The sequence below is a fragment of the Stegodyphus dumicola genome, chromosome 6, assembly GCF_044657685.1.
Source record: "Stegodyphus dumicola isolate Sdum_Otavi_A_Nest chromosome 6, ASM4465768v1".
Lineage (NCBI taxonomy): Eukaryota > Metazoa > Arthropoda > Arachnida > Araneae > Eresidae > Stegodyphus > Stegodyphus dumicola.
The window spans coordinates 27489379-27777736 of NC_140773.1; the positions used below are offsets into that span (position 1 = coordinate 27489379).

A 288358-nucleotide genomic window follows, 5' to 3' on the forward strand; every position below is an offset into this window, starting at 1 on the left:
TAGGGGGCACTTGTAGGACAAGTTAAGGCTGTTAATGGTAAATTACATTAATTTTATGTTAAAATATTTTAATAAAAATACAGTACTTTTGTCGACAAAGTTTGAAGATCATTGTTTCAGGCTAATATTCCATTTTTAATATATTTATGTTTTTTTATATTGAATAACAGAGATAGATTATATATAATAAACACAGATAGATTATTCATTCATAAATAATTTAGAAAATTTGTTTATCACCGAAAATGTGATAAAGCAATGTAAATAAATGCTTTTCAGGCTGCCTAGTGCAGCCTCATAGTTAAATTCAATTACTAAAATTATGAGATTCACTTAAGGGGACGGTGGACATTAAAATAGCTAAAAATCAACCAAAATATTAAATGTGTTTTTTTTTACTCTCGTAATATTCCACATACGTAACTATATCGTATGCAAGAAAACCGAGTTCAAATATTCTTATTTTTAAAGAAGTTACAAGCATTTAAAATGTGAAAACAGCGTAAACTTTGCCCTTTAAATTTTGTAGAAAATGTAAAAAAATGTATTTCAACAGTTATTTACTGATGTTATAATTTATATATTTCACCAAAAGAAGTGTTTATTTCTTAAAAAAAAGGCTAGAAATGTCAGTATTTACAACTATTAATGAATTTAACTTTGGTTATATACATGCTATAGGCGTAGAACAGGAGGAAGCCAACTTGTTTTCCCTACTCGTTGCAAAAAAGCGTGATCAACTTCGCTTGAAGTAAAAACAGAAGTTTACCTGCTTGGGAAAAAAATAAATAAATAAATAAAAATCAACAAAATCTGAAATGTTTCAGATTTTAAATTACGTCCAAAGGGGCGTTTTTTAACATTTTGTGTGTTACCTTTCTTTATTAAATATCATGGTTCCTCGCACTTAAACCATAAGATCCAGTGAAACAGCAATATCGCAAAATAGTTTTAAAACGAGCATATCTTTAGAATTTCCGATACAGAGATTCACGCGCTGGAGATTTAAAAGTTTTTTCTGCACAACGTTGCCATTGCTCGCTTTGAAATCCTTGAGTTTGTTAATCAAAAATTCGTCAAAGTTTTAAAAAATAGGAAATCGATCATAAAACAAATTTCAAATTTCAAATTTGGTCTTCCACATGCTCATATTCGTTGGAGGATTACGTTATTCAAAATTCGATGACTCTATGTACCGTTGTTTTATCACAATACGAGAAATATACATACATTTATGCAGATTTTTCATTATTTAATTTCTTCAAATATAATGCAGGACTCTAACATTTTGTGGCAACAGTTTGAAAAGTGAACCGACATTTATGAGTCCGACGCAAAATGCCAAAACGAAACTAATAGTCCTTCGGGATTCAAATCCCTTTGGACTAAAAAAAAAAAGCAGAAATAGTAAAAAATATTGTAAAGCATTAAAAAATAATGTAAATGTAACAAATGAAGGTAAAACATATGATGCGGGTGAATTTTAAAAGTTTCATTGGATATAATGCATAAACTGTTTCTACCTCAAACAAGGTAAGCTTGAAGAAAAACTTTAAATTCGGTTTTCTCAAACCACATTTTTCTTAGTTCGCATGTCTTGAAAATGCTCCATTCGTCTCATTTTAGTTAAAAATGAATGATATTTGGAAGAAACTATCTTGTTATATGTTACAGTAGATCTGTGTATGCATTTTTGGATACGAGGTTGTTAAGAAATTTAAACTTTTGATAATGTTTAACAAAAGGCGATTTTTTCCCGAAAACTGGGTTTAAGTTCACAAAAATCCTTTTTAAAAATTTCTGATCCATCATATTCAATAACGGATGCACAAAAATTTTTTTCAAGTTTTTATAACTAACTTAAAGGAAAAATTAGGAAAAAATATTGAAAATTAGCTCGCAAGGAGCATTTAAATCTTTAATTAAAATAATTAATTATTTGTTTTAATATTTTTTTAATTTAAATTAAATTGAAATTTTGAACATATATTTTATAAACTGATGTTATAATTTGTATAAAATGTCTTGTTGAAAACACAAAAACTTAAAATCTAATCTTTAAAGTCCACCGTCCCCCTAAATATTACCCCTAGAAAGCAAATGCTTTTGTAAGTATTCATGGTAAATCAGACTGTTTAAGTAAAAAAATAAATACTCGAATCTACTGGAGAAGAATACTTACTGCATTTCTTCTTGATGCGAAAGAAACTGAGGATGAACAATAGTGACACAGAAGCGTCTCTTCACAGCAAAACGAGTGAAGTTCTAATGTTGCCAGAAGCAATAAAGCGTAGTCATTCTCTGGAGACATACTCTATTTAATAACGCATCATTAAATTTACTAATTAAAATTTAATAGCAAAATATCAACATGCCCATGGCGTATTCAAGTATGGGGCTTCTCTCTGTTGGAATTCTGCCTAATTTGTTTTCTTATGGTTTGTCACTCTTTTTCGGTGATGAAGGAATGTAAGTCACACTTCCTGAAAACAAATTTCAGATGATGAACGCAGTACAGTTTGCTTTTCCGCTAGTCGTTCTAATTTATTTGCAAAAGAGTGTTTTGTTAAATGCATGATTTTACAATATACCTTGGTGCAAACGAATTACATTAATTTTGTTGGCGAGTAAGAGGCATCTGCACGATAATCAACGAAATTATAATGCTACAACAGCTGAGCGAGTTAGGGGATATTTACGAAGGAAAAATAAGTTTTAATCAAAACTAATGAAATGTAAAATATAGTTGATATTGTAGCGGCTAGGAATAGTCTTTATTCAAATAATGTATAAACTTGTATAAATAAGTCAGCGAATTCTAATTAACACTTATTTTACTAAAACATGATGCAAATGCAAAATAATCTTACTTCTATGACTGTAAAATGTCAACCCAATTAATAAGGAATCAGAGCAGTTATTTGAAAAGTTTGTAAGGATTATGTTAATTTTATTAACAGTTAAATTTTAAGTTCCTTTCCTGTCAAATTCTTAACTTTAACTTACTACTTCCGGCCAGAATGTAGTTTTGGAATCTTGCTGAAACTTTAATGATGAGAAGCTCTATTTAAACCACGAAGTTACTTATAGAGTCAAAGAGAATCAGAGTTTCTGATTTACGCTCGTCTGCCTTTTTGGTCACTCTCTCTCTCAAAGCCGTTATTACGCTCGGCCGTACTCTGGCCCTTGCTAAGCTTCGTAGTCAAATAAGTTAAGGGGCCAACTCGATTTGAATCTTCATAGCTTCGGCTATATTTCTTTAGTTAATCTTAGCTTTGCTTTAATTCTTAGTCTCTTAAGTTCAAGCCCAAGTGTCGGCTTTGTTTGTACACTCCCAGGCGGAGTTTTGTTAAATCTTATTGGAATAATAAAGGGTTAGTTACCCTTCTATCTTGTTGTTTCTTGTCACACGAACTTATGCGATTATTCGCTATCTAATTCTTAAGATTCGTCACTTTCTACAGTAACTGAGATTTATACAGTGAAAGTCTTACAAGTTGAATTTAATTATTGAACTTCATCCTGTTTAACATGTATGTCATTTAGATGACTTCTTGTTTTCTGTCTTTATCAGAAGTAAAGATCTACTTCTTGCAAATCTGAACATTAACATAAATTATTCAATACTACTTTAGGGGTCTTAAGAACGAAAGGCTTAAAATACATCGAAAATACAGATATGCAATCTTAATGCAACTACTCCCGACTTCTAAGCATAAAAGCTATCAAATACAAAGAAAAAATAGCTTTAATAACGAAAACCAGATCGACTAACGAAATGGAGAATTCCTGGTGCGTTACCGAAGCTCTTTTCCTAAATTACACAATAGCTCGTTATTTAAAGCCTGAATTCTGAAGAAGGTTGACGGAAGAGAAAAAGTTACAGGAAAGAATAAAAAAGTAAAGTATAGTTAAACTGCACATTTGTTTCCTGGGACCATTGACTCCTTGGCATTGTAACATCAATCAAACCTTTCTTCAGCAATGGAGAATAAGGAATAATGATCGTAAGACCTCTTATGAACAGTGAAACATCTTAAATATTACAGTAAAACCTCTTAAATTGTACAGTAAAACCTCTTATGAATAAATTTAGTGAAATTGCATGCGACTACGTCTTACAGACATTATCATTCTCTGTTCGTTCAGTAGACATATTAACAACAAAATCACAGCCACAATGTTTTTATGTGATTGTTGTCTCCTTGTATCAAGCTCGTGGTGCGTTGATATTGTGGTTCGTTTATTCATGTTTATAGATTGCACATGCATCGGCTCGATAATATGTTTGGTAGTATATTGGTATCCTCAGTGTTATTGCATCTTCTCTGACAGGCAGTATGCAAATATGTGTTCATGCTTATGCGTATGAGTATATATATATATATATGTGTGTGTGTGTAATAACTGACGTAGTATATATGTTACTGTGAAACACCGAAATCTCGAGAATGTCGACTTTCACCGGTGAATGTCAACATTCACATAGTCGCTTGGTGTATGTCCGAAATATTTTCCAAGTACTCTTATTTCTGACTTACACCAGTAAATGTCGACATTCACCATGTACAAATGGGGAATGTTGAACACATAAGAATATTACATTTTGTTCTCCGTAATTCGGTCGCGAAAAAACGCACTTGAGACTTAAAACAAGAACTTAAGAATATAAGAACTTAAAAGGAAAATAATAGAAGTTAAAAACTTACTAAATTACGTGATTCAAATCTTTATTTATTGCAACAACTTAAACTATTATGACACTTTGAATTGCACAAGAGGCCCTTGCTTTTACAACTGCATTTATTTGTGGAACACTTCCTTTTGGAATGGCAGCGTGTACATATACTCCTGTCTTTTCAACATACACCAGAGCATATCTGTGATTGTCGACATACACCGGTGAGGATCCGAATGTACAAGAATGTAATGCAATATTCGATCTTTCATCGACGTATTTGGCGAATGTTGATATTCTCCGGTGAAAGTCGACATTCTCAAATTTCTGTCTTTCACGGTAACATATATATATGTGGAAATCGTAGTTCCTCACATGTATATAGTATCTGTGGAAACAATAAGATCGATCTTGGCTTTAATTGTCCCCGAGATGCGCATGCAATAAAAAATATAATTATTAAAAATAGGTTGGTTATTAAAGTATTAAAATGGTAGCTTAATAGCTTGGTAATTAAAATGATCATCAAACATAATTAAAATTTGTCAAGATGATAATTTAATAATTAATTATGTTCAGCTAAAATCGAAAATGTGAGGCCGCAATGTTCAGGGAGGTCAACCGGAATAAGAAATGAATCTTGCAGCTTTCGTCTCTGCTGAGTATCCTATATCCCTTTTCTTAAATTGTAGAAGCAGGCTTTATTTAAGTCAATAAATTACTATGGAAAACAAGAAATGGAATTAATATTTTTGACCGCGATGATTTGAGAATTACTTTAAAAAATTTTATGATAAATATTAGAAAATTTTGTATCGGTGCATTAAGCTCAGCCATAACATTATCTAAAATCAAACTTTTCTGCAATTAGAATTTGTAATTTTTGTTCCTGAAAACTCGTTTATGTTTCTAAAATGAAAAAATACGAAATAGAACATAAATATAATAAACCATTTATTCAAAACTTTTGTTCACATTTTTAGGCTAATTGTTGTCTTTATTTATACACAGTTATTTGTTTTATGGCTATGTTGTATAGATGATCTTTATTTATACACAGTTATTTGTTTTATGGCTAATTGTTGTCTTTATGGCTAATTGTTGGCTAATTGTTGTCTTTATTTATACACAGTTATTTGTTTTATGGCTATGTTCTATTATATAGAGGAAAATGTAAGAGGGTCGAAGAAGAAGGCCATTCTTTTTAAAAGGCTTGCATGCAAGAAAGGGGTTCAAAATCGCTGTTGTAAACAGTTAAAAGCTCACTAAACCCTAAGATACTAAAGTACAACTAAATATTTTGTTGACCAATTATGTACTTCTATGTCGAAGACTGCTCAGACTTTCATTAATAAGAATATAAGAAGTTGACAAGCAACTACAAGAATGGTTAAAACAGGAAAATATCAGGGAAAATTGTTCAGAATCTGCATTACCAATAGATTGAACTCGGACTGTGGTAAACGAAAAATCGTTGATTACCGTAAGTAAAATACCTAAACTATAAAAGGTCGATTCCTATAAAACGTGATGGATAAAATTTTAGAAAATTTCAGGCAGCAAAGCTTTTTCACAATGTTAGATATTAAAAACGAATATGATCGATAACTTTCATGTGGATTTGGCGGAGAAAAGTTCTGAGTTTTTAGCATTCGCCACAGATGACAGAGAATATAAATTTTCAAAAGTGCCTTCCGGTTTGTATAGTAGGCCAAAGATAGTTCAAACATATCTGAGATAGATGTTGTTATATACATGGGTGGCATCGTAATCCCATCTCTAAACAAGGAAGAAGGTATAAAGAAACTACGGCGCGTATTAAACAGCACTTCCAAATTTGGGCTTGAATTAAAGATTAAAGAAAATCTATGTTCCTAAAGCGTAAAATAGAATTCCATAGTCAAGTAATCGAATTAGTCATGAATCGCTAAGTAAAATAGAATTTTAGTCACGTAATCGACTTATTTGGGCGTCATAATAGATAACTAACCCTAAGCAACTATCAGAATTTCACGTCTGCTAGCAACTGGGGGATGTTGCCAAATTTACAAAAACTATGGTACCATAGAGTGAGAGAAAAAATTCTACTGCATGGCGTTTCAGCTTGGGGCAGAAACCTCAGTACGCATGCCCAAAGACATAACATTCTGTACAGACCTTTTCTCTTGGCAATCACAAAGGCATATAAAACGGCCTCCACAAGCGCTTTAAATGTCATAGCAGGTACGCCACCAATGACCATTAAAACAGAACACAGAACAAGAGGCAACAAAAGTAAAAGTAGCACGACTGCGCCAAACCAGCGCATTCAATAATACGATGTACCACCCAACAGATTACGAAGAACATAAGCACAGTTTTAATCTACATCCAAATCATCTGTGCTCAGAAAAGATGTCATAATAGATGAGATTCCATTCCACAGGGCAGACGCGCGTACGAGTTCTTCCACAGGGTCAGTACACACAGGTTAATTTCAAACCTGCATGTAATGCGCTTCGTAACTGGACACGGGCCATTGCCCAGTTACTTCTATGATAGGCACCTAACAACTACCAACGTCTGTGTATGTGAAAATGTGAAATGTGGGCAAACCTGATCATTATCTGACATCATGCCCACGTACACGAGACTTCCACCACGCTTTGCCAACTACAAATACAGCCGCTTGCAAAAGATTCATGGTCAAGCAACATTTAATATACAGAGGAAAATACGACTAATGATGCAGAAACTAAGTGCGTTATGATGCAAAAACTAAGCGCTAGGCATTAACTAAACTAGCGCTTAGTTAATGATGCAAAAACTAAGCGCTAGGCACTGAACTCTGCAGTGGTCCCATCTACCCGTAGGAGTCCTAACTCTTACATAGATATTTATATCTTTATTCCAGTTAATGCAATGTCATTGCATAACTTTAATGCTCAATCTAATCGAATAGGAAAATGCACATTTTATCTTATGTATGTATTAATATAATATATGCATGCATGTACTATTATTGTATAATGTATAATGATGTATATAGTTATAAGTTGTACAATTTGCACTGGTATATGTCTGTAGAGTTTAGAAAATTTTTATTATTGTAAGTACTAATATATCCAGTGCACCTATTAATGTATCGAATGCACCTTTTATGTAATGCATGTGTTAATGTAATGTATGTGTGACTGTATTAGTTATGTATATAATTATAAGCTGCATACTATGCACTGGTACAGCTTTGCAATATGTCTGTAGAGTTTAGCAAATTTTATTATTGTATGTATTAATATATCGAGTGCACTATTAATGTATAATGTATTATGTAATTATATTGATATATCGAATTCACCTTTCATGTTATGTATGTATCAATGCAATGGACGTGTGTATGTGTTATTAATGTATAATGCGTCAAAACTATCAAGTATATTGGTCTAATTATAGATAAAAAATTTACCTGGATACCTCATCTCCAAGATAAAATTTAACAATCGTCAAAATGGCACACGCACTAAGGTCAATGAGAGGTTACTCCTCGGGCCTCCACACCCATATTGTGGAAATGCTGTTGACAACAGTCGTAAATAAGTTCATCACGTATGGGGCTGCCATCTGGGCCCTGCCAATGACGGCCAAAGTTCGCTCTCTCAATGCCATCCAGCGTCCTGATTTTTCTCCGGCAGGAAAGTGCTTATTTCTCCAGCAAGCTCTTATGTATGCCATTACAATTGCTGGATGTGTACAATACGTAACTTTAATTATATTGTTACCAATCACATCTGGCCCTCTTTCTTTATTGTAATTTATTTTTATGATAGTTTTGAGCTCTCTTGTTGGCATCGGTTCTATGTGCTCAAGAATAGGTGTTGCTTCACACTAGTTCTGATATCCTGTTGCAGCTCTGTGTCCATTTTTGGGTCACCGTTCTTGAAAATATTGATGAGAATGTTCTGAACCACTTGCAGCATAGAGCTAGCGCCTGTGCAGATATCAATACTCAGATTTAGTGGATGGTACACCTTATCGTGGGCTGAACCATACTTGTCGCTGCAGAATTTCTTCCATGAAATCAGCTTAGCTCTATTAATTGCTCTCTTGTATTCTGCTCTGTATTCTTTAAAAATGATTGCTTAGTATTGTCGCTCTCGGGAAACGTGACAGCTCTGCATCCTGTTTCTAATGGCTTTGGCAGCAGTGGCTGACTAAACATAAGTTATCTCTGGGCCGGTTGATGTAAGCTGCGACACGGTTAGGTAAATGATGCTTCATCCTTGTTATACGGATGCAGCAAAAATAACTGCCTAATTTCAAGCATAAATAATAAAGCAATCATAGCTATTATTCAAAATTTTATTTCAGAGTTTGAAAGAACTATATTTACCACTTTGGTGTTTTAAATTCATCTTCACGTCGTTTGGAAAATTATATCGCTCAAATGTCGACCTTCATTATGTATTCCTAGAAACTCATCATTATTTTTTGGCGGACAGCATCTTTTACTCCTCAGTTGTTCATGGCTTATTTTTGTAGACTTCAGAATCCTACAGAGGAAACAGTCACAAGCTGATAGATCTGGGGAACGTGCTACCCATGAAATATCACCTCGTAGTATGATCAGACTCTTCGGAAACATTTATTTCAGAAAGTCTATCGATATTCTGGCTGTGTGAGCTGTAGCACATGTTGTTGGGACTACATAGCCAAATTCGTATGCTCGTATTGTTTCGGCTGCAAGAAACTACGTAATATGTTCACATAACAAGCGGAAGTTATTGTAACTGCTTTGCCGTTCTCCTCAAAAAGAGTATGGGTTTATGACCTCAAAATCTGTAATAACATACCAGGCAGTAACTCGTTCACTATGGAGGGATAGCCCTAATGGATTCCTTTTCCATTGAAATATGGTAACCGAAATTTTTCGCGATCATAATACTTCATTTATTTCGCACAAGAAAGTGAAAATGAAATACAACTAATAAATTTCTGATTACCTGATCCAATTACATGATACGGTTTCGACACTTCCAGTTCGAATAGTCAGAGTTGTCATCTCTCAGTGAGTGTAACTCCATATATTGTCGTGGTTTTCCCCATGTGTAACGTGTATACGAGCCAGTTTCCCTTAGAACGTCCTCCACGAAAGGCATCCCTCCTCTTAGGCAGATAGCCCTAGTGTGCTTTGCCATAATTAAATACACCACACACCATATATTGTCGACAAATGTAATATAAAGCAATACAGAAATAGAAAATAGTGCATACAAATTATATTACATAATAATCATATATTCGCATATGTAATTTTTTTTTTTTTTTTTCAATTGGGTTACTAAGTAACATTGTACGGACGGAGTAAAAGACTCTTTTGTTTCAAAACTGATTGTAAAATGGATTTAAAATGAATCCAAAAGGGATTGTTTCAGGACGTCTGTACGTATATACGTAGGTATTATGTACTATATATATATATATATGTGTGTGTGTGTGTGTGTTTAAGATAAAAATATGAAAGCAAACTTCTAATTTTATTTGGCTATAACCTCTTTTGTTTCTTTATTTAATTTGGGAAATCCTCTCTCTGTCTTAAAAATAGCGCTATATGTCTAAACTGCGATATTCAAATTAATCATGCGGTCTTACGTAACGCTTAATGCATATGCCTCTTGACCAATCGCCAAACTGTAAACCAAAATTTAAAACTGAAACTTTTGACTCCCTTCCTTTTTTCTCTGAACTGATGCGTCACTTTTCACTTCAGCTTTTCTTTGTGCACTGCTTGGACGTAATTATGCTGTGCTCGCTTCCTATCGCAGAAGTTATCAAATATGTAAATGCTCTTTAATAGGCATAATTGGAGTGCCAAGTGAATTATGACCACAGATGTGAATTTAAATACATATGGAATTTAATCCGGCTAGACTGCATTTTCTTCAAAATGGATGCACTCTCTAAGCATCAAGTATCTTCGAAATCAGCGTTTCTGCGCGTCTGCGTTTCAGTGTTCTTATATCAGTGCTTCCAAAATTGTGCTTTCATTATATATATACTATATGACATTTTCCAAACATGAATATTTTCGAAGGAAAATATTCATGTTTGGGAAATGTCAAACTAAAAATAATCTTTTTCGACAAATAACGAAATTTTAATATGTTCTCCAGGATCCTATGCTTTTATCTAGGAAAGTTTTATATTCGTTACAAAAAAATAAAAATTATAAGAAGTTTGAATTCAGAACGACGAGAATTTAATTTCAAAATTTGCAATTTTCCATTTCATTTTGAACTTGTCTTGAGAGATGGTTAATTAAGTTAGAATAATTGAAGGATATGTTTAAATGAAAAGCAGAAAAAAATGTGTATAATTTATTAGGCCGTAAAAGAGAATAATATGGTACCCACATTCGATTTTTTTCTCATAGAACGTACTTTAGGATCAAAAATAAAAAAAAATCCTTTCGAATTAATTTATTTATTAATTTCTGCATAATTTTATCCTGTTATATAACAGTCATTGAATATTTTTCAAGAATTATTTTAATAATGTTTCCATGGTCAATTCTATGCCTGTTGTAACGATGATCCTGATCACCAAATTAAACCCGGGAAACAGCTATGGCAGACGTGTTCTCATTGCTGAAGAAAATATGTTTTTATGGCTGGTCAGAAATACAAATTTTTGGAATGTTGCAGTTTTAAACTAATGGGAAAAAATCTAAGCTAGATGGGTCATTAATCGATAAAATATAAATATAAAATAGGAATTATAACAGCTGCATAGTTTAGGTAAAAATCTTAAAAGTAAATCTCCTAATTATAAATAATCATATATAGAAGTTTTTCTCCAAGCAACTTTATTTGAAGTTTCCCTTGCATATCAATTTAATAAAATTCATGGTATGATTATATTATGTAACAGAGTACTAAATACTTACTTTTATTAACTATTTTCTTTTCTAAAGGTTTCTCTTAAGAAATAAAATTAATAAAAAATATTGATCAAATAATTTTATTTTTACAGAATGTATATACAGGTCTGTTGATAAAATATTAAAACAAAAGTTGAGTCATTTATATTCCCAACCTAAACAACAAATGTAAATAATAACAGGATACAATCAAATGAATGTGCAGCTTGAAAAACATCTGTTAGTGATAGTTTCAAATCAAATTTGCAGCAAGAATGGAACTGCATTAAAATTAAAAATTAAAATAACAAAGTCAACAACTGAAGTCTCGCTTTACAATTTTTCATAATAAAGAACGTAATCGGAAAAAAATGTTGAAAATTCATATACTAATTGTTAGAGAACTAAGAATCAATCTTGAAATTTTTCCATTTCCAAGAGGGAAAAAAATGGCAGTTATTTTTGTAGAGTTAATGTCTTTCTCAGTACATGTGCATTTTAAAAATATGCATTTAGACCTATTCTTTTGCATATTTTTTCCTACATATATATGTAAATATGCGGCACAGGGATTCAAGAAGATCTACGACTTGCACGAGCGATACTCCCAGCCAGACGCCAATGAAGCCACCGATGACACTAAACAATTCAACATCCTGGAAATACAACATATGTTAATAACTATAAGTTCGTAATATAATCATTAGCTTCTAGTGTTCGCATCGACATATATACGAATAAAAAAATTATGGTTTTACAAAGTTAAAAACAATCTCTTGTTAATAGAGTTGTAATCGTGGAGCAATGATAAAAAGACTTTTATTATTTTTGCAGTCTGAAAATACAAATATTTGAAACTCTTGGTAGAATTTCTTATAGTCATATTATGAAATGACTGATGATTTGTCAATTTAAAGTCTTACGTACAAATTAGTTATTTCTCATGTATCATGTACAGAACAGTTATCATCATCTCATGTATAGATTAGTTATCATCATCTTATGTATAGATTAGTTTATTTTAGTTAGTAGCTAATTTAATATCTCATGACAATATTATCAATTTAGCATCTTACATCTAGTATAAAATATATAGATTCTTGATCTTTAATAATTTAATTTTGAAAAGATGCATAATACTTGAATTTGACAGCTGGACGTGAAAACATATTAAAAAAGCATTTCCATATTTCAATTTCTTCAGAATTCAAACTTTTAGTAAGGAAAACAGTCGTATTAAACAACAACAGAAGCTTCAATATAAGAATTTTATTTCTTATAATGTGAGATCATAGAAAGAGATTCAAATGAGCATTCAAATTAAAAGAGATTAAAATGAGGGAACAAATATTTCAAAATATAATAAAATATATAAATTTTGCTAGTTTTCTTTAAGTTTGCAATAGAGATTTAGAATTATCTTTTTCATCTAAATTGTTTGAATTTAGTGTATTACAAAAGATAAACACTGCGCTTAAAAAATAAAAGTTTTTTCATTGATAAATCCATATTCTAATACGGGTACTTTAGGTTTGGATTGTAAATATCTTACTTAGAATGAAATTGCATACATTAATAGCTTTTTATATTTCCATGTTTCATGCGATTAATTTTTCCAAGAAAGCGCATCTGCAAATTTCAGTTCTGTTAAATCCGAGACATTTAAACTAATAAAAAATTAACATGCATTTTTCTTAACCAGTAGACTGATCAAAGTGATAGAGACAAGATTAGCGCGATAAAGGATTTGCTTCCTATGCACTATTTCACGAAATATCTTTAAGTAACAATTTTTAAATTTAAACAATTGTTACTTTTTGTTTCATAATGAATATATAATGAAGTAAAAATAGAAATGAAAGAATACAGACAAATTCCGTTTTAACGAAACTGGCTTATAAAGAAATCCCGGGTTAAAAAAGCATCCAATTTCGCGTACATTTAATGTCGTTTTGTATTTAGTATATAGAGAAACTCCAAATGTATGAAATTCGGATGTAACGAATTTAATCAGATACCTTCTTCTTATATGTTTTATAAATTTCTGCAGAATTCTTGTAAATTTTAACTAAAATATTCATAACTCTTACATTCATACATGTTGAACCTAATAGAATAGATAAAAATATCTTTCATTACCTAATCTTTTAACCATATCCTTTTCTGTGTTATAAAGGATGATTACAACTGCAATACTTAATTCTCGAAAAAACAAGATAAATAATGAGCATAATTTAGCATATTTTGGTACGCAATAATCATCGAGCCAAAGAACTTGAATGGATTTTCTGATTACTTTGAAATTCTTTAAATGAGCTTTAATACAGAGCTCTGTTCAAGGTGCAATGATGGAAATTGTGAAGATTTTGCTGTGCAGGGAAATAAGATGTTGTGAAAGATTCTTATGATTTATGCAGATGATTCGTCTACAAATGAATTAAAGTTTTTTATCATTATCAGTTTGTTTTGCTCTAGTGTTTAAAATGCGCCCCGATTTCCTTCTTCTTCTGAAGAAGGGATGTTTGGATTCCTTAAGTCTTTCTAAATATTAAGATATGTTTATAAGGGCAAGTGCAGCTTTGTTTTGTAGCCATATATATATATATATAATGTGGAAAATGGGTACGTTTTTACTGGACATAGAAAAAGGACAGATAAATGAATCAATTAATTTCCTTTTAATTGTTTCAAGATTGACAAAATTGCACATGATCTTTGACCTAATTGTATTCATTCTCGCTGCTGTAACATTTTTGTGTCAAAATCTCGTCCACAAGTAGAGCTGTGTTGAAGACGAGGAAGTTAAAATTTTCTTCACTGAAGATAAGATGGGATTTATTTGAAAAATGCAAAATGGATGTAGACTGGATTGTAGTTTGTACGAATCTCCAGTTTTTACCATGTTGCAAATCCAAACTCAACAATTCCTTCCTGGTGAAAAAAAATTTGGATACCAGTTAAAAGCTGAGAAAATCCGAGTATAAGGATGCTGAACAAATATTGATGAGTTGGTTCGCTAAAGAGAGGAACCTCAATATGTCAATATCTAGTTAAATACCTCAAACAAAGGCGAGTAAGTTTGGTAACATTTTGACGAAATAGCCTTTTAATGCTGTAATGTCTAGTCGGATAAATTAAAGAACTGGAACGATATTTCTTCAGAAAAATTTGTTGGCTAATCAAGGGAAATTTTGAAATTTGATGTAAAGAAATGAAAAAAAATTAATATGATGTGTCTCGCCACCGCGAAGAAACTTATATTTATAACGGTAATAAAATTAAATGTTCTTCAAGGTGATACCAAAACAAATATTAATTTTAAAGAGATAAAATGAGTTCGAGGAAAATTCATAAAATTGCAATTCAAGCGTTGTAGGATTTTGATGATTGCAAAATTTCGAAAACCAAGTTATTTAAAAATGTGAAGCTGCTGCCTATTTCCTATAAAGCTAATCAAAAGGTATGGATGACGTCGGGATAGTTTGAAGAAGATGTAGAATGGGGGTGAATTTTTCTGCCAAAAAGCGATAGATTCTACTCTTGAGTCTTCTTGATACTTGCATATTTATATCGAATATTTAGAATGGGATAAAACTGTTTTCTTTCCCAGGAATGATTGTTAAATCTCTTGACGAAAGAGTTATCAGGAATTTGAAATATCATTACAGATAGCAATTCGTTTAATGAATTTTAGAAAAGACAAGCATGTACATTACAACATTTCACCTCTTGATGCAATTTTTCGGTTAAATGCGTGGCAACATATTACAAAGCAAATCAACCGAAAGAGTTTTCGGGACTTTAGTCTAACAAAGAATGTTGAAGGTGATGGAAACGAGGAATTGTCTAGACAGAAGTGGCTAGGAAAAAAAGGTATTTTATTGTTTTCAAAAAATGAAGGGTAGCTTTTTTCAAACGCCTGATGGCAATGTTACTATATGTGAATGTTCGATTAATGAAAATATTCTGACAGACCTAAATATGAAAAATGCTGACATCGATGATTCAGGTTTCGATGTTCATAAAAATGTTGGGAAAATGCAACGCATGGAATGGAATACAAACTTCTACAACCGTAGATAACAAAGCCGCAATACGTGTCACTTAAAAGATTCGGTTCACATAAACTGTGAAACCGAAAGAGATGAAGTCTTATTAATTTTGGAACAAAGCTATGGATAACATTTTTCTGCAGTCTGCATTCCGCTAGCAAAGAAATTGCAGAATTCTTTTGCATTTTAACATTAAGTGAAAGTCGAAAGCAAAATCATCAATACCTTTAATTACTCATTTTTTGTTTGAAATTTATAGATAAAAGAATATTCATAATTACAGATGTTTATTTCAGAAGGAAAGGTCTGAAGCATGGCTTTATCATAAGTAATTTATAATGGAAAATTTGCAAGATGTAATGAAATTGAAAGAGAATGAAAAACGAATTTTATAATTTCAGATATTTGCAATTAGCTTTTAATATTATTTTTAAGAGATAATTAGTCATTATTCATTTCATTTGATAGATATAATAATTGCACATTAGACATTTTCAATTAAACTTCAAATACAATTTAAAACAGTAGTTATTGTTCAGTTGTTTTGGAAAATGCAATAAAGCTAATGAGGCATTTTTAATTAATCAATTAATTTTTATAGTTTTGTGCGAAATAATCTACTTTTGTCACCGGATTAAATATAGCAAACTACCAGATATAACAAAATATTCTAGTCTTTAAAGTTAATTATAACAACGTTTGACCATCTAGATTGACTGTATATTTGCTTAGAAATGTACCAAAATAAAAAAGGCGCCATCATTTTAAGTATTACGGTGAAAATGCATTTCCTTCTAATTATATAGATGATTCATTTGGTCATCGCTAGATGCTTCACCGAGAATTTTTAATTATACATTGAAATAACAATTAAGTATGCTGAGAATTTTGAAATTGTATAATTATTTTTTATTATTTTCAATAACGTATAAGCGTCTAGATTTGTATCTCTTTAGAAATTATAATTCTGTGAATCTTACTGTGAACAACATGAAGGGAAAAATTAATTCATATTTTAGATTGAGAGACCGAAGTTTGAAAATTTATTTTGGGGAACGAACATAGTCTATGATATTTTTTCTTTCACATACTATATGCCCCTGCATTTTAATCGAGAAAGTTTCCACAAAATTAATATGTATACAGAAATAAATCAGCTTGCAGTATCGTCAAATATTTTGAATTTGTTTCTAGAGCATTATAAATTTTAACTTCCAATTTCTCAACGTTGAAAAATATTTTAGCTAACCTGAAATAAAATACCTTGTGCAATCATTTTTTCTTTCCACCAAGAAATGTAACTGCTTATTTAATGATAAAAAGGGATTTTAAATACGTTACCCTGTATTGCGGCCTGTGTTGAAAGCGTACTACTTCATACATATCTAGATAAATTTCTACTGAGATCAGTCCTCTGAAAAATAAAGAGACGTTATTCATAAAGAATAAATAACATAGATATATGAAAAGTAAGTAAGCCTTCAGCACATTTCATTTTGAAACATAACATAGAAAAAAAGGAAAATCGATAATTCAACTTAAATGAAATCCCCAAAAGTCATCCAGTCCCCCAGAATGTTACCATGAAATTTCTTTTGAAAAAAGTGAAAAATCTGTCAAAACTAAATGTGGAACCTGCTAATCACAAGTAATGGACTCCTTGAGCAATAGTCTCGATCATACTTTCAGCATGGGGTATTTCCTAATTAGGAAAACTGCTACTCTTGCTGCATACAACTCTCAAGATTATAGTATTTCACCCAGTAATGGCGTATATAGTGTACGTTACAGAAAGTTTCAAAAGCAAACTTAATACAGTTAAGAATAGTAACAATACAGACCGAATTGGCAAGAACCTATATCTCTTTTTAGAGAAAATTAAAGGTTTAGGTATAGAACAACAAAGAAGCTTAATTAATTAACTAAATTATTATTCACCATAACCTCTTTGTTAATTAATCTTATTAATATAGGATAGTAATACCAGCGCTTCATTCCAAGATAGGAAAACTATTCATTCCATTAGCCTATACAAATTTACTTGTGTCTTTAACTTTTATTTTCCCCCCGTCTCCAATGCTTCGGCTTCTGTATCAAAGTTGAGTCCTCCTACCCTCTGAAAATTCTAACCAATACTTGTAAATTAATTTGCACTGTTCGATCAATTTTCTATTTTTCTGCTTTAGCTTTTTAGCATAACACCAGCAGTCACGTGATTACACTCATTTTAATCCAACTCAAATTTGCCCTGAACGTGATATTGCTCTGGGCCGACATATTGCTTTAGTCAGAAGCATGATCCGCAATAGTAATGCTGTGATTCATTTATGATCTGCAGTAATCCCAACGAGCATATATTGAGCTTTGCATTCTCCTTACCAACTTGTGCATATTTGACTCATCACCAAAAGAAAAATTCCAGTGTCACTTGCTTTGGGATAACGTAAAGGCATGGCTTTGCTGTTTTCACCTGAACTGTCTGTAAGTTCTGAATACATAAATTCCTGAAACGTGTAGAATTAAGCTTGAAATTAATTAACCGCATAGATTCAAAATTTATGATAAAAGACGCATAGCATTATTTGCACATCTTCAATTTTGGTGGTAAGCACTTCGGGGAACGGATACGATGGTTCCCACCCGTCTTTCCCTGCCACCAAACCATTCGAGAGGACTTCTGGATCATCGTTATTTTAAATGCCTCAGTGCGCTAGAGACACTATACCCTATACCAGACATTATACATTACATCCTATTAGTTGTATAGAGACTCTGTACCACTACATCAGGGTTCGAGCCCGGTCTCAGTAGTACTATAGTCAGCGTCATAAACACCTATACTGATCAGGGTGGCATATTAAAAGGCAGCAGGAAATGCAAACACAAACGGAAATTTATTTAAAGAAAAAATTTGCTGAGAATCACTATCAGCGTTTAAAAAAAAGCGGGCGGGTGTAGAAAATGCTAAGTAATTTAATACAAACATTTTCTTCTTCAGTTACATTTCATCATACATACAGTGTATTATGATATTGACTAATAAGACCATATTTTACTTTGTCTGTTAATTTTATGTTCTCCTTCTTTACACGAAATCGCTTTTATTTCTTGAAGAAGTTGATCCTATTTACTTAGCTCTTTTGGAATCAACTAGTTTTTTGTAAACTCGGCCTTAATTTAAAGTAGGAATTTTATATAATGTTAATCATGATTCATGTTTGATTCGAAACAATAGCCCTTATAGTCTGGGATTTTAAGCTTTCAAAGACTACAGAGACAAAAGCTAGAAACACACCAAAAAAAAAAATGGATATGTCCTGCTCCTCAATACGAAGCAGGCCGTACACCAAGATTCATCCCCTCCGAGCAAGTAGTCAGTATAGCTATTTATTGGAATGCAACATTCCAATAGCCACACTGACTACTTGATCGGAAGACACTTGATGATTACGTATTTAGATGGCTAAATCTCTCGGTCATTTAACCATCTCATTGTCGAAATGTAGTCTACGACAGACCACAATAAAATTCGTTAGAAAGAGAAACAGACAATCACAGTTATCCATGATCTCTCCAGGTTTCGAATCAACACTATGGCAGTCAGCTGTAACCACCATACCGATCAGGGAGGCTTACTAAAACAAGCCGCAGAAGCTTAATGCTTCAAGAATTTATAAAATAAATGAAATTAATAATGATTTGTGATCATTTCTAATTTCTAGATTTAACACTCTGCTGTATGTTTTATTTTCTAGGCTGAAATGGAGATTGAAACTTCGATGGTTTCAATCCTGAAAGATGTTCACGATGAATCACGAAAAGGGATAAATGCACATCAGTTTTAAATAAATACGTATATATTTTTTTCTAAGAAAGACAATGTGAATTTTAGAAAGTACTTCAGTGATGATTTAAGTGCTGAGCTTATCAGGACTTGTATTCCTCTTTACTTGCTTTGGAAACATAAACTGTCCTGACTCGGAACAGGGAGCTTACTCAAGCTATGTTCAATAAATTGTGAAGTAGACAATACACACAGGAAGAGTATACAAAACCCTTTATTTTTCTATCTTTACAGCGATTTCCGGAACTTCGGAATACAGAGACCAACCACTTGTGGTCTGAACGTAAGAATATAAAAATACTAACTAAAACTAACTTTGGATTAATATACAAGTGCCTAACTTTAAGATTGGCCGTTATTTAACAAAACTCCGTATGTAGTACAGAGAGCTGCTAAAACTACGATACGTTTGAACTTATCAAGAGGACTAAACCTCTGCCCTTGAAGGCAACCAGCAACCGAGTAAAAAAACTATGGCAAGCGGCCTGCTTCTAATAACTCCTTCCTCTCTCTTGCTTGGCAAAAAGCCACAACTTAAGTACTTGGCGTTAGCAAGACAAATTTGCATAAATAAGTTAAAGCTTTTAATTCTAGCCGGAAGTAGAAAATAAGAAGTGATAGTAGAGATTTAAAATAAAATACACGTTAGTAAAACTTAGGATCCTTACAAGCTCTGTGTCTGAAATCAATATGGAGACTGCTTTAAAAGAGATATATTTGAATAAATGTTACCGTTTGAATAAAAGGTACCAAGTAAAAGTTTTCAAAATTTCTTAGATCCTTATAGGTGTTCTCTTTAATCCACGTAGCCTACTTTATAAATACACTGCTTAAAATATTATAAATATCTACTACATCTACTTACGATGCTTTAAAACATCGGTTTTAGTAAAGGGAGATTTTAACATCGAATATAAAATAGTTTATAACTTACTGAAAAATCCGAAATTCTAGATTAATTTTTGGAGTATGAAATCTTGCAAATAAAGAGGAAAGATTTTTAACTGTTCTGAAGCTTTTTAATTTATACCAAATGCATTTCATCAAATCAATACTGTACAGTGGCATATAACAAACTTAAACTATTAATATAAGAAATCTTCAGATTTCTATTTTATAATTAAATATAATTAAATTATTTTACAACTAAATAATATTAACGTAACTACAAATCCCGAAGCGCTTATTTAAGAAAACATGAGGGAGTGTGCAAAAGTAAAATTTAAACATTTGCAACCACGTAAACATCACTTTTTTAAATATTTCTGTTATTCCAAGTCAAATTAATTTTAATTAATCCTTTCTTATTTATTATTTGGACAGTAAAATTGCTCGATAGTTTACTTTCAGTATAAACAAAACTCATACAATAGTTGCTGAAAATTCAAAAACAATTTCTATACTCACGATTCTTCCATCGTTTCGTTTGGAGTGCCCTGAAAAATAAAAAAAATACATTTGAACAAGCATCTATTTCTTGCAAAATCGCTTAGCGAAAGGTAGTTATTGTAATATAAGAGTGTGCTGCAACCCTCCTGGCCTATAATAATCAGCCTCATGGTTAACGCAGCGCACCCAATACCAATTAAAAATTGGTAACAACAAAAATACTGTTAAAAATCAAATCAAAATTCCTGATATTGTTCTATTGCCAATTATAACGTTAACGAAATCCTTTGCAAATTTAAACTCTTTTGTGAGGCAGTAGGATTCCTTTATGTTGACATATTTTTCTGTAACATAAAGTAAAAATAAGTAGTCTTCAAAGAAATGTGATACAAAGCCTTCAGCACTACAAAAATTAAAAAGGCTATTATTTTGCAAATTAAAGCGTCCGTGCTCAATAATTATTTGATTGCAATCAAATCACATATCATTCTCATATTTTTAGAAACTTCCAAAGTTCAACAAATAATCTTTCTTTTTTTCCCGGAATATTCCATGTCTCATTCCAACAATCATAATAGAAAGCTTGGATTTTACCAATAACATTTCTTTTTATGCCTGAAAAAAAATTGCTAGAATATACATCGCTAAAAATCCTCATAATTTCTTTCACGAATTGAAATGGAAATTTTGCAGTTTTTTTGCATGCAAATCATATTTAGAAGTAATATTGTAGAGACATTACGTATTTTTTGGAAGCAGAAGAAGTGAAAAATGAGCAACGCTTTCCCCGGGAATTGAGCCATGGACCTCTCGAATACGCGCCCAGCATGCAGACCACTACACCACGAAAGCACGCCAAGAAGATGGGAGAAATACCTTATAATATTATTGCCGAAAATTCTCTGCATTAAAATGAGAGCTACTGCTTTTATAAAACAGATAATACCATGAGATATCAGAAGAGTAGATTTGATGAGTTAGGTAAAATAGTTTTTCCTCAGTTTATTTCGAATAAGGAAGGAAGCACCTTACACTGAATTCTATTAGTAGAAGAAATTATTATGTTTCACTCAGTTTGAGAGATACTAAAAATACCTCGTGATATTAATATGGTTCGTGCATGTGTTTAATATAAATTGTCTGCAACTGTCATGAGCATCTAAAGGCAACCGTTTGCCAGTAAAAGGAAAATGTGACTATATAAGACTGTTTGACCCCGTTTGCGGAGTAATTTTGGACTGCCCAAGTAGTAATAGTATCGTATATAAGAACAGATTTCACTAATGCTATATAATCATTGTAACTTGCAGCTGTTCCTGATTTTAATATGGCACCCGTACTTGTAGATTGTAGACAATGAAACATATTGATCATGTTTGAGACTTCTAAGGCTCAGTTTGTGTCTAGAAGAATTGTAATATGAGTTCACCCTTAACACCGAAACTGTATTATATAGTATTACAGAGAAATTCTAACTTTTCAATGGAATGCTCTAAAAACATCATGATTTCAATTTCAAGTACTTGGAACGGTTTAAACAGTTGTCGAAACACTCCTGATTGTTGATATAGAATGATTGTTGGCTTTTTCGAAATGCTCCAGTGTGACTTAAATGTTTTTTAATGCCTGTGTGTTTTTGAAGGAAGACTATGCCATTTAATGATGCCATGTGATATCACTGTTCACACAAGTAGAAAACCTTATAACATGGAAATTCTTTAACACAATAGAATGATATTATGGCATCATTCTCAAGAAAAGATATCTGGATTTTACCCTACCAGGATGGGAAAGTGCAAATTGATAATTTTATTGATACTAACATGGTCTAGCACTGCTTAATAAGGCATGCTTTGTAGATTTTTGATCTCTGAGCCAGTACTGCTGGTCGCTGAAATGACCTTTATGTTGAAAGTCCTGGTTCAATCTTCCAAATATACAGAGTTCCAGAACTTTACTCAGAGCCAGAAAGCAAATTTGTGGGGCAATGTTAATTTGGACTATAGGGCGATTTATTTTTCTTTAAGAAAAGGACGATTTAACCAGTTTTAAGGAAGGTGTTAAATTCGAGGCATTTGTTGTAAAACTAGAATTATAACGAGATTGGTATGGCGGATAAGTTTAATGATTTGGTTGCAGAATCCTGGGTGAATGGTGGGTCTTTTTTGAGTCTGGAGGATGTTTATTTGTGGTAGGTATTCTCCGGTTCATCCGTGTCTTCATTTTCATTATCGTTTAGGAGTACCGCGCACAGAATTGGCTTCAGGGTGTTGTAGGTGGCATCAGTGTTACTGTTTTTGTTGGAGTTACTATTGTGTGAGAAAGTGCGAGGACAGTAATGCTGTGAGGCAAATTTTATCGCAGTAAGGTCAGCAGTCCTCTTCTGCAGCGTAAAAGCAAAAGCGTGCTGGAAATGAAGCTGAGTAGGTTTGAAGATTTTATTCATTACCATCTTGTGTAAAGGACCGTAGATATCTTTATATTCTTATAGTACGTATATCAGCTTAGGTTTCGCTTCTATAATTTGGCATTTATAAACAGCCTTTTGTTTTATGAGTTTTTGAAGGATGGTATTCCTTTCTTCGTCTGATTATGTGGATTTAAGTTTTTTGCGCAAGGTTTTGATTTTGTGTTTTTCTTTCTGTAGATCTTTTATCCACCAGTTTATATTGCTCACTACAGTCAGTGTTCTCTTCTTGAATGTTTGATCGCAGAGGATTTGTGTTCTTTCTAGTTTTATTTTGAATTCGGAGATTATGGTGTCTGTTGTCTATTGGTTCATGTCGAAAACAACATATTTATAATCATATTCGGTGTTATCGTCTCGAATTTGTTTGCTGTGGATTTTATTTGCTAGTTGGGGTGAGGTGATGAGGAGATCTGTCCAGTACTGGCTTCGTATGCTATTGAATGTTGGAGGGTCGGTTCGTTAATTATGAAGGATTAGATTTTTGGTGTTGATGAATTCTTCCAGTTACAAAACTCTTGGGTTTGTGTGCGAATAACCTCAAAGTTTACTGTGACAGTTAAAATCCCCATTGGTGCCTTAGAGCGATATTTAAGCTCTGAACCTGATGGTTGAGTAAATTGAGAGTCGAGGTGGGTTGAGGAGATGTATATGCTGGTGATCATTAGTTGTGATATTTCGGTTTTTATCGAAAGGGTGAATATTATCTCGTTTGACTTGTAGTAATAGGTGGGTTCCATCACGTGTCCAGCAAAGCAGCATGGCTCTTGTATACAGACGAAGTCTGCTATATTGTTCACTAGATGTTGAATTAATTGATCGGCTGTGGTTTTAGGTTTGTGGAAATTGATCTGTAGGCAGCTGATCGCAGTGCTGTCGCTGTTAGTGATTACTTATACTGTTGAGGGAATATTTACTTGTTTCTTGTTGTACCCTATTTTGGTTTAGAACATATATGCTGTTCTTGCTTTTATTTTCTGGATTTTTGCTTGGTAAGTGGAGAAAAAGATGAACGAGGCAGGGTGTGCGCAATTGAAGTTGGTTCTATATTTTTTGTTGTCTATTCAGCAAGTGATGCAATATGGAATGCATGCTGGGCAGCTAGAGACATCGTAGGTTCCTCCACAGAACTAGTAGGAGCTAAATTTACAGTTTACAGTCTTATGCGCAAAACCTTGACATTTGTAACATTTTCAGGCCCCTGTGAATTCTACGACGTTGTTTAGCCTTCAGTTTAGGGAAATATGTTTCTTGGTTATGCAGTTTTTAGAGGAGCCTAGATATTTAACGGCCCACTTTTTAGTATTGTTTGGAACGTTTAACTTGAAAAGCGGTTTCGTTTCTTCTGCTTTAGATTTCATTTGTTGTCTTGACTAATTCTTCTAATGGAGTGTTTTTGGTACATCATGGACTGTGCATTTTGGTATATAGGCTTGTGGGATTCGGATGTTGATAATATGTTGTTACTGCCTCTTTACTGTTGATTGAGTTGTTAATTTTGTAACAATCTTTCTGTCTGAAACATTGGATTGCTAAACCACCCTGTAATTTTGATATTCATTTCGATTTGTTGAAGAGAAATTAGCTCCTGGAAAACTCATCAATTTATCTTGAAATCCTTTTATTAGTCTGGCGTCTGGGTATAATGTAATCCCGTTATTTTCTTGGGATGTTGGCTACTTCTGTCTAAGTTTTGCAGGTTTTGAATTGGTTGATTAATTAATTAGTTGATGTTAGCATAAACTTCTTGTGTTCTTATTAACTGAAATCGTGCTACCTCTTGGTAAGTGGATGCAGCATCCGTCATTGCCATTATGGGAGTTTATGTTATTGATGTTGGCGAGGATTTGTACTTCATATTTGTCGGAGGGAAGTTATTCGTTGCTGGTGGTAAGGTTGTTAACAACGATGGTAGACGTCATCTAGTTTTCCGTAGAATCGCCATCCCTTGGGTGGTTATGGCGTAGTATGATGCATCTACTTTTGTAACTAATTCTTTGGAAAATAGCTTGATTTTTTGAAGGGAGCAAGTTGGCGTTATAGTGTTTATTTCCATTTGCAAATTAATCCTGGTACCTCGTGTTGTTGAGTAAGGGGATAGATCAGTTGATCGCAGAGTGTATGCTGCATAAATTGCTAATTTTCTCATTTCACTTGTGGTGTTTGCAGGAGTTTTTATTCTGTTAGTGAAAAAGGATATCTTCCTCCGCGTTTCATTATTGTTACATCTATACCTATATATTTCTTATGCATTTCTAAAATTCTTCTTTCTTTTCTTGTGTTACACTGAAAGTATGGTTCTTTCTTTCTATAAAGGCTAAACTTTCTTTTGATTGCGACGAAATTATAATTTGTGGAGAGTCTTCAGTAACCGAATATATGTTGCTTGTGATAGTATCAACAAGATTGGTTAGAGACATCATTTTGGCTTGAAGACGGTGGGCTGAGCAATACTAGTTGGTAGAGTGCATTTACAAAGCAGTGAATGGTATATTGAGTTAACACTGGACTTGGAATTATGAAGTGTAGGTACGGAAGCAGAATGAAGCTGAACAGGTGAAGGTTTACATACATACAAAGAAACTAAGCAGAAGGTTTGCAAGAATAAAAAATACATCTCGAATAGTCAAAACGCAGATTTTAAGCAAGGCATTATATACACTCACACATGATATTAAATATTAGCATAATGAAGGCATAAAAACTGCTTTGCTAAAAGAAAACTGAGCAAATACTGGCATGAAAAAATGAACTGTTTAAATGTAACGCTAATTGATGCTGTTTATTATGTTAACAAAGATAAAACAATTAAAAAGAAAAGCCGTTTAAAATACTAAAAAATTAGGACTTTAAGTGAGAACAATGGAAAGCAAGATTGCTAATTTAATGTTACAGAAATTCAAAAAAGTCCAGAAATTAGACTAATTTGTATACTAATTAATTAATTAATGGGGTATTGTGTAATAGATACAAAAGGTGTTAAACATGTGAGAAGAATAATAGGGGTGGAAAAGGGACGCTGCAACTTAAGGAGGCTGAGAAAACTGAGAAATTAAAATTGATTAATTAATTAATTAACTAATTAGAGGAGTAAATATTACATGTGAAAAGTTACATGTGAATGAGTGGAGGGAATGTTCATTAATTTAAAGTTGGTTTGAGAACGTTACTTTAATCAGAGAAGGAGAAAACTGAGACATAAAATGCAATAAAACGCGGTGAAAAGTTTATGGAAATTGTAGAAGGAGGACACTTGTCAAATAATAGGTATCAAGGTAAGAAGTGTCATGCAAAACAAATTAAGAAACTGGTGTCCGCCGATAACATCGCGGCAAAAACATCGCGGACGATAACGTCGCGGAGAAAACAACGCAAGGCAAAAACTTCGTGCTACAAAACATCGTGGGAGAAATCATCGCAAAGAGAAAACATCGCAGTCCTAAAACATCGTGGTACAAAACATCGTCGTCGAAAATAAAGCGGTTCAAAAACTTCGCAGTTTAAAAACATCGTCGTCGAAAATATCGTAGTAAAAAATAAAGTATCTACAAATCATCGCATGACGATAACATCGCAGACATGCTTTTTCCATACATGCTTTAATAACTGTAAATGAATATTCCCATAAAGATTTGCGAGCGCAAAATGTAAAGAAGGATAATTTTTACTTTCACATTTTTTATTAACTAATAAATTTTTTCTGAAAACGTAAGAAGGAAACTTAAGCATAGAAAATTAAAGGCAACTTATAGATTATACTTTTCACAAAAAATTACCAGTAAAAACTTTAAAAAAAATTATTTATTAATGGCCTTTGTTAGTTAACTATGTCGGTTTAAAATTCTATTAATTGCTATAAGTTGCATTAATTTGCTATGCTTAAGTTTCCTTCTTACTTTTTCAGAAAAATTTATTAGTTAATAAAAAAATGTGAAAGTAAAAATTATCCTTCTTTCCATTTTGCGCTCACAAATCATTATGGGAATATCCATTTACAGTTATTAACGCATGTTTGCGAAAAGCATGTATGAAAAAAGCATGTCTGCGATGTTATCGTCAAGCGATGATTTGTAGATACTTTATTTTTTACCACGATATTTTCGACGACGATGTTTTTAAATTGCGAAGTTTTTGAACCGCTTTATTTTCGACGACGATGTTTTGTACCACGATGTTTTAGAACTGCGATGTTTTCTCTTTGCGATGATTTCTTCCATGATGTTTTGTAGCACGACGTTTTCGCCTTGCGTTGTTTTCTCCGCGACGTTATCGTCCGCTATGTTTTTGCCGCGATGTTTTCGGCTGTAACCGAGAAACTATGTTAGGAGAAGCGGAATGGGGAGATAAAAAAGGAGGTTAATTAAAACAATCAAAAGATTAGTAGTTGAACAGGGCCTAAACTGGCTGAAATATGTAGAGATAAGATTTTTATTCCGTCAAATTTTTTAGAGGTACAATCGGTAATAATTCCTCTTTATTTCTATTGAAATGTCTATGAAAAGAGAAGAATCTAAGGTAGACATATGCGGAAATATAGCAGTGCTTATACCCATAGCATAGTCACACAATGAGAATATGCCTTGATTCTTTTGTAAGCCTTTTAAATATGTCAGAAACTTATATTTTATATAATTTAACAACTTTACTTCGAAACTAACATGGTATATAATCGAAACGAAATCAGTTTCTGAAAACAACTGCATCGAAATTTATTATAAAAATGCTTAAAATGAATATTAACCAAACACTTGTTTTTAAACATCCTTTCACTTGCAGATAAAAATATTAATGCAGTAAATATGAAGCTTTGCATCCTTTGCTACAAATTTTTTATAAATTAAAAAAAAACTTAATATCAGTAAATATGCTTACAAATTCTCTCTCATATCTTTCTTGAACTTCCAAATAGCGTTTCGTTTTTCTGAAATAAAGTAACATATGAACAAAATAATATAAAATATTTTCAGTCCATTTTTTCTCATAAAATATAGCTATAATCTGCATTTAAAATGTAGTACGTAAGAGCTCGAGTCATGCCACATTCTAGGATGTCGAATTATATGGATTGGAGCTTTCTAGGATATGTAAAATTAAATTTGTTTTACTTCATTTAGGTGTTTCAAAATTTTTATCAGTTTAATTTATATAAAAATTGAGTAATGTACAGATAATTTTTCTAAAAAGATTTTAATTTAAACCAATATATGAACAATGAAAAATTAGTTTACATAATTCAGCAGATATTTAGGCTGTAAATATTAATTTTCATTACTGATTTATAGAGATCTCTTTTATATGTATTCCACTTTACTAATGAAAATCACAGTTTGGAATTCCAGCTTTACCAAAAAAAGTAAACATTTGTAAATAGCTCAAAGAGAAACATTTAAGTTAAGAAAATTATCCTTTATACGCTAAGGTTACCGCAGATTACCAGAATTCACAAAATTACCTATCTATAAGGTAAAGTCTAAAATAGTAACACAATTCGTAACTGAAATATTCAGCTAACCGAATACACAGACTGCTCAAGTATAGTCATATTTTTAATATTTTAATAGTGTAATAATCCGAAGTGTTTAAAAATTTCCGGAAACTTTGAGAAAAAATCGTTTGAAATTAAAACATTCGTTTTCAAGGAATATCTAAAATATCACCAATTTGGTGAAAAATTATAAACAGTCGACAACCTGGAGCAAACCATTTCACAAAGACCGTGAAAATGTTTCGACGGGAGCTAACGAGAGTGTATTTCGACAAGACAAGAGATTTTCTTTCCTTATCTGAGGTTCTGAATTAACTTTTAATTCAAACTTCGGTCAATTCAGAATTCTAAGACATTTAAAATAGTGCCCGAAATAAATACTTGCAATCATAATAGCTGACCACAAGTTCAATTAAACGACAATATATAATAAAATTATTACACAAAAATACATGAAACATCAAATAAATAAATGAATAAAAACAATACAAAGCACCAAAAAAGGCATAAAATTAAAAAAAAAATAACATAATTATTTATGAAAATTTGCAGCAAGTAAAAAAATAACCCTACATACATCTTTTGTTGTTCGGTTACTCCAAGAGTCATTGCTTATCCATAGCTGACACTTGTACTGACAAATGTACGACTATGTACCTTAGTTAACTGCTTTTAATTGCGTGATAAGTTAAAAGAGCTATTGAAAGTGTATTTCCGTAACCCTAGTAGCGCATGTCTTAACAAAGCGCCGCAGAGAAGTTGCAGTGCTGTTGCGATAAATTTGATAGTTTTTGACCGCGCAGCGAACTCCCGAAATATTCTCATCGCATCTTGTTAGTTATAGACTTTGATGCAACTTCGTGATACGTCCGTCCGTTTTTACACATGATCATCCTTACTCATAACTTTTCACCGTTACTTTTGGAATGAGAACGGAATGTTAACAATTCGGAGTGTGCACAAGATTAATTTTATAGCTTTTTATTATTTTATTTCATCTGAATATATCAATTTAAATATCGTGAACGCATCTAATAAAAATAAAAATTTTGAAATATTAAATTTAATTAGTATTTAAAAATACATTATAAATAAGAATTTAAAACTTTGCTAGAATTATTCAATATTCAATTTTTATGAATAGCAAAGCGAAATGTTTAAAAATCGAAGTAATATACTGTATATAGAAAATACGATAACTTTTTCTAAAAACGTTGTCATATTTGTGTTGCAATTAAAGAAAAAGCCGGAATAAATTAACTACGCTTTAACAGAATCAAGAATTAGTAGAATGAGATTCATCCTGCATTTCAAAATGCACATTTCTAAAGAAAAGTAAAGTTTAAATTTAAAGGTTTTTGAAAAAATCCATAGAAAAAAACTTAGCTCAGTTTTTCATATATATTTTTATACAAAAGCATATACAATTAAAGAGAGGACAAAATGTAATACATACAAACAATTATCTTTACACTTCTCAATACATTTATAAAGTTTATCAAGCTCTTCCGGATCGAAATCAGCACTCATCATTTCCTCTGAAATAAGCAAAAATAATGTAACAATTTAATTCCAAAGGGCACGAAAATTAATACAAATAATTAACATAAATTCTAGCTGATGATTTTCAGACCCTTTTTAACTTCATTTCATTAGTGTGTTCATTCCTGATAAATAAATATTAGGTAATTGTAAGGATCACAATAAATGCTAATGAAAACCATCATAGTAAGATATCGTTACTTAAAGAGAAATGGAAATGAATAGATTTTCTGATAAGTAGGTAAGGTTTTCTGAATGATTTTCGCAAAATTAAAAATTTATTGGCACTCGCTATGCTTTAAAGGTAAGCGATCCTAAATAAAATTCAGCGCAAAATTCTGTAAATATGTGGATTAATGTAAGATGAGTGCTGGCAAAAGTGGCTAGAAAATATATTTTGTTTACCCCAGAGTTTCTTAAACTGTGGATCGCGACCCCAATTAAGGTCACGGGACCTGCAGTAGGGGGTCGCCAAAAATTTTAGCAGTACTTCTTACACTTATTACAATAATTTTACACTTACTTATTACAATAATTTTACACTTACTTATTACAATAATTTTACATTTACGGAATACTTTTACATAATGTATCTGAAAATAGATAAAGATAAGGCAATACAGACAAAGTAAAAACGGAAACATTTCGACGCATTTTTTTTATAATAGAAACGTTCATTTTACTTTAAAAATTAAAGTCAATGACCTAAAACTGCAATAGTATATTACAGTACGGAGTAAAGGAACTGATAGTTTCACTCACGTGTGTGTCCGATTTGCTCAATGCTAATGGGGTCCCCCAAAAGTTCCGTAAGTATTAGAGGGTCCCCACACCAAAACGTGTAAGGAACCCTAGTTTAGCTAATATCTTAAATACATTATGAAGTAATAAATACGTTCACCCTCATTAAATTCCTTAACAATCATCTGTGCAAAAGTCGGCAGTTAACAAGAGTGTATTAAATCTCTTTTCTTTATAGCGGCCCACCAGCGGAACACTGGTAGTTCGGTCCGAGGCTCGAATCCCACGAACGGGTTGGTTGCATGGGCGTTTTCGTAGTTTTCGCCATGTGTAACGTGTATATGAGCCAGTTTTCCTTAGAAAGTCCTCCACGAAGGCATCCCTCCCCATAGGCAGATAGCCCTAGTGTACTTTGCCATAATTAAATAAACCAAACCAAACCTTTATAGCGATCACCATTATAACGTCCGTTTTCTTAAGGATGCGAGGGTCCATTATAGCGATGGTCAAAACTAGCCTTTTTAAACTGTCTTGCAACAGATAAATAGCAAATGTGTCTTATGTAAGATTTTACTTACAAGAAATTCAAAATGATATTCTGAAAGCATATTTCTATAAAATGTTTATATCTTGGACTTTCAGTGTCACACCAGGCAATGAATTTCAGCGTTAAACAATCAATTCTTACTGTGATATAACGTAATGAAAATTAAAACTGAATACTTGTTAACAGAAGTATTGTACAGATACAATAATTTCATTGAAAAAAAATTTCAAATTACATACAATTGGAAACAGGCACACGCGCAATGATTTTTGTGCTTTTTACTTCCTTGTACGAAGTAAAAAAACTATTGTAATCGCGAAAAATTTAGAGTATCATATTTCGACGGAAATATCCCTTTTAATCATTCCCAAATCTATTTGGAAGATTTTTTTGCATAACATCTGTACGTATGGAATACCTTTTTTCTCCAAAAATGGAATTGTAAATTGGATTCGAAAGGGAATATTGCCATGATGTCTGTACTTACGTACGTACGTATTTTTCTCGCATAAATCAAAAGCGATTAGCCATAGAACGTTGAAATTGTATTCATGGGACTGTTATAATATCTAGTTGTTCAGTAGTATTAAAAGTTTGTCGGCCTTTATTTTTGTAATCGTTGGTGGTAGTCATATACCTCCAACTGCAGAAGTATTTTAAATGATGAATATATTCATGTGCTTGAAATGTGAAATTAAAAAATAATTTTCGGCAAATAGCAAAATCTAGCTTTTAATGCCTCTCCCGGTTCCTATAGTTACTTTTGGTAAAATTCTACAAAATAAAATTATAAGAAGTTTGAATCTCGTGTGACAAAAATTAACCATGATATTTAATTTAAAAATTTGCAATTTTTGATGTCACTTTCAACTTGCTTTGAGGGATACGTTTATTAAGTTAGAATATTTCGAGGAAATAAATTTAAATGAAGTGCAGCAAAAATGTGTATAACTTAATAAGCCGTATAAGAATGCCATTTCTTGGCCACATCAATTTTTTTATTATAAAGAAGATCTATAAATACGTTGCATTCACATATCAAGAAAAATGTGATCAGTGATAGTAATGGATTTTGTTAATCTTGCCTATTGTCTACAGTTACCGTAAAGGTTTTAAATTTAATTCTTTGCTAGAATTAAGACAGAAATTTTTTTTCTAAATACTTATATTTAATTATATTGTTATTTATATCTGTTTAATATTATGATAATTAATTTTAATATTAGATTTCGATAAATCTATATTCTGAATTTTATGAATGTAACGTTTCGCAAACACATGTAACGCAAGGGTTGATTTTTCATTTTCCTGGTTCTCATTTTCCTCATATTATGCATAACTATTCAACAATAAAAGTTTCGGCACTCTTTACTGTTGTAAATTGCTTAGAAGGTTTCAGAAAAAGCTGTTCAAGCGTTTTATTTCATCAAATATTAACTCTGGATTTGTGCTTCCGGTTATTTGTATTTAAAATCCAAGCAAAGAATTTTATGAAAGCAATTACAATAAAAAAGGATTAAAGTTCATTTAGTCAGCTAATTAGAGAAAGTTTTTTAAGATATTAATTTTTATGCTGTCTACTTAAATCAATATGTGTTAATAAGGCAAATATAAAATAATTTCATACCTTTACCTATACATGTCATATCTTTTAATGCATATGTTGTGAAGGTATTCGAGAATCAAATTTACTTATTTAGATAACTTTTTATTTATTTTTACTAAGCGAATTTTATGAGAGTTTACTCAGATTGATTGTAAAAGTCTAAACAAAGTTATTCATTTTGATATTTAAAGATTCTGCACAGTTTGGTACCTGGTGGACTGAGCCCTTGTGTGACATCAGTACAAATTAATTTCCTTAGAAAGTTTTTCTCGAAAGCATTCCTCTTCACACAAATATATCTCACATGATTTATAATTAATTTATAAGGTATTTTCTCCCTCCTTCCAGCATGCCTTCGTGGTGTAACGGTAGCACACTCGGCACGTATTCGAGAGGTCTAAGTTCGAGTAGTACCGGTGAGGGCACTGCTCATTTTTTCACTACTCCAGTATAAAAAAAAAAACTCTAATGACTCTACAAATAGCGCTCGAACTAAAATGTGGTGGACAATAATTCGTCACTACCAGGATTTGGCAATGGACACCCAATCCCCAGGTACCCTTTAAAAGAGGGAGTATATAAGGTATTTTCTTCCCCTTTCCATCATGCCTTCGTGGTAAAACGGTAGTACATTCGGTGTGTATTCGAGAGGTCCAGGTTCGAGTCTTCACGAGAGTATTGATCATTTTTTCTCTACTCCTGCATCGAAAAACTTAATGAGTCTACAAATTAACCAGTCTGTTTTTTAGTATTTGTATCTTGAAATTTAAATTTTTATGATTAATATTCCTGCAACATATTGACGTGAAAATCCTTAAAATGATTACCTTCTCTTAATTTTAGTTAAAAATATTTTTCTGCTGACAGTATATTTTTACATTAAAGAACATCATATTTACATAAAAAGTGTTCTTATGTTATGGAATTTAGGAGCCACAGTATGTTTCAGAAGATGCAAGTCAAAATCTATTGCAATTATAGTTTAATGTTATTTAATTTCATTTAATACTGTTTAAATTGAACATTCGAAAATTTGAAATATTGTTCATTTATTCCAAATATAGTATTTTATTTATTTTTGAAACTTATGATAAGCCTTCTCCTAGCAAAAATCATGTGTATTAATTCTATAGCATAAGCATAACTAGTCTGCTAAAATATGTTGTCACTAGAATTGTATTTTAAAACTATTTTATTCATTTTGACTTCTCTGTTTGTTTGTTTAATCAACCCTTGAAATTAATTTTTGACCACCTTCTATGGTTCCTATTTCCTTGAAATGTTTCACATAGGTAGAATGATAGTACAATATTCATCAAGAGTTATTTTTAAGATCTGCAAATGTATTCATTTATTTAGCTTTGAATTATTTTCCTGTAGGTTTGTTTAGCAGTTCCATTTGCGAGCAGATCAAGAAACAATTTTCAAATGAAAAATTTTCTTAATTCCCTAAATAGTTTGTCAAACGTCACTGGATTTTAAAAAAATCAATTTTCAGTATAGTAGCTAGTTTTTTGTCTTTCGATGACCTCTGCTACACTGATTGAATGAAATAAATTTTCTACATTCAATGGCAATGATTTTCTCTATCATTTACAGGCTATAAAATATAAAACAAATGCTTAAAAACACTTCTTAATTTACATTGTTTTAGTTAAATGCAGTAAACGAGTAAAGATGAAATTTTAGTAATAATAATATTCTCTGTCATATGGGAAAAGTTCTTTTTTATAACTCAAATTTTTTACATATTTTATTACTAACAACTGAAGAATGTTAATAACATTACATTAAAATATACTGTTATTTAATAATTAAGGTTTGAAAATTACATATGGAAAAGAGCAGAAAACAATCAGCATTCATAGCGACTTAATTCATAGCTTTCTCCACAAATTATTGTAGCCCATCAGCGGAGGAGCTGTAAAGGCATCGATCAGTCGTAGTTCGCTGGCTAGTTCGATTCGATTCCAGGCAAGTTCTGTTCGATTCGATTCCAGGCGAGCGGGCTGGTCGCATTGACGTTTCTCGCATGCAGATGATAACGAGGATATATGACAGGTTCCCTCAGAAAGCCCTCCAAGAAAGCATTCCTACCTTTAAGCTTATAGATCTATTATACTTTGCCATATTTAAAAAATCTGATGTGGTATACGTGACTTCCTTGTACGATCTGTTAAATTGCACACATTTATTTATTTATTTATTTATTTAGTTTTTTTTTTTTTCTGCATTTCATTTAAACTTATTTCCTCGAATTTCACTAGAGATATACTTCTCCAATGAAACACCAAATATAGTCAAAAGCAATTGAAAAAGATAATTTTTTCAATTAAAATCAGAGTTTCTAGTCAGAAAAATGCAATTCGGCCAAAGGGAAGAAAGACAAAGCAGTTGGTGCTCGAAGTTCTAAAGTTCACTTTTGGCCCCATTAGTAAAGACACTGAATTTGGTGCACCAACTGACTTAACTCACTTTACTCTAAAAGTTTCAAATGCAAACAAATAACCGTCACGTTAAGCTTACAGTCACACACACGTTTAAAGTTTTGGTAAGTCTATGCATATTAACTAAAGGCATAAAACCTTAACCAGGATATAGGCAGAGCTCACCGAACCGAGTGAGAGGGTGGGTATATATATATATATATATATATAGACAGATAGATAGATAGATATACACTGAATAGCAATATGCAAATATACAGATGGCAGTAGTATCGCGTAGAAAATATACAAATGCGAAGTGCTTTGGCAGGGCTTTTATTTCTGTTCAAGTTATTCATGTGAAGAGGCTTTGACGTGATTATGGCCGCACGACGAGAATTAACAGACTTTGAACGCGGAATGGTAGTTGGAGCTAGACGCATGGGTCATTCCATTTCGGATAATGAAGGAATTCAACATTCCGAGATCCACAGTGTCAAGAGTGTGCCGAGAGTATCTAATTTCAGGTATAACATCCCACCATGGACAGCGCAGTGGCCGACCACCTGCACTTAACGACCGAGACCAGCGACGTCTGCGTAGAGTTGTTAATGTTCACAGACAAGCAACACTGCGTCAAATAACTGCAGAAATCAGTGTGGGACGTACTAGCGACGTGTCCGATAGGACAGTGCGGCGAAATTTGTCTTCCTTGGGCTATGCCAGCAGAAGACCGATTCGAGTCCCTTTACTGACAGCAAGACATCGCCTGCAGCGACTCTCGTGGGCTCGTGAGCATATCGGTTTGTCCCTAAACGAATGGAAAACCGTAGCTTGGTCAGATGAGTCACGATTTCAGTTGGTAAGAGCTGATGGTAGGGTTCGAGTGTGGCGCAGGCCCCACGAAGCCATGGCCCCAAGTTGTCAACAAGGCACTGTTCAAGCTGGTGGTGGTTCCATAATGGTCTGGGCTGTTTTTACATGGCATGGACTCGGTCCTCTGGTGCAACTGAACCGATATCATTGACTGGAAATGGATACCTTCAGCTACTTGGAGATCATACAGCCATTCATGGACTTCAGGTACTCAAACAACGATGGGATTTTTATGGATGACAATGCGCTATGTCACCGGGCCACTATTGTTCGCGATTGATTAGAAGAACATTCTGGACAATTCCAGCGAATGATCTGTCCACCTAGATCGCCCCACATGAATCCCATCGAACATGTATGGGACATCATCGAGAGGTCAGTTCGTGCCCAAAACCCTGCACGGTCAACACTTTCACAATTATGGACGTCTATAGAGGCAGCACGGCTCAATATTCCTGCAGGGGACTTCCAACGACTTGTTGAGTCCATGCCACGTCGAGTTGCTGCACTTCGCCGGGCAAAAGGAGGACCGACAAAATATTAGGAGGTATCCCATGACTTTTGTCACTTCAGTGTAGATATACATTCTTTTAAGCATTTGACGCATTTTGCTTGAATGGAGGCATAAGGAAAGTTATGTTTTTCATATTTTTCATTAAATGTTTTCATCATTAATTAAACCTCTCAAGCAGTAGATTTTATTGATTCTCTTTTGGCATAAATTAAAGTTCACAAAAAGATAAATTATGGAGTAATTGAGCCAGTCCTTGCATTAGGTTATATATAATTCGACTAAACAATTTATTTTTCAAGTATGAATAACAAATTGATTCATTAATTTTTGTTTTAGAATTTTCCTATTTGTTTTAATTTGTGTGTAATTAGATTGCTTTTGCCTATATTTAGGTAGGTTTTTGTACTATTTTTAAACATTCGTATATAATTTCTATTTTTGTTTACTTTGAGTACGAATGCATGTAGGGAAAAGATCTGAATATTTGAGACCGATTAGAAATTTGTTTTAAAATGAAGGTTTAGTATGAAAACAGGTTTTAAGTCTCAAATGATTCAGAGGAATGAAACATGTATTCAGAACTCATTAATCAACTTGGTTTAAGTCTTAAAAATACTTTTCCCTTGAAAAGTTCTGTTTAAAGCGTTAAACAGAACAGAAGATTAATAAAAATTATTTTGGTATTTTTATTATGTATCATGTTTTGTAATTCTTTAAAAAAAATTCATTTTTCATTTTAAATTTCATTTAATGATTCCGTTTTTGAAAGTTTTCTTCATTTTCGTTTATTCAGTTTAGTAACTTTTACCCGGCGAGAAAATGTTAGACTTTCATATTTCTGGAACATAATTTTATTAATTTTCGTTCCGAACTTTACTTTTGATTATACATATATATGTTTTGTGTGGCCCATTTCAGTAAAAAAATGGAAATGTACAACTAGATATTATAGCAGTCCCATAGTATACAAAATTTCAAGGTTCTACGGCTACTCATTTTTGAGTGAGATACATACATACATATGTACGTACAAACGTCACAAAAATGTCCCTTCTGAATCCATTTTAAATCCATCCTATTGGGAAAAAAGTGTCCTTTATTTTGTCCATATGTAGAGATGTCACTCAAACACATCGTTCAAATGGATTCGAGAGCCGTCAAAATGCCTATTTTTTGCTGAAACATGATATACAAAATTTTTCACGATTATAGTACTTTCTTTACTCCGTTCAATGAAATAAAAATAAACCAAACCAAATGTTACAAATTATTATTTCAGAAACCATAAAGGCCATGCTCAGAAATGTAAAGGTAATTTTTCCACATATCATTCAAAATGTCACTCATATTATTTAGCATCCAAATGTCGTTTGAATATAAATTCTAATTTGATCTTAGGTTTTCGGAGTGGTGCTGTTTTCTGAAATGTGTACGGATGATGCAGTAATTACTAGTTAAGCAAGTTATATCGAAACGTCTCTGAGAGTTGATTTTGTCTGAGAGCAGGCAGCATAAAATCATTTGTAGCCAATTTTCTTATTTGTTATTAGAGACGCTGTTCATTATTCGAGATCTTTCTTGTTCACAAAATGTGTTTCGTAATCCAGAAGCACTCGTAACTGAACGTTTCAAAGTAATTGCTAACTTCTTTACAAATTTTGGGTATAATGGTTTAGAACTTTTTTTATTCAATTTATTAAAACGTAAAGCATATTTTATAAATTTGGAAATCTGATCTACAAGAACTTGATAAAATGTGAAATTTGAAATTGGCAGGAAAGAGTTTTCATAAAGTTGTGTACTTTATTTTGAGAAACCTCAAAGTTGAAAATACATGTTCAGTAACAGTTTGAAAAAATGTAGAGACATTAGGTTAATTGGAAAAGCCGGAGAGATGAACCACCGAACCACGGACCTCTGGAATACCGGCCCAGCATGCAGACCACTACACCACGAAGGCACGCTAGGGAATACCTTATATACTCCCCCTTTTTAAAGAGCGATTGGGATTTTAGAGCGACTGGGAAGCTAAAATGTTCAAGTACAGTCTGTATTTTAACATAAAGTGTACGCATAATTTTAAAGAATTCAATTTTTTTCATTTAATGCAGATTTTAAATTAATTTCAATTAAAAGCTTTTTATCTTAAAAAAAGTTTTCTCGATATTGTTCTGATTCTCATGCAAAGGATTCTAAATTTTCGAAATTCGAAAAATTCGAGATATTAAACAAAGTTTTATTATTGAAATTCGAGAAAAACTAAGGATTTTTTTACCTTTAATACCAACGATATTGTCAGAAAATTAGACTGTACATTTGATGAAATTTTAAAATGTAACTTTCTGGCAATTTTTATGCAAATAAAAATAGAAAACATATTTTCAGTAATGCCATCACATTTACTTACCATCAGAACATATTCTTGTTTCTGTCGGGTAAAGAATGAAGCTCATCGTGCAGTTTAATTCCTTCAAGGAAAATTCAAAAAAACATTTCTGCACGCACATCTAAAAAACGGAATACATAAGTTTTCTGAACAGGAAATTTTACTTTAAAAACAGAAAAATTTCCTTTAAAAATTTATGGAAAATAGCCCTGTTTTGCTGAATTACACAGAGGGCTATCATAGAAGACTGGAAAAGGAATCATTAAACAAATTTATTACAAATTTTAAAATAATATTCTATCACGCCCCCATTCTACTTTCTTTAAAAATTACATGTGAAAAATAATTGTATAAAGAAAAACCACAACTTGGGATCACAGACAACTCGGTTATATTCCGTTTTGCCAAACCATAAGAAATTCTTCCCCGCAGGAAGTTAATTTGCAACTAAAACAAAATAATAGGGGGACCGGAAAGTAATGTCGTTTCGGCGCATGTCGACAACAACATGCTAAGGGCAGAAGTGGAAGCAAATCCATGTCAAACACTCTTAACCAACCTTGGTCGACCATCCAAGAACATTTAAAGCAGAATGGAAAAATAAGCAAAGCAGGGGTTTGAGTCCCCCATAATCTGTCCGAAAAGAACAAAGCCAACCTATCCATCACATGCAACGTATTGCTTCAACGGCACCATACAGAACTGTTTTTTGATCGTTTGATTAGTGAAGACAAAAACATAAGTCCTATATGATAATCCAAAACTCAAAAGGCGGTTTTAATAGGGGGTTACAAAGGGCTTACATCTCGAAAAGGCGCTTCTGGGTGTTTGATGGAGTATTGGCAGAATTGTTCATTTTGAATTGCTGAAACCTGGAAAAACTGTTAATGTAGACCTTTATTGTAAACAATTGGATCTAGTGAACCAATCTTTAATCGAAAACTATCTGGCGATTGTCAGCGGAAAAGGCATCATTCTGCAACACGACAATGCAAGACCGCATTGTGCAAGACGAACAATGAAAAAATATAAGGAATTGGGATGGAAGGTACTGAATCGCCCACCATATTCGCCCGATATCGCACCCTCGGAATTCCATTTATTCCGATTCCTACAACATTTTCTTAGTAACAAAAAATTTGAAAATTTGGATGATGTCCAAAATGCCATCTCGAGATATTTTACTCAAAAACCAATTGATTTCTATCGGTCTGGGATTGAAATCGGCATACTAGATGGCGAAAGGTTGCTGATAACGAAGGTGATTATACTATTGACTAAAAAAACTTGTTACAAATTTATTCGTTTGAATTTAATGTAAGAAAGCGGCATCACTTTCCGGTACCCCTATTAATAGTTAATATTCTGTTAAGGGAACACGGTATCTTTTAAAAAATGTTTTAAGAACTTTGATCTACTTTTTATGAATATTATTAAATGGTTTTGTAAGAGAAAATGAATTTAAGCTGAAAAAACATTTTGGTCAGTATTGTTTATTTATTTAAAATTTTCTGAAGAAAAATTTAACAATTAAAATGATTTTCTTCTCCTACAATTTTCAATGTTTTTCCCTCAAATTTTTATTGTATTTATTAGAGTGTTTTTAATAACTCGATTTTGCAATTGAATTAGTGTCTGAGAAGAAAATAAAAGTATATTTTTGTGTAAAATTTTGAAAAAATATGATCTCACTCACATTTTCACTTCCAATAATTTTTCTTTTCGGTGTTTTGCAAAACCCATCTTTTTTCGATTAAGTATATAATTTTAAACAAGCAGTAAAAATATTAAATAATTTAGTTCAAATCTACATAAGTTTTAAGACTTATACAGATATGATCTAACAATACAGAATTTATGAATGAACTTATACAGGATTATCGAGAAAATACAAACTGAGAAAACGCAGATTAAAGAATTCATTACGGCTATTAAATCATTTTAAATTTCTTAAAAATTTTATTGCTGAATTTCAATATATATATATATGTGTGTGATAAAAACAAATTTGGAAGTAATGACGAGCAGAATTTTGATGGCGTAGAAGAGTTGATCCATAATGAATAGGAAAATGAAGGCGAAGGCAGACTAAATCTTTCTTTTTTATTTCACCAAATATGTTGTGGCCACAAACAAGTTGGCACATTTATTGTGCCTATTCCAAAAAGTTTTACATTTCAAATAAATTTGTAGCAAGAAAGAAGCAGCAGACAAACGGCAGTCCAGCTAGGCCAAAGAGTTGAAGGCAAGTGCGTAATGTTCAGGGAAAAATCTTAAATCAGACTTAGTTAGTTTTGGTTCTCAATGCATTTTGATTGGATAGTTAATATTCCTGTACAATTACTATTGGCTGCTTAAGTTTTAGTTCCATTTACATCACCAGAATTATGTATAGTCATATGACGTGTGTTGTGACCACCGTTAGGTAGCGCTGAAGCGCATAACTAGACTTTGTACTTTTTGGCAACCTTATAGTTGCGCTCTATTCTAAAGAATTGTAGCAAGAACCGACTGAGTCGGTAACAATGATTTGAAATCTCGTTTGAGAGTAATTTAGAACTTAAAATTTTGTAAATAAATTTTGTATATCGTTTTAGTTTGTGTGCTGATGATGTTCACATATTGAAGTGACTTTATTGAACCGTATTTTGCACGGTAAAATTATGACTAACCTGCATTTGAAGCGGATTATTATGGGTCCTACGCGACAGGACTGAAAAAATTTAGCAAGTAAGCGCATGCTTATTTATAACTTGATTTATTTTGATATAGTTTAAAGTAATGAAAAATCTTGAAAAATTGAAGCGGAAATTCGCAGTTTTGCGTACCGCTACTGCAAAACTGTTAACAAAAATTGAAGAAATTTTAATGAAAATGTCGGAATGAACAAAACATTGATCAGTTAAATGTTCTCAAAGACCAGCTAATTGAAAAGTATTATGGTCTTAAGCAACTTAAATCTGAAATCGAAAATCGTTTAACCCTTGAAGATATTGAATCCGAAATTGAAGTTGTTGAGGATTGCAATGGAAAAATTATTGAATGGAAAAATAGAATTACTCGGTATTTAGATAAAAATTTGAACTCTAACCCTCAAATTAATTCTCATGATTCTAGTGTTTGAAGTACTAAAATTAGTGTTCCTAGTAATAATACTGGACCTAATTTTATGAAGCTTCCAAAGCTTACAATAGAAAAATATTATAGTGATTCTTGCTTATGGCTTGAGTTTTGGAGCCAGTTTTCAAATGCTATAGATAGTAATGAGCATTTGACCCCAGTTGATAAATTTTGCTATTTAAAATAACTGCTAGGAGGAAGTGCAGCTAATGCTGTATCTGGGTTTTCATTAACTAATGAAAATTATAGCTCTGCTATCGTCCTTTTGAAAGAACGGTTTGGTAGAGCCGATATCGTTATTAACGCCCATATGAATAAGCTTTTAAATTTGAATCCGGTAAAACATTCTTCTAACTTAAGAGCTTGAGGGATCTCTATGACAACTGTGAGATTCAGATTCGTAATTTAAACTCTTTAAGGGTTGCATCTAGAAGTTATGGTCATTTATTGCGCCCAATTTTACTTAAACTGATTCCGTCAGATACTGCTTTGGAATTTAATAGAAAACGCGCCAAAAGTTCGGACTGGGACATTAATGAACTAATATCCTTTATTAAAGAAGTAGAATCACGTGAAGTTACGATGCATTTGAATAGTTCCGTAAAGATATCTCATGAAAAACCAGAAAAATATAGAAACCAAAATTTTAAGCGTAATATTCCTTCAGCATCTGCTTTGTCAACTAGTGTTAAGAATAACTGTTTCTTTTGCAGCAGTTCAGAACATAATACTAATATATGTGAATCACTTTCGATTCCTGAGAAGCGTAAAAAACTAAAGAACGAAGGGAGGTGTTTTGTATGTTTTAGAAAATTCCATATTGCTGCAAAGTGTAAATTTCTAAATGAGCATTGTAAAATATGTGGTAGTAAGTTTCATAATGTTTCGATATGCATGAAACCAAAAGAAAGACCCCCCTGAAGTTCCTAAAAACGAAAGTGATGGCATAGTAATTTTCGTTTCTCAATGTGAGATTAAAAACTCAGATTCATTTAATGAAGTGGTATTGCAAACATGTTGCGTAAAAATATCATCCGATTTAAAGTCAAAAATTGCTTTATGTCTTTTTGACAGTGGTAGTCAACGGACATTTATTACAAAAGAATTAATATCGTATTAAAAAAAACCCCAGTTGTAAGAAAGGAAAAATTGCTAGTATACTCTTTCGGCGCGCTTGAAGCTAAGCAAAAAATTTATGACATCGTCAAGGTTGCATTACATTACAGAACGTGAAAATTCCCGAGCGAAATATATGCATTGAGGCGTTGGTTACAGATACAATTTCTCCTGCGATGATTTATCCACCTAAACAAAACATAGATGTCGAAAGCAAATTAAAGAAATACGAGCTGTCTAATTAGAATACGTTATGTGGCTCTCCTATACATTTATTGATAGGCGACGATTATCTCTGCCAAAAAAAACATTCCAGGCGCAGTAGAAAAAATAACAAAGTCGCTTTTCGTATGTGAAAGCTTATTTGGATGATCGCTTTGTAGTTCCGTTACTAATGATGAAAAGCGAAAAAATAAAAATGCGTCCGTTTTCAAGTTAGCTGTTGCGAATGGAGAAGAGGAAGATTTAAAGAAATTATGGGACCTTGAAGCAATTGGTATTAGTGATGAGGAATTTTCGAAAATAGATAAAGAAATTATTAATAAATTTGAAAACGATTTAAAATTCGTTAATAACAGATATGAAACGAAATTATTGTAGAAGGACAGTAAGGAAGGGTTAGGGACTAATTTCAAAATAGCAAAGAATCGTTTTTTCGAATTAAATCGTAAGCTCGCCAAAAATGACGATCTTCTCCAACAATATGTTGTTACTGAATAAAAGGGAAATAAGGTAGTTGAAGAATGGTCAGATAATGACGTTTAGAACGGTTATTTTATGTCGCATAGACCCGTTAGGAGGGATAACTCAGTGCCATAAGTTGCACGTTGTACGGGAGCACTGGGAAAAGTGTTTAACTTAGACAGGTATCTCAAACGCGCACTTCCTCGTGAAACGTATACCTGTAAAAGGAATAAATCTGAATTACTAGCTGTCTGCGTGCTATGTGGACTAAACGACGTTTCTCCTTATAAACGGTGCATCCGAAGAAGCACAAAAAACATAATTTCGAAGATGCCACTAAGCAAAAAGAAAAAAAATCCTGTTTTGAAAGATAATGACAATGATTTCCCCTCTCTCCCGAGATCAAAGAATAAAGAAACTCCTCAGAATATTGCCTGGTGGAAAGCTGAAAGAAAGGGTGATGATCTTTCTTTTTTCGAATGGTTTAAAAACATCTTATTCAAAACGAAAGAACTCCTACGGAAATTTAATGATTCTAAATCATTAATGCAGAAGATAGAAGTCGGCATGAATGCACTTGATTATTTTGTCTTACTAAACTTTGATTTTAAATACAATCTGCATTTGAAGCAATTTTGAATTTGCTTATGTACAGTCTACATTTAATTTTACTATTTCACAGATGCTTAACTTACATTTCCTCGTTTCACTCTTCGAAGTCCCGACAGCCTAGAGGATAAGTAACTGAATTACGATTTCTTATTTCACAGAATCGGGTTCCGAACACGTTACTTAATTTAATCAAGACTTTATTCAGTTTCAATTTGTTACTTCTTCATCTTATATTATTTCTTTATTTTTTCCTTCATGTATAGTACTTGTATTTTCTAGCACGGTATCATAAACTTTCCTGATAACTGCTGCAATTCTGAACATTCCATCGTCCCATAGTTGATGACACTTTTGCTGAATTTTGAACTGCTTATAATTGCTTTTCCTTATGTGATTTCTTCATTGTATAAACACATGTCCTTGTCTTTGACGAATAGTGCGATTCAATTTCACCTTTCACACTAAAAACGGCCTAGAGGCATACATTGATTTACTAATCAAAACTTCCAAGAAGCTGATGATAGCAACAAGAACATTCCAAGTTACCAGGTTGAACCAACAGTCGCTACACTCTGCTACTTAGAGAATCCAGAATTTCGTTAGACTTCCAGTGGACACAAGTGAATAAAGAGATGCCTGAACGAAGGCACCGTAGACAGCTCTGGCAAACGGAAAGCTTTACGAAGTGTCAAATTCCAGGCTTACGTACAGTTGGTTGGTCTTCGCGTCGTTTCACTGCTGAAGCGCATATAAATATTTGCATAAAATTCGGTGTATATGGATCGACGAAGAAAATGTACATAGACTCAAAAGGCCAAGTCCATTTAGATATACTACAGAACCCACAAATGAACGCATACGAAGAAAAGCGGTAACAGCCCTACAGTCGATTACTGTGGACATTTAGCCTAATGTATAGGGAATTTTGAATGCTCTAATATCTGGAAGAACAGTTTCTCGACGTTTGGCTGGAAGCTCCTTGCACACAAGCCACACTTTGCTAAGACTGCCATTAACGCCCAACCATCGACATGAAAGACTGCGATGATTTTGTTAGCGAGATACTTGGACATCATAATGGCTCAACTGTTCATTCAGCAATGAGCCTCAGTTTTGCTTGTCTAATAATAGTCGCTAGGTGAGTCTAGAGGCGTCGAGGACACAAAGCCAGTCCGACTACTATTGCGGAACGTCACCGTGCTCGTCACCATGGCATAATATTTTGGGGTGCCATCAGTCATAATAGCAGATCATTAGAGGCACATGCACGGCACGACGATACGTTTATGAAGAACTGCAGTCGGATGTGCTATCTTACCGTCAGTGGTTGCAAAATAGTTTCTTCCAGTAGAATCAGCGCACATGGCATTCGTTAGCCGACAAGCCTTGCAGCATGTTCTATTGTTTTCTTGGCCTACGATGTTCTCTGATCTTTCGACGTACGAGCATATCTGAGAGGTGATTGGTCAGTGTTTATCTGCTCTGCTGTAGCCGTTATCGAAGGACGAACTTTGGAAGAGGGTTCAGAGTATATAGGCTTCCATCCCTCTGGACACTGTGCGCATACATATTCAATCTGTACTTCTTAGGGTTTCAGCTTTTGTCTTCTCGAGAGGTGATCATATATCTTACTGATTCCCTGTGTATTTCAGCACATTATAAATTTATCTTTTTTATAAATAATATCACTTATTTAAGTATGCATACTCTGCCTGTGTATTAACTGACATCATATTCCGCCCAATCGTTTTTGGTTCTGTATTTTCTATGTCGGGCAGTGTATATATCTGAAAATTTACGAAAAGGTAGTAAAGTTAAATTTGGAACTATGAATTTTAGGAAGTTTTAATATACTAATGGCCAGTCGTAGGAAAAATATAAGAATTAATTTTGTTCCACACTTTATAAAATTAGTCAAATATGTTGACGAATTGACAAACATACAAATTATTTATCATAAACCAATTAACCAAATGGTAAAGGCGTGGTGCCCGTCTTCCCCGTTCCTAAATCCTAAATCTTAAGTTATTTATCAAGAGAAATTGTATAAGATTCTGATATTAATCCTATTGAACATGCTTGGAGTACTCCTAGGAGAACTATTTCAATACGCCAACTTCCAGCCAGAACCATTCAGGAGTTAAAAACTGTTTTGGTGGAGAAGTGGAAGCGACTTCCGCTGGCACTCTTGAACTATTTTGTTAATAGCATGGTTACAGTTTGTGCATGCTGTCTGTCTGAGGCGACTACACATCCTACTAGCCATAATTTCACTGCCATCTTTCAACCTCAAGTTTGGAGAACATTGGACTCTTGGCCATAACTCATGCTAATGAGTGGCATTTTCATTGTTGTTTGTACACATTATTGTCCCACAATAAGCTATATCCATACGTAATTTCATTTATTTCTATCCAGTATTTCTCGAAATATTTAGGAAAAAGTGTTCCATCTCTTAATTTTGTCCACCAGTGTGTTTATCAAGAAAAATTTTAAAGGGCATTTTATTTCCAAACACAGTGATAAAAACAGTTTAGACAGTTAAAACTATCCCAGTGTTATCTGTACAATTAGATAACTAAACTGAGGAAGAAAATATGCAGTCTGAATGAAATAATGCATGATATTTTGTGCAGAACACTATAGTCTGCATTGATCTACAGTAAAATCAACAACTGTATAATTCGTTCATCAGTCGTCATCAGTCTATAAGAGGGTTTCTTTCTTTCTACAGATTTATTATACATATTAAGTCAGTAAGACAATGAAAAGAAAGAGGGTGTTTGAAGATTTTAGAGAAAATGAAGCAACATTTTTTCGGGATTTCTGCTTTACGAAAGGACAGTGAGAGGAAACCGAAATATAAACCATGAACCAAATAATTCAGAAAAACGTACCCAGCTGTTGTACTTACTAATACTTAGACATATTAATATAGTATATTAGATTAGTTTCAGCTAATCTGATGAAGAGAAATTCAAAAATATAGCTTTGATAAAAGTTCTAGAAAAATTCTGATAAGCAGTTTTGAATAATACATTGCAGTAAATAGCGGAGATGAAGCGTAAAGTTATTCTGGTGACTTAAGTCTTTAAAATAACAAGAATAAACGTTTGAGACTTTTATTTTTGAGTTGTGATTTAAAACCATTCGATAATAATCTTCCGGGTGAACAAACCAGACATCCACACTTTTTAAGTCATGAAATGCCCTGGAATTTTTTTCCGAAATAATTTTTATAGTCTAAGGATTATGAATAAAAAACGTTAGTTTTCTGTAATAAATTGTTAAACAGAACTCATTATGTGTTCAATCCATGTTCAAGCACATGCTTTATAGCAATTTTACCGCACTTAAAAAATATCAATCAAAATCTAATTCTGATAATGAAGTAGAATTATTTCATCTTCTTCTAAGCACCTAGAGATGTGTTTTCCAAGGAAAAGAATCAAGGTCTGCCTTACCTAAAGAACGTATGCTGTCAATTATAATTAAAAAACAGTAATTTCGCAGAGCTGTTAAAACAACTAAACTACTCTAAAACAATGTTAATTGTTTTAGCTAGATAAATCTACTGATTCACATTTAAAATTATTTTCTTTTACTTTCCATGTTTATAAATTAAAGATTTGTTATTTTAGCTATTTAGCTATGCTATGCTTCTTCTCAAACAATCTTAAACAGCAAGCAAATTTTGGAACATGAACTGTTAATTGTAAATTCTCCACCTTATTACTCCAGCTTTGATCATTAGAATTTTTAGCCCAAAGAGGCAGTAGTCCAAAAGAACTATGAGTGTCAAAATGACATTTTGCTGCGTTTCACTAAAAACGGCGAATCACTTTTTAAATTGTTGCCTTAAATATTATCGCCCTGTATTATGTTTAAAGAAATTAAATAATGAAAAATCTTCATGAATCTATCGTATGTTTCTCGCATTGTGATAACACGATGGTACACGATGGAGCCATTATTTTGAATAACGTAATCCTCAACCCCAACATGGGCACCTGATAGCCCGAATTTTTAATTTGAGATTTGTTTTAATATCTAGTTAAAATTTTGTAAAACTTTAACGAATTTTTGATTAACAAACTCAACGATTTCAAAGTGAGCAATGACAACATTGTATAGAAAAAACTTTTGCATCTTCAATGCGAGACACTGTCTGTCGGAAATTCTAAAGATATGCTGTTTTTAAATATTTTGTGATATTGCTGTTGAATTGAATTTTATGTGGTTGGAGTGCGAAGAAAACTTTCTTAAAAAGCACACTATAGAAAGTTAAAAAATAATTGTTACCGCTAAGAATTAAAGGATAATTAAAAATCAGAATTTTCTTCAAGATTTATTACACAAAAGGAATGCAAGAGACAGAAAAGAACATAGGTTAAAAAACAATTTATTACGCTATTTTTCACTTCTCTGTAAATAAAACTTATCATTGTCGGCTAGATACATTAGAAGTAATAAATATATTCTACTAAAATTCTTTAATTATATCCTACCTTCTTCGACCTTGGACCAATCCTGTTGTTTTCAAGCCAGTCTTCAGTGTAATTTGTGCAGTTCGTTTTATATGGTAATGGCAATAAGATTTCTCGTTCCTGAGAAAAATGACAAAAATTAATTACTAACAGTGAATTTTTTATTCAGAAAAAAATGATAAGCATATAAGTATGCAATATATTTTACAAATATTCCTATTGAAACATATTCCGGAAAGAAGCAGTACGCTATGTTTTAGGGTGATAAGATTTCGTTATGTTAATGAACGTCACTCTTCAAGCAACAAAGACGACTCATTTTTCGTTTGTGAAACACCAAAAGCAACTGTTAAATGCAGTACAAAAACAAAAAAACACAGAACGACGAAGATTTACTTTCTTTTCCGAACGTCAACACACACATACACACTCTCTCTCTTTCAAACTAGAATTCCTCTCACAGTTTAAATTCCTCCCATTCTGCTTTGTAGACTTGAAGCCTCGCCTTATTTGATGGAGGAGAACAAATGAATTATCATGATACCAGTCTGGCTTGAAGCCATGTCCTGGCCTGTCAAAGCTTTAACGACTACAATGACTTAAAAGCTACAGCACTTGCAGTCAAATGATTTTTATAAATATACCGTTATACCTAAAACTTCCACCTTGTTACAGATACCAGAATGAATTTTGGTTTACCAAAATCAAAACGTCAAATGCCGGAGATGTTAATTTTTATACTTATAGCAGAAATAACCAAACTTCATATCAGTACGAGTCACATTTTTAATTTTTGTTATTTTATAAGGATTTTGAACTTTAAACTATTGTGATTGCTTAAAAATAAAAACAAGTAAGTCTTGCTACTGTTGCTCTATATTCAGGAAAGTATATTATTAAACTTTTAAGTAGTAAGCTAAGCATTTTTTGCATTTTTTATGGTTTTTAGCGCTCTTTCTATTTAAATTGTGAATGGATGTTAACAGAAATAAATTGAAACGGAAGAAGCTGTAGTAGCATTTTTTTAAAAAAAGGTAAAAGCCATTTTGCCAGAATAAAGAAGACTATAGTAATTTAAAAAACTAAAACTGCGATTTCTGCTCTCAGTTCTCATTCACTCTGCTCGCATTCGTTCGCTCTCAATTCCTATGAATGCAAATGCCCATTCGCGTTCATTTGGAAAGCATAAGATGGAACAGAATGCTGCAAAATTTGCACTTCCAGAATCAAACATAAAATAAGCAGCCTTCTTACCAGAGATATTTACGCAAGGATAAACACAAGTCTACCAAAATGCATTACAGGATACGTTTCCTTTTAATTTTATTCATTTATGGATTTCATTTATTCCACATGCAAGTTTCAAATATATACATAATATGACAGAATTGGTGGTCTCAAAATTTAAGGGGATATAGAATATGCCGAAAGTAACGAATTTGTATCATAATATGTTGTAGAATATGAAACATTAACGCGGAAAACAGTGCATAAAACATAGAGAAAGGAAGACTCTTTAATCATGGATATTTAAAAGAAAATTTGCTTGATATTGTAAAAGAATTTTATGAAATCACCAACCTCAGTATGTGCCAACCGCATCATCAAGCTCAATATATATTGGATTGGCGTTTTAAGTCAAAATTTTGTGAGCAAAATAAAATATTTTGACAGTGCGTTTTACAATATTCGATAGCGAATCATGTTCTCTACAAAATAGTGTGTTTAGTTTACAGGAAGCATGCACTATAGTTCTTCTAAGTCTATAGTGTATGCTTACTTAGGGAGCATACACTATAGACTTAAAAGGACTATTGAAGAATTATCTTCCAGACTTGTGAAACAAAACAAAAGCCAGAAGTAGGATGTATAAAACCCTTTTTATTAGAATACAAACTTAACAATTTACACAGCTTGGCTTCACACAAGCCAAGCACTTCTGGCTTAACAGAAATACGTAAAGATGAACAAATTCAAACTTTGGTAGATTATCCTACCGGCTCACGGGATAATTTAACGCGCAATCAAGCTCTGGTTTGTAGAAAACCAGTGATTCAACACCACTAAATCAAGTCGTTCAGAGTCACACGGCACAACATGGCCTAGAATAGGCAGACACGCTCTAAACCTAACTTCCAAAACTCATGCTTAAATAGCACATCTTTCTACCTTAATCTGAATAAACGCTCGCTGTCTCATTTAAGCATCATTGAAAAGCGTGGATGAAAAGAGAGTATTAGGAAAGTGCTAACTTAAAATTAACTATTAGTTAAAAATAAATAGATAAACCTCACAAGTGCTGAGATAGTTTCTATTTTTTCATGTCATTAAAATGTAGTGTTAAATAGACAAAAAAGAGCATTATCGACACCTTCTGCTTTTTGCGTTTAATCGAAATGTCAGAAGCCACAGAATTTGCTCGACAGATTTATGAAGTATATGGCAAAGAAGTGATGCCTCTTAGAACGGTTCAGATTTAGTTTAAACTGTTCAAAGACAGGGATTTCTGCCATCGAAACATTGAACAGCTTGTTGAACGTTGGGAAGAACTACCAACAAGTATATATTATTCATTGATTTGCTATTTATTTTTGTGGAAAGCCAAATTAAAAAGAGTCAGAACTTATCGGCCAACCTAGTACATCAAAATAACGTGAGTGATTGGGGTGCACTTTGGAAAATGCCCGGCATGACACCTACAAGGTACGCCAGAAAAATTTATACACACTTTGAACTGTCACATAAAATTTATTATCATACCTACAAGGTTAAGTTTATAAAAGAAAGTAATGTTATGTTTCCTCAATATCTGACAGCAGCCTCAACGATCATGCTGCGCAACCAGTTAATGCCAAGAGGATAACATTAACATAGCGGGTTTGTTATGACATATCTTATGGCATATGTTTGAACTTCCAAGAGCGGAACCAGGTTATCATATGGTACTATGGTGTAATGCTGTTATCACATCTATAGACGCGCGCGCTTACCCGGGACAATTCCGAGAAACGAGATTCTAGTAGCACGGCTTTAAGCGGCAGGCTTCCGAGAAATGTTTCGTCTAGCTAGGAGGAACGTGTCCCGGCTCCGAGCAACATTTTAAAACTTTTCCCAAAATGTTCCGGCTGGAGACGTGTTCCTCGAACGTTCAGCCAATCAGACGAAAGGTCAGCTTCTGAAGGATCATGGGTAACTTTCAATATGGCGATGGGTCTCACTGTGAAGTGATGGATGGTGGAAATAGAGGCCGATTTAATTATTGCTGTTTTGTTGTAATACAACTGCCTGAGTCATTTTTTAAATGTGTATATATTCATTAAATATATAATCGTGGAGATTTCAGAGTTGACATTATTTTACGACGTTCTTGCATTTCGGATTTGTTTACAAATTGTTCGTAGCCAAAAGTTCGCCAAATTTGTCGCATTTCGTGCTGATCGTGTATTATAACACTGTTATGTAATAGAATTTTATTTCTTAAATTTAAGTTGAATAATTTTTTAAAATCCGTTTGTATATGCGTGGCTTTTCTCCTAATTACTTATCTTTTAAATTGTTAACTGCATAATCAGTGACACATTTTAAACAGCATAAAAGATTCATAAAAAAGAAAAGCATAGCTTATGTAATAATGAGAATACTCATTAAATTTGTCTATTATTTTCATGTTATTAATGAAATACTTTTTGAATTATAAATACATTAGAAACTATACTTTTATTGTAAATGCTGCATATTGAAACATTGAAAATTTATGGATTTATTATTATGCATGAGGAAAAACATTTGTATATACATTCATTAATATAAATCTTATTCATTACATTAATACTAATAAATATATATTAACAACTTCTAAAACATCGCATCTCTCTATCTGTATGTAAATATATGACTTATTAGATGTGTATATATATATGTATGTATGAATACAAAAATGAACATTGCCAAGAAGTTTATTTGAAGTTACTTTTAATTCAGATAACGATTATGTAATTGGCAGCAACTATAGTTATCAGTTCTTTGCAAATTATTATGGGTATGTAATAATCAGTTGAAAAATAATTGATGAGTATTTGAGTACTAAAGAGTGTACACATTTTGTTATTGGGTTAATTCATAATTATATCATACGTATGATCTACGTAATAAAAACATGACTAATAAATAATAAGAAATGTAACAGCTGTGCATTTATAACATTTGATTACTTAAAACAGCGCACAACTGATTATCACCTTCATGTCTGTTTACATAATGAATTGCACTTTCCAATTAAGTGCACGGGCCTACTAATGGCCGAAGCGTCGTTGAACACTGGTAGTTCTGTCTCAGGTTAGAATGCCGCGAACGGGCTGGCTACATGACGTTTCCTTGGTTTGCCCCATTTGTAACTGGTATACGAGCCAGTTTTAAAAAATCTTCTACAAAGGGATCCCTCTTGTTGTTATCCCTCGAGGCTTTGCGGTAATCACATAAAACCAACTGAGCCACCAGCGGCCGAGCGGTAAAGTCGCAGAACACAGGTAGTTCGGTCCGAGGTTCGAATCCCGCGAACGGGCTGGCTGCATGGACGCTTTCGTGGTTTCCCCATGTGTAACGTGTATACGAGCCAGTTTCCCTTAGAAAGTCCTCCCCGAAGGCATCCCTTCCCTTAAGCAGATAGCCCTAGTGTGCTTTGCTGTAATCTCAATAAATCAAACCATAAAACAAACTCATGATGTGAACACCTAATTTCTAGAGTTGGTATAATTAATGTGTTTTAGGTATATTACCGAGTGTTCTATGGGACAGTAAACAACTCGCATATGTTTGATTGCTCATGTATTCATATGCTTTATTTGATCTTCATTTTGCTGAATAGTATCTGCTGGCTGTGAGGAGGTAAATATCAGCCATATAGATTTTTGTCATTTGAATGGACAGAACAGTAATTATGAGCCATAAAGTTAGTCAGAAAATGCTTTCACCAGGTCACAAATTTTCCAGTGAGCCATCAAATTTTCATTGAAATGCAGACAACAGAAAATACACATAAGCGATGTGTGATAAATAAACTTATCCAGCACATGTTTTTAAACTATTCTTAGAGTGTATACATAATTTGGCTATTACTGGTGTAATTGATTGCTATAACCAGAAGTGTGTTTATCTGTTACATGAAGTGCCAGAGTGGAGATCAAAGTGATTAACTTGATAGCAATCACCTTTCTATTATCTTCCATTACTAACAATAAAGTTTAAAACGGAAAGCGTGTGAGCGATACAAAACAACACGAAGAAGCGAATGTCACTTGAAAGGAAACGTCACTTTCGCCAATCTGAGCGATAACTGATTCTTGTTTGACTTTCAGCCTGTTTGCCAAGTGAAGATGGTAACCCTATTTCGCCAAAGGCCGTTTCTCAGAACTGTTGCTACAAACGTTTTGTCCCGGCAACAAACAGCTAATGTGATAACGGCTTAAGTGCTAGTGGTGAATGATAAAGTAACAGGCCAGTGAATAGGACTCAAGGCACCAATCGAGTTTTCTGCACACTCTCCACTTACGCCCTTCGATTGTTTCTTATGGGCCACAGTAAAAGATGAGGTGTACTGTCGTAAACCACGTCACCTTCTTACGGTTTATGATCAGATTCAAGCGGTGAGCTAATCTCATTTTTGGTACGAGGTACGGAATCAGTCGTAATTCGTACTTAGAAATGTACAGATGAAGACCACCATTTAGAACATTTACTTTAAACACCATTTGGAACATTCTGTTTCAGAAAGTACACTCATATTGCAAATTGGACTACAGCCTTACGTTTTCTAGAAATTTAACATTTTAGGTTGAAAAATAAATTTTCTATGACAGTTTAAAGTTTGTGTACATTTTTCAAACGTACCCTGTACTTTTACAACCGAGACCAATTATGGCGACAAAGACTTCAAGATTGACAAGGAGTCAACCTGCGTCTCATGAACGAGATACGTGTCATTGTAATAGGGGCAATTGCCAAACATGCATACATGTTTGGTAGTTGCTGCTGTTTCATTTAAGCAATTCTTATAAATACCAGAAACTGTTTCTTATAAATATTCGTGGTTAAAACGGTTCTTTGTTTTCCATATTCTTCGCGTGTTTCTTCGGGAGAAACGAACACATAAAGGAAGTGGGGAAGAAGCTGCTTTTGAACAGATAAGGAATCAATGATATCGTACAAGAGCAAACCTTGTACTTAAGGTAGTAGTCCCTTTACTACACATACAATATATATACTTCATAAAGTAAACAATAATATTGCCTTGAATATGAAGACTTGAATATGCGAACAGAGAAATATAAAAATGAGTGTAAAGCATAAGGAAGTAAATAAGAAACATAAAATAAAAGAATAGTAAAATAATTTAGGAAAAAGTATCATCTGCTCAGACGGGAGATAACGTCACAGCGGGAAAAGCAGAATTTTGGTTACGTTTTAGAAATGTACTCTTTTAATTTTTATTAAAAAAACAGAAGGAAAGCAGAATAAAAATCATAAAAATTTAAATAAAATTAAATAAATAGATCACATTTCAAAATTAAAGATCGAAAAGATACATTTCGTCAGTTGTAGTGGGCGAGAAATAGCTAAATTTTAGCTTATAAAATAGGCGGACAAATGCTTTGCGTGGAAACTCTCATAATCGACATCAAAGAGTTAAATCTGATTAAGGTTTCTCAATTTATATACATATATATAAAAGGTTTTATACGGACAATTTAGGCAGAAAAAATATTTTTTTTCCCGAACTTCAGCGCGAAATTTACTTAACAATGGCTTTAAACCGCTTAATAAGTTGAGTATTTCTGAGCAAAATAAAAGAGGAAAGACATACCATGTTAACATAAATCTTGTAGGATCTCCCTGCTTTCATGAATATACCTCTTTCGAAAGGATTCACAGCTTCGTATTGTGAATGAACGGAAAACAGGATTCCTGGTCGATCACCGGGAACCAAGATCTCATCCGGTTGCACGTTGAATTTAAATGTGCTTACGGGTGTTGGAACTGAAATCGAGTGTTCAAATTTTAGTATTTTCCAAATTAATTTCTATTTTAGTTTTGATGACTTTATTTATAACATTTTTATACCATTAGCTATATATATATACATTCATATACTCTATGGAAAATGCCACAAAAAACACTCATGCAATTAGCCATTTTCCTGGATCCATTTTCCGAGTAGAACTACCAGCATTCAGCATCTTAGCCACTAGGCCGATGGAGAAATGCTGGGAATAAAAATTTAATCGTATGTCCAAAATTATTCAAATTAGCGTGAATATACTGTATACAGTAAGATTTCAGATAGAATAAGGAGATTTTACGTTATCGACGTGTATTAGAATACATTAGCATCATGTTTTCTATAATGAATCTCGGCAACTTCAAAATAAATAAATAAATAAATAAAATAAACGTACACCAAACGGCCTATATTGGCAATAAATTATTCTATTTATGTTCAGATGTTTATAACTCTTAAAAATTTTTCTGCTAATATTGTATCCGTACTTCATTCTTTTTAAACTTATTACCTTCTTTTATGGAATATACTCCCGATAATATTGCCTAACAGTTAAGCCTGATGCTATTTAAAACTTATAAATGAATCTCTTGTAATTTCTATATTTCAACACCTCAATTTAATTATTTATAAAGACTATTAATTTTAATATTGTTACGTTTTTCCTTTTCTGACACCACTTGTTGCGTTATTTTCTTCGTTCACGTTCGTACGAGGTTCGTAGATTTGGAGTGAATAACGATGACACTTGATGAAGTATCGAAACACACTTTATTAGCCAGTATTGTCAGGACAGCTCCAAAACACGTTTTACAGTCGTCGATGAACTACTATAAACACGCTGACACGATCAGCGACACAGCCTTCAGGTTATCAGGCTATCACGGTGGAGACAGCTTCCTGCAAAGCACCCGACTCTGCTTTCCGGAGTACAGCTCCCGATTCTGCTTGGTCATTCTTGGAAATCCACGTACTCTCGAGACCCTCCACGCTACAACTCGCGATGCCCTCGATGACACACGAGAACAGCTCCCGACTCTTCGGTTCAGTCGCTCCCGGAGCTCAACACGCTCTCTCGACGATGCACTAACCGCGTTATACTAACAGACTCCTTCGGTGCACTCGACGATCCACTCGGCACTCGCTGCCCGGCTGTCAACTCGATCGACTCCGCAGGGATTGACTGGCTAGATGAGACACCAACTCGATAGTCACTTTTTCGCACTCTATGCGAGGCGCACACACTCGTAACTAACTCTCCGTGTACCAGCAGGGTTTATATAGCTTTTGACTGGTGTTCGAGAACAATCTGGGCTAAACCGGTAAGAATTCGTTCCAGAAGGTTCTCCAACCGTCCATGGTGTTAAATGAGCGATTTCTCGCCAAATGTGGCAACCCTGCCTTCCCTAGCCATTTTATGGCAACCCTGAAACTGCTTTGCGGGGAAGCTATCTTACAGCGCCTTTACATTTCATAACAATATGTATTCTATTTGTGTTCTATTAGAGCTAAGCAAACTCTGTAACTCTTGGAATAAAGATTTTGTAATTATTCTAACTTATGATTCTTTAATAAAACTGTACTAAATAGAGGATAGTGTACTCAAACGCCTTAACTGTGTTAAATACACGACACATCAATGATTATGAGACTGAGTAAATTAATAAGTTTAAGAAGCTGCCGTTTTGAAAATGTTTCTGGAAGTTGAAATAATAAATTTGAAATGTTACATTGATGTAGCATTCCAGGGGCATAAAATATTAAACCTTTTTTACTTCCTTGTACGAAGTAAAAAGGAAGTATTGTAATCGCGAAAAGTTTCAGGTAGCGCAATTTAAAGATGTTTTTGCGTGATATCTGTACGTAAGGACAGAATAAAAGACTCGTTTCCTCCAAAAAAAATTATAAAACTGCTTTAAAATTAATTCTGAAGAGAATTTTTCGTGGCATCTGTATGAATGTATGTACATACCTACGTACGTATCTCGTACGACTCAAAAACGAGTAGCCTCAGACGTAGAAATTTTGTATATAGGACTGCTATAACATGTTGATGTGCACCTCGTATTTTGGTTGCAATCGGCCGCACCAAACGTATATAAATATATTTATATATATATCCACTCTGTTACCCGGCTCAGTGATCTCAGTTTCTTTACTCTTATATGTTTGTAAATTGTACATTTTTTGCTTTAAAAATGATTGAATTATGTTGTTTTTGTCTTCCGGTTAAGGTTTTTATGTCTTTAGTAAATCTGTATGCAATAGTTTTAGAATTATCAACAATTTTAAAGTTGTTAAAGTGCCGCTAAGCCTAATAATTTTTTTGATGGCGGCCATAGCTTCTTTACATTTGAAGCAGCAGACTAGTGGATTTGTTGCCAATCTAGAGAAACTTAGCTTCGCAACAACAAAGATAACGCCTTTATTTATTATTGGCATTTAAATCCTGCTTAATCCTTTCTGGAATTTTTTCGAGGAAATAAGTGTTTAAGATTTAATTCGTAATGTTAATATAGATATTTTGAGTTTTTATTATTTTTGCCTTCTCGAGAAATGAGAAATACTGAATCGTCTGTGAAAAACTGTTTCTTTTCTTTTCTTTTTTTTTTTTTTTTTTTTTTTTTTTTTTTTTTGCTTAATTTCTTTTAGACATCATTCTAGCTTTATTATAGTATTTGAATAGAACATGTCGCAACGATTATAGATAATTTTATTCTTTAAATGATATAAAATTTGTGCATTCTGAGTTATAATATGAAAGAAATATAATACTTTTAAGTGAATTTAGTGCCAGAGTGTCGCTATTTTAAACCAATATTAGAGTGAATTTTAAAGAATGCATTTATTCTATCGTGGTTTATGTGCTGTCGGCGAAGTAGATTTAATTTAATCCAATAAGTTTAAATGAAATGCAAGAAAAAAGGCGTATAATTTATTATTCCGTACAAGGAAGTTATGTGGTGTACACATCAGATTTTATAAAATTAAAATAATAGTTACAAAGTTTAAAATTATAATTGCAACGAATAGTAAAGTCTAGTCTTAAATAATCAGCTTACATAGAAATGTTAACAATCGATAATTATTGAGTTTAGAAATTTAGAATGGAACAACTTCTAATAAAAGAAGGCTTAGATAATGTTGTGTTCAAAGAAAAACAGAAACTGATTGTGATATATGGTTGAAAAACGACCTTAAATGCCAAAGCTTTAATATGCTTTAACATTTCGGATTCACAAATTATCTACGTTTTGCACAGTAAATGTCCTAAAGAAGTATGAGGGAGGTTAAAATCTATCTACGAATGTGTAAAATTAACAAATAAATTGCTTCGGCTCAGAAAATTATATTCTATTAAGTATAATGAAAGTTATAAAGCGCACGAACACATCAAGGGAGTATTAGAATTCACTGAGAAGCTACATAGTATAGGCAAAGAAACAGAGCTTAAATTGCGCCGGAGCCCACCGGACCTAGGCTCCGATACTTCTTAGTTTGGGGGATAAATCATTATTATACCAGAGCGTGCCAGAGTAGAAATTTGATCTCAAAAATTTTATTTCTAATAATAAAATCATATTAAAAATTGCATATTAAATTTTTATTTTTCTCTTGATATTTTATTAAATTTTAATTTAAACTATTTAGTTACTTTAAGCATTAATTATTTAATTATTTTAATAATTAATTATTTTATGATTTTAATAATTCATTATTTAATTTTTTAATTAGTGATAATTTTATTAGTCATTTTTATTAGTCCAAAGGGATTTGAATCCCGAAGGACTATTAGTTTCGTTTTGGCATTTTGCGTCGGACTCATAAATGTCGGTTCACTTTTCAAACTGTTGCCACAAAATGTTAGAGTCCTGCATTATATTTGAAGAAATTAAATAATGAAAAATCTGCATAAATGTATGTATATTTCTCGTATTGTGATAAAACAACGGTACATAGAGTCATCGAATTTTGAATAACGTAATCCTCCAACGAATATGAGCATGTGGAAGACCAAATTTGAAATTTGAAATTTGTTTTATGATCGATTTCCTATTTTTTAAAACTTTGACGAATTTTTGATTAACAAACTCAAGGATTTCAAAGCGAGAAATGTCAACGTTGTGCAGAAAAAAACATTTTTATCTCCAGCGCGTGAGTCTCTGTATCGGAAATTCTAAAGATATGCTCGTTTTAAAACTATTTTGCGATATTGCTGTTGCACTGGATCTTATGGTTTAAGTGCGAGGAACATGATATTTAATAAAGAAAGGTAACACACAAAATGTTAAAAAACGCCCCTTTGGACGTAAATTAAAATCTAAAACATTTCAGATTTTTTATTATTATTATTATTTATTTTTGTTCCTCTTTCCTGACGGTCTTTCATAGGGCTCCGGCACTTCCAATTTTAGGAATTAAGCCCTGCGAAGAAATAAAAAGAAATAACCTATTAGCAATTTTACTATGCTCTTTACTAAATTCTTACAACTCGTTAATAATCTTAATAGAGTGTAAATCAGAAACTGAACTGCCGCTAGATTTTGTTAAAAATGAATTAATAGATCATTACTGTAGACGTGTGGAAACTAAGCAAACTCAAAAATGCGATTCATTTGCTTTAAAAGATAAAAGCAAAGAGAAATAAAAATAATATATTGCACGATATTGTGCTTATTGTAAAAGAAATAATCATGCAAGAAATGAATATTTCCATTTAAAACGCAACGCGAGGACTTTCCCCAAAGCAGATGTAAACAGCAGAGTAAGAAAATATTCTAAAAATTATAAAAGTAATGCACATCAAATAACAAACACTCCAAAGTTATAAAACACTCAAATAACAAACAGTCAAAGTTATTTAAAATTCAAAATTTAAATGGTCAGATAACACAAATAAAATTAGAAAATGTATTATATATACCTTATTTAGATATTAACTTACTTTTTGTTCAATCGTTGTACGAACAAAGGTTGTATTGTTACATTTGATAGTAATAAGTGTACTATTAAACGAAATAATATACTTATAGTCCACGGCAATGCACAACAAGGTTTACATAAATTGATCGCATGCTCAGTTGATGAAAAAACTTATTTAGCTAATAGTATTTCATATTTTAATACAAACTGCATACTAAAATGACATCAAAGTTTAGGCCACAGAAATATAGATGCGATAAAAACACTTGAGAAAAATAATCTAGCAGACGGCATTAAACTTAGCAAATGCACTCACAATGTTGAATGGTCGATATGTATAAAAGCAAAACTAACAGAAAAACCTTATCCAAAAATTAATTTCAGATATGAGATCAAGATCTAGTGCATACAGATTCGTGTGGGCCGATCGAAGTTAACAGCTTAGGAGGGAAAAGATATTTTCCTAACTTTCATTGATGACTATTCGTGATATACTCAAATTTATTCTATTGTTTCAAAAGATGAAATAATAGGTAAACTTAAACAGTTTGCTGCATAAAAAGCAAATAAATTTAGAATGAAAATTAAGGTTCTCAAATCTGGCAATGGTCCGAATATTGTAATGAAACTATTGAAAATTATTTAAAGAAACTTCGTATTTTTCATCAAAATTCAGTTCCTTATTGCCCAGCACAGAATGGCTTCGCTGAAAGAAAAATCATTCTTTATTAGAAACAACAAAACCTATGCTATTAAATTCAAAATTACCGAAAGGCTTCTGGGCTGAAGCCATTTACGTGTATTTGGATGTAAAGCATACCATTTTGTGAACAAACAAAAGCGGTGAAAATTAGACAACAAAGAGTAAGAAGGAATATTCGCAGGATACAATTTACGATGCAAAAGGTACAGGATGTATGCAGGTGAAAGACAAATAATAGTTAGTAGAACTGTTAAATTTTCAGAAAACACGCCAATATCCGACAAACATGTACAAAATAATACTAAAGATTTATAATTAATTCACTTTGATATCTTGGAAAGGGCTGAAGAAAATAATGAAGAAACACGTCTTGATGGTAGCTGTATAGAAAATTCAAAAGTATCTGAAAAATTAATTAAAAGTGAAGAAGAAAACGTAGAAAGAAGGATTTCTAGTAGAACAACTAAAGGTATTCCACCAGATTGATTCTCCTATAAAGCAGAAGACGGAGGATCAACATTATCTCGAAATAAAAATCCAGAAAGCTTATAAAGTATTTCTCCCGCCTTCCTAACATGCCTTCGTGGCGTGATGGTCTGCAAGCTGGGCGCGTATTCCAAAGGTCCGTGGTTCGATTCCCTGCGAAGGCGTTGCTCATAGGCAGTAAATGGGTGTTCAAAACCAAATACGATGAAACTGGTAATATGATAAAACACAAAATAAAGCATGAGTAGCATATAATAATGCAAAAGTTCATCAACTAGGTGTTAAAACAGCATTTCTGCATGCCAAGTTAAATAAAGAAATATACATGGAACAACCAGAAGGAATTCGAAGTTCCGGAAGATAGAAATAAAATTTGTTAACTAAAGGCAATTTATGATCTCAAACAGAAACTTACTGGAATGCAGAAATTGAAAAGACACTGAAGAATATTGGGTTCAATCAAAGCAAAGCAGATTCGTGCCTTTTCACAAAAAAGGACTGTGATAAAAGAATCAATGTAATTGTGTATGTCCATGATATTCTAATAAGTTTTAAAAAAGAAGGACGAGTTCTTCAAGTAATACGATTTAAAGAAACGTTATCAAATAACACATCCAGGTAAAGCAAAACATTTTTAGGCATGAAAATAAATCGAAATGAAGATGGGAGTTATCTCTTATCTCAGAAAAATAAAATTAATCAGCCTGTCAAGCAATTTAAACTTGAAGAAGCAAAACCTACTAGCTCGCCAATGGAAACACATTATTATAGTCTAAATCAGGAAAAAAATCTACCTTCAAAATGATAAATTTCGACAAGCCATCAGAAGTCTTTTATATACATAGAGTCTCTCGCAAGACCAGATATCACAGCTTCAACTCACATACTTAGAAGATGATGTAATAATCAGCGTCAAAAAGACTGTAATGCTGCAAAAAGAATCATTAGATATTTGAATACAACAAAACATTTATCTATACATATTTCATCGAGAGAAAAACCATCAGTTTGTTCAAATGGTGATTGGGACAAGATATTGAACATAGAAAATCCATGTCAGAAAGTGTAATTTTATTAGGCAGAATTTTCATTTCGTGGTTTTCAAGAAAAAACAAAAACACGCTTCTCTTTATCCTCAACAGAAACTGAATATGTTTCTCTCTCACAAGCTACACAAGAACAAGTGGCTGTTAAATTTAGCAGAAGATTTACATCTACCCCAGACTTTACCGATAAAAGTTTTTTGAAGATAATCAGTCAACAATAAACTTGTAGAATTTGAAAAGTATAGATCGCCTACAAAACATATTGACACAAAATTTCATCATGTACGCGACTTGCATAAGAAAAGAATTATAAAACTCTGTTACCTTTCAACACAGCAAATGGTTTTGATATTATGACTATATCTATTCCTAAAGCTGAACTTCAGTTTTTCAGGAATGAATTATAACTGGTATTAGTATCATTAGCAAAACAGGGGCAATGTTAGAATAAATTAGTGTCACTTTTTGCGTAGCAAAACTCGGCAAAGGCAAAAAAGGCAAAAAATAACGAAGAGTGCGAAAACGATGTATAATGGCTACAGAGGATTCTATTTATGCTCAGATACCAGAAGTCTTAAAAAAATTTTGTGCTTATGTTGTATTTTGTGCTTCATTCTTTTTGGCATGTTACCTTCTTTTGTGGAACATACTCCCGATAATATTGCCTAACAGGTAAGACTGATACTATATAAACTTATGAATAAATCTCTTATAATTTCCATATTTAGACACCTCGATTTAAATGTAGGCAAAGTATTATAAGTCAGTTCCATTTGGCATTATTTTTTGATTTGTGTCCAGATCTAATGTATAAAGAAATTATCCTTTTACATCTTATTTCATGCATTATTTTTATAGTTTTTAACCTCTTTTTTATTCGCTTCCTTCGCCTTAATTTTCCTGAGTTTTTAGATTTATTTGATTAATTAAATTGATGTACTAGTTTATATCGTTTTATAATATATGTGATCTATATAAGAAAAAGGGCCGGACATCGTTTATTGTGCAAAGGCTGGTTCTAATGTGAACTTATGGCTAAACATTGATTTGGGTAAGTAGGTTGACCTCGCCTTTTAATCAAATCAGCTTTACATTTTAAATTATCTTCTGCCTTACTTTGCGACTTTTAGCTAGTTGATATCTTTAACTAAAAATGATGTTAAACTAAATTTACGAAACTACTTATTAATTGACAAATGTGATTAAAACTTAATTATAATCAGCTTGCGGTCACGCAAATTTAAATCTATAAAATGAAAAATTACATCAGTTCTTGAAGAGTTTAACATAATATTACAGCAGTAACTAATTATTTCTGCAAAAATATTGTTCTAATCTGGAAGCATACCTATATGGCTTCACTTTCCTGAAAACATCCGATAAATAAAGCCCACATATTGTTGATCTATAATACCATATTAGAGGGGTTATTTATAAGTTTCAGTTCTCACACGGGCTGGTAGGAGATTTTCCATTTTATATGAATCATAACATACATAAGCATCCAATTCGCATATGAGAAACCCGATTGATTGATTTGATTTTGATGCATATGCTGAACTGGCCCAAACTTGACCTTCGTAAGCTTTATGAAATCTGTTACTTAGAGTGCACTGAATGAATGAAACAAGAATTAGAAATTCCATTTAGAAAAAACAGTAAGCAAGGTAGAAAAAGAGGAGATCAACTTTTGTAAGTATTTAAGTATTCTGTTGTATCTTAAATTAACATTCAGTATCTAAAATTTGAGAGTTAAATTTTTTTTTTAAATCTACTAGTGCGGTTTTTACCAAAACTTGGAATTTTGACATAATTTAAAACGTAGAATCGAAACATGGAGATATATTGGTATGACGTTTCAGAAAAGTTCGATTTTACGTCAAAATACCTGTATTAGAATAATGCTATATTTAAATCTAACATATATCCTAAGCCGCGTTTTCGAGATATGAGAATTGCAAGTTAAATTTCGTCAATCGTCTCAGTAGAATTAGAGATATAGAACTGTGTCATTTCTTTTGGGTAGATTGACATTTTGCTAGGTTACTTTAGATTATTTTAATACGAAAACACACGAAGTCATTTGCGTGAAGGGAGAATCACCTTCGTGGTGTCTTTCTAAAGGAAACTGGTTGGTATGCACGCAAGCACCTATGCAGCAATCCGTCTGCAAGAATTTGTGTCTGCTTCGAACTATCAGTGTTCAGTTCACATTTGTGCCTGGGTGGAACTATCAGTGTTCAGAACAACCTTCATGGTGTCTTTCTAAAAGAAACTGACTGGTATGCACGCAATCATCTATGCAGCAAATCCATCTGAAAGAATTTGTGCCTCAGTTGTCTTAACACTTCTTCATTGGCAAACGCTTCTAGGAAAATCTTGCGAATTTTTTTACTTACTGTGTGCTCCTCCCTTAGACACTAAACGGAAAGGGAGAAATGCCTCGCGAGGTCTTTCTAAGGGAAACTGACTCGTATCCACATTACACATGGGGAAAAGCACGAAAACGCCCATTCAGGCAGCTCGTTCCCTGGGACTCAAACCCCGGACCGAACTATTAGTGTTCAGCTGCCTTTTTACCGATTGGCTGCTGGTGGGCAAAACTCATCATTGACAAAGATTTTCTAAGGATAATTGTGTTTTAATTACTTTAAACAGAGGAAAGACTATAAAATTATCAATACGATAATCTTTTCTTGGTAGATGAATGAAAGATTTATTAGTGGAATGGCAATATCCATTGATCATTAATGGACTCATGGTAACAGGAAGCTTAATTACAAAATACTGCAACATTTAGAAGTAAGTTCTCAAACTAAGAGTGGCAAACATAATTCCATTACATTAATCTTGTGTAATCGGTTTCTTTGAGGTAAAATTAAAATGATAATTTTCGTGTGCTTCAGTCGAAGAATTTGTATAGTTGTTTCGTAACTTTACAAATATATTCGTATTTGTACAGTTGATTCATTGATTAGACTATTCATATTAATGTACAGAAAACAACAATGTATACACTATCTAAAATTCATCACTCAGGAATCGTATATATACGTACATAGAGAATTTTGTTTATATTGTTTTGCTTCTTGTGGACTGTCAACTAAAGAGTTTATACTGTAACATCCTAGGCGACTTCCAGAAATCATCCCTTTTGTCCTCAAGAAAGGTCCTTCAACGTTTTCTTCTTGAATATCTTGGTATCTGAAATACCAAATTCATAATTTTATATGCACAAATAATACAAATATGAACCTTGCTATTTTAGTTCGATTTGGAATAAATTTAAAACTCTTTTCATTTTATTTTTGGTCTTATTTTACGAAATTGCCTAAAATACAAAAATTTGTGACTATCAAGAACTTTGAAATAAAATATTTGCGACATAAGCGTATTTTGCTGCAGAAGAATAATTATTTTTACTTTTTTTGGCGGTGCCGATTTTGATTATGAAATCAGAGTTCTTTTGCGAAGTTCCATCATCACAACCTCAGTACTATAACGTGTAATGTCTTTCCGAACTCTAATAATAATAAATTGATTGAGTTGCTCCTTGATTTTATAAAACAATATTCCTTATACTGTCCGTCGCATCCCCAAATGAGATCGCAAAGCAAAATTTTTGGATCGCGAAAATTTCAATTTGATACATTAATTTAAAGATATATTAGTCGTAATCCCTTCGTTACCTTTAATTTAATATATGTTACAGAGTTTGTTCAGCGCAATTATAAAATCGTAATATTCGCGAAGTTGAGATCAAGATTATATTTATATATTGCAAAATATCACTAAGGGCATCATAATAGCGGTATCTCATTGCAATTTCAGCAATTATATGTTGTTTCAGAATCAAAATATGCTACAAATACAGTAACGTGTTGTGCCGCTTAGACGTGTTAGGAATAAGAGACCACTGCGACTAGTCTAGTGGTAACTCTTTTCTGGGACGTTATTTATTTATTTATTTTGCAAATGCCAAACATTAGCGCTTAAGCCATTAGTTCACAGGCTCTCCAGTACATTTTAACAATGTCCTTACATCGGGAAAGTGCAGTACAATTATTTAAATGCTCAAGAATCATAGGCTGATTGGAGTCACACAAAATACAGTTTGGGGAATCCACCACTTTTATTCTATAGAATTGGTCTCGCAAACAGTCATGTCTGGTCAGACGCCTAAATAGAGCTACCGCTGTCTTTCTTGGAAAACTGGGAATGAAGTTATCTCTTTCCCCAGAATCCTCCAACTCTTATCCATAGCACGTTTCTTACCTTGCTTAAGAATTTTCTTAAGAGTCAGTTTAGCAAACAATTTAGTCGTATGGAATGAAAGCGGTCGATTAATGCGCTGCATTATAAAAGTTCGTTGTAACCAATGTATCAACTTTTTCCATAATTCCACAGTGGGCTGGAATCCATTGGAAAGAAATTCTGTATGCCATTGCCTTAAGCAAAGGCGTACAGTCTAAGATTCTTTGAGAACTATATTGATTATTCATTTAAACTAGGGGTCTTCAACCTTTCACGCCCGAGAGCCACATCAATAAATTCATAAGCATCCGCGGGCCGCACATAAGCCAAAAAATAGTGTAGTCAGAAAATTTATATAAAAAAGAGAAGTTTTTTTTGCAAGAATACCATTGATTCTAAGAGAATAGGTAGTTAAGACACAATAACACGCCGAATAAATACTAATTCAGATGCCAAACAACAAAAATCAGCGTTAATTTACAAAATTTTCACAGGACTAGTTTCGATGGTTTTACCGAACCATCATCTTCAGCTGCAAAACCGCAAAATAAATTTTCTCCAAAAGTGTGTTTCTTAGCCGTGTTCTTGTTTTTGATTTTAGGATTTTCATTTTACTAAAAAGCTGTTGACATGCGTAAGTGCTGCCAAAGACAGAAGACATGAAAAGTGCATGTTTATAAATTTCTGGATACTTGTCTTCGGTCACGCACTTTGAATAAAAATCAATTAATGTGTGGATTTTCAAAAAAAAATTCATTGCATTTTCACTGCAGAATAACATTGTAAATCTATAAATTCCATTTGAAATTCAGTTGGAACGCATATTACATAAAATAAATTACATAAAAGATAAAGCGAAATTTTTGAAAAATTCGTCTTTTTCAGCTAATTTTATCTCAAATAATATCAGGCATGTCAATAAAATGTTTTAAATCAAGAATAAGAGACAAAAGTTTTCATAAAACAAAAAATTAACAAGGCAATTTTTCTTGAAATCCAAATTTTTTAAAATTCTTCAATTCTTCTTCAAATTCAAATGTAGGGCCACTAAAATGCCTTCAGCGAGTCATCCATGGCTCGCGGGCTATGAGTTGAAGACCCCTAATTTAAACTATTCTGCTTCTTTTTAGAAGCACTACTCCAAATACAAAAATGGTCGGCAAGAAGGGCAGGTGCCAGGGCAACCATCCACGATGCCAGAGTCTCCCTGCAATTAATCTATGAATTAGCCCTTTGTTAATATTTGAGTTTCACCAATGCTTCCGGTTAGTAAACTCGAAGACATATGGGCTCTAAATTTGTATATGATCACTGCTTTCGTAGTGGAGGCTCTGTATTATTATTAAATATTTGAACACAACTATCCCGAGGACGCTTTGCTCTTGTTGATGTTATAGTATCATGTTTTCAAAGGGTATTACTGAGTTGAATTTTTTTAATAAATTATGATAAGCAATAAACTTTACTTAATGCTTACTTTACATGTGTTCAATGAATTTATTATTGACGTAAAACTGGAAGAGAAACACACAAACGAAGAATTTAAAATTCAACAAAAAGGCACTTTTACACTAGGGGTATATTTTGAATTTCAAAATATGCTTTGCTATATCCTTAAATGTGAATATACCCTTTTGGGGAAAGGGGGAAGCATCCTTAAAATAATAACGATCATCTCAAAAATTTTAGGCTAGTTCGTTCACACCAAGTATGCAAATAATTAAATTTTGAACGCCAGTAAGTATCCATACCACAAGTTTTTTTACTGCGCAAATACCATCGTATAAAACAGGAACAACTGCGGATGGATTTATCTTTTCTCATCATGGGTGATGCAACTCCATGGAGATATAACCAATAATGCCGTTCCGAAGTTGTTCAAGACTTTACAGACAACTGGATGACTTTGAAATACTTTTCTCATACAGAGAAATGGGCCATTACCTGCACCGTTCAGACACGGTTCTGTAAACGCGTCAGTAACAATAGTTGCTGCAAGATTCTCATTGACGGAATCAAGGCTCAGGAGGGCAAAGGTGCACGAATGTGAAGCAAGATCGGATGGCTGTGCAACAGCCAATAGCATTATTGTTTGCTATTCAACGTGATACAGTCTTTTTCATATCACCTGTGACACCTTCTACCATCTCACTGCGCTAGGAGTTGTGCTCACAGAGACCTTTAAAACGGCTGTCTCTCACCCCACAACATAGACAGTGTCGTCAAGAGTAGTGTCGTAGCCGATCATCGTGGCTGCCAGCAGAATGGCTTCGCATCGTCTTCAACAATGAATCTTTCTTGGAGCAGATGACCACCGGATCCATGTTTGGAGATGCCCCAATCAGCTTTTATTTGCAGACGCACATAGCCATTACACCTGGTGTTATGTTATCGCGTGCTATCTCTTACTACAGTATGTCAAAAATAGTCATCCTGCAAACAACTTTAACAGCTCAACCATTTGTTAATAACATCCTGAGGGTGTTTGTGTTGCCCTTCACGGCACGCCATGCTCGAGCCATTTTCCATCAATGTAATGTTAGACCCCTTAAAAGATTCGCATGCTTCTGGACTGCCTCCGAGCTGTTGACTCTCTTCCTTGTCCAGCAAGGTCACCAGACGTTTCACCAATCTAAGATGTATGGGAAACTGCAGGCCGTCGGATTCGGGCACCCGAAAATGACCCAGATCTAGAGCAAAAATTGCAGAAAGCCTGGCATAATACATCACATGATGAGACTGTGGAACAACCACCACTGAAAACGAAAGCGATAAAGCTGTTTCGTCCGACGTTATTTCTCCTCACCCCCTATAACTGGAATTGGACTCAATCGAAAAAAAAAGAAAACTAAACTTCTCTTCCTGTATGAATCATTCTTATGCATTCTGCTATGTAGAGCTGATAACGCTTGTACCGTTGCTAAATATTTGTTTTTTTCTCATAAGTGAAAAATATGTTTTTTGTATGCTAATAATAATAATTGTGCTTCTTACATACAGCAAGATGGATTACCTATTAATAAGGTAAGATACTTTGACTCTGTTTTATTTATCTGCTTGTCCCAACCTGCGTTTAGATAGTAAATAAATGAACTGCTCGAACCATCAACAGAGATTAGAAATCTTTACTTTCTTCGTGTTTTCTTTTTTTTTTTTTTTTTTTTTTTTTTTTTTTGGAGGGGGCAAAAGAGTGTATTATTCAAATATCAATTAAATATCCCCAACAAATTACACAATTTTACTTTAACCTGCACAATAGGCTAATAAGCTGAAATTTCTGTTGCTTCTTCGAAACTTTTCCTTTATATAGAATATAAAACATTTTCTGTGTACTTACCCACCAATGCCATTAAAAAAATCAGTTAAGTTCTGGCCTAACTCTACAAATTCTTCTAACGTCATATTGTGATCCCAAAGATAATATTCCTTTTTAGGAATCTGAAAGAAATACAAGGTGAACAAACAAGCATCAAAATGCACTATGTATATTTGCATTAGAATTTCAACCTACTACTTAGTTTTTCTAAAACCACGTAAAAACTCAAAACGTCTTTATTAAAAATTGTAAAATACAAAAAAGCATAGAACATCAAACACAGATGAAAACGGTTTAAAAAATTACAATTAGAATTAAAGTTTCTAGGCAAAAACAAACAATTCGGCCGGTGCTGAGGAAGGCAGATTTTTCCGTGCGCAAACTGCAAGGTTACATTTAATCGTACTTTGCAAAACGACAATGAAGTTGGTACGAAAACTGACTTAATTCACTAATCTAGTAACAGTTTCAATTGTTAATAAAGGGTTATTCGTTAGGCTTGGCAGCGTCATTTTTAAATTGTTGATAATTCTACAACTATTGCATGCTGATTAACTAAAGGCTTAAAATCTTAACCGTAATATAAGGACAACAATCAATCATTTTTAGAGCAAGAAAAGCACAGTTTATCAACGTATAAAAATAAAAAAAATCTGATACCATCAAGCCAGGTAACACAGTATATATATATATATATATATATATACTATATATATATATATACTGCTCGACATTGAAAATACAACACCAAGAAGGACGGGTTAGAAATTTATGCAAATTTTAGAGTAGACGCACGTCACTGAGTTATGCGAATTATGTGAAATCCGCGGCTCTCCGACGCACGTGAAGTAAGATATAAGGGAAGGAACGTGCCAGAATAGGCAATATTCGTGTCGTTATTTCTGCCAGCCGAATTATCGAACAAAGTTGGTTTTTGTCCCGGAGGATACGTCTAATTGGAGAGAACGCCAGGCCGCCGTCAACGAAGGCATTTCCAGCCCAGATAGGCTGGAAACGAAAGCATATGATTTTATGAGGGGTATGGTGATCGGACTGAGAAGGGCGGTTTGACCCACATGGATGCGAGCACGGTGCATCGACTATGACGAACATGGTTGGAACAAGAAAACGTGGGAAGTAGGAGACTTTCAGGTGCAGCCAAAGTGACTTCACCAGGCGTGGATCGACGCATCCGCCGAGAAGCTGTGTCGGTCCCGCAAGTCACTTGCACCACGATTCTGCAGCACATGCGAGATACCCTGGATGTTCCCGTATCGTCCAGAACCATTTCCCGTCGATTGGTTGAACGTGGCCTGCACTCACGGCGTCCCTTAAGAAGACTGCCATTGACCCCACAGCATAGAAGCCAACGTTTAGAATGGTGCCGGACTGGAGCGATGTGTATGAGAGAATGGCGAAACGTCGTGTTCTCAGATAAGTCACGCTTCTGTTTATCCAGTGACAGTCGCCGCATACGTGTGTGGCGTCGGCGTGGAGACAAATCTAATCCGGCAGTAAGTGTGGAACGCCCCACCGCGCGACAACGTGGCATAATGGTTTGGAGCGCTGTTGCCTACGATTCCAAGTCACCTCTAGTTTGTATTCAGGGCACTATGACGGCCCAACGATACTTGGCTTGGATAATGTACTGAGGCCGGCGACAATCCCCTACCTTCAGGGGCTGCCTAATGCAATTTTTCATCAGGATAACGCCTGACCACACAGTGCTCGCATCTCCCAACATGCTCTGCAATGTATACAAATGCTTCCCTGGCCAGTCACCAATCGAACATGTGTGGGATGTGACCGGACGCCGTTTGCAGACTCTGCCCCTGCCCGGTTCAGAAGACGAACTGTGGCAAATGGTTGAAAGAGAATGGAGAGCGATCCTTCAGGACACCATCCGCAATCTTATTGACTCTATGTTTAGACGTGTTTGTTCGTGCATCGCTGTCCGGGGTGGTCCTACATCCTACTGAGCCGACGCCGTTCTCGCTTTGTATTCTGACTATCATTTTGAAATAAAAATCACTTATTGCTGCTGGCTGTCTCTGTCTTTTTTTTTTCAAATTTCATCACTTTCTGATCGCTCCTTCTTGGCGTTGCATTTTCAATGTCGAGCAGTGTATATTAAGTTTTTCTTTCAATTTTGAAAAAAAAATTCCTTATTCTTAGTGTTTTCCTCTTGATGTAAATTATTTTAATAATTAGTTTATTTGGCCTTTTTAAGTTTTTTTCCCAATGGCAGATTGTAAACAGTTACAATTTTTTAACACAGTCCATTAATCTATACTAAGGACAGATGCGGTAGTCTCTTATGGAGGCACCTAATAGGTGGGCCACCATTGTCTCCTATGAAGGGACGGACAGTTACAACCACGCCTTCTCCGGGCTTCGAACCCAGGGTCGCCTGACCCAGGTCTTCGATATCGCAGTCAGGCGACCCTAACTACTATACCGTCTGGGCGGTTTTACGTTTTTTTTGCAATTTTCATTTTTTTATTTTTCATTTTCAGCTTTTTTTTTAATATTAATTTTTGTTTTTTATGTTTTTATGTTTGGTTTTTTTAACATTTTTATATTATTTTTGGCCTTTTGTTGGTGCGAATATTTGCAGGGAAAAGATGTCAACATTCGAGGACCACCAAAATGTTGTTCTAAAGTGAATATTTGATTCTAATAAAGTGGTTTTGAGTCTCAAATGATTCAGAAGAATGAAACATGTTCTCGCAACTCATTAATCAACTTGGTTTAAGGCTTCAAAAGATTTTCCTTTGACAAGTTCTGTTTGAAGCGTTAAACAGAGGGAGATAAATTTTTTTTTCTTTTTTGTTTTGTTTTATTTTGTACTATTTTCAGTTGTTTACGTAAAGTTTCATAAAACTTAAATACACTCCATTTGGTAACGAAATCTCTTCACAATGAATTTTAAATCCACTTTACAATCCGTTTTGGAAAAAAGAGTCTTTATTCTGTGCGTACGTACAGATATCACGCAAAAACATTGTTCAAATAGATTCGAGAGCCATCAAAATCGCTATTTTCGTTGTAATATGATATCCGAAATTTTTCGCGATTACAATACTTCCTTCACTTCGTACAAGAAAGTAAAAATGGAATAAAACGTTATGCCGAAAATGTTATTAAGAGATTCTTTTATTGAAATCATAGAAATCTTTCATTCTTTTATACTGAAGCGTGTGCTTGTATTAAACATGATAAATTCCCATATAGTATTCTCATATGGTAGATTCTCTATAAATTTCATTTTAAATAGTAATACGTATATAGAAATTTCAATTTTTTTGTCATTTCATTAGTTATTAGATACTAAGTGAGATAATAATTTTTTCGTTAACTTTTGAATTAATGGTATGAACTCAGGCATATGTAAATTGCATTTTAAACATGTATGTGAAGTTCAAGGGCAATTAGAAATCACTGAAAAAAGCTGTTAGTTTTTTTTTACAAGCTTTAAAGAATTAACGAAACCTGTGATTTAATCTTGGGATCAGGTAGACCACGGTAGCTTTCTGTTACTAGAAAAATCAAATTGTAATTCCGTTGAATTCAAAACTTTATAAATTACAATTAATTACAGCTAAAATAAAGCATTGTATTTACTCTTGTATTCCCCTTTTTTTCTGGAAAATTTAGTGCTTGAAAATCAGGAGGGAGAAATTATGCAATGTATAAGGATGAAGTGTATACCATTTTTGAAGTATAAGGAAGTGAAAGACTAGCACATTAAAATATTCAGTAATATTATCATATTATGCTTTTCAAAACCCTTATTCCAGTAATATTCTTCTCATTACAGGATATACTTTCTTATTTGCACAAACATTTCACATCATTACTTAATTACTCAAACATTTCACATCATTACAGTAATATTATCATATTATGCTTTTCAAAAGACTTATTCCAGTAATATTCTTCTCATTACAGGATATACTTTCTTATTTGCACAAACATTTCACATCATTACTATAAGAGTGATCAAAGCCATTCTGGTAGTTGTATCTTTATCAGAGCTTCTACTTCTAATTTTAGATTTAAAAACAGAAATTCAAATTATTGCTATGTATTCAGATCTGAGCTCATTGCTATCGAAAGAAGTTCGAGGTATGTTTAGAATATTGTTGAATCTTTATTTGTAGATATATGGATACTAACTCACAGTTAATCCTCAATTCAACATCTAAGCGGTTGGAGAAAGGTTGCGGACAGGGCTGGACTCTCTATCCTAAACTTATTTTCTATGCTTTCAGTTAATTCCGAGAGGCATATCCAATGGATTCTCTCCTATATGGGCATTAGTGGCAACGATATTGCAGATTCTTTGGCAAAACCTACTGCTTTATCTGCACCAGGCAGATATGTTTTGAACTTATAGTGAGGTGTTCTCCCGAATATAAGGAAATCAATGATCTCTGAAGCATACTTTGAATACAAGACTGGTACTCGAATGTTCGCCCTGGTGGTGCGCTACGTTTTGGCAGCCATAGAAGCCAGCAGACTTGCATAGCACGTTTCGACTATGGGCACTGGAGTACACTCTCCTATGAACAACGGCAAACAGATTTTAAGACCTGCACCAGGTACAGAACTGCTCAAGCGTCACCTGATTATATTTTTTGTTTGTTTTTTGTTTCCCCAATTTAGCAAGATAGCCATTTGCCTCAATTTTAAATAGACGTGTCCCTGTAATCTTAGTTTTCTGGCAGATCTTCGTCTGGTCAGATTTTTTTTATGCTACAAGTACAGATTTTTTATGTTACAAGTTGGTCCATTTTTCATGCTTTATGTTTCGGCTCTTCAGATTATTCATGTTCAGTTTTCATTTTGTTCACACAAAAGATACGAAAATTTCACTAACATTATTTACACATATACAAAACTCGTAACAATAATTTTGTTTTACAAAGTAAGTCATGCGCTATAAAATGTCTCTGAGGTCTCTGAGAGTATTTCCTGTAATGTTTTTGTTAATATTTATTTATTTATCACAAATGATTACTCATGAAATACGATTTTATTAGGAATTGAATTTTTTTTATTTTAATTTAGTAGCACCTATTTTATTTGTGAGAATGTGGTCAATTCATTCCACAACTTACATCGCAATTGTAGTTTATCGGATTTATTTGAAATTCCGTAAATTTTGCAGTTTCAGGTTTTGATATCGGGATGAAGACGAATATTGCAGAATATCAGAATAAATAGTCCGCCGCTGTTTTATACGATGCTTTGAACCATTCTTAATTTTGTCACTTAAAATTTTATTTTGATTTATTAGTTTCTCAAACAAGAATTCCTATAATGTCAGCACTGTATAAAGTTTACGTAACGAAATATTCCAATATTACGTTTTATCAAATGCAATACCAATGATTAAGTTTTATTAATTGTAACACTAATGGTTGCCTATAAAATTTAAGCTAGATATGAAATTTACGAGAGTTCTTCTAACGCACTGGTTAGTGGAAGTAAAAAAAAACAGTATATATTATATTAATATATGTCATTTACTGAATAACATACAAAATAATATCGATTTACTAGCAAATCCAGTACCTAGTGTTGACTTATCAACTGATGCATTAGAAGTGTACACGGGGCTTAAAAACCTAATTCCGTGTATGGCCTCATTCACATAGCAGAAGAATGGAAGAGGTTAATCGAATGGAAGAGAAACTTCTAATTTTAATACAGCAATATTCACATAAAAGCAACTGATGAAATCTAGAACATCAGTTGAAATGCGACGCTGATTTATTTTGGGGGAGATAAGTTTGCTGGAACAATAAGAATTTTCGAAGACAGAAATCTTTGAAAATAAATCATGATACAGGATCTGTATTCTTGGTTAATGTTTCAGCCCAAGAAAGCACAGAGAAATGCTTTTATTCTTTAGTAAGTATTCGAGCGAATACATGTTAGACTAATAGATAAAACCGTTCGACATAAATAAGGATTTTATCTAATTATCCATCTATAACGGATAGTATGAAACAGGTGCAACATTTAGAGCATAATAATCATGTACTATTATCAAAAGATTTTGGTCAAGAGATAGCTATCTGCTTCTATCAGAGATTTTGGAACGCAGCCATTACATAAGATTGATGAGCGTGCTGCTACTGTTTGTTTATTTATGTTTGTCTTTTAACAGCAATGCTCAGAAGAAAAAAAATTAATTGTGTTTGGAAACTCGAATTTTGTGAAAATGTTAGTAAGCCGTTCAAATCGCAGTTTTTAGATATGTTTTTATTTGTATTTAATTCAAGCGACGTAGAATCTAGATACATTCGTACTCCTAATGCTAGGAATTTAGTAATTCAATTAATTACAAAAATAGTTACCTACAGTACTGTTCGAAGATAATAAATTTTCAGTTTAATTTGGGATGCTCCTTCTTAGACTTCCCTAAGGGGTGGAAGACTTATTTGTGCCATTCCTACCTGCACATTCCTATCTACATTTGGTTTTTTAGGGATATATGTAGGTTTCATGAAATTCCTTAAAGTTTCACTTTCCTCTTCAAGTAGTTCATGGCATGGTAGGAGTAAAAGTCTGCTATTTGTTCAATTTAGGATGATTGCTATACCATTTCTGTGGAATGGACCTCTTCTCACTTCGTCAGAAGATTCTTCGTGGTTGACTAAGAATGGAGAATTTTGTTGTACTACTCATCAAAAAAACGTTGTTCTGAATTTAAATGTTCATATTTGAATAGTGTTGGGGTTTTCCAGCGCTTGCCTGATGTTAAGACATCTGTTTACCCCTCCTCTTCTCTGCTCATTGTCTTTTTTATGTACAGACACATTTTCTGCATTTAATGTCATCAAACAGAAGGTGAAACGTATCTTCACATTTAATGAGAGTTAATATGTGATAATATTTGGGCGTTTTCGTTATGCGAGACAGAGTTCGTTTTATGGAACATTTTCCGATCCATGTGCGCATTCATAATGCAGGATGTTCTTGCGCAAGGAACCATTGCATCTGGACGATTGAATGATGCCATAACCCGTCCAGGCAACTTTTCTTTTCCACTTATCCACCTTCGCTGGTGAAATACAAATGCAAAGGAAGGCAATTTTTATTTCTGTTTATACCATTGCATTTCAAGAATATTAGGCTATTAAGAAATTAATCTTTTTAGGAAAATATAATGCGAAACACGACAGCTTTTAACAATGCTAAATGAGCTAATTGTTTTTTATTTGCTTAAGTGTACAGCATACTTATTTCTCTTGCAATTAAAAGAAGATAATGCAAATAAATTTTATTTATTCAAACTTTAGAACTCGGCACATATCCCATTTTTGTTTTTCAGGACTTAAATTTAGTACATGAATCATTTTTTTAATTGCATAAACAAAACGTAAAATTTATTGCATAATAACCGAAATGAAACTAAATTCTACATTATATTGACTTCAAACAATAAAATTTGTAACAAAATTCTCATTACTAAATTTTTTTCTTATGCACTTCCTAACACATTTATGATTTCAGCAAAAAACATGTTACTTTTGTTGAAAACATCATCAATTTTCCGTGGTGAATAAAGAAGCTGCGGATTATTGAAATTCCTGATACCTGCAAAAGTCCGACTGTCTAGCGATATTTCGCTGCAGTTTCATATATTGTCATTCTTATTTCGAAACTGTCTGTATGTAAGCATGTAATACTTTGATCTAAGCATAGAGAATTCTTTTCCTACGAACTTCCCGAGGCAGTTTTCTTTTACTTGTTGGATCATCTGAACGCATGTAGCAAGTATTTGCACTTATACTCGAAATTACTTCCAAGACATGGCCATTTGAAGAATGTCAATGGATGAGAATATGAAAAAATTTCGAAAATTGCTGGTGAAAAGCTGTTGTCTGTATCTTTGAATGACACAATGAATGAAATGACAAACCAAGAGAAGAGGTATGTACAGTTCTGAAACAGCTTCCATAAATGATAATGTGGTTAGGACAGCTATTTGCCTCTTATAAATGGCTTCATTCACCATTATTTCTTTTAGCTTCAGAATAAAATTACTGAGTAACACAGTGAGGTTTTAGATATTTTGCAACTAAATATAAAATTATTAAATATATTTCACTTAATATAAGCAGTATTAATCTTTTGAAAACTTTCTACTCAGCGGCAGAAGTAAAGAAAAATATACGAAATCGAAATGAATTTCTTACCCAAATTTCTTCTGTTTCTACTGCTCTGCAATAATGTGGATATCTCTTGCAAATAGTTTTATCAGCTAAAGTACAGTGATCGGGATATTTTGCACAAAACTTGGTTCTCATAATTCTAGAAAAGAAAATTAAAAAAAAATAAAGGCAACTTGATAATGACGTCTGAAATATTTAATTAACTTATTTATTGCTTACATCGAAAGGGCGATATAAATTAAATTCACATTGTTATCCTCGATAAAGTAATAAATATTAAATCATAAAATAACACTGTATAGTGTGTAGTAATATTTGCCATAAATACATATATTACATGCATGCATACATTTATTGATGTACCTATATTTAATTCTATATATTGTTTACCTTTTTCTTATATAAAAACCAATAACTGTAACATTATAAAAAATAAATTAGTACAATAACTCTGAATTGTAAAAATATAAGATAAAATTTTGCTCATTGCTTTTCCAATAATAAACAGTCAGTTACACAAGGACTGAATGCTGTATAAAAACGAATTTAAAAAAAACGGTGAATTAAATTAAGTATTTTATAATCTGACGTAAATCTTTTTACTTCCTTGTCCGAAGTAAAAAGGAAGTATTGTCAATCATAATTTTATTGACGTCATGAAGAAATTTTACGCCTGCGGTGGACCTTCTCCAATCCAAGCACATAAATTAAGTGCCAGTTTTTCATCTTCAGTCATAATTTCATTGAACCATTTCAAGTAGAATTACGATCTTCTTCCGCTTCTGCAGTCAATAGATAAAAGACAAAAAAAGAGCATATTTAGCTTTCTCTCCGAGATCTTTGACGATAGTTTTTGAGCAGTGTCTTTGTAACGAACTGAACATTGAGCTATCATTTGTAGAGAAAGGATATGATGTTTTATAACTTTTCGGATATTCTGATCCGTTCAGGGCTAAGAACAGTGATTTCTTCTGGGAATGTCATTAACATCTTCGCAACCATTACGAAGAAGAAAATGGAGTGGATACGAGTGATTTCTCACTAAACCTACTGGTTAAAATCTCTCCGTTGATATGCTTTCCTGGCGCATTCGTTTTCCACTGTTTTAAACATGCTAGTAAAAAAACGCTTTGTAAGTAAAATAAAAGTTTTTTTCGGTCACATTATTAAAATGCTTTTCAAAATTATCACAAATTACAGCAGCATTAGCAGTTTGCAATGAGCATAAAATTAGTTATTATTAAATGCACTTAACAGCATGATAGGCCAGGCATGGAATTACTTCTGTGTTGCTAAAATATCGATGGAGAATTTAAGTGACAGGAGTGCAATAAAATTGTATCCAGTAATTATTACATTAATCAATAATAATTTAATGTTAGTAAACGCAATATAGTTTTTTCGGGAATCCTCCATCTATTAAAGAACCAAAGGTGGAGGAATATGAAGAAGATAAAGACTAAATAATGACTTCTAGACTGTAAACTTCTAAAATTATTTTACATACTTAAAATATGAAACATGGTGAATAATACTGTTTCGTAATGTAAATATGAATTTCTTCAAAGGTTAAAAAATTAGATTCCATTGAAAACTGTTTAAATTACACATTCTGATAGTCCCTGCATTTAAATGTTTACTTCGTAGTACTTCATCCATGTTTTCGAAAGCTTAGTAAAAATTTTGAAATACATGAAGCAAAAACTGTAAACTAAATTTTTTACATTAGTGAGCAGCATTTTTAAAGTTACATACTAAAATTCTAAAAGGGGAGAGATACTGCTATGAATGGAGAATGGGATTATTTGCCGCTGCGTTTTCGCAGCCGTCGTTTCGAAGTGGCCAATTCGGCGTCAAAACATACTTTTCTTTACCTGACTATATTATATCTTGCCGGATTATATTAAGATTACTTACTGTAGTCAAAACATATTTTCTTTACATGCCTCTACTACACTTTGCCATACTATTTTATTTATGTTAGTAGTAAGTTATTTAGCTAAGTAAATTTAGTTTAATAATTTTGTGTACCTATTGTATCCCTGTGGTTGTCTTAAATTTTCAAAAGGAGAAAGCTTTTGCAATTAAACATACCTTCTAGAATTGCTAAAATATTATCTAGAGCTAATGATTTTTCTAGGTAAAGAGTTTATTTAGAGGGGTTTTCTCGGTGTGATAATTAGGTGTATTGTATGCATATATTATTAGGTAATTTTTTAGTCTTTTATTCCCTAAAACTGTTGGGTCATTTTAAGATTTTTTATTAAGACTCGATTGCTTTCAAGTATTTTAAAACAATTCGCATGCAGGAATTTGCTCTACAACCAAAGTTAAGGTAAAACATATTTCTAAACTTTTGTTAAAAAAAACCAAATGGTTTGTTAGGATTTAAATTTCAAATTCCTCGCATTAAAATGTTTTGGATATTATATTAAAATTTTTATATGCAATTTTGCATAAATATATTTTTACTTATAATATAAAAGTAATTTATTATTAATTTTAAAACAGAAATGTACGAACAGGATTCCAGGTAATTCCGTTTTGAACTGAGATTTCAAAAAATGTGAATTTCCTGCTTGCATGAGTGATTTTTTTGAACTAGCTGATTAAAATTTTAAGCAATTTTGACGAATCATGTGAATGTTGTATCTGCATGATTTTAGAAAAGATAATATAGCTTCTGTTATATGAGGTTTAGCCCATAATTATGAAATGTAATAAATTTGTTCTACTCGATACTAGCATAATTTTATGTATAAACTATGTGGAATTTACTACTAACTATGTATAATTTTTATATCCCATATTTGTAAACAATTACATAGGTATGTATACTATAAGCAACCTTGCACAGAAATTTTGCCCGTAAGCAAATGATATTTAATTAAAAGCTATTTTCAAGAGGCTAATAAATATTGTCAATTAACGTCGTTCACGTTAGCTGTTTTCTACTTCCTTGTACGAAGTAAAAAGGAAGTATTGTAATCGCGAAAAGTTTCAGGTAACATATTTCAACGAAAATATCCATTTTGACCGCTATCGAATGCAATTTAACGATGTTTTTGCGTGATATCTGTACGTAAGGAAAGAATAAAAGACTCTTTTCCTCCAAAAAAATTATAAAACTGCTTTAAAATTAATTCTGAAGAGAATTTTTCGTAGCATCTGTATGAATGTATGTACATACCTACGTACGTATCTCGTACGACTCAAAAACGAGTAGCCTCAGACGTAGAAATTTTGTATATAGGACTGCTATAACATGTTGATGTGCACCTCGTATTTTGGTTGCAATCGGCCGCACCAAACGTATATAAATATATTTATATATATATCCACTCTGTTACCCGGCTCAGTGATCTCAGTTTCTTTACTCTTATATGTTTATAAATTGTACATTTTTTGCTTTAAAAATGATTGAATTATGTTGTTTTTATCTTCCGGTTAAGGTTTTTATGTCTTTAGTAAATCTGTATGCAATAGTTTTAGAATTATCAACAATTTAAAAGCTGTTTAAGTGCGGTTAAGTTTTAAATAACATGGCGGACATATTTGTTTACATTTGGAACTCATGCTTAATCCTTTCTTGAATTTTTTCGAGGAAATAAGTGTTTAAGATTTACTTCATAATTTTTAATGCAGATATTTCGAGTTTTTATGTATTTTTGCCTTGCCGCGAAGTGAGAACTGAATTAATTGAATGAGAAATACTAAATCGTCTGTGAAAAACTGTTTCTTTTCTGTTTTGTTGGCTTAATTTCTTTCATACAACATTTTAGCTTTATTATAGTATTTGAATAGAACATGTGGCAACGATAATTCTTCAAATGATATAAATTTTGTGCATTCAGAGTGTCGTTATAGTAAACAAATATAGTTAATTTTAAAGAGTGCATTTGTTCTATTGTGGTTTATGCGCTATCGACGAAGTAGATTTAATTCAATCCAATCAGTTTAAATGAAATTCAAGAAAAAATGCGTATAATTTAATATTCCGTACAAGGAAGTTGTGTGGTGTACACATCAGATTTTTTTAATCTAGTCCTAGAACTTTATGAATGCACCTTATATTAGATTATTTTAAGAGTAATGTAATGTTTAAGACATTTTCAGGGAACATACTTACGGATTATCGTTACAGAAAGTGTAAGCTGGAACTTCTATACTGGTTGGTTTATCTATGGCAATCTCCAGATCCGTAGGATACTGAAAAGCATATTGTAGAAAGGTGACACATTGGTACAGGAAACCAGTAAGACAAAACAAAAGCACTAAAGTTCGGAATATTTTCCGACGAATATCGGCAGTACATAAGATGCTTGACACAACACTCACAGTTGAGTCCATAAAGACTTTAATGACATATTTTTTCAAGGAAATTTTTTTCACATTCGCTGTTTCAATACCTTTATCCTCATTACTGGAAGATGGCATCTTTTATCGTATTCTTTAGTTAATTTTCAATTAAGTTGCTCAAATTTCTGCAAAAAAAATGCTGATTTCAATCACTTGGATTACAGTTAGTTTATGAATAATATGAAGAATATTATATACAGCAATATAAGAAAAATGGGTATTTAGTTTTATATTTTTTAAACAGAATAATACAAATTCAGAAGTCAAACAACAAAAATCAGCGTTATGCCTACAAAATTTTCACAGGACTAGTTTCGATGGTTTTACTGAACCATCATCTTCAGCTGCAAAACCGCAAATGAACAAGATAGGAAATAATGATTAGATGAGATAAGAAAGCCTGGACAAGAATAAGCAAGTGGCGCCATCTGTTGGCGAACCCAGAACTAAAACATAATTTCGCTAAAAGCCGAAGGCAAATTTGGATTGGAATTAAGATCGTTAACTAGAACAGAAAGATTTTTATGAATGTGAAATGCCTCTAGAAAATCCAGTTCTCCAATGGAAGATGTTTTTTAAATAATTTTGGCAGCAGAAAAATTGAAAGTTTGATTTTCGGACCAACAATGTTGAGCAACAGAAGACTTCCGTGTTTCCTTTTTTCTAACATATGCCTCATGTTCTTTGACGCGAAATTTTAAGGCTCTCTTAGTTTGGCCAATGTAAATTAAACCACACTGGCAAGGAATCCTATAAATACCCCAGGAATTCATATCCGGAATGGGGTCCTTGAGTATAGAAGTTGGAATTTTATTGATGGGAGAATAAACAACCCGAAAGTTAAATTTCTGCAAAATATGTGCAACTTTATAGCTAATTGATGGAAAGAAGGGAATGACAACAGAATTTTTATAATCTCCTAAAATAAGAGTGTGGCTTTTAGTGTGTTCAGATGAGAATTTTTTAACTGCTTGATTAATAATGTTGGGTGAAAAGCCCCTGTCAATAGCTATTGCTTTTAAATAATTTAGTTCTTCATCAAGGGCTAATTTGGAGGAGCAAACTTGAAGAGCACGGAAAACGTAGGAATAAAATGAAGCTAACTTTTGTTTAGTCGGATGACATGATTTAAAGTGTGGTGGAAGGCAAACCGATGAAGGTTTACGGTAAACTGTAGTACTGAAGTTGGATGTGTTACGTGTGACCAGAATGTCGAGAAACGGAAGAGAATTGCAAGTCTCAAGTTCAAAAGTGAACTGAATAGCATAATCAATAGAATTCATTGTTGAAAGAACTTTATTTAAATTTAAATTGTGTCTTAAGAATAATACAACTCTTAAAATGACATTATTTTGTTCTGTAACACAATATAAACTATGTAATTTAAGAGTACTTGGTTGAGTTAAAGACTAAATGGAAAGAAGTTTCTGATAATTCCTAAAATAATACTAAGAACTTAGTAAATGATTCGGTAATAAACAAAGGCAATATATCAAAAGTACTTGTTTTCCATTTTTCAAACCATTTTTACCTTCCTACTTTTTAAAACACCATTTCTACTAAATAAATAACTACTAACTAATTATTCTGAAAATTAACTTTTTAAAAATAATTAAAATTTTTATAGTCCTGTTAAGTTTCAACACTCAGTTCAATTAAAAACTTTCTTGTTTTTGCAAAATCTAAATAGCGATTTTAATTCTTCAGGCAAGGTTTTCCTCTCTTTTCTTGCAAAATTTCAGAACCCAAAAACTTTTACATACTCATCACTCGGACTGAAACAGTCTAACAAATTACAGAATTTACAGTATTCCAATTTTCCATTCATAATCTACCTTTTCACAACAAAAGAATTGAAATATTTTATTAAATTTACATTTTTATTTCATTTTTTACTTTTAATTTCAAGGAATAATTGATTTTAAGTATTTTCTGCCCCAAAATAAGTTTATAATTCCACAATTTTAAAGTCGTAGGACAGGAATTAAAAGGACAGAAAGATTTATTATAAGTATGTTAATTTTTTTAGAAATAAAAGAGAAATAACGAAATTAAAAAGGAGACTTAGAAGAAGACCTGAAAGCTAAAAGCTGAAAAACGTTCTTGTAAGATTCGAATACAACTGAAAACTTAATAGAAATTCATTACCGGGATAAAGCGATTTTTGATATTCTAAAGGAGACGATTCTGCCTAAGAAGAAAGTACAGTATTGAGTGAAACCCATTTCGGCTGTCTTGGAAAATAAAGAAAACAGGGGGAAATAGCAACAGAGTGCCAGAGACAATGAAGAAGTGTGGAGTTTACCGAAACAAGTCATGTTGGTTAAAGTGATTCAGATAGCAGAAAAGTGCTAAGTGTAAAGGTGAGCCAAAGATTATGTGGTAAAACTATTGCACTAAAAACCTGGTAAAACTTATTAAACTAATTAAATTTGAAATTAAATAACGCTAAAACTTTATCAGTCTTTTCTGTAGTTATAAACGAGGAAATAACTGCAACCTTAATTTGGCAAATAGTTTGAATTAAACTCTATCTCTTTCAATGGCGAAGAGACATAAGTCCTCCTTCTTTAAGAGCTAAATAGTCTTGAAAAAAATGGGTACTTACGTATTATCGCAACCAGGTTGGCGCTATTTGTAAGTTTGAATAAAAAAGTATGAATAGAAAGAAAATGTACATTTATTAATTACAGATAATTTTTAATACAGTTTTTTATATTATTTTGTTTTAAAATATAAAATAGCAATTAAACCCTTCCGGTTTCGAATTTGAATAAGTTCCAGAATTATTTTTTCAGCGGAAATCTTTTGGCTATTGCTTTTAGCACTGATTGAAAACCGTATTCGCCATAACCATGTACACGTCGACTTACTTTTACTTAAAAAAACATCCCAGAATTGCACAAAAATAGCATTGCGCACACTCTTGACTATCCATGTACACTGCTATTTTCTCATAAATTACAAAAATTTGCACGAAAATGGAGGAAAATTTTGTGAATCTGCGCATGCTCTTTTTACAAAACTACGTATAACACGTAGGGTTGCCGTAAGTAGGGTCGCCAAATTTCGCAATTTATGCGAATTTTGGCCTGGTTGCGTTAATACGTAAGTACCAAAAAATGTTGATGTATTTGCAAGGATATATCACATTTTCTAGAAAAATATGGAAATTTATGTAAGATTTCTTATTACTCTAATTAAATCTTAGTTTAAAGAGTATAAATAGTATGCTGCATATCCATCAAAACGTTTTACTCAATAGAAACCAACAGAGACATTAGTTATATATTTTCACAATAGAGGCAGACTGGGAGACTATGCGTATTCATTCCAATTATAGTTAAATTATTTAAAAAAATTTGCATTTAATTTAAAAATGATTTACATTTAACATTTATTACATAACAATGATTTAATGTTCAAAATTTCTTTTACAAGTTATAATTACACTTATTATAAATATTACAGATTCACAGAATTCTATAAATATGTTTAATGCTAACAGTATACACTTTTTTTTTTTTTTTTTTTTTTTTTTTTTTTTTGCAAGAAAAGTATTTAAAAGTTATATATTTCCTATATTCCTTTCACAGGAAATTTGAAAAATACCGAAGCATTTGAACTACATTATCAATAGTTTCCAAGATGACAACTTTGAAATTTATAACATTTTAAAAATATCGTAAATTTCATATAATTTTTCTCTATTTCGCATAATTTGTGCCTAAAAATAAATAAAACGTAAGAAATAAAGTATTAAATAAAAGAAAATCGTATAAAATATGATTAAAAATGTATAATGCAAACTAAAGAATAGACTATCCTCAGTAATGGCAAGGAGATCTTAGTAGCTGAGGAAGTGAAAGCCACGAAATATCTCTTTACCCTTGAATTCACTTATTTCCCTCCACCAAAAATGTATAATTTTCGTAAAATGCACATACGGACACATTTCGGTATCAGATCTTAAACGCGAACACTTTTTTGTCAAAATTTCTCAATACAGCCATCCTTTCTCTTAGCCAGTTATTCCTCGTGTTATCTGAGTTCGAAATAATTATTTATTATATTCCTGATGCTAATAAGTAGTGGGCCAAGGAATCAATACTATACAAAAAAAATCTCATACATTTAGTTTTCTTACATTTTGAATTTGAGTCATAATTTCAAAACGTATTAATCCTAATAACTAAAGTTCTAATTTGAATAAAAAAATTAGCATCTTCTGTTGGAAAATAATAAATTTTATACTTTCCTATTATTTGTTACATTGTATCAAAGTAAATTATAAGATCAATTCCTCACCTGAGGCATAACACCAACAGACCGACAGAAGACGAACCCCTTTAAGACAAACAGAATACGAAGATCTGGAAACAATAGCTTGCAGACAAGATACACTTTCGCCTAGTTTCAAATATTTGGCGACCGGCTACCAGGCGCCTTTTTTTCCAGGGAAGGGGAAAGTAGTGCTTTGCTAGGCGAAACGTTCCAACGAGTGAAAATAGAGCAAAAGTAGCTTACTAATTAAGGAATTGTTTTCTTCTTTTTCAACTTGACATAATTTTAAAAATAGTGCTTTTTTGATTTCACTATTTTGAAGGCTAAAATATCAAGAATACGTTAGCACTTATAAGTCATGGTATGAGAGAAATTTGAATAAATAGCAATCAGGCGATAAGTTATAGAATTAAATTAAGATATAAAATGGCAGACCGAAAAAATATTTTACTCTTTAAAGCAGCATGGAAAATATTTTTCATATTAACTAATATTTATCTTTCAGAACATGTAATCAGTTGTTCTAAATACGCTAAAATTAAAAACCATACTTTAAGAATACTCTAATATCCAGTTAGAGAAGAAACGAATACAGAAATGTATGCATGCTGATATTAAAAATCTGAAACATTATTGAAGTAAGATTATAACAGATATTTCCGACTTGCTTTTATAAAATTAAATTGTCAGCATTTTCATAAGAATTAAGGGAATAGAACATAAATCAAATAAAATTATTCGTGAAATTTCCCCTAGTTAATTTTAATAATGGGGGTAAACTCTAGTTAATTTTTAATAAAGTATAAAATTTCGTGTAAATCTTATAAGATTATTTTCTTCCTCCTTCAAGCATGCCTTTGTGGTGTAATAACAGTACACTAAACGCGTATTGCAGAGGTTCAAGCTCGAGTTCCGGCGAGGGCACTGTTGACCTTTCATGGCTCTAAAATTCACCTTTCATGGTTGACCTTTCATGGCTGACCTTTCATGGCCTTTCATTGCATCAAAGAAATCTAATGGCTCTACAATCTTTTAAGTACGTACGATTATTCTTAATTGGCTACAATCTTTTACGTTTAATGTTAATTCTTATGTTAACTACGTTGTTTTTTCATGCTTTGGAAACCTTTATTTTATTATTGTATAACTAGTTACAGGTATGGTTATGAGCATTCGTACGTAAAAAAATATTTTCTTTGTTTGGTATCATCAGTAAAACGTATCATTCACTGTAATGGAAATGTAATGGAACATGTAATGGAAAATTACCTTTTTTTCGGTATTTAGAAAAACTAATAAAATTTGATTCACATACCTATAGCTGCATACGGCTTTTCATGAATGAGTAATTTTAATTAAAGATGTTTTAGTTCTTAGATGCAAAAGTATTATCTAGTTTACATTTATATTACAAAATAATCCCGAAAAGAAATAAAACTTGATTTTGGAGCTTTAAGCAGAATGCCTATTTTGATATTTTTATGGAACTTCTTTCTTTAATTCGTGTTTGCCAGCTATGGTCAGATTAAATAATTTTGCAAAATATATTCATCATCTACATTTTTACAATTTTTACAAAATAGGATGAGTAACTAACTGCCAATTTTATTCATGTAGTGCTCTGTCAGAACTGAATTCAATCACTAATATGATTTATAAGCATAATTTTTATCTTTACAAAAGAAAATATCATAAAGTTATCTATTCTAAATCAAAATCTTTAAATTATAAAATACAGCATAAATAATATAAAACTAACACTTACTGTTCGACTGCTGAATGACGAAAGAACCTAAATGCAAAACAAGAGAGCGGAATAGCGAAGAGTGTTTTGAAAGCAGTCTGCAAAGTTAGATATACCCAAACGCACATATTCTCTCGAGGCATACCCTATAATAATAACCATGTGCGCAAAACTTCCTAATTGAAAGCTAATGACAAGATGAAACCCGCCTGTTGTGCCTTTATTCTTTTGGCTCTCTATTCGTTGGAATTCTGCCCAATTTGTTTTTCTGGAGCTCTGTCACTCCTTTCGGGGAGTATAACTGGAAAGCAAGCCACACCTTCTGGAAACATGTTATGCACTACACACACTGTACATCTGGTTTCTTCTAGCTGTTCTAATTTACGTCTCCAAAAAATTATAATATGTTAATTATTTATCTTTGCCTTTCTAGAACCGAATTACGCTAATTTTGCTGCTAAAGAAACTGTTCGTAAATATAGGAAATTTCAAATGTAGCCAGGCACATAAACTTATTAAAAAAGAAAAAAATTACATTAATGTCTTCTCCGGGATTCGAGCCTGAGCCCTTTAGTACCGCAATCTGAGTCGCTAATCACTCCCGCTTGGGCGGCAAGGAAAAGACTACTAGAAAAAGAAAAACTCTTCTCTCTTAAACTCTCGTAAACTTCATATTAAAAGAAAAGAACAAAGACAATTGTGTTTCAAGAGTTTCTTTAAGCGAAAAATGTTTCCGTTTTTCTAGAAGCCAGTGTTTAATTTGTAGAATTAGAAGAGTCAGAACCTCTACAACCCATTAGGAATACCGAATAAAAATATATAAATAAATAAGGACAATAATAAATAAAATATAAACAAATACAAACGTAAAGTTAAATTTATGATAAATAAATGAATAATAAATTGAATTATTAGAAACATTGAATGAAAATGAGTAATTTATTAATTGACTAAAATTAGATTATAAATATTAAAACTAAAACAAACAAAATGTAACAAAACTTGTAGCAAAAGGTACCGAAGCTCGTCTCATTTGAGCCTTATCATAAATAAAATTAAATTGTCATTACTGATAAAAGCATCAATCATTCGCAAAAAAATGTAATTCAAAAATTTAGTTTTAAATCGTACTCAGCAATGTCACTACAAGTACACTTCGCTTTCGAACTGGACGGATTTGATAAAGTGCATATTGTAATGGTTTGAAGACTCGGAACCCCGAAACTGCACGACTGGTAGGTTGTTCACGATCTGCCGTTTTATTATTTATGCAAAGTGGATAAATGACGATGAAACCAGCAGTAGACGCCAAAGTGTTGGACGTCCACGAGTCATCAAAGAATAAGAACTTCGGGAACTGTCTCGCTTGGTGCAGCAGTGATAGGTGGTAGTGAGACAGTGGCTCAGGGGACAGCCAATATAGTACAGGTCCAAGTGCAAGTGTTTCGGAATACACACTTCAGCGGACATTGTCGGATATGGGACTGCGCAGCAGATGTTCTACTCGTGTGCCTCTGTTGACCAAGTACTGTTGTCAACAAGGCCTACAGAGAGCCCGCGAATATCAAGAGTGGACCATTCATAAGTGGAAGACAGCTGCTTGGTCGGATAAATCATGATTTCTCATTCATCACAGTGGTCGCATCAGGGTACGTCGTCTTCGAGGCGAACAGTTGCTTCCCCCTATGTAGCAGGTCATACACAGGCTTGTGGTGGCGGTATTATTCCTTGGGAGACGTTCTCATGGAGGATATGAGACCGTTAGTTGTGGTAGAACAGACCATGAAAGATGCGGACTAGCTGAACATAATTGCGGATCCGTTACACCCTTAAATGGCGTCTCTCTTCCCAACTGGAAAAGGAATCTTCGAGCAGGGCAACGCCCTATGTCACAAGGCTCGAACTGCGTTGGAGTAGTTAGAGGGGTATGATCATGAATTCCAATTAATGTCCTGGCCACCTAACTCGCCGGCTTTAAGAGCTCAAACACCACCATGTTGGAATATCTCGACTTCGAGTGCGACTGCTTAGATAATTAGTACAGCCTGTCTCCATTCATCTAACAATAACTTTTGGCATCCATGCCAAGGCAAGTTTCAGCTGGATAGCCATATAACAGGTGGTACAGTAACTCAGCTGGTGATAAGTTAAATAAGGCCAAAGCAACGTGTTATTATTATTACGTTTCGCAACGTGTTAGTAAAGTAAATGATCGTATGTTTTGCTCTTCACTGTAATTATAAGCAGTTTAAAATGCTGTACATTTTTATATTTGTGAGCGTAATATAAATTTAGCCAGAGACTTAGAAATGCTACGGAATCAGTAAAGTGCTAAACGGAGATATTTTTCTTCAGTAATAGACAATGATGGACATTTAAAGCATTTATTTCAGGCACAATATACTTAAATTGTAACTGTATCTGCAGCTGAACTGAACTGGCGCAAGAAATGAGCCTGTTTTTAAGTTTTGCAGTATTAGTTAACCTCATGAGATATTATGACTAACATAAAAAAGGGAAAGCTTGCATGCTATATGTTTCCAGGTGAGAGAAGCAGAAAGCTTGTGCGACTGTGATAAATTAAAATGTGGTGAATTTGTTTTATTTCTCGACACAAGGATTTAGTATAGCTTTATTATTACTGATTCTTAAAACTTTCGGTCTATGCAATAACTGATTTTACATTCCCATTTTTTATTATGCAAGTGAATTCGTAATTTGTGTTGCGTGCAAATCATGCAAAACCATTCATTCTAGAATTTCAGAATTTTCGAAATTGCATTTCAGAAATTCGTAAGAAATGCCCTTGTATTTTAGGAAATTAAGCAAATTATAAGGGCTCTTCCAAATTAAAATTAACATTTCATATTTTATGTACATATTTATATCAAGAAAAATACTTTCAAATATATGCGTATGAATATATGCACATAACTGTATAATAAATATCCTTGTTCTGCAGCATAATTTAGTATGAAATTCCATTAAAAATATACGAGAAAATGTAATATGTTAGAAAAATTGCAAACTCATTGACCAGAAGAAAAAAGCAGCTCGAGTAATTTTTGAATATATATCTAGAGTTCCAGAAACAAAGAATCTGTACTGATCCTTTCATTGCCCAATTAGTAAAAATTTATTGAAAGTTTCCAGCATATTAAAGAGCTGCTTTAAAACCCTCTGAGCGGCATGAGCGGCGTTATCGGGTCATGAGATTTTTTGTTACTTGATACATATTAGCTTATGACGTAAGATATTTTGCTTTCTTACTTTGTTTAATAATGTAAATGTAATCTTAATGAACATAAATTTATGAAAATAGAGGCTAAAATAAATAATTACATAAATTTAGCTACTAAATGCTGCATAAATATAGGTTTTCATGATAGATCCAAAACCCCGTGCCGCTCAAAGCCAGCGAATGTGTGACACAACATCCAAAACTATGTACTATCCAAAACCAGGACAACGTTTCTGGTACTTACGTATTACCCCGGAGGCCATTGGTGAAAATTTTGGCAATGTTCACCAATCGTCAGTCGTTTCTGTGGAAATCTAAAGGACACGGTCATCCTTATCTGGCGCTAAATTACGCAACCTTGCCGGTTGACGGTCTAATACGTAAATACCGATTTTCTTCCGAGAAATTTCTCTCAGCTTTCGATTAGGACGTTTCTTCGTGATTTTAACAATGTCAAAAGCGACTGATTAAAATAATAAAATTTCCTCAGAAATGGTGTCACCAGTATCTATTTGCATATAGTGTAAATAGTTTATCTTTGAGAATCTCCTGTATTTCTGTGCATTTAGATTTTACATAAATTTCTTTGAAGTGTTTAAGAGATCAGGGATCTTTTCTTTTCATCTTCTAATGCAAACCTCAATAGTCAAATTCTATTTTGACTTTAGTCTAATAGCTACATGTAAGTAATTATTTTTTAATAGAAATATTAGATTTGATGCAAAATATCCCCGTAGTGATTTGATTTTTTCTGAGTACGGTTATCAAAATGATTAATTACATTTTGCTCTTGAAGTTCTTTTCGTATGCTCAAGCTTGCACAATACAGCTACGGTTTAAAGAGGGTTAGTCACCTTCTAGTGACATTAAACATACTTATATACCATACGCATATTTCTGTAGTTTTATGAGCAATAGAAAGCATGGGTTTAAGAAGCAGATATATTTCTTACTTCCATGCTAAATACTCGTGACAGACTGCAGTTCGTATATACAGCAGCGCTCCTTGCTTTTATTTCCTCAATCACGTTAAGGTGAAACACCGAAATTTGGAGAATGTCGGCTTTCACCGGTGAATGTCAACATTCACATAGTCTCCTGGTGTATGTCCGAAATATTTTCCAAATACTCTTATTTCTGACTTACACCGGTAAATGTCGACATTCACCATGATGAATGTTGAACATATAAGAATATTATATTTTCTTCTCCGTCAATAAGTCGCGAAAAAACGCACTTGAGGAGATAAGAACTTAAAACACACAATACATTCAAAATGAGAAAGGAAAATAATAGAGGTTAAAAACTTACTAAATTATGTGATTCAAATCTTATTTATTGCGACAACTTAAATTATTATGACACTTTTAATTGCACAAGAGGCCCTTGCTTTTTTACAACTGCATTTATTTGTTGAACATGACAAGCATGTACATATAGTCCTCTCTTTTTGACCTACACCAGAGCATATCCGTGATTGTCGACATACACCGGTGAGGGTCCGAATGTACAAGAATGTAATGCAATATTCGATCTTTCACCGACGTATTTGGTGAATGTTGACATTCTTCGGTGAAAGTCGACATTCTGCAATTTCGGTCTTTCACGGTAACATATGTTATATAAAAGTTCCAAAATTTTAATTATGAAAAACTGGCATGCATGTATTTTTCACCAAGGAGTATTTAAAAACTATGAACATGCTAAGCTTAGGCTCTTATAAAAATAATTCCTTAGGGAAATCTTAGAAGGAATAATAGCAGAAAAGTAACGATTTATTAACTCCGTCATATACACGGCAAAAATGCCCAATAAAAGAATTATAAGATGCGTATCAAATTTTAAAACATGCCAGTGGTTATATATCTCACACAAATCTAATCTTTCCCAATGCAATTTTAGTTGCTTCTAAAGCATCTTATTGATTGCCGGTTGTTTACAAAAGTTTTTCTACAAAAGTTTTTACCTCAGTTTCTCTACTCATAATGCTAGATTTATATTTATTTTCGTAAGACTGTTAATGAAACAGTCTTCAAAGCCATTCGTTTGTATGATTAAACTGAAAATTTTAAAGACTAGGCCGAACCTATCGGTTTTTTCGATTTCGATTTAGTTGATTAAAGCAAAGCACACTATGACTATCGGCCTAAGGGGAAGGATGTCTTCGTGAAAGACTAAGGGGAAACGGCTCGTATGCACGTTTACACATGGGCACACCATGCAGCCAGCCCCTTCGCCTAGAATCAAACCCATGTCAGAACTACCAGTATTCAGCGATTTTACCGCTCAGCCGCTGCTAGATCTCTATCGCTGTTTTTTAGCTGTGTTGTCAGAGAAGATTTCTCAGAGTGCACCAAAGAGATCTTGATATAAAGAGACCGATATTACTCTTGAGAACAGGGAAAGGACACAAAAAATCAAGCTGTACGCATAAGTCTAACTCAAAGCTTTGGATCGGAGCCAGTATTCGAGCTTCCTTACCATATATCCTTCAGCGCATTTCTACTGAAAATAATATGTACTTGCAAACAAACGACAACCTTATAAAAAATAACGTCATATTGCCCACAAGTAAACGGTAGCTGATTTTATTAGCTTTACTGGTCTATCAACGTCACCAGTGGCCGAGAGGCAAAGCCTCATAATCCTAGCAATTCGACCCTGTTCAAGGCGAAAGGGGTCGCTGCAGGGTTGCTTTCATGATTTTCTTCCTGTGTAAATCCATGCCAATTTTCCTTAGGAAGTCCTCCACGATAACATCCCTGTTCTTAAGCAGATAGTCCTAGTGTACTTTGCTGCAATTAAAATAAAGTAACTTTGTCATTTTACGCGCACAGATATTTCTAATAAAATCGAAAGCTTTGGTGTTGATTATTTAATTATGGCAAAGGACACTAGGGCTATCTGCCTAAGGGAAGGGATGCCTTCGTGGAGGAATTTCGAAGGGAAACTGGCTCGTATACATCTTACACATGGGGAAAACAACGAAAACACCCATGCAGCCAGCCCGTTCGCGGGATTCGAACCTCGGACCCATGGAGGTAAGAAAGGGAGGAGGGGCCATTCCGCGCTAGAAGTGAAGCACTGCTTTGAAGCTTGGGTCACCAGACGGGGTGTTCTTTGTTTACATTCAGAAGCTCACTTGACAAGATTCTGATAGTATTTCGACACACGACAGTTCCATAGAAATCGAAAAAGGGACACTCTCGCATGAAAGAAACATTCATAGTGTGATGGATAATAGCAATTTGTATAGTTTACTGACATTTACGCAAAAATCACATCTTGGTTATTTTCGATAACTAACAAAAGCGATTTTGATTATGAATTTGTTTTATAAAATTCTAAGCTGTTGCACTACAAAAATATAGATTTTAAGAAAATTGCTAAAAGAGATCTGCCAAAATTTATTTTCTAGAAGATTTGAAAAGTTTGAAACTTGATGGCTAAATGTAAATATAAAATTATGTATGTTAAAATATTTGTAATTAGGCACATAGGTCAGATAAAGTTTTTATTAAATAGATTAACGCATGCAAGGGCTATCTGCCTAAAGAGAGAGATGCCATCGTGGAGGAATTTTGAAGAAAACTGACCTTTGAGTGGGTATTAAAAATAATACTTATAATTTTCATTCAGATTATATTCATATATAATTTTTATGTAAAACTTTCGGGTGTATGCTAAATTAGTGTAAATTACTTTACACGAAAAATATAGTGAATGCACAGAAATTAAAGATTTGCACATGCCGGAAATGAAAAATAGGAAATATGTATGGGTATTTATGCATGTGCTTGCAAAAAGCATGTACCTGCCTTTGGCAAAATACTTAAATATTCACTAAATTATTTATAAATGTATTTGAAATGAAGAATTTATTCACTTATAAACAACTGTGAAAGTACTGTGAAGAAATCTAATGATTAAATGTATCTAATTTATAATGATTATAAATGTTATCTAAATATATAATAACCTTAATATTGAATTGTAAACATAAATTGAAATCCTGTTGACAAATACGTTATAAAACTATTTAAGCAAGAATTGTTCGTATTGGAAGGCAATCTGTTAAAAGGTATTGTAAAGCAAATGCTATGAGATGCGCACTTAAGAACGTAATGAAGAGTTTTGGAATATGTATTGTTGAAATGAAGGCTAAAAAAAAAATCTGATAAGTATAATTAAAAGAATTATTACCTTTACATTTTATAATAACTCAGTTACAAGTTTTAAATAATACTTAAAAAAAACTTGTTTTATTCCCTTTCAGAAATGTTCAGAGAAAGTCAAATACTATTTAATACCTATTTAATTATTAGGAATTAGCGAAATACTTATTTAAAGTATTTCGCTAATTCCTAATAATTCTCTAATTTAAAATGAACCGAATAGAGCATTAATTATAAATCGACTTACATTTTTCGATTTAAAAGAAGCCAAAAAATCATGTCATATTTAAGAAAGTATTTTAGGAAGAAGCTCTATAAATAGAAAAGAAATAATGCATAATTTTAATATTAATAATACAATAAACTTTGATCTTAATTTTTGTACCTTAACCGAATAAAATCGAATTACCTTAATTTTTTTTCTAATGTAATTAACGAAAACTTGTGAAAATATTTCATTCAAATTAAACCATTCTGAGAAAACTGTCCTGCGAAAAGTATAGCATTTAATTCCGTTCAGAATGAAATGTTGTTTAAAAATATGTTGTTTTCACATACTAAGGACTCTGAAGTGTTGTAGAAAAAGAAAATATATACATTTATATGTATATTTGCGACGTAATTACAAAATATTTACACTCGAACGCGCCAAATCCCATAGAACTCAATGGTAAATGACCCAATGTTTTGGTCACCACGTAGGGATCGCCGGTGCTTCAGAGCTGGGTACGGAGAAACTTTTTTAGGGCGACTCTATCTTACTTCCTACCTCCATGCTCAGACCGAACTACCGGTGTTCAAAGACTTTTCCGCTCGGCCGCTGGTGGGGCGGAAGCTTTGGATTTTGTAACATGACAACCTTTTGGTAAGAAAATTTGGAATCAATAATAAAAAATAACAGAAATTATGCGAAAACGTAGGGAGAATATATATACTGAAAAACGGGGATGTGAAAATTCATGTGTTTCTATCTGCTGTTCAATTTAAATTTAGTTACATTCAGAGATGATTTTCATCTCTCTTTGTTGGATTGAATGTGCGATTCCTGAGAGAAAAGGAAAGCGGTATTTTTAGAAACTTTCTGAGTGTCTCTGTTGGGTTTAATTTTCTGTGAAGGATTTCTTAATTTATAGAAGCGTGGTGTACTTTAAAACAAACAGCAAAGAAATTGCTCCTCTTTCTAGAAGATTTACTGGTGCTATCGTAAATGGTGTTTAAGCTATTCATCTTTTTCAATTTGTTTTTAAGATTTAAAAAATGTCACTTTTAAATCTATTAAGACGCCAATGCTTAGTAAACTTGTTGGACTAGTTTTTAAAAGGGCTGCATTAAAATCTAGAGTTAAATAAATTGACGGGTCTCAACTAAAAGTTTTATTTTGTGATTATCGTCTTTGTCAAAAAAACTAGAAGTAATTGTACCTGGTGTTTGCACGTTTAGGATTAAAAATTATATTAGTGTCTCAAACACTAATATAATTTTTAATCCTTCCGATGCTACTAATTTGAAGAGCTTTTAAAGGGATAACCCATTTTTCATTTAATGACAATATCTACTTTAATTGCTAAAGTTAGTTTATTCTTCTGCATTCGAGTCCCTCTAACTCGTTTAGATGATTTCACCCAGAATCTAATTGTCTAACAGTTAATTTATGCTCTAAGTTTGAACTGTAAATTTTTGTTGATAATGCTAATTTCATTTTTTTCTTTTGGCTATAAAATAAATATTTCTGCAGAAATAAAAATGTTATTACAATATACTATGCAACAACAGAACTCCGTAAAAGATAATTTTTAGCAACTGTGGCATTTCTTTCCGATGTTAATTATGATATAACAGGTTAGTATGTCTAGCTAACACATGGAAGGTCTATGATGCGAATTCGGCTGGTTTCACTGTTAATTGTTTACGTTTCCTGCTTCAAAAAATGCCTAATGGTTTCTAGAGAGACGCACGAATGAAATGTGGTGAGAGATACACTGCTCGACATTGAAAATGCAACACCAAGAAGGAATGGTCAGAAAGTGATGAAATTTGAAAAAAAAAAAAAAAAATACAGAGACAGCAAGAAGCAATAAGTGATCTTTATTTCAAAATGATAGTCAGAATACAGAGCGAGAACGGCGTCGGTTCAGTAGGATGTAGGACCACCGCGGACAGCGATGCACGAAGAAACACGCCTAGGCATAGAGAATAAGAGTGCGGATGGTGTTCTGAGAGATGGCTCTCCATTCCCTTTCAACAATTTGCCACAGTTCGTCTTCTGAACGAGGCAGGGGCAGAGTCTGCAAACGGCGTCCAATCACATCCCATATATGTTCAATTGGTGACAGATCAGGAGAGTACGGTGGCCATGGAAGCACTGGTATACCTTGCGGAGCATGTTGGCAGATGCGAGCACTGTGTGGTCGGGCGTTATCCTGCTGAAAAATTGCATTAGGCAGCCCCTGAAGGTAGGGGATTGCCGCCGGCCGCAGTACATTATCCAAGCCAAGTATCGTTGGGCCGTCATAGTGCCCTGAATACAAACTAGAGATGACTTGGATTCGTAGGCAATAGCGCTTCAAACCATTATGCCACGTTGTCGCGCGGTGGGGCGTTCCACACTTACTGCCGGATTAGATTTGTCTCCACGTCGACGCCACACACGTATGCAACGACTGTCACTGGATAAACAGAAGCGTGACTCATCTGAGAACACGACGTTTCGCCATTCTCTCATCCACATCGCTCCAGTTCGGCACCATTCTAAACGTTGGCGTCTATGCTGTGGGGTCAATGGCAGTCTTCTTAACGGACGCCGTGAGTGCAGGCCACGTTCAACTAATCGGCGGGAAATAGTTCTGGTCGACACGGGAACATCCAGGGTATCTTGCACATGCTGCAGAACCGCGGTACAAGTGACTTGCGGGACCGCCACAGCTTCTCGGCGGATGCGTCGATCCACGCGTGGTGACGTCACTCTGACCGCACCTGCACCCTTCCTTCTTCCCACATTTCCTTGTTCCAACCATGTTCGCCATAGCTGATGCACTGTGCTCACATCCATGTGGATATCAGCTGCGATTTGACGTAAGGACCAACCCGTCCTTCTCAGTCCGATCACCATACTCCTCGTAAAATCGTCTATCTGCTGGAAGTGCCTTCGTTGACGGCGGCCTAGCCATTCTCTCCTATTACAAGTATCCTCCGGGACTAAAACCAACTTTTTTCGATAATTCGTCTGACAGAAATAACGACTATAATATTGTCCATTCTTTACGTTCCTTCCCTTATATCTTACTTCACGTGCGGCCGGAGAGCTACGCATGTAACATCATTCGCATAACTCAGTGACGGGCGCCTACTCTAAAATTTCCGACCACTTCTTCTTGGTATTGCATTTTCAATGTCGAGCAGTGTAATTGATGGTCACCAAGATTTTGTCTACTTGGTCTCATGCCTCTCCCCAGCCGCCCTTAATAGGATAAAATATAAGGCTTTGTTTCATTATCCCACATGCACTGTTATAGTGTAAGTGATTAGCACGTCCAGCTAACAACCGAAGTTCCGTGATTTATATCCTGCCAAGGTCACATTTACTATTTTAATCTTTCTAATACTTTCTTCAAATCTCTAATTCATTTTAGAAATTTAAAGAGAAAATCTACGTTGCATGACAATTTATAAAAGTATAACTATCAATTAAATGCATTTTAAATGATTTTAAACGCATTCCTTTCTACTATTGCATAATAAAATTGACTTTCTATTCTTGCATCTAGTCAAAAGTCTCGTAGATCTCTGTCTTTTTTCGTCAATTCTTACCATTCTTAACTTTTATGCACAATTTGCCTGTAACTACCTGCCCCACACTTTATAACATGATTATTTCTCTGCATGTCTCAGTGAATGCATTTTAGTTCACTTTATAACTAGAACATTATTCTGTATTTTACGCAATGACAGATAACTCTGATTTAATTGTGAAAATAGATAAGAATCGGATGTTGCACTAGAAAAGCGACATGGAAAAGCCCTATTTAGTTGTTGAGAATGCTAGATAGAATATTTATATATACGACTGAACTTAATTTGAAAACTTCATTGATATTAAGGCTAACTGATTGTAGAAATTTACAGATATTTAAATATAACATTAAAAGAAAAGAGATAATCATGGCTTCAGTAAACATTCATAACTCTTGCTTCTGATTTTCGTATTTGCGTTTACATCTTTCATAGCTTAATAATAATTGACATTCATGCAAATATAACTCCCTGCATGTTAACATACGCACGCAGTTATTAAATGCATTTTAAATAAAGTATGGTCAATATTCTGAACTTCTGAAAATATTACATACATCGGGTAATAGTTTTCTGTTTAAATAAATTTTATACCGGTTTCTGAGTGTTTATTAATAAATAAATAAATAATATATTCAGTTTCATAAAATTGTTTATTTTAGCTCTCAGTAATAATTTTTTTTCTAAATTATATTTTAAGGCAAATTTTGCCGTCTTCTTGAAAAAGTAATATTTGCCTTGAATCTGTAGTGTATATAATAAAATTGAAATTTAATAATGACTATGTAGGGTCTGACTATGTAGAAATTTTCGAAGTCATGAAACTGAAAAAACCGCAGTGCCGTCATCGGGATTCGAACCAAGGTCCTCCCGAATACGCGTCAAGCGTACTTCCAGTTATACCATGAAAGCATGTGGAACATTATAAACATTTTCTCTTATTACCGTTTATAGTAAAAGTTATTAAGAAGTACTGATGGGTCCACCAGGGCCAAGCGGCCGTAAAGTCGCTTAAGTTTGTACCTGGGTTCGATTGCAGGCGAACGGGCTGACTGCAAGGACGATTTCGTGGTTTTCTCCATATGTAACGCATATACGAGCTAGTTTCCCTTATAAAGCTCTCCACCAAAGCATCCCTTAGCAGACAACCCCCACCTACTTTTCCATACTTCAATAAACCAAACTTAAGAAATGCTATAAAATATATTTAATGCTTCGCAATAACATCCTTTACAAGTGGAGTAAAATCATAATCTGACCCACCAGCGGCCGAGCGGTAAAGACGCTGAACACTGGTAGTTCGGTCTGAGGTTCGAATCCCGCGAACGGGCTGGCTGCATGGGCGTTTTCGTGGTTTTCATCATGTGTAACGTATATACGAGCCAGTTTTCCTTAGAAAGTCCTCCACGAAAGGCATCCCTCCCTTTAGGCAGATAGCCCTCGTGTGCTTTGCCATAATTAAATACACCACCACACCAAAATCATAATCTGACCCACCAGCGGCTGAGTGGTAACGTTGAACACTCGTAGTTCGGTCCGAGGTTCGAATCCCTTCGTGGTTTTCCCCATGTGTAACGTGTAACAGTTTCCCTTAAAAAGTCCTCCACGAAGGCATCCTTCCGTTAAGGCAGAAAGCCCTCGAGTGCTTTACCGTAATCTAATAAACCAAACCAAACCAAAATCATAATGTTTAGAAACGAAGTGGTTCATAATCATAATAACAGTGTAAAACATAATACATACGCTATAATTAATGATTAATTATCTATATAGCTTATTTTTCCTTTGCAAATTGAATATAATCTTTGCAATTTAATTTCTTTTCTCAAATTGTAAAATAAAATATTTACAAGTTTAAATTTTCTAATCGGATGAGCAATATGCTGTTGTATTAATTGTAGTTACACTAATACATCCTATAGTATAACACAGAGCTTAAATTGAGCCGGAGCCCACCGGAGCCAGGCTCCGGTATTCTTAGTTTTTGGTATAAATCATAATTCTATTCGGAGCACACCTAAATAATAAGGCTCCAGCACATATAACTGAACAACAATTTGAATAAAAATTTATATTTTGCAATAAAATTATATTAAAAATCGCTTATTAAATTTGCTTTATCTCTTTACATTTTATTTAATTTTAATTGTTTCTTTAATATAATTCTTTTAATTAAATAATAATAATTATTAATTAAATAATAACTGATCCATATTAATTGGTAATATTAACTATTTAATTTAATTTGGTAATAATTAACTATTTAATTTAAAAATTATTAATGATTTTAATAGTCATTTTATTTATTCGTTTACCTTTGTTCCTCTTTGCTGACGGTCTTCTGTTGGGCTCCAGCATTTCTAATTTTAGAAATTAAGCTCTGGTGTAACAGTAATTAAATTATTAATTACATTTACGCTTAATGATCGGTATGCTTACACACTTTGTTAGGTTGACTTAAGGGAATTTTGAAATTGAAAACTCTGAACCTACGTAAGAGACCTGGAACTAGTTCCTAACATCTGCTACGAGTAACGTAATGATTAAAAATCTGTCAGCAAAAGTAGAACAACATTCTATCAGTACCAGCAACAACTGCCAGCAAAGAATAACAACTGTCAGCAAAGTAGGGAATAAACAGATTTAAAAACTTTTAACAACGCAACCTGAAAACCCTTTCCTATGTAAGGATCTGAAAATAAAATAATAAAGCAGAAAATTTTTGTCTTTATTTAAGAAAACTGCCGCCGCTTAAAGGAAGAAGTTCTAATATTAGCGTTTAATTTTGCATGTAATGAACGAGGAAAAAGGTTCAAGGATTTGGCCTCTAAAATAGAATGTGACGGAGCACGGATGCTTACTAAAAGTAACCTCCTTTCTGCAAAAATATACAATGCAATAATAAACGTCTCTGTCGACCACACACGGTTTGAGGCATCTCAAACGTTTATGACAGTAATTAACAAAATGCATACGCGTAAATTTTTCAGTGACAAATTCCTAAGCGCCGCTTTCAAAATCTATCTGAAGCAAAATAACTTCGAGTGATGGATAAATACAGGTCTTTCAACTAAGTTTTTTGAATACAACAGCACAATTGTTCAAATGTTTAACAAAAATAAATTAATCACTGAATTTTTTTTTATTCCGTATTCCCGAAATCATGTGCTGCATGCACGTGAAGATAGCTAACATTATAAACAGATCTGTACAAGAACTCCAGATATCAGTATTCCTGAGAGGTATCTCGAGCTCCAAACGCGAATCTCTTTTTACTTCCTTGTACAAAGTAAAGGAAGTACTGTAACTGCGAAAATTTTCGGGCGTCATATTTCAACGAAAATACCCATTTTTATCTCTATCGAATGCAATTTAACGATGTTTTTGCTTGACATCTATACGTAAGGACAGAATAAAGGACTCTTTATCCATAAATGGCTTGTATAAAGGATTTAAAATGAGATTTATTTCGTGACATCTGTGCGTATATATGTACGCCCATCTATACGTACACAGATGTATACGTATGTGAGCACAGATACGTATACGTGCGTACATACGTTATCTACAAACGTATGTAACTATGTATCTCGCACAACTCAGAAAACGAGTAGCCTCAGAAAGTTGTGTGTGTGTGTGTGTATGTGTGATTATGGCAAAGCCTCGAGGGCTATCTGCCTAAGGAAAGGGATGCCTTCGTGGAGGACCTTCTAAGGTAAACTGGCTCGTATACACGTTACACATGGGGAAAACCACGAAAACGCCCATGCAGCCAGCCCGTTCGCGGGATTCGAACCTCGGACCGAACTACCAGTGTTCAGCGACTTTACCGCTCGGCCGCGAAAAATTACTAAAAAGAAATTTAAACAACTTAAACAAGTGGAATTTTGAGAAATTAGCAAGTAAATACTAGAATTAAAATAAAAGTCAATAAAGTGGAAAACCGAATTTTTTAGAAAACCAAAGTAATCAAATACAAATATAGTTGGTAAGTTAAATTAGGACTTACTATTTACTTGCCTTTTTAGTATTATTTATGCATTTTTATAAATAGTATTCAGTTTCTTTTTGATTTTTATGCATAATTCGTGTCGGGGAAGTTTTTTTGTAGGCAAAAGTTTCTAAATTACTTAGGTTTTCTAAAAAAAATCGGTTTTTCTACTTTATTGACTTTTATTTTTATTTTAATATATATAATAATAATAATTTATATATATACCTTATTTCTCGACTCCGTGAGTTCAATTATTTTTATTCTTATATATATATTTTTTATTTTTATATTTTAAATGATGAATTATGTTGTTCTTATCTTCCAGTTAAGTTTTTATGTCTTTAATTAATTTGAATGCTACAGTTGTAAAATTATCAACCATTTAAAAGTTTTTTAAGTGCAGCTAAGTGTAATTTTTCCCCATAGCAGCCATGTTTGCTTACATTTGAAATTTAGCAGAGCAGTGAATTAAGTCAGTTTCTGCACCCTCAGTGTCTTTTGGCCGAAAGGGACCAAAAGTAAACTTTCAGTTTTGAGCACCGAAAAACCTGTCTTCTTGGCCGCTGGCCGAATCGTGTATTTGCGTAGAAACTCTAATTTTAATCATAAAAATTGTTTCTTGATTGTTTTAGCTGCATTTGGTGTTTTATGTTTTTCTATATTCTTCAATTTTTAATACATATATTTTGAGGTTTTATGTATTTTTGCCTTCCCTGAAGTGAGAACTGAAGTAATGGAAAGAGAAATATATCTCTAATGAAATTCGAGGAAATACGTTTAAATGAAATACACCAGAAAATGCGTATATTTTAATATTCTGTACAAGGAAGTAATATGGTGTCATCATCAGATTTTTTTCTTTATTTTATATGTCCAATCATATAAATCTGCTCTTGCTGCCAAATCACATACGTCTTATTTTATCTCATCACTGATTTATATGATATATTAAAAACATTATGCGTTGCATGCATATTAGTAAAACAACTAAAATGAATTAATTTTAACCTTTTGCGGGCAACTGCCATGAACAGGCGGCGGATGTGAACTCATTGAAAAAAAAATAGTTGTTATGTACGGAAGTTTCTACGAAGAATGTTTGCATGCCAATAATAATCAGCGTTCTTCGTTAGCTGCATCTGATGTAAGACATTTTTTCATTTCTTGATTTTTCGAATATGAGCTATTTATTTAATTTTATTTGCGTTTTATTATTTTACTCCTGCTTTTTTATTTTGAGTGAGAAGCAGGAACATATGTTTCTAAAATATAAACAACACCTCTTCCCAACTCTACATGTCTCTGAAGTGTAGACCACCCCTCTGGTTGTTACTCCTAAGCACGTTCTTTTAAACTTCATGGTCTTTTGTTTAGTTTTGTTTTTGAGGATACACTTTTTCGTCTGGCCTGTAGAAGGAACAAGAATAGATAAATTAGGATTGAAAGTAAGAACTAAAAATATCTACGTTGTTTTGTTCCAAGAAGAAATTTAGCTTTTACTGCAACCGTTAAAAAATAATAATAAGTATAATTAGGTAGTGAAATTTCCTGAAGCTTATACCTAATTAAAAGAAGAAACCGATTTTAAACTTCAGATTCAGTATCTGAAGCATATATTTATGAAGTCTTAAAGGATCTCTCTCGTCATCCTTGACCTGGAGCTACAGAATTAAAGTTTGACATTAGATTTTGCGTGTTATACTGCAAAATACACCCTGTAATCCATAAAATATTTCGTTCTTAAAGCTTAGGGATTATTTCTCAAAACAAATTCTGTATTAATATTGGAAAGTGAAATATTTAATTAACAAATCCTCTCATGCGATGTCGTTAACAAATCCTCTCATGCGATGTCGTTAACAAATCCTCTCATGTGACGTTAAAAATTAAAGCTCTGAATTCTTTAAGATTTTTTTATTTCTCCCCCCACATTTCTTTTAAACAAAACTGGCTTTTAGCTTCAAATAATATTCGAATCTTTTGTGATATTTATACAAAAGTTTTAATTCTGAAGCATATAGTTTTAATTCTGAAGCATATAGTTTTAACTTCCAGCTCAATACATGATTGTGGGAAGTTTGTACGTTACATCAAATAAATTAGCTTAGTAAAATTATCTTTTCTGAGCTGACAAAACTACCAGAAAGTGCGACTGTTTAAATACCTATGGCTTCGAAAGGAAGAGTCTGAAGAGATGAAAAGGTGATATTTTATTTTCTTGCGCAATAACACCTTTTTCCATAAGCAAGAAATATACACGAATTTAAATGCAAATTTCAACAGTTTGATTAGTTAGAAAACGTTTTAAAAATGTATCAAAGCTGAAATCGAATTTCATTCTAATAAATTTGTGATTATTACTGCGATTATTGAAGTTCAAATTAGCATTTGCTCGTAAGAAATATAATTGCTTGAAAATCTTCAAAAAAATTATTTTACTTTCTTACATTGTCTGGGGGGAAAAGGGTATGACAGATAGCAGTAAGAAAAAGCATGCATATCATCAAGCTAGACATACTCAGGTGTTTCAATATTTTTCAAACCTAAGAATGTGATTTATAAATAAACAGTCCCTCACGTTGCGTGACGATCTTAAAAAAACTACTTTTCATCGCTGTAATTATTTCTTGTAAAAGTGATTTATGTTTCGTGTAGAGTAATACTCGCCTGATAAATTATCTCTATATATGTCTCCGTCGGATGTAAAAAAAGCGTAGACAAATAATCCTTGCCTTTGTACAAAAAGTTAAAAATATGGCGACTTTTACATCAATTAAAAGAATTATAAATAGAACAAGGTTTTTTTGTACGTTGGTAAGAGAACCCATCACCTATATTTAGATTATCCTAATACCCGTGTCTGAATATCTTGCATTTTATACATATAACAAAACTGGAAATATCTGCACTAATTTCAGTCCTAAATCCTCAGAATACATGAAAAACCTTTAGACCTTTTTTTTTATGTTCGTCTAGCGCAGGGATCTCCAACCTTGGTCTTAGGGAAAGCACATTCTAGAATACCGGTTAGGCAGTGGGCACATTTATCTTTTCAAGGTAAATTTATAGGTTGACATAGTGACTAATACACATGATATACAAAACGATAATTCCAAAATTATAAATAATTATAATTTTAAGATAAAAAATTAGTGATTGTATTCTTATGTAAAATAAATTACTAAATAATACACACAAAAATTTACAAATAATTTGGTTTACACTTCATTGGTATAAAAATTCTTTACAAGAAATGTAATTCCTAAAGTTAGTGTGATATTTGGCATCGCGATTGATTGGCCATTGCTTTATAATTTGGAGTGTATTCTGATATTCCTGCTCTTAAGTAATCATCAAGATATTCATCTGTAAGTCGAGATCTGTTCTTTGATTTTGTGAGTGATATTCCTTGAGAACATGATTCACACAGCAATGTGGAACCATAAAGCGGTTTTGCCTTGTATGATGCTCTTCTCAAGAATAGAAGTTTGTCCCTCTTTGCCAAATTACAAATGTTCTCGTGTGCTACACTGGATTTTACGACAATGTCATTTTGAAGATCTAAAATTTCGCCTGTTCTTACTTTCCGTGATACATTTCTTCCGTTTTCTTGCTTGAATTAACTGTCCAATGTATGCAGTTGTTTCGGTTGCGTGTACTTGACAAGCTAAAGGATTGAGGAAAAAGCTGATCATTAGCTCGATACTATAAATTGTCGAAATCGCTTTCGAAACTGGTCTTCAAGTAACTGAAGATTGGTAATAAATGAGAACAAGTCAATTTAATATTCGCCTTTAATTGTTTTTCATGTTTAAGGAATGCACACGCAATTTCATCTTTGGGGACTTTATCTGCAGATGTGATATCCATGAAATCAGTTTAACTTTTGTAAATTTTATTTTTAATTTCTAACAGTTATTTTTAATTTTGAAACTCTTTCTTTTAAATTCTTTTTTCACACTTACAACTCCCAACTAGAAGGATTTTTTAGTATTGCTTTGCAGCGTATTTTATTATATAGAGTATTAAAGGAAGGTTCAGTTTACTTCAGTAGGAGAGCTTAGAAGTCCTTAGCGGTGCATGTTTTCCGTCAGATTACTTCTTTATCAAGCCAATCACGTTCCGCCGTATTGTACATGCCTGTTGATAATCGCCGGCTAATTTAATTAATCGCTGGCCAGGTTAATTTAAGGGCCAACTACGTTACGTAATTGAGTCTAGCTTCGACTCAGTTAGTTTAGTTTAGTATTAAATTAGTTTATTATTTTATCTTGATTTAAAAGCCCGAGTAGAGGCTTTCCTGTAAGCTCGAAAAGAAGCCATCTGCTACTATTTCTTTGAGTGAATAAAAGGGTATTTTAACCCTTCTCTGGACTTTCGTTAGCGATAAGTCGCCGCACAGTTCAATAGGTTCTTTTACGTCCAACATAGACAAAGTAGTGAGGAACATAATACTTCAAACGACTTGACAGATATTATCATTAAGGCTATATATTTGTCTTTCCCCTTGAGCTCCAAGTGAGATAATGTTTTATTTCTTCGGTTAAATTTACAGATCTTGCAAAAACTTTGTCTTTACTGAGCTAACGTACTTAAGTGTGCAGAATGAGATCCGGGTTTCCTGGTTTTTTCTAGTAGGATCTTGAAAAGGCAGTGTTACAAAGAAGCTGCTTGAATAAAGTTTACTATTTTTGTAATTATTTTCATGATATGCCCAAAGCGTAATATTCTTTTTTTAATATAACTGTGGGAACTTGGTTGCTCCTCTAACCACTTACTCTACCGTCTGGGCGGCAAGCGTAATAGTCTACCACACAAACCTACCTGGTGGAAGATAAGGTTACCCGACGATGGATATGATTTAACAGAGCGCAATAAATCCATTAATATTAGCAACCACTGCTGGAGATTCATCAGTAGTTAACGGGAAAAACTTGTGCAGTCCTATATATACCGACTTTACGTATGTTATAAATACGCATGAATGCATGGTGCAATATTTAATGATTGGTTTCATCAGTTGTTCGTTCCATCGGTGGAAAAGTTTTTTAAATTAAAAAATCCACCAAGGAAAGCAATTCTCATTCTAGACAATGCCTCATCCCATCCTGATTCGGAGTAATTACGAGATGATAATACAAAAATCTATGTTTCAATCTTCATTATTTCAGTGTGTCAGCCGATGGACTAGGGCGTTAGGGAGGCATTGAAGAAAACCTACAGACGTAAACTTGTATCATGTCTTGTCCTAGCCATGGAAGGGGGAAGTCCTAGCCAGAAAGGGTATCATATGATTGAGAAACTGAAAAAAAAATAGATATGTTGGATGTTGTTTGGATGGATACCTCATTCTTGGAGTGAAATCGAGCAGATAAGCCCCGTTTGTTCCTGGAGAAAGTTGGTGGACCATTCAGGAAACTAATTTCATCAGGGGGGAGTTATCTCAATATTAAACTGAAACTGAATTAAGTAAGGTGTTCTAAAAAGCATTTCGCCCTTCTTGACTATTTGAGAGAACTAAAAAACTTAAAAATAAAATTATATAGAAAACTGTTTTCAACATCCCATTCTCAAAGAATCAAAAAGATACTCAACAGGAATTCAAACTCAGAAAAGAACTGAATTGAAAAAGCTTGCTTATGGCGTTAAAGAAGTAAATTAAAAACAGAAATTCTAGATTAATATTTTAATCTAGTCAAATTTTGCAGTGAATTATGCAAGAGGCCAGCTATAATTGTAAAAGATTTATTTAAAACACAATCATTTTCTGGAAGTTACAATGTTGGCCAAATCGTTAAAAAGTATGTTTGTGAAAAAAAAAATTGCAATTTTTGCGAAAAATATTTAAAGAAAACTTACGGCTTTAAAGGAACACACGAGGTTTCTAAATTGATACTGTTAGCAAAAAAATCGTAGTGCAATAGCACTACGAATTTTTTTTAAATAAAATAATAGAATAGAATGAAAACAATGTGTAATTCTATTTCCAATGTAAAAGCTGGAGAATAAAATATATATTAAAAAAAACTTAAAAGTGGCTAGTGCATTATATGTATGAAAGTTTTATAAAAAGTAAAATTAGAAACACAAGATTTAAAATGCTTAAATTCTACATACAAGAAAAAACTTAATGCAAGCATCCCTAAAAGCAGAAATACAATGGAAATCTCACCTTATAAATAAATGGAGTTGCAAAAATTATGAAACTCTTAAGCTTTCCTTCTGAGAACACGGGAAGCTAAACTAGAACTAGTTTGCCATTGAAGATCATTGCACAAAAGGATAGAAGAAACAAAAATTTCACTATATATATATATATATATATGTGTTTGTGTGTGTGTGTGTGTGTGTGTGTGTGTGTGATATGTTAATGCGCTGCTTGAAAACTGCGTAGTTAGAGAAATGACACTTGAATACAGACCTGGCCGCTTGGAATCATCATTTTATTCCATGATAGTGAACAGCAAATTATTTTTAGTAGACAAGCTGCGTGTCGATCATAGTTCAATACAATATTTTTTATGTATACGGGTTTTAGGTAAGGAGCAAAGGGGGACAATTAAACAAAGCAGCGGAGAGATGTTTTGCAGGGAAGGAAAAGCTGAAAAGAAGAATGACGTAATTGCTCGCTAACCAGTAGTTATACTAGGCAGGTACATATAGGGGTTGGACAAAAATATGGAAACACCTTTAAAAAACATGTTTCTTTGCTTAATATGGTGTAGGAAACCCGTTGGCATCCAAAACAGCTTGCAGTCTTCTCGGAATGGATAAATACAGTTCCTGTATGTTTGCCAAGGGAATATTATACCATTCTTCCTGCAAAAACGGTGGCAAGTTCAGATAACGATGTTGGCGGTGGATAACGAGAGCGCACTTTCTGTTCCAATGTAGACCAGAAAGGTTCGATAATATTCAGGTCTGGTGACTGTGGTGGCCAGGGGAGATAGGACAACTCATCCTCGTACTCAGAAAACCAGTCCTGGACAATGTGAGCTTGTGAACAGGGGCTTTGTTGTCTTGGAAGACACCATCACCATCGGGGAACAAAGTTTGTACCATGGGATGAACTTGATCGGCCAAAATGTTCACATAAGTCTTGGCAGTCATGTGCCCTGACACAGTTATCATGAGGCTAGCAGAGAATCACGATATGGCTGCCCAAACCATAACAGAACCCCCGCCATGTTTCACTCTTGGCAACAAGCAGTCTGTATTATAGGCTTGAGATGGCGTTCTCCAGACGTAAACTCGGCCAGAAGTGGGAAACAATGTGAAAGAAGACTCGTCAGACCATATTACTCGCTTCCACTGCTCTATAGTCCAGGCTTTAGGACTTAAACACCACCTTTTCCTGTTACGGGCATTAGCAACACTGATGAGTGGCTTCTCAATTGCAGCACAGCCAGCAATTCCCTGTTTATGAAGCTCCCTTCTAATTGTTTTGGTACTCACAGGGTTCGGTAACACAACATTCATTTCAGCAGCAACTTTTGCAGCTATGATCTTCTTATTTTTCGTCACAATTGCCCTTAATGATCGTCTGTCACGATCACTCAGAACACACTTTCGTCCGCGCTGTGATTTAGCAGATGATGTTTTCCGCTTTTCAAATATGCGGAATAAATCTTCGATACAGTACCTCTTGAAACACTAAACACCTCGGCTACCTTGCTTACGGAAGCACCTACCATACGTGCTCCAACAATTTGCCCACGTTCAAAGTCTGTCAACTCTGACATAATGCAATGACAACCTCACATAACAGTACTCCGACAACAACTGAACTGTTTAGAACATTTACGAAGTTGTATAGGTGGCGTCAGTAGTCAAAAACGCCAGCGCCACCAACATATTTCATTAAAATCAATCTTTCTTTTCAAACATGCATTTCACAAGGTGTTTCCATATTTTTGTCCATCCACTGTATGTACAGCTAAGCGCTGCGATTGGTTAATTTTAATTTTTAGTTCTCTTTGTAAGCAGTGTTATGTAATTTGGAAAGATCTCGAATTTGGGGGAAAATATGAACTTAGAGGGAGAACATCTAATTTAGAATAGTCAAATTTGAGGTGTTCACTAGTTGGAAAGAAATGTATTCTGAAAATGATGAAGAAAATCTCAATTCATTGAGCTTAATTTTAATTTCATATTCGGACATATGTTTAATTTTACCGCTATTGAATATCTCTCCAAATATTTTTATGGTAATTTACTTTCATATCATTCTTTTTAATCAAAATATTTTTTCAAATTAAAAAGAGGAATTTAGGCACTTTTTCTAATTTAATGCATAATTTATAGTTACATAATTATTTATTTATCTGGCATACATTATACAAAATTTCTCTGTCTAGGTAACGCTTTAATGCTTTTTTTTTTTTTTTTTTTTTTTTTCAGAAGGCTTTTTTTGTCACCAGGCCTTTTCTCCTTGAAAGGAGGATATATAAAATACAAAAATATGAAGGAAATTAATAAAAACTATTAACTAAATTGGAATAAACTTCTAACTTAATTGGCAATAGCCTTTAAAATTCCTAATTTTAAAAAATGCAACTCCTTCAAAGCATCTGTACTGACGTTACTCTTTCCCTATAAAAATCATAATACGAAAACTCTTGCCAATCTTTGTGCAGGATTAAAACAAAGGAGCCAAGCTTATAAATACTCCAGCCGCGATAAACGCACTCTCTTCCTATGCTAGCTCATGCTTAATTAACCCCTGTATCTTCGCTGACCTGTATTCTCCATTATTTAATATATATAACTGCGTATGTAAAATTGTGGGGCGCTATTAGCACTTCTAGCGTTGTACCAATCGAGAAACACTGGGCTTCTAAAACGTTGTTCAGAAATAAAAATGAATATTTAATCTTATGATGGCTACAGATGATTACAGCCGTGTTGTTATACATTGTAACGCCTTCACTATTCCATTCATGACTGCTAAATTAACTGGGATCCTCTCTCATCGTATCATGTAAATTATTGCAGATGCACACACACATGCACATATTGTTGCGAAACGCCCAACTGCGGTAAGATAGCTTCCACACAAAGCGGGATTAGGGTTGCCAGAAAGTAGCAGGGAAAGGAAAGGTTGCCAGATTTGACTCGAGGTCGCCCATTTGGCGACACTTGGCAGCAAAAATATACATAGAGAGAGATATAGCAAATGAAATTTACATTATGATAACAAGAATTCGAACTGGTGTTGATGTAGAAGATGAAGATATTGCCTGAATGATTACAAAGGAGTTGTAGTCACGAACCATTGATTTGTTTACTTTTCGCATATCATTCTTGAGAAATATACGCGTCCGTATTTCACGGTTATAATAAGTCATAGATTACATTAGGCTCTGCGGAGATGCAGTGGACAAGATGTTAACTGTACAGAGGCAAGTGTGAGAAGTGTTGAGTTTATGCCACTGATATTAGATTATGAATGGCGAAGATAGTCCATTTCTGAGCAGTGGGACTATAGTACTGCTTTACTATTAGTTTAGTTTGTTTAGATTTGTGTACGGCTCTTGAATATGATCTGCAAATTTATATCAAATATCTCGATCAATTTTTGTGGTACAGGAGTCACACTTTTCATATTTTATTTCTCATAACAAGTAAAATATTCTTCTAAGCGTAAGTATAGGGACTAGCGGAACGTATGCAAAGTTCTACTTAGTAATTTTTAAGAAATTAGTATATTAAATTTAAAATGCCAAAACATGAATTACCGTGTCTTCAAAACATTCTTGTTATTGGAAGTATACGTTTATGACCACCAGCTGAGAGGAAGAAAGCCTGGCAAGGACTTTCGAGAATAGGTACAGCCAAGCACCTTTGTAGTATCACGGGTAATTGAGGTATTGTTGAACCTAGCTAATTGTTGAGTTTCCGCTCCAATTTTAAGGGAAAAAAGCCCGTAGGAAGGTCTGAGGGTGTCCTACCCATCTTCCTTTATCACCAACCTTTTGAGAGGATTTAAAGCTAGTTGTGTGTTTTGAGTGCCCCCATACTATACGGGTGCAAACATCTGTGCCTTGTCCGGGGTTCAAACCCGGGCCCATCGGTCCTGCACTTAGTGTTTTTTTATCACTATATTAGTTGAGCGGCTTTGAGACAAGTAAAACAGAGTAGAGATTGTCTTTGAAAATCGGGCAATTGAGGCTTTCAAAAGTAAAAATGTTAGTTCAAATGCTTTTTCGAAGGCGTAAGGTATAAGGTCATTGGAAGTTCTGCCCATTAGCATTGTATTATTGAGTTTGTGAATTGCTGGAAATGATCCATTGTGGCAAAAATGCAGGGAAAATTTAAATTCACAATTGCACTTTTCGAAAGAAAGTGAAATTGTTGAAACATTATATTATGAAAGTGAAATTAATAAATTTAATCCAAACATACAGAAATAGTGGCGTTAGATTTCACAAAATTTCCGTCAGATTCTCTGGATTTGTTGAAGAATATCTCTGATCTTTGTTCTAAGGCGTCTATTCTTTATTGCTTAGTTTCTAAAGAGAATTGGATTATCGCGAACCTTTATCAGATGCATACCCTTTGTCAGATCACAATCAAAAATGAAATGATCTGGGTCACTCCTTTCTCTACTAACGCAGACATCAATGTGACATATGCCTCTGTCATGGAAGCAGGTAGGGAAAGTACCTGATTCAGAACAGGGTCATAGTGAAATGCCTCTTTATCGGTTTTCTAGAAGAATTTGTGAACTCTTCTGCATTGAAAGACTTTTATTGCTTAGTTTCTAAAGAGAATTGGATTATCGCGAACCTTTATCAGATGCATACCCTTTGTCAGATCACAATCAAAAATGAAATGATCTGGGTCACTCCTTTCTCTACTAACGCAGACATCAATGTGACATATGCCTCTGTCATGGAAGCAGGTAGGGAAAGTACCTGATTCAGAACAGGGTCATAGTGAAATGCCTCTTTATCGGTTTTCTAGAAGAATTTGTGAACTCTTCTGCATTGAAAGACTTTTATTGCTTAGTTTCTAAAGAGAATTGGATTATCGCGAACCTTTATCAGATGCATACCCTTTGTCAGATCACAATCAAAAATGAAATGATCTGGGTCACTCCTTTCTCTACTAACGCAGACATCAATGTGACATATGCCTCTGTCATGGAAGCAGGTGGGGAAAGTACCTGATTCAGAACAGGGTCATAGTGAAATGCCTCTTTATCGGTTTTCTAGAAGAATTTGTGAACTCTTCTGCATTGAAAGACTTTTATGAACACAGTGTATTTTATATTTATTTAAAACGATTAAAACATTTGAAATACAACAATTAATTAACAACAAGCAAAATTTTATTCAGCCCAGTAATAAAGGCTTCGGATATCTGAATTCACAGCTATATCTAAAAACAATACTCTTAAAAAATTATATTTTTTCAGCTAATGCTCTAATTAAGATTGTATAACTTCCATTATTTCAATATGTATAAGAATATGTATAAGAATCAGGTACTAGGAAAGGATTCTAAAAATATTTGACACACGTGTTCTCCTTATCCTTTTACTCAAGTGTCTGTTCTTACCTTTATCCACAAACCCTTTAAACTACTTAAACATCTTTACCAATACAGCTAAAAAAAGGACAGCAAAGCTTGTAAGCTCATTCTCCCATGTTTCTATTTTGTATTTCTGAGAACCCAAACGAAGCCCAGAAGCTGGCATCTCGATGACAAAAATGCCCGGATTACGTACAGGATGCGGAAAGATAGCTCGTCGACGTACTGAATCTAGAACTAAGAATTCCTTTCCAGAACTGAGCGACCTGAACTTTCGACGACTGATTACTCGAACGAATATCACTTCATTTCAGTTCTATTAGGAATACTGGTCTGTTCTTAATCGTCTTCATTATTAATACCATTATTATTTTCAGAGAAAATGTGCGTACGTTTTTGGCATTCGCACGTTTGCAAAAATGTTGTGTATATGTGAAACACCGAAATCTGGAGAATGTCGACTTTCACCGGTGAATGTCAACATTCACATAGTCTCTTGGTGTATGTCCGAAATATTTTCCAAATACTCTTATTTCTGACTTACACCGGTCAATGTCGAAATTCACCATGTACTAATGGTGAATGTTGAATATACAACAATATTATATTTCCTTCTCCGTAATTCAGTCGCGAATAAACGCACTTGAGACTTGAAATAAGAACTTAAGAACATGATAACCTAAAACACACAATACATTCAAAATGAGAAAGGAAAATAATAGAAGTTAAAAACTTACTTAATTATACAGTACGTTCTAAATGAGAAAATAAGATAACAGTCATAAAAAACTTACTAAATTATGTGATTCAAATCTTATTTATTGCAACAACTTAAACTATTATGGCACTTTATGACCTCTCTTTTCGACTTTCACCAGAGCATATCTGTGATTGTCGACATACACAGGTGAGGGTCCGAATATACAAGAATGTAGTAAAATATTCGGTCTTTCACCGACGTATTTGGTGAATATTGATATTCTCCGGTGAAAGCCGACATTCTCCAATTTCGGTCTTTCACGGTAACATATGCAAACAAATAAGCTACAACTAGTATTAAAATGCGTATTTCTGCCGAATGAAGTTAATAAATAATTTAAAATGGAAAAAATGCACAGTACAGCATAAGTAAAAATTTTAATAAGAAGGAAAGATTTAAATCAAGTTCTGAATCACATGAAAAGCAAGTAAAAAGAAATATATTTAGAAGTAAATTAAAATTAAAAACTCTTAACGCTTGAAATTAAGAATAGAGAAGGACAACTGAAAAAGAATGCATTTTGATATGATTTGGGGTGTGATCAGAGAGACCAAAAACGTTCAGAATCAATAGTGTTTCTGTTTTCAAACCTGGTTAATGTCTCGTTAATAATTAAATTTTAAAAGGAAATTTAGCTAATACAGAGGAGGGATTAGCTAATACAGAGAGAGATTCAGCTGGAGTTCATTACTAGAACTGGATTTGCTCCAGAGAAGCAATGCAGAACAGTATGCCTCAAACCGACAAGAAAAATGAAAATTTTGCTGCCACCTCTCAAAAAAAAGATTAAAATATTTTATAACAAATATAGCCAAATCAATTTCTTAAAGAAATTTTATCTAAAAATTTTGTGAGTAAAGTATAAAATACAAATTGCACGAAAAAAAATATCTGTTGAAAACTCAAACAAAATAATGTTATTTTTAGATTAAGAAAGCTGAACGATAAATTAAAAATTTATTAAACTAATATTTTCTACAGTTATAGAATTTTGTCGAAGAAAGGAGTTTGTAAAATTTTCTACAACACCCAGGAACTTCCATATAAAATTCAGGAAAGAGAAACAAAATTAACAAAACGATATTTACCTCTGAACTTTATGCAAAGTGTAACTTGTCGTATTGTACGCCATGTAACATAAGCGCTTTGAAATTTATTGTACGGTAGTACTGAAAACAAGCTTGAAAGACTTCCTTAACAATATATATTGAGAACCTTGCTTGTAGTTTTGAAAGATCCTTGATAAGAACTACGAATAAGGTTAGGCCTGTTTTCTTAAATCAAAATAACGCATATTTCTCTTCCCTTTCTCAGTTTATTGTTTTGAACATTGGCCAAAATCATCAATCCAAAAAGTTAACATCTTTATTCTTTTCTCTGTAATGCCCTCTTTATATGTGTAAATATGTAATGTTATTGCTGTTGCAAATCTATGTTTTTGTCATTTTGGATTGGCCATGATGGTTCAGAACAAAAGCTTTTCTAAACGAGTCACTTCATTAATTTTATTCTGTATTCACTAAGTTAATATTTTTTTTATTTTGCCAGCAATTTTATCAGTCTTCATATATTTTACATTTTTTGCGTAAAGGATAAACTTATTAAATATTCTCATCAAAGATACATGTGAAGTTACAATAAAAGAAATGTGTTCAAAAATTTCTTACATACACGCTCGAACTTATGAGTAGCATTTGTATGTTTGATTCCAGCAACGATTTTTGGTGCAGAAAAATGTCATTCGCAATAAGGATAATCATTTTATTCATTCAGATTTTTTCTTTTTTCTAAAGATATAAATATGTTTAGCCCAAAGTGGCGTTGGTCCAATAATTTCGGAAACGTGTATGTGTCTGTAAATGAAAAAAAGAAACATCCGTTTTGGCGTAATATAAAATTTGAAGGCTTTCAGATCTTTTTCAATATATATATTGTTGTATCATAAATTATAATACGACGTTTAGCTTAAGAGAGCTTCTCCTGACGCATGCGCCGTTCGCGTTTATCCGCGCGGTGATGAATGATGACGTAACTGTTTATTACGTATGTATGTATATGTATACCATTCTTACTTCTTCGCCTTTTTTCTCTGCTGTACGCAACTATGTTTAAGTTAATTTCTGTCATTAAAAATGTTCATTGATATTACAATCTATTTAGGCTTATTTATTTCTTTAATGGTTATGGGCCCAGGAATGTTTCAACTGTGCCTAATTAGCAAAATATTTATTTTAAAATGAACATTTTGAAGTTTTCGAGCATTGAACTCTTAAGCCTAATTCAGTGCAAGAACTGTTACGTCTAATCAACGGTAAGAACTGATCAGCGTTCAGTTAAGCCTATTTTTATATTGTTCAATCTTGTTTTTTGGCTGTGAGAGACTGTATTACATTATGTCGCATTTGACTACTATAGATAAGCTCGGAAAAGATAATTTTGACAGTTGGAAATTACAAATAGAAGCAGTATTGATTAAAAACGACCATTGGGATTATGTAACCGGTAAAGTGCTAAAACCTGCTGAAGGAACCGAAGACGAAAAGAAATGGCTCCAAGCTGATCAAAAAGCTCGCGCAGATATAATTCTTGCTATTAATCCTAGTGAACTGTGTCATATAAAGCATTGTGTGACATCAAATGCTGTGTGGAATAAACTCAAAGCCGTATATGAATCGAAAGGACCTGCGAAGAAGGCTACATTATTAAAACAGCTTTTATTTAGAAAAATGGTGGAAAGCGAAACGATGTCTGAACATTTGAATAATTTCTTCGAAATAGTTGATAAGCTTAAACAAATGGAAATTGACATAGCTGATGATTTATTATCGATTCTTCTGCTCTATAGTATTCCAGAAAATTTTGAAAATTTTAGATGCGCCATCGAATCAAGAGATCAGTTACCTAGTCCCGAATCTTTGAAAATCAAAATGTTAGAAGAATGGGAAGCAAGAAAAGGGAAAACGTCTCAAGATTCACAGAATGCATACTATACTGATTATAAAAGAAGAAATCAAGAACAGAAGAAAAATGAAAAATGGAAGGTGAATTCAAACAAAAATTTTCCAGCTGAAAGAAATTTTCGAAATTTGAAGTGTAATTACTGCTCGAAAATTGGGCACAAGGCATCTGAATGCAGAAAGAAAATAGCTGATAGAAAATATGCGCAATCAAATAAGAGAAATCAAGGTTCTATGATGACTTCTCATTACGAAGAGCAGATTAGTTTAGCAGTAAACAATGCTTATCAGAAGACCTCCTCATGGTGCTTAGATAGTGGCTGTACATCTCACATGTGCAATGACAGAAGGTTATTTTCAGAATTTCACCCTCGAACGAATTCAACCATAAAGTTAGCAGTTGACAAAACATCAAAAATTACAGGAATTGGAACTGTCCTTAGCACAGTACCTAACGGAAATAAGACAATTAAACTTACGCTCAAAAATGTGTTATGTGTTCCGGAATTAAAATGTAATTTGCTGTCAACATCTAAAGCTACTGCAAATAATCGTTCAGTGATTTTTACAGAACGACATGCTAGAATAATAGAACCAAATGGATCTATACTAGTGCAGGCTGTTCGTCATGGTGATCTTTATTATATACATCCAAGCACTGAAACAGCTGCAATAGCACAGGTAAGTGATTTTGTAAAGTGGCATCTTAAATTAGGTCATTTAAATGAGTCTGATTTGAAAAGACTTAAGTCTGATAACATGGTTAGAAATTTAAATTTTAATAACACTGAATCTCTAAAAGACTGCAAAGTCTGTATCAGAGGTAAACAAACTGTGCAACCTTTTCAAAAAGAATCAAAATTTCAAAGTGATGAATTACTGTACTTGATTCACTCAGATTTGTGTGGACCTATGAGAGTCCCATCCCATGCTGGTTCGCGTTATTTTGTTACTTTCATAGACGACAAATCGCGTTATGTCGAAGTCAGTTTTCTTAAAACTAAAGATGAAGTGAAAAATGCATTCATTAAATACAAAGCTGCGGTCGAAAATCGTCTAGAAAGAAAATAAAAATCCTTCGGACTGATAACGGTCTCGAATATCGCGGAGAAGAATTTAATAAATATATTCAAGAATGCGGGATTAAACGAGAATTCTCTGCACCAATGACTCCTCAACAGAATTCGAGAGCTGAACGCATGAACCGCACTTTAACTGAAATGGCCAGATGTTTGTTACTACAAAGTAATCTTTCCGAATCCTTTTGGGCTGAAGCGTTGAACTGTGCTGTTTATATTCGTAATCGTTGCCCGAATCGAAGCCTGGGAGTAAACAAAACACCTTATGAATTATTTTTTGGCATCAAGCCAACTGTATCTCACTTCAAAGTATTCGGACAGAAATGTTTTGTACTCAATAAAAGGTCTAAGGGGAAATTCGATCCTCGATCAGAAGAACATATATTTGTAGGATACTCAAATGAATCGAAAGCATACAGGCTGTGGAATAAAAATTCCAGAAAAATCGTTATAAGCCGAGATGTTAGATTCATTGATGAATTTGAAAACTGTACTAATTATGATAAAGATTTAGAAGTTTTATTTCTCGAAAATATTCCTGATAAAAAGAAGGAAGAACCTCTGAATGTAAATCAATTATCGGCTGATGAAATAACGGAAGACCCCTCAAATATGGCAGAAGCATCTGCTGAATCATCTGATAATGAAGATTCTGATTCCGAAGCACTACCTGAAATGCAGATTAAAAGGGGGGCAGGTCGTCCAAAGAAAGTCAAGACTGGGAAGCCAGGAAGACCAAGAAAGGAGTACCAAAATATAAACATAGAAAAGGAAGAAGCACAAATTGCTGAAGAAGATACAAATCCGACATTAGAAGAAGCATTAAATGGAAGTTATGCTGAAGAATGGCATAAGGCTATGCAAAGTGAGTATGAAGCACTTGTTAAAAATGGTGCATGGAAATTAGTAAAGCGACCACACAACAAAAAGGTAATAGGATGTCGCTGGGTTCTTAGAACGAAATATAATGCAGATGGAACAGTTCAAAAGAGAAAAGCTCGATTGGTTGCTAGAGGATTTGCACAGGAACCTGGAATTGATTTTAATGAAACCTTTGCTCCGGTAGCCAGAGCAAGTTCTATAAGAACTGTGATTGCATACAGTGCTGAACAAGACCTCATGTTATATCAATTAGATTTTGTTATGGCTTATGTTAACGGTGATTTAAAAGAAGAAATTTTCATGGAACAAGCTAAAGGTTTTGAAGACCAAAATAATCCTGATTATGTTTATGCTTTGCAAAAGTCTCTTTATGGTTTGAAACAAAGTGGAAGACAGTGGTATGAAAAATTAGACAAAAAACTCAAAAACTTTGGATTACAACCATTACAATCAGATAAGTGTGTATACAGGATGAAAACATCTCAAGGTGAGTTAATTCTAATTTTATATGTGGATGACTTAATAATAGCAACAAATAGCTGTGATTTATATACTGAACTTAAAGGTTATCTTTCTAAAGAATTTCATGTTAAAGATTTAGGCAAACTTCATTATTGTCTTGGAATAGAATTTAATCAAGATGTAAATAATAATTCTATTAGTTTATCTCAGCAGAAATATGTTGATAATATTCTACGAAGGTTTAATATGCAAGATGCAAAACCAGTAGCAACTCCTTTAGATCCTAGTATAAAATTAAGTAAAATGTGTCCTTCTGAAACTGAAAAGGAAGAAATGAACAATGTACCTTATCGCCGTCTAATTGGTTCGCTTATGTATCTTTCTGTGTTTACTAGGCCGGATATTACATATGCCGTCAGTCACCTGAGCCAATTTAATAACAATCCTGGAAAATTACACTGGTTGGCTGCAAAGCGCGTTTTTCGATACTTAAAAGGAACTAAAAATTATTGTTTAAAATTTCGAAAGACTGGAAAAGCACTTATTGGATATACCGATGCCGACTGGGCGTCTGATGTTAATACTAGAAAATCGTATACAGGTTACCTATTCAAGCTAGCTGGAAATCCGATAACATGGGAATCACGAAAGCAACAAACTGTTGCATTATCAAGTACTGAAGCAGAGTACATCAGTCTTTCAGAAAGTGCCAAAGAAGCAGTTTATTTACGTCGTTTTCTTAAAGAATTAAATTTTACTGCTGATTATCCAACCATTATATATTGTGATAATCAAGGTGCACAGAAGCTTATGAAAAATGCTGTTTATCACTCACGCACTAAACACATAGATATTAGATATCATTTCATTCGTGAAATTTATGAAAGAAATGAAATAGACGTTAAATATGTGCCAACAAGAAAATGCCTGCTGATGTACTGACAAAAACATTGACTGCTTCGAAACATTCTAAGTGCTGTAAATTAATTGGAATAACTATAAATGATTAATGTTTATTTTTTTTCAGCCGCCAAACGTCGAAAGGGGGGATTGTTGTATCATAAATTATAATACGACGTTTAGCTTAAGAGAGCTTCTCCTGACGCATGCGCCGTTCGCGTTTATCCGCGCGGTGATGAATGATGACGTAACTGTTTATTACGTATGTATGTATATGTATACCATTCTTACTTCTTCGCCTTTTTTCTCTGCTGTACGCAACTATGTTTAAGTTAATTTCTGTCATTAAAAATGTTCATTGATATTACAATCTATTTAGGCTTATTTATTTCTTTATATATATATATATATATATACACTTTTGCTACTTTGGAACATCTTGTTGAATAGTCAAAAGAATTTAAAAATCGTTTTCAACTACAATACGAACTACCCTGTTCTGGATGATGTCACAAGAGACTGTGCTATCTCCATTTAAATGCCAAGTTAAATTACAGTGTGACATGACACTTCCGCGAGCTTTTCACTTCAAATATGCTGTAATTCTAGATAGAAAAAGTCAGTGCATCCATCTACTAGAATTTGATTACTAAAGCGCGTCCTTACATAATCAAAACAATTTCATAATCAAAACAAAACAATCAAAACACATAATTTATTTCCTGGTATCTGCTACCAGCATCTACCTGAAAATGCGTTCTGATATTTGGGTATTCAGGCAGTTTTCCAAGTTAACATACTGTAGTATGTTAGATATAAATTTCTAAAATAGTTTATAGTAAGCTGTCAAACTCCGAAGATGGATAGCTTCGACGTTACCAGTTAAAAAAACGAATGGTTTTAAGGAACACTAGAATTTGTACAACTAACATATTTTTAGATTGCAGTCATAAGTCTGCAATCTAAAAATATGTTAGTTGCGTTAAGGCTTGTTGAAATACAGACCGTGAATTTATTTGTATAACCTTATGTAATTTTTAAAATATTCTAAGTATAAAAACTGTTAAACTGTTTCAAGCAAGAAAACTGTGTCTTTTGAGAGGTTTATATTGAAATCCAGAGCATAAAATATTCTTTTTTCTTTTTATTCCAAACCGCTATTTTGTTTAATGAGATACGGTGGTCCAAAAAACGGCAAAAAGGCACCAGACTTGGTCGATGATGAGTATTATAAAAACGTGGAATAAAGTGTGTCATACTTTTGTTTAATGAGATACGGTGGTCCAAAAAAAGGCAAAAAGGCACCAGACTTGGTCGATGATGAGTATTATAAAAACGTGGAACAAAGTGTGTCACACTTTTGTTTAATGATATACGGTGGTTAAAAAAAACGGCCAAAAGGCACCAGACTTGGTCGATGATGAGTATTATAAAAACATGGAATAAAATGTATACAATTTTTTCGAATAAAGTGTGTCATAATTTTGTTCATCTTTCTCTTGACAGTCTATTTCAGATAATTTTAATTGAATTGCTTAAAATAAACTATTCTGAACTGTGTTTAAACATGGTATCAAGCTTTTATTTTTTTTTAGAACCTAAGGTTGAAGTGAAAAAATAATCCATAACTTAAAAAAGTATCCCGAAGAAGTAGGTTCACGATTCCTTGCGACTATATGATTGTGAGTCTAATTCTTTGGGACTAAGTGATCGTGTATCACGTGAATGCGAGGTTCTCTCATTGGTCATTGTGTCTAGTTTCACTAGAGTCTGGGGAACTCAACATCATAACTACACCGGCTTTAAAGCGCTTGTATTCAAGGCGCATTACAATTAATTATGTTACACTACGAGTATTCGGAAACTAAGTACCGTTTTGAAAAAAAAAGTAGTAAAACAATTTTTTCGAATCCAATTTTATTTTTACATGAAAATACATGTCTTAATCTATTTTTCAACCTAATTTCCGCCAACGATCAAACACTTGTCATAGCGGGTGACCAGTTTTTGTATACCATCGTCAAAGAAACTTCCCGCCAAGTTCGATAACCACGACTCCACAGCATTTTTCGTGTCATCGTCAGATCCAAAGCGCTTGCCACCAAGCTCGCGCTTCATGTGCAGGAACAAGTGAGAATCGGACGGCGCCAAGTCCGGGCTGTACGGCGGGTGATTGAACTGCTCCCAATGAAACTGTCGAATTAATGATTGAGTGACACCAGCAGTATGGGGGCCGAGCATTGTCATGGAGCAACACAATTCCTTTACTGAGCATTCCTCTTCGTTTGTTTTGAATGGCACGCCTTAGTTTTGTTAAAGTCTCACAATATCGTGCCGCATTAATCGTTTCACCTCTGGGAAGAAATTCAGTAAACTAAAAGCCTTTCCTATCCCAGAAGACAATGCACATGATTTTTTGTGATGACATTGTCACTTTGAACTTTTGTTTTTTTCGGAGAATGAGTGTGTCTCCACTCCATCGATTGTTGTTTCGATTCTGGTGTGAAATGACACACCCAAGTTTCATCACCTGTCACAATTTGGTTTAAAATGTTTTCTCCCTCATCACTGTACCGCGTGAGAAATGTCAGGGCACTACCAAGTCGTTTTGTTTTGTGAACATCAGTGAGCATTTTTGGAACCCATCGGGAACACAGTTTGCGATAATTCAAGCGGTCAGACATAATTTCGAACAAAACAGTACGTGAAATTTGTGGAAATGCCTCTGAAAGAGTTGTCGTTGTGAAGCGTCTGTTCTCATGAATTGCTTCATCAACTTTCCTTACCAAATCATCGGTGACAACAGAAGGCCGACCACTCCGAGCCTCGGCGTGGACATTTGTTCGACCTGCATTAAACATTCTTACCCACTTTCTCACCATTCCATCACTTATCGCGTATTCACCGTAAACTTCTGTCACTTGACGATAAATTTCGGCCGGTTTAACATTCCTCGCGTTCAAAAATTTAATCACGGCACGAATCTCACAGTCAGCGGGAGAACTAATTGTCTTAAACATTTTGAATGTGCACAGCAAACTGAAAACACAACATAGAGCAACCAAAATGGCGACAATTGAAAGTCAGTGAACAAGAAAGACTAGTGCGCATGCGCGGGACGCCTACCACAGCGCTAGAATGAAACGGTACTTAATTTCCGAATACGCTACGTATATTACATTATATTGCATTGTATACATTATAAGCTAATGTAATATAATTATTATATTATGTAACATATCATTATGTTATATAGCATTATATTGTATTGTATTGTATTACATAAGATACAACTTATAATTGTGTTAGTCTTAGGGGTACCCGATCAAAATGTTTTGAAGATAGTTACTTTAAATAAAGACTGATATCTTAGAATTGTGGTTGAAATTAAGCTTATGAACGAATTCCCGATTAGGTTCATTTCATTGTTCTACTTATTTCACTTGTTTTTAATTACAGTTCTTTTAATTGGATATATAAGAAATAATTGCTGTTAATGAATGCAGAAAATTTTAATTTATTGAAATAATAACCAAATAACAGGTAGCGATCTTCGCACGTGTGTGAAGTGTATGCCCTACAAATAAAAGTTGAGTGCTCTAAAATAGTTTAGAGTGTTTTAGTATTACTTATGTTAGGCAGCTGAATAAATTAACTATTGTTATATATGTTCCTAATAATTAATTGTTTTGTCCTCGTGTGATAGCTATACAAAGTCTTGACATCTGATTGAAAAATACAACGATTGAAGATTTATACGGTATTATAGCGAGATATTTTCTAAAATGCGACAAGCACAGTAAATTATTTATTTATTTGTTCTTTTTCTCTGTGAAGCCTTGTGATGCCAAAGAATACTCGGCTGAGCTGAGGACAGTGATTGATTTTTTTGCTTGGAAGTGTAAAATTCCGTACAACGTTCTGCTAATTAGGTAAAGGAATTTGGCAAGTAACCCTTATCATCCAGTACCCGCATTTATCATGGAAAAGAAAAGTAAAAATAACTCTTAGTTTTTGAAAAAATGCAACGCAAGATCATTTCCCTCAATTTTACACAGTTCAAAATGGAAAATGAGGTTTGAACATTTTGTTCACCAAATCTAAATTTCAGTTTACAAAATTACGTTTGTGATAGATGTCATAATATATGGAAAGCGGTTACCGATGCCAAAGGAATATGATTTGTTGCAATGCCTTTTCCACATTCCGCGACACTTTAATTGCTGTTTGAACGCTGGAATCTATCGGCTGATTCTTGCACCATCTTTGGAAGAAGCTGTGCAAAACTCTGAGATTTTTGCTTTACCGACAGCTGATAATTTAAGTCTTCTATAAATATTAAATAGAAGTTTACGCTTAATTTAAAAAATAAAATAATGTCGTACAATATTTTGATAGCTAATACATTGGCGTTCACGATATCAGGCTTCTTTTTGAAATCAAGATCACGCCTTGGGTTTACCATGACATTGATTTTTGTTCTGCGGACAGACTTAACGTCGCGCACGTACAGAAGAGCTATGGGCTATAATCACATGTTTCCGCTAGTGTTATGTTTCTAAAGATTAGAGAAATGTCTATTTTGATTCGATGATGGGAAAGAACTACATTGTAAGACTGCATTTTCTTGAAAGATTTTACTTTAGTATTGGTTAGCACCATAAGCAAGGGTGGATTCATAGAATCATGCCAAATAACAATCGCAGGCAAACTGAATTGTCATTAGATTTGACAAATCAAAAATCAGCATGCCATTGAATTTATCAAAAAATAAAAATATTGCGATTATTTAGTTTGGTATCTTTTACGAAAAATAGCTGCTCTATTTGCTGATTCGGATTTAGAATCTAACTCATAGAAATGTTATTCCTCGCAATTTGGAAAGAATGTTTCATCTAGAGCCGCGAATTTCGTTTTCGAATTTCAAAACATTTGGTTTTAAATTTAAAAACTTTAAAAATTTACATTCTTCGAAATGAAGTTTTTATCAATAAAATTTGCTTTAGAAGTATTCTCTGAAGACTGAAGTGAAACAAATGTATAGAGTGCTTCAGAGTTTTTAAAAGTGACTGTTTCTGTTACAGTTTCTGTATTTTAATTCACTTCAATGTAATGCTTTCAATTTAAAAAATAATGGTATGGTGAATCTGTCAGTGTTCCTTAGAAATACTCCTAAGAGAAAATCTGATGGCAAATTGCTTCCATGATGCACTGTAACGTTTTATTTAAAGTAACCAACTACCTTTCTATTAACTCATTTCTCTCCTGCCTATTTTTCTTTCGGCTTTTTCTAAAATGTAAATGAAGCACAGTTTTAAAGCACGAGTAGAAATGTTTAGCTGTCTTACGCTGCTGACAAGTATAGAATGTTTATCTATCGGTTAAGCCAAAAGGCTGCGGTGGCTTCTCTAGTGCGCGACGGAATTGTGTTGCTCATACCTTTGGTGAGAGTGTACGTTTTGTTTGATTCATCGCTTGTAAGATTTAAGACTAGGCTGACGAGAAGATGTCTTCTCTGATCTACAGATTCTGGGCATAATTAATTTCTGTGCTTACTCAAGTTTATATTTGGCTTTTCTTAGTGTTACGCAAGCACAGCTAAATGCAATTTGTATGGTTTTAGGTTTTTCGAAATTCTACAAATCATAGAATAAATACTTGCGACTCGCTTTCCACCTTGTGTATTTTCTGGTTCTGGTTTGATGATGATAACTCGCCTGATCATAATAAGGTTGAAACAAAGTTTTAAATAAATTTAATGGAGTTAAAAAAAATATTTATTTGAACAGTATGCAATCGTTCCGTGCGCAAAATGCACAACGGTACACTTCTTATGTTAAGTACCAGCTATTATTCTCGAAACTCACGTTTTGTCTGTATCACTTTTGTGTTCAAATCAATTTTCAAACTGTTACCGCCATGTATCATAAAAAAAATCGGAAAGGTTTCATAAAATTCAGTTCAAAAATAATATCACAAAATAATTTTAAAATGAGCATATCCTTAGAATTTCCGATACACAGTCTCACGCGCTGGAGATAAAAATGTTTACCCCCCCAATAGAGTGTTGCCATTGCTCGCTTTTAAATGGTTTAGTTTGTCAATCAAAAATTCGTTAAAAGTTTTACAAGATATGTTAAAAGTTTTCCTTCTGTACGCACAGAACAATTGAATGAAAAAACATTTATAGGTTACTATAGGTTACTCTGAACCTTCTTTATTTATAGTAGATGGCAGCTCAACACAAACTAGTCCATATATTTTAGCCGTGTTTAGTTTTTTAAGACCCTCATTTTTCAAAGAAATCTTCCAGATTTTTTTAGGGTATAAAAGGAATTGTTTGAAAAGAAAATTCTATGTTATTTTTTGGTTGTATGCTAATCTTCCTTATTCTATATTAGTTTTAAATTTTTACCTCGAAATCTTGCCTAAAATCAAACGGCGAACCCTAGGTGTGCCCAGACCGCGCTCACCGGTCATTTAGGACAACTGAGAGTCTGTATTCTTTGTTTCTCCGCACCTCATCGGTCAGTTCATTGACAAGAATGCTCGTTTCAGCACTCTTTTCGAAGCTCTATTCAATCAGTGGGCCCACTTTGGGCACACCCACAGAATTAAAAGATAAGTGCTATCTTCACAAAATTTTACTTGTGTACTCCTCTAAGCCTAATTAGACTGCCTACCTTTTTTTTTTTTTTTTTTATCAAAACTCCAACCTTAAAACGTAGCATGCCGGAAAGGGTTAAACAGAGAAAGATATGGCGTACGAGTGAAAGGTGAGGAAGTAACATTAAATAATTTTTAGGATATAAAAAAATATTTATTAAGACAAATAATCTTTCAAATAGAAAAGTAATAACAGTTCCATTGCCGCTGATTTTTAAGAAAGGTAAAGAAATAACCACAGTTGTAGCAAGATTTAGATGAAAAAATAAGCTGTAAATTTTTAATTTACCAATGGTGTATTTTTAATTATGGCAAAGCACACTAGGGCTATCTGTCTAAGGAGAGGAATGCCTTCGTGGAGGACTTTCTAAGTAATTTACCAATGGAAACAGAAGAATATGGCGTACAAGCGAAAGATGATAAGTCACATTAAATAATCTGCAGAAAGTTAAAGCTTTCTTAAGATACGTCATCTTTTAAATAAATATGTAAGTAACAATGTCGCTGATCTTTGAGAAAGATAACGAATTTACCACAGTTGTAACAACATTTAGGTAAAAATAAACTGTATATATTTTTGTTCATCAATGTAGACTAAAATAAAAGATTATGAATACATTACAAGGGTGAAAATTACAATTTTACCTTGATACAAAAAATCGTGTACAGAGTGATGGCGATGTTAATGAAAAAATTTTGTCATGCAGTGAAAAATACGATATGATTGTAGCTTAAATAAACAAAGTAATATAAAAAAAGCCAAAAAAAAAATTCTGAAAGATTTCAGATTTTACATTATGCCCAAAGGGGCGTTTTTTAACGTTTTTTGTATAACCTTTATTTATTAGATATCATGTTCTTAGCATTTAAACCGTAAAATTCAAGTCAACAGCAATATCGCAAAATAATTTTAAAATAAAGATAACTTCAGAATTTCGGATAAACAGTTAGTCTTGCATGCTGGAGATAAAGATGTTTTTTATTTCGTACAGGGTTGCCATTGCTCGCTTTGAAATCGTTGAGTTTGTTAATCAAAAATTCGTTAAAGTGTTACAAAATACGAAATAGATAACTAAAGAAATTCTATATTAAAAATTAGGGCTTTCAGATGCCCATATTCGGTGGAGGATTACATTATTCAAAATTTGATGGTTCTAGGTAGCATTGTTTAATCACAATGCGGGAAACATACATAGATTTATGCAGATTCTTCATTATTTAATTCCTTTAAATATAACACAGGGCTCTAATATTTGGTGGCAACAGTATGAAAAGGGAAACGGACATTTAAAGTTTTCAACGTAAAATGCCAAAACGAAATTAATAGCCCTTCTTGGCTGACGCCCTTTGGGCGAACACGTAAAAGAAGAAAATTTGTCGACGAGATAAATTAATAGTTCGTTATATGCCCTTCAAAGTAATTGACATTTGCCGATATTCTAAAGAGGCCATATTCTAAAAACTGCTGAGTAGTGGCAATTCTTTGCCAATATTAAAATGAAATCTTAAAATGAAAGCAAACGTTAGAAAATATAACAGCAAACGCTAGAACAGCATGCTCACGTTAATGGAAACACGTTTGATCAAATAAATTCCAATCAAATGATTTAATTCACATTTAATTATTAAATTTGGAAGATAGTATTATATACATAAAATATTTAGCACATTTATACTTTCTTTACCTTCAGATATACCTAAAATGTTTGTATATTTATGACTTTATGAAATAATAATGTAATTCCTTGTTTGAACTGAAATTTGCTATGAATTATGTATTAATATTTTGCAAAACACTTTAATTTTTGCTTTTATAGGACCATTTTTTAAAACAAATCATAAAATTTATTGTTTTAGAATAAACGTTAAGTTCATGTTATTGCTAAAAGCAAGGCATGTTTTTTTGACAAAGTTTAATTTCTCATTGAAGATACTTACTTATTCCCGTTTCACAGAAAGAGTGTGTACTGGAATTTTCAGCAGGCTGGTTTCTTTATAGACGCATACGAGTTCTACGGGTGTTAAAAAATCCCCATGAAAAGATGGCGCACTGTTAACCGGAAACCCATGAGGCAAAACAGAAAGAAGATTGCCCGGAAAATGCTCCAACAAACGTCGGCAGCGCACTTTAAGATGCTTGACGTGACAATGACAGATGATTTTTTAAAGACTTCGGTAACATATTTTTTTAGGAACTTGTGTTTCACGTTTGAAATTTCAACAGCGTTATCATCGCGTTGGAGAGTGTGACATCCTCTGTATAAATCGTTGACATCTGTACCGCACTCAGGGAAAACTTGCATTTCTTAAATATGAGTAAAAGGGAAATTTTATTTTGTTCTTCGAAGAAAAGGACCCAACTGGCTGCAGATAATTTTAAAATGCTATGTACGTGACTAAGATTTTACCAATTCGAATTAGTTAAAATGTTAGTCAGGTATTCAAATTGGTAAAATGTTAGTTATTTTGTGACTGATTAAAAGCCTATTATTAAGTATTTTACTTTACGGATCTTTTAAACTAGAAATTTGTGTTGATATCTAATAATCATAGTGTTGGCTCATGGACGGAGCACTTTCTAATTTGCTAGAAAATTTTTCTAGCATTCAATTTTTTAAATTGGCTGCATTCTGTAAAATTTTTATTTTGGTAAAATTTATGCAAGTCTTCAAAATTTATTTAATACTCTATAAGACCTATGAAAATTGATTGCTTATATAGATTCAATGCAAACTCTATTTAAGGATTTACTACATAAAAAATATTAAAATTTTTATTATAAGCACTTTGTTAATTTATATTAACGTCAGTGATGTTATAAATATTCATTGAAAGAGTATAATTTTCTACAGTTGTTACGCAACTCTAGAAAGGCTTTCGTGAAAGCCTTTCTAGAGTTTGAGTAAAAGAAGCATTAAGCATTTCAAAAATGTTACTTGGCATTTTAAATGTAAATTTTCTCTTGATGGGATGATACCTTTGAAATTTTGGAACAAAAGTTATGCTTAAAAAATAACCTCATAGGTTACATTATTAAAACCTCAACTGTAATCTAAATTTAAATCGAAACCGAAGCTAACGTTGTACTGAGATTTTATATCGATATTCAGAAAAATTATATCGAATAGTGTTTATCTTAAAACTTCTTTCCTTTGACTACCTAAAAGGGGTCTGGTGAACAAGTTGTTTATAAATACAAATTCCATTTTTTTATTTTCTAAATTGGAATCACGGGACTTTTAGCAGTCTAGGAAGGGTTTTATAATTTTGGTGATTGATTTAGAATGAATTTTCAAATAATTATACTTAGTACTTCAGAAATCTTTTAATTTAAGTGTTAAGAGCTGACTAATAATAAATAATTAACTTCTAAATAGCTCAGGACAATATGCCTGCGTAAGCATAAATTTAAATTTGAAGATATTAATTTAGTTTACTTAGTATTTTAACTAGTCAAAATTAAGAATAGCTATAGGCAAGAAATGATAATCCTTTTGATTTCCTTAAACTTTTATTAAATAGGAAGATACCGAGCAGATACCATCACTGGAATTAGTCGATCTAAAAAATAAATGGCATTATTAAGTTCAGAGACTATATTAAGTTCACTCATTTTCATATCCACTAAATATAACTGCAAGGAGAAAGCAACATAAGTGAATAATTCAGAAGTCAAACAACAAAAATCAGCGTTATATTTTTAAAAATTTTCACTGGACTAGTTTCGATGGTTTTACCGAACCACCGTCCTCAACTGTAAAACCGCAAATGAACGAGATTGGATATAATGATTAAATAAGATAAGAAAGCCTGGACAAGAATAACCAAGTGGCGCCATCTGTTGAGGAACCAGAACTAAAACATAATTTCTTTAAAGGCCGAAGGCAAAGTTGGATTGGAATTAGGATCGTTAACTAGAACAGAAAGATTTTTTTGATTGTGAAATGCCTCTAGAAAATTTGACGAGTTTGTTGTTTGACTTCTGAATTAGTATATGTTCGGCTAGTTATTGTGTCTTAGTCATGAAAGAATAAGTTTTTATAATTTTTCAAAATACGTGATAAATATTTACCTAATGTAATTTAAATCGCAGTTTTCATATGCAGAATGTTTTATACAGAGCACTGTTTTATTGTCTGTATAGACCCAGCAGTGGCTGTTTGGCTGAAAGTACGAATTAAGTACTTCATTACCAAGTTCAAATTACAGTAAATAAACAGAGATCTAGACTAGAAGAGAAACACGCTAATGTGACAATCAAAATCGTAAAAAACAACCTTATATTTAGCGTAGATACAATGAAACACTCAATCGATTTCGAGGGCAGCTAAAGGTCCCTCCTCATCAGGAGAAAGAAATACATAGAAAGAAGAAAATAGGAATCACAGAAACACGTGGTGCTTATCAGCACTGCACGTGGTTATAACTAGATTTTTAATCAGAGTTGCACTGGCCGCCTACTTTTACTGAGCCAGGCTGTCTGATCAAGCATAAAGAAATATTAGCGAAGTTAAAATAGGGAGCGAGGGGCAAATGCACATTACGCTCAAAACCTGAACTTCAAATAATGGAAAGCAACCACTGAACGGATTTTTATACCCTCTGGTAGTACCAAGTGCGAGGAGCAAACAGAGATCTGCTGCAGGATTTTTCGTGATCTTCCCAAGCATATAATATGAACAATACGCATTTTCTTTAAAATGAACGCTTTAAAGTAACCGTCATCTTATACAGGTAGTTCTTAGTGCTTTATCATAATCAATAAGTCAGATATGATTATTACTTAGTCGTTGGCAGCACAGCCATAATTACAACTACGAAAGTAATGCCAATGACATTTTAGGTTATGCGTGCTAGTAGGGTACATGCTAGCACACTAGTAGGGTACGTGCTAGTAGAGTACATGCTAGTGTTATTGTTAATATTTTGGAACAGCACCTCTTGAGAATAATATTTACTTGCACAAAAAGAATATTTAACCTCTAAGTAATATACCGGTTACTGTAATAAATTAACTTCTAAATAATTATATCTATGTAAACAAAGATGTAAGAACGAAAAAACTTTATCGAATTTACCACTGATTTCATTTTCCTTGAATTAAGGCATTTCGCCTGAATTCAGGGACCATAATAAAATTGTATCATTGTAAATATTATTTCATTGCTTATTAATTTGTCACAAAATAACCATAAATAAAAATTATACATTCACTTTTCCTGCAAAACGGTATGAATGTTTTAGATGACATCCAATATTTTAACGAATATTTTACAAAGCATGTGTCTTTTAGGAGAGTTGACTTAACAGTTTATACAAAATTTTTAGGTTTGATGGAGGTTTTCAACTATTTAGATTGCTTAAGAGGTTTTTATTAGCACTTAAAATTTTTTATTCCTTACAGTCCTTAACAAACAGAATCAGAAGTATTGAGTTTTTGCATTAGAGCTAAAATACAACACTATAAAGCACTCAAATCTAATACGAAATAAACCGGAGCTTTCAAATTTGAGAGACGTGTTAAAAGTGATGCAAATTCTTTTATAGAAGTTTGGGTGCCAAATTCAGTATATAATTTCAGCATCCATGATTTAAGTATTTAAAATTTTAGTCACGTTTTTCATGAAATCTCTGAGCACTTTCATGCAAAATTACATTATGAAAATTATTCACTTTTATATGGTAACACTTACTTGGTATTACCTGAAGAGACCTTAACTAAATTGTTTTCGTACCCTCGTACAAAATTTGTCTTTATTTACTAATAATTTTTTATTTATCGTTTTAATATTGTATTGCTATTAATTCTTTTCGTATGTATGCTTTTTTTTCGGGGGGGGGTAGGTTTTGTCTCGTACATGTGAAGTCGTCTTGTATACAAAAATTTGAATCACCTTTTTAGAAAATTCAGTCATCTTATATGTGAGACCATCTTATATGTGGCCCAACCCGGTATGTTGAAGCTCTGCCTAAGACATCTGTTTGATATAAGAAGTTTTGAAAAATCCGTAAGAGCAGCAGAGAATAAACATTCATAAAAGAACATTTTGAATACTACATAAATTATAAACGTTCGCATAATTTTTTATGCGTTTGGCAGCCAGCTAATTTCTTTTCCTGAAAGGATGAAATAACGCTTTGCTACGCAAAACAGTTACAAATGGGAGTGCAAATAGCACAAAAATAGCTTACTGTTTCAGAATTTTTTTTCTTTTCCACCAATTAAATTTAAAAAAAAAAACAGAGCATTCTCAGTCCATAACTCTGTGAAAAACTCAAGGCCTTTTTGTCATCATATGTCATCATTATGCCAAGAATATATATAAATTACCGGGCCTTGAAAAATGGATGTTGTTACATCCAAGCATAATTAAGTAAAACGTTGCATAGCAGATACAGAAAACTTTTGTTTAAAACCAGAAACTGGCTTGGTAATTTTGTCATTTCAAACCAATATTTCTCAACTTGTGTAGCAGTCATGGAACTGCTGATAAACTAGCATAGACTCAGCTAGAGATTTATCGAGGTAATACTGAAAGGACGTCTTCTGCTAACCCAATATAACCCATAATCCGAGAACACTCATAATAAAGGAGGAGAAAAAACCGCCTAGTATTAACAATTTACCTGTATTTTTAAGGAATTTAATCTGGAGAACAAGTTTATTTCATTACGCTGTTTAAATCAGTATTTAAAACAAAAACTAATACCTTTTATTAAAGTTCCAATTTGAATTTAACGTCGTTTAAATTAAATCTGACTTGCGTATACAGAATGTCTCGTACTTGAATACAAGAACTTGCGATTTGCGTATACAGAATGTTTCGTACTTGAATACAAGAACTTGCAACTTGCGTATACAGAATGTCTCGTACTTGAATACAAGAACTTGCAACTTGCGTATACAGAATGTCTCGTACGGATCACTTTTCCATTACTTATTGAGGCCCATTTGTGGTTCTTGGATGAAATCATGAAGTAAGTTTTTAATGTTAAGCCCAAATCACAGTGATTAATTGTGTTTACTGTAGTTTACGTAATTGTACTATTTATAATGTGACAGTTGCAAAGTTTTCCCTCAAATGAGCATTTGAAGAGACACTTATCTTATGCCAGTAGCTACTTCATTTTTTACCACTATCCAATAGATCGAATATGATTATCACTTAAACGTTAGTGGAATACCCATAAACTTAGATACAAAAGTATTGCCAATGAGATAATGATTTGTGGCTGTACTAATATGGTATATATGGTAATTTTCAGGGGTTTTATAAGAAATAAGAGATTCTTTCTTATATTTTGAGAAAAATCGCTGCGAAACAAAAATTTAATGTATGTCCACTTAATTTATACGACCCAGCAATTTGCTTTTAATGGATAATTAATAATTCTTACATATTCCGGATTATGCGGATATAGCATAATCCAGATTACATGAATATTGCTCAGTTTGCTAATTCTTACCCAGATCTAACAACTGTTCGCTAAGTGCTAAATTTCTTATTCGCACTGATTCTCTTTCATCCTTATTTTCTCTTAGGAATATCTTCTCATATAATAAATTAATTGTGACTTCCCATGCTCTTCTTAAAGCCTTAATAATAAAGGTGTTGATGTTATCTTTTCTCATGTACGTGGCCACACTGGCAATCTAGGAAATGAACGGGCTGATTGGTTGGCAAAACAAGCTACACATCTTCAAGTAATTACTCCAATGATACTTCCTAAGTCATTTTATAAGAACAAAAGTAGGGAGGATACAATACTCGAGTGGAATGAACTATACAGGAATTCTACTACTGCCTCTTTGACTAAACTATATTTTCCTTCCATTCCTCACAGACTGAATAATAAACACTTTTTCTGCAATTTTGAAGTTACTCAATTTCTAACTGGACATGGTAAATTCAATTCATATCTGAAGAGATTTAGATTATCTAGTACAGACTTGTGTTCATGCAGTTTCGGAAGAGTGCAAAATGTCGAACATTTGTTGTTCTATTGTTCAAAGCTCAAGGAAGGACGAAAGGAACTCATTTCTAAGTTAAACTCTGTGAATATTTCATTTCCTCCCCCTCTTCATGTTTTTGTTCAACATAAAATGGGTTTCTCTTTTTTCTGTAAATTTATCTCTTACGTATCATCTGTGAATTTGTAAGTTTATTTTATTTTGTGTTGTGTTGTTGTATTTTTTTTTTTTACTTACCTCTGTAAGCCTTGCGTAATACTATGTGGTGCACAAGGACTTAAAATTTTCAATTAAAAAAAAAAATCACTTCTTTCTATTTCCGCGCTGGAATGCAAATTAGCTCTCGTACATTTAAACTGAGATGTTTAGATTGTAAGACTGAACGTGTTCTGCCTCTCGATACCGCTTTAGTAAATGGTGTTCCTATCTTCAGTTTCCATTCAATAGGTTGAAAATTATCCAGGTAACTGAATATCAGTGGTTAATTATAATACGAAAGAAAATTTTCTTTTGACTCTTTCTTAGCTTTTGTTCTTTGTAAGAGCATGTCCGCAGTACAAGAAGCATACTAACTAAAATCCACAATACACTGTTTATATATTTATTTCTTGACTTAATAGTTTTTTCGAAAAGTATTTCTGGGAATTCGGGCTGAAAATCTTTCATTTTTTTCATGTCTATCAGTAAACTAATCAGTGTGCTTTGTCTATGTCAATTTTTTGTCGAGCATAGTTCCAAGGTATGAAAAATCTTCGTCTAATTCCGAAGGCGAATTTTCGAAGCTATTTGCTTGTTTATAAATTTTTTAGAAATGATCATATCTTTACATTTTGAAGGGTCGAAGGTAAGCTTATGAGAGACAACAAAATTAAAGATAAAATCCAACACCACATCTGGTCTAAAAGAATTTCTAGACAAAAGCTTTAATTGGGAAATTAAAAGTAGACAGTCTGCAAATGCAATTTTTAAACAGCCTCGAAAGTCGCCTTGGAAATCATTTATTATTCTGTTCCGAAGGCTAATATTAGACACACAGCCTTGAAGCTAGCCTTTTTCCAAATAATAAACCTTACTTTCAAATTCACGCTACAGCTCAGATGTCCTTCTGTTTAAGAAACTTTCAAGCAGATTATAGCTATTACGAAGCATACCAGCATATTTTAGAAATTTAATAAGATGGTCACCAGACATTATTGAAAACCTTTTGATTATATAGAAAAATAAGAACTGTTGTAATTTTCATTTGCTTCTCATACTCAGACAAAGAAGGGCATATTCAATAGAGTTCCATGGAGTAAACGAAATAGAATGGACAATCAGTATGTATAACATATATTTGTATTTCCTAGTATTAAGAACTGTAAGTTTTACAGTGCACTCAACATTTATTCCAATATATCTGAATAAACATATGTCAGGCCACAGATGTATCATTCTTCGTATTCAACTGTATGACTTAAATATTTCAAAGTTACAGATTTTGATTACGAAGAATGATACATCTGTGGCCTGACATATGTTTATTCAGATATATTGGAATAAATGTTGAGTGCACTGTAAAAATTTGAAAGATATTGTTACGAAATGCATGCCCAGCTGCGGCAAGATAAACTTCCGCGCAAAGCGGGTTTAGGTTTCCCAGAAAATTAAAAAGAAAGGCAGGGTTGCCAGATTTGACGCGAAATCCCCCATTTGGTGAAAAACTGGCGATGTGTCATAGACGGAGCGAGAACATTCTAGAAAGCATTCTTACAAATTTGCCCAAGAATGTTCTCGAAGGTAGGTCAAAAGCTATATAAACCCTGCCTGCACGCGGAATAGCAGTTGATCGTGAAGAATATCTGGAGTACGTTGAGATCAGTAGTAGTGTCTTTAGCTCCGAGAGCGATCAACCGAGTAGGGAGTTGTACTTTCGTGCTTTGTCTTCACCGTTATATAGCCTGATAGTCTAAAGTCTGTGTTTCTGATTGCTTCAGAGTGTTTATGGTAGTTTTTCGAAGACTGTAACGCGTCTTTAAAATTATCCTGTGTAATACTGACTAATAAATTGTGTTTTGATTCTTCATCAAACGTTCCCTTCAATCTCTCCAACACCACGAACTCGTAGAACGCAATAACATATTTATATCTCCATCTATAACAAAACATTATCCTCAAACCAGCCAAATAGATCTCCTTCTATAACAAAACAATATCATCAAACCAGCGGAATAGATCCTGCCGTGATTTATCTTTTGTGTCAAATAAAATGCCTTCCGTAAATAATACAATAAATAACACTTGCAGTCTGAAAACAAAAACAAAAAGGATTATTACTTCACATTTAGTCTCTATAACTCTAAAAAAATCACATGTGAGACAATCTGCTTTTGGCCGATTGACATATTCTCAAAATATAATGTAACATAGTTTTCAGGTGAATAGTTTTAAATAAGGCAGGGAATTAGTTTTCGAAATCATGTTCAAGAATTAAAAGACATTTAAAATACGTTAAAAATGATTTTTTCCTAAATACTTAAATACAAATTACATTCACATTCAATAAACATTTGAAAGCACTATTTTCTTTCAAATGCCTAATAAAAATTTATTCAACAAAATTCTGTTTTATTTTTGCAGCGTAGCAGTTGTAGCTAATACAGTAAAATAAATGCAGCAGACTAAGTAAATATACAGTAAAGAAGTTGTACAGTAAAAAACTTACATTCCTACCTCTTGAAGGAAGTAAACATTAAACATTTGTACTAACACATGTTTATATGTTTAGGATATGATGTAGAGAAAGAAAGTATTTAGAAGAAAGCAATGTAAAAAGTTATTGATAAAATTTCGTGAAACACATAAGGCATGAATGTACAGGAATTTTCAAGGCGAGCATTTTTAAGTATCGAAAGTCTCAAATATAGCAAGGCTCAAATAATATTTCTAGACATGCATTATATAATGCTTCCAAACCTAAGAGCTTAACGTATTAAAGGCTAGTGATGAGATAAAAGAACACCTGCTACATTTTCTTATTTTAAGTCTCCAATCTTTGGAAGTTTGCCATTAGTTTTTTCTCGTGCTCGCCTTCTCCTTTTCTGAAGTAACAAAATAAACCACACCATCAGGTACAGTGGAGTAAAATTCGATAATTTGCTTAATTTTTCTTTCATTCGATATTTGAAACTTTTTGGTCGTTAAAAGCTTTCCGTAGACGAAATAGGTTAAAAGTTAATGTTTTATGGATAAATCTAAGTTTAAAGCTCGGAACATTTTACAAGGCTAGGAAAAATGTTTCTTCTACAGCTGTGTCTTACGCAGAGGACCACAATTGTTCTTCGCCTAATTCAACCAATCAGGCATCCTGAAAGTGAAAATTCCTAGAAATAGTTCTTTCGATATATAACTGAGTTTAGTAACAGTTTTACTGTCCCTCGCGCTGCTCAATACTCGATTACTGCTCTCGGACCAGAAATATCAGCCTAGGTTTCCTCAGTGCTCACATTCGTATACTATATCCCAAAAATTGTTTTGCAGAATCTGAAACATTGGATTCATCCATTTACCACTATTAGCACAGTTACTTACCCCCAGAGATCGACGGAGGTTATCCTTTTGCATGCTGGTGGTTAGGATCTGTACCAGGGGAATATAATCGCAGGACTAGAACCGCCGTCGACCATTCGGTGGAAGGTTCAGGCTTGGAAGAAGTCGTATTGGTATTGTCTTGTCTGTCCTTTGGTTGTGGAAGCGCTGCATGATAGATAATATAAAGTTTTTCCTCGGGGGCTTAGCTCATGTTGGTCAGCACTGGGGGACAGTCTTTGACTAGTTGTTCGTCCAATTTGTATGGCGACCGGTTGCCTTTGTCTTGCATGTCGTAAAATTGACTGTCTTCATTATTGTCGCCCTGTTGACCGGACGGGTGCTGGCGCTTTCTTGGATCGCATCGACGGGTTGAGGCGTCAGTACCATGGTTTTTGTGTTAGGCAATAACCCTAGTCAAGATATCCGCTACTGTCGACAACTGGGCGGTAAATTGACAACTGAAGAAATACTTTTCTATTCCTCTCCTAGTCTACGGACAGTTAACATCACTGTGCTTCTTCATATGTCATGTAACTGCTTAAGTTCTTTATGATAAATTCATGAATACTGATATGTCTTCTTCACGCCTCCAGGTGATGACATACAAAGGTACATCTCAGATTTTTTAACAAGCAAATTGCCAATAGTTATAACACTAAAAGTACTGGTTAAAACTCTTAGTAGTTGAAGCCCATCCGTAAAGTTACGATCTGCCATGGTTTAAAAATAATAGATTATCTCAGATGAAATATTATGGAGATTCTTATGTATTTTAGTAAGGTGGCTGCAGCTTAACTTATTCTAAGTGAATTATGAAGCAGTAATTGAATATGGTTAAATAACTTCAAGTACAGTGGATGGACAAAAATATGGAAACACCTTGTGAAATGCATGTTTGAAAAGAAAGATTGATTTTAATGAAATATGTAGGTGGCGCTGGCGTTTTTGACTACTGACGCCACCTATACAACTTCGTAAATGTGCTAAACAGTTCAGTTGTTGTCGGAGTACTGTTATGTGAGGTTGTCATTGCATTATGTCAGAGTTAACAGACTTCAAACGTGGGCAAATTTTTGGAGCACGTATGGTAGGGGCTTCCGTAAGCAAGGTAGCCGAGATGTTTAGTGTTTCAAGAGGTACACTAAACAAGAGGTTTCAAGAAGTATCGAAGATTTATTCCGCATATTTGAAAAGCGGAAAAACATCATCTGCTAAATCACAGCGCGGACGAAAGTGTGTCCTGAGTGATCGCGACAGACGAACATTAAGGGCAATTGTGACGAAAAATAAGAAGACCACAGCTGCAAAAGTTACTGCTGAAATGAATGTTGTGTTACCGAACCCTGTGAGCACCAAAACAATTAGAAGGGAGCTTCATAAACAGGGAATTGCTGGCCGTGCTGCAATTGAGAAGCCACTCATCAGTGATGCTAATGCCCGTAACAGGAAAAGGTGGTGTTTAAGTCATAAAGCCTGGACTATAGAGCAGTGGAAGCGAGTAATATGGTCCGACGAGTCTTCTTTCACATTGTTTCCCACTTCTGGCCGAGTTTACGTCTGGAGAACGCCATCTCAAGCCTATAATACAGACTGCTTGTTGCCAAGAGTGAAACATGGCGGGGGTTCTTTTATGGTTTAGGCAGCCATATCGTGGTTCTCTGCTAGCCCCATGATAACTGTGTCAGGGCACATGACTGCCAAGACTTATGTGAACATTTTGGCCGATCAAGTTCATCCCATGGTACAAACTTTGTTCCCCGATGATGATGGTGTCTTCCAAGACGACAAAGCCCCTGTTCACAAAGCTCACATTGTCCAGGACTGGTTTTCTGAGCACGAGGATGAGGTCCCATTTTCCCTGGCCAACACAGTCACCAGACCTGAATATTATCGAACCTTTGTGGTCTACATTGGAACGGAAAGTGCGTTCTCGTTATCCACCGCCAACATCGTTATCTGAACTTGCCACCGTTTTGCTGGAAGAATGGTATAATATTCCCTTGGCAAACATACAGGAACTGTATTTATCCATTCCGAGAAGACTGCAAGCTTTTTTGGATGCCAACGGGTTGCCTACACCATATTAAGCAAAGTAACATGTTTTTTTAAAGGTGTTTCCATATTTTTGTCCAACCCCTGTATCTTCTTAGCTTTCGTCTTGAAATTCAAGTGGGTATTGGACGGCAGAATTACACTCCACCCTCTTAAAAAACTGATATTCCAAGCTTTCGCCGTAATTTCGAGATATTCTTTATTTTACAAATGCAGTATTTCTAGCCAGAACGAATTAATTGGAATTAGTTTCCAATAAATTGAATTCATTCAGTTTCGTTTATAGCTTTCTTAGCAGTTATTTACAATAAGTTGAGTGATTTCAGTTATAAAATTTAATAAATAAGGTAAATGGTATTATTTTTGTAAATGATATTTGGTATTATTTTTGTCATTAAAAGAAAAACTTAAGTAAATGTTAGAAAGCTGTAGTCAATTTAAGCACAATCACCCTTTTAAAAATAATTAATAGATATAGATAAACACAAAGTAAGTGGGGAAAATCCCTTATAATGGCATAGATTTTGCATATAATTATATCTTTTTCTAGGAAGAAAGCCGAAAGTGTCTCTTTAAAGTAGTGAGATTTTTCCTTGAAAAGAGGAGCCCATATCTGTTGCTTTTGAAATGGCAAAATGTTGTATAAAATCTGTTTCAAAATAAAGCTTTTATTGCGGCTTTAAATTTAAATTTTACATTAGCATGTATCTCTATCATTTTTAAGCACAATCACCCTTTTAAAAATAATTAATAGATATAGTGAAACACAACATCAGTGGGGGGAATCCCTTATAATGGCATAGATTTTGCAAATAATTATATCTTTTTCTAGGAAGAAAGCCGAAGGTGTCTCTTTAAAGTAGTAAGATTTTTCCTATTGCTTTTGAAATGGCAAAATGTTGTATAAAATCTACATCAAAATAAAGCAAAAATTCATAAAATAAAGTGTTTTTGTCGGCTATAAATTTAAATTTTACATTAGCATGCATCTCTATCATTTTTACTTCCTTGCACGAAGTAAAAAGGAAGTATTGTAATCGCGAAAAGTTTCAGGCAGCATATTTCAACGAAAATATCCATTTTGACTGCTTTCGAATGCAATTTAACGATGTTTTTGCGTGATATCTGGACGTAAGAACAGAATAAAAGACTCTTTTCCTCCAAAACAATTATAAAACTGCTTTAAAATTAATTCTGAAGAGAAATTTTCGTGGCTTCTGTACGAATGTATGTACGTACGTACGCATCTCGCATAACTCAAAAACGAGTAGCCATAGAACGTTGAAATTTTGTGTATAGGACTGCTACAGCATGTAGATGTGCACCTCGTATTTTGGTTGCAATCGGCCGCGCCAAACGTATATAAATATTTTTATATATATATCCGTGATCTCAGTTTCTTTATTCTTATGTGTTTGTAAATTGCTTTAAAAAATTTTGCTTTAAAAATGATTGAATTATGTTGTTCTTATCTTCCGGTTAAGGGTTTTATGTTTTCAGTAAATCTGTATGCAATATTTTTAGAATTATCAACAATTTTAATGTTGTTTAAGTGCCGCTAAGCCTAATAACGTTTTTGGTTGGCGGCCATTGCTTGTTTACATTTGAAACAGCAGAATAATGGATTTGTTGCCAATCTAGAGAAACTTAGCTTCGCAACAACAAAGATAACGCCTTCATTTATTATTGCGAATTAAATCATGCTTAATCCTTTCTGGAATTTTTAATGATATAAATTTTGTCTATTCTGAGTTATAATATGAACGAAATATAATACTGTTAAGTGAATCTAGCGCCAGAGTGTCGCTATGGTAAACAAATTGAGTGAATTTTAAAGAATGCATTTATTCTATTGTGTTTAATGCGCTGTCTGCGAAGTAGATTTAATTCAATCGAATGAGTTTAAATGAAATGCAATAAAAATGCGTATAATTTAATATTCTGTACAAGGAAGTCATGTGGTGTACACATCAGATTTTTTTAAGTTATATTTGTGAATTAAAATGACTCTTGAACTCTGACGTAAGACCAAAACAAAACGTTTTTAAACATCTTATAATTAATGACCCCAATTTACAATAAAAGAACCTAATGTATTCCATAATTAATGAAACCAACATAATGTACTAATTGTAAGAGGCCTTGTACTGCCTCTTATTGAAAATGGTTGCGATTAGCTAAAATTTACAAACAGTTCACATTAAAATCATTTTAATCAAGTCTTTGAATTATTCTTTTAGGAAATTCTTTAAAAATAAAGAAAAGAAAATGTTGTATAAAATCTACATCAAAATAAAGCAAAAATTCATAAAATAAAGTGTTTTTGTCGGCTATAAATTTAAATTTTACATTAGCATGTATCTCTATCATTTTTACTTCCTTGTATGAAGTAAAAAGGAAATATTGTAATCGCGAAAAGTTTCAGGCAGCATATTTCAACGAAAATATCCATTTGACTGCTTTCGAATGCAATTTAACGATGTTTTTGCGTGATATCTGGACATAAGGACAGAATAAAAGACTATTTTCCTCCAAAAAAATTATAAAACTTCTTTAAAATTAATTCTGAAGAGAATTTTTCGTGGCTTCTGTACGAACGTATGTACGTACGTACGTATCTCGCATAACTCAAAAACGAGTAGCAAAGTATAACACAAAATGCTTCATTCAACGTTCTTTAATCTTTATTCAGTAGATTATGAATCTTTAAGTTCTTTCATTTAGTATTTAGTTTTAAGTCTAGATGCAATTTCTAGATGCTGCTATCTAGAAATTGATTTCTCATTTTAAACTCTTCAACACAGAATTTTTTCGCAAAAGCCATTTAAGAGAAACTCCCGCAGAGCGTCTGTAGCTTAATACAGATTCAAATTTAGCGCACTAGAATACGTAACGTTTTGTACCTCGAAGGAAAAGAAATTCACTTTGGTGCATTGTTGAAGAAGACATGATAAGGTTGACAAGGTCATAAGGTCAGTTTCGAACCGTCTTTCGGAGAAAAAGGTGCTTCACATCCAAAATGTGTTGCCTGAACTTCCCCCGAAATATTCTTCACCTCTTCAATCAAGCCCAGACAAAGACTTATGCTGTTTTATAGTTTTAACAATGGAATCCTGTAGTTTAAGCTTCTTTTATTGTACACATTTTCTTAGACCAGAAAGATTGACAGCTGTCTATTGCCGACTTCTTTTGTTTCAAACTTTCTTTTTTAAAGACTCTTACCGACTTGAACCATGAACAGTTTTTTAAGCTCCTCCAACAGACCTCTATTCAGCTCATACAACGGGTTAAAGGTATGAGGCAAGGAAACCACTCCATATAGTCACTTAGTCATCTGTAAATCCATCACTAAACTGACAGTTATTGTCAGACAGAAAGCTTGGATCGTTTTCTTTAATTCATTCCACGAGCAGTGCAGTTTCGGTTCGCAAAGCCCCATACTTCTAAGAAGAAAAGGGTTTTTTTATTCTATACAGCAAAAGAGACAAAAAAAAAAATCAGAAACTGTCTTTGTTTTTATAAAGTTAATGCTCTTCAATATTTCATTTAATAGTCTTTCGTGTCCTTTGGATATTTCATAGCAATTTACGTCTCCCTGCCAGTAGTAGATAAATAGAATATTTCTTGCAAAGCAAACTTCTTGATCTAAGAAAGTACACAATTATACTGTAGTATCTAGTTGCTGAACTTTCAGCGGGACTGTTCAAGTAAGTGGAGGAACCACACAGAAAAAGGGTTAAAAAACCCTTTATTAGATTCTTCAAAATTCACAATGCGTCGAGCGGTAACTCAACTAACAAGAACTAAACTTAAAATTTAAAGATATTAACAAAACAGTAGAATTTTCTCCAGAACTCAGTTAATCCTGTTATCTAAAACCACATCGAAGTCTAGTGGCAGCAGAATAATAGCAGTTATGCCTTTTTGAAACAGCAATAAATACAGAATCAGAAGCTCACGCTGCTCAGAGAGAGCGAGCAAGTACTATACGCATACTATAGAGTATATCTATAGTACTATAGAGTATACTCTATAGTACTATACTATAGAGTTACAGTACTTGCTCGCTCTCTCTAACTTTCCCTTCTAAGAGCTCAATTAAAACTTTTTCTTCTACTGGTAGAAATTGCATTCCTTCACGCTCGCTACCAAATTCGCCATATTCTGGCATTGACGATTCAGGGAATGAAGGTTTATAGAAAAAAAAGCATAAACTTAACTGGTTAGTCAAAAAAATATAAATCCCTACAATACCATTAATTAATAGTTCGTTTATGTAGCGATAAAGTCTAATGCAAAGTTATTATATTTAGAAACAACCCCGTGACTTTGCGTTAATTTTAATACTAAAGTTGAGGTGAAATTTTCTCAAGTTAAAAGAATACCTTACCTTTTGTACACTGCAATGTTAATGTAAACAAATAATTAAAAAAATATTTCTTCTGATTGGGATTTATTGAAAACAGATTTTCCACAATGCTATAGTTGCTGATACTTTCGATTTGATTTAAGACATAGTATTTACATTTATCGTTGAATTACAATTTCTGCACATTTCAGGTGATGCATAATAAATAAATATAAATATATAGTGTAACACACAATTCATAGACAACTGCTGGAAAGAAATAACAAGCAGTAGAGATATTACTTACCACTACTAATATCATTTAAAGCACTTCTGATTTCCAGCTATACACTTTTGTTTCTTGTTTTGGATCGTACTAAAAGGATATTTTTAGATTCTCAAATGAAATTTTCATTTATATCTATCGGCTTGTCACTATTTTTGCTGAGAATGAGAATGGGACACATGTTTTATTACACTGATTTTCCTTTATTGCATGTGTCCTCACCATATACGTAGAAGAAGGATAAAAGATGAATATCATTGAGCTTCATCCTCTCCGTCTTCCGTCATCGTACACCGACCGAATAGGAGACTTCAATCAAAACGAATGCACAATATTCGCAATATGTGGATGGTCCTACTGGAAACAGAGATTAAAACTATTGTGCATGCATCATTTTTAAAAAATCAGAACTAATGCATAGTTAACTAACTAGCTGTGTAGAAACATTAGGTTAATTGGAAGCAGGAGAAGTGAAAAATGAGCAACGCCTTCGCCGGAAACCGAACCACGGATCTCTGGAATACGCGCCCAGCGTGCTGACCGCTACGCTACGAAGGCATGCTAAGAAGGCTGGAAAAATGCCTTATATACTCCCCCTTTTAAAGGGCTAATGGGGTTTAGGGGACTCAATCGCCAAATCCTGGGTGAAGAGAATCATCATCCACCACCCTTTTATTTCGGGCGCCACTGTAGACACATTAGGTTATTTCGAAGCAGGAGAGATGAAAAATGAGCAACGCCCCGGGAATCGAACCACGGACCTCTGGAATACGCGCTCAGCGTGCTGACCACTACATTACGAAGGCATGCTTAGAAGGAGAGAGAAATACCTTATAGCTGTACAGCAATATATTCGTATTTTTACTTCCTTGTACGAAGTAAAAAGGAAGTATTGTAATCCCGAAAAGTTTCAGGCAGCATATTTCAATGAAAATATCCATTTTGACCACTATCGAATGCAATTTAATGATGTTTTTGCGCGATATCTGTACGTAAGGACAGAATAAAAGACTTGTTTCTTCCAAAAAAATTATAAAACTGCTTTAAAATTAATTCTGAAGAGAATTTTTCTTGGCGTTTGTACGAACGTATCTCGCATAAATCAAAAACGAGTAGCCTCAGAACGTTGAAAGTTTGTATATAGGACTGCTATAACATGTAGATGTTCACCTCGTATTTTGGTTGCAATCGGCCGCACCAAACGTATATAAATATATTTATGTATTTATATGTATTTATATAATTTATATACACTCTGTTACCCGGCTCAGTTTCTTTACTCTTATATGTTTGTAAATTGTACATTTTTTGCTTTAAAAATGATTGAATTATGTTGTTCTTATCTTCCGGTTGAGGTTTTTATGCCTTTAGTAAATCTGTATGCAATATTTTTAGAATTATCAAGAATTTTAAAATTGTTTAAGTGCCGCTAAGCCTAATAATATTTTTGATGGCGGCCATTGCTCTTGTTTACATTTGAAACAGCAGGATAGCGGATTTGTTGCCAATCTACAATCTAGAGAAACTTAGCTTCGCAGCAACAAAGATAACTCCTTCATTTATTATTTAAATCATGCTTAATCCTTTCTGGAATTTTTTCGCGGAAATAAGCGTTTAAGATTTACTCCGTAATTTTTAATACAGATATTTTGAGTTTTTATGTATTTTTGCCTTGTCGCGAAGTGAAAAACTGAATTAATTGAATGAGAAATACTCAATCGTCTGTGAAAAACTGTTTCTTTTTTGTTTTGTTTGCTGAATTTCTTTTATACATAGTTCTAGCTTTATTATAGTATTTGAATAGAGCATGTGGCAACGATTAGATAATTCTTTAAATGATATAAATTTGGTGCATTCTGAGTTATAATATGAACGAAATATAATACTGTTAAGTAAACCTAGCGCCAGAGTGTCGCTATGGTAAACAAAGTGAATTTTAAAGAATGCATTTATTCTATTGTGGTTTATGCGCTGTCGGCGAAGTAGGTTTAATTCAATCTAATAAGTTTAAATGAAATGCAAGAAAAAATGCGTATAATTTAATATTCCGTACAATCAAGTCATGTGGTGTACACATCAGATTTTTTGGACTTGTTTACTGGTTAGATGTAATGGTATACCACTCCTTTATCTTTAAAATTTATCATACATCATACAGATATGATATCCTGTTCTCCAATAATATAATGTTCAATTCATAATATCGTCGAACTTTGTGTAGGTTAAGTTGCTGAAGACTTCGTAGGTTACGTTTATTCTTGTTCACGGGTGATTGAGTAGGTCAGGTAATTTATGAAAGTCATCCCGTTTATTAATTTTTAATATCCATCAGAGAGTTACATTATGTTAATGGCTGGAATTAGGCTAATTGTTTATTTATTCATTATGTAATTGTGTTACTTACCTATTTTGTTAAGGTATGAATTCTGTAATAAATCACAAACAATTTAGTACACATGAGCACTGAATCACATAGAATGCAATAAGAATTAAATCGTTGCTGAAGTATGGTATGTGATATATATATATCAGTGAAGAATAAATATTTATCTTTTACATAACTAAATTATTTTATTAGTACATTTTGAAAATGGTACGCTAAAGAAGCGTTCTATGAGCAATTAGCTTTCTGTAAGAAGTGCACATACAAAAGATTACCGTAATAAAAGCACGTATTAAGCATTGTTATAATAAAATTTACTAGTTCAAGCTTTACTAGGAGAGAAACAGCATGTAACGAACTTTTAAATATAATAGAGAAGGAAAGGGAAAAAAAGGTAGTCGCTATAGTTTTACATGCGAAGATACTGATTGCAATGTGTTTATATCACATTGCATGCATTATGTAAATTACAATTTTCCCCCGTAATTGGGAGTAATTTTATGTCGCAAAAGCTAATTTCTGTTTTAGAACAATATACAAATTCAATACAAATTTATTTTGTGTTTCTTTTTCTGAATACGTAAGTAAAAATGCGACACGAAGCTTCAAGGAGATCCATCACTTCCACCAGCGATACCCCAAGCCAAACACCAATAAAGCCACCAATGTAACTGAAAAGTTCGACATCCTACAAATAAAAACATCAGAAGCTAATTAATTACAATAAATTAAATATCAGAAGCTAATTAATTACAATAAATTAAATATCAGAAGTTAATTTGTTACATTAATTTGCTCAGAAGTTCTTAATTATTTATAGCTAGAAGTAATCAGGAAACTAAAATAAAGAAAGATACCACAATCCGGTAGGATCAAAAACGCCATTATCATGTGTAAGTGGGCATATAACATGAGCAATCAACATTAGAGACTTGAGAAATGTTCATTAAAATATGAGTAAAATATTCATAATTTCTATATTAGTAATCAGGAAAATGTGCATAAGTTATTTTTTACATAAAAGGCTTATTTATACCTTTAATTAGTCTCGAAACGCGGTTTTGTCTTTAATCACAACAAATGCGTCATTCCGCTTTTCATTCGAACCTGTTGATATTCGGCAAAATGTGAGATTATACTCTTTCAAATTGAGTTGGTCTCTGTTGCAGATTAACAAACCAAGCTATCTAAAAGCAGTAGATGCAGTTCTTAAGAATTTTTTTTTAAACTTTTGAATCGGAAATTCATTATCTATCTAATTATTCAGTATTTTCATAGAATCACATTATATATTTTTACTTCATATGGGCGTTACACCAAATAGTCTCGAAACGACATTTTACATCGAATCACTAACGTGTTGAATCAACAAACGTGTTGAATCACTTTTCAAACTGTTGCCACCAAATATTATCTCCCTGTATTATATTTAAAGAAATTAAATAATGAAGAATCCGCATGAATATATGTATGTTTCCCGCACTGTAAAACCATAACGGTTCATAGGAGCTATCAAACTCTGAATAACGTAATCCTCCACCCCAAGCCAAACACCAATAAAGCCACCAATGTAACTTTATTAACAGCTGGAAGCCCAAATTTTAAACTTCGAATTTTTTTATTATCTATTTAATATTTTGTAAAATGTTAACGAATTTTTTATTAAAAAATCAACGATTTCAAAACGAGGGGCGACACTGTACGGAATAAATCATTTGCTAGTGCGTTAGAATGCCTTTCGAAGTCATAAAGATATGTTGTTTTTAAATATTTTGAGTACAAAGGGTCGTTAGCCCAAATGCTTTCGAAACGTATATATGTATGTAATAATAAAATTCCATAGTCAAATTACACTTAAATTTCTAACTGTATGTTCTTTTCATCTTTTAATGGCGACGTTCTCTTATTTGAAAGTACGTGGAATTAAATCCACAGCCCCGTAGTCAAGTTGTTTTTCCCGCTTTTTCTACAAGTACAGTTGTAGAATGTTCGGGAAATATTTAAGGCGAACTGGAATGGCTGACGAGGCTGACGTCATTTCTTGGAAGCTCCGCCTTTCCAGAGGCTAAAGAAGGACTCGCAAAAGGAATATCGAGGCTTTTTCTTAAATGTCACGATGCAGTAAACTTCATACAAAAAGTCATTAGCAATTCTTTTTTATTTACTCCGAATATCTGATTTTGTAACTGCTATTTCTCCTGAATAATAATAAATGGATCCTGTTTTCTAAACTTATCGTCTGATAATTTAAGCTACGACTGCATTTATATTTCTTCAGCAATCTATTTATTTCGGACCAAAGCTGGTACATCATGTGTATGTAAATGAAAAAAACATTCCTTTGTGCACAATATAAAATCTGAAAGCTTTCAGAATTTTTTTGCTTTTTAATTATTTATTTCATATTTGTAAATTTTTAATGATTTTTTTATTAACAAACTCAACGATTTGAAAGCGAGCAGTGGCAACACTATACAGAATAAAACATTTTTACCTCTGCGCTAGATAGTTTATCAGAAATACTAGAGATGTGCCTTTTTAAATATTTCGTGGCTTTACTTGTGGGGATTTATTTAATTTAATTAGCAGTTACTTTTATTTTAAAGTAACCTTTCTAACGCTCTTGCTTTAAACTCACGATTTCTTGCCATGCGTTAGCGTGCGTGTATACAAATGAGTTAGAAGGATGTTAGCATTTAAGTGTAGTTTCTGGAAGGAGAATTAAGGAGAGAGTGTTCTGCCTGAAGACCACGTTTCTATCTTTAATTTACTAGCGATTAGATTTCCATTGCGTTGAGAGCTTCTTGCCGTTAGGTTTGTTTACGTCCACTCTTACGAGTCAGAGAGCCTGAGTGCGTGTTAAGTAACCTGGTAAATGCTATTAAGCTAATTTAATTCTATTTAATTTTAATTTACTTGTTACCTTTTGTGTTAAGCCAGAAATGTTGGCTTCTGTAAGCACGAGTAGACCCATCTGTGAATAATAATTGATTTAATAGTGGGTTATTTAAGACCTTCTCTGGACTTTTGTCATATTTATGACTTATGAATAATTCCCTACACAGTCAATCTTAGAAAACCTTTTCGGCGAATGCTCAGATTTTTTTTTCTTTCCAAAGTGGCAATTTTTCCAGAAGGACTATTAATTTCGTTTTGCCATTTTGCGTTGATTCACTACAAGCGTTGTTTCACTTTTCAAATTGTGCCACCAAATATTATTGCCCTGTATTTTATTTAAAGAAATTAAATCATGAAGAATCTGCATAAATGTATGTATGTTTCTCGCATTGTGATAATAGAACGGTACCTAGAGCCATCAAATTTTGAATAACGTAATCTTCCATAGAATATGGGCAACTGGAAGCCCAAATTTGAAATTTGGAATTTGTTTTATTATCGATATCATATTTCGTAAAACTTAAGCGAATTTTTGATTAACAAACTCACGGATTTTATAGCTAGCAATGGCAATGCCCCTTTGGACGTAATTTAAAATCTGAAATCTTTCAGATTTTTTTTCATTTTTATTTATTTATTCATTTTTTCTTCGGAATAGGAAATTATAAGAGAAACAAACGGAAATTTCTAAGTTTATACTTCCTACTTTTGCCTTTCGAAGTAAACCAGGATTAGTAAAATTTTTTTTGGCTGATATCCTTCGATTTGAATGAACAAATTCACTATCTGCAGACATGATTTTATTAGCGCCTGGGCAGATGGTAAGCGACGAACTATTATAATTTACACATTTCTAATACTTTTAGATATGAAAATTTAGCATCTAGATAATAAAAGATGTTTAGGAGGAAGGGGAAAAAGTCACATTTTCTTACTCTATATTGTGGCTTATGCTGGAGACGAATAATTTCTGTATCATCTAAATAGATTTCCACGCTGATATGGCCCCTGGAAATATAGAACACAAATTTTAGGCGTCAGAAATTATAAAGCAAAAGTGATTTTTAAATTAATATAAACAATCAAAATGATTAATAAAAGTAATATAAATATCCACACTTTATTTTCAAGGGTTGTAGCACTTACCATTAAATGCTTTCGGCGCCATCGGCTCTAGTTCCAGCTGAAAACGTTCAGTGGTATAAAACAAAGAGCAGATTCTTATCACTAAAAATAACCACTATCCTGATGTATCGTTTCCGCAGAGCAATATATTATTTCGGCACATCTAACTAACAAAAAAGTAATCTAACTCGAACAGTGTCTCTTTGTTTCCCGCGTAACGCGGTAGGGATTAAGAGTCGTTGAAAAAGAGTCTCCTCTGATGAATGCGCAAGAATATTTGATTCGATATGGTTTGAAAGACATGGAGCGTAACCAAAGAAGAACTCTTGAAGAGCAAGCTTAGGATAACCAAAATATTTCGGCTTTGATGCCAAAAGAATGAAGAAATTATGATATGATGATATATGACAAATTTCTTCATGCCGGTCGAACAGATAATAACTATTTCTTAAAGTTCTGGATTCAAATGTTCACACAGTTTGACAGTTTTAGGACTTTTAATGGTTAGATCTGAGACAAATTACAAAATTAATTTTAAATTTCATTTATTATCTTCAGAAAATATTCTCACTAGAACCTGATTTTTTAAAACTGCAGGCAAAGGCAACTTTGTTACAAAGGCCTTATCCTTTTTTCGATAGTTTTCCTCGAAGTAACTATCATTTATGGTTCTTATACAAAATGCCTCTTGGAATAATCTAATAATTTAATCAGTTTAAATCTTTTGAAATAAAATATGTATTTCATCTTTCATACTTTTTTCTTTATGTATTGCTACATTCTAAACGTGTTCTCATTTTCTCGAAATCGTTGTATAAATGTAAGTTTAATTCATTCATAATTCAAATTTATTATATATTTTATTAATTAAGTTATCCTTCCCTACATATAATAAAAGAAAGAGTCTGTCTGTGTGTGTGTCTTTCGTTCGTGCTGCGCGTAAGCTAATAAACCCACGGCTATGAAATTTGGTACAAAGGTGCATCTAGACAACAGCCAGTGCACCGCGAAGCTATTTTTTCGAAATTTGAATTCGAATTTTTTTATTTTATGTTTTGTGACGAAATCGCGTCATTTTGAGACATAATGGGCTATAGGAAAGCGAGATTTTACTCTACGCACTCCATTTTCACATCGTCATGAAACGCAGGCACTTAGCTATTTTACGAACTTAAAATAAATTTCGTGTTTCAATAAATCGATTAAATGCGAATTTATTTAATAAAGGGAATTTAACACCTTTTCAACGGGATTTTTTCTAAAAAAGTTTAATTTTAAAAATGTACAGTTTACTTTTCTTTGATTTTTGGACACGTTAAACTTTCGTCCTTGCGACTGCTTTTACAAAAAGAATTTTGGAAAAATGATAATATTTTGTATTTTTAAAATTTTTTTTAATGAAGCTTCCGAGTACACTTCTCACATCTCACATCTTTAAAAATGTGATTTTGGCAACAATTTTCCTTTCTTATTGTTGTTCACTGATTTTTGAGGAAATCGCATCATTTTGAATGGTTTCATTCTTTTAGAAATATGGGTTTGGGCAAGAAATTTTCATCGTATTTCTTATTCCACTGTTTTTAAGAGATTGGCATATTTCATTGTCATTTATATATATATAATATAGCAGCTTCGCTGCCAGCCTTCATCTGGCTTTTAAATGTACCGGAAAAATGTCTGAAGGGAACACCAAATGTTAAATTTTAAAACTGCGCAGAATTTTACTCTGCAGAACAACTTCATAAAAAAAGTTATTACGAATAACAAAATTACAATGAAATAAGCAATATCCCTTAATACAAATATTAATCATCCTAATAAACAAATTAACAACTTCCCTTTGCAAAATCTTAAGAACTCAAATGGTATACACGACGTTAAGAACTTTGTTTCCTAATAAAAATCACTCAAAAATTTTCAGTGTCTTAAACAGTGAAATGAGCAATAAATAACATAAAAGAATACAAAAAAACAAAAAATTCTGAAAAGCAAAGTATAATTAATGATATTTTATCTTATATTTTTTAAAGAAAAAAATTACACAATGAAATAAGCTATATCCCTTAATACAAATATTAAGGTGTCCGCCGATAACATCGCGGCAAAAACATCGCAGACGAAAACGTCGCGGAGAAAACAACGCAAGGCGAAAACGTCGTGCTACAAAACATCGTAAGAGAAAACATAGCAAAGAGAAAACATCGCAGTTCTAAAACATCGTGGTACAAAACATCGCCGTCGAAAATAAAGCGGTTCAAAAACTTCGCAGTTTAAAAACATCGTCGTCGAAAATATCGTGGCAAAAAATAAAGTATCTACAAATCATCGCATGACGATAACATCGCAAATATACTTTTTTTCAGGTTTTAATAATTGTAAGTGGATATTCCCATAATGTTTTGTGAGCGCAAGGTGTAAAGAAGGATAATTTTTAATTTACATTTTTTTATTAACTAATAAATTTTTGCTGAATAAGTAAGAAGGAAACTTAAGCATAGAAAATTAAATGCAACTTATAGATTATACTTTTCATGAAAAATTACCATTAAAACTTTATAAAAAATGATTTATTAATGGCCTTTGTTAGTTAACAATGTCGGTTTAAAATTCTATTAAGTGCTATAAGTTGCATTAATTTTCTATGCTTAAGTTTCCTTTTTATTTTCTCAGCAAAAATTTATTAATTAATAAAAAATATGGAAGTAAAAATTATCCTTCTTTCCATCTTGCGCTCACAAATCATTATGGGAATATCCATTTACAGTTATTAAAGCATGTCTGTAAAAAGCATGTCTGCGATGTTATCGTCATGCGATGATTTGTAGATACTTTATTTTTTACCACGATATTTTCGACGACGATGTTTTTAAACTGCGATGTTTTTGAACCGCTTTATTTTGGACGACGATGTTTTGTACCACGATGTTTTAGAACTGCGATTTTTTCTCTTTGCTTTTGTTTTCCCCTGCGATGTTTTGTAGCACGACGTTTTCGCCTTGCGTTGTTTTCTCCGCGAAGTTTTCGTCTGCGATGTTTTTGCCGCGATGTTTTCGGCTGTAACCAATATTAATTATCGTAATAAAAAATTAACCAACTTTCCGTTGAAGAAAAAAAATCATGCAAAACGTTACAGTACCTTACAAACAGTGAAATAAGCAAAAAATAACGTGAAAGCAACTCAAAAAACAAAAAATTCCACGCAGAATTTTACTCAAATCAAAAGATTCTCATTTTCGAGTGATGTATCGAGTTTCAAGTGTAATAATCCTACAATCATGGCTATGCAGTTTACCAATTTACAAACTGATGATTTGCTAAACGCTGGCAGTGGTCAATGAACTTTCCAACGTCTAACTTTTGAATAAAGACATGAAAATTACAATACGAATGGTCTTACTTCTAATTTAAATTTTTAAAGCATAAACTCTCTCTCTTTAAATCTTATTTAATCTTAACATATTTAGCATACATAAAATAACATGTATTGAAATCCTTTATATATGTTTACAATTTTACATATTTTAAACATATTGAAACATCTGGAGACCTCCTGAAACTGAAGACTTAGAGAAGATGGTAGGTTTTCTCTTGTGCAAATCATGTTAATTAACAATTAAAGAATATGAAAGTCTAGAATTCCTCTGACTTTGTTGCTGTTTTATAATTTTGAACTGATACGATTGTCTGGATCGTTTAGAATTTATTTAACTGAATGTCTAGGGGTCTTATGATTTTTTCCGACAGTTATTTGTTACTTATACATTTAATAAAATATAAATAGGATTTTTATTATTTTTACTAAGTTATTAATACCAAATTTTTAGAATTAATTCTTTTAAAAAACAATGATATATAAAAACATGAAAAAGAGAAAAGAATTGTAATTACTATTTAATTTACAGAAAGTTGTTCAATTTTCAACAGATATATAAAATGGAAGAAGCTCAGTTTTAGAAAGAACTCAATTTTTGACTGGATATGACAATTTTATTAGCTATTTAAAGCGATATGGACTTGCTTTAAGTACTTTGTGCAGTAGCGATAGCGGCGATGAAGATGTAAAGCATATTCTTCTTGAGTGAGCTCATCATGTCCAGTAGAAGTTATTTCTGGCAACTTTGATGCGCTTGTCTGTATCTTGGCCACCAATTCCTTCTGAACTTTTTTCAAACTAAAGAGACAGTTTCTGCTTTTTAGGATTTCATTCTCAATTTAGATTATTGAGTTCTCTTTATTTTTAGCCCAAAGGAGCGTTAGTGTGTGCGTGTGTGATTATGGCAAAGCCTCGAGGGCTATCTGCCTAAGGTGAAGGATGCCTTCGTGGAGGACTTTCTAAGGGAAACTGGCTCGTATACACGTTACACACAAAGAAGCGTTAGCTCAGAAGGACTATAAATTTCGTTTTGGCATTTTGCGTCGATTCACTATAAATGGCGAATCACTTTTGAAATTTTTGCCACCAAATATTAGAGCCCTGTATTATATTTAAAGAAATCAAATAATGAAAATCTGCATGAACGTATGTGTGTTATATTAAAGATCATTATTTTATGTTAATTACAACTCATATTTTATTTAAATTTATTTAATATAAATTAAATAAATGTGTAGTTTAAGTTAGAACAGTTTTTTGTTAGAAAAATGAAAAATACTATTTTTATTTAATATTAGTTCAATAAAAATAAAGATAACACAATATATTTAGTTTTATATCTTAATTTTAAAAAGTTTTAAAGTTGAATTCATTTTGTAATTTTCTCAGGAAAATGTTTAATTTTCTAGGAATATACATAGAAATAAATATTATAATGAAAGAATGCGAGCTCTGTCACATACAATAATATAATAAGTACGTTTGATAAATTTTGTAAACAAAACATTGACCTACAGAAAAATGTCCGGTTAGTTAAAAATCAATTATATTAATAATGGAAAAATATTACTATGATTAGAGCGAATAGATTGTGTAAAAAGGTTTCCACGTTAATTTCACAAATTTACTTGCATGTGGTTGTAATAATGCCATTTCCATGAATTTCTACATATTTAAATACAACTACTAGTATATATAGAAACTACATTGCAGTAAAATTCCTATAGAAAAAAATTAACTTACGATTCTTCCATAGTTTCTGTAGGATCATTCTGAAAAACAAATGCAATTTTCATAAATACGTATTTAAAAATAATGAAAATATTTATATACTGGACCTTTTTCTTATGCAATTTTTAATCACAAAATGCCCGGAAAAAGAAATAAAAGAAATTCGTTTTCATTATTGAATTTTATGCAAATTTAATAATTAGAATTCTACTATATTAAGATACTGCCTACTACTTATTTTATTTTATTGACTTCCCTTTGCCTTTTACGCATTTTATCCAAATTTTCTTGCATGCTATATATAAGTAAACGTCAACAAATATATGTTTCTAAGCTTCAGGAAGCAATAACTGCAATTTTCTGTTTAAAATTTCGTATTATTTGATAACTTCAATAGACACGGATAATTAGCATACGAAGTGACCCAAAGTCTAGTAAACGTTTAAAATAATTGTATTTTCGTAAATATGTAATACCTGGCAGAGTTATAATTAGCACAGTAACGTATAGATTTAAGAATTTGTTTTAAATTGTAATGTAGACGTTTAGTTAAAATGTTTAGACTCTGGCATTGCACCAGGTAGATTGTTACAAATTGTCAACTATTAAAAACGTTTCAAAGAAGAAAATCTACTAAAGCTCTCTACATAACCTTTCAAATCAAGCATCTTTTGTGAAACTGCATTGAGAGAACAAAGCAGTGCAACTCTGCAAGCTTTACATCAACTCAAAGTAATGAAACGTGCCGAAGGGTCAATGAATCCCGTAGAATTGAAAAAAAAAAACTAATTAGAAGTTTGAGACAGTTGCTTTCTTGTAGAATATCTCACGAGCAGAAGATCTGTAACTGACGTTGCAATTGCAAGACAATTGGACACTGTATAATGCTGTCCATTTGTGGAGAAAAAAGCTGTCTAAATTTGATGTCATATCCTTACGAGATTTATTAAACATTCTGGTTGAAACCGTTATCAGAGCATTAAGACTAATATTTTACTTAATGTTTAGTACAACTAGTGTAATTTTATAAGAAGTCTTTCTAAACTCAGTAGCTTTATGAACTCACTTATTCCATTCTAAACCGTTTTGCTGCAAATAGAGGAATTCGTTAAATAATACTTTAAGAAAATTTAATGTGTACATGATAAAATAAAAAAGACCGGTACTACTTGATTTTTATTATCCCCGTTATCAAAAACCCGTTTTCATTTTCATTACCCCCGTTCTCAAAACGGTGGCAAGATTATCCAAGTTTAAACTATTCTCATATAGTCTGTGGCTGCCATATCTCTCCGATTGCTTTTAACATGACATCAAAAGGCTCATCTTTCCCACAGGATGTAAACCACATGAATTCCGAAAGATATGACTCTAGATGATGTCCGAGCCGGGCACCTTCGTTTTCTTTTTTGTTTCGCCATTTAACAAAGCCCCACAATTTTCAACATTTTTTATTCGAGCACCCGTTGTTGGATCAACAAAATTAAATCTGTGATTTACAATTAAATGGCTGTAACCAAGCTTTTCAAGTTCGTTTATCTTAATGGGACTCATACACCTTAAACCCCTCATGATCTTCGAATATGTGACTATTGCAAGAATTGGGATATTTTATTTATTTTAAAAGCAATTACTTCCAACTTTTTACAGCTGACTACATGATATAGCTGCTTTGGAAATTAGTAACCAGAAAGTTTGTGTTGCCACAAATATTTTTGTAATTTAATCCTCTTTGTGACAAAATATTTCGGCATGTTTCCACCTTGCGCGCATGATATTTTAAAAATGGCTAATGGCACATACTTAAAATTTGATGGAATTCTTTATATGGGCACTATTTTCTAACTGAACCAACAATCTGATGAATATTTTAATACTGAAAAATTTTATGGACGAAAACATTACAATTTTTTTTAATAAAATACATTTTATAAACTCAACTCCAAATAAAATAAAAATTTAACATGAAATTTTTAGAATTTTAGGTTCACAGTAGTTTCCAGATGTTATAAAAGCTATATATTAAATATGGAATTAAATTATGAAACAGAATGTTTTAAACGGTGCAAGTTGAAAACATGACGAAAAATGTTGTCACAAAGCGGATTAAATTATAAAAATATTTGTGGCAACACAAACTTTCTGATTATTATTTCAGAAAGCAGCTATATTATGTAGTCAGCTGTAAAAAAATAGCAGTAATTGCTTTTGAAATAAATAAGTTAATCCCAATTCTTGCAACAGTCACCTTTTCGAACATCTTATGGGTTTTAAGGTGTATGAGTCCCCTTAAAGGCTCACGAGCAATCAGAATATATTTTGGTCCCTTCCACTATGTGACCTACAGTCGTTGATATCTGTATACTGTTTCCCGATTTGAACTTGTAAAAGAAGGTACTAGTCATTTTCATGGCATGACTCTCTCATAATCCACTGCTTTAGAAGTAAGTATTATCTCTGCCAGCGTCGATTTTTTTCCTCGTTCGAACAAACTCTCGTCAGTTTTGACTATATTACTTCAGGTATTTGTTATTTATTGTTGGATTTATATCAGGTATATTTTTGTATTGAATATATTCGTTATCTTTTATTATGTGTCATTTGTTATTAATGTTAATATCATTAATGCATCAAATAAGAGTCGAAAGGGATAGTATTTATGGTTGTCCTTCGTTTAGCTAACATTTTTCACATAATTTGGCGGCTTGTCACCGTGTTAAGTAGTATCAAAAAACCTTTAATTTTATACATTTGGGGTACAAAACTTTATTTTCATAGCACTAGAGCCACAGATTACTCGGTGGTCTGTTCAGATTCGGAAAGGTTCGTACGGGTACTGTCAAGTTTGTCTCGGGCTGTGCGATCGCTACATATTTGATACTGAGGGGTGGTTTTGAGGGGTTTTGCTTCCGTTGATCTGCTCAGGGGAACTGAAATTGTCATGGGCTCTTCATTGGAGATCATTTTATGCCTGGTTGCGCTGCCTTGCTTACTTTCAAACCTGACTAAGTTCTTTGTTGCTCAGGATTGACACCGGGGATTGCGCCGCCTTTGATCGCCTCTAGATGTTAAAGTGTTACTCCATGTATGGACTATTGTTTGCATGGGTCAGAATGTTTCTGTCTTCTAGTGCGTTGTATTGATTTAATTAACTTCAGTTGCAAATTCACTGAAATACATTTTTTTAATTCTTATTTTCTTTCATAAAGTCCTGTTCTTATGTCACATGGATTTTCGAAGCTGTTAGTCTTGTGTTTAATATTTTCTTCCTTTTGAATTTTATTGAAATTATTTACAGCAGATTGAAGCTGCAAACCTTCGTCTCGAAATTCCCGTAATAAATTACCATGAATTAAATGCTTCTGCTTTAAAGCTGACGATACCTTCAGTTTAAAAGTTAAATCTTGAAAAGAAGTATGAATAAATCTTAAATGAAGATTCTCGGTATTTTAAGTAAACTAACACACGCCTTATCGATTAATATTCATCTAGTGTAAAATGTAAATAATGGAAAACTTTATCTGAATTTTTTCAGTTTTATTTTATGTTGAAAATATTCGAACCCTAGAGTGGGTGGAAGAAAGGAATAGGCAGTAATCATATTGAAAATAACTTAAATAGTAAAGTTTTGAAAAATAACATTTAGAGTTTCTTTAAAACGGAACAAAAATTTCAGTTTCATTAGCAAAATTATACTCACTTTTTCTCTCTCATACCTTTCTTGAACGTCAAATATATATTTAAATCTCCTAAAAAATGGATTTAAATTAAAAGTATTAATTGCTTTTAACATGCTTTTCAATCCATTTTTTAAACTATATTCACCAAAATTACATCATAAAATTCTTAAAACATTCCTATAAAATTGTATTTCCTATAACAAAAGTAATCATTAAATACAAGAGAGAACTTCCTTTATCATACTACTACTGACTTATATTTTGACATTTTTATTCCCTGTCTGGCAGATTAATTGAGGTAAAAGTTAAAAGGTTAACCTGACGAAAGAAACATAAATATTTTATACAATTTCTGCAGTTGCTGCTTGGGCAAAAATTTCAAACAGCCCAGAAAGCGCTTTACGATTTTTAATCCTAATGCATTTATTGAATCTGGTAAGTTGTTCAGTAAAGAAAGACACAAGTTTTCCCAAAAATATCCCAGCAGTGCCCGAATAGATACAGCTAAAGTTACTTCGACCCAGTTCTGTTTCTGACTATTGCCCGGCATAACTGCATGAAGGTTCTATGATCTCAAATACAGTGGATGGACAAAAATATGGAAACACCTTGTGAAATGCATGTTTGAAATGAAAGATTGATTTTAATGAAATATGTAGGTGGCCCTGGCGTTTTTGACTACTGACGCCACCTATACAACTTGGTAAATGTGCTAAACAGTTCAGTTGTTGTCGGAGTACTGTTATGTGAGGTTATCATTGCATTATGTCAGAGTTAACAGACTTCGAACGTGGGCAAATTGTTGGAGCACGTATGGTAGGTGCTTCCGTAAGCAAGGTAGCCGAGGTGTTTAGTGTTTCAAGAGGTACTGTATCGAAGATTTATTCCGCATATTTGAAAAGCGGAAAAACATCATCTGCTAAATCACAGCGCGGACGAAAGTGTGTCCTGAGTGATCGTGACAGACGATCATTAAGGGCAATTGGGACGAAAAATAAGAAGACCACAGCTGAAAAAGTTACTGCTGAAATGAATGTTGTGTTACCGAACCCTGTGAGTACCAAAACGATTAGAAGGAGCTTCATAAACAGGGAATTGCTGGCCGTGCTGAAATTGAGAAGCCACTCATCAGTGATGCTAATGCCCGTAACAGAAAAAGGTGGTGTTTAAGTCCTAAAGCCTGGACTATAGAGCAGTGGAAGCGAGTAGTATAGTTTGACGAGTCTTCTTTCACATTGTTTCCCACTTCTGGCCGAGTTTACGTCTGGAGAACGCCATCTCAAGCCTATAATACAGAGTGCTTGTTACCAAGAGTGAAACATGGCGGGGGTTCTGTTATGGTTTGGGCAGCCATATCGTGGTTTTCTGCTAGCCCCATGATACCTGTGTCAGGGCACATGACTGCCAAGACTTATGTGAACATTTTGGCCGATCAAGTTCATTCCATGGTACAAACTTTGTTCCCCGATGGTGATGGTGTCTTCCAAGACGACAAAGCCCCTGTTCACACAGCTCACATTGTCCAAGACTGGTTTCCTGAGCACGAGGATGAGTTGTCCCATCTCCCCTGGCCACCACAGTCACCAGACTTGAATATTATCGAACCTTTGTGGTCTACATTGGAACGGAATGTGCGTTCTCGTTATCCACCGCCAACATCGTTATCTGAACTTGCCACCGTTTTGCAGGAAGAATGGTATAATATTCCCTTGGCAAACATGCAGGAACTGTATTTATCCATTCCGAGAAGACTCCAAGCTGTTTTGGATGCCAACGGGTTTCCTACACCATATTAAACAAAGAAACATGTTTTTTAAAGGTGTTTCCATATTTTTGTCCAACCCTGTATATTCGGAATGAATATAGCCAGTTTTCAGTCCAAAGGAGCGTCAGCTCAGAAGGGCTACTTGTCTCGAAACGGGATTTTGCGTTAAATTATTGTATAAATCCCTTTTCAAATTGTTGCCGCCAGTATTATCGCCCTGTATTATTTTTAAATAAATTAAATAAAGGAGAATGTTCATAAATGTAGGTATTTTTTTCGTATTGTGAAAAAACAACGGTACCTAGAGCTATCAAATTTTGTATAACGTAACCGTGAGTACCTGGAAGGTCCAAATTTTGAATTTCGAATTTGTTTCATTATCTATTTTACTTTCTGTGAAACTTTAACGAATTTTTGATTAACAGACTCAACGATTTCAGAGCGGGCAGCCGAAACACTTGTATAGAAAAAAACATTTTTACCACCAGCTCGCGAGATTGTCTATCGGAAATTCTAAAGACACGCTGTTTTTAAATATTTTGTTATATTGCTGCTAAACTGAATTTTATGTGGTTTAAGTGCGATGAGCATGATATTTAATAAGCCAAGGTGATACCTAAAACGTTAGAAAAACGCCCCTCTGGGCCTAATATAAAATTTGAAAGCTTTTATACTTTTTCTTTTAAAGCGTCATTTCCGAAAATATCTTTCCTAAAGCTCGTACATCACAGGAACTTCGTTATAAAAAATACTGAGTAGCAGTATCAATGAAATTCATTTGAAGCTGCATTGTTTTACTTGAATTTGCGCGAAATCTTGACAGAGAGGAACAGATTCGAAAGGATGTTACATTCAGCCTCTTTAGCTTTTATTACTCATTCAGTGGTCACTAAGCCCATTTAATTAGCAGAATAATAGCACTTGTATTTCTCATTTACATTTTGACTTAAGAAACGAGTTAACTTTCTGATTTATATAATGCTTTATACCTAATGTTTGACAGCGGTATTATGCCATTCTGTTTCATTTTGTTAAAAACTAAGTTAAAAAAAGTATTGATGTGTATTAATCAACTTATAAACACTGCCATATATGTTGATATTTCTCAAAGTTATCATATGTGATGTGCACATATTGCTGCAGTTTTACTCTTCAAAACCGGGGAAAAAAATCTTGCTTTTTAAATTTAAACTTCCTAATAAGCTCGATAAAGGTCAACATGCAATGTATAGCAAACTCTCAGAAAATGTAATTAAATAAGCAAATGATAAAATACCTGGGCACAATAAGCCATAAATGCTAAAATTTGTATGAATGAAAAGACGAAAGCTGAATTTAATTTTATTGTTTTATAATCTGTTATCTTTTGAACAGACAATATTTTTAATCTGATACGTTTGCCTATATTGAAGTTCTTAACTTCACGATACGCATACATTTGTGGGGCTAATCTTTGGAATATGGTAACAGGTAGTTTGGCGACATTTTGGTAAGGCGATAAAGGTTACTAGCTAGGACTTTAACAGTGTGCATGGATAGAGACAAGAGTGAGTGTGCGCAATGCCATTTTTGTGCAATTCTGGGATGTTTTTTAAGTGAAAATAGGTCGACGTGTACATGGATACCGTGTATGTGCAATTCTTAAAATCGCGGCAAGCAGTGGACGATTCTGCAGTTTCTCCCAATTTCGCACCTAATCTTCGTCATGATTAAGCACTTTTGTTCCATAAAAGTTCTAGCATAAGCGTAATTCGACTAGCAGATTGTTGGGAAAAAAATGCTGAGGGAAAAAAAAACGCCTTTACTTCGTGAAAACAAAATGGCGTCCAAAAAAAAAAAACTAGCAAGTTGCTGTAGTAGGGTTGGTCTCCAAATTTTCGCCAAAAAATCGCCAAGTTACCATAATCTAAAGATTAACCATTTGTATTATATCTTTAACAATCTATTTTTAATGTTTTATTCTAATTTGTAATCTTATTCATATATAACCAGCAAAAGTACCGCGAATATCAGACATGCCTAAAACGTCGTTTATTTCTCAATTAGCAAAGCAAAGATGTTTGGAAAAATGACTCAGTTAGCTAGTATACGTAATATCTTTCCGGTCTTTTCTCTTCTGTAAAAATTTGGTACAAATTATTAAATGTTTATAAAAATTTTAATCCCTGAATGTGTAATAGATTTCAGCTTTAACATTTTCTAATTCCGGATGATGTTTGTAATAATGTTTCGAGTTTTGAAACATATAGGCAAGCAAATCATCTCCTAAATAAATTAATAATGTCGCTAATAATGGCTGAAGAAATTTTAAGAAATTTCACTACTGAATGGGTTTTATTATAAGAATAATGCTTGATCAAGCTTGGACTTATAATAAGCATTCTTCATCAACTCTCTTTGATTCAAATAAAAGTTGCATAACTCGCGAGCAATTTCTTTTTCGAGCAAAATGTGCAAATCATCCCTACCATCACTATGACTACAAGTAGATTTTCTTTAAATGAAACTGATTTATATTCATATTCCACAAATGGAAACCGCAAGTACCAGCCTCCAGCCCCTTCGTAGAGATTCGAAAATGGGTCGAACTAAACAGTGGACTGCGATTTCATCGCTCGGTCTTTGGTGTTAAGCATTAGATGTCTTTGAAAAGTTTCGAAAACCATACCTTTTTCTTATACACCAAAGTATCATATACCATAGCACTGCTTTGAAAATGCACTAAGAAAGCAGATTAATAACTACATGCATGCTTTTTTTCACGTGTCGTTAATTTTGGTAAGATACTCATTAAACAGCTATAAGATTCTCTAGAAGCAACCTATTATAATTTTATGATAGCAATTACTATCTAATAAATAAACTAAAATATGATGTGGACATCACGTGGCTTCCTTGTACGGTATACTAAATTATACGCATTTTTGCGGCACTTCTTTTAAACTTATTCCTTCGAATTATTCTAACTTAATTAACTAATTCCTCAAAGCCAATTGAAAATGACATCAAAAATTGAAAATTTAGATATTAATTGTGCCACTCAATTTTTGTTGTACGGATGTAAATTTTTTTATAATTTTATTTTTAAATAATGAGTATAAAACTTTCCCAAATATAATTGTAGGAACCGGGAAATCGCATTTAATGTTAGATTTCGTTATTTGTCGACAAGTATTTTTTTTTTTAATTTGACATTGCCAAAACATGAAAATTTTCGTCATTTCAAACGCTTCTGTAACTGGCAGTATGTGACCAACGATTGCAAAAATAAAGTATAATGTGTGTATATATATATATGCATACATTTGGTACTTCCCATTGCAATAAAAAAGAGACGTGCACAATTAGATGTTACGGCAGTCCCATGTAAAAAATTTCAAAGTTTTATGACTAATAATTTTTGAGTTATGTAAAAACACACATATAAGCGTACGTACAGACATCAGGAAAGCAATCCATTTTAAATACGTTTTACAATCCGTTTCGGGAAACGTAGTCCATTATTCTAGACGGACGTACAGACATCACGCATAAAAAAAGGAAGTCGGTCAAATGGATTCGGGAAGGGCCAAATTAGATATTTTCATTTTATAGGATTCCCGAAATTTTCGTGATTACAATACTTCCTTTACATCACACATGGAAGCAAGAAAAAGTCGAAAAGCATTATGATTATTAACTTAAAAATGGTTTTAATCTGTAATAAAATCTAAACAAATGCTGAAATTTGACCAGCCACGTGTGTGCTGATGAATAAATGTTATTATGTTGTAAATTACATGTAAGAGAGAAAAATAATGTACAGAGTTACTAAAAGAAAAAGTTATTCATATTGAAAGAAATGAAATAAAAGGCACACTTACGAACAATCATCTTTGCACTTTCCAGAGCAGGCATAAAATTTTAGTATTTCTTCATCCGCACAGTTTTCCTCTAGGTCCGCTGAAGAAAAATGCGTATTTGAGAAAAAAAGGCAAATCATTAAGATAAACTTTCATATAAAATTTAAAATACTGAAGATAGGGATAATAAACAACAAAATACACTCCTCCAAAGTGAAACTGCAACACCAAGAAAGAATGCGTCATGCAAATTGCAAGAGCGTGAGATGTGAGGTGGATATGCAAATGATAAAAGTTGCGCACTCTTTGGACCATGTAGTGCGCACATGTGGGCTATAAAGGTCGGCCACTTTCCCTTCTCATAAACAGCATTTGAGGGTTTACAGAGCATTGGAGACTTCAGGAGAAGCATAGAAAATGCGTCTGAGACGTTGGCGAGCTCAATACCATCAGCTAACGATAAGGGAATATTACCGTATTATCGAACTTGGTTTGTCGCTGCGCACAATAGCCACTCGTGTTGAGTACAACGTGAGTACCATCCAACGTTGTATCACACGATGGGATTCAGGAAGGTGTACGGGAACGTTGAAGAGGAAGTGGTGCGCACATGTGCACGTCAGAGCGCACAGAACGGGAAATGGCATACTCTTAATAGCCTGATCGAATTTAACAACTTACCCTAGACGGTAGCCTCTCCAGATCTGAATCCCATCGAACACCTGTGGGATGTCATTGGACATGACATTAACCGAGGACCACGGATGATCTGTGAGCAGCAGTGGATGTGGCTTGGCAAAGGTTACCTCAGGCAGCCATCACTGAACTCATTGATAGCATGCCTCACCGGGTTGCGGCCTGTGTCGCTGCCCGAGGTGGGCACATTAGATACTGAATAAATTGGTTTATAATGATTTTTAATGTGTCTGTTTTTTTAATCATTTGCATATCCATCTCACAACTCTCGAGCCTACAATCTGCAAGACGCTACGAGCATTCTTTCTTGGTGTTGCAATTTCACTTTTGAGGAGTGTAAAAATGTGAAATTTTTGCATAAAATTTATTTAGTCTCGTATTCACCGTGTCTGTAAATGTCTTATTCACCGTCGTGTGTAAATACCCGAAATTTATTTTTGCAACAGTTAGTAGCAGGTTACAGGGGAGGGCAGAATCCGAACACCCGGGCACCTTTCAAAGACTATTTGGGTGTAGTCCGGGCAAAGCAAATGTATAGGGCAATATCCTCCAGGCGGCCCCACGTGGACCTCAACAGGAGTTTATTTCAAGAAAAAAATGGAACGCTGGGCTTTTCATAATTTAATATTGAGCATAACCGTAACGAGTATTTAGCATACACTTAATCATTAAACATACACTTACATATTATGCTTCGTTCAACATATAATTACATACAGTGGGCATTTTACATTTAGAGAATTAACATAAGCTTAACGAGCATTTAACATACATTTAAGCGTTAAACAATAAACTTACATGCTATGATTCGTTCAACAAATACTTACATATACTGACAAATACTTCACAGTTAAACACTGAAAATAAGCTTAACCAGCATTTAACATACACTTAACCGTTACACATACACTTACATATTATGCTCGTTCAACAACTACGTGCATATATTGTGCACTTGACAGTTGAACACTGGACATAAACTTAACGGGCATTTAACATACACTTAACCGTTACACATACACTTACATATTATGCTCGTTCAACAAAAACTTACATATATTGTGCACTTGACAGTTAAACACTAAACATAAAATCAGAGTAGCTTGTTGGCAATTTCTTGAGTTTTTAAGCGCACTGGTCTAAGATGCGGTGTTATCATGTGGCGAAGCCTCCAGTCCACCTGAACGAGAAAACTCGGTCGTATGACTTATGTAGAGCCTCCCCCCATCCAACAACAAATGATGGTATCTAGCGATCCAGCCATGTCCAAATAGATACCCAGCCATGTCCCTAAGATGCGGTATCCATGAGAGCTTTTCATCTATGGTGAGACCCAGCAGCTCCAGTTCTTTGATTTTCTTGATGGTTTTGCCCTTTAGTTAAAGCACCGGGTTGCGTAAGAGAGTCTGCCCTGGGTTTATGGAAGAGGATATACTTGGATTTTTGTTGTGAGAGTTCTGTGAGTTAATTTCTTTTCAGAGTTCATTAAAGAGGGCACTTAATTCGTTGCTGTTTCACTGGAGCTGATCTCTTGTTTTCCCTCGGATTATGGAGGTAGCATTATCAGCGAAGACGACTACCTTAGAATGGGCAGGCCATCGGGCTTTCAGGATGAAATCGAAGGTGACGTTCCAGACTTCAGGACCTGCGTATGACCCCTGGGGGGGAAAGCCCCTTAAATGTTGGTAGCAGACATATCCTTTGCTGTCCAGATGGCATGGTGGTTAGGGGAGATTACTGCGGTACCAAAGGTCACGGGTTCGAATTCCAGAGGAGGCATGGATGTTTGTAAATATATAGTGTCTTTGCGGCATGAGGGCACTATCCACACTCATATGGCGAGCCGAAAGTCCGCTCGTGAGGTTGTAGTAGGGAAAGAGATGTTGGAGACCCTTGGACCCGTGCCTTCCCGTGGTGCTCTCCGGGGCGGAATTGAGCGAAGTAGTACTGTCACCGGTATGGTGTTCAAGGCTCTTGTCAACGACAGTCGCAATCATGCTCTCTTCGCCACGATGAATTTCGCTGGCTTGTTATGAGATTACTCAGCCAGGAGAGATAACTCAGAACAGAGCAACAACAGATAAAACCTTTAGTTGCAAAAAAGGTTTAGAGGACGCAAAGATTTATGTTGTAGCATTTTAATATTTAATCAAATTAGTTTTGTATTAAATAAGAAATCTAATTTTTTACATGTTCCGGTAGTCTCTACAGTCATATTGAGAAAAATATCCCACTTGTTTAAAAAAACACAACAGTCATTTGATATTTCACACAACAAAACTTGATCGATATTTTTTATTTCAAAATTTGCGATATTTGGTGTCATTTTGAATTTGCATTGAGAATCAGTTAATAAATAAACTAGAACAATTCGAGAGTGATTTTTACCCCTTTAAGTTTCATTTGAGGATATTCTCTTGTGAATTACTAGTGTTTTTATTCATAATTTTGTTATCACTGCTACACCGAAAGAATTTTTCACATTTGTAATTTTTAAGTTTTCGAAATCTTAAGATTTATATTAATATTTACATGACGTTTTATTACTTTGGAATCATAACCTGGTAATCGTAAAAAAATCATTAAACTGGAAATATTTTTAATATTTAAATAATGTTCATGTTTAATAACGCGGACATGTGTTCCGACGAATAGACGTGCAACCGTTGAGCAAGTGACCGCCCAGATGAACCAAGAGGCTACCAACAGTGTCTCCTCAACGACGGTTCAGCGAACTTTGCTGCGTATGGGCCTCCGTAACAGACGCTTGGTTAACCCTTTCCAGCACGCTACCTTTTAAAGTCGGAGTTTTGATTAAACAAAAAAAGGTAGGCTATCTAATTAGGCCTAGAGGAGTACACAAGTAAAATTTTGTGAAGATAGCTTTTATGTTTTAATTCTGTGTGTGTGCCCAAAGTGGAACACTGATTGAATAGAGCTTCGAAAAGAGTGCTGAAACGAGCATTGTTGTCAATGAACTGACCGATTACATGCAGAGAAACAACGAATACAGACTTTCAGTTGTCCTAGGTTATCGGTGAGCCCGGTCTGGGCCTACCTAGGGTTCGCCGTTTGATTTTAGGCAAGATTTCAAGGTAAAAATTTAAAACTAATATAGAATAAGAAGATTAGCATACAGCCAAAAATAACATAAAAATTTCTTTTCGAACAATTCCTTTTATACCCTAAACAAAATCTGGATGATTTCTTTGAAAAATGAGGGTCTTAAAAAAATTAACGTGGCTAAAATATATGGACTGGTTTGTGTTGTGCTGCCATCTACTATAAATAAAGAAGGTTCAGAGTAACCTTCTTTATTTATAGTAGTCTTCTTTATTTATAGAACACACCTATAAATCCTTTTTCATTCAATTTTTCTGTGCGTACAGAAGGAAATGATTTTTAGGTGTGTCCAGACCAGACACACTGTTCCGCAAAGGGTTAAAGCAGGTATGCTGATTGCAGTTCATCGGCGACAAAGCCTGTAATTTACACGCCAGTACCGCAACTGGATGTTCACTGAGTGGCGGCAGGTGGCTTTTTCCGATGAATCACGTTTTATGCTCCATCGGATAAATGGACGCTGACGTATACGGCTTGAAACGTCGTAAAGCATACACCCTGCAACAATTGCCGAAAGAGTCTGAGCTGGAGGAGGGAGCATTACGGTTTGAGGAATGTTTTCGGGGCATTCGGATGGGTGCACTCATCATTTCGGAAGGCACCATGGAGCAACAGAAGTACGCATCTGATCTTGCGGACCATATCCACCCCTATATGCCAGCTCGTTTTTCTCAGAATGATAGAATCTACCAGCAGAACAATGGGAAGTGTCATACAGCTCGGAGTGTACGTGCGTGGTTCGAAATGCACCAGGATGTGTTTGCCGTACTCCCCTGGCCAGCAGACTCCCGGGACTAGCAAACCCAATGGAGAATTTGTGGAACTACCTCGACTGGGTTGTTCGCGTCATAGAATCTCGACCCCGTAACCTTGCTCAGTTGGTCACTGCACTGGAGTTAGAATGGCTCAACATCTTAGTGAAACCTTCAAGAACCTAACTGACTCTCTTCCTGCACGTCTCGCAGTAGTCTTCTCTACGAAAGATCGTTATTTTGGCTTTTGACAGGTGTTCACTTTAATGTCACTGGACTGTGTATTTGCGGAGCTATTTTCAACTCATGCATATTTCGCTTTGGTTACCTATCCCTAATAACAACAGACAAAGTTCTCAAATGAGATTCGCAATGTTTGCAGAGTTTACACGCATTTTGGGTACAAACAGAATCACAGCGGCAGCCTATCATCCAATGTTAAATGGCATTGTTGAACGATTTCGTGGAAATTCAAAATCCTCTCTCAGGGCCTCACTAGACCAGTAACTGTACTGAAACAGTCCCAGTTGTTCTGCTTGGTATTCGGACAACCATTAAGAAGGATATGCAGACATCTTGTGCAGAATTCGTGTGCGAGCAACTCTCAGGCTGCCTATTGATATGATAACTTCCTTTAAGATATCTCCATGTAATACTCAATTCATTACTTGTTTCCGGCATATAATGCAGCAACTAAACCCAGTAGCGACATCCGCACATTCTCAAGATAAGTGTTATATAAGAAAGAACTTTAAATCATGTACATGTACAGATGTCACCCAAAAGCATCGTTAAATTGCATTCGATAGCGGTCAAAATGTATATTTTCGTTGGAATATGATACCCGAAAATTTTCGCTATAAGTTTAGTTTAGTTTTGTGACGGAGGACGTGGGCACCACCCCTTTACCATTATGGTTAATTGGTTTAGCACCACGTCCACCCTTATCTAAAGCTGACTCATGTTACAGCCACACGAGATCCACTCATAGGGCACATTGATTAGTGTTACAAAACATAGATATTAAAAATGGTTACATCTGTGTGAAAACAGTACTTATGAACAAAACTTTAGCAAGTGACACATAAGATTACAATTCAATACCCTAGCAAGTAATTTTAGCAAGTTACATATAAAGTTTACAATTCAATACATAAAGAAGATATATCATACATAATGATTATATTATACTGTTGTGATTGATAAGTGACGACATTGTCAACATGAATTTACTAATGCAAAATTCATCATTTAAACTCAGTATACAAAAACCCAAGAACATACAAATGCTTATATTTCATACATTGCCAACTTAAATTTATAGTGGAGAAGTATAAAAATGCTTAGATCTCATATAAGTCTCTAATTATTCTGAATGTCATTGTTAACTTTTATATTACAGCTTACTACTAAAGACACAGTTATTATATTAAAATTGGATATTAATACAGTTAAATGAATAATTGCACTTAGACTATAAATACACTATAAAAACATAAATTCTTTACAATTTCTAAAATGCAACGTTCAAAACAATGATTATATGCGAATATTAGAACAATGATTCAATACTATTACTTATATTAATGATAATACTATTCATATTATTAATCATATATGCCATGTTGACATCAAAATAATATTTTTTTTCATACAGGTGCTTATTACTGAAATGATGTTACATATTACTAGCAAGCAATTCAAAAATAAGATATGTACAGTACAATTTTACTTGCACATTGGAAATACTAGAGAAATAAATAATTCAATACAATGATTCCGTACGATTACTCATGAATAATTCTATACTATGATTCTATACGATTTTTCAAATGCAATGATTCAATACAACAATTCTATGCGTTTATTAGAACAAAAATCTATATAATTATTCAAAATTTCAATCGCTATTACAATATTTCCTTTTACAATATTCCTTTTACAATTTTCACTATTACAATTTCCTTTTACAATTTTCGCTATTACAATATTTCCTTTTTTCCTCATACAAGGACGTAGAAAGTGGAAGATGATCATTTTATTTATGAAAGTTTACGAAAATGGTTCGTGCACGATAACTTTTGTGGCGTGTTTTATCTATGTCTCCTTACATTTTTCAGTTTTAGGGAAAAAAGTCAATAGTAAGAAAGAAATGTTTAGTTTTATTCAAAACTGCATGAAAATGATATGAAAAAGCATTGGGCTTTTTATTCGAATTCAGTTCCGGGTTACAGCGCTTTCTCTGCAAATATTTTAAGTATATGAACAATTTTGGGAGATACTGTATATTAAAAGCATATATGATACATATAATTTCTATACTAAACGTTTACACACAAAACTTCTGACGTGATGAAAATGGAAAAATTAATGAATAATAAAAAAGTATTTAAGACTAAATTTAAGAACTTTTAAAGAATAAACTGTTAAATTTCATTCTGAAATGCAGCGTTAAAGCAGTTTCTATCAAATTACCTAATACATTTAGTAACTGATAATCTATACAGGGTAATTCTAAATTGGTTTTACAAATTAAGAGGATTGGTAGTACTCATCCAGATGAGCAAAAATTAACATAGACCATAGCGTCGCATTCCACTCTGAGAGGCAGAAAAGAGGAATATTAGAATTGCAACCTGAACTTACAACAGTTTTGGGAGAGCGAATGAACGAGACCAAAAGTTGCACAATCAGTTTAGTGAAAAACTCACAGAGATTTCACAAAACGGATAAAAACCGAAAACTTGGCGTTCGAGTGTTAATGCGAGCTCAGACTTTGATGGCAAACGCTCAAATGCACATCTTTGGTTGGCAAGGTCTCAACCTCGCAAACGATTGCAACAAGTTTACTATCCAAATAATTAGGGGGGGAATTATCTATTAGGAAAAACACTGCTACCTTGTTATCCCAAGGTAGCAGTTTTTTTTTTCCCTTCATCATCCTCCATCCTGTCCTCCTGGACTTACTGTGCTACGCTCATTCTACTTGAAGCGCCCTTCTATGGGATACGAAGTTCTGACAGCACAGCGGGAACACAGCATGAACTTTCCATGCTAATTTCGACATACAGCGGAAGTTGGAGTTAGTTGATAATAATCAGCTCTTGATTAGATAATTAACCTGTTGCAAACGTTTGCGAGGTTGACACATTGTCAACCAAAGATGTGCATTTGAGTGTTTGCCATCAAAGCCTGAGCTCGCATTAACACTCGAACGCCAAGTTTTCGGTTTTTATCCGTCTGTGAGTTCTTCACTAAACTGACTGTGCATCTTTTGGTATCGTTCATTCGATGTCCCAACACTGTTGAAAGTTCAGAATGGAATTTTAATATTCCTTTATTCTGCCTCTCAGAGTGGAATGCAACCTTATGTTCTATGGTAATTTTTGCTCATCTGGATGAGTACTATCAAAATCTTAATTTGTAAAAACAATTTAGAGTAATCCTGTATAATATTTGTAAACGTTCTTTGCAATTAGGGAATGATCTGAATTCACCTTTTCTGGAATTCCTTTGTAAAGTTTTAAGTAATAACTCCATTTTCTTCTTCTTTAATTTTTCTTTTATTCCACTTGAGCTCGTAATGTTTGGTTCAATTTTCATTATTACTTAAATCAGTTTCATAAAATATGATAAAAACATGTAACAATTACTCCGAAAATTTCATTTGTAAATTGATTTATATTATTAATTTTTGAAAATATAAATATTTTTCACTGTCGTACTGGTTTAAGGCAAAGAAATTAAGATGCAAACTTAATCATAATGAGTTTACTTACCGCTTGAACATATTCTCTCATTATTAGGGTACATGACCAGAGATGGACTACAGTTGTAACACGCTTTAAAAGCTTGAAGCAAACATTTGTGCACGCACATCTAGAAATAAAATTACGATTCTGTAATTATTAGAATCTATAAAAATGTTCTGTAATTATTAGAATCCTTCAGATTCATTGACATTCACTCCTTAGCTCGCGCTCTGAGACCTAATAAATTAAAATCATGTTTACAACCACAGACATGAGTGATCTGTACTACAGCCCTAAGATTACAAATGCATTTATAAAACGTTACTAGATGCGAGGGGTAAATATTTAATCTAAGTTAAATGTCTTAAAATTCGCTGAAAAATTTGGTTACAAACGAAGAAGTGTTGAATATCTCATGCGGACACACTTTGAACTAGTGAAACACTCACAGGCCCTTAGCTTTATTTGATAGACAGCAGGCAAACCGCTCTTAAATTTTAATTTAATTAGGAATTTCGCAGAATTAAAAGTCACATGGTTATTAGTGGTTTGTAGAAACAGTCGTTTCTTTCTCTGCCAGGAAATCGGCTGTTTCATTTCGCTTTATGCCAAAGTCCACTGCAAGACGATTGACTCAGCCAGCCTGTTGAGAACCTTCCTACATTCGTAAATTCGTTCGAAAGTACAAAGCGGCCTTGCTATCGGACAACCGGAAGATATCATTTAGCAAGTCCAGATCATCCACGGCAGTTAAATTTTCACGCAGAGTCCTCCTTTCTTTACTTTATCTAACACAAGTTTCTGTCTATTCTAACAGCGATTCTTAGCAGTCTTTTGATTGCTTCATTGCTTAATTTTAAGTAGTTCCTAACAGAATACTCTTTCCCCGAATAACAATATCCAAGCTTACATGTAGACTTTATGAGGCTCTTAGCCGTCTGTTCGCCTGCGTTCCCGGAGCGGCGTGGAGCAGAGAGTAGATGGTTTCTACCAGGAAGATAACACACTGTGAGGCTAAGGCCAGGTCAGTGGTCTTCCTTGGTGGCGCTCACTCACTCACTTTACCCGGGGCTTAGTTGGAAACATAAATGCTACGGTAGGAGTTTCGGAATTGTCTTTAAAATCTTCTGCTAAACAAAATAATTTTATATGTAACAAACATTGTGGATATAGATGCGATACCCACAATGTGACTTACCATAATTTTTAACATCGACTTTTTCACGAATATAAAAATTTAAGTCACATTAAAACATTTAACTGCATTAAAATTTGGAATAATTTTCGATACAGAATGCAACAAAATATTAACATACTCTGTCAACATCTTATTAAACAGGAAGGCGAAGAAGGTGTTTAAGGAAGAAGATTTAACAAGTAATTTTTAATCATTGTAATGCATTCGAAAGCAATCATCCTGATAACCATCTAAATTTTTGATTTAGATTTTAAATCTAAACCTAATTAGCTATCTAAGCACACTCGTTTATCTTTCCTTGAATTATTCTCTTCACACAAAAAAAATGTCTGAACGGCACACACAAGAGGAAAAACTTAATAAACTTAGATTTAGTGAAAGTCTTGTAGTATAACCCCAAATTAAGACATGCTAGCTATCACTCGTTTTCCCATTTTAGCCCAATAGGGCTATTTGTCCCGAAATGCAATTTTGCATTGAGACATTATAAATGCGTTATGTCACTTTTCATTCGAGTCTGTTGCCATTCGGCAAAATGCAAAATAGTTAGCTTTCAAACTGGAATGTGTGTTATGGCTTAGCAAAGTAAGCTCTTTGAAAGCTATAGATGCAGTTCTTAGTAATATTTGTTTCTTATTTCTGAATCGAATTGATTTAAATAATTAAAATTCTTTCGATTCCTGATCTATCTAATTAAAATTTTTATAGAATAACATTATATAATTTTTATTATTTATTTCATATGTTGTAAAACTTAAGTGAATTTTTTAGAAGCAAATTTTACTATTTTAAAGCGAGGAGTGGGAACAGTACTATACGGAATAAAGCAATTTAATCTCCATTGCGTGAGTCTGTCTGTCGGGAATTCCACTGATATGCTGTTTTTAAATATTTTATGATTTTGTTGTTGAACTGTATTTTAATTGGTATAAGGGCGAAGAACGCGTTATGTAATAAATCAAATTAATACGCAAAACTTTCATAATAAAAGGATTAAAAAAAAGTTTTGTAAGTGAGTTTACTAAGAAAACTGAACGTTGATATGACAAATTAAGACTACAAACAATAGAAAATGTATGCCAACACTTGAAACTGTACCTGGAATTCTAAATATATGCTGCTTTTAAAATTTTTAGATGTTCCTTTTGTGTAAATGCAACGATATGGCATAAATGCAAAAAAATAGGATGCTTAACAATAAAGCTGAAAAGACAAATAAAACGGGTTAGCAGGAGTGAGTGCAACAACAAACTGGTAAAGTGCTAGTGTATAAAATCCTTAGCAAACCCATTTGAGCGACCGTTAAAATCTGAAACCTTTCAAGCTTTTTTTTTAATTCCCGTATTTAGATAAATACAATACAAGCTAACTTTTTAACAACTAAATAACTTCTCTCCATCTAAGGCGGGTTTTAATACTGAACGTTAAAACACACACACACACACAAATCATTCAGTATACACACAAGTAGGCTATAGGTGGGTCAACCAAAGTAAACAGTTTTACTGCTAGATTGCTACAGCTCTCCAACCTAGCACTCCGCTAGCTGTTTAAATTAGTTTGCGTTCCACTGAAAATCTGGCCCGAACAAAGAGTTGCAGATACAGGAAAGAATTAATATAAAATGGAACATTAGCCAAAACAAAGCTTACAGATATTTCTAGGTGTCTCAGTCTATATAGAAACTTTGTCTCCTTTTAACTACATTTTAGAATGACATAAGAAATGTTTTTACCTCAGCATATTTATAAAAGGCATTACATTCATGCATGAATCTTTTTTCCATTTTTTTTTTTTTTTTTTCTGCCCCAAAGTAAACTATTTGGGAAAATTTATGTCTTACCTCTTTCGATCTTGGCCCAGTTTTATTCCTTTTAAGCCACTCTTCGGTATAATTTAAGCAATTCGTTGTATATGGAAGAGGTAATAAAATTTCCTGTTCCTATAAATATGAAGGAAATCTATCAGCGATTAATATACCACAGTGTTTTTATGTAACATTAAAAATGCAAAATTATACCCTAGATAATCAAAACACAAAAGTGAGTAGTAGCATACAAAAGTAGTAAATGAAAAAATGAATGCCACTTTCCAACATAATGAAACCTATCTCAATATATTCCTCGCAATATGGCAGTCCTTTCTTCAGAGGGCCCACCAGCGGCCGAGCGGTTAAAGTCGCTGAACATTGGTAGTTCGGTCCGAGGTTCGAATCCCGCGAACGGGCTGGCTGCATGGGTGTTTTCGTGGTTTTCCCCATGTGTAACGTGTATACGAGCTAGTTTCCCTTAGAAAGTCCTCCACGAAGGCATCCCTCCCCTTACGCAGATAGCCCTAGTGTGCTTTGCCATAATTAAATACACCACACCACACCTTTCTTCAGTGGCAAAAAAAAATTTGTTGTAGGCTCTACCAGCTCTGAAATTTTCATCGCATTACAATGCGTCTGTAATATTTTCAGAGCATTAAGTGCTTAGAAAAATATCTGCCATGTTTTGGAATGTTCTGCAGCTGGATCTGCCTGGATCACACCAATATGAAAAGAAATGAGTCTGTAATCACTTGTCCGAACACTCTACGTATAAGGCCACCAGCGGCCAAGCGGTGGAACAATAAGTAGCTCAATCGGACACTCGGGAGTCCTGGGCAATGGCCTGGCTGCATGGAAGTTTTTGTGATTTTCCCTATTTGTAACGTGAATGCGAGCAAGTCTTTCCCGAAGGCATTCTTTCCCTTAGGCAGATATCCCTTGACTGCTTTGTGATAAAAAAATAAATCAAATCAAACCCCTATGCGTAAGATGACTGCGATGATAGGGGTAATTCCTTACGAAGTTCGTTTCTTCTAATTTTAAATGGCAACATTGTCTTCTGTCTGCATAGATAAACGGGTAACGGAATACCTACCTGCCTCGTCAACTGAACGACATTACAGGAACTGGCGAACCAGTAATAGGCACCCGAAGATGGCCTGACACTCCAGCTGGGCCCACATCCCCAAGACACCAACTATTTTAGGCTCCCGCCAACAAGCCCACCGCTAAACTGACCAGCCAGAACGACGGTTCCAGTGGACAGAGACCACGGTGGAGTGAGCATTGTGAACGAGGAGCGATGACTGTCCGTTCAAGGAGAGGCCAGCACTACGCGTGCTGCCCCTCTCCTTAGGCTTTACATAAAATACCAAAATCAGCAGTGATTTTGGTATTTTATGACTGGACGTTCAATGGCCCAGGTGCTATTTGGCTACCAATACCCTGGTAGACAAAGACTAACCTCCCGGTCCATGATGAGTGAATATAGGATCCACCCCATGGACCATGGGAACCGCCAAGTTCGTGAATTATATACCCCGTGGCCGAGAATGCCTAGGTACAGATCCTAGCCAGTGCTTCACAGAGCGCTCTGCGTCAACCTCCGGGAAATGTATAGATAAAAGAATAAGTTTAATCGGGCAGTCCATTGCCCCCGGATATAACTATTTTTCTCTTCCTGGATTCGAGTAATCAACTTTATGCATTTGAAAATTTTAGAAGATATACAGTTATTTCAATATTAATTGCTTTGTTATTTATTCTAATATTCGACAAAAATATTACTACTAATAAAATATTTTTATTTTAAAATTTCCTTTCGCTTTGTAGAAATTCTCGAAAGAAACCAACATGGAAAAGCATCTGTATCCTCAAATGATTTCGAGCCATTTATATTCCAATTTTCTGTATTGATGTCCTAACAATTACACCACAATGTTGTCGGAATTCGAACCATTTACCCTGCCAACAACCGAGCGGTAAGATCTCTAAACGTCGGACGGAATTTCCAAGGTCTTTACATATGTAACGTGACTACGGGTAACTTTTACTTAAAAGATCCTCCATGGAGTTCTCTCTTCCCTCTTCTATCTCTTCCTGTATCTCGTATGCTTTACCATAAACCAAGTAATTCAAGCTACCTCAGCTAAACTGCGAATGGGTAGACATACAAGATTCTGTCGATCAAATCCAAGTGGTGGTGACTTGTTGTTTACCACATTTATGCGAACTCTGTTTTTTTCCGACTTGGGAAGAATTAAAATTGAACTGTGCTCTTATCAAGATTCAAATCATGGATTTTTTTACACTACCAGTTGGGTTTTCTAACAATTTACTAGAGGAACTTGTGAAAGGAATGTCATAATATCTTGAAACTCTAATAATTTAAGAGATATTTTAATTTTTATTTGTTGCTGAGATTTAACTGAAAAATAATAGGTAACAAATTTGTAATTAATACGAAGAACATCGAAGTTATCAAATTAAAAAAGTTTCATGGGAGTAAGGAATAAAAAACCTGAATAGTTGTACATGTTTTACAGAGAAGAGCAAGGCATGAACGCAAACGAATTATAATGTTGTTTAATAAGAAAACAATAAAGGAATAATAGAATAATAACAATAGAATCTCATACCATGCGAACGTATATCTTGTATGTTCTTCCCGCTTTCATGAAAATGCCTCTTTCGAAAGGATTCACTCCTATAAAGGGAGAATGAACAGAAAACAGAATTCCTGCGCGGTCACCGGGGACGAAAATTTCTTCGGGCTGTAGATCAAACGTGAATACACTTGTAGGAACTTTGACTGAAATTGGAAACACTCGTTCTACTATCTTCAAATAAAATAGATAATCAGTTGCATGAATAAAATATGAAATTTTTTAAATAGGTTTTTAAAGTTATACAAATATATCTTTTGCGATCGGTTGATTGCACAAAAGTTAAATTTAATGATTTTTATAACATTAATTTTTTTTAAACTCTTTAAGTTTCACAAAACTTGAATATTAGCCTTATTAAAGAATTTTTTATTACTGGAAGACGACATACTATACATTCCATTCATTAATAACAGCCAAACATATTGGCGAAATATGGCTATTCCTTCCCGCTTTATAACATTTTATCAGACCATTTTTTAACCAGTTAACTGTGATTGATGAGTATACTCGTCATGGAGAAGCGGCAAGATTTTGTGTGTTGACGAGTATACTCGTCATGCGTATAAAGCAACGTAATAGAAACAGAGAAAAGAAAAATAATAACAAGGAAACCGGAGCTAATGATTGATTATAATAAAAAAAAGGGTGGAGTCGATATGACGAATGAAATTGTCATAGCGTATTCCACAGCAAGAAAACGACTCAAAAATTACTACAAAAAGATATTTCTCCAATTCTTAGACGTATTTGAATTTATATTTTAATGCATTCATATTATATAAAAAAAAATAATGGAACATTATCGCGTATCAACTTTTGCACAAATTTATTGAAGACACTTTTTGCGACGTATCCAATTGAAAGAAAGAAATCGACCCAAACTCGGCCATTTAAACCTAATATAAACCAATTAGGCGAGAAATCATGTTCCGGATTATATATCTGGAACATCGGAATAAACAACCTTACGCGAAGGTGTACGCATTGCTACAAACGTAAGATCAGGAAGGAATCGCGTTACTGGTGTTCGATTTGCAAAGTCCCATTGTGTATAGTACCCTGTTTCGCTGAATATCACTCCACAGCAGGAATTTAAATTCTTACTTCTATATGTATAATACTTAATTTAATTTATTGCGTTTTTAGTTTAATATGTATGTAATATACGCTTATGTTAACCAAATAAGTAAATATTAGTAATAAAATTTTCATTTTTATAAAATAAACCCATCTTTTTCATCCAATATCTTACCAGCGCAACTTACTCTGTGATTGACGAATATACTCGTCATGGTTCGATTCTGGCGATACAAAACGGTGAGCACTCTTAAACGAGGGCACCACAATTAACTGGTTAATTTTGAGCAATTGATCTTGGATTTTCTCAACGGAGCAATAGACTAAATTTTATAAAAATGGACCATAGTAAAATAATTTTTTATTTTGCTTTACCAAAAACAAAATTAAATAAATTACTACACAATATCTGAAAATTCTTGCAATTATTTTTTACATTAATTACATGACTGGCTTAGAAATTAATTTTGACTAAGTCTTAAGACTTTATTATCGCTCGATATTTTTAAATTTAAGTCTTGAGACTTATCATTTTCCTTGAAAAGAAAAATAAAAACCTAATAATAAAAACCAGTATGAGAATTGTAATATTAGGATAAAAACCGTGCTATTAGGATTTATTAAATGAAAAAAAGCATATATATATTAAATTTTGTGTAATGTAATGGGGTACACACTTTTCTTTTTATCTCATGTGAAAAGCTACCTTAGCTTAAAATTTGCTTAAACCAAAATATTGAAATCAAAAGGTATAAGTTATTAACTCGTAAGATCGTGTTCTCTTTGCTATCATACAAGTTGCCTGTACCTTAATAATAAGCCTGACAATTTCTCGCACAGGCGTGAAGAGTAACAACACATAAAAAGAGTGTAAATTGCTATTTTATTTTCAAATTCTTTAACAAAAATGCACGTACTTCGTGATCACAAAACACGGAATACTTGCGGGGAGAATTTAAGGTAAATTTAAGGATAAATTTGTTAGGTAAATAGTAGTACTAGACTACACAATTTACTTAAAGCTAACAGGCTGACTCAACAACCTACAACGACGATAGTCTTAATGAACGACCAGAATGCGTAGCCGCAACTAAGATTAACAACTGGAGGACAGAATAGCAACGTGCACTAACTATCGAAATCCCGTTCTGTCTAAACTTCGCGTTTCGCCTGTTCAACTCTCTTCCCCTAACTTAATTTGCATTCAAGGGAGAAAAATGCGAGGTGAAATAAGAAGTTCAGAAAAGATACCAAAAATTAAAATAATCGTTTATTCAAACTAAGGGAAAATTTACGAACTAAGCTAAGCAAGATAGCTTTACTGATGAAATTTATACTTTTTTAAACTTTCTTGATTAATTTAAGCTCCTTAAACTTAAGGCTGTTTAAGTCCGAAATTTCATTTGTATAGTTTCATTTGTAAAGTGCTTTTAAACGTTAACTCTAAACTTCTGAGCTATAAAAAAGAACAGCTATAAATGTATCACATTACGCAAGTGAGAAGATTTTCAGAGTTAAGGATTCCATGTGCTGAGAATAAGTTTTTTTTTTTTTTTTTTTTTTTTTTTTTTTTTTTTTTTTTAAGTTGTTTTCTGATTATTTAAAATGCTTTAATACAAGCTGAAATAAAATTACAAATCAATCAAAGGCCAAATCAAATTACCAATCAATAATCTTTCTGAAGAAAATTATTCATATTTAATTATTAAAAATGCTGTGGAAACCATGATGTTTCGGTATTTTAAGCAACGATGGGTAATATTTTCAATAAGAAAGAAAAAACATCAAAGTTTGGCTTCAAGGACAAAATTTGTTCAAAATACATATCCAAGGAAAAAAATGCAACGTTTCGAATGCTACACAGACAAGAACTTTAAAAGAAAAAATTCGAAGTCAAAGGGCAATTGCATATTTATTAAAATGTTCATTGTCAACTGTAGACAAAGTAATTAGTTCTGATTTGAATCTTAAAAACGCGTAAAATCGTAATGTGCATCGTCTTTCTTCACGACATATCTCCAAAAGAAGAACGCACTGCAGAATTCTTTATGAGAAACAATTATTCAGAGAAAAATGGCAGAAATATTTCTACGATTCGAGAAATTAAATGAGAATTCTACGTATAAGAAGGAAATGCAGCCCAATCGATATAATGGTTATCGTCGGTGACTTCTGTGCCGAAGGGCCCGGGTTCGAATTTCGGAGAAGGCATGGATGTTTGTAAATGTATAGTGTCGATGCGGAATGGCAGCATTCTAAATATGCATCGAGCCGAAAATGCCCTCCTGTGATTTGGTGGAAGGGGAGAGAGGGGTGGGAGAGCCTCGGACCCGTCCCCCCCCCACGATGCTGTCCATCAATATTGGGGAAGGGGCGGAACTGAGCTAATTCGCACTGCCACCTGAATGGTGCTCAAGGTTGTTGCCAACAGCAGGCGTAATCTTGCGCTTCTTGCCATGAGGAATTTCGTGGGTTTGGGCTGAGCGAGAATAAGTAACAACAACAGAAGGAAATTACGCAACTAAAAGAGAAGCACTAATGAAAGCACATTACATAATTATACAGAACTGAGTAGGAAGTATAACATTTAAATAAAAATACATAAAACAGATATTGGTTTACGAAAGCAGAAGAATTTGCATCCAGTTATTATTTCAAAAACACATTTTTCGAGAATTATTACTGCAAGATCAATTCTTTTATAACTATACTATCTGAAAAAAATCTATATATAAAGGTATGCTGTATTTAAATTCTTATATACGTACTTAAGTCTTGCCTGGGGACCATCCTTGCATCTTTTGGGCTGTCTAGTAGTGTATTTATACTGTAACATCCTAAGCGGCTTCCATCAAAATAGTCTTTGCTCCTCACGAAAGGTCCTTCTACCTCAGCATAACTAAAAATCATGAAAAAATCTTAAATGATTTATTATAAGGGGGAAATTTTCAAAAGCAAGCTCCCTTGTTAACATTTAGCTCAAATATTTCCTGAATAAAAGGCTTATTAACAAATACAGTAAACCAAAATACAAGCTGTCAAGGCAGTCTTGTAGTTATTGCTAATCTCACGTCCAGTTTATGGACGACTAAATGAATAATTAACATGCGTGCCCGACTCGAATGCCTGTCAGTAACTATAGACTAGTCACCGACTACAGTGGTATGATTTTGCTCTTTAAAAATTATATTCTGATGTAGATCTTGTCAGAAGATGAAACCTGAGTATTTCATAAACTCTCTTCTCTTTTGAATTCCATTCCTCTTGAATCTTTCTTTGTATTTTTATCCTCTTGAAGAGATTTTTAAACAGGTATATTTTAAAAGTCCCTGTTCTGGAAAGATAAATAAATAAACACCTCGTACGTGGTTTAGATAAGCGCAAGCCTATGAATACAATCAATACTGTGATGAAATTTGTATCTAGCTAACAAAATAGATGTCTTGAATAAATAATTTTTAATTTACTAGATTTTTCTCATATTAAGTAGGAAATGCAGCGTTTACACGTGGAAAATTGCTACTTTTTAAATTAATCTCAACGTTCAGAAATAAACGGCACATATACCTCACTTTGTTTATGTATCTTTAAATCCTTATCTCCCTAATACAGTAAATGATGTCGACTTTTTATTTTTTAAAATGATCTTCTAAATACTTTGCAGGGTTTATATTTATTTTAACTAACATTTATTTTAAGTTTAAACTATCTTTCCTGTCAAGCCTTACTTTCCCCTGGAACTGCCAATGCCAGAGTATGTAAATTTTAGTAGAACGCGCAAGGATTCAAATTATCAGCGGAAGTATTCTGAGTTAAATAGAAAGGAAACGAGTTCGAGGTGTGCTGTTCTTACTTCACGAGCGCGGAGGTAGTTAGCCAGAAATTGAGGAACCCCGCGTTTCGGCCTGTGTGCTTGCCTGGAAGAATTGTTAATCGTTCAAGTGATCTTCAAGTTTGCTGAATTAGCAGCGGTATTGTAAAACGCGGTGAGGTTAGTTACTTTTAGAGAGCCTCGTAGTTAGAGTCTTGTCATTAGTTTCTTTTCAGGTTCTTATTTTTATTTTACCGCCGAGTTGGCGTAGTTTGTGAGCGTCAAGAGCACGCACTTGTAATTTATTACGTTGAATAAAAAGGGACTTAAACCCTTAACAAGACTCTGTCATTTATCCAGTTTCAACAGTCACCTCTTGATTGCGTGCAAATTGGAGGCGCGCAACGCTACATTGGCGCCCGAGCACTTATCGAACTGAAATGGCCGAAAATCGGATGGAAGCCGCTGGACAACACCAAGAAATGACAAGCCAATTGGAAGGATTTGGATACCTGGTCCAGACTTTGAGAGCGTCAATCAAGCCAAACGTCAATTTCGACGGAAAAAATTCGGTGGCGATATTTCTAGAAGGCCTAGAAAATCACTTTCAGCTCTACCCTGTGCCTGAAAGACAAAAAGTTGCCATCGCCACATCCGCACTAAGAGGACAGGCCGCGCTATGGTGGAAAAATATAGGCAAATTTTTATTAGGGGAATTTGGAAGCCAGACGTATACATTTGAAAATTTCAAAAAATCGTTAGTAAAGGCCTTCCCCATAGTGAAAGATCGAGCAAGGCTGGAAGCCGAACTATATAGTTTCTATCAACGGGATATAGAAGAATTGACGGACTTTATTCTACGAAAAATTAAGCTGACGGATATGCTGTATGGGAAGAAACCCGAGGCGGAGATTATTGAAATAATCTTACCAAGATTGTTACCCGCTGTTCAAGACTACTTCGAAATTAGAAACCCAAGCACATTGCAGGAACTCTTCGAATTGGCGGTGAAGTTTCAAAATCGCAGAATAGCGGAAAAAGCTAGAGGGGCATAGTATTCTCAAAGTACCCGAAGGAAATCTTCAAATGAGCAAACCAGAAATGCAAACCGCTTTTATCTGGGAAAGAGCTATCAAGCTAATTCATCGAACCTCGAAGGTCAAGGCCCAAAAAGAAAATTCGAAAACAAACATCCGCGTACCCAGAAGGCAGAACTTGAAAGGAAAGCTTTAAACGAGTAGAGGGGCCTGTGAAAGGGAGGGTCCAGACCCCGGAAGTTTTAAAAAAATCCTAAAAAAAGACACTTAAATACGGTCATCGTAAAGAACTCACATCTACCAATTATACAAGTCCTGGTTGGCGATGTACCAGTAGAAGCCCTCATCGATACAGGAGCAGAAGGAAATTTTATGAGCGAAACATTCTTCAAAAAGAATTTTTATAGGGTACGATTATTTAAAACCAAAAATACGGAAATTATAGCGGCGCAAGAAAAACCTGTCACTGCATCGGGGAATTATCATTAAACATACAGGTAAAAGAGGAAAGCCTCAAAGTATTAATTTTTGTAGTGAAGAATCTGCAAAATCCTCTTATTTTAGGTATGGAGTTTTTAAGGGCCGCGAGGGCCAAATTGAATTTTCAAGACAGTTCAGTTGTGCTGGAGATGGACCAGAGGGTGGTGGAACCTGTGGAACAACCGCAAGTTGACCTTAGCCATCTGAATGACCATGAAAGTCAAGCCATCCAGCAAGTGGTGAGTAATTTTTCTAACTTGTTTTCAGAAAAGCCTGGTAGTTGTCAAATAGTTACGCATCAGATACAATTAACTGCCTAAAAACCTTGTAGGACTAAACCATATCGTTATGACACACAAAAAGACGTAATCATCGAAGAACATATTCAGGAGATGTTAAAGAATAAAATAATAACGCCCATAAATAGTGAGTACGCGAGTCCAGTCGTACTATGTAGGAAAAAGAACGAGTTTCCTCCTTCGGATAAAAGGGCTTGGAGGTTTGCTATTGATTACAGAAAACTAAATAGTATTACTAAATTCCCAGTTTACCCTTTGCCGGTTATAGAGGAAATTATTAGACAGATCAAATCGACAAGATACATGTCTACTTTGGACTTAACGTCTGGCTACTATCAAATAGCTATGAGACCCGAAGACGTGCATAAAACCGCGTTTATAACAAAATCGGGCACTTATGCATTTTTACGCATGCCCTTTGGGTTGTGTGGGGCCCCATCAACATTCCAGAGAGCTATGGACATTGTTTTAAAGCCTGTCCTAGGAAAATCAACTTTAATTTATCTAGATGATATAATTATAACGAGAAGTACGTTGGAACAACACATTAATGATCTAGAACAAGTTTTTAAATTATTAAAAGAGGCCGGTCTTACAATTAACGCCTCAAAATGCAATTTCGCAACTAAAGAACTTAAATATCTCGGTTATAAAATTTCGCAAAAGAGTATAGAAACGCAAGATTCAAAAATAAAAGCCATCAAGAATTTCCCACCGCCCAACACCGCCAAGAAACTTTCTTCTTTCCTTGGGTTATGTTCTTACTATCGGTCTTTCATAAAAGATTTCGCTAATATTGTTGAACCACTCTTAGTAATCAAAAGAAAGAGAGGTAAATTTACGTGGACAGCGGAAGCAAATACAGCTTTTGAAAGATTAAAAGAAGCGCTCATCAATGCCCCTGTTTTAAAACTCCCGGAGGGGGACGAAAACCTGGAAATTGCAGCAGATGCGTCAGACTATGCGGTGTGTGCAGTTCTTATGCAAAATAGCCATCCTCTGGCATTTTTTAGTAAAACGTTGACTCAGACACAAAGGAATTATACAGCTACAGAAAGAGAAACATTAGCCGTATTAATGGCTGTACACAAATTTCGAGTTTATTTCGGCAAAGCGCCAGTAACAGTCTTTTCGGATCATGCGGCTGTTGGTAGACTTTACTCGGGGAAAAACCTAACGCCCAGATTAATAAGATGGGCTTTAAAACTCCAAGAATATAATATCAGAATAAAATATAAACAGGGTAAGGAAAACAATGTAGCTGACGCACTTTCTCGTATAAAACTGGATGATGAAGGAAATGAACTTAAATGCGCTGTGTTGACTTCAAAAATTTTAGATTCTAGAGATACGATTATTACTGAACTGAAAGCTGATCCTGAATTTGGAAATATCTATGCATATTTGAAAGACCCCGAATGCTTTGAGCACACAGATATCGATGCGATCAGAAATAGAGCAGAAAACTATGAAATAATAGATAATTTATTATTTTATACGAAAACAACAAACGAAAATCTTGAGTACAAACCAGTCATCCCAGCCTCGCTTCGATTAAGCATTTTGAAGGAATTACACGACGCGAAAACAGCGGGTCATTTAGGGGTCAGAAAGACTTTAAAAAGGGTACGCGAGGCGGTATATTTCCCGCAATTATACAAAATAGTAACGGCGTATGTCAGGTCCTGCAATCAATGTCAGTTAATAAATGATATTAATTACAGCCCAGCCGGGTACTTAAATAGCATTCGCGCTACATTTCCGAATGAAATTTTAGGCATAGATCTTCTTGGTCCCTTCCCCCAGAGCGAGTTAAATAAAAATCGTTTTCTTTTAAATAGTAATAGTAGTAAATAGGAATAGTAGTAATTTCCTTTAAATAGTCTTAGTAATAGTAGATCATTTTTCAAAATGGACAGAAATTGTTCCACTCAAACGCGCGTCAGCCAAAACAGTCGCGGATGCATTCTTACACAGATACATTTTAAAATACGGTGCACCGATAAAAGTCATTAGCGATAACGGAAAACAATTCATTAGTCACATATTTGAAAACATATGCAATGGACTTGGCATACGCCATATCAAAATGGTTCCGTATAGACCACAGACAAACATAGCAGAAAGAGTGAATAAAAACATAGTAAAAATAATTCGCAGTTACGTGAGCACACATCACAAGCGCTGGGATGGCTACATAAATGAATTAGCTTATGCTTTAAGAACGGCAAATCACGAAACTACGGGAAAAACCCCAGCAGAATTATTTTTAGGCCGAAAGTTAATTACGCCTTTAGATAAATTATTCTTTGTGCAACAAAGAGAGCAAGAGTTTAAACAGAAAGATGTGCAAAAACTTATTGATCAGGCGCTTAAAAGCTCGGATACGGCAAGAAATAAGCAAAAACCATATTATGATAGAAAACGCCGTGAAGCAGATTTTAAAGTTGGGGATAAAGTATTGAAGCGGAAATTTTCTTTATCAAGTGCCCCAGACAATTTTACGGCAAAGCTAGCTCCAAAATTTGAAGGCCCCTATGTAATTCAGGAAATCAAAGGAGTCGTATTATATCTTAAGAACGAGAGAGGGGAGATCTGTAAAGCAAGTCCCGACTAGGTGAAAAATACTATAATCCAAATGATTTTGAAATCCTTAAAAGTTTCTTGCAGGACTCAAGTCTAAACGAAGTAGAAGGTCCAGAAATAACAACAACTGTTCCACCACCCAAAAGCAGAGAACTGAAGAGAGACCTAGCCCTTCTACAACCCGGACGATGGTACCAAAAAGAAAAAAGAAAAACTTTCAAACTCCAGCATTTAAGAAAAACAAGAATACAGATGCACCGCGTAAAGAAACCGTGGTAAAGAGCAAAACACCACCTACAACGGATCGCAGGAGAAATTATACATCAAGGAGAACGCGCCCAGGGCCAGAGAGTCAGGTGCCAGCAAGGCCGCCGTTCCGGAAACTGAAACGGCAACAGGAGGAACAAAAATACCAGGAACAATAGAAGAAATTCAAGGACTCCAGACCGGAGGACGTCAAGACCAGCCGTCCCATGGAAAAACGGAAACGACAACAACCCGACGATTACTCCGCCAAGAGGCCAGCATGCAGAGGACGCAAAAGAGAAACTAATGTGGACGACACTCGGAGGTCAGTAAGGAGAAGATTGTCGTCCATGAAACCGATAACTTGGGAACAATATTGCCAGAAAAGAATGACGGAGTTTTAATCATCGAAAACTCAAAGATAAGTTAAAATCTTCTATAATTTTTTTTTTCTCTTTTGTTCCGAAATGTTATGCATAAGTACGAAGTTCTATGTTTTGACGAAAGTCAATATGTCTCGGTTGAGACTTAGTTTTGTTTTACTTTATTTAGCTAAGGCAAAAGTATTATTTTCTTTAAGTGTAAAAGCTAAAAACAAGCATTTTCTGTTGGTCGAAAGACTAATTCTGTTATGTTAAAGCCAAAGTTTGGCCGAAGATAAATATAACCTCGTATTCTTGTATTAATAAGAATTTTAGTTTCAGTGCCACCAGCTTGGCGAAGAATGAGTAAAGTAAAAATTTATTTTCTCTTATTCATTTTATGGTAAATTGTAAAAATCATATGTATTAAAATTTTGTAAATGTTCGTAAATACTTGAATGTTATATAAAAGTAGAATTTAGTCTAGAAGCATAAAATTTTAGATGCTAAAAGTAAAATGCTCAAAAGCAATGAATTCAAAATTTAAGTATTAAACTGTAGATAAAGTCATGCTTTAGAGCGAAAGCCTGCATGTTTAAAGATGAATGAGGGGGAAGTTAGAATGAATGTGTTTTGTAGGGTTCTCCACCTACACTTGAATTTTTAAGAATGTTAAAGTAGCTCATCGAGTTGTAGAATGTCGAGTAAGGTGTGTCTATTTGGTCGTTGAATTCTAAGAAATCATGGTGGTTAGGGGAAGTGTTGTAAGACTAAAACACGAATATTCCCGTTTGACACCACACATGGTGGAGAGCCAGGGTAAAGTTAAATTAATGCTTGAAAAATTGAATGAATGTGAATTAAGCAATAACTAAGGAAAACGAATCGTTTAAAAACAAAAATTTATTGTGTCAAGAAAGTGTAAATTATAATGTATTTAGAAAGATACTGATACTTATTCCTTCCAGATGCTGGAAGGAAAAGACCAAAATTGAATGATGAAGTCCAGGAAAAGTTGCTGTAAGAAGAGAGAGTTATAAGTATCCACAGAAATTTAGTATACAATTTGTTACATAAGATTTTTTTTGTGTAAACGAGGTTCTCGAGAGTTAGTTCAGAATTATAGAAACTTACAACAGGTCGTTTGTAGGACCTGCTTCCAAGTTTTCCAAATTCTCGCAGTGGCAAATGTAGGGTTTATATTTATTTTAACTAACATTTATTTTAAGTTTAAACTATCTTTCCTGTCAAGCCTTACTTTCCCCTGGAACTGCCAATGCCAGAGTATGTAAATTTTAGTAGAACGCGCAAGGATTCAAATTATCAGCGGAAGTATTCTGAGTTAAATAGAAAGGAAACGAGTTCGAGGTGTGCTGTTCTTATTTCACGAGCGCGGAGGTAGTTATCCAGAAATTGAAGAACCCCGCGTTTCGGCCTGTGTGCTTGCCTGGAAGAATTGTTAATCGTTCAAGTGATCTTCAAGTTTGCTGAATTAGCAGCGGTATTGTAAAACGCGGTGAGGTTAGTTACTTTTAGAGAGCCTCGTAGTTAGAGTCTTGTCATTAGTTTCTTTTCAGGTTCTTATTTTTATTTTACCGCCGAGTTGGCGTAGTTTGTGAGCGTCAAGAGCACGCACTTGTAATTTATTACGTTGAATAAAAAGGGACTTAAACCCTTAACAAGACTCTGTCATTTATCCAGTTTCAACAGTCACCTCTTGGTTGCGTGCAAATTGGAGGCGCGCAACGCTACAACTTGCATTGAAAAACGAAGGCTTCAAATTAGCTTTTCCACCTAATCTATACTGGCAACAGCAACTACCAACGGCGAAATATTAAGCATTTTCAGTCACAGCTAAATTTTGTTCCAAATATTTAAACTACACTGCTGGCCACCGTAAATGCAACACTCTGAAGGCAACATGCAATTAACATAAAATTTAAAACATGCATTAGCGAAGGTGAGATATGCAAATGATTAGAATTTCAGTGCAGACGCACATCACACGTACCTGTGGCGCCACTTCAAAGCGCTGTTTAAGGCTTGGAGTTTTCGACGATTTCAAGTTCGGCAGTTTTTTTTTTTTTTTTTTTTTTTTTTTTTTTTAGTTTTTCAAAAAAAAATGATCAATTATGCCTCGTAGTAAACAGCGATCATTTTTTAATCAAGTATCCGAGTTCGACAGAGGAAGGATAGTGACCTACCGAGAGTGTGGATTATCTTTCAGGGATATCGGTATTCGTGTTGGACGAAACCAAACAACTGTAATGCGGATATGTGACCGTTGGATGCAGGAGGGTACGATGGACCGACGTCTTCGATCACATCCACCTCAATGCACCACTTTACATGATGACAATAACATTGTTCACATGGTAGTGACGGATCGCTCAGTAACATCACGAACCATAGCACAGCACATTCAGTTTGTAACGCATCATCCAGTGTCTGCGCGTACCATTAGATGCCGTTTACAGCAGAGTGGTCTGTCCGCAAGACGTCCGTTGCTTCGTCTATCCTTGATGCAGAACTACGGACGTCTCCGCCGCTAATGGTGCGATGAAAGAAGGATGTGGACGGCAGAATGGAATGAAATTGTCTTTACTGACGAGTCATGCTTCTGTCTGCAACACCACCATGGTCGGATTCGAGTCTGGAGACACCGTGGAGAGAGGATGCTGAACAGCTGTGCTATGCACCGCCACACTGGTACCGCACCGAGTATTATGGTATGGGACGATATTGGATATCACTCTCGCACTCCTCTAATACGCATTGCCGGTACTTTAAACAGCCAGAGCTACATCTCCGAGGTGTTGGAGCCAGTTGCCCCTCCTTACCTTCAGGACTTGCCCACACCATATTTCAACAGGATAATGCGTGACCACACATGGCACGCATTGTCCGAGGATTCTTCATCAATCGCCAGATTGAATTGCTTTCTGGCCGACTCGCTCTCCGGATCTTTCGCCGATAGAAAACATGTTGTCCGTGGTTGCTGAAGGATTGTCCCAGATTATATCCCAAGCTGCCACACCAGATCAGCTTTGGCAACGTACGGAAGCTGCTTGGTCTGCTGTATCCCAAGAACACATCCAAAGTCTCTTTGTATCAATGCCGAGGCGTGTGGCAGCGGTGATCTCCAAAAATGGCGGCTACTCTGGCTACTGATTCTGGAAGGAACCACAATTCACAGAAGTCTATAAATTTAATCATTGGATACTTGGTCAACATGTTATCTACTAAATAAATTTTGTTGTGATATCTTTTGTGTTTCTTGGTGTTGCAATTTGGGTGGCCAGCAGCGTATATACATTTATGCTGAATCCTTTAAAGATTTTCGAAAACTGTAGAGACATTAGGAATTTTTTTAAAGCAGGAGATGGGAAAAATGAGCAATGCCTTGAACCATGGACCTCTAGATTTTGCGTCGAGAGTGCTAACCACTACACCACGAAGGCATGCTTAGAAGGCAGGAAGGTTTAACCTTATAAAACTCTCTATTAATTTAGCCCATAACTTTCAAATTTCCAGTTAAGGGAAAGCCTCATTTCAGTTGTTGCATTTTGTAAGCTAGGAATCAGAGAAAGAAATCAAGTTTATAATAAAAACAGACCTTGTTTTACACCGCAAATATAAAGGAAATATAGAAAATCGTTCCTTGATCCTAAAAGCTCATAACACGTCTGCGATTATAAATTTTATAAAGAAAATTCTCAGGATTACATAGTATGCTATTGGTAGGCAGGTAGGCAGAAATGAGTGGCACAAAAAATTAGAATCATACAGGTGCACTAATCATGTTCTGAATTTACCCCACCATGGCGTCATTAGTACATATCTGAGCTTGAATGGAAGAGCTGATGTGCGTTGTTGGTGATGAGACTCATTGTCTTGTGCCGTGCTTTGAGAGTTAAAATTTTGAACTGAATTTTTGAACTTCAACTTTTGAATGGTGAATCATTATTGTTCACTTTAGTCCCGATTTGTAATCACAGGTTAACTCCATTGTTGCATTTGTAAATAATGTAATTAGTGAAGTTATTGTATACAATGTAAATATCTGGCATTTTATTTTTTCCTGTTCCAAAATTTGGGCCTATTTCCAGATTATCTCAGTCTGCTTTCAGCTCGTGAATAGTGAAGATTACTAGTACTTTTTTCTTCTTTACGCTACGATAATTAGCCGGAACTTAATTAATTTCCTTTGTCTGGTCAGTTTAAAGTCAAATTTTGAACAGACACCAATTGCACTCGAAAGAGAGTTCCACAACCACTTCCTTTAAGCATTCCAAAAATAGATTCTCAATGTCCACGGCTGCCATTAACTCATTCTCGTCCCTTCTGTCCCCATCCTGGTCGAATTCCAAATTCCATCCTGGGACGAAAACAGTAACGTACATGTTTCAATTTTAAAACTCACAAGCACTAAGTTAATTAATTCGTCTTCTGGCCGTTTATATATATTATGTACATTTCTTTTTATGCGTTTTATTGTACCTTCTTGTCTTCCATAAATATTTTTTCAGCTTTTCTACTTGTTTAATATTTAATAACTTTTGAAAAGATTGCAGTCTGTTCATTATGTTTATAAAGATTACTTTGAATTAACGTGATTAAAAGCGAAGGTGTCAGGGTACACTTTACTCAAGTAAGAAAATAATATTACCATTCACGCTAACAATATCTCACGATTAAAAAAATTTTAAACTTAACGGAACTGCCACATTAATAAGGAATTCTATATACACTCTTAGACAAAAAAGCGACGCAAAAGAAGGAGTTATCCGAATGGGACGAAAATCGGTAGAAGTGATGTACAGAAAAACAAATTATTACAGTTTGAGAAAAATTGGATGATTTATTGAAGTGATAGAGCTTCACAAAGTGAAAAAAGTCAGTAACGCGTTTGTCCACCTCTGGCTCTTATGCAAGTAGTTATTTGGCTTGGCATTGATTGATAGAGGTTGCGGATGTCCCCTGTGGGATATCGTGCCAAATTCTGACCAACTGGCGCGTTAGATCGTCAAAATCCCGAGCTGGTTGAAGGGCCCTGCCCATAATGCTCCAAACGTGCTCAATAGGAGAGAGATCCGGCGACCTTGCTGACCAAGGTAATTTTCGGCAAGCACTAAGGTAAGCAGTAGAAGCATGTTCAGTGTAGGGGCGGGTATTATTTTGAGGAAATGTAAGCCAAGGGTGACGTGACATGAAGGGAACATAACGGGCCTTAAAACTTCGTCGACGTACCGCTGTACAGATGACAACCAAAGGGGTCCTACTATGAAATGAAATGGCACTCCAGACCATCATTCCTAATAGTCGGCCTGTCTGCCTGAAGACAGTCAGGTTGGTATCACACCGCTGTCCGGGGCGTCTCCAGACTCGCCTTCTCTGGTCATCGGGGTTCAGTTCAAAGCGGGACTCATCACTGAAGACTATTCTACTCCAGTCAGTGACATTCCAGTGCGAATGAGCCCGACACCACTGCAAACGGGCTTGACGTTGTACAGAGGTCAATGGTAGTCGGTGCAAGGGGCGCCGTGACCTCAGCCTCCTTTCTGTGAGCCGTCTATGAATGCTCCTTGCGGTCACTAGTTGCACGTACAATCGATGACAATGATGCATCTGGGGCTTTGAGTGCCGCTCTGACGATTGCTCGTTCTTCACGTTCTGTCGTTTCTCTAGGCTTACCGCTTCTTTCTTGACCCTGTGTGCGGCCTTGGTTCACCCATTCCTGCCAACATCGTCTAATGGTGGCGTCACTCCTGCTCAAATGTCGAGCTATTCGCCTGTAAGACCAACCGGCTTCTTTCACCCCACTACATGACCTTTCTCAAATTCTGCACTGCGCATATCGTTCGCGCACCTGTATGCGAGGCATAGTTACTGTCTACCAGAGTACACGGAATGAAATTCGTGAAAAATTTGTGATCTGGAATCGTAATTTCTCCTCTTCAATATCCTGCGAAACCTGTATGCATATCAATTTGTGTCCAATTTGCTTTATATCTTCTCGGTGCGTCGTGGTGCGTCAAGACGAAAAACCTTCGCATTTACAAATTATTGTTAATTGTTCGGGGTTGGTTTGTTCCCCTTGCAAAGTCAACCAATTTCCGGTCAATGACGATAATTATTTGGTTTGTTGATTAGTTTTTCATATTTAGAAGTTTCCATTTTCAATTTATTCATGTTCCATATTTGATTTTTCATTTTAGAAACAAATTTTCAAGATTCATTTTTAAATATGCTTGTAAGTTACTGCATTCAACTAAAATTCTACTAACTTTCTCAAAAGATATAATATACTAAATAATCCATTAGTAAATAAATTATTATTTTATGACTTTGCAGCTTTTGCTCAAGTATTAGCCAATTTATTACAATTAATTAATATATTTACTTCAATCTTTGATAATTGTATATATATATATATATATATATATATGTATATTATTATAAGTAAGGTTGTAAGAACAAACGAAAAAAGACCAATTTAGGTCAAAATTTTGCGCATTGTGCTGCAAAATTAAGGAAATTAGAAGATAAATTTTAGAAGTTCTCCAAAAAGTTACCAAAAACTGTGGTTCCGAGAAAACTCCAATATAAGCATATTTAGTTACTATGAAAAGTGTGAAAGAGGAAAAAAAAAAATATTTGAATATTTAACAAGTTGAATTAACATATTTATTATCTATGAAAAGTGTGAACAGGAGAATTTTTTTTAAAATTAATAAAAAACTACTTGCTAAACTAATTAGGAATTTTAACAAAGTAAAAAAATCAATTGAACTTGGTAAAATATTTGGCTATATGCTCAATAAAAAGTTAATTATAAACACAGAAAAATACTAATCAATTGAACAAGGTAAAAAACAAAATATATTAAAATTAAGAAGCGGAAAATGATTAATTAGTCCAATTCGAATTTCATTTGGCTCTTCAAGGGAAATTTCTTTAAAATGAACCTCGAACTAAGCTAACCCCATTACGCGTTTCGCCGAAACAGACAATTGAAACTTTGCGCGACAAATTTTTAATGGATTAAATAACCTATGTCTAAAAAGCTTTAGTCTCAATTTTTATGTATATACCTACCACCTTACACCGCTTAAAAGTTCTTATACGGCCTGTATTTTCGTAACCGTTGATCTTAATCATATACTTCCAGTTAGAGATACTTTATTTAAACAAAATATTCAGGTTTTGGCAACTTAAAATTTTAAAAAAAATTCGTTTTTTACAAGTAACAAAATTCAACTTTAAATGTAATCTCACGGTTCCTATTCATACATTCACTTAATCAAAATTTTCTGTGCTGTAGAAAAAATACAATAATGCTGAAAAATATTTCAAATGAAATAACTTCAATTTTAAATATGAACCTTAAATATCTGAGCTAAAGAAATATTTGTTTTTCATATGAAGAAAATAAATGGATAATGAAGCACACAAAAATGTATGAAAAATAATTCGAAGATTATGTTTATTATAGTGTCTCAAATAAAAAAGAGAAAGAAAATAATTTTCAAGAGTTTTTCAAATAGGCAATATAGCATTCTTAGCTAAGGCAATTATTTTTACTTTAGAGAACAAAGCTTTTACTCGGCAATTAAAAACTGTATTTACATTGTAGTAGATTGTGATAGATTTTACTCTTTTTGCTAAAGGATGTAAATCGAAAAAAACCTGAAATACATAGGATTAGATGAGAGGGATACGAGTTTTGAATACTACAATTTTACTATGAAATTATTCTCTCAAATAAACATTATTTATATATATATAGTGTAAAACATTATTTTTAATTTAGGCATTTTTCATTTTATCATTATTAATAGTTTTATCATTTATAAAATGATTTGTGATATATTGCACTTAAAGTTATTTATATATTTAAAAAAATGCGTCTTTTAGTTTTAAATTCCTTAAACCTACATTCATATCTATGGCTGCTGATGAGAACAAACTCCTAGTGGTAACACATATCTTGTGGTAAGTTTCAAGAAGTGGGTTAAAGAGAGAAAAAATGTTTCTTTAAGCGATACATCAGCTTTTGTGTTTTAACACCTCAGTAGGGTGCTGTTATTCAGGGTGCCTCAAAGTGACAAGCACGCGGTTAAAGTTGATTTGAAGTTATTTCATTCAAACGGTTAAAGTTATTTCATTCGAAACATTTTTTTCTTTTTTTCGGGGGGGGGATATGTATTTTGAACAAATTTTCTCCTTGAAGCCAAACTTTGAAGTTTTTTCTTTTCTTTCTTATTGACAATAATATCTATCGTTTAGATACTGAAAAGTCATGAGTTTCAGAGCAGATTTTAAAAACTAAATGCGAATAATTATCTTCGAAAAGAGCACAAACATAGTCTTCTGTCCATTAATTCTTTAAAAGCGCCATTTTGCATGAAAACAAAATTCTCAAGTAGTAGACGATAAATAACATTTCAGAAACAGAGTTGAATTTAAAATGTTTTCAAAGCAGGAGACGTTTTAATAGCAGACTAAAGTCGTCTAAAATGTACGAATAGCGTCTGTATATTATAGCAATATTCCCGTTTCCCCGTGCAGTAGTATTTGAATATTTTCACTAAATTATATTTTCAGAGAATGTGCATAGTTAAGAGATAAAAATATGCACATGGGATACTTATACAGATGTGATAGTAAACAAGTTAGCTGTTGTGATGCTTATACAGATGTGGTAAGAAACAAATCATGTTAGAAACTTGTTACTGTTCGTTACTTTTTTTTTTTTTTTTTTTTTTTTTTTGAGCAATCTTGATGGCAATATTTTGTCAAAAATATTCCATCCTACAAGATAATATTATAAGCAATTATTTTTGGGAAAATCTTATTAACCAAGTTAGAGGAATTTATTATTATATGTTGTTGTTGCTTATCCTTGAAATATCTGGCATATGTCAGATCAGCTCCAGAAGGTTGTTGACAGTCAAAAAAATTAATAACAGTGAGGGGATCGGATGTTAAGTCCTCCTTAGAAAGTCCGATGCAACCCAGTATGTGATACGGTGAAGCTGTATGGTCACAGCATTTTTTACGAGCGGGGTGGATTTTTCTGCCACTATCAAAGGAAAGACATTTAAGGTCGACACTTGTTAGCCTCTTTCATTTGAGTAAAGTTCTTGGTAAGTAAGTGAGGAGCCAGTGACCGTTTCATTTTCATTACCTCTTTTGCCAGTTTATCAGCGACCTCATTACCACTAATATTAACATGTGGTGGAATCCATTGGAGGTGAACTTCGTGGGTCTGAGAGATCACCCTCATTTTGAGCAGAATAGATATGCTGGTTTCATCTCATGCAGACGACCAACCACCAACATGTTGTAGTGCACTGCGGCTGTACGATAAAATCCATAGTTCCCCAAAATCACAATCATAAGCCAAAATTGCATCAAGACCCAAATTACTCGCAATTAACTCGCTTCTAAAGACGGATCAAGTGTCAGGGTTGCGTTGCTTTATTTTAGTTTCAAAGTGAGGGGTCATAATGAAGATACCGCTGCCAATACGATTTTCTGTGCGACTACCATCAGTATAGACCTGCACTGCATCTTTAGGAATGCAACTAATAATTTTCAGAGGCAGTTGCCTAAGAAGGTCTTCATGGTGAGTTTGCTTGTTTGCAATGGATTTCAGATCAAAGTTAAAGAAAACTCTCGGTAGTCCCACTGAGGGATCAATAAAGGATCTTAGAGAAGAGGTACAACCTTCCGAGAGATCAGGTTCTGAGTTTCTGCCAAGCTAAAAGGGCTGTATTTCTTGAGTCTTCGATTGTTGTGCCAAATTTGGAGATACAACAAAGTACGATGTGGGGGACCGTAACTGTATATTTTATTGAATTACTTAACTAAATTGACTCTTAATTCAGAAGTCAAACAACAAAAATCAGCGTTATACCTACAAAATTTTCACAGGACTAGTTTCGATGGTTTTACCGAACCATCATCTTCAGCTGCAAAACCGCAAATGAACAAGATAGGAAATAATGATTAGATAAGATAAGAAAGCCTTATCTTATCTAATCATTATTTCCTATCTTGTTCATTTGTTGTTTGTCTTCTTTTTGTTGTTTGACTTCTGAATTAGTATTTATTCGGCGTGTTATTGTGTCTTAATTAAATTGACTCTTCTTCTAATATGCAGTGGCTTAGGTTGGTCTCGAACAAGGCTATACCAGAAGGGCAGCTATTTCTGAGCACAAGAATAATTCGTTATTATTACATAAAAAACACTAAGCGTCAATTGCCGTAACTCAAATCTCAAATGAAAAGCAAAGAGTGTAAAAGTTATTATTTCCTAAGCAAAGAAATGGAAAGTCAATATACTTACTTAAATCCGTTTGATCTCACAAGAAATTCGGTAAGATTCTGCCCTAATTCTTTGACGTCATCTAGCGTAATGTTTAAATCGACAAAATAGTATTCCTTTTTAGGAACCTGAAAGAATTTCAGAATTTTTATTAGTTCAGAACTTACACGAAACAAGTATTTCATAAAATTTATCATAGAATATTTATTGGTTTGCGCATAATCAATAAATATTCTATGCTAAATTTTATGAAATTGTGCAAAATATTTGAAACATATTGGTTTGTGCACCATTCACGCATTTATTAGGCCCACCTTTTAATACCTTTATTTTGTTGAGAATGTTACGACTGTCACTCTAAATTAGGTGTTATATAAATATTTTTTAACATGAAAACTCTTCTGATAGCATGAAAACTCTTCTTGTGACCATCTACCTAACTGCTTATCTTTGCGAAATCTCATTCTAACTTTTCCATTAAATGCCTGATTCAAATTCACAGTGACTAGACAGACCATACTCTAAAAGACAAAGAAACAAACTATTTAATGCAATTCTTTTCACTACGAGAAATTAATAAATCAACCTTAAATATGTACGGAATTTGATTACATTAAATTTTAACTCTGGCTTCGTGAATCAAGTTAGACAACTGTCGCGCCCTTTTTATTGTTCAATAAAGTAAGAAGGTTAAAACTAAAGTTTCTGTTCTTCAATATAATAATTTGCACAGTCTGTGTAATAACAAATTAAAGGTTCCGCTGCTTGCGGAATTAAGCGAAACAATGTTAAAGTATTAAAATATAAGATGTATAATACAAAACGTACCCTCATGTGAATCGGATTGTCATTCCAAATAAATACGGCTAACAAACCTAAAGCCAACTTGAACTAAATTCGAAAGCTGGGAAAGAATCAAGACTCAAGACGGTTTAACCAGTGCTACCAAAAACTTTTCTTTTTAAACTCTGAATCTGCACTTATATTTATATTGACACTTAAACTGATCACTCTCCTTTTTGATATCAGCTACTGAGAGTTCTGACCAATTCGTACAAATCTGCCGTTTAGGCCTATCACGATAGTAGAAAAATAGGGCGTAATCACGCTGGTCACCCGCAGGCAAAAATGGACAAAGTTCATGCAGGGCAGGCAATCTGTCTAGCATAGAAAAGCTGGAAGCTTGTGATTAGCAGTAAATTCATGTTGAATTTTAGTTCAAGAAGGTAAAGTTCATGCAAAAGCAGTCATTAAGAGAAGTTCATTTGGGGCTCAACCCGCGGTCTAATTGTCCCTAAATTATTGCACTAATCACACTAACATGAGTCTTTTTCTTGAATTAATTTGAGTCCGCGAAGGCAATCATAATCTTTAGAGCTTCAAATCCGGCGATTAATTTCTCCACGGGGAATTTAGCTTCTTTAATTTTTTCCTATGCACGAGATGATTTTTTCTAGGCGTTCATAAATTTTCTTGTCAAACATCCAGTTTAAGGCTTCGTCTAGGGAGATATTTTCCTGTTTACGAGGGGAGGATATTTTCTTATGATTTCCTTTAACTCTGTCCTTGTAAGAAGAGTTACACGTCTTGATTGGGATTTCTATTTCAGAGTTTATCAGCTTCGAGAAATCCGTACTTTTTGATATGGGAGGAGGAGCTTTCTTTAAATTTTCTTTCTTAGTAAATTTCTCTTCATAGGCTTTACATCCTCGGTAGTTGCTCACATGCTCATCTCCGCAGAAAATGCAGGTGGATCTTTCTTCCGGCTTTTTTGGGCAGTCGCTTGTACGATGGTTTTTGCCGCACTTGTAGCAGCGTTCTTGATATTTGCAGATATGCTGTGTGTGTCCGTAGGCCTGACACCTGTAGCACTGGGTAGGCCTTTCCTTTGGGGAGAATTTTTTAGTCTTCACTTTACTCTGAATATGTTGTTTAGGTACAAAATAACTTTTACTTCCTTATTTTTCTTTAGCACCAGGAAGTAGATCGGCAGTTTCTCTGTAATTTATCTCCTTGATCTTGTAAATTGTTCCACTTTTATTATCAGGAAATTTCGTCGTTCTAGGTTAGCGTAGATTGCGTTTTCAGTACTTTCTCAGGCAGATTTTTCATTATGGCTTTAACATTCCGTTCGCTTGGCAACTGATAAGTGTGATAAGGAATTTCACTAAACATTTTCACTTCTATCATTCAACAATATAAACACGTCTATTATTCTTGAGTTCTTAACATAAACGAAAATGTAGTTAGATTTCCTATTCGCTTTGTATTCCTCTGCACAAGATTTCTGTAAAAGTTCATCAACTTTCTTTCAACCAATCAGTGGTTTGCTGGGAAAACACAATGGGCGAGGGTACTTATATAGTGTAAAAGCAAGTTTTTATCCTGCGACTTCGATGAAATAATCATTTCTCAGGGCCTGAATGAACCAGTTTGAGACACATTTTTCCACTGCACGCTGCAAGGCACGGGCTCCTCGCCTCGTCCCCAAAGCCGCATCTTCTTTTCACGTTATAAGCAAGAACGTGTTGTGAAAATCTTCAGATTCCTATTTTCCACAAAATTTATTAGTTCTTATTTTCCACAAAATTTATTGAGTTATAGAGTTTGCATGTATTCTTTAGGAGCATACACTCTTAAACCCCTTTGTCGAAGACTAATTAGCGAATTCTCGTTATGCCTTTAAGAACAAAATACTGCAAAAGAAAGGTTTAAATAAACTTTTTTTAAATATAAATTAAAACAGATGCGCAAACTTCGTGCTTACAAATCACCACCATTTGCGGCTACATAACAGAAAATAAGAATGTAACAAATCACTAGTAAATTAAAAATTCTAATGACTGGCTCCTTAGCTTAAATTAACGCTGACTACTACACCACGAAGGCTCGCTAGGAAAGCGGTAGAAATACCTTATAACGTGTTCGACGGGCATTGTCTATCGGTCGCCACTTTCTGTTGTGTGAAATTCTGCAGGCGTAATGTCGAGCAACTTCTCCGTGCTTGGAGAAAATAATATATGCTTTAAAGAACGAATCCTTTGACGTAATTTTGTCAAAGTGAACAAAAATTATGGTGTCACCATAATTTTTGTCAAAGTGTCACCATAATTCATTATGAAGATGAAATAAGCTTCTTTAGTGTTGCTAGCGCTTTGCTCTGCAGTGGCGCACAGTAAAGAACGTCCAAAGCATTAACGGCAATTTGGGTATAACTATGGAGATAATATATGTAATCAAGAAATTAGTAAAATGACTTAAAAGCTACTAAAAATAAAATTTAAAAATGTGTGAATTATATTTATTACGCTCTCATAGGAGAAATCAACAGGCACTATGTACTAAGTAAAACAGTTTCGATATTATGGAATGATAAGTTGAAGGATAATTCCAGTATTTTTAATATTTGGATTATTGCACGCACAATGTGTATATTTTTGTAGATATTTACTTGCTTATTGGGCACAGTAATCTGCACTAAGTAACTAATCTTAGAAATTTTATTTTGTATAGCAAACATAACGTTTCCCATAACATTTGAACCATCAACACAACATAAACATTAACTAATTTGCGTCTTAGTAGAAGCCGACGAAAGCAGAAGTGGCAGCACAGGCAAAAATAATAAGATAACTAGTTAATAAGCATAAAACCTCGCAAATATTTCAAACAATAAAATATGCTAATAATGATTGGTAAATCTTAAAGGGACATTACAAATAAATTTATTTTTACTTTTTCACTTTTTACTTCCTTGTACGAAGTAAAAAGGAAGTATTGTAATCGCGAAAAGTTTCAGGCAGCATATTTCAACGAAAATATCAATTTTGACCACTATCGAATGCAATTTAACGATGTTTTTGCGTGATATCTGCACGTAAGGACAGAATAAAATACTCTTTTCCTTCAAAAAAATTATAAAACTGCTTTAAAATTAATTCTGAACAGAATTTTTCGTGGCGTCTGTACGAACGTATGTACGTACGTATCTCGCATAACTCAAAAACGAGTAGCCTCAGAACGTTGAAATTTTGTATGTAGGACTGCTATAACATGTAGATGTGCACTTCGTATTTTGGTTGCAATCGGCCGCACCAAACATCTATAAATATATTTATATATATATCCACTCTGTTACCCGGCTCAGTGATCTCAGTTTCTTTACTCTTATATGTTTGTAAATTGTACATTATTTGCTTTAAAAATGATTGTATTATGTTGTTTTTATCTTCCGGTTAAGTTTTTTATGCCTTTAGTAAATCTGTACGCAATATTTTTAGAATTATCAACAATTTTAAAGTTCTCTAAGTGCCGCTAAACCTTTTTTTTATGGCGGCCATTGATGTTTACGTTTGAAACAGGAGACTAGTGGATTTGTTGCCAATCTAGAGAAACTTAGCTTCGCAACAACAAAGATAACGCATTCATTTATTATTGCCAATTAAATCATGCTTAATTCTTTCTGGAATTTTTTCGAAGAAATAAGTGTTTAAGATTTACTTCGTAATTTTTAATATAAATATTTTGAGTTTTTATGTATTTTTGCCTTCTCGCGAAGTGAGAACTGAATTAATTAAACAAGAAATACTCAATCGTCTGTGAAAAACTGTTCCTTTTTTGTTTTGTTTGCTTAATTTCTTTTATATATCATTCTAGTTTTATTACAGTATTTGAATAGAACATGTGGCAACGATTAGATAATTCTATTCTTTAAATTATATAAATTTTGTGCATTATGAGTTATAATATGAACGAAATATATAAGTTAACTGTTGTATAATTATTGGATTATATAACAGTTAACTTAGTTTCCGTTATATAATTATTATATAAGTTAACTGTTACATAATTATTAATATTGTTAAGCTAATCTAGCGCCAGAGTGTCGCTATGGTAAATAAATACTAGAGTGAATTTTAAAGAATGCTTTTATTCTGTTATGGTTTATGCGCTGTCGGCGAAGTAGATTTAATTCAATCCAATAACTTTAAATGAAATGCAAGAAAAAATGCGTATAATTTAATATTTCTTGCAAGGAAGTCATGTGGTGTATACATCAGATTTTTTATACAGGTTAATGCTTTATTTATTGTAGCCATTTAATCAGGTATTTAGACAGAAGAGAAGGCGCCAGATTCTTCCAGTTTTTACTTCATATTAAGCAGTAAATTTCAAACCTTTGAATAAAGGATCAGAATTAATCATCAAACGATCATAAATTAATCATCATGTACATCAAATGTTTATCATTCTGAAGATGAAATCATGATTATCTGTAGAGAAAAAATATCAGCAGATACAATCGTTTCTTAATACTGAAAAGTCCTGCATTATAAAATCATTTACGCTGAGTGATTTTTACAAAACTAAATTAATATTAATAAAGAAGGTATAATTTGACGCATCTGATCATGTATGAATACGTCTTGCTTTGTGGCAATTCATTGTTTTAATATATGCATGTGTTTCTGTTAAGGAAACTTTATAACAGTTTTGTATCAAACCGTTTGAGTTCCACCGTTTCACTGAGCTCTGCATATGTAACTCAGAGTATTTCAGACTAACTTGTTTTTTCCACACACAACAATAAGAAGGTAAAATCGTTTTATTACTGTAGGCATTATATCAACATAAAAACCATACACATATGTAAAGCAAAACATTTATGTGATTCGATTTGAAACGAAGATTTCAAAAATGTTTTCCCAATTTCAGTTAAATGTAAAACCTTTTTGAAGGACCAGAAAAGTGTTCCTCGAAGAGCACACAAAAAAATAAGCGCTTTATCATTTTACAGAAAACACTATGCGTGACGCAAACACATAAGCTTTATATGCTTTGAATGGAAATCATATGGAGAATTATACTATTGGTTTTAGTGTGATATTTGTTTTGGTACACTACTATAGCACTGACTCAAAAATACTCCTTTCGAATATTGAGGGAAAATTCTTTTTATCTGTAATTCTAAATAATATTTTTAACCAAATGTATAAGTCTTTAGGAGAGACTCATAGTAATTTAAAAGAAACAATCTAAAATCTGAACAGCTATCAAATTTCTGTATTACTTTGATGTCAATGTTATGAAAAGACCCCTGAAACCCTTGAATTTGCGTATAAATTATTAAAAATACAAAACTCCTGAGTTACATTTACTACAAAATTTAATCAGTAATCACCCTTTTTCTTCTTTAAGTAAAAAAGGCGCGATGGGTGTGCCTACACTCATAACCAATTAACCAATATGTACAGTTATTATCAGTAATAGCATGAAAACAAGAAAACCCTTAGTTTTATAATAAATTTCTTACCAGCGTCTTGTTTACTGTACAGTGCCTTGGATATCTTCTGCAAATAGATTCATCTGCTAATATACAGTGATCGGGATATTTAGCACAATATTTGCTTTTCACAATCCTGCAGTGGAGAAAAAATAAACAAAATTAAAATTTTATGCTTGTTGAGTGGTTACGTGTTTCAAGCAATGCATAAGAGAGACATCTCTCTCAAAGGCCCGCCAGCGACCAATCGGTAAAATCGCTGGATATTGGTAGTTCTAAGACTGGCTTCGAATCCAGGGAAAGTTTGAATTACTGGTTAAACCTGTACGAAGCTGTGAACCAACCACCTTCAAAGTAATGATCAAAGATCCAAGGATCCTTCGAAGGAACCTGGACCAACAGAACTGTCTTTTAAATAGAGGAGTCCTTTATTTGGAAGTGTCCCTTACAGGAGGCACTATTATATTTGTGTTTACGTGTTTATATCTAATTAACTTCGTGGATTTGGGGAAATTGTTTGATAAGACTATCTTCAAGAATTTTTCCCTTAAGTGTAAGAGTAGTTCAGTTTATCTTTTAAAATCTACTGAGAAATTAAATGGTTAAAAATTTCACTATATGACACCTGTCCTAGGTTTTTATTTTCATAGAAATCTCGTATTTTCAGTGTTGGGAAATTTTAAAAAAGTTCCGCGTACTGTTTTTAAAAATTTTGTAAATAAATATATATGTCCAGTATCAGCATTTAACATAAAACCCCTAATTGAGGAACATTCTGTATAATATATAATTTATGTTTTTCAAATACGAAAATGCATTTTAAATTAGAAACACATTTTTTTCCGGATTTTTCAATACACTATTGGTTTTTCACTTTTCAAATACACAAAACAAAACCTACAATTCATACAGATTATTTTCATACTGCATGTTTTTGCAACCGACAATCATAGCGAAATTAACAATCCCAAAAATTTGATTATAATTTACTATGAAACGTTTGTAATATTGATTCAAAATATAATATCTCATTTTTTAAAGGCACAATTTTGCACTTTTATTCCTTTCTGATATGTGAAAATGGGATATGTTCATTTTTCTAAATATGTAGCCTTTAGAAATCTTCGACTAAAACTTGTTTAAGGGCTCAAAAAAGAACGGAAAAGAAAAGCGGAAAAAAGGCCTTCATTTGAATGATATTAAAAGCTCCCATTTAAACGAAGAAGAGGCAGCGTGAGTGCTTAAACTGTTATTATGAAAAGAATCATAATACGGAAAGAAATATAATAAGTTATAGTTATTTAAAACCACTGCAAACCTTCTTTTAAGGTTTATGAACTTTCATTAGTTATTTCTCATTTTGAAATATTACATTCATCTCTTTCTTGCTTAATTTGTTTTATTAGAACTGTTAAGGATGGTAATTTTATTTCCCAATACTTTTGGAGAATGTTTCTAGCCTTCCGCAAGAATCAAACAAATATGTGAATGTCTCAATTCTCACGTACTTGTAGTGGAACATAATTTAATGTTTCCATATAATTATTAAGATTTCCTAAGTGGCAACATTATGTAATGTTTTGAATAGTTATTAAGATTCGCCATGTGGCAACAACGAGTCGAGCTAAAAACGTAGTTACTTTTAGCGTTTCGTAAGCTTTATTTCTTAAAAATTTGTTATATTATGTAAAAATAAGTAACATGTTGCAAACAAGAATGAAAACTGTAAAAATAAATATGCTTTTTATTTTAAGAGCAAAATAAGCATTTATTTCACTTATAAAATGCTCTGGCTGATCAGTTTCGATTTCGTTTATTCATCAAATCCACATTAAAAGATTAGTGACCCGGACGTGATTTGAACACGCAACCTTCTGATGTGGAGTCAGAATTCAACACACAACTTCTTATCATCCGCAGTGTAACGGCAAAATTGAGAGATTTCATCGAACTTTGAAAGCTGCTATTAAATGTCATAATTCCATTAAGTGGTCCGAATCCATTCGAATAATTCTTCTAGGTCTTAGGGCAGCCTTAAAAGAAGACTCTGGATATTCCATTGCACAAATGGTTTACGGGAAAACAATAAAACTTCCTGGAGAATATTTTGATAAACCGACAGTTTCTACAACACCTCAAACATTTTTGCATAAATTGCAAAAACAAATGGAATTGTTCAAGCCCTCAGCGGTACAGCGAAAAATGATTCCTAAAGTTTTTGTCCATAGAGATTTGAATGTGTTCCTAAGAACCTTTCCTTTGAACGTTTTCCTAAGAACTGATAGAGTGAAGAAACCATTAGAACCTAGTTATGAAGGACCTTTCAAAGTACTTAATGGACAAATACTTCTTGTTACAAATCAAAGGGAAAGAAGTAAACATTTCGATTGACAGGCTGAAGCCAGCCTATTGTTTAACATCAGATGAGCAAAGGCTGGAACCAGAAACTTCTGATCCCCAGCCCAAGACTCCGACTTTGTTAAAATCTGAGAGCAATGATGAACGACCTCGAGTAACGAACCTCTTTCAAATAATTAATTTTGTATTAGCATGTCATTTCCGTGGCGTTATTTGGGTTGCCAGAATTCGACTGCTTTATGGTAGTTTAAAAAATATGTAAGGTAATAATTTACTTATTTACATGAGTTACTTGTGTATTGTTTCTTTCTATTTAGCTGAAACATTTTTAAAAATATAACACGAATCTTGGTTCACAAAATTTTATGAATTACCTAACACTACCTAGCCAATTTTGCTTTCTTTTCCTGCTATAAAATTATTTCTTCAGCCACACTGCAAACACGGGTGCAAGAATATGCAAATATTTGAATATTTTTGTGTCTATGCCATTTATTTTTTGTCTTTTTTACACGTCTATATATATTCAAAACAATATATGTTCTAAGAATTTATAAAAATGTTCTAAGTTCATGAGAGCTTTTACACTTACCCATTGTCATTGCAAAATGTATAAGCTGGAACTTCCAGAAACTCTGGTTTCTGTATGTCAATATCCAAATTTGTCGGATACTGGAAAGCATATCCAAGAAATGTAATACATTGGTACAGGAAGCCTGTCAGGCAAATTAGTAGAACTATTGTCCTGAAAGCCTTTCGTCGATTATCAACAGTGCACAAGATGCTTGACACAACAGTAACAGATGACTCCTTGAAGACTTTGGAGATATACTTTTTCAGACACGAACGTTTCTTCAAAGCAACATCTTCGGAAACCTTCTCTTCGAAAGATGGCATAGATAAGAAAGAAGACATCTTCTAAATCAATTAAATATATATGAAGTGGTCAAGTTTCTGTATAATTTACAGTGTTTCAATAGCGTAATATTCAGAGATGAAAGTAAATTTTAAAATATAAATCTGATGACATGTTGTCGCAAAAGGAATTTGCATTGATGACAAATCTTAAAATGCTGCACAAGGAATTTTCTTAGAAATTTCCAATATAATATCACTTCAGGAAATGATATTATTATAGAAATAGAAATTTCACAGCATACCTATTTTCACATGCAATATACAGTTAATTAATAATTTAATACATACAGTGTTATTTAATTACATTAACAAGATACATCCATTATGTGTCAAAATTATTTTGCTTATATAAGTAAAATAAACTTAATTAATTGAATTTCAGTATAATAATTAATTGAATTTCAGTATGATAATTAGTATTCTCTTTCATGAACGTTTGAATAATGAGCACTTATTACATACTATTATAAAATATTTAATTACTTTAAATTTCTGTTTACTTGAAAGAAAACATTTTTTATTGTTTTGTTATTATAGTGGAATTTTACACATTTAAAAACATTGGTTATATGTTCTAATTACACAGTGGGATCAGAAAGATAATGACAATTGATTTTACGCATAATTCTTCTAAATATCACTAATTCATTAACACGCTATGACACATACATGCATGCTGAAGCTGCATGAGTTTTACCACAGAGTACTTCGTACCCATTATAATTGATTTGGAATACCTTTTCTCTCTAGATTTCCCCTATTAAAAATGTTGTACAATTATTGAGATTATTTTAGTAATGTCCTAATAATTCTAGTTATTTTTCATTTGTTGGCAGCTCACCTTATTTTCTTGTTTCAGACCTACAATTTCCTACCAGAATGAGTTTGCAGGATCACGTACGTCGTTACTTTTTAAGCCAAATCTTACTATGTTCAGCAGTATTTCTACGTGCCTGCTAGCATTTGCCAGTGAGCTTTAAATACGGGCCAACTCTGTCAGTTATTTCTGTGCACCTTCGGCTAGTTTTTACACAGTTAGCATCAGATTAGTTTCTTATTTTCTGTCTTCAGTTAAATCGCAGTTGGAGGCTTCTCGTAACCCTGAGAGGCGCTAACTGTAAATTTTCTCGTGTACGATAAAATGGTAATTAACCCTTTCTTTGTACTTGTTCTTACAAGAACCTCCTTACGAAGCCTTAGAAGTTCTTACAAGAGCCTTAGAAGTAAGAACAAGTACAGCCTTAGAATATATACCAGCCTTAGAATATGCGACAGCAGAATATATGCCAAACAGATATAAAATGGTGTTCTGTCTAAAGTGAACTTCACATGTTTTCAATGAACACATAACTTTTAAATTCTACACACTGATTTGTATTTCTCAGCGTCACATTCAGTTATAAGGAAGGCTATGCATAAGTGAAGTGTAAGCGAACTGTAAATAAGTGAATAACACAAGTCACTGCTATGAATGTGATAAGCAAATATTACACAGGAACCCTTCAAATATGTGAATAGCAATACTCAGTTGATATTGTTCAATATAATGCATATGAATAAATTCTTATGCCAAAGTTACGTTCACAAACAAAATAATTGCTGCCCAAAGATCCTGCATCTTACAATGGATACTGGCTCATGTAAATATTTTTGGTAATGAGAAGGCCCATGAGCTTGCAAAGGCATCCCGTGATTCTCCTCAGCCAGCTAACTGCCTAACCCTCGTTGATGCCAATGCAGTTGCCAGCCAAAGACTAATCGGTCAAGTTAAAGGAAACTTCATCCCGGAATTGAACTGCGACAGAGCCATATCGACTATCATAACTAGACTTAGGACAAATCACTTAAAAGGGATGAGGATTTCTGCAGACGGACAGCGTAGTTACACCAAAATTTGTCCTCATTGCCCAGATGACATCCCACTGTCTCGCCATCACATCTTCAGCTGCCCAGCAATCCAGGCCAGATTGTTTAACATCGGCATTGAAGACCCAGTGGACCTACTTTAGACTGATAGAGCTGCCGAGGTTGTAAAAGCTGTCTTTGACAGCTTCGAAGCTATATAATTGTACTTTGTCATAGACACGACATCATCATCATCAATATTCGATAGAAATTTTTGGCTGGGCCCAGCGACAACAGAATGCTCTACCAATTGAGTACAAATGCTGATAGTCATAAAACAGGTGGTACAGCAACTCAGCTGGTGGTAAGTAAGTAAGTAAGTAAGCCTTAGAAGTAAGCGATTAGTCGCTACACACTTCTCAAGTATTCCAGTTGCCAAAGGCAACCAACTTAGCTTGAATCTTATACAGTGAAATGAAAAGTGACAGCACTGTATATTTTAATAATCCCTTCAGCTGGATGAAAATTGAAATTACGGTTGAAGGATACATAAAGAATTGGATTAAAAAATATGCTCAAATGAAGATCAGCGATCCATTTCAGCATACTAATATGTGTCTGAAGCTATGTAGTAATAACTTTTGCCATCTAATATATACAAGCAAAACTATTCTTCATTATTTTATCAAGTACACTAGAACGTTTTGACGATGATGCAGCATTTTAACTAGATGTAATTAACAAAGGAAATATTAAACTCAAAAGGAAATGCGATGTTACGAAATCTTTCAGAGTATATTTGAACTGCATTATTTGGGAACTATGACAAGAGCAAGAATAAAACTTGAATTTAACCATTTCTAACTTTCGGCGAAAAACAAACGTAATTTTCAAATAATTTTAAATAAAGTCTGAAAGCTAGTGTACCTAATTCCAGTGTTTTGAGAAATAAAACTGTTCACCATTTCGAGATCAAACTAGTAATTTCAAAAGACAGAACTATCTTAATAAAAACATTAAAAATTACATATACTGAATTAATTAGAAACAGATGTTTAAGGATTCGTTAGGAGCAGTTTAAAGATACATTATTACAAAAATTTGGTCAACGAATTATTAAACTATATATCAGAACTTACTGACATCTTCGAGCACAAGAAATGTTCGCTAGTAGTGATGCAGCGGAGATGGAAAAACGACATGAGCACAAAGCTTCCTTCTGATGAAATTGCTCCAGAGTCGAAAAAAGAACTCAAATACTATTCTGATCCGAGCTACTCTACTTAATAACCATGCACAAACATACCATAGTTAAAAGCAATGTAACAAAATAAAAATATTATGTATTTGTTCTGTTAGAATTATTTATTTGTTTTTGCTCACTGTGGGCGTTTACGTTATCTGCTAATAGAGAGAAACGTAAAAAGGTTTCGACAACTCTCATCGCAGTGCAACAATTGCGTGTTTGTCAACCAACTCCCTGGAAGTTGGAAATTTCCCAGCATTATTAATGCAAAAGTGATTCCCCTTGTTCGTACTGAAAATGTACTTTGTAGCCTCATATTTTATTAGTTGCTTTATGAGTTTCTGCTATCTACACTATACTTGGCATGAGATAGGGACAGTTTTTAGGATTTCATGTTTTACGCATTTTGTGCAAAAAGAAAACGATTCATGGGATATGATACGATGGGAGAACTATATGAAGCAAAAGAAAATTTCAAAACTGAAAGATATTTTATCAAGAACAGCAATTTTTAAAGAACTTTAAAATGTATAACAACGCTTAATGCTGCTCAACCGGTATAGTGGTTCGCGTCGTTGACTGCAGTGCCGGGGTTCGAAGGGCACGTTTTCGAGTTCTGGAGAACGCATGGATGTTTGTTAATCTCTAGTGTCCGTTCGGCATGCGGGGGGCACTTTAATATGCGGCGAACCGAAAATCCTCTCGAGAGGTTGTGGTGGTAGAGGAAAAGAGGTGGAAGACCCTTGGACCCGTGTGTTCTCCATCAAAATTGGGAGCGGAATTGAGCTAAATCGCACTGTCACCTGTAAGGTCCTCAAGGCTGTTGCCAATTTTTTATCATTTATCATTTGAAAATAAGCTGAAATTGAAAGCAATAATTCAAGACATAAATTTATCCTTCAATAGAAACGTTAATTGTAATCTAATTATTTGTATTTTAAAAATAATTACTTTAATCGTATGCATATCACCTCTGTATATTAAACTCTGAAGTTGGTAAGCTAAATGCGTTGATTACAAACTACATTAATAAAAAATGAGAAAATGGAGAAGTAAAATACAAAATAAACGTTTTAGAGTCTTTGAATGTAAGCTTTTATAAGCCATAACATGAAGCCGGTATATTATGACTTAGGCTTACGTATCAATGCGCGCATTGCTTCGGATGTACAACTGCAATATGCAGAACATTATTAAGAACTATTTGAATTGTAGAGAGTGTATTAACGTAAAAAACTGAATATATGAAATGCAAGTCATCATCGATAATACAAACCGAACAATATCATTTCAGCACACATTTAAAATTTGCAGTGGTGTTGCGGAATATGGCCACGTCCTCAAACTGCTTCTGAAGTTCATTTAGTACAATAACAGTTTTATATAGAGTGTTTCGCAAATGGCTAGCTCTGAAATAATACTACAGTAAAAAATGTCTACACGATTTTACCTCAGTAAATCCTAAAGTGAAGGGAATTATGATGCATAACAAAACACAGTTTATCTACATGGAAACCTACATTTGAACATAGACATTTTCTTACTATGTCTAATTGCCACGAAGTTATATAGCCCTCTAAATTCGTAAGAATTCAAGCGTATCATTTCATCACCCGACGTCAGTTTTTGATTCGCTCTGACTGGCGAGTGGAATGATGCAATCTGTAACATATCTTTCCCCTTTTTGAGTTACTGCATAACTATTCAAAACAGTGGATTAAAACTTCAGTTTAAGTCTTATACATTTCCCGGGGTTTCTTGAGAGCCCGACCAGAACAAATCACAATCTCTGGAGACTTTCTGAAGTTGCTATCATCTGAACTGTGCTGGCCAGTCACTTGAAGAAAATTTGGTTGGTTTATTTGATTACGGCAAAGCTCTCGAGGACTATCTGCCTAAAAGGAGGGATTCCTTCGCCAAGGACTTGCCAAGGGAAACTGACTCGTATACAGGTTATACATGTAAGAAAACCACGAAAACGCCCATGAAACCAATCCGTTCGCAGGATTCGAACCTCGGACCCAATTGCCAGTATTCACCGACTTTAACCCCTTTGCCGCTGGTGGACCCGCTTGAAGAAGGTACTTTTCTAAAAACAGATTATATGAAAAAGTTTTAACTGCGATTCTGTATGGTAAACATTCCTTGAATAGGACAAATTAGTACACTGCATTGTGTTTATAGTTTCACAGTTTTTACTTTACTCTCTTTAACTGAAAATAATTCAATAACTCTATCTAAAAGCCAATCTAAGCAATTTTTGAAATCGTTTCCCACTGAAACGATGGCGCAGATTTGATTGCGATATATTTGAGGATTTTATGATGTCTTTGGGTACGCTGCCCTAAATATTCCTTTTCCTAGTGTAACCTCAAATTTTCGATTAACTTAGGACGATACTTTATTCTTTTCCATAAACTGATAGCATCAACTTCGTCAAAGTCTGAAACTTCTGAATTTGGGCTGGCAGTTAATAATATGACATGAGTTAATGCAATCAGATCGTTTATGTCTTCTAATAAACATGCTAAAGTTAAGGAATTTATGACTCTTTCCAAATCACATATTATTACCACTAACGTTTTTAAAGTTACGACAGTTTTTTCTAAAGATCTTCTAAGAAGCTCTTTAACAATTTTAAATCGTCTCTTCCACCAGCGTCCTCACCTGATTGTTGTGAGGGGAATAAATTCTCAAATAATACGTTAAGCCTCAGCAATTCGATTTATTTTCTCCCAGTCTGTTTCTTTTGTGTAATTTCGGCTATAGGTCTTCTAAATGAAAGCAGAAATGCTTCTGTCTATAGAGATGAAACTACCTCCAAGTGTACTGCTCTGGCTAGGTCACATGGCACATATAAACAAAACAATTCATACATTATTCACCGTGTTTTAGATATAAGGTACTTGCTAACTTTATTCCCACAGTTTCAAACAAAGATCTATTTTCAACCTTTTATGCAGGCACGATGATCCTTGATCTGCCGTTAATGACTGGGACTTAAATCATTGACACTTGATACAATATTTCAAAACATATCGAATTCTTTTTCTATTTTTAAGCATCCAATACGTTTCGCTTATAATAATAACTAACATTTGAGTTCCTGCATCAATTTTTCAAAATGAAAATGTTCAATAGTCTTCGAGCAAATATAGAGATCTCAGACAGTAAGATTGGAGATACAAACTCTGTTTTATCAATTCTTTTCGTTATATCAGTTTTTACATGCGTAATTCGTCCTTTATCTTTGAATGTAAATACGTAGGCTATTCACGTAAGTAACGTTGTAACTTACGTTTTAGAATAAAAAAATTAAAGTAAAAATTTTTTATTTCTTACATTTGAAAGCCACATTATTCAGCTATTTTTTTATTTAATCTCCGTATAAATTAAGACACTTATCATAATGGTACACGAGCTTGTTATTTGCATCGTCATAGAAAGTTGTCATCTGAGACTTTAACTATGCACGGACTGCTGGATGCTATTCCTCGTCAACGTCGAAGCGCTATGTTGCAAGCCAGGCACATACTACAAATGTCTCGCAAGTGACAAATTTTTTCTACGTGTCGTCTCCTGGTACGACACGATCGAGCAGTGATTCATTGTTAGTGGTACGCCCTCCAGAAATGTCAAAGTTACTGCGACGTGCTGCTTTTTGTGATCTTCTGACAAGAGTTTTGGTACCCATCTGGCACACAACTTGTGATAGCCTAGACCTAGACCTTGACGGAAGATCTATCTTCCGTTACAACACCAAGCAACAAAGTTCACGAAATTTGAAGAAACTCAGAAATTGTTGAAGTGGTGGATTTCATGAATCTTTTCTTCAATTTTTCTTTACGAGTTCAGCATTAACTATGCTCAGACTTCCACTTCGCGCTTCCTCATGAAAATTTGTGCGGGCATTCTTAAACATCATGCACCAATGTCTCACTCCAGCCGGGATACGAAAACTGCCGTTATCTATATTATGCTGAACTACTGGCTCGATTTCGTTAAGTTTTGAATCTATGTCCTGACTTGGAGGAAAATAATCTGATGACAGAAGAAAGAAATTGTCAGTTGCGCTTAATTTAATAGCTACTGAATGCGGCGTGGCTAGGAATAAAGGCAGTGGTATGAAACTTTTAGGAATTATGGAAGCTAGACTATTTGCGGAAACGAAAGTGTTGACGAAACTTCAAATGCTGAATGTAAGATTCCTGGATAGAGACAATATTCAGATAATTTTCTGGAAACATCTGGAAAAAAATGTTGTGTAGCGAATTTAATTTAATTGATTCATAAAAATCAAAATTTTAATTTGTAATTATTCAAAATTTGAGCTACACAAGTTTGGTTATATTCTTTTTTTGGCTTATTAATTCTAGTGTAATATATTTTGGCTTTCCGAGTTTACGCGAACTGCGTCTTCAATTTTGTACACGTAAACAATGGATTTAGGTGAACTTTTCACGTAATTAACTCAGTTTTTCATGTCAAAAATTAATTTGATTTCTTAGTATTTAATATCATTAGTTGCAAAAAATTAGCTCTTTAATTTGACATAACTTTCGTTTTTCTAACTTTAATTGCATTTCAGTTATGAGCTTTAATTAGTAGATTTTTTCCGTTGTGCATTCTGATTTTTGTTATGGGGGAAGAAAAGCGCTTTTCCGGTAGAAAAGTCACTTTTTGCGAGTTTCAGCGTTCTTTCTTTGGGACTGCTTGCAGGGTTGTTGAAATTCCAGGTTTCCCCTTCCACAAGGCGTGGTTATTTTGGCGAGTTTGCTAACATGAGGGAATGCTGTGGTTGCAACTATTTTAACTTTTGGCGAAGAGTGGGTTGTGCCAACTTGGCAGTCCAGCGTCCTCCCTTTTAACGGGTTGTTTTGGGGGACGAGCACACTTTTTGACACGTCTTTTGCTTTCTTGATTTGCTTTCTGATGCGGTCCGAGGCGGCAGCCGATTCCGCCGAGAAAATGGATGGAACTCCCGTGGGACCCCCGGGCCCCTTAGCTAAGCGCCTTGAGCGCGGGCCGTAGGTTTGGCATCTTGTCTCTTCAATAATTGAAAATTTTCCTTCTTCAATTTACTTTCTTTCATGTGTGAAAAAAAAAATTTAAATCGTTACACGATCTATGAAAAAAAAAGTAATGAGTGCTCCCAGTTCTCAACCGTCTGATTGCCGCTATACTCTGAATTGTAAACAAAAGTTTACCACCAATGTTCCTGAGATCTCCTAGATGTTGACTCGTTGTTTCCCTCTGAGGATGTCCGAAGCTGTCTGAAGAATTTGTTCATCATAATTCTCCTCGTATCTCCAATCCGGGACTGATCAACTGATTTGTCCGTTTGATCCTCTTAGTTCTTCGTAAATCTCCTCGTATTCTTCCCATCCGGAACTGCAATATTTACAAGAAATTCAATGACTCCATACATTCGACGAACATTTCTCCTTTCTTCTTTTGTTTTATGCTTGGTTAGTCAAGTATTATAGATTTCTGCAGTAAAAAAAAAAAAAAAGAGATTGAATTAATTTAATTTGTTGAACCTAAATTGTTGTAAGTGATAATTTTATCCTAACTCTATAGAAATCATATTTTTCCTTGGTATATCGATTAAATAAAGGTACTAAATTTAATAAAGAATTATAGCCTTATTAAAATTATGGTAACTTAACTTAATAGTTTTGAGAAAGAAGTTCTTCAGGAATTATTTAATTGAATTTTTGTTTGTATTACTCATTGGTGAGGTTGATTAGTAATAGTGCCTGTATTAGAGCATTCTTGCTCCTCTCAGTACGAACCTGTTTGTAAAAGTGTAAAGGTGTCACTACATATCTTTATCGGATAAAACCTTATTTAATTAATCAAAAAAATAGAGGTTAAAAATTAGCTTTAATAGTGTTTAAATGATGGTATTGAGTGCAATATTATGAAATATTATTTTTGTATTGAGCAATTAGGTGTGAAGTGGAAAGTGTAACTTGTTAAATTTATTTATTTTATTATTTTGCTCCCCGGGGAGGGTACTGTTCTTAAATTTATAGTATAATTTTTTGGCATGTTTTACCATTGCAATATTAATTTAATAGTAATTACAAGTATGTTATAAATAAAAAGAAAAAATAATTACTCAGAAATGTTGGATGTGAAAAAACAATAGTACAACTTTTGTTGAATACATTTAGATTTTTTTTAACTAATGGATATATCCGTCATTTGCTTTAATAGTTAAATAAATAAGTTTTTCTAGATCATTCAATGGTTAAATTTATTTTGTGTGTTCATGATTTTTACCAGTCTTTACTCAAATTGATTTAAGGGTTAAACCGGAAGAAACACAACGCAAAATTTTCAACTTTATTGTTACTAGTATTTTTCAGTGGTAAGAGTATTTTAGTGTTATGGTCAATTAGTAGGGTACCCTTTTGGAAAATTTAAGGTAAAAGGTTCAAAATACCATAACAAAACGACTTGTAGCAGATCTTGAATTTTGAAGATTTTCCTCATCAAAATTATGATCCGGCATTTGTCGAGCTATGGATGCATTGTTGCTATTTACAAATTCGTTTCCGCCCTGGTTAATACTACAGATTAAATCCATTTTTGCAGAGCCTGCTTGTAGGTATAACATGCACAGGAGTTCGCCGGATGATCTGTCGCGTAGTCAGTAAGTACCCAGATTAGTACTGGATATGAAGTGATTAAAACACTTTGCAGTTTCCTGACCATTCTTAGTGAAATGCCACCAGAGCACTGAATACACGTGGATTGATAGCTGTAGTAATTGTTTCGTGTCCTACTCCCTACCAGCCAAAGCAAAGGCTAACTGAAATGTAATGTCGATAAAGACGGTAAATAAAGCCAATATATATCACCCATTAGAACCTAATTTCTTAGCGTAGTTAACGTCTAGATTAGCGATCCAATCATTTTGCTGATCTGATCTTTGCAAGGGTCACCTTGGTAAGATATCCACTGTCGAGATTGATTGAAAGCTATTGTTGATGACTGCAACTTCTGATTTAATGCAGTCAGGAATACAGAAGATAATTATGGGTTGTTTACGAGATCTAGGCTTTCGCACCTTTAAGAATTGGAGAGGAGTTTCTTCGCAGTGATGCTGGCGTAAAGAGTTTCCAATTGCGCCTTTTAATGATAGGGAATCAACAATTCCTTATTTTGCTCTGCCGAATCTGTTGTATTGGAATCGAAGTTTGTACTTCCCTCAGCTCTGTAGATAGTATAGTTTTTATGCTGTTTGAAGAGCCACTAGGACAGCGACCTGCCAATTTTTCTCAGGAGGCTGTAGACATCTTCCATTATTTTAACCGTAACGAAGGGAGTCTTATCAGCGCCGTCTTCTGTTGCCTGAGGTTAAGCTGAAGGAATTGTATAAGACTTTCGAGTGCTCGAAGAAGAAAGAACCTGAGCAAGTTTTCTGGAGCTACTGCCCGTGAGGCCAAGGAGAACGTTATTGCGGAAACTTGACCTTTTAAAATGGCAATATAGATTTCTTGTTTTGCTAGGATACTGCATAGCTTTGCAATTTTACGAGTGATAAAAGTTTTTTATTTGCAGTTTAATTTGGGGAGTCTTTCTTAGCAGTGATTAATTTCAAAATGTTATCACAAATCTGCCGTTAAAGCTGTTGGGGCTTGTTATTAGCTCTGAAGTAACTGGTTACTCAACTCAGCGGTGAATAAGGATCAGAGATCAAAACTGCGGATCTATTAATTGATACTGACCTTGGATTTTAATCACAAAAGCTGAAGAAATTCCCAATGTAAATTGGTAAAAAATTCATATACTAATGCCTTACCGAATATTACAAAACGTGGATTCTTAAAGAGAAAATTAAGTCAGTTCAAACAATGCTAATTACTCTAGCACAATTCAAATGAAACACAACACTATGATGAACAATTCATATGGAAAAATTATGAACAATTAGTTGTTTTTGAAATCGTATCTTTTATTCATGAAGAGAAGTAAAACAAGCAGTTTAATGAAAATGAACCTGTCACACCGTTTTGCTGTACCTGGGTTTTCTTATTTTTAAAATAAGATTGGTTTAAACTTACTTTTTCTTTGTGAAAGCAAGAATTAGTTAACAAGCCACCGCTAAAATTCAATTTCTCCTTGTATAATCATAAAACTTCTTAGAAAATAAAAGGTAAAAAGGCTTACCTTTTAGGCGATCTTCTTTCTTCTCCAAAGCATATCCGAGAGTATTTTTCCTAAGTACATCTACACACTACACTACTCACAGAAAAAGGGAGGCTTCTAAAATAATAAGATATTTAATTTACATCACAGCACTAAACTAAAATATATATGTAAGACAGAAGAATAGGATTAACATGTTTCACTCAAACGTCCATCACGAGTTCTCAAAGTTCAACTAAAAAGTTCTGATTTAGTTTTTGCTGCGCGCATGCGCAAATCACGTGGTTGTCGGTGAGAGTTTCAACACTCCTATTGAATCTATTGCACATAGTTCGTAAATTTGTCTCAAAATATTCTACGACTAATTGGAAACTTTGGAGCATTAAGTTCTTCAGACTTGACACCTTAAATCGTATATTTCTTTTATATCCTTGGCAATTTTATTAGTTCAAAAGCGGCTATTGGTCTCAAAACGTTGGTCCATTATAAACGGCGTATCATTTTTCAAATTGTTACCACCAATATCGCCCTGCATTATTTTTAAAGAAGTTAAATAACAGAGAATCTGCATGTATATATTTATGTTCTTCGTATTATGATAAAAGGGCGGTATCTAGAGCCATCGAACTTTGAATAACGTAGTCTTCCACCCGAACATAAGTACCTAGAAAGCCGAATTTTTAATTTCCAATTTGTTTCATTGTTATTTATTGCATATTTTGTAAACTTTTAATGACTTTTTGAGGTTTAACTATTTATTTTTAACTAATAGTTCATTTTTGTTCAAAAGCCTTTCCTATCACTCTCCTTTCACCCACGCTTTTCATGCCAGAATGTAAATGAGGTAGCGAGGATTTATTCAGATTAAGGTAGAATGAAGGGCTATTTAAGCAAGAGTTTCGGAAGTTAGTTTTAAAGCGTGTCTGCCTATTCCAGACAACATTGTGTTCTGATTGTTAGAAACTTGTGTTAGCGTATTCTCGCCTTTAGACTTCTCTCGCCGGTTACTATAGACCCTACGCATTAAAGCATTCTGTGAACCGTTAAGCTAACCTACCATACCCTGAAACTATTAATTGTTACTTATTTCTGTTAAGCCAAAAGTGTTGGCTTCCTGTAACCCAAGTTGGGACATTTGTTAATTTTATGCTTTAATAAAAGGATTTTATACTCTCTTCTTCTGATCTCTGTTTGAGTTTCACCAAGGCTAAAAGATAAGTCTTCAAAAGTCCTTATAAACGTTTATGTTCCCGAAAAAGTCATAGACTTTACAATCTTTTAACTAATAAACTTGTACGTATAGTAGAACAGGAGTACCTTTTTGGTTTTCGTTTTTACTGAGTGTTTATTAAAAAACCAAAATGCGCAATAATATTGAGCTTAAAGCGCACTATCATTAAAACAAAAATTATCTCTACCTAAAAAAAATAGAACCGAACTTTCGTTTGGGTATCCCAACTGATGTTGGGTATATCACTTACATTGTATCTATGATAAAAACCGAAACTAGTGATCTAATAAAGTTAGAATCATGAGTTGCTGATCAGGCTCCGTCCTTAAACAGAGTTGTCAGGAAAAATGTAAGGTAATCTTTGAACTTTTATGAACACATTCGGCTGTATGAGAGCCATGTGCTGCCGTGGCCGGAAATAAAACACATGCATCTTCTACTCCAATTCAGTAAAGCTCAAATTAAAAATTGAACTTGGAAGGGTAGTACTTGGAACTATTGTCGAATTCATTTAACTTTCACAGCTCTTGCATTCTGTAACTTAAAATAAAGCAAGCTAAAGTACATTATCACATACAGTTTTGGCTGGATGAGATATGTATTCGGATAAAATATGCAACTGAATTCATTTTCAGTGCTTTTCTCAAAACTTCATAAAATTTAATTACAGTGGAATATTTTAAGTAAATTTTGGTGTTTTAATTGATTAACTCTTCTTATATTTCTCTAATGAATCTATAGCGATTTAAAAGCAACAAACACAGTTCTTAAGCATTTCGTTTTCTACATTTTAATGCAATTGATTTAATAAATATGTGTTAAAATGAGATATCAAATTCAGAAGTCAAACAACAAAATCAACGTTATATTTTTATTTGCGCTTTTGCAGCTGAGGATGATGATTCGGTAAAACCATCGAAACTAGTTCTGTGAAAATTTGAAAATATAACGCGGATTTTTGTTGTTTGGCTTCTGAATTAGTATTTATTCGGCGTTTTATTGTGCCTTAATTATGAGATGTATAATTAGAGAAGTTCAATATTTTTCATAAAATTATACCAGTTCGAATCTTTAAAAGCATTATACACATTTTTAAATATTTTAGGCGGTTTGTTGTGCAAGGGTCTAGCTTTTCAAAAAACAATGTAGCGAAAATAATATATGTATGGCAACCTTTAACACTTTTAGGAAATTCTAACGATATGCTATTTTTAAATATTTTGTAATTTTTGTGTTCAGTTGAATTTTATGTGGCGTTAGTGCGTAAAACATGATGTTTAATAAATAAAGTTAACACACAAAAAGCTAATAATAAAAAGACAATAATAAATGTTTACTAGACATCTTACTAAGAAAAATGTAAAATGATACGAAAAAAACTTATAAATGTATGCCAACACTTAACACTACTGCTATGCAGCTTTTCAAAGTTTTGTGATATTTTTGTTGTTGTTGAAATCTGTCTATCATAAATGCAAAAAACGGTGCTTAATAATAAAACTAAAATGACAAAAATGGGTTAACATTCTTACAATAGTTGATTATCCGAAATAAAAAGAATAAAACATCCGTTTTATTTCAAATTCATACACATATTAAACTTGTTTCAGTACATCATAAAGTAAAAATGAAGATAGAGAAATCTACAGCAAATTGTCAGAGATGTAGTGCACATGAACATTAAAATAACACATAGTTTAACAAAGGGAATGAATTTTTCAATTACAATATGTAATATATATCAGCCAAAAGGTGAACATTTAATATGCAAAGAAAAAAATAATTTTATTAGTCAACTGGAAAAGGGCATATAAGTAGTCTTAATGAATGTATTTTATTCTACATAAAATATTTGCATATGCATTGAATCTACCGTAATTAATGTCAACAATTCAAACATCCAATAAGAAAAACTGAAGAAGAAGAGATCGAAGGAGGAGTGTATGTGTGTGTGTGTGTAATTATGGCAAAGCCTCGAGGGCTATCTGCCTAAGGGAGGAGATACCTTCGTGAAGGACTTTCTAAGGGAAACTGGCTCGTATACACGTTACACATGGGGAAAACCACGAAAACTCCCATGCAGCCAGCCCGTTCGCGGGATTCGAACATCGTACCGAACTACCAGTGTTCAGCGACTTTACCGCTCGGCCGCTGGTGGACCCGAAGGAGAAGAGAACCAAAGAAGAGGGTATAATAGAGTTCTTTAATAATATTAAACTTTATCACTAGAAGAAGAAATTGATATTTAATGATGTAAAATGATACGAAAAAGATTTATAAATGTATGCCAACACTTAACACTACTGCTATGCAGCTTTTCAAAATTTTGTGATATTTTTGTTGTTGTTGAAATCTGTCTATCATAAATTCAAAAACGGTGCTTAATAATAGAGCTAAACTGACAAAAATAGGTTAACATTAGTACAATAGTTGATTATCCGAAATAAAAAGAATAAAACATCCGTTTTATTTCAAATTCATACACATATTAAACTTGTTTCAGTACATCATAAAGTAAAAATGAAGATAGATAAATATACAGCAAATTGTCTGAGATATACCGCACATTAACGTTAAACTCACACATAGTTTAACAAAGGGAATGAATTTTTCAATTACAATATGTAATATCTATCAGCCAGAAGGTGAACAATTAATATGCAAAGAAAAAATAATTTTATTAGTCAACTGGAAAAGGGCATATAAGTACTCTTAATGAATGTATTTTATTCTACATAAAATATTTGCATATGCATTGAATCTACCGTAATTAATGTCAAAAATTCAAACGTCCAATAAGAAAAACTGAAGAAGAAGAGATCGAAGGAGGAGAGAACCAAAGAAGAGAGAATAATAAGAAAAGTTCTTTAATAATATTAAACTTTATCACTAGAAAAAGAAACTGATATTTAATTATGTAAAATGATACGAAAAGGATTTATAAATGTATGCCAACACTTAACACTACTGCTATGAAGCTTTTCAAAATTTTGTGATATTTTTGTTGTTGTTGAAATCTGTCTATCATAAATGCGAAGAACGGTGCTTAATAATAAAGCTAAAATGCCAAAAACAAATGGGCTAACATATTACAATAGTTAATTATCCGAAATAAAAAGGATAAACATCCGTTATTGCACTTTTAAAAATTAAGAAGCCTTGTCTCAAACTAAAAGAAATTAATGTCTTAAGGTTCTATGTAGAAAATGATTTATTGTAAGATGTATCCATTTATAAACTGAAGCTTTAGCTACGAATGTCTAAAGGTTTCGTAACGTATAAATATATCATGGGTCAAAAAGTTCTTGTAATTTAAATAATTACGATCGATCGATTAAGTTAATGTTTTATTTCAGATTCATACACATATTAAACTTGTTTCAGTACATCATAAAGTAAAAATGAAGATAGATAAATCTACAGCAAATTGTCTGAGATATAGTGCACATTAACATTAAACTCACACATAGTTTAACAAAGAGAATGAATTTTTCAATTACAATATGTAATATATATCAGCCAGAAGGTGAACATTTAATATGCAAAGAAAAAAATTATTTTATTCGTGAACTGCAAAAGGGCATATAAGCAGTCTTAATAAATGCCTGTATTTTATTCTACATAAAATATTTGCATATGCATTGAATCTACTGTAATTAGTGTCAAAAATTCAAACATTTAATAAGAAAAACTGAAGAAGAAGAGATCGAAGGAGGAGAAAAAGAAAGAAGAGGGAATAATAAGAAGAGTTGTTTAATAATATTAAACTTTATCATTAGAAGAAGAAACTGATATTTATTATTTCGAAAATCAATAGTATTCCTGTTCAAGCATGCGAACGTTTCAGTTTCAGAGTAAATTATTTTATGAGACAAGAAGAGATCCTTGCTTAAGTTTATGATAATCTCAACTGTTAAAACACGGTAAGTTTATGATTGATTTCGTTTTCTAAACACGTAAGTAAATATACGGCACAAAGCTTCAAGTAGATCCATCACCGAAACTAACGAAACCCCAAGCCAAACTCCAATGAAGCCACCGATGTGACTGAAGAGTTCCACATCCTGAAAAAAGAAATTAAATACATCAAATTTTCTTAAATAAAATTTAATAAATTAATTATTTCTTAAATAAAGCTAAAGTATTCATTGTTTCTCAGATTTCCCATTACTCTTCTTCTAATTTTTTTAAATATAGAGATAATTTTTTTTTAAATAATAATGAGAGAAATTCAAGCATACAGAACGTTTATTTACTGAAATTTGGGTATAATAAAGAACAAAGCTGCAATATTATGCACTAATGAGGACATAAAACCTTTGTTATATTATAAATGCTTTGCATAAAAGAATTATGCATTATTATAAGATTAATATTCTATTACATAATTAGCAAATACTAAATTGACTATCAGATATTAAAAAATTAAAAAGCTATTATTACAAAATCTCGAAACACATATTCTATACATAAAATTCATCAAGATGTAATATTTGTCATATGTAAAGAACACGTATTTCTATCAAACGCATATTTTTGTCAAAAACATATTTTTGTCATCAAGTATTTTTAACAGCCTAAAAAAATTTAATTTTATTAAAATTGTTTCTGAATTATATATTTTTATATAATGCTTCTTATAAAACTAAGAATGACAGTTCCAAAAAAATAGAAATTAATTCTTAGAGATGTCCTAAAGCAGTTTTTTTTATGCATTTCATTTTATCACCCTTGATATTCACACAAATCAAGAAATCTGAAATATATTTATACAGCAGCAACAAAATAAAATAGTTTATTTCGACGAATAATGATTCAGTACTAGACCAACCATCCTTCATAATTAACTTAGGAACCCGCTGCAAGGAAATATAAATTAAGCGTCTTTTTACAAAATTTTTCACTTTAAAGTATGGACATTTTACTAACTTATTTTGTAGTCATTATGTATTTTAAAAGCAGAGGAAATGAAAACTGACAAACACCCTCGCCGGGAATCGAACCACGGACCTCTGCAATACGGGCCCAGCGTTCAAACCACTACACTACAAAGGCACGCTAGGAAGGCGGGAGAAATACCTTATATACTCCCCCTTTCAAAGGGCGACTGGGATTTTTAGAGGACTTAGTCGCCAAATCCTGGGTGTGGAGAATCATCATCCACCATCCTTTTAGTTCGGCCGTCGATTTGGAGACTTTTAGTTCGACACCAGGTATTTTTTGGAAGCAAGAGAAGTGAAAAATGAGCAAAGCCTTCCTCGGAAATCAAACCTCGTACCTCTATAATATCTGCGCGCAGCGTGCAGACCACTACACTACTAAGGCATGCTAATAAGGCGGAAGAAAAACCTTATAATTTTATTAAAGCATAATGAATATTTTAATTTCAATTTCTTTTTCAGCTAATTAAAATGCATTAAATTTTACAATTCTGATGTACAAATTGCTTTCATAAAATTTTAATTCCTTTTGAGAAGGGTTGTAGTTTGTAATAAACATTACAAGGATTGGGTACATAATTATGCTTCTCTTACAACAGTAATTTTAATTTTACACATTTCGCACAGAATGGCACTATGTAAAATGTAATTATTTTTGTTTTAGAGATGAAAAACAAGAATGAAAATTACTGTATTGTTATGCAGTATAAACATATCCTGTTCACAGACGTCACAAAATAATTACTTTTGAATACACTTTACAATCCGTTTGAGGTAAAAGAGTCCTTTATTCTGATCGTACGAACATATTTCATGGAAAAAAATAGTCCAAATGGATTCGGGAACAGTCAAAAAAGCTATTTCTGATGAAATATAGTTATTGATTTTTTTTTCTCGAAACGTGAGCTAGAGTTCATTTTGTGGGACATGCTTTGATCTATGCACTCTTGTTTAGCCGGACGTAAAGGATTCGCTTGTCAATCATCAATCAATGCTGTTCTCATATGAATATACTTTGTATGCATTGTATTTGATTTTATTCAGTATGAAACCATAATAGAAATAAGAAGGAGATTATTTCATGCAGGTAAATCCTGAAGTCGAAATTAATGCTAAAATTTTGAGTTATTAAAATCAAATTTAAAAGAAAGATATTGACTTTACTCGTAAAATATATTTATGCAGTATCTTGCTTAGTTTATCACTTTTTTGACAACTTCTATATCACATAATTAATTACAGAAACCCCAATCTCCTATTGAAATCTCTGCTTTTCTGATTATTATAATAATAGAAGTTTACGTTAATACTACTGAAAAAAAAATTTTTTTTAATATAACCAAATCTACCTTACCCTGTACTGCGGCCTGTGTTGAAGACGAATAATTTCAGTATCATCTAGATAGATTTCTACGCTAATAAAGCCACTAAAAATATAGAAGACAAAATCAACATATCAGAAATAATAAAACCAGATAATTTTGCTTTTAAAATCAGCAATGTAATGTTACATAAAAGTGCATTAATAAGCGAAAGTGTTCTTGAGAACTAATCGAAATATCTAAGCTTTTATGTTGAAGAAATATATCTCTTATCATTTCGAATAATTTCAATGCCACTGGTAAATCCGCCTGAAACTCCTGACAAAAATGTTCAGCAGTATTTCATATTGCGTAAATTTTCCATGGTAAAAAGTAACTCCAGCATTAATATATTAATTGGCTATATTAAAAAGTAAAATACGAGACAGTGTGTTTCGAGAGTAACACGATAAGTTTTAAGCCTTATTGAAAAAGAGTCGGCTCTGAGGAATTAGCTAAAAGCATGATTCAGTACGATAAGAAAGACAAGGAAGCTGGACTATATAATTCTGACAATCAAACTTTTAATATCAAAATTTTTGTTGCTTGTGTGCTAGCGAAGATAATTGTATGATTAATTTCTATACATCAATTAAACATAAATGATTCATTAAAGAATTTAATTCTAAATTAGTAGAACTAAACTAAATTAGATTAATTCTAAATTAGACTTCTTAGTAAGGTGAAGATCTTAAAACTTCCAATGACTGAACATACGTGTCAGATAACACGAGGGAAAAATGAATTTGAAATTGTTTTGATGAACTTACAACTAACATGCTGACTGAATGACTAAAATAATAATCAAATTTGATATAAATTGCGCAAAACTATTGATACTTGTGACAAAAAAACGAATAAAAGAGAGAGTTTAAACACAATGGAAACCGCCTGGTATTTATTTGGTGTAAAATGTAAAGAAACAGTACTAAATTTACAGGAAATATATAATTATGGTGTTAAATGTTAGCCCTTTGCGTCGTTTAATAAATTACCTTTCAACAGTGGCGTAACTAGAACTCTTGGGCCCCTATGCAAAAAAACTTTTCGTGGGCCCCTTTCCCAATAAATTTAATGTACTTAAAATAAATAAATAAATAAAAAACGCGAAAATTAAAAAAAATCAAGGATTCCAGGAGCCAATGTTTTCATGATGATTTTTATCACATCTGGATTAATTGTTAAAAAATAAAAGCACGTTCTTAGGGAACTAGTTGAAAGGAACGTAACGTGAAGAAAGAATAAAAAGGAAAATAATTTCCCTTGACCAACTGGTGAAATGAAAATTTGCTTTAGTCTGGGTATTTGGCGTCAGATGATTTTAATTCAGTTAACACTTTTTGTGTGAGTGCGAGAGACAGATTTTTCTCTCCTTTCACTGAGATGCATACTGATAATAAATGAATAAGTCTATATAACAAAAGGAACTTGTCGACATATAGCCTTAAGAAAAGAAAGAAAATATGTGTACTGATTATTCGATAATGCGAATTATACAGAAACAAATTAATATATAAAATAAGTACTTTATAATAAATAGTTATAATTATTTTCCACTTCCTCCGCTTTTTGATATGGGATTGCAAAAGGAGAAACCTTTCCTTTAGGGGGTCGCCTTTAATAATTTTCAGGTTTGAGACTAAGGAATACAAAGAAACTTTTCCTATTTTCCGCTCGCTGCTATCCGTAAACTGGGGTAGGTCATGAAGTTATTATTTCATAGTCGAATTTTAACTTTTGCTTACTTTGCTAGAATTTTAACTTTTGCAAACACTTGAATTTAGCTGTTTCAGGTGCTTCCAAGGGCCTCCTATCTGCGCCATACAGAGAATTGCGTTACTGCACCATATAGGAAGGAGGCCGTTAAAAACTTAAAAGAAAACGAATTTTATTATCTACATATACTTAAGGATTCTAAAGCTAAAAGTAAATTGGAATCAAATGAAGGCTATTCCTCAACTATATTAATATTAACAATCGTGCAAAAGGGGTTTAACATAAAATCAAAACATATTAAAATTAAAATAAGAATTTATAGTAGTACAAATTCTAAAAATAAAAATGAAAAGCAAAAGGAAAATAAAATACAAGATAAAGAATATAAAAATAATAATTAATCTTCTTTTATTGAAATTCTAATTCCGAACTAATCAAGGGAAAATGAATTAAAGCTTCTATATATATGTAATGGAATCCGTCTTTTAAGTTTAAACATGTAAATGTAGTTCAGCAGGACATTTAAAGGCCCCCTAAGCCTTCGGCCCCCTATGCGACGGCATTCCTTGCATACCCTTATTTATGCCACTGCGTTTCAAAATTCATTGATTTTAAAAGAATAAAGACAAGAGCAGGTGGGAAGAATCTATTAAAAACAACTATTTTTTTCTAAAATCATAACCTTTCTTTCTAGTTTTTTTAACAACAATATTTTCAATAATCCACCCGAATTACGCTAATTTTAGGGAAAATTGTGTAGTCAATAAAATCTTCTGAAATAGTAGTACTGCCAATAGCAGAAATCTTACCAAGAAATATCCAAAGTCTTAAACCTCAAACTATTGCACAGGGAAAGTAAGATTTACTTTCCCTGTGCAATAGTTTGAGGAGAAGAAGAGAGAGAAGTTTTTGCGGTAAGCTTAAAAATTATTTTAAAGAAACATGTTAAATGGGGGTTATTAAGGTTTAAAAGAAATAACATAGGAAAATCTCAAGTTAAACAAGCTTGTTAAATTGATAATATCAACACTATTTGGATAAGATTGTTGAACACTGATAATTTGATCCGGGTTCAAATATGGTATAAGTCAGAGAGCCGACTGGCTGCTTGAGTATTCCTGTGATTTTCCTGATTGTGTATTTTAAATACATGTATCGCAGATTTCCCTTTAAGTCTTTCTGCATAGTGACATAGCTTTTCCCTTAGATATCTCTTATGTACATCAAATCCAGAAATGTTTGGATTTTTAGATTCAAATAAAAAGCATGTTATCATCTGCTTGGCAGCAAATCCATTGCCACTGATCTAAACGATGCTACATGTTATTAACAATAAGTATAAATAGAAAAGTTCTGCTCTATGAATACATAAAGTCATATGCTCTACTGAAACCATTATTTTAAATTATATGAACGATAAGTGCAGATACTTGCCAATTAATCTGAGATTTTGCTGCTGTTTTTATTAATTTAAATGTTTGAAAAAACATTGCAAGTATTTAAATGTTTGCGAAACATTGAAAACATTGCAAGGAATGCGCAAAGCTATTTTAAATGATCCATGGGATTTCAAATACCGTAAATTTGAAAATATTATACGCTTAATAGTAAATGCTTTTGGATATTTTATTTTCATGTTTCTAGTTTAGAATGTGTTGTATAAAATATAATTTTTTCTAAACCAGGATCTTTTTTCTTTCTGAAAGAAACTGCTAAAACAACGGAAGAAACTAAAGAATATTAATTTACTGCAAGTCGTAATTTAGAATTAGTAGAACTAAATTAATGAAACTACTTAGTTTATCAGTTCAATAATCAAATATACGGATTAAATACAGAATTTAAAATTTCGCGTTCTCTCAAACATGATTTAACGATTTCTTCTTAAAGGTTATTCCGTAGCATTTATGTTCTGACTGTCTTAAAAGTTAACTTTGCAACTATTAACTTTTTGATTTACTGTAGACTAAAACACTGTATCTGATTTTTATGGCAAAGCGTCAAAACTAAAACAAAAAGTTTAGCATTTTATTCCCACTTCTAATTTTTGCATTTGTAAGCCTCAAACTGAAAATGATACATAAAATTTGATATGCTTTTTAAATATTAAAGGATTTTATCGGAAACCCTATTGTAAGTGGAGGCCTGGGCATGTATTGTTTACCTCTGCAGAGATCAGGTACTACGTAATCGATTTTCGGTATCTGTTTTTAAGGCATTCCTCTGTCGCTAATCATTGCAACAGCATTTCTTCTTTCTTTGGTCGTTACAAGAATTATTGGTAATGTATGTGGGTGAAGGGTCATGTACGAAATTGTCCTCCTTAATTTATCTTCAAAGGATAAGTTATATAGTGTTAAATCTGCTTGTGTTAATCATCATAAAATGAGGAATCAACTTCCATTATCAGTGACCATGGGAAGGTCATACGATGACCGTTCCTTCTATGCAACATTCTGAAATTTGAAAGTGAGCAAAAGTGTTTCCAGAAAAAGGTAATTACGGAAAATATGTATTTAATTTACAGAAGAAATGCAACTCAAGTGTACATGATTTTCGAATATCCGACTGGGCTATGTGTGGTCTCCACTTTGGACAGTTAGAGTTTCATTGTACTATTTGTAACGTATAAAAAAATTCTTAAACCCTGAACAGGTATAATGTTTGCAACGGATTTTCTGATATATAAAACTTTTCTACCTGCATTATTATTAAAAAACATTAGATTGAATTTCCGCTAATTTTTATGTATCAATGGCCAGGTAGAAAGCTAAAACCCAAATTTTTAGGCTCATGCAAAATCATCAGAGTGAACCCTAATGACACGTATGACGTAGAGAAGGTTGGATTTACCGAAGGACCTTTGAAGAACTCTGCTGAATACCTGAGACCACGGTCAGATGATCTCTGATAGTACAACACCGATTTTGAGGATTCCTGATTTAGACTTTATCAAAAATTGATAAATTTCTCCCGATTTGACTAAAAAGCTATAAAAGGCTATTGTTTTAAGAAGAATGAAAATGATGTTTAAAGATGAAATGTGGTTAAGAAGACGGCTTAAGGAAGATGTTGTTTAAGAAGATTTTAGAAGACGTATTCAGACGAAGTTTAAGAAGACGCATGTACGACGAAAAATTCAGATGGACTATTCTGGCGACGGTGAAGAAGAGATCCCACGACGATGACCTTCGCTTTTCTCTCAGCGAAACTTAAACCAAAGAAATCTTTGCTTAAATACTTTTTTCCTCTTTCTTTTTTTCTTTTTTTTAAATTTTATTTTACAGGTCCCCAGACGATGATGACCACATTTCCAGCATGCGAGGACGAATGCCGTCAGAATAGGATGAGCATCTGTGTGATATCTTCTTTCGAGATGGCGCTGCACATCGTTTGACGGAACGTTTTTGTAAAAAAAAACACAAATGAGGTTGCTATCACCAAAAAGAAAAAAATTAAAGATATGTAAGGCATATTACCAGAAGTAGTACGATGTCAAAAAGGTGAGAGAACTTTTCATTTTTCTTTACTTTTACCAAATTTCCATTAAATGTTCATTCTCCTGTCTTCCATTTCCATTGCGTATTATTGATAATCCGCATTCCATTGCGGATTATCAACGAAAATCGTTGATAATCTTCATTAAATGGTTAAGTGTCAACTGGACTTCTGTATGTACTTGTGTCAGTCATTTCATGAACTGTGTTCTCAGACACCAAGGTAAGTTGGAATCTACATATTTTATTTACAGCATATTTAGAAATTAGATGGAAGTTTAATAATAATTAAAGTTAACAGTTACTTACGACTCTTCCATCGTTTCCGTAGGATTCATCTGAAAAAAGAATTCAGTTCTTAGAAATTGCACATTTATTGCATTATTAAGAAAATGAACACCTTTAATTATTAAAATTCATATATATATAATTAAAATCGAAGTATGTTCAAATATCATATTCAGTTGGCATAACAGAATAATGAATTGGGACAAAAATTGCATACTTGTTAAATGAAAACATCCACTGTATCATTGACTGTAAAAATGAATTCAGAAATTATCCGTTTGCCTTTATGTAGATTTCTGTTTACGTTTCCCTTTGTTTTTTAGTATTTTAAATGTAAAATACCTATTATTAATACTAATATAATTATACTAATATAATAGAATATACTAATACTACTATAATATAATATACTAATATATAATTATAAAATACTTATATTTTAATTTTAAACGTAAAATAACGTTTGCTTTTGCTTTTTTTTTTTTTTTTTTTTTAGTCCAAAGGGATTTGAATCCCGAAGGACTATTAGTTTCGTTTTGGCATTTTGCGTCGGACTCATAAATGTCGGTTCACTTTTCAAACTGTTGCCACAAAATGTTAGAGTCCTGCATTATATTTGAAGAAATTAAATAATGAAAAATCTGCATAAATGTATGTATATTTCTCGTATTGTGATAAAACAACGGTACATAGAGTCATCGAATTTTGAATAACGTAATCCTCCAACGAATATGAGCATGTGGAAGACCAAATTTGAAATTTGAAATTTGTTTTATGATCGATTTGACGAATTTGTTTTATGACTTTGACGAATTTTTGATTAACAAACTCAAGGATTTCAAAGCGAGCAATGGCAACGTTGTGCAGAAAAAACTTTTAAATCTCCAGCGCGTGAGTCTCTGTATCGGAAATTCTAAAGATATGCTCGTTTTAAAACTATTTTGCGATATTGCTGTTTCACTGGATCTTATGGTTTAAGTGCGAGGAACCATGATATTTAATAAAGAAAGGTAACACACAAAATGTTAAAAAACGCCCTTTTGGACGTAATTTAAAATCTGAAACATTTCAGTTTTTTTTTTTTTTTTTTTTTTTTTTTTTTTTTTTTTTTTTTGAAGAGATGTTTATGTTCGAACTCATTTTACAGTCAGCTGATGTAGCGTTTATTTACATTTAACAATTTTGAAGACTTCTGTGACAATTCCTTACTCTGTTTTGTCAAATTTAATATTATACTTGAATTTGTTTGGACTTTTATTTTTATTACCACTAAACTACTACAGCTTAGCGCGTAAGTTGGATTATGTTCTTTTGACCTTCATGTTTACTTCCTTGTACGAAGAAAAAGTAAGTATTCTAATCGCGAAAAGTTTCAGGCAGCATATTTCAACGAAAATATCCATTTTGACCGCTATCGAATGCAATTTAACAATGTTTTTGCGTGATATCTGTACGTAAGGACAGAATAAAAGACTCGTTTCCTCCAAAAAAATTATAAAACTGCTTTAAAATTAATTCTGAAGAGAATTTTTCGTGGCGTCTGTACGAACGTACGTATCTCGCATAACTCAAAAAGGAATAGCCTCAGAACGTTAAAATTTTGTATATAGGACTGCTATAACATGTAGATGTGCACCTCGTATTTTGGTTGCAATCGGCTGCACCAAACGTATATAAATCTATTTATATATATATCCACTCTATTACCCGGCTCAGTGATCTCAGTTTCTTTACTCTTATATGTTTGTAAATTGTACATTTTTTGCTTTAAAAATGATTGAATTATGTTGTTTTTATCTTCCGGTTAATGTTTTTATGCCTTTAGTAAATCTGTATGGAATATGTTTAGAATTATCAACAATTTTAAAGTTGTTTAATTGCCGCTAAGCTTTTTTTTTATGGCGGCCATTGATGTTTACGTTTGAAACAGGAGACTAGTGGATTTGTTGCCAATCTAGAGAAACTTAGCTTCGCAACAACAAAGATAACGCATTCATTTATTATTGCCAATTAAATCATGCTTAATTCTTTCTGGAATTTTTTCGAAGAAATAAGTGTTTAAGATTTACTTCGTAATTTTTAATATAAATATTTTGAGTTTTTATGTATTTTTGCCTTCTCGCGAAGTGAGAACTGAATTAATTAAACAAGAAATACTCAATCGTCTGTGAAAAACTGTTCCTTTTTTGTTTTGTTTGCTTAATTTCTTTTATATATCATTCTAGTTTTATTACAGTATTTGAATAGAACATGTGGCAACGATTAGATAATTCTATTCTTTAAATTACATAAATTTTGTGCATTATGAGTTATAATATGAACGAAATATATAAGTTAACTGTTATATAATTATAATATGAACGAAATATAATACTGTTAAGTAAACGTAGCGTTATCTTAAACAAAGTGAATTTTTAAGAATGCATTTATTCTATTGTGGTTTATGCGGTGTCGGCGAAGTAGGCTTAATTTAATCCAATAAGTTTAAATGAAATGCAAGAAAAAATATATATAATTTAATATTCCGTACAAGGAAGTCATGTGGTGTACACATCAAATTTTTTCTTTTTATTTAAGCACATATTCTCAGTGTGCGTGTGTAGAAAAGACGGCGGTTGTTATGGATCGTATAGAAATACGATGTAATAAACTATCCATTGTATAAAAGGAAACAGCGACTGGGAAAGTTAATAGAATTGCCGACATGTAATTACCTGATAAAATAATCTTGTTGAAACTTTGTTCAAAGAAAACAATAATGCGGAATTTTATGATTAGTGAGTTTTAAGGCATAATGATCAACATTAACTGTAAAATCATAGTAAGATATTTAAGAAAATATAATAATTTGTACATTGAGGAATATCGTATAGTGCTTCTTGGGCGGGTTCTGGATATATGTTTGCCTAACGTGGAACGTGAACTAAATATGGGTATCGCCTAAAACCAGACATTTAACGACACGAATACTTTATTAACACACAAAATAAGAAGTTAACACAAAAATAGAAACCGTGTTTATCATTATTACGCTGGCGTACAGCGTGTTACCTTCACTACTTCGCTACTAACAGTTTCTTCTTTTCTCCAGTAAGTCACGTGAGAGAAAAGCGTTGCAGGCCGCTCGGCTAAACTGCGCATGCGTGGTCAAAACGTCATGACAAAGAATATTTCAAAATAAAAGATCAGAGACCATGGTTGTAATTACTGAATAATACTGGAAACTGTATTAGTGTCATTAAATACATGAAAAAGAGAACCATCGAAGTTTAATTTCAAATCACCATTTCGTATCGGAAAGCACTTCCTTCCTTCATAAACTTTGTATTCCGTTGCAGGTCAAGAGATATGTTTAGTGACTATGATAATAACTCAAAATTGTATTTGAAAGAACATGAATTCAGTTTGAAAAAGTTTTATTTGGATGTCAATTAGAAATAAACTTCCGCTTGTAATTATTTTGAAATCTAGGATATGGTAAAGTTAAAATCAGACTCACCAATTACGATTGATTGATATGGTTGTTTAAAATTTATATTATTTAACATTTCTATATAAATTAGTTTCTGGTCTTAAATAAGAATTAAATTACGTTTTTTAACTTAATGGACATGACCTTAACATTGACTCAAAAACACTCATAATTAATCGCATGTTCTGTTTGAGTGGTCCATGGATAGGTTTGACTCTCTAAAGGCATTTTGAACAAAAAAGTTAAAAATCATTGAGTGAAGCGGTATTTTGAAATAAACTCTTGTCTGGAAAGCCATACTAACCTACTCTGGTTTAAAGTCTTATACTTTAATTTTACATCATTATTGCATTCATTTAAAAAACGCGTTGAAAAGATATACCAGTAAATAGCAAGAGAATGTGCACAATAGTTTTGGTTTAAGTCTGTCATATGGCAATTAAATAATTGAGCTAAAATGTATACTCTTGTACGTGTTTCAATCCTATAAATAAAATAGTTTTTCTTATTCATATTTTAAGATACTAGAATTTTATAAGTAATCTCAAGATGATTTTCAAAACTGCAACATACAACTTTTTTTCAGGTGTGAAAAAAATAAGTTTCCTCATAAAGAAAGAATGTATAAATAAAACTTGAAAAGAAATTAATACTCAAGTGAAAAGGATTTGTAGTGGGAACATAATTTAATGTTTTTATATAATTATTAAGATTTTCTGAGTGGCAATATGATTTAAAAAAAGTTGTTGCTTTGGGTGTTCCATGATATTCGTTGCGTTAAGTTCGTTGCGTTATTCCTCAAAAAGCTTTGTTATACTATTTTATGGTAAAAACAAGTAATATGCAACAAATAAATATGAAAGTTATATAAAAATAAATATGTTGTTTTTAAAAACTAAAAAGAAGCATTTATTTTAATTATGAAACGCTCTGTGTGTTTTGCTTCGACTTTGATCTTTCTTTCAATACCTACAGGTTTCTGACTTTGCCCATATGCCAGGAAATAAACAGTATTTTCAAAACCAGATGGTAAAAAAAGCAAATAAAGATACAAAAAATTAAAAAGCTTTATTTTTATTTCTTTATTGAAGTATAAAAAGTAACTGTAAAAATAGGAAGAATGTATCAAAATATCTTAAGGAAAATAAACAAGGAAAATCAGAAACCTAACTTATGATCAATAAGTAGAGTATAAAAGATCTGTCTTTTAATCAGTGAATAGTGCTTGAAAATTTATCTATATGTTTATTCTATTTTAAAAAGATGTCAAATTATAAAATTGTTCTTATATACAAGATTGTTAAGGCAAATCATTTAGAATTTTTTGAAACAACATAGAAATTTCAATTTTAAGCAAATTGCTAGTTACGAATACTCCTATTAATATTTACTAAGCAAAACTCTACTTACATATTCTCTCTCATATCTTTCTTGAATGTCAATGATATATTTAAATTTCCTAAAATATAAATTGGAAGAAAGAATATGAACTTATGTTTCAGTATACATTTCTATACATCTCTCAAAATGTATTTTCATAAAATCTCGTTATGAAATTCTAAAAAAAAAATATTATAAGTAATGGCAGAACGAAGCTGCTTCCCCCCTAAATTGATTTATTCAGTGTGCCTGAAGTAACAATACATCAAACTAAATACGTAAATTTTTAATTATACCTGTTACAGTTTTCATTGAATGCCCTACGGATTTTGCAACTGAAATACTCCTCCCCCCAATGCCAGGCATAGGCGCTACTAAGGCAGGCAACAGTTGACACGTTATTATGAAGGCAGTTAATAGGGAAGCCACCGTTGCCTATTATGAAGGAACGGACAATTTACATCCATGCCTTTTCTGGGATTCGAGCCCGGGATCTCATTCGATACTGTAGTAGAGTCACTAACCAGTTTCCCATCGGGGGGAGCGTAATTGAAATACAGGTTACAAAATAAAGTGCTAAGACTTTAGTTAGATTAGTTTTAAGTTCAAAACGTAAATACCATAACGATACATTTCAACTAAATCGTCTTTGAGAGAAAACGTTTTTTTTTTTTTTTTTTTTTTTTTTTTTAAAGAAAAATGTTTTAATAACCTAGTATAGTTAATCCTTGTAGAGAAAGTGTTCTAATCCTTCATTTCCTAATCACTATATTTTTTTAATTAACAGTGAACTTTATTTAAAGCATCTGCATGTTTTCAAAATAAGTTCATCTTTTATAACAGAATATAAACATAATGTATTATCTTAAGAATTAACCTACGATAATAACTAATTCAATTAGTATTATTTCTTCATTTCATATTTTCTAGTTTACAATACATAATGTTACGAAATGTCCAGTCGCGGTGAGATAGCTTCCCCGCAAAGCAGGTTTAAGATTGCCAGAAAATGGGAAAGAAGGCAGGGTTGCTACATTTAGCGAGAAATCGCCCATTTAGCGACAAAATTGAAGATATGCCATAGACAGATGGTGAACCTTCTGGAACGAATTCTTACTGGTTTAGCACAGAATGTTCTCGAACACAAGCCAAAATTTATATAAACCCTGCTGGTACGCGGAGAATCAGACAGTGTGGAGTCCATCGAGTTGTCATTCAGTCAGTGAGTGCCTAGTCGAGTCAGTGAGGAGTGTCTCGAAGTCTAGTGCCGAGTTGGTCGTCGAGTGCATCGAGAGAGTCTCTTAGTGTATAGGGAGTTAGTGTATCGTTGAGTTTCATTTTAGTGTTGAGCTCTGAGAATAACCGAACCGAGTCGGGAGTTGTACTCTAGTGTATCATCGAGTGCATCGCAAGTTGCAGCGTGGAGAGTCTCGAGAGTTCATAAGAGTTCCGAGAAGGACCTAACAGAGTCGGGAGCTGTAGTCTGGGGCTTTGCTTGAAAGCTGCCAGCTGCCTTCACCATTATAGCCTGATAGCTGTGCAGCATGTTTATAGTAGTTCTTCGACGACTGTAAACTTGTCTTTGGAGCTGTCTTGAATAATATTGGCTAATAAACTGTGTTTTGACACTTCATCAAGTGTTGTCGTTATTCACTCGAAATCCGCGAACCCTTAATGTAAGGAGAAAAACGTAATATACAGAAATGTTTTGCTTTCATTTTGTTTAAAATTTGTTATTGCAACTTATAATGTGAGTTCTCTGGAATTGTCTAATATCAAGCAATAAATTTTATTTTTTGTATATGTTACATAAAGGAGAAAAATGTGAATATATGTTAAGAAAAAAAATATGCAAGTATAAATCGTACGAAAAGGAAAAAAATCGACATACTTACGAACAATCATCTTTGCATTTTTCGATGCACTTATGATATTTATTTATTTCTTCCAAGGGACAAAGCAATTGCGTCTTATCTGAAAAGGTTGTAAGATTTAAGAAAAGCGGAGAAAATGTAATGTTCAAATCAATCAAAATAGAATCTAAAAGCTGTGAGACTTAATCTTTGAGATGTTCATTTTAACCGACTTTTGTTGTGATTATCATAGCTTACGAACTAGAAGGTTAACGATCGTTGCCAAAACATGCGACTGAGGAAATGTGTAGAAATGAAATACTGCATCAAAAAATATCATGCGTATGGAAGTACAAGGGTTCCTATTTGGGGGGGATAAGAAAACCAGGAGCAAGCAGTGAGATGGAGCATTTTGGTCTACACTTGCAAACTTTCTTAAGACTGGGGCTTCTTGTGGAAGTAAGAAACGAAGCCGGAGGTTTTAGGCAATATCTACCAGTCCATCGACTTGGAAAAGGTAACATTCAACCTAACGTTGGCAGCCTATGGCAAAGATGTTCAGAGCCTAATCTTGCTGATACCGTGCAAGGTACACGGTGGTTATAGAAAACCTTCCCCGATATACGAAGTCCTAGATTGCCTATCCACTTAACCAATCGAAATGAAATTTCAGGTATTTTTATTTGAAGGTGTGTGCTCGAGATTGTGATGATTTAAAACAATAGAGGTGTCACAGTTAGGGTTACAGTGAAAACATTTAGAAATTTTCGAACAGCAACATCTACTTTTTCCTGCGCAAATTCATCGCCGCATTCAAAAAAACATAATAATAACTGCATAAATTCATGTTATATGACATCGCTCAATTCAGATAGATCTCGAGGATTTGGTATACTTTAGATTTCAGATAGCCCCAGAACCAGAAATCCATCGGAATGCAGTTAGGAGACAGCTACGAAACGGTGTCCGCCGATAACATCGCGGCAAAAACATCGCGGACGAAAACGTCGCGGAGAAAACAACGCAAGGCAAAAACGTCGTGCTACAAAACATCGTGGGAGAAAACATCGCAAAGAGAAAACATCGCAGTTCTAAAACATCGCGGTACAAAACATCGTCGAAGAAAATAAAGCGGTTCAAAAACTTCGCAGTTTAAAAACATCGTCGTCGAAAATATCGTGGTAAAAAATAAAGTATCTACAAATCATCGCATGACGATAACTTCGCAGACATGCTTTTTTCAGGTTTTAATAATTGTAAATGGATATTCCCATATTGATTTGTGAGCGCAGTATGTAAAGAAGGATAATTTTTACTTTCACATTTTTTATTAACTAATAAATTTTTGCTGAAAAAGTAAGAAGGAAACTTAAGCATAAAAAATTAAATGCAAATTATAGATTATACTTTTCATGAAAACTTACCAGTAAAAACTTTATAAAAATGATTTATTAATGGCCTTTGTTAGTTAACTATGTCGGTTTAAAATTCTATTAAGTGCTATAAGTTGCATTAATTTTCTATGCTTAAGTTTCATTCTTATTTTCTCAGCAAAAAATTATTAGTTAATAAAAAATATTAAAGTAAAAATTATCCTTCTTTCCCTCTTGCGATCACAAATCAATATGGGAATATCCATTTACAGTTATTAAAGCCTGAAAGAAGCATGTCTGCGATGTTATCGTCATGCGATGATTTGTAAATACTTTATTTTTTACCACGATATTTTCGACGACGATGTTTCTAAACTGCGAAGTTTTTGAACCGCTTTATTTTCGACGATGATGTTTTGTACCGCGATGTTTTAGAACTGCGATGTTTTCTCTTTGCGATGTTTACTCCCACGATGTTTTGTAGCACGACGTTTTTGCCTTGCGTTGTTTTCTTCGCGACGTTTTCGTCCGCGATGTTTTTGCCGCGATGTTTTCGGCTGTAACCCTACGAAACTACAATGTTACGGGAGACGACTTTATTTTGAAATGTTGTGCATTTTAAAAACGTGCAATTTTAATATTTTATCCCCTTCTTCTTTCTTGTGTTGTCATTCGTCCTTTAAAATGTTCTTGTTTGCAAATGCTTTAGGCCCGCTATTTTCGTCATACGTTCCAATGCCGTTTATGGTTTTTCAGTGTGTTGAGTGATTTGCGTGGGAGTGTTGCCATTCGTAAATTTCGAATTTTTGCACTTTAGCCGTAACTGTGAGAGCTATCTTGTTTTAAATAATCGCAATATCGAGCGCTTGCCTTCAAAAAACAATATCTGAAATTTTGTTTCGATTACCGAAGCGGATAGTTCGCAAGCGTCTACTAAATTGCGGAATTTTTTATTACCATATTTATTATTTTTATTATTGATATTTTTATTACCAGTACATTAAACTAGATCCAGACTTCTATCAGACGTAGAGCGAATTATTGCTGTTTCGGAAGTACCGATAGAAACTTAAAATGGTTTGCTTAAACCTTTTCAAGTCTCTGTTGTAACTTGGAAAGGTTTAAACAAACATTTTTATCAAAACATAACTTGAACACAAATGCACTTCTTGCGCTTAGCAAAATCAACCACAGCCCGTAGCGATGTAAATAAAAGCCCTGTCAAATTAAAATTTTAAAACATAGTAGTCAAGACTATTATATTTAAATCTAAATTGGCCCAGAAAACTCCAACAGGCTTTTCAGTTTAAATGTAGGCAGCAAATAACGCAAAGCCGAATAATTACAAACTTATCAGAGATGGTAGAACTAAAGTAACGTTGTCTCAAGAGGCAGAAACACACTCTGCCTTATAATCCAAAAACCTCAGCTTAAATACTTTCTATTCCAATTTACATTCTGGTGAGGAAACGAAAAGGCGAAGTTGCAGTAAAGATCTAAATCATAATAACTAGTTAGTTTCAAATAATAACCCTAAAAAGTACAACTGACTTCATTTAGTTTCATTTCTTTTATAATGATTTAACTTTATCATAACATTAATCTCTTTGTAAAAATTCCGTGTACGTCTTTATTATATAGACATTTTATTTTTGCAGTCATTCGATTTCATTAGTAAAATATTAAAAGTTCGAACTGCAAATTTTAAGGGTGTGTATTGGTGTAAGAATATTCTGAGGAATTAAGTAATCATCTTTTTTGACTTCCTTGTACGAAGTAAAAAGGAAGTATTGTAATCGAGAAACATTACGGGTGTCATATTTCAATGAAAATGTCCATTTTGACGGCTATCGAATGCAATTTAACGATGTTTTTGGGTAACATCTGCGCGTAAGGAGAGAGTAAAGGACTCTCCTCCCCCCCCCCAAAAAAAAATTATAAAACTGATTTAAAATGAATTCTGAAGAGAATTTTTCCTGGCGTCTGTGTATACCTACGTACGTATCTCGCATAACTCAAACACGAATAGCCTCAGAACGTCGAAATTTTGTACGTAGGACTGCTATAACATGTAGATGTGCACCTCGTATTTTGGTTGCAATCGGCCATATCCACTCTCTTACTCGGCTCAGTGATCTCAGTTTCTTTATACTTTTCTAAATTGGGCTTTTTTTATTTAAAAATCATTGAATTATGTTGTTATAATCTTCGTTATGTTTTTATGCTAATGTTTTTATGCTTTTAGTAAATATGCATGTAATATTTTAATATATTTGGTTAATGTTTTTATGCTTTTAGTAAATATTCATGTAATATTTTAATATATTTGGTTAATGTTTTTATGCTTTTAGTAAATATGCATGTAATATTTGTAGAATTATCAACAATTTAAAAGTTGTTTAAGAGCAGCTCAGCCTATGTGTTTTTACCATGGTGGCCATGTTTGTATACATTTGAAACTTAAAAGAATAGTGGGTTTGTTGCCAATCTAGAGAAACTAAACTTCGCAACAACAAAGATAATGCCTTCATTTATTATTGCGAATTAAATCATGCTTATTCCATTCTAGAATTTACTCGAGGAGATAAGTGTTTAAGATTTACTTCGTAATTTTTAATATAGATATGAGTTTTTATGTATTTTCGCCTTGTCGCGAAGTGAGAACTCAATTAATTGAATGAGAAATACTGAATCGTCTGTGAAAAGCTGTCTCTTTCTTTTTTCCTTTTTTTTTTTTTTTTTTTTTTTTGTTTGTTTGTTTTGTTTGCTTAATTTATTTTATACATCGTTTTAGATTCATTACAGTATTTGAATAGAACATGTGGCAACGATTATATAATTTTTCAGCTGGTATAAATATTGTGCATTCTGATTTATGAAATGAAAATACCGTAGCAATCGCAGCTACATAACATGTATTAAATGTCAACGTTTTGGACATGTACAAATCTTTCGTAATAATCAACCAAGATGTTTAATCTGTGGCAAAGGCCATCTCACGTATATATGTACTCTTCCGAAAGATGACAAACCCACTTGTGTCCGATGTGACAAAAATCACGTGGCATCTTTCAAAGGTTGTGAATTTTATCCTAAAATTCGTGAGAATCGTACTATTGGTCGGAAAGCTCCTATGCCGCCCGAGGACTGTAACAAAGCTGTTTCGTCACTGAAAGTTTTTTTTCCTGTGACTAACGTACTGGAAGATTCTCCTGAACTCTCAGAAATGGACTTTAATAAAATTAAAGGTGTTATTAACAGATTACTTACGTTTGTTGAGCAATTCAAGGAAAAGAAGACTGCTGCGGAAAAACTGAAACTAGCACTGTGCTTAGTTTAACTTGTAGACGGCATGGATGTTTAATTTTCCATCTCCTTATGTAAGATGACTGAACTAGTTAAATCTAGACTCGACAGATGGCACCACATTATAGGAAATTTTCATCATGTCTCGCTTTGACCCGCCCTGTTTGGTTTGTGGCCTTTTAAGCTTCATTCTCACTAAGCCGGCAAAATTACACTTTTGTGCAATAGTTCATGCGATATGTTTAGAAGTTGAAGTTATAAAATGAATGAAATGTATCGCTGTTAAGTGAACCTAGCGCGAGTGTCACTATGGTAAACAAATATAGTGAATTTTAAAGCGTGCATTTATTCTATTGTGGTTTATGCGGTATCCCACGAAGTAGATTTAATTCAATCCATTACGTTTAAATGAATTTGCAAGGAAAAAAATGCGTCTAATTTAATATTCCGTACAAGGAAGTCATGTGGTGTACACATCAAAAAAAATTTTTTTTGGGGGGGGGGGGGGGGGTAAAACATCCTATGAATCGTGTAAAAGTATAATTTGCGTTAAAGAACCTGAACTAAATACTCATTTATAAATATGTAGAAATATTATAAATCTGAATAAAATTAGCAGAGCAGGATGGCATAATCTTCTTTATTTAAATTATTTTCCTACAATTCCATTTAAGAAAAAAAAAAGGTAGTTATAAGTCAACTTATAACTACCTTATTTTAACTTATAAGCAAAAAAGTAAATAATTTTTTACTTTTTAAGCGACCGTATCGTAATAAAATACCTCACTACACAGTGTATAATCTCGTTATATAAGTAATTAGCAGCGCTAGATAAGAAATCGGAAGATACGTGGTTCGAATCTCGACATATGGCACAGTTAATTTTTCATGTTTTCTTGCTCGAAATCTCCATTAATTCTTTCGAATGCGCCTAGCATAAAATATTATGACGATAATTCGTCACCATCTGGATTTGGTTGACTGGGTCTGGAGGGGTTTTTATTAATTAGGAAAAAAATTACTCTATTCCGAATCTTGTTCAAAATCTAATCAAAGCCTGCCACTCCAATAACAATGAGCTTGATGAGGCTTAAATGGTGGATTATAATTTCTTTTGGGTGTTTTAAGTTTTATCTGATTTCGCGGGGCTCTGTATGTCAAACTCAAATCATAGATATCCTAAGAATTACGCAGCACTTGCTGCATAGACATCCAGTGCTTTGAAGATCGCAATTAATTCTTGCATTCCTTTACTTGTAGGACATAGTCTAATTAGTAATTTAGTGTAATGCATTTAAAATAACTAATACATATGTGTATATTTGATAATTAGTTGTTGTACATTTTATGTTTCATATAAGTGTAAATAATATAATTAAACACTTTCTGGTTTTTCTGTCGGCTTTCAAACATCAAAGGAATTTTAGAATTAAAACTGAAAATAGTCATGCCATTTAATTTAATGGCAGTCAACAATTTCTAATGCAGTATAATGCAAAAATAGAGGTAATAAGAAAACCATTATTCAGTTCTAATTCAAAAGTTAGGATATTTTACACACACCTAAATTTACACATACGCATACATACACGTACATATTACACTTATATAAATTTATCTTTGAAAAATGTATTCAGAGGTACATTAAGCTAAATTCTCAACTAATGATAATAATGCATATATTGCTAGAAAACGTTTTTCACAAGTGCAGTGTCCACTGAATTCCTTTTTTTTTTTTTTTTTTTTTTTTTTTTTTTTTTTTTGAATTCCTTTGAAGTGCTTTAGTTATTAGTCTTTCCCCTTCCTTTAATTTTCACTCTATTTTATTTTCGATTAGGATGTTCGAATGAAATTTTCATTAGTTAATTTCACAGTAACTGGAAAAACATTTGAAAGTTACCGTGAAAATACTCATTGAAAATTGGATTTTTATAATTAATTTCTAAAACTTTTAATTCCCCAATCATGCAATTGTCAGGTGAAGGCACAAAAGAAGCCATAAAAACCTTTACTTACCTTTTGAACATAATCTTTCATTGTTGGGATAGAAAATGTCCACAATAGTGCAGTTAAAACATCGCATATAAGCATCAAGTAAGCATTCGTGTTGGCAAGTCTAGGAAGAAAATGAGAAAATCATTTCATATTATTACACGCGCACAAATCTCTAAATTTATGTCCCTATTTTCTGAAGATAATGTACCGGTATAAGTGCTAATAAGCGCTAGCAGCGGAAATTTCCTGGAATAGAACTCTTAGATCTATCAGTCTGATACCTCACGATGCCGACAACTATATTTCAATTGACAGGTCTAAGCCATTCGCTTTTACTGTAGCGAGCATAACTGACTCCCGGGTCAAAATACCCTTTTGGCGCCCCCGATTCCCCGAAAAAAACACAGTGATATGATAAAAATCTTGTTTGGAAACCACTTGGCGCCCCTCTGCGAGCGGCGCACAAGGCGTCATACACCCCCCTGCCCCCCCCCGCTACGCCACTCTGCCTTTAGTTGATCTGCATACAATAGCTGTAAAATTATCAACAACTTAGAAATTGTTTAATTGCGACTAAACCTATTTTTTTACTATATCAGCCATATTTGTTTACATTTGAAACTTTGCAAAATAGTGAATTAAGTCGGTTTCTGCACCTTCAGTGGCTTTTTGAGGAGTAGCATCGAAATCAAACTTTCAGTTTTGTGCACCGAAAAACCTGCCTTCTTCCCCGCTCGCCGAATTGCTTATTTTTGCGTAAAAACTTTAATTTTAATTGTAAATTTTTTTTAAACTCTTTAAATGTATTTGTTGTTTTATATTTTTCTATATTTTTGAATTTTTAATAAATATATTTTGAAGTTTATGTATTTTTGCTTTGCCGTGAGGTTAGAACTGGATTAATTGAATGAGAAATACATTGTTAATGAAATTCGATGAAATAATTTTAAATGAAATGAAAAAAAAATGCGTATAATATAATATTCCATGCAAGGAAGTCATGTAATGTACACATCAGATTTTTACTTTTAATGTATACTACACGATCAGATACATTGTGTTACCCATTAGAGGCCAAGCCTCTAGAAATATTCAAGACAAGGAAGTAGACTTTTGGTTAAAAAAAATTTATTATTTTCTTTAATTTCAGCCCACCAGCGGCCGAGCGGTAAAGTCGCTGAACACTGGTAGTTCGGTCCGAGGTTCGAATCCCGCGAACGGGCTGGCTGTATGGGTGTTTTTGTGGCTTTCCCCATGTGTAACGTGTATATGAGCCAGTTTCCCTTAGAAAGTTCTCCACAAAGACATCCCTCCCCTTAAGCAGATAGCCCTAGTGTGCTTTGCAATAATTAAATAAAACAAACCAAACCAAACTTTCTTTGATTTCATTGGAAACTAGAGGTAAAGAAACTGATAAAATTTCAGATAGTAAATTGAAAAACAATTACTTTGGAATGTTCACATTTCAACTTAAAATGGTTTTAATCCTCTCCGAACTTTGAGTTCTCGGGACTGCGCTGTTAATAAAGTCTGCAATTAATAACGATAGTCGAGTAGAAATCAAAAGCTGGATCCAAAGAAATCAAAAAAACGCTAGTAGTTATTGCTCCCAGCGTAAACATACTTAAGATAATGCAGATAGAATGTAGCAAAGCATCATATACACTGGTGAAATAAATTAGGATAATTTGCATATTTTATCGAATTGCATGAAAAGAACTGAAGGAAAACCACTGCTTCTAGATAAAAATGCAAATGTTGTACGGCAAAACGTAAGCGTACAAGTGTGTGTAGGCGGAGCCTTATAAGCGCGTGGAGGGTAAGACGAATCGCGTTCGCCTGCACACCTCGGCGAATTTCTTGGTATTTTCTTGCAGCAATCGTTTAAATTCACATCGGAACAGTAAAAATGAGTAACCACCAACGTTTAGATGATGGAATGAGGTGGCGAATTGTGCTGAGGCTAGAGGCAGGCCAATCGCAAGTCCAGATATGCAGAGAGTTTAATTTAACGCCTAGCGCAGTGTGTAACCTATGGAAACAGGATACTGGATCCATCGAAAGAAAGCCTGGGCAAGGTCGTCCAAGAGCCACGACGGACAGAGAAGATCGCTATTTGTCCATTTTAGCGAGGCGTAACAGAGGGGCTACAGCATCTCAGCTCTCTCAGGACCTGTATGCAGCGACCTGAACCCGTGTAACTAGGGTGACTGTTTCCAAAAGACTGAATGAAAAAGGGTTGTTTGCGTCCCGCTGACGTCTACGGACAGGAGCGTCCGATTAGCATGGTGCAGGTAGGATAGTGATTGGACTATAGAGCAATGGGCAACCGTTTTGTTCACCGACGAGTCCCGTTTTAGCCTAAACACCGATTTCTCGCCGTACTTTCATATGGAGAGAGCCAGGGACCTGCTACCTACCCTCCAGTGACCGCAAAATCAACAGTTATGGCGGTGGCGGTGTAATGGTCTGGGCAGGCATCATGTTGTATGGCTGCAAACCTCTCCATGTCTTTGACAGAGGCTCTGTGACTGGTGTGAGGTATAGGGATGAGGTCTTCGAGCCCTATGTTCGCCTTTTCCGGGATGCAGTGGCCCCGAGTTCATCTTACAGGACAATAACGCGAGGCCACATAGAGCTCTTCTGGTCGACGAATATCTCGAGAATGAGGATATTCGCCGGATGGATTGGCCGGCCAGGTCTTCAGATCTCGACCCTATACAGCATGTCCGGGACGTTCTGGAGAGGGCAATTGCAACTCGCAACCCCTTTCCGAGAACCATCCAGGAACTGAAAACAGCGTCGCTGAATGAGTGGGACCAATTGCCACAGGCACTGATAAACTGCTTTATTTTCAGTATGTCATCACGCTGCGAGGCCTGTATGGCTGTAAGAAGTGACCATACCCACTATTAACCCATTTTTTTTTTCGTGTGTCTTCTGCAGCCGCTGTTTCAGACCTTCAGACTCCCATGAGTGTTACACACGAACATATGTGTCTATTATAACTATTGTATGTTTATTTTGTTTGTATTATATCAACGTATTTTCGCACCAAATTTTATTAAAATCTGTCCAATGGTTCTGGAGATCGTAGATCAAATACGAAAATTCTCTTAATTTATTTCACCAGTGTACTAAAATGCCCCTATATCAGGGATACATAATGTTATGCAGATATTGCGAAAACAGCTACTTCATTTTTATGCATGTATGAACATTTTTGCCCTTTTAAGCTTGGTAAAAGCCGCAGGATCTGTGAAAAATCTCAACAGGTTTTCACTAAAATAAATCCTAAATTTCTTTACCGAGCAGACTTCATGTGAACTTTTACCTTTCAACAGAAATAGTTCCTTTCTGCTAGGCACACTCCTAAAGTACAATATCTCTAGTTCGTCTTGCATTAACTGTGCTCCAATCGAGCACCTTAAGGCATTTTTGTAAATTTGTAACGGATTTTATTAATCTGGAAATTTTAGTACCGGAGCCGATTTAAAGCTCATTTTAAAGCCTCAAATGTCTTGTTTGCCTTTCCCGATTATTTAAACCTAGAATTTAAAAACAGGTTCTTCAGTGTCCAAGAAATTCGTATGATTGATTCTTTACTACGTACATACCCCGAGGAACGACGATAAATGTTTCGCCGTTGTAGGAGTGGAAAATGTTCACCGAAAGAATTTGAATCCGTCCCCAGTCATAATACATTCTTGCGTAATTTTAAGGGGACTCGTACACCTTAAAACCCATAAGATTTTCGAATATGTGACTGTTGCAAGAATTGGGATAACTTATTTATTTTGAAAGCAATTACTTCCAACTTTTTACAGCTGACTACATGATATAGCTGCTTTGGAAACTAGTAGCCAGAAAGTTTGTGTTGCCACAAATATTTTTGTAATTTAATCCGCTTTTTGACAAAAGTTTTCGTCATGTTTCCACCTAGCGCGCACAGTTTAAAACATTATATTGCATAATTTAATTCTATATTTAACATACAGCTTTTATAACATTTAGAAACTACTGTAAACCAAAAAATTCTAAGAATTTTCATGAAAAATTTCATGTGAAATTTTTATTTTGTTTGGAGTCGAGTTTATAAAATGTATTTTATTAAAAAAATCTGTAATGTTTTCGTCCATAAAATTTTTTAATATTAAAATATTCATCAGATTTTAGGTTCAGTTAAAAGATAGGGCTCATATAAAGAATTCCATCCAATTTCAAGTATGTACCGTTAGCCATTTTTAAAATATCGTGCGCGCAAGGTGGAAAAATGACTAAAAATTTTGTCACAAAGCGGATTAAATTACAAAAATATTTGTGGCAACACAAACTTTCTGATCACTATTTCAAAAAGCAGCTATAATATGTAGTCAGCTGTAAAAAGTTGGAAGTAATTGATTTTAAAATAAAAAAAATATCTCAATTCTTGCAACAATCACATATTCTAAGAGTGTTAAGAGGTCTAAGGTGTATGAGCCACCTTAATCTTAAATATCTTACAAAGGAACATATTTTTAATATGCCTTATATATGAACGTTTTTAGTATTATTTCTTATTCTAGCACCTTTTACCACTTCAGATTTTTTATATTAATTACTGTTTCTTACTTTTCTTTAATTATTATATTTTATTCTTATTCTTGATTTTAACTGTTAAATCGGGTACACCAGAGGTTCTTCAACCCTTTGATTAAAGCGTACTATCTAAGCAAAAATTGCAAAACCTTAGTACCACAATCATTTCACAATGATTGTTTTTCAATTTCTGAAGAGAAATGTTAAAGAAAAATCTGAGAGCTTTCAAACTTTACATTACACCCAAAGGTACTTTTTATAACTTTTTGTGCGCTATCTTTATTTATTAAATATAATGTTCGTCGCACTTAGACCATAATATTCAATTCAACAACAATATGGCAAAGTATTTAAAAGAGCATATCTTTAGAATTTCCGATACACAGTCTAACGCACTGGAGATTTAATTTTTTTTTCGTATAGAGTTGCCATTGCTCGCTTTGAAATCGTTGACTTTGTTAATAAAAAATTCGTTAAAGTGTTACAAAATATGAAATCGATAATAACACAAATTCCAAATAAAGGGTTTCCAGATGCCCATATTCAGTTTAGGATTAGGTTATTCAAAATTGGGTAGCTCTAAGTACCGTTGTTTTATCACAATGTAAGAAATATACATATATTCATGCAGATTCGTCATTATTTAATTTCTTTAAATATAACACAGGACGATAATATTTGGTGGCAACAATTTAATAAGTGAAACGGACATTTAAGTTTCCAACGCAAAATGCCAAAACGAAGTTACCTAACGCCCTTTGGTCTAGAGAGAAAGAAAGAATATCTGAATGCTTTCAAATTTTATATTACGCCCAAAAAGGCGTTTTTTAACGTTTGGTGTGTTACCTTTATTTATTAAATATCATGTTCTTCGCACTTAAAACACATAAAATTCAACAATTTAAAAACAGCAAAACAGCATACCTTTAGAATTTCCGATACACAGTCTCGCGCGCTGGAGATTAATTTTTTCTCCCGTACAGTGTTGCCATTGCTCGCTTTGAAATTATTGAATTTGTTAATCAAAAATTCTTTGAAATAGATAATAGAACAAATTCTAAATTCGGTGTTCCAAGTGGCCGTTTGGAAGACAACGTTATTAAAACTAAGAAATGCAAAGGAAAACGAAGACAAAATACCTACTATTAGAGACAGCAAACCGACGCAAAAAAATGATTCTCATTGAAAATGGCGCAATATGAGGCCGAAAATTGAGAAATAAAGTGCTGACATGTTAATAAATCGGTAAACTCTAACAGAATTAACGAGATACTATTATCTTTTTTATAGGAACTTATTTTTATTAAATGTTACATTTGCATCACTTCTTTTACAAACATCATTTATGGCAAATTTTGTTATATTTATGGCTAAAAGAATATTTTTTAAACGTACAACATGGAAGAACCACGAAAATTGCTATGCAGGCAGATCGTTCGCCTTTTGCTAAAGTCTATAAGCGGCTATTGACCTTGAACAAAGCTCAGATCACATAAATTTACGAGTTCAGAGAAAGAACTCAATCAGGATGTTGGGGTTTTAATTTTTGAATTTAATAGTTAAAAATACTTTGCTTCTTTGCGTACCATCTAGTTTTCGTTTGCGTACTACCAGTGGTACGAGTACCACCGGTTGAGAACCCCTGAAGTACACGATTTAATGATAAGAATTTCGAAAGGATGACTTTAAATAACTTTTAAAAGAGATATTTTTGTATGATTTAAAGAATATCAGTTCATAGTAAAATGTCACTACCATAATTTTTATACGTTCTGTTGTGAAATTTAATCAAAAAAATAATAAAATTCATTCGATAAATTGGATTGCTTACAAACAGTACAAAGAGGGATATCTTCCTAAACTCCATCTCACTTTTACCGAACACACTCTAGGGTATGTTTTCTGCATAGAAGCATTTTTGGTTTTTAGTTAATATTCTGGCTGATCCATGAAAAACAAATTATTTCATTATCTCTATATAGGGCATTTTCTTCATACTTGTATCTATTTCCTATTCTTATTCTGCTCTGAAAGATGTGTATTTTGGAGGACAATTTATGCCTTACCTCTTTCGATCTTGGACCCGTTTTTTTCCTTTTAATCCATTCTTCCGTATAATTTAAACAACTCGTTTTATATGGAGGAGGCAATAAAATTTCTTGTTCCTAAAATTATGAAACAAAATTATTAGTGAGTTATACACTAGAAAATTTCAAATATAGTAGCAAAAATTGAAAATTAAGGGTAAATAATTCATTTACAAATTCAGTGTTGCCTCGCATTATGAAAGAAGGTTATTCCAAGACAACATTCGTTCAGCAAATGTTTCATTATGCTGAACTTTCTTTCATATAAGGCATTATAGAGCTAATATGAATCTGTTCTTGATCTCTTGTAAAACATCAGAGATAAATTTCATTGAATATAAAAACTACCATCAATATTTTTATGTATTTAACGCATGTAAAATTATTTATTTTCTGTGCAAAATTTTACAGTTTTTATTAATGCGCTTTGATATCAGACTTCCCAGGCTTTCATAGGAGGTAGAAAATTCATTTGCGTTTGCAGTTTCTGAAGTTAAAGCATCTGAAGGTTATTTGGAAGATCTAGATTTTAAAATGCCTATATTTTTATATATTTAACGCATGTAAAACTTTTTATTTCCTGTGCAAAATTTTACAGTTTTTATTAATGGGCTTTGATTTTAGACTATAAAAGTCTACCATTCAGTTTATCACTCTTCATACCATTCCTCGCAAATGTGATAGGTTTATATCAAAATGTACCCATCTCACACTTTGCGAAAGTTTGCTTTAGAACAAATATACAAACGTGTATAAGGTATTTTTAATACAAACGTGTATAAGGTATTTTTAATACAAACGTGTATAAGGTATTTTTAATACAAACGTGTATAAGGTATTTTTACTGCTTTCCAAGCGTGCCTTCGTGGTGTAGTGGTCTGCATGCTGGGCCTGTATTCCAGAGATCCGTGGTTCGATTCCCGGAAAAGGCCTTTGCTAATTTGCACCTTGCTTGCTTCAAAAAATACCTAATGTCTCTACAGTGGCGCCCGAACTGAAAGGGTGTTGGATGAAGATTCTCCTCACCCAGGATTTGGCGACTGTGTCCCCTAAAATTCCCAGTCGCCCTTTAAAAAGGGGAGCATATAAGGTATTTCTCCCGCTTTCCTAGCTTTCTTGAATCAGATATTTAGTTTCCTAAACCATTTCAAACAGTATACAAAAATTAATTAATGCCTTGCTTTCATTAAATTTCTTGTACTGTTTAAAAAAATCTAAGCAAAAATTCAAAATTTAGTAAACAGTTTTTAAAATAATTAAGTAAATGTTGAGTGTAATGTTTTCTTCTTTTCAGGTTATAACATCTTACGAAACCTACTCAGAAGCACTGTATTTCTCAGAAAGCAAGGAAAACATTTCACAGAAAAGAGCAAAGCTCTTGGGTATGCAAAAATTTACACTGTTGCTTGAAAAGAGTATAATACTAAAATATAATTTCATACCATCCTAACATATATTTTGTAAGTTCTTCCTGCTTTCATAAAAATGCCTCTCTCGAAGGGATTCACACCAACGAACGGAGAATGAACAGAAAACAGAATTCCCGCTTCATCACCGAGGATGAAAATTTCTTCAGGATGCAGATCAAACTTGAATTTGCTTGTAAATTCTTTAAATTCTTTAACTGAAATTAAAAATATTCATTTTAGCTTGTGAGAATTTATTTATTTATTTTAACTAATAGCTAATTTTGAATTAAAGCAAATTTCCTGTCACTCTCCTTTTCACCGACGCTTTCCATTCCAAAATGCAAATTAGTTAGTTCGCATTTATTAGGATTAAGGGAGAAAGAAGTGCTATTAAAGTAAAGGTTTCGCAAGCTGATTTTAGAGCGTGTTCTGACCACTTGGGCCACGTAATTATCGTGACTAAATAGCGATTATATTCTGTGGCGCTGATTGCTTCTAGGCATTAAGGTTGTCTCCCCGGCTTCTACGAGGCCCAGGCCATCCTGCGCGTTTACTTTATCCTGTAAGCATCAACTGTTACTTCTTTGTGATCAAATAAAAAGGTTATTTACACTCTTCTTCTGACTTTGTCGGTCTACAGTTAAGGACACGGGGATAATTCTTCTATAGCTCGTACGTTTATGCTACCAAAGCATATAAGGCTCCGTAAACTGTCTACAAATGATGTGAACTACAAATCGCATCAAGAGATGATTTTATTTATTTATTTATTTTACGAAAAGCAAGACTTAAGATATTATAAATACATGTTTGAACTTCTGGGCTGAACAAGGTGCTCGGTCACGAAAACTAAACAACCATTTGACAGAAAAGAATGGCCAAATTCTACTTCTCGTACATTGAGTCAAAGAGATACTTATGTTTAAAAATTAATATATATGTGTTTAAAAGTGTTCAGTAGCTTTACAATATTTTTGAAGCTCTGTTACTTAATGTTTTCCCTCTCTTCAGTCTAAAACGCGTGAAAAATATTGGTATGAATATACATTTATATACGAAAGAGATGTATCATTCAAAATTCCTTTTACGATCGCATTATTATCAGTAATGCTCACAGTGCAGGTATCTCCAAACCCCTCATTGTGATATGGAACTGAAAATGAGTATAATAAAGGGTATGGTCCCCTTCTTATAGCGAGATAAGTCGCGCCACGTGACGGCTTGCTGGACAGGAAGCAGCTAAGGAGTCCTTGTGGCAGTCGATCCCACTTTTGCAACAGGTTCTCAATTCCAGAATGGTTCTCCGAGAGGAATGGTGACATGAAATTGTCTTACAAGAGTGTCCCAGACATGCTATGTAAAGTTAATGTCAGCACATCTGGTTGGCTAATTCATGCGGTGAATATCCTCACTTTCCGAGTAATCATCAAGCAGCTGAGCCTTATATGAACGAGAGTTCTCGTCCATTAACTCATGATCAAGTGCATTACTGAAAATTCCAACATAGGTCTCTAAGGTCTCCTCTCGATACCTTATAGCAGTAAGGATCTTTTGTCAACCACATGCACGGGTGTACGGCCGTGCAACGTAATGCCTGCTCAAAAGAATTTTATTTTGGAATTACTGCACTTCTACCACCGTAATGATTCTTTTCCCTGATAAAGGAGGTACGGTGTCGTATTCTAGGCTTTCTCCAGATACAAGTACACTAAGAATCAGCGTACAAGTACACCTAGATACAGGTTCGCCAAGATACAGGCACCCAAGAATCAAAGCTGAATCTACGCTCATCTGTAAAAGATACATGCACAACAGGAGTGTGGTCCAGGTCGCATATTGTCTGCACTGTGCTAAATGAGTTCTTTTGTATGCTGCAGTGAGTCTGGCATACAATCGTATCTCTTGAAGTCTTCGGGCAAATGTGGAAGTTGTTACATGAGTTCCAGTTGCAACATACAGCTCATGTGAGAGCTGTGAAGCTGTAGCAGTCCAGTGTTGCCGCATTGAAAGTGCCAAATAATGATCCTCATTCGTCGTTTTGGATCTTGGTCAACCTTGTCCAGGTTACACTGGGCGTTACATACAGCTGTGTGGCCACTTGCGCTTGTGATTAGCCTGACTCCAAATTAACGACAATTCGCCATCTTATTCCGTCATCTATGCGTCATTTTCCCTGATTCCTTATAAAATTTGCCCAACTCTTGCGAGAAAGACAATGAATGTCGTAAATGAGTACGAACACGCAAATCGCTGAAGACCTCTCGTGCCTTTATATATCCTTTCCATATTCAAAGCTTCGCAGATACACAAGTATATGCCTACGAATTCGACTTAGAATACTTTCAGAATTCTTCGGCGGCATAATTAGTACCTTTGATTTAATAAATTTCGTAAAAATAGACATAATTCACAAATTCTTTGAATTTTGCACGTTAGTGTATTTACAACATATTAATTTTTTTCCAATTTTTAAATAACAGTAATGTGAAAAAAGACAGAATGTAAATATAAAAATAAGCAGAAGTGCGTTGAGTACATATATGAATGTACATTAGATTGCTATATTACAATTACATTTTATTTTTTAGAATTATTATTGCAAGGTATACTTTCTTCCAACCATCTTATTATCATCAACAACTACACAAAATATATAGGAGCCTACTATTCCGCTTCATATGTACATACCTATATCTTGCTTCTGGATCATCTGTGCCTCCTTTGGGCTGTCGAGTAATGCGTTTATACTGTAACATCCTAAGCGACTTCCACCGTAAGTGTTCTTTCCTCGCAGGAATGGTCCTACTATATAATTATGATCTCCGAACCTGAAATTTAAGTTTGCAAAATTAACAAAAAAAGACTGTGAAATATATTATTACAAGTGAAATATGTAGGCATTCAAACTCAATGTTTTTGTTCTGGTACTTGGGCCAAGAATTTGATAAATGGAAGGATTGGTAACAAATACCGAAAATAAAATATGTATTGTCACAATAGCTGTACAGATGTTGTTAATTCCATGCCCAAGCTTTTCAATAAGCCCAGTTTTGGGAAAAAACTATCGAATAGTAAGGTTTTTAACTTTTAATTAGCTGGTGAAAAGAATTATATAGCTAGAACGCCGGTGTTATTCGTTCCCACGAGGCCACCCGTTTGAGGTCTCATACATCGGAGTACAACTGCGCTGCAGCCCTTTCCCTTTGCTTCCAAACTGAACACGTGTTTTGGAAATGAAATATTTTGGCTTTCTTCTAAAATGAAAACTTTCTTACTGTTAAAACATTCCTTGAAGTTTAGCGTGAGAATAAGGTATGTCACTTTTGAAAGAAGGATTAGATTTTTCTTGGAAATTTGGAGTTAAATTATTGCCTTTTTTCTCATTCGTTGGCGAGAGTTCAAGATAAGTGTTTGATTGGGTAATTATTAATTTATTTGATTTGAGCCAATAATGAATTTTGAGACGATCCGTTGTATAGAGATACCGAGGCTTTAAAAGTTGTTGCTATGAGAGGCAGGAATAGATTTTCCCAGATTTTTTCACCTTATTGAAATTACAAAGATAAAGAGAGAATGAAATTTTTGACAGTAGCATGGCGGTATAGCGTCCTACCGTGGTTGACGAGTCCAGTTTTCCAGGCTAAAACGAATTGCTTTGTCGCGCCTCTTCTTAGCCGCCCCAGCCAAGAATGAAAAGTTGCATGTGAGTTATTAAAATGTGTCAGTGTTTCCGTAGCCGACAAGATGAGCTCCTTTCTTTTCATTGAAAAAGGGGATTCCTAGCCTCTGAGACCTTTACTTGAAATTTCGGGTTTTTCGTGTCTTAAAGTGTTGAGTAAATTGCCTGCTTGCTTGAAAAGGTGCGTTTATCTCCGAAAATGGGACGTCTAGCTGTAGAAGAAAAAAAAACAAAGAACGAAACTTTTTGTCTGACGAGTTTGCCAACATCTTAAGGACGATCATTTCAATCTCCGTATTCTTCTATTATTCATGTAGATGGTGCAGTTACGCCTGTGAAATTTGCAATTTCAAATGACAGAATTAGTTCTGGACATCACGAGTTACGATGCCGCAAAATAAAGGAAAGGACGATCATTTCTATTACCGTATTACTCTGTTACTCTTGAGGACTGAATGATCAATCAGCCCAAGCGTATTAGACATCATGGACCCTATTTAAGTAGATCTGGAAACCACAGTGCTTATTGGGCGAGGACCTTCAATTTCATTTATGGACCTTTGTGTTCTGAATCTGTGAGTCCTTTGCTTTTTCCTTAATATTTAATTATTAGGATTTTGAAAGGTTAATATCCAAGGCATGAGCAATCGTTTTTAATGTTAGATGAAAATCTGAAATGCTACTTGTTACTTAATTAATAACTGAGAAAACGAATTTTTAAAATATTTAATCGATATAAGTTATGACTTCAATTAATAGATGAGCGAAAATCTTAATATTTCATAAAATACAATAACGTGGATTTAAGATGTGTAGAATATTACATTAAGTAATTTAATTAATTACTAAATGTCAGAAGATGAAATATTGCTTAATTACTGGTGAGGGAAATTTGCATGTTCCTCAAATTTAGTTTTAAGATGTGAATTTTAATTTATGAGTGCTTTTAAAATAATATTCATGTAAAGTGTGGATCCAATTATCCCAGTTATCTTAATTTATATTTTTCAAGGAAACTTAATAAATGTGTTTAGTGATTTAATATTCTATGCTTTATTTGGGTTATTTCATATAGTGCTCTGTTTCATCTCACACATGTGATCCTTACTTATATTTGAGTTATTTTATACAGTGCTCTAGTTCATGTCACTCATGTGATCTTTAAGGAAAACATGGATTTCATAAATCGAACCTGGCAAGTAAAGTTATGGAGGAGGTGTAAATGGGAAATTAATTTTATGTGTATTTGAACTATACGATCGGATTTTTATTTTATTTGAACTGGTGATTGAATTCTTACTGGTGTGATTAATCCCTCGCTGGTGTTTTGATGCGTTCTTTGTTCTTATTTAAATGAAAAAAGTTTAGGGCTATCTCTTTTTTAGTTTAGTCCTTATTATATTATTCGCATTATTATCGCAAAAAAAAGCACTTCTATAATATAACATATTTTAATATACAACACTAACAAAAGATATACACATTGCAAAGGAGAAGTTACGGATTGCATCTTCATTCAAATGTCCATTTACAAGCTCCAAAAGTTCTGTTTGTTTTTAAGGCTATGCGCATACCAAGTCCTGTGGCTTTAATTGTTTGGCAAGCGTTTAAAGGCTAGAGTTTCAACAAAAAGATTGAATTCCTTAGTAAGACGTACAAATTTTAAAAAATTCTTTTTAGAATTTTAATAAAGCAGGTATACTTAAAGCACAGTGAATATTTTCAATATTTTAAATGTATTTAAATTCCTTCCGTCCTTTATTAACATATTTAGATTAAAGAAACATTCATACGGGTGATTGGTTTCACTGAGCTGCTACGAAGTTTGATTATCTGTATCATAATCTGGTTATATCTTTACTGAATATTTATAATAATTAATATAGTCAGAGCTTTAAACTTTTATTATTAGTTCTCATTTCCAATGGTGGAGCCTGTGTACAGGTAAGAGTGGTAAAGGAAACTTATATATGTGTAATACTTAATGAATGGTGCGAGAAAGCTGGTACTCTTAACTCTCTGTTTAAAAAAAGGTGAATATTTTCAACTCTCTCTGTTTAAAAAAGTGTTAAAAGTCTCTCTGTTTAAAAAAGTTCTTAACTCTCTGTTTAAAAAAGTGTTATTACAATCTCTTTTCTAAAGCAATCTGTTCTTCGAAATGCAGTTTAGGGAACTTTTTTTATTAGAAAAAAGATGAATTATATAAATTTGAGACAATTTATTATAGTGAACTATTTGAAAGGAATAATTAATACAGGCTGTATTTTAGCTAAGACATAAAAGATAAGAAATTTATGTAATAAAACAATGCTATTTTTCCTTGGGTTATATTTGAAATTAATGTTATTTTTGCCTTGGAAAGAAGTAGAAAACTAATATACTTACACACGTAAGCCATTATCTTCAATGAGAAACTCACTAAGATTCTGTCCAAGTTCTATGACTTCTTCTAACGTTAAGTTCAACTCGATAAAATAATATTCCTTTTTAGGAATCTAAGAGAATTTCAGAACTTTCATTTATTAAGAGAGAATATAAAAAAAAGAAAAACAAAGTACTAAATACATATATATATATATATATATATATATATACGCACATATATACACACAGATGAATATTATAAATCTTAACTAAAATCTTGATTGATTAAAAGGAAATTGACATATTTTTTATGCGCTCTCTTGAATATATTTTATATGAATCTTTGAAAGGTATAATATTTTCTTTAAGCTGGGTCCTATAGGATGACTACTGTAATAGCAAGAAACAACGAGCAGTGACCATCCTCCCTAAGAAAACTACTTCTAACCATTACTTTTGAGAACGTACTCAAATTCCAGTACAAAAGTAACTGGTAGTTATCTTCATATATATATGCAGCTTAAGTGTTTGTCGCCGATAGTTTATTGGTTGCTTGCGTAACTGTAAATTGTTTTATTCCCCGTTCAGTGCAACGCGTGACGAATATTAAGAGAAAGCTAAGCCGGAAAAATTAAAAATACAAGAGCACGTGCATTTAACGTTTAATAAATAAATTTAACATCTATATATATAATAGAATTCGGAAATATGCAACCGGCAAAAATCGGCAACGATGAAAAAACAAATAAAATGAAATAAATAAATATCTTATATGCGGCTTAAGTGCCTATTTGTCGCCGATAGTATATTGGTTGCTTGCGTAACTGTACTAGCCAATGGGGTGAAGTTGCCACGGCACAGAGTTGCCGTTTCAATTGAGACGTAGACAATTTCCTGTAAAACTTGCCTTTGCTATGGCCATCCATAAGTCTCAGTGTCAAACGCTTAAGTGTGTTAGCATTTTTGTACCTGAGCCTGCATTTGGATACGGTCAACTTTATGTTGCCTGTTCAAGAGTTCGTGAAAGAACGGACGTAAAATTAAAAATAATGGATGGTCCTCTGCAAGGGCGAGCTAAAAAATGATGGAAATATCTACACAAGAAATTGTGTGTACAAAGTGATCTTTGACATGTGAATTAACATTTTATTATTTAAATCACCTTTATTTATTGAGATAGCGGAGGCTCTTAAGAAATGCACCACCAGTGGTTTCTTTCATTGCACTCTACTTTAAGCAATTAAACAAGTAGAAGGGGGAAACCCCGTGGGACAGGAAGCAAAGGGGCGTCCTCGCCGCCTGCCCTGGGTAATTCAGTTTGAATTAGCAGACACCTTTGCACAAATCATTTTAATTACAATTTATAATATCTAGAACAGCGGCCATTTCGTATGACCGCCGGGCTCGACTGTTATATAACGCAATCAACTCCACTCAAAACCAGAATTGTTCAGAAAACGTTTGATTTCGTTGGAGAAATTTCTTTGCAAATTTTAACTTCTGTAAACATTTAGATTTAAACTAACCAGTTTTTTTTTTTTTTTCCGTTACTTATCTTTTTCTCTCTTCCCTCATTTCCATATCCTGCCAGAATAATATTTCGTTTTCGAGAGATTTGCAAAATACGGTAGAAATGTACTAATTAAGCTGATGACTGAGTTATTGCAGACAGAGCGTAGTCTGCCGTTCGGCCACGTTGTTTCGCTGATTTAAGCTTGATATCTAACGGCAGTGCATTTTAATTGCCGTTTTGTCTATGTCGGTGGTATGGCTAAGAGCCAACTTGCATTAATTAGCTTTGCGCAGCTTTGGCTGATTATTTAGTTTTAATTTAATATTTCTATTTTGAGTTACAGCCCAAACTTTTGGCTCACTTTACGTATAGCACCAGGAGTGCCGTCAATAAATTTATTCTTGACTTGAATTAAGTATTTTTACTGTTCCTAACTATTGTCACTGATACAATTTGAACATAGCGAATAGTCGCTTTACAGTTCAAGTAAAGATCTAGTCAGCAAAATTAAATTAATTTAGCTAGCTAGAATTTTACAAGCTTTAAAAACTTTTAGATGCAAATAAGGTTTAAAATTCACCATTTTCTAGAAGAGAGAAAATAAATAAATAAAATAAATGTTTTATGCAGTTCGTTTAATTCCCTCAATTTTATAAAAAAACAACTTTAAATATTTCTTACAGTAAAATATACTAATAATGATCCTTGAAACTTAAAAGTCACTTTAAGAAAGGTACGCAGAATATTTATTTTTTTTAATCAGGGAATAATATTTTAGCTCTTATTTTCTTAACTCTTTTTTAAATATTCGAATATATCCAGTCTCAGTCTTTCAATTTGAGATTTATAGGAATGCGAAAAAAGACGGAGGTATTTCACAGGCCTTTTAATTTCGAGAAATAAAGTCTCGGAGATTTTATCATATTGTAACTTTATTGAAAAGGAAAAGGGTAATATATGTAAGAGAAACGGAAACGGAAATACTCAAAATGTTTTATATATACTGAATAATTTTTCATTTAAGATCTGGAAAGTTTCTTTCAATATATTTCACAGTATACGGGAGAATTTCTTTTACTGGGCTTCATTTGTCTGTAATTTCCAGATATTGATCGTAATTCACGAATTGAAGATCTGTGATAATTTTGCATCTAACGACAATGTAAGCTCCATTCTGTCAGACGTTTTCCTAGTAAAGAGTGCATATTTCATATTCTGATAATTCTCTTATCATTTCCAACACTTTCAGTGTATTTATAATAAAATCACACTACATAACAGTCTTGCAATGGTCTGCCTGTAGGTTTTCCGTGCTGATAACCCGTTTATCATTTAAGACTTCGGAAGAATACTATTTTATTTTTTATTACTCAAATTGTCGATTACATGAGCTTCTCTTTTAAAGTATTGTGTATCATTATATCAAATTTTGCATATTTATTTATACTTAAGCTGTTAATTATAAAACTTTTCAAACCTTTTTCACTAAATATTACCATAAAATTATGATTATTAATAAACTTACGACAACTTTAGTTGTCCAAAATTCTAGAGAGAACTTACAAATGAGAATGAGGTAAAAAACACTTACTGCTTGTAAGATTCTCACTAGTGTATTTCTCAGTTACTGAAGAAAGTGACGAATCTTAAGAACTAGTTAGCGAATAATCGCTTAAGTTCGTGTAACAAGAAACAACAAGATGGAAGGGTAACTAACCCTTTATTATTCCAATAAGATTTAACAAAACTCCGCCTTTGAATGTACAGTCAAAGGACACTTGGGCTTAAACTTAAGAGACTAAAAATTAAACTAAAACTAAGATTAACTAAAGAAATATAGCCGAAGCTATCAAGAATCGAATCGAGTTGGCCCCTTAACTCTATTTGATTACGAAACTTATCAAGGGCCTGAGTACGGCCGAGTGTAATAACAGCTTGAGAGAGAGAGAGAGAGAGAGAGTAGCCAAAAGGCAGATGCGCACAAATCAGAAACTCTGATTCTCTCTCACTCTGCAAGTAACTTCGCGGTTTAAATACCACTCCTCCTCATTACATATTCAGAATGATTTCAAAACTACGTACTGGCTGGAAGTAGTAAGTTGAAGTTAAGAATTTGACAGGAAAGGAACTTAAAATTTAATTCTTTATAAAATTAACATAATTCTTACATGCTTTACAGATAATTAATATTTGGTGTAAACAAAACGTTTATGTGTATCAGGGAACCAAAATATTCATGCAATTTTATTTTAAAACCTTAAAGTTCAAAACGTTATAGGTATGATCGTACTTTTAAAACTCTGAAGAAAATGGAAAATCTTATTCCGAGGAACACAAAAATAATAATTGCATAAAAGAGTCTTACTATTTTATGATCTATAGAATATATATGGCATAAATATATATGAAGTAACCATACCTTTTTATTAACTTGGAAACCGAAACAGTCCTAATAATCATGTAATTGCAATTTCACATAATTACTGTAAACTAAGATACAATAATTAAGAGTACCTGTCCAAACGTCAGCAAAAGGGAATGAAAACAATTGTTCTATTTTGAAAAAGTTTAAAAAACGTGTTGCAAATTGTACAAGAATATGCCTTTACAAGAGGTAGTACAAGTGATGTACAGTAATTAAAAATTTAATAATTATCAAATTTTCATCCTAATTTGAAATTAACTGCTTAAAATGCTTCTTACTCTTTAGAATACATTTCGAATAGTGAAATTAAAATTTAACTTGCAGAAAATGTTTTCTGCTGCGTAATATTTACATAAATATCTATTATTTTCTTTAATTAAAAGAACTAATAGGTGGCATAAGCTTACGCTCATAATTTAAAACTACAAACGGATAAAAATTGATGTGGAGGATTAAAGACAGATCTAAAAAAAGCTTACTTTCGCACGAAATTCCTTACCACTGTCTTGTTTACTGTGCAGTGTTTCGGATATCTTCTACAGACAGATTCATCAGCTAAAACACAATGATCAGGATATTTTGCACAATATTTACTTTTCACTATCCTATATAAAAGAGAAAAATAGACGCTCAGAAATTCACTACATTTACTTTGAGTAAATGGTTAGCAATATGATTACGAAAATGGATTCGAAATGTAATATCTCTTTAGAAGAGACACTGTCATGGTGAATTCCTAAGGAGTGCTAAGAAGAGGAGAAATAATTTCTTTCCCTATTTTTAACTGTATTTTTACTCATTAAAACAGTGAAACGAAAACGTACTATTAAATATTTTTCCAGATATTATTACATTAGCTTTCATAGCAAAATCGGCCAACCTACGATTTGAAGCTGATTTGACGGTTGATTCTTTCGTAGATAAATCGCTGCCACAAATAGCTGGCAACATGCTGCCACAAAATAGCTGGAAGTATGGGTAGATTTCTCAATGTATAACATGAATGCGAATAACTTATAAAATATTAAATGAAGATAATTCTTTTCGTACTTAGACCTCTCGTGTGCTTTCCTATAATCGGTTAAAACAGTGGTCGGCAAAGTGCGGCTTCAGAGCCGCATGTGGCTCTTTGGGTCCTTAAGTGCGGCTCTGGTACAAATATCCACGGAAGGCGCAATAATATTTTCATTTAAAAACAATTTGGTAAGAAAAATATTACATCTTATTTTGATAAATTAAAATTCTTCTATAAATCGAGAACATGTATAATTTTTTGTTTGAGTATAAAGATAGATAGGTAATTAAAATTTTATATTGTTGTAAAAATACGTAACGAACATAGAGTTTAATTTTATTAGTTTTCGTAAACGTAAACATAAACCATGTACAAGCTACCGGCATGCGCGTGGCTTTTTATAAAGTAGTGAAGGTACAAATTGGCATCACATAGCAGCAGTTGCAGTGTGAACGGTTTTGTCTTATCTACCGTGATGTCTGCCGTTGTTCTGTCTTATTAAAAAGTTGCTGTATTTTTTAATCTAGCTGCACATCTTACAGGTATTTTTATACGATTTTATTACACCTGCTATGCATGTTTGTGGTTCCGGTACAATTTTTCGATAACTTCTTATTTGTCCAAATGGTGGAAGTTTTCTTCCATTTTTGGTTATATTAAAAGTTTTGTTATTCTATGATGATGGAAAAAGTTATTTTTTTCTTTTTAGTGCAGTTACATATATTAATAAAACTGTATTTTTTAAAAAGATTTTTTTTAATTTTTATTTTCATCAATTTAATAAGGATAATAATTTTGTACTGGTGGCTTTAGAAAAAAATATATTTTGAATATTTTTATAGGCATCCCAATTAACATGGCTACCAAAAAAAAAAGCAAAGAAAAACGGAAGATGAAAACCGCGAATTTAAAGTTGAGTGGACCGAGAATTTTGCGTTTATTCAAAACTTGAATGGACTTCCGACATGTCTTATTTGTAAGGAGAAATTCGCGCATAACAAGAAGTCAAATTTAGAGAGACACTTTACAAGAAAGCATGCGTCATTTAGCACTAAATATCCTACCGTGATGCAGGGAAAAAAGCAGTTGAGGAACTTCAAAAGAGTCAAGAGTCGTCAACTTCTGTGTTTAATAACTGGATGCAATCTTTCAGCAATCTTAATATAACAAGTTTTGTTTATAGCCAGGAGATTGCTAAGAGAAAAAAACCGTACACAGACGGCGAATACATAAAAAATTGTTTTATAAATGCATCCGAAGAGCTATTTCGGGATTTTAAGAACAAAGCAGATATTCTGAAAAGAATTAAAGACTTACCATTGTCTGCCAAAACCATTAAAGATAGAACAATTAAAATGTGTTCGAATATAACCACCCAGCATATCGAAGATCTGAAATTGGTTTCGGCTTTATCAATTGCATTTGACGAGTCTTGTGACATAGATGATACCGTTAAAACAAATATAAACTGATTTAAAGAAAATAAAAGCTTACAACTACATTTTGGAATACTGTTTTGCAGTTCGTTACTAACCTTCTTCGCAGGCAAAATGAATGAATGTTTCGTCGGTGTAAGGCTATTTTATTTTGACTAATTCTACCTTTTTAAGATTCTCGTGTCTTTTGCATGTAATCCTAACTATCTATTTAATAATATGTTATGTAGGCGATTAACAAACTTTGTTTTTTGTTTTCTGCTTGTTACACATTTTTTTAAATTACTAATGTGAATCCCTTGACACTAAAATTTGATGATTTATTCCTGCCCATTGTGTTCCTTTCCAGTTATAATAGTCACATTACGAACACAAAGTGTTCTATTTGCATAGTTGATCGCCACTTTTTTAATACCTATACGTATTCAAAATGTTATGATTTAGTCAAGCTACTTTTACAATATGTTTTTAAATATGGCAAAAGATTCATTGCATGAGAACTTTTTCACTTACCCATTATCGTTGCAAAACGTATAAGCTGGTAACTGCAAATACATCGGCTTATCTATGTCTATATCCAGATCTGTCGGATACTGGAAAGCATACCCGAGAAACGTAAAACATTGGTACAAGAAACCTGTCAGGCAAACTAGAAGAACTATTGTCCTGAAAGTCTTTCGTCGACTATCAGCAGTGCATAAGATGCTTGACACAACAGTAACAGATGATTCCTTAAAGACTTTGGAGATGTGGTTTTTCAGAGATGTACGTTTCTCCAGTAGAACTTCATCAGAAACCTTCTTTTCAAAAGACGACTTTGTGCAAGAGGACATCCTCCAGTTCTAGATTTATAAGTTGCATTCAAATGGAGTGGCCGCGTTTCTGTACAAAAACAGCATGTAAATAACTTCATGATTTCTAAAAATAATAATATATTTCTATGAACAAATATCTGATAAACTTTTAATGAATTATAAGAAGATCTTTCCTCAAAATATCATTATTACATCTCATCAAAAGAGATGATCGCAGATGCTACAGCATGTCATTATACACATTTTAATACACCTAATCTGCTATATAAAATGTTAAAATCCTGTATTGCAACGTAATTAATTTCCCAATATGCACATAACATTTCAAAAGTAGATGTCATATATAAAATCTTTAAATGATTTAGAATTCATCATTTAATAATCTTATTTGAAACTTTGAATTATCAACAATTGCTACGTGTTGATACATAAATTAAGTCAAATTTTAAACCTATTCAAAAGAGAATTTTCTGTTTTTGTAGTTTTAGGTTCGTAAAGTATATCTTTTGACTAAACAACAAGGTCATGAACGTCGCTGTATAAATTATATAAAAAAAAGGATTAGTTTAACTAATTAAAAATATATTCCTTCTTATCCACAATACCATGGCATTATTTTTACCCTTTCCTAATTCAGCTGAAGCAAGCTGAAACGTACATGACTTACCTTCAGCAAGATGACGCGATTGTATGACAGCATTTCTAACGAGAAAAACTAATGGCCATTAAGAATTCGGACCATAACGTCTTAAAACAAGTATTCAAGAACAAGGTCCATCACAAAATTATATATCTGGATGCAGAACAATCATTTCCAATATGTTGCGTAACATAAGCAGGCAGAAACATTTTTCACTTTTTCATTGAGCAAATAACGATATTTTCATCATAACGCCGTATTATAATTAGGCATAATAAACAATGAAAAGATGAAAATACGAAGTATAAATGCGGTATACGTAGATCGTATTAGAAAGCAGCTTGCTCTGTTACATTCTTTGAGGTTACTCTGGAAATGAATTAGAGTGGAAGTAAAAGCTCAAATTTAACCATTTCTCTCTTTATGTCAACTCGAGAAGGCACTAAAAAATGGCCTTATACTGAGCTTGATGTTAAATTCTATTGCTTGAGAAATGGATTTTCTGAGATCAAGCTTGATTAACTTTTATTACCAAAAAAAAAAGATAATAGAAAATATATATTGCAATTTACTTACCACTATGTGTACAAGAAATGATACCACGAAGCCCTCCTCAACAAATGAAAAAGTATCATGAGCGCAAAGCATCTACGTGATGAAATTGTTTCTGCGCAAATTAAAGTGCTCGAATATTACTCTGATTCTAAACTACTCTATTAAATACCCATCCATGAAAGCAACATAATGAGGTCTAAACATTGTGTACTTGTTGTGGTAGAGTTGTTTATTTATTTTTGCTTCCTGTGGGCGTTTATGTTTGCTCTTAACAAAGTAATAAGGGAAAAGTAAAACATTTTCAAGAACATTTGTCGCTATGTAGGTATTCCTCGACCATTTTTCCGAAATTTGTGACTTTCTCGCAGCATTATTAATGCAAAGGTATCTCACATCTTCATACTGAAAATGTGCTTTGTGTTCGCTAAATTTTATTAATTAATGCTTTTGTTTCCATTATCCACATTGCGCTTTGATGAGAAAAGAACGGTTTATGTAATTTCATATTTTATGCATTTCGCATAAAATTGCATTGCATAAAATTGCAAATTGTGCTGATGGTTTTATATGAAAATTTTATAAAGCTGCAAGGTATTATTACATACCTGATCTCGTGGTATCTCAGCGAGCATACATATGACTTTTCAAATTTCATTCTTCCAAGTACCCAGTTATCTCTAGGTTGGAGCGGAACTATAAAGCCATTAATTCATCGCCTTCTTGATTGAGTTCACTGCGTCTTAACTTCTTCCTAATCGACCTTAACGTTATGTAGAGTGTAAGGAGTCACGCATTCTCCCCAAGCTTGTGCTTGTAGTTAAGTACTGTACTTCAAGTGCAATATCTATTTTTTGTACCCATCGATGACACACTTAATTTTCAGATTTCTCACGCCAAAATATCTCTTCGCTTGTTTTGAACTTTGCATTTTTATGAATGTTCTTCCCTATGACACGTTCTTTTTTTTGTCCTGTTACGTCATTTTTATGATGGAGTTTATCAAAAGGCGTAATGATCTAAGTCGACTGGTTGACCCATTATGACCAACTACCAAAAATAAGTCAGCAGAATGCTGTCTTTTCGTTAAATGCTTATCAACCCTTCTCGTGCAAGATTTTCAAGAATCTCTGAGTGTTTAGTTGCACATCGATTGAAAATCGAAATAAAAACATGAAGCAGATGCATAACACGAAAGATTGCAATACTGAGAAAACACTGAAGGTTTGGTTTATTAACATTAGAGAAAAGTTGTAGTGCAAAATAATCCATTGGTGCGGTAGGAAGCTGAACTATTAATATTAATACTAGCCATTAAAACTGAAAAATATGATTTTGCAGCAACAGAAAGTTGGCTTGATTGGTGAAATGAAAGCGAACACATTGTTTGCGAATGCATTCATTGATAAATGAAAAGATGGTGGTTTACCTGCTCCAGGAATATCTTTGTCATATAAATGGCCTGAACTGTATACGAAATACTGAAGTGAAAGCATTTATAATTCTGATCAATAAGGTCCACACATTTTTGGATTGCTTTAACATACATGTATACACTGCTCAAAACAATTAGGGAATATTATATTTTTGGATATAAACTACGGATGTGAAAATGCTATGGTAACTGATATATGATGTATAGGTGTTGTTAAGATATGAGAAAACAAAATGAAGCAATGAATAAATAATAATTAAATTTTATTCATGATTTTTGTCGGTAAATAAAACATGCACAACTTTGACGTATTATACAAACGAACAAAAAGTCTTTTGTTCCCTCGATCGAAAGCAGTGTCACACACATACCAGGCACGGAATCAGGTTATTAGTGAGGGATTCTCCTACTCCAGTAGAAAAGAGCTCAGCTCTGATATTGGTGGATTGTTTCTGAGGGTGATAAGCGACTACCAGCCCTTCTCTCTAGAATTTTCCAAATATGTTCAATTGTTTTCATATCTAGGGAACATGCTGGCTAATCCATTCTTCATCGAAAATTAGATTGTTAACTAATTGAGCATGATGTTGCGTTATCACCCGTTGGCATTATCACCTGTGAGAATGAATTTATCCTCGACTGCTCCAGCATAAAGAACTATAGCAGGTCTGGGTATCTCGTCCCTATATCGCTGAGCCGCTAGTGCCACATTTCTGTTAATGTGCAGGTCGGTGCGGCCGTTGATAGAAATACTGGCCCAGACTATCACTCCGCCTCCGTCAAATCGGACACTTTCATGCACAAAGTTTATTTGGTATACCAGTTTTTCTCCAGATCATAATACGCCTATTTTTAGATTGTACACTAGAGTGGGGCTCGTTTGTGAAGAACACGTTGCTCCACTCATCTCGTCCCCATCTAAGATGCTCTTGTCCCCACTTTCTGCTGTCAGCACGGCGATATTATGTCAACGAAACACAAGCCATAGGTCTGCGAGTATACAACCTCTAATAGTGGAATCGGTTTCTAACAGTTTGAATAAAAATTCTAATAACAGTTGTTCTTGAAGGTGCTGTTGCATGAAAGTGGCGTTCTTAGAGCGGTTTCTTCTGACCGTTAGTGTTAATTACCGATGCTCATTTTCTGTTGTTGCAGGTGTACGACCTTATCCAGATCTTCGGCTAAAATTTCCAGTTTCCTAAACCTGATTCTGTAGTCTGTAAATGACACTTTGAGAAACTCCTCCGCTATAACGAATTGCGTTAGACCCGCCTCTAAACGACCGGTGGTCTTCTAGGCTACCGATTCAGCTAAGCTATCTTGCTGAATCCATTCACTGTTAAAAAACATTCAACGCATTTCAGTTGTTTTTAATCTCCTCCTACAGAAGGAATGCTACTGGTCGATTTTCACTCTTTCTCAATATCTTATTTTATATATTTGTTTTTTTATTACAAGAACGTACTATAAAGAATTTTATGGCTATAAACACTAAATGCTACTAAATGATGATTTTTTATATATATATATTCAATGCTAATAGGTCAGTTACCTTATACAAGAAACGGATATATTGGGTCCAGTTGTAGTTAAACATCCTTCAGCCATCAGCAAATAGTTACGCTGATTCGCTTTGTGAGTACCTGCCCATTTTAATCAAAGTTTATTATTGTACTGTAATTTTTCATTTGCGTCGAGACTTAATTATTACTCTACTCTGCAATAAGAAAATTTATTTTTGATATAATATACCTAAGTATTAATTTTAATAGAATTTTATAACTATGTACCAGAAACAATTTTATATTCATAGGAACACATACTTTTTATGAAACATCTTTCACAAGACTGCAAGAATTTCTCATATTTCTTCATCTAAGAACATTACAAATTTATATTTTAGAGACTTTTATATTGAATTCTAAATGTAATCTACTGAATCATATTTCGCTCTAGTACTAAATATATTTTCAGCAGGTTTATATAGCTTCTGGCTTGCGTTCGAGAACATTCTGTGCTAAACCAGTAAGAATTCTTCCAGAAGGTTCTCCCTCTGTTTATCGCATATCGTCAATTTTTCGCCAAGCATCGCCAAATGTGACAAACCTACCTTCCCATGTCATTTTCTGGCAACCCTAAACCTGCTTTCCGGGGATGCTATCTTACCGCGCCTGGACATTTCGTAGCAGTATTGATTTTTACAGATTTGGTACATTTTATATGACTGGATAGCTAAAATTTTGTAATATATGAGAAATGTAAAAAGGAATAAAAGGCAATAGTTAGTACTCTTTGCCTCAGTACTCAAAACTATTAGTAAATTAAATTATATTACTTATGAAAACTGTCCATACAAAATATTTCTGCTAAAGCTTATTTGTTACTGTACGAAAATGCGGCAGCAAAAGCGTAAAAATATTAAATCTTTTCTCATTTTCAGTTCTCTGATAAACGACTTAAGAAACACTAAGGATAATGTTTCGTAAAAAAAAAATCTTTCTAAATTAGCTCAGTTTCTGTTTCTTTGGCTCTCTGTTTAATTTTCTTCTTTGAGCAGTGTGCATGTATGCAGAAATAAGAAAGCAAGAAAACATCAAATCGCAAAAATGAATCCTCAAAATGTAAATAATTAACAAATCTATCTCTCTATGCGACACATATTAAGAGAGTTAAATTTTTTTTAAATGCAGGTTAATTCGAAACGAAATAATTTCACAGAATGTATTTTGTTTTACCCAAAATAAAATTACCACACTCAAATCATAACATAAAATGCAGGAAATATTTTATGTGCAATGCCATACTAAATTTGAAAGTTTTTCGATTGTTCTTAGAGTGAAACGTATGGAAGACCATGCCAGTTTAATTTTTCTTAACATATCTGTACGAAATATCTCATTATAAACCCATTTGAGAAAAGAATTTATTTATGGAACGTGTAAAACATTTTTTATATAGTTAATTCCAAACCAAAATCATTAGAACTGTATTTGTAAAAGCTCCTATAAAATATGCTATTGCATTAATAAATTAATTTTTAGAAGTTAAATTAAGCTGAGAAGCACGAAGTTTGTGTTTCCAAGCTCTTTCATCAGTACTAACAATTTTTAGTTAAATGTGGGTTTCACTGGTGTCAGTGTCCTCTGGCGTGTCTAAAAAAACTTTTATTGCAATATTTATCAGCAGCTCTAAACTGACAAAAACTTTTATATATATAAAGCTATTCATAGTAAATAATTATGCACAGAAGTGATATAAAACGTAATAAAGTAAAAAATAATATTTAGTGACTCTCTCCAAACATATTTTAGATAACTTTACAAATTTTATTATGATATTTTAGATAAAGTCAGATAATGGAAAAATTTGAAAACAATTCAAAAGTTTCCATCATTTCTTTTCTGTTTATAAGATTTTCTGCATATATAGGAGAACATAATCGGGTATCATTCCATTTTTCAGAGCCTGAAAGTAAAAAAATATGTGTATATAAATAATACTTTAAACGGAAAAATTTCAAAATGCAAGCTTAGTAGCTTTTACCTATTAATTATATGCATGCACATTATAAGAGTTAAATACAAAACAGAAGTAAAATACAAGTACTAGCTCGTACTTGTAAGCAAAATACAAGCTTAATACAGCATGTATTAAGCTTGTTTATATACATATATTAAGATTGGTTTTAAAAATATTTAGCAAAAGCAGCTATTATCACATTAGCCTTTAAAAGTTTTAGTATCCTTAGTAAAGATTATAAAAAAATAACACGTCGAAGAACAAAAGGTACTAAAGCAGCAAGAATCAGTTAATTTAGGCAAATTTACTGAAGCATTGTTTCAAAATTTAAATAGAATCTTCTTTAGCTGTAAGCGTGAACATAGCTTGATTAACCTCCCTGTTCCTATTCAGGATACATCATGTTTCCAAAGCAAATAAAAAGACATACAAGTCCTGGCATGTTTAATGAAAGTATGCTAATATTTAAGTTGAATAGGACTTAATTTTAAGGAATTTTTAACTTAAAGATATATTAGAAGTTTTATATTATTGTATAAAATGTGTACTTTAAATTTTGTGAAAGAATTTTACTGAATTTAACATTCTGAGTTTTCTTAAAGTATCGAAATAAATTTGCTTTTTCTTAGTATTCAGTTATAGTTGGTCATAGTGTATTTAAACTGTGTGACTATAAAACATGGATAAATTTTAAAAAAGTCCTCCTTTACATTCCATTACATTCCTTTACATTCCATTACTCCATTACATTTACTTCATCGTTTACAAAAACATGTAATGTTCTGAAATCGAAACTAGAAAAGCATTCTTCCGATAAAGGGGAAGTTTCTTTGTATGCTAAAACTGAAAGCGTCACGAGTGGATTAAAGTTTTAGATAAGAGTATAATATACATGTTACTTGATGATGATAAATGTGATGTGTCCTTCATTGCGAAAGTGATGGATGAAAATGAGAAATAGTCTGATGAATTTGTGTTAGTCTTACGTTCGACTGCGTGCGCCGCCAGATGGCGTCATGTTGTTTTCGTAATAACTGCCAGAGCGTCCAGCGAACTCGCCCCATTGCCCTTAGCTAGAGCGTAGGAATGTTCGAATATTTGTGTAGAAGTTTTCTGCTTTAAGGAATAGTTGCGTTAATGTATAGCTGGGTTAATGAATTGGTGTGTTAGTAAAGTTGTGTTTTAGCAATATGGAGTCATGTCTTCTAAGAACATTTACCAACCCCTAACCCACTCACCATAAATTCGCGACCTGTCTACGCGCATAAAGCTTCAGGAGCTTGGTTTCAAGACTTTCGTGTTCTTCCCTACAGCCACTTCTATGGAGAAAATCTAAAAAATTGAATCTGATACGTTGATAATGCGTTTAGTGTGGTAAAAGGGCTTTTGCAAGGTCAATGAGATGAAACCAAACCAAGAAGTTTCATCTCATTGACTGTTTCATCATATGACTGTGTCGATCAGGTTGAGTATAAAATGAAGAAAAGGAGAAAGATGATGCAGACCGCAACAAATGAAAGATGTGGGAAAGACTGGGATGGAGTGTGGGCGAAAACAATGTGAGAGGAAAATGTGTGTAGAAATGTAGACATGTGAAATACGAATGAAGCAGGTGAGCGGTGAAATCTTAAAAATTCAGAAGTTGTAATACAGAAATTGCAAAAAGGAAAATATAATACAAGAGGTACTAATAAAATCGATGTGTAATCCATTTTCTTGCGTATGCAATATGTACAAAACATGTCCCATATATACAATGTACAAAGTTAAAAAGATGATACGGGTGCAATGAAAACAGAATTAAAAGGTAAAAACTATAATTTTTGATAAAATGTAGATACAAAACAGAGGTAGAATCTTAAATAAATACTATATACACAAAACAAAATTTAGGTAGTCAGTACTATGCGATATTAGTCGAGAGATGAATAAAGTGCTATAAAACTGTGACGTACTGTACGGATAGAGAGAGAGCTGAACGGAGAGAGAGATCTACGGAGAGAGAAAATTGTTCAACCTGAACACTATCCATTCTTGAAATTGTGGGTGGCCTAAGGCAGATTTCAGTCCTCTTCAAGAACTTCATAGCAGAAGAGATCTTTGTAGTCCACTTTCTCATAGGTGACGGCTTTAGCGGAGAAATTTTCGTTTCGCCTGAGAATGAAGTCTTTGATGTTTTTAATGCTGAATTCCTTATGGATGTCCTTGTTCCGAATAAAGTAGCGGGTTTCTATGACCATTCTTATAATCTTGTTTAAGTATTTTGATCTTGTTTAGGTTATTGGCACGGATGGTATTCTATGCAGCAGAAGCGTAAGTGCAGATAGGTCGAATGATGGCTTTGTGGATAAGCAGCTCTTGAGAGAAAGGATGGAATTACTGCTGAGTAGAGGCTCGGGGGAGTTTAGTTTCCCATACGCATTGCTGACGATTTCTCTGGTGTGATTATTCCAGCTAAGCTTGTTAATGAAGATGCCAAGGTATTTTGCTTTGCTGACTACTGAAATTCTTAAGTTGAATATCTTGAGTAATGAAATCTCCTTAATTTTAGAGAGGAAAAAGGTAGCAGACATATACGAGGCATACGAATAAGCGTATTTATGACCTTATCGAAGTAACTTCAAACGAAAATCATTTCATTTGTATTTCTGATACATCCAGTAAGTTTTGTTATTTATTTAAAAGATTTTAATTATTTTAAACGACCTGCTCAAGTCTTTGTTCCTATCTTTATTTCCATCGCATAATAAATGGCAATTTAAAACGTTTAAAAAATTAGGAATAGCTAAATGCATATAAAAAGATCATATTTACCTAAGAGTGATCAGAAATCATTTTGGTCCTTCTATTATCATTTTCGATCTATACCATCGAGCAATGGGCTTGGCTCAGGAGCAGCCTGAATGATAGTTAAAGTTGCCATCGCCAATACTGCCAGAAAAATCAGGCTGCTTCTCAAGAATTCCATGTCTCAGTTGCACAGGCTTGAGATGAATGTGTGAATTTCTTGCCTTCAAACATTCTTTTTATACGAGAATTTGACCTAGAATATAAATATATATATATGTGCAATATCACGAACTAAAAATAATGTATGACATGACATTTCAAAGCGAGAATGAATTTAACAACCCGTCACTCGCTGAGTTGTTTATTTCGGTGGATGAGATAAACTTCTTAAAGATTGTGAATTTTGATGTGTCTCACAGGCGCACAACTGTGGAAAAAAATTGGAGAAATCTGCAAAGTCATTTGCAGATATTAGATATATTTTAACTATGTTTTCATCAAAAATACAAATCATGCAGATTTAGAAATCTGGTGTTTGGTTCAAAAATTATAGCGTCACTATTTGACGTAAGATTTTGACAATACGTTTAACTGCATTTTATTGGTCTTAAATTTCTGATATCAAAATAGACTGAATCCCTTCATGAAATGCTTCTTTGCTGGTGTAGAACCATATGATGATATATAAATAAATATGTAAGATATAACAAAATACGATAGATGCCTTAGACAAATAGCTGGCGACCACCACATTAACATTCTAGATATGGTGCTCTCTCCCTAAATTCATCTGTTCTCCCAAATTTGAGATCTTTCTATGTTATATAACGCTACGGGAAAAAGGCAACTAAAACTAATATTAACCAATCATAGCTTGTTTCTACAATTGCATCAGACGTAGTATAAATACCTCTGGAGAGTTAATTACGTCATTATTCTGCTGCATTACTTTCCTAGCTTCCGCCATTGCTAATGTGTTTCATATGCTCTGCTTGTCGGTCTAAAATGATGTCGGCCCCATTAACCTGTGTAAATTGTACGTAAATTAAAGTTATTGTTATAATTAAAGAGTATATTGTCTCCGAGGATTATTCCATTTCACTGTGCTGCTAAGTTTATTAATGAATGAGAAATGAGAGTGAATTCGTATCGTACGGGATTCGAATATTGTATGTTTTATTTTTTAGAATGAATATAAAGTTTACTGAACATTATTCTACGGACGGCTGGATCGTAAATAAGTTAAATTCCCTAATATTTTCAAATATTTAAATATTAAACTTAAATAGCAAGTAATGAATTCTTTCCTTAAAGCTAGGGATAATCAGGGCAGAACTGGAAACCTAAAGCCGCCTACCGCCGGAAAATTCGTAAAAGTTTTGAACGCGTTTTGCTGCGCGAGATTTGCACTCTTTATTCAAGAAACTTTGCAGCCGATGATGAAAAAGCTATTTATTTTTTCTCTTCGAACATCTAGGTTTACATTTTATTTGCCGTTAAATCTTGTCCTGTTGGTATTTTTCCGGAATCAGATTTGTTGCGCTGGATTTGCCAGCAAATATATTTTCTTTTTATTACTAAATTTCCATCGTTAAAAGTCCTGCTGCTACGAGTACGATGAACTCTTCTTATGGTCATTTCAACTTGTTCACTCCAGGGTTGGCTGAGCGTCCATCCATTTTGATGAAGAATCAGTCGAGCCGGATTAAATTCCTTATTTATTTAAATTCACAATTTGTGGCCACAATTCACTTGGCACTCTAATCGTGCCCTATTTCTAGAACATTTTACAATTTTGATACTATAGCGACAGAAGCGAACATAGATGATTGCATCAAAGCGTCTGGCCACGAGGAAAGCACAAGCGAAAAGAGAGAGGTTGTCGTAGTAGTAAAAGTAGTAGGAAGAAGGGGGAAGCAAAAGTTTAAGTTTTAAGTTTTGGCTTACAATTACTTTGTTTGGACAAGAGGAATCTGCATTAAGCACTTCTTAAGTTTGCATGATTAATTTGAATGACGCAGTTTAGATGTATGGCGCTATTTCTAAGACAGAGTGAGGAAGTCCGCAAATTAAATGAAAAATAAAAAAAACGTTATTGACAATTAAAATTAGAAGTTTGCTTTCATATTTTTTATCTTATGCATTCCCCCTTTCAAAAAGAGAAAGGCGGAGCGACAGAGAAGCCTAAGCATTACAGTAGAAAAATATGAGAAATATAATTTCGAAAATTCAAAATATAAAATGAACTTTGGGACAATTAAAAATTATAAGTCGTAAATTTTGAGTCCATTAATAATTTTAAGCACCATTGCACATTTTTAGAGTCCTATTAAAATCTGAGTTCAAACTGTAAAATGTTCTTGTTTCTGGCCCATTCACATCACAATTTTGATACTTCAGGGAAGGATCTCCAAAACTTTTTGCTCACAAGATCACAATTATAAAAATTTTATATACCTGTTAATTAATACGAATAATTATAAATCTTAAAATTTTACATCATACTAATTTTCACATTTATAAGTAATATTTTATTATTTGTAATAGCATGATTGTGTTATGTCGCGGGTTGGTCGAGGAGTTGTTTGCATATGTGCGAATTTCTTTTAGTTTCGGTTTCGAGTTCTTGACACAAGAGTGTTTTGTTTTTAAGGATTTTTTTCGGCTGGTCCGAATTTTATTTCCTTGTCTCCAGTAAGATTGTGTAATTTTTTTTTCCCTTTTTGCTTCTAGATGCGCACTAGATTCTTTCGGCTGAGTTAGTTTTTTTTTGGTCATGTTCTTTTTTCCGTTCCTAGGGGTGTTCTCCGTTTGTTTCAACTTCTGGTTCAGTTCGGTCTTTAATTCATTTATGATTTTTTTTGTCACTGTTGGTTGACTGGAAAGTTAAGGTGTTTTTTTTTCCCCTCACTAATGATTTTTTTTTTTTTTTTTTTTTTTTTTGTGTGTGTGTGTGTGTGTGTGTGTAATTTTGTTTGTTTAACTTGTTTTGCAATTGGATTTTATGACACTTCACTCCGGTTGCTATTTAATTGGTTATATGAGTTGCATTTAGATTTTGAATTTAATTTGTTAAATTTAATGCTTTATAAGTAAATTTTTTAATTTTTTTTTATCACTGCTCTCCGTGACAACTAGTTTTCAAGGGATTATTTGTATGGCACTAAACTTGGTACTATTTTGAAATGCTGTTTGTTTTGTTTTGAAAAAAAAAAATTTGATGCTCAAAATTTTTTTTCCCTGGTGCGTGGGGGAATATGTTATGTCGCGAATTTCAATTATTAATATGGGTTTCAAGTCATTATTCTAATATTTTTATTTGTATTCATGTGTATTTTAATCGGGAAAAAAAGTATTCTTAAGCTCTTAAGGTTTATTTAACTCATTATTCTTGAGTAGGAATTGTAACTAAGGCGGGAAACGGTTGCGGGAGCCATCTGCTTTATGGCCTTTTACCAACAATGAAGAAGTAGAGAGTGCGTATTGTCGCCTTTTAGCTAATGCGTGTGAAACGGAAATCCTTTTTCCTGTCGCTTTGTAAGGCTTGCAGTTTTGCTTACTTCAAGACAGTGGGTGGTTAAACTAACTTTGGGTAATTGGATTCTCGTGGAGCTTATTTTCCGCTTGTTAGTTGGGGGGTCTACTTTTCTCACGTTATGTGTACAGATGTTTTTCGGATTGCATTGTCAGATTTTCTGGTGTTTGATTCGTCATGGGTGTGTCATTTTCTCAATTTTGATAACATAAAATTCCGGGATTGGTAAGATTTAATTTTGTGATTTTTTTTTTTTTTTTTTTTTTTTTTTTTTTTTTTTTTTGAAAGCCTATGAACTTACAGAGGCGGAGAAACCGAGATTTCCTGGGTGCTTGCACGAGGCTAGAGATCATTTTGTTTCCTGATTCTTTCAAGGTAAGAGTAAGAAGAAAACGAGTGGCGGGTGTTTGACCCCCTTGCGGGTCTTGCTCTCGCGAATGCCGTGTACCAGCGGGCGGCGGTCTTGAATTTCGGTCGACTTTCAGCTGATGAGAATTTTGCTCGAGTTGAGACTAAGTGCTTATGCAAAATATAGCTTTGCTGCTGCTTCATTATATTTTCCCAAGAACTTTAATTTGACATTCGCGAGGTTACCTTAATACAGATTTTGTTGAAGCGTTAACATTCCTGATAAAGACTGCTCCCTAATTTAAAAGAAGCATCCTGATTCCTGTGTCTTCCTTGGGTCTTGATTTGTTGAAGGCGTTAGCGTTCCTGATTTAAAAGCAGTTGGACTAGCTGTGGAACTATCTAAAACTCCGTATTAATCCGTCGATGATGGCATTCTCGATCTCTTCGAATGGTCAACGAAATGAGTAGGACGATCTGTTGAACTATCTAAAACTCCGTATTAATTCGTCGATGATGGCATTCTCGATCTCTTCGAATGGTGAACGAAATGAGTAGGACGATCTGATGAACTATCAGCACTCCATATTAATCAGTCGATGATGACATAGGAGTTTAATGTATGAACTTACATTAAACTATTCACCCTATGAGTGAATTTCTTTTTCTGTCTTTTGTATTTAAATTGTAACCGAGTAATGATACTATATTAATATACGTAGGTTAAATTGTAGGGGACTAATCAGTTTCCCTAGTTATCATATGTTTGAATATTCTAGAAATTAATAAATGTGTTAGTTATATATACTATGTTTCTTTTGTTCAATTTAGTGCATAATTTACTGTGGTATGTCATGTCCCTCCATTTGTTTGAGCCGGGAGGCTTTTAAGAAACATGGAGTTTAATAGAATTTGGAGTTATTGATATTTCCTTTTGTATAGATTACTTACAACGCAAACCTAAAAGTTAAATTGTACTACCACTATACGATTGATTGATAGATTTACTATACGAATGGTTATAAGAATGTCGAAATGATATATGAATATTATGAATTAGATTTTGAACGTGAATTATTTGTTATTTGAATTTTTTTTTTTTTTTTTTTTTTTTTTTTTTGGTTAGTTTTGGTCCGGCAGCACCATCAGTCAAAGTTTAAAGATAAAAGTATTTAAAACACAAACTAAATTTTCAGTTATACAACAATTGAAATTATGGTTTTTACTTTTATTATTATAGTTTACTATTTTCTTATTTTATACAAACTGGAAGTCCCCACAATTTTCTCTTAGTACACACATATCCAGCTATCTGGGTATCACCACTTTAGTGAATTCATGTACTAAATTTTCATGAATGGTTAAGGGTTGCTTCTGCCAGTTACTTATAAAGGCCTCCGTTTCTTGTTTAAAGGTAACTGGCCTTTTTGAACTGCACTACAACATTCCATTTATAAAAACAAAACACTCCATGGTATGAAAAAAAATAAAAAATCTTATATAAAAAATTAAATAAAGTGGGAGCCTTCAGAGTTTATATTATATGAGGAGGGTAAAAGGAACAATTATGCAGATGTAAAACAGGCCTCTATTTGTTAACCAGTACTCCCTCACATACTTTACATTTAACATACAATTATTGATAATTATAACATTCATTTACCATAATTCCAAACAAATTTTAATACATTTTACTCTTAATTAAATACTTATATAAATTTTATTACGATTATTTAGTTTCTTAAGTCTTGAAATTTATTTACTGCATTCCACAATAGCAATTACATTTACTTTCAAAGTATATTAGACAAATTTGTATCTAATGCGTATGTTTAGTTAATCATTATTGTTTCTTTACAGTGAAATCTTATACTGAATACTATGATAGCAACTCCACGAACGTTTGATCAAATGATTAAAATTAAGCCAGATTATGTTCTTCGAAAATTCATTCTTAAAAATTTCTTGCTTTATCTACAATAAAAATACTGCAAATGACTAGTTTGGCATACTTTATTAAAATTTCATTCAAATATTAACATTGTGCTCATCGAATATGGAAGCATTTTCATTTAGATGCTAGCAGAATGCTTTATAAAATATTAAATGTAAATCCTTCCTATCGAGACATAATGATAACTTGAATTCCAGAAATAATTTTGTTCCTATGTCTTAGTATTTTAAATAGACTATTATCATTTTCTATAAAAGTATGTTTAATTCCTGTTGCGAATTATGTAAGTTTGAAATGGAACATAGTTCATTTCAGTGTTTGACAAGGAGTAAATAGTCTTAAGAAATTTCAGATTTCTTCAGAATTCTATTATTTACAAATTTAAAATTTGTCATATTTGTGAAAAAATTTCGAATAAAAAGTATAGTTTTACATTCTAAATAACTATGAAGGGAAACACAAAGAAACATTTTAAATAAAATAAAAATTTAAACAAATCATTTCGGAAAACCTTTTAATGAATATTTAGCAAAACTTTATAAAATAAAGAAACATCATTTTAAAATTTCGATTAACATTATGTTGAAATACAGTTCAAGAATAGAGTGCAATTCTTCTTATATCTGCAGAGGACTCACTGGGTGCACAGAAGAAACATTTTCGGACAGCTTTCGATGTTCCAAATCCTAAAAGGAAAAAGTCAATATTGATAAAATTTAAAAGAGCAGAAACTCTAATAAAATAATTAAATTTTATTCTGAATTCAAATATATTTTTAAAGAGGAAAAAGAAACACAATGTTCGAAAAAGCAAAATTACTTTTAGTTTACTTTACAAAATTATGTTTTCAGTTCCTGTGCTTAATGTACTTAAATGTTACTGAATTAGGAATTTACCGTGTTATGCAAATATTGTAGCCAGGTTGTCTCATTTCTCCTTATGTGAGAACCTAATTGTAACATATATGTAGCTGAAACTTTAAACGTCATTAAATCACTATTACAAGTCACATGAAGAATAAAGCTCGCTCTTTAAACGCCTTGGATTGAAGAGGTGTACTCTTATCGAAGAGGGAATACTCAGTGTACCATAGTATTAAAAGAAGAAGGCAGATATAATATAACTTAAAAGCATATCTTACACTATAGCCAGGAAACCAAGCCTTAGCTCAAGTCACCTCTCAGCTGACCGGGCGGTTCAATCGGACAGGTAGTTGATGGACTATGAAGCGCCTTCGTCAGAAGCCGGAAGATTCACGAATTACTGCATACTACCTCCCTGAGCATTTTGCTTGTGCTATTGTACCCCATAAGGGAACAATTCACGACTGGAAGGAACAGCAGAGTGATGGCACCCATTTTGCATCACTCTATTTTAGGCGAAGAATATGGGCGAATCCTCATTAAGCTATTGATCCAGCTTACCAGGTTGGATGTGTGGGGTTCAGTGTTTGCCTGGCACTTTTCCTCTCGTCAGTGTCTGAGTCCTATGTTACTGTTACAAAAAACCTCCAGAGCGTTT

At 33.4% G+C, this 288358-nt stretch overlaps 3 protein-coding genes and 2 long non-coding RNA genes across 12 annotated transcripts in view; all 5 read right to left on the reverse strand.

Moving 5' to 3' along the window:
* Window positions 1-11660: 11660 nt before the first annotated feature.
* On the reverse strand, window positions 11661-132347 carry LOC118194156 (epithelial sodium channel subunit alpha-like). Of its 7 annotated transcripts, XM_035365352.2 has the most exons (14): window positions 89847-89985; window positions 83777-83922; window positions 83568-83647; window positions 79463-79577; window positions 71271-71371; window positions 66738-66883; window positions 56327-56499; window positions 49489-49587; window positions 39470-39569; window positions 30267-30348; window positions 28198-28246; window positions 20877-20905; window positions 16967-17039; window positions 11661-12229 (listed from the first exon to the last, which is right to left on the reverse strand). In XM_035365352.2, exons 2-14 carry the CDS (start codon window positions 83873-83875, stop codon window positions 12092-12094), a joined length of 1284 nt encoding a protein of 427 aa, XP_035221243.1. In that variant the 5' UTR covers window positions 83876-83922; window positions 89847-89985; the 3' UTR covers window positions 11661-12091. The 7 variants fall into 7 exon arrangements, with proteins under 7 accessions (XP_035221243.1, XP_035221242.1, XP_035221240.1 ...); XM_035365351.2 differs by lacking the exon at window positions 89847-89985 and adding an exon at window positions 132204-132347 and having other exon boundaries at window positions 83568-83922; XM_035365349.2 differs by lacking the exon at window positions 89847-89985 and adding an exon at window positions 103346-103495 and having other exon boundaries at window positions 83568-83922.
* Window positions 132348-151038: 18691 nt separating this feature from the next.
* LOC118194155 (acid-sensing ion channel 4-A-like) lies at window positions 151039-216198 on the reverse strand. Of its 2 annotated transcripts, none has more exons than XM_035365345.2 (13): window positions 216065-216198; window positions 212755-213080; window positions 209835-209940; window positions 203543-203649; window positions 187136-187266; window positions 183261-183433; window positions 180655-180753; window positions 177641-177740; window positions 169312-169390; window positions 163704-163752; window positions 160016-160044; window positions 154710-154782; window positions 151039-151564 (listed from the first exon to the last, which is right to left on the reverse strand). In XM_035365345.2, the coding sequence occupies exons 1-13, from the start codon at window positions 216125-216127 to the stop codon at window positions 151430-151432; spliced, it is 1470 nt and encodes a 489-aa protein (XP_035221236.1). In that variant the 5' UTR covers window positions 216128-216198; the 3' UTR covers window positions 151039-151429. The 2 variants fall into 2 exon arrangements, with proteins under 2 accessions (XP_035221236.1, XP_035221237.1); XM_035365346.2 differs by having other exon boundaries at window positions 212755-213038; window positions 216065-216168.
* Window positions 216199-227162: 10964 nt separating this feature from the next.
* LOC118194154 (FMRFamide-activated amiloride-sensitive sodium channel-like) lies at window positions 227163-248812 on the reverse strand. The gene is made up of 6 exons (XM_085817888.1): window positions 248713-248812; window positions 244112-244190; window positions 242247-242295; window positions 237386-237414; window positions 231857-231929; window positions 227163-229626 (listed from the first exon to the last, which is right to left on the reverse strand). The coding sequence occupies exons 4-6, from the start codon at window positions 237412-237414 to the stop codon at window positions 229492-229494; spliced, it is 237 nt and encodes a 78-aa protein (XP_085674014.1). The 5' UTR covers window positions 242247-242295; window positions 244112-244190; window positions 248713-248812; the 3' UTR covers window positions 227163-229491.
* A 29025-nt stretch (window positions 248813-277837) lies between these two features.
* Window positions 277838-281361, reverse strand: LOC146996684 (uncharacterized). The gene is made up of 2 exons (XR_015041577.1): window positions 281025-281361; window positions 277838-278156 (listed from the first exon to the last, which is right to left on the reverse strand). It is a non-coding gene; the product is annotated as an uncharacterized LOC146996684 (long non-coding RNA).
* A 5973-nt stretch (window positions 281362-287334) lies between these two features.
* LOC146996685 (uncharacterized) overlaps window positions 287335-288358 on the reverse strand; it is a 10904-nt gene continuing 9880 nt past the window's right edge. Inside the window, exon 2 of the long non-coding RNA XR_015041453.1 lies at window positions 287335-287523. This is a non-coding gene — a long non-coding RNA (uncharacterized LOC146996685). The remainder of the gene's footprint in view (window positions 287524-288358) is intronic.

Coding starts and splice junctions, on each gene's coding strand:
- LOC118194155 (XM_035365345.2), bottom strand. CDS start 216,127: ATGTCGTTTTTCCATCTCCGCTGCATCACTACTAGCGAACATTTCTTG. Junction 180,754..183,260: donor ACAAGATATACGTTCGCATG/GTATGAGATTCT, acceptor TCATATTTATAG/GAACAGGAAATTTTATTACC. Junction 169,391..177,640: donor TGAGAGAATATGTTCAAGCG/GTAAGTAAACTC, acceptor ATTTTTCTTCAG/CGGACCTAGAGGAAAACTGT.
- LOC118194156 (XM_035365351.2), bottom strand. CDS start 83,875: ATGCCATCTTCCAGTAATGAGGATAAAGGTATTGAAACAGCGAATGTG. Junction 39,570..49,488: donor TTGGTCCAAGGTCGAAGAAG/GTAGGATATAAT, acceptor TCCGTTTTTTAG/ATGTGCGTGCAGAAATGTTT. Junction 17,040..20,876: donor AACGAAACGATGGAAGAATC/GTGAGTATAGAA, acceptor TTTATTTTTCAG/AGGACTGATCTCAGTAGAAA.
- LOC118194154 (XM_085817888.1), bottom strand. CDS start 237,414: ATGAATCCTACGGAAACGATGGAAGAGTC. Junction 231,930..237,385: donor ACGGAAACGATGGAAGAGTC/GTAAGTAACTGT, acceptor CTATATTTTTAG/TGGCTTTATTAGCGTAGAAA. Junction 229,627..231,856: donor AACACAGGCCGCAGTACAGG/GTAAGGTAGATT, acceptor TTCTTTTTTCAG/GATGTGGAACTCTTCAGTCA.